We start from the raw sequence: 254,841 nt of genomic DNA, 5'->3' as shown, positions 1-254,841 counted from the left end.
GAAGGACTTCTCCAAAAAGGACCAAACACAAATTCCAAAGCTAGCTAGACACCTAACTCCCAGGGTTTCTTGAAGCTCCTGAAGAGCTTTCAGGCTTGAGAGCACAATTTTATAGGCCTTTTGCTCCAAAATCTCATTAAAAATCCAATAGCAAGCATGAATTATGATTTTGTTCATTTACTGGTAGAAAAAGGGTGTCTATATTGAACCCTGTGCTTAACTGAAACTTAGTAGGCTTTGCACCAGTAGAAAAAAGGTCAGAATCCAGTTGGTATCATTTTATTTATCAATATTTGTGGGTGAGCTGAGATTGCAGATTAAGCAATTAGCAAAATAACTCTTGGAATTGCTAAAACAGACACATTTAGGCTTAAGTCAGAGGGAGACAATTAGCATGGAGCTACATCAATCCATTCCTACAAAATCACTTTTCAAATCACTGCACTTTCAATCTTTTTTCTAATTCACTGATTATATTTCTCCATCTCACTTGTGTTTGTCCAAAGAACATGTCGGCATATAATTGATACAGCCTAGTGTGCCAGCTTAGGGTACTTTTATTGTCAGACCAACCTGAGAAGAGAATCAGAGGCTATCGTCAGGGGAATAAGTCATCTCTAGACATTTCTTCACCTTCTCAACAGGTGCACATATCTGTTTCTGCAGCTGAAGGGAGCTGGGTTTTATACATGAAACCGTAGATCTGCATGCAAGCTCCTGGTGGCACTTCTAATTCAATTAACTTACTCAGTGGAACTACCGAAGAAACTAAATATGACTAGGACAGGAGGAGAGGCTGGGCCGAATTAATAGAACGAGATCCTTTTACAGGCTCTCTAGCAATCCTGACCAGCAACCCTGAAAAGCAAATTGGAACAAGCAAATTGCTGTTGAAAAATTCTTTCAGCACTATGCTGTTGCTACTCAGCTAGTCATTGCTGGGAGTCAGAGGTTGAAAAATCCCAGTTTGGTACTAACAATGGAGGCATTATTATGACAAACATTTACATTTTATTGAAGTGTTGGAGATAGATTAGTCTCTGCTCTGGTCAGACTGCACCATTCTGAGGAAAGACTAGTGGAAACAAGCATTTTATTGTGAAAAAAAAAATCATATTTCCCACTCCCAGCTTGATGAAAGGAAACTCAAGTTTTGAAGATTGCACTCAAGAGAAAGCTTTCTTCCCCCAGGACTCATTCTCTTTAGGAAATGCACAGTGCGAGGTATTTTTCCTGATCTCAAATCAAGTTCTCTTGAAAATAATGTCATTTTATGCATATGGCTGACTTGACATGTTTTTTATGCAACAGTCCTGCTGATTTTCTACATGGAGACCAGAGTACACAGCAAACAATCAGTTCAAAGTGTCCAATCAAAGCTTTATACAGATGCAAACTAGTGTGTGGGTATTGTTTAAGTGGATGTGTAATTGAATATAGTGATCAAATATGCATGGGATATTCGTTAGCTTGTAAAAAGAATAATTGCATGTTCATAGCTACAATTTCCACTGAACCTTTTGACTTTAAATCAGCAGTGGAGAAGGGGAAGGAGGAGAAGTTGAACTGGGGGAGAGGAGGCAAATCATATGCACATCATGAAACATCCTTCTTCACAGATCCTTATGTCACAGATTTTTTTTATAGATAATAAAGCACTAATGCACCTGTAGAATAAAATATTGGGGGAAAAAGGCAGGGAAATATGCCCAGTTAGAGGCCAGCTGAATGGTTTCAACTGGAAGAATAATTACAGTGATTAAGCGCAGTAGTTTCTCTCTCTCTTTCGTGGCAATAATTGCTCCAGCGCAGTGGTTCCCAAGCCGGGGCTCGTGTTTCTGGGTAGGGCTCTGACCTCAGCTGTCCAAATGGGGGGCACCATCTCCAGGAGCCTGAACTAAAAAGCTTGGGGACTGTTGCTATAGACGAAAAATATTCCATTCCTACTCTCTTCCTTGACTCTTGTGTGATGAGACACATGGCACACAGCAGAAAACAGATCTAGTGCTGATGTACTTCTCAGTGACGATCTCAAATTCTCCTCTAAGATCAAGCTCTGTCCTTGCCAATTATTTGGGAAAACTAAGCCAAAAATCCTTTTGTTCTCCTCTGCAGCTCATGCCTGCTGGCCCAAAGACACGAGCCAAGGGAGCACTTGCTCACTTGCTCACAGGAACGGAGGTTTTCCGACTTTTTATGGTTTCCCCCTCTTCTCCTTGACATTGGGGGCAGAGCAGAAGGAAAGAGCAAAGAGAGGGCAGCAGCCAGTCCCTGATCCTTGGGTCAGGCGAATGCTGGCCCTGGTTCCAGACTCAGCAAACACTCGAGGGGCAGGATTTGGCTGTAGGGTGCTCTCTGGCAGCAAGGCTGCTTGGTGACCCGCATGCCTAGGCCTTGCCTTTCTCCAGGAAGCCTCCAGTGCTCTTCCCACCCCAGGAGAAGCCACATGTGTCTGACCTGCCTTGGTGTGGGGTGACCAGGCAAGGGCTGTGCAAACACAGACATAATGAGAGGAGGGAAGAGTATTTTGGGAGGAGGGAATCTTTTGCCTATGGTCCCCAAAGGAGTGCCACAACCTCTCTCCTGCCCTACACTAGGGGTGCAGCTGTTCAGTAAGTCCCAAAGCAATCCAACAAGATGCATCTGGCAGCACAAACACATGCATTAGTATGAGACTTCATTCTGGATCTTCTCTAGCAAAGGCTAGAACAAGCCATAACAACTCCAACTTATGCTGGAGGCTTGGTGTTGCGCTCCACCAGCCCTAAGATCTGAGATGGTGGCTGAGGTCCATCTTGATCTCCAGAGCTGCACCAGACTGAATTCCAATGACACTACTCAGGCCAGCAAAGCTACTGCTGCAAGACTTGGGTGCCTACCAGGAGGCACTGCTTCCTTTTCCTCCTGATGGCCCAAAATTGGCATACGACACCCTTTCTGTGGTTCTTCTCCAGTGTTCCTACTTCCTCTCTTGTGCCTGGGTGATGGTGTAGCCCAGAAGCAAGAACCTTCTTTGCTTTGTGTCTTGCACAGTGCTACCAGAAAGTTTCAGACAAGCACAACCTAAAAACTTGCTCAAGCTGAAAATCCACAGGTGCTCCTGTGGGAGTCCAGTTAGTTCATATTCTGCAGTGAAACTTGAAGCATCATCATACACTAGGGAAGGATGGAGAGGAAACATGCCCACCATTTTTTTTTGCAAAAGTATGATCACATATGGAAGAGATTGTTCCATCCATTTTACTTGGGAATAGCAATAAATCTTTATTTGTCACTACAGAATGGATATAGGATCCCTTTAACCACCCTTGTAAGCCTGAAGCAACCCTAGCAGTGTGACTGTTTGGGCTATCGACATCTGGTTCAAGGAGCAAGATCACTGCATTAAAGTCACATCTCAAAGGCTCAGAGAAATTCCTTGTCCCTTTTTAATTTCAGTGACTTTATTTAAAGCCTTCAATATTTTCTATCATTTTTGTTTCAACTTATTTTTAGCCTTTTTTCACCCTCAAATGTATTGAAGCTGACATAATTATCGCCCTGACTTCCCCAAAGGCATGTATTTACCTACTTGTTAAAAGGCTTTTTCCATGCTGCCATGCTGTTGCTGTGACAAGATGACTTTGAAGGCACAGTAGGTAAAATAATATTGTATATTGCACAGCAACCCCAACAACGAAATGTTAATTTAACCAATAAAGTAACCACATCATAATTATAATAATCATTATTTCTTATCTCTTAACGGGGCTAAAAGTGGAATTCAGATTTGCCATTTAGTGCCCGTCAGCTCTGAAATTGCTACATAAATCACTCAGAGCAGTGAAGTTTTGAGTCTCACAGCCCCTAACTCATGTAAAGTCTCCAGAGGAGCCTGATGTGGTTTCACAGCTGTTATCTTCCTCCTCCAACTCCTTCCAGCTCCAGCTTCCCATCCTGGTATGATTTTCTTTCTCAATGAATAGGATTTTCTTGGGGAGAAGGGGGGATATTTAAGATTTTTCCATCTGAGTACATCTCCAGATGTGTCGTTAACACATCCCTCTGCTTCATATTGCTAGGGGTCGAGCAAAAGAGCCATCTCTGAAGCCACACAACTTGGAGCTATTAACTTGGACAAGCAGGTGAAGGACAATGTGCCGCAGCAGTGAGGTGGTATGGACGTCATCAACCCACTTTCCCAGGTGCTGTTCCGTGCTGGGGCATGTCCTCCAACCCATCAAGATTGGGCCAAATTTGGGGAGCACTTGGCTCCCATCCCTTTTACACACCTGCATGTTCCTTCCATCAAAACCAAGGTTCAAAAAGCACCAGTGCTCAGCCAGGTCTCACTCTGATAGCGAGATGTATGCCTGGACATATTCTCTGATCAGGTAATTTGAAATCACCCATGGGATTGGGTGGTGGGATTTAGCTATCATTCATTTGTGCTTCTAAACCTCTCTGCTGGCTTTGAAAGTCCCATCCAGAAGCTCGTTCCCAGTGTCACACAAATAAATGGATGGCAAGTTCTCTTTTAGCCTCAGAAATGAGTTACTGAAAATACAGTAAATCTGTAACAGTGATGGACATTTAGGAAGGCAGACAGCCTACAGTGGGAAAGAGAGATGGGGAGTCTTTTTTATGTTTGTAGGCATGGCCAGCAGATACGATGAAAGAAATGTGTTTGGCCTTTCACTGAGCAAAAAGTTAGAAAAACTGGTTCACAATAGCTTGAGGGAGGACGATCTGAAGCTGTATGAGGAAATCAGCATGTCTTAATCCACAGATGTTTCCCAAAATGGCAAGGCAGTAACCATCTCAGAGTGGTTATCTTAGATGCAGCAAGGGAAAGTGTCTGTCACTGCAGACCTCCCTGCTTTGACTCGCAGCAAAAGGGCAATTAGCCCCAGCCTGTGCCCAGTGTCTCACACATGGCATGGGAGGACTTGAGATGCCAGGGACTGAGCTCCGTTTGGGAAATGTTTCCAGCTCCATTGAAATGGGTTCGTTTTCCCACCCTTGTAATCCTCTTCCATGGCAAAGGTGGGACGGTCCAACAATCTGAGCACTAGCTCAGCACTTGAGAAGGACAAGCTGAAAAGTTCGCAGTGAGAAAGTGCTGCCACAAACCTTCCCAAGATCTTGGGCAAACACTTTGGTGCAAACAGACCCATGCAGGCTGGACCGGAGGCAGGAGGCCCTGTAGATGTGTCAGCACAGCACTAAGTGTGGCCTAATATGTACCGCTGCTTCGCAGACATTGCTTCCAGACAAGAGATGTTGGGGGTCCAGCGTCCAGGAGCACCTGTGGTTCAAGGGCAGCTGCTGGTCACTGCTGCGGGGACGCACCTGTAGGTGTTGTCAGTAAGGTCTCTGCCTCACCTGTGTCCTCTACATGGGAGTTTTTTGAGCATAAGTATGTTACAGACTGGGCAGCGTTGAGATAGTCTAGCACCAGGAGCCTGTGAGAGCTCCAAAAACAGATTTTTCCCTTCTCACATTTTATGGGGTGTGGAAGTAAAGCCAATTTACATCGCAGGCCAAATCCCCCAGCCGGATGCCAATCTGGCTTCTCACTGTGATTCTCAAGATAATATTAACTTGTCACAGAAGCAACAACTGAGAAACAGAGACATATTCATCTTTGCTATGAAGAGAGGGTCTGGGTCTACATTAACACAGATTCTGAATATTTGTCCAGGATTTTTTACATGGAAGTTGTTCTACGACTTCAAAATGTACTTTAGGAATCACCATTAAAAATCAACATACCTAACACTTGCAACAGGAAGGTTTTCAAGATACCATTGTCTTTCCCTTGCCTTAAAAAGCCATGGAAACAGCAGTGTTTCAGGTAGCGCAGTAGAGTAAACCTTGGTAAGTACTGGACTGGAAAATACTTACAGCTGCACTGACCAAATCACTCCACACAAAAAGATGCACCTTTTGGTGAGACCAGTGGGTATCATGAGCTATGGCTCAGATTGTCCTTTTGCACTAATAGCCTATATGAATCCAGTTAGATATTTCCTATATTTCCTTTTGTTACTTCTGAAGCTGATATTTCTTCTCTCCTCTCCGCTGGGGATATTGCAGGGGCTGGACACTAGAAAATTATCCACAGCATTTCCATCCTTTGCTCCTTCTAGTGAGGAAATGTACCAATAACTCTTTCATCTGTGTTGAAGGAGAGGGGGTTTAAGCTATCTCTGCATGCCTTCTCGTCACCCCAGCACTCCCAAGAGCATTTAACACCAAATCCGCAACACGCCTGGCATTTCATAGGTCTCACTGGTGAGAAACTTTCATTGTCATGGGCAAATGCCACATTGCACATTCTGGGAGCTAGTGGCGAGAAAATGTAAACGTGCCTCTTTTTAATTTTCTCATCAGGTTAGAGGCATGTACATCATAGGGGTTAATTGTCAGAAACTTTAATTGTTACCCTATGACTCCTACTTCCCTTGTGTGTTAGTGGCACGCAGTCGGGGCTAATAGTGAGAAAATTTGACTGTAGCTCTACCACACTCTCTTCATTAGGCTAATGGAACATTTTCCTCTCATTTTCTCCCTAGGGTAGCTGTAGGAGTGCTACCTTATAATTGTTGCTCTTACTGTAATTGGCAGTAGTAGGAGTATGTATAATCTCATTGTCTTTCCTGTGTGGTGGTAGATTTATTTATGACCTATTGACAATTCCCAGCCAGCAGCGGCAGCGCAGTGAGCGTTGCATTAGCCTTTCCTCCCAGCAAAGTGAAGACTACACAAAGGCTATTATTAATGAGAAAGAACACGAACTCAAGATGTCCCACAGGACCTAATATTAACACTAGTAACAGCAAACAAAGGTGCTGCTGACCCTGGAGATTCATGGGTATGACAGGTTTCCCAGGATGACACACTACCTAGGACTACTGCCATCCGAGGCTGCCAACACGTCTCCATGTTCTTTCTATTAGAAACATCTGTTCCTCTTGCCCCCACATCTGGAGGAAAACTCTTTGTTTAGTCAAAGACAGGTGTTTTTATAGCAGCAGCCTCAGACCCTTAAAAAGCTGGGGTTAGTCCAACCTGGGAAGCTTTCCTGGCTGGAAGAGTTCAGGTAGCACATCCTGCAACAGTCTGTGCACGAGCACTGCCAACGGGCCCAACGGAGCCAGGATCCGGGCCTAGGCCATAGAGGTCTAGCCACTGTGTTATACAGCTTCGGCAGGACTAGCAATGGTGGAGTAAACAGATTAAGTCCAGTACTGGGGTAAGTCACTTCAGGATCAGGGCTTGAAGCTAACACAGCTTCATCTTTCCTTGGGTGAAGTGATGCTCTTTTTTCCACCTCTCTTCCTCAAGACTGAGACAAACAAAACAACATCTGGAAGATCTGCGCATCTCCAAAACAAAATACACAGAGAGTACATGAAAACCAAATCTCTCTCCCTCCACTCTTCATTTTATTTATTTATTTTTCTCTCCTCAGGGTTTTAAAAAAGCAAAGAAGAGAACAAAAAAAAAAAAAGAGGAAGGAAAGAAAAGCTGACCCAGATTTACTGGCTAAGCAATAATAAAAGAGAGAGGGAGGAAATAAAAGGTGTTTGCAGCCTGCTCCCGCTGAGCAGTGTTCATGCTTACGAGAAGGATCCTGTTCACCTTTGCGCTAGTCGGACAGGTCTATCACAGCTCCCAGCTCTTCCCAGCCCAGGAAAAGCAGGTTTAGAGCTGGTCAAGGGCATTTCTTAACAGGCAGGATTTTCTCTCGCAGAAGCATTTGCCAGCTATGCCCCAGAATGTGACCCAGGTAATGAGCTTTGCTATTCGCCACATCACGTGCGGTAGCTATTTTGGGAGACAAAACAGCTTTCCTCTGATGCTGAAGTGCTTTGATCTCGGATGGGTTGTCTCAGGGCTGCTCCGAACGATGATAGCCACAAAACATACCATGACATATTTGGTGCAATTCCCCTTGTGCCTGTGCTGGTGAGTAACTGCTGAAAGACAGAAGGAAAGGAGAAAGAGGAAAGACAGAAGAGGAGAAAACAGAGAAGAGACAGCACCCAGCCAGTTTGGAAGCACCCCGAGCTAGCCGGGGGCGCTTCGTGGTGGAGGGTTTCCAGACGAAAGCTGGGGGGTTCAAACGGAGCCTGATGGAGGCTGGGCCCACTGCATCGAGGTGGGACCTGGAGGCTTAGGCACAGCTCTCCCGAGCTATTTAAGCATCTAGTTCTGTTAGACACCTTGGACTTATTCACCTGGCCTAAATTCTGCCCGAGTGCCTGTGCCAAGTGTTTCTTGTGGGTTAGCTCTTGGCCTTTCAGGGCATTTAGCTACTAGGAAACAACAGAACAGGGTACTTAGGTGGAGTTTAGTTATTTGATTACGGCTTTTAGCTCCCATCGTGAGTGCAGGGGTTAGATATCTTTGGGGCTCCTTTGAAAGAGTAAAGAGAGCATGCCTGTCAGTAGAAAGAGCTGCTGGAGGCAGTTCCAGTTGCAGCCTGACCTTAACGCGATGGAAAACAAAAGCCCGTAGTTGCCTTGCAGGAGACAGAGACAACGTTGTCAGAAGCGAAGGGGAACCATGGGGGTCCTGGGGATTTGCACTGCTGAGAATGAGGGAAGTTTTCAAAGAGAAACAGGCACTTGACTCCAGGAGGAGGTGGACGCACACAGCCTGTGACCTTTGAAAACCCCCCTTTGAGCCTTGCATGTCTCAACACAGTGACAATCTTGCCATTCTTCTTAGATCCCACCAGCCCACTGCCCACTCATCTCCTGGCCCAGGTACTGAAGCTGACTGTGGCAGTGTTGTCCTTTCCACTGCTGTCACAGGGTCTAGTCCTCCTAGTTTGAGCCTACAAAGGTCTCACCGGGTGCCGGTGGAAGTTTTGCTTGCAGGAGAAGGAAAAACAGCCTTTATCAGCACAGTATCAGTCCCCACAAAAGCCAGCACATATGTATCGATAGACAGAATGGATTTTTAGAATCAGAAGAGTGGTTTTGCTTATCTTTCGCTGCATACAGACGAGTTTATTAAAGCAAAGTAGGTCAGGCACATGATATAACTGTATGATCTATGTAAAAGGCATTGGAAGGTGTTCGCTGTGTTGAGACACTCCACCCCTGACAGATTTTTTCTTCTTTATATGACAGACTTGACCGGAGTCAAACTGTCTTCCCAGCAAAACCAGTAGCAACCACTCCCCACTAATTTCAGTGAGACTGAAATTTCAGCATCATTCACTGGTCTGTACAGGAGATATTTTAATGGGCCCACAAAAGGAATTACTCTGTCTGGAAAGCATGGACACAAGAAGAAGCAGCAATCTGGGAACTGAATCGCCATTGTATTACCATAGCCCTTAACATACCATATACCGTTAGCATTACCATTTCTTCTTCAGTCTAGACAAAGAATAAGTTACCTCTTCTCACTGCTAAAGAAATGGCTGTGTCTACCCTGCGCTGAAAAAGAGGCCTTCAGAGCAGCCCTGTCTCCCTGCTTTTGAGTTGTTTGCCTGGCCACCTGTGCCCACCCAAGGCCTAATCTCTCCAGATGCGTCCAGAATGCAGTGTCCCAAGTGTGGCCATGCCTGAGCTTGCTGGACTTGCTGGGTTGGTGGCGGGGATGCATTTCTACAAACCGATACAGATCCGCAGGGTATTTTGAGGATAACAGCAAGTAAACACATGCCCAGGCTTTTAACCATATAAATCTTATTTAATCAGGGACTGGCAATAAGGTTTCTGAAAGCATGGAGCATCCTTGGGTGGGCTGGAGCCAGCTAGCTCTGGGGTGAGCTGAGCGAGGCAGAGCGACACCGCCTGAAGGTCTGCCTCCTCCCCGTCTGAGTCCCAGGGCATGCTGTAATTTTTTAGGCCTTGATGGCATCAGAGAGGACAAAGGTCTTTTCATTTTGTGTTTAGCATGAGTAAACCTGCAAATAAAAGTGAGGGTGCAGCGCTGATTTCAGCAGCAGGATGAGTTTACTTCCAGAAGATGTAACAGGTCTTACAGCAACCTACCGATGTCGGCAGTGACTGTGATCACTGCTGATCTAACAGACCCAGCCTAGGAGACCCAAGACAAGTCATATGACCACGTGTTTCAAACTCTCACCCAGAAAGAGCTGAACACTTTTACAGGCTCCCGAATCCAATAAGGACAATTTTGCAGCACAAGAGAGTCATTTGCACGGTGGCGGCGTCCCCTGTTAGATCCTTCAAAATAAGAAAGCAAAAGACAGTTACGGCTCTCCACACTCTCAGACTTGTTAATTGACTTCATTAGTGGCAGGAGCGTTTTCGCAGTTGGATTAAGCTAATTTTAGGTCTGAGCAGCAGAAGAGAGAAGAGGTCTGCCCGCCGCCGCTGGCATCACTGTGCCTCCTCTCTCCCCACGTGGCGGCGGGGCTGCGATCGGCCAGATCTGCTCCCCAGCCCAGCTGAAAGCTAACCAAGTTTTCTCCTGGTGCTCAGCTGAATCCTCTCCTTGACCCACGTGACCACAGCACAGATGTTGATACTAGTCTGTAGGCTGGATATGGCCCAGGCCTTCATTCGACCATCCTCCTAGACAGATTTTTCTCCTTTAGTTCCTGGATAACACTGACTTCTCACTGGTGGGCAAGAAGGGGCAGCTGGAGGTGGTACCACCTTCAGCTGGTGGTAGATCCAGCAGAAGACATCTGCCTCCAGCCTGCAGAAATTAATCTTTCTCTCATGTGCTCCCTAGAGAAATGCACCATCCAACATTATCAAACCCAGCTGGTTTGCGTGACTGGCTCTTGCTCAGTCGGCAGCCTATTTAGAAAAGTCAGTTTGCTAATTGGGAAAAGTTTAATGAATTTTTGTTTTATGAAAAAAAAAATGTGATTACTTTATATTACCAATGTGTTCATTTGAAAAATTCATTACATTTATGTATTGTGTTTTCATGTAAATACCTCTGCCAAAATGTATTAGCAAAGAATACAATATTATGGTTCATGGTTCATGTAGTATCTGAAAGGAATAATTGTATAACTAATCAGTGAAAACAAAGTAAATGTTCCTCTTGAGCTTGTACAATAAAAAACTGAATTAAAACTATTCAGGCTCAAAAATGCAAATATGCCGTGTTTCCCATCAGCAAGAAAATAAAAAAATAATATTTAGAAACTTTCTATGAGATCCAGAGCCTCTTGGGCTTTTTGACAATATCACTGCAAGGCACAGGTCCAGCCTTTGTTCAAAACTTTGTTCTCCGTAACGCCTGTTACAGCCCCACCAAACAGTTCAGGGCTGGTTTGGGCTTGGATTGCTTATTGTTCGGGGTGGTTTTTAACCAAAACTTAGCCAAACGATCTCTGCAGTGTCAGGGAATAATGGGAGTATGTTGATACAGGGAAAAAACCTTGGGATCCACTGGTCTCTCAAAGCCTAAGCTGGTGCTGAAGTGCTCAATATGTTCAAAGCAGATAACTAACACTGATACTTGTAATTTAAACAGAGTCAGTCCCTAGGCTAGGAGAGTCGAGCAAGGGTTAGCCGAGGTGACTGCAGCCCGTGTGACAGCTAGGGAAGGAGACGAAGGTCCCTGGGTGGGAATGGGAGCCCAGCAAGGGCAAGACCGGGAAAATCCCCCCGCTGACCCTCTGCTCCAGGCACTGGGCTGGCAGAGGGGAGCGCATCCTTCCCACAGCCTCGCAACAGCAGCTTCTCCTAACGCCGCGTCCTGGCACGGTCCCTCAGGGGTAGTTACATTATGCAGTGGGCACTTTCCGTGTCCAGTCTCTCCATCCTGCACGGCCTCGTCTCCAGCTGCTGCTGGCCCCTGCTGTGGTTTGCCACCTCCCTCCGTTGTGCTAATGGACAATTTAAGCAATCCGCTTTCCAGTCTCACTAGTGAGGATGGAGGACGGACAGAAAGGAATAGCCGGGGCAGGCATCAAGGCAGGGAAACCTTTCCATTCCTCTTGCTACTGGAGATACCATACCATAGGATCATCCCCTCCAGTCAGCTCTGGTGACTGTAATGAACTGCATTTAATGATGGCAAGAACCCGGAGGGAGCAGAGAGAAGGGGAGAAAGGGGAAATGCCAGCTGGAGAAAGAGTAAGCCAAATCCCAGCCAAATCCCAGCCATGGCTAGTCAAAGGTGTCAGAGCAGAGAGACAGCACAAGCAATGGAAAAAGAGAAACAGATCAACCTGAATGGCCAACAAGGGTTGGCAGCAGATCCCAGCTGAGAGACAGATGCTTCCATAAAAATCATGAGGGTGTTTGGTCAGTCATGATTAGCCAAGGGAAACGCAGATGTGGGTGCTCCAGAGGAGGTGATGGGTTCGTGCCTGGGCAGTGCCACCAAGGCAGTAAAAGGCAAATGCTCTGCATGCACGTGCCTGTGCATGTGTTGGGACTGATGCCCACCAGGCCGTTGCAGACCAGGCGCAGGAGAGTGCTGGGGGCACAGGCCACCCAGAAATGGCCTGGCTGCATGCCATGCAGAGCAGTCACACACCGTTAGCCAGACCAGATCAGGCTGTTAGCAGTGATGTCCTGCAGCACACGGATCTCCTCGGAGGCCATATAAATAACCTGGCACCAGAAGGGGACAGTCTCTCCCTTTATCTGCAGAGGTCATAGGCCCTCACCTGAGATCCAGGAGGGAGCATGGAAGCAGAGGGAGCTGCTGCCTGAAAGGACTTAGGAAGGATTTAAACTCCCTGACAGCAATCATGCAGCAGAGTTAGGCCCAGAGCTAAGCAGCCAACTGCAGTGGTCAATCACTGGGGAAGATTTAGAGCAGCTCCCATCAAAACCCTCAGGGTACAGAAAGCAGGGAGAGGTCCTCAGAGACTGTGGAAGGGGTTATCTGGGATTACCTACAAAATACAGATAGGAAGCAACCAGCCTGTATCACTGAGAATGAATAGCAATGAATTAAAGCCATTTCCCAGTTGTGAAGCCATTTGTACGTATAGCTCAGACTGGAGGCATCAGGCAGCCTTCCTCATTGATCTCACAGGGGGAAGCGTTCCCTTTCCATATAAAGGCTGCTCTGAAAAGCCAGAGATCATAGCTATGCTGAGAAGGCTTTTTGCAAGCAGAGAGGCTAGATTAGCAGGGCTGTCTATAAGATCAGTATGACAGGGCCACAGCCTGTGTGCTTTCCAGATGATAGCAAGATGTGGCAGGAAGGTCAGGAGGAGGGAACAAAGCAAGAATAGTCCTTTAAGCACTCCCAAAAAATATAAGACAAGAAAGTTTTACTCAGACTGCAGAAAACTCAGTGTGGTCACTGCTGCTGTGTCTCTGATGCCCAGGATCTGCATGTGTCCTGGCAGATCTCTTAACAGAAGAAGCAAAGAAAAAAATCCACTGTCAGCACCACTTCGGGACTTTCTGACTTTCGCAGCCAAGTGCCAACACCCTTCTCATCAATCAGGTGTTAGCAAGGCTGAGGGGCTTCAGCGGGCTGACAGCAAAAGAGACAGCTTCCTTCAGCAAAACCACAAAAAGCAGGGGTGGAAGACAGTCAGCACGGCAAGGCTCACTGCCAAGGCCCCAGGGGGCAAGGTGGAGAGCACCCAAAGCTGCTCACCTGGAGACAAGGTGTAGGCAGATCTGTCTGTTCCTAAGATTAAAAAAAAAAGTCATTCAGGATGCCTCCTGCTAGGTGACGTGAATCCCATCCCTGTTAGTTGAGTTGGGACCCAAAACACCTCCCTTCTTCGGTCCAGCAGCTGGGATGTCCCTTTTCCCAGAAACAGACTTATTCCTGCAGAACGGTTAGCAGCCACAGTGTTAAATGATTAACCGCCTCTGGGCATGCACCACCTCTCTGAGTCCAAGCCAGATAAAAGCACTAACACAGGCTTTTAAAGCATTTAATGGACTACTGCGATAGCCTGGATCGTTACTGATACAAAACAGACTGAAATATCTTAGCTGGTGCCTTCTCAGTGGGACAAATTCAGTGCCCATTGCCAGCCTATGCCCTGAGCAGGGAGGACAAGAGGCAACACAGACTTTGCTCCTCCCGACTGTTCACATGCAGAAATGGCCTCGCTTGAGTGTGCACTAGCTCTCTTTAACCACAAGAGTGTGCCTGGACCACAGTTTTGGGAAAATGTTAGCATTTTGCTAAGACTCTGTTAAACCTCTTCTGCTCTTTGAATCTTGATATTGCAGTAACTCATCTTGGGAGGAAAGGGAGGTTTTGTGTTCTCCTCTCCCTCCTTTCCCCCCAGGGCAGCAGGAGTAAGTTAGTAGCTCTGTCCATTGGGGTAAGGATGGACAGGATGGACAGGAGTGATCTGGCAGCCCCCCACCACCCGCCTGGACTGAGATGCTTCTGGGAGGTCCTTGCCCCTGACAAATCTGTGCCTCCTCTTCCCATCTGCAAGGGAAAGGTCCTGGCTTTGGCCCATTTTCCTCCCTCTCTCTCCTTGCCAGAGGCATGTAGGGTACAGGGGAATCAGGAAGAACTGCTGGAAAGGGAAAGCAGACAGGTTCCTGTGGGTTGGCAGCATGGAGGAAGTCTGGTCCCTGAATCCCAGGAGGAGGATGTGGGCTGGGGGAGAAGAGCTAGGAGATGACCTGTACTCAGATCCCAATGTGTCCTGCAGCCCCTGAAAGCCCACTTCTCCCTCCTCTTTCTCCCTTGACACCTCACTGTCCTCCTTAGTGCCCCTTCCTCTCCAGACTCCTCTCGAGATTCTCCCACCTACACAGGAATCCCCAAAACACCATTGCCCTTTATGGAAGCCACCCCACTCCTCCTGGACCCCTGCCAACCCTCACTGCTCCCCTCATCTTCCTCTGCCCCCAGAAAAATTGGGTTTTGCCCGAATAGCTAAGTCAAGGTCTGGTTATATTGGGAGAGTCCTGGTCTTCCTTTCATCCAAGGAACAGCCATGATCCTACTGTAGGCTGCGAGAGCCAAGAGTTTGGGAGCAGGAACTGTCTTTCATTATGTGCCTGTAATAGGGGTTTTCCGTCCCAGGGACACTTTTATTTACAAGAAATTTAGCACTGGGCCTCAGTAAAGTTCTTTGAAGCTGTAAGCTCTGGAGCTGAGTCTCATCATCTATGGGGTGGGATTCTTCTCACCAATCTTTAAGGGGTCTCCTAATTGCTAACTTCATCTGAGCTGGTTATCCAGGTCCTTTTAAGCACTGAAAAAAAATAGACATTTCTAGGGCATCTGAACTGTTTCAGCCGATGGCTGCAGGATGACCATAGACTGCATCATTAAAATGTTTGTTTCTCCCCATGTAAAGGGACCCAAGGGTACCTAGCCCAGCTATAGACACCTATGCTTGTGGCCATTGCGTTTGGTCAGCAAATCTCACCCCCAATAGCTCAATCTGGTATGTGTTTCTCATTATACTTTGGGGTAAGCGGTAACCTGGGGGATTCTTTTAGGGGGAGCCAATGTAACAAATTGATTTGGAAATTTAGTCCTGCTGTTCGAAACCTGCTCTCCATGTAGGACTGGTCATGGAAGTATATCGCTCACATAGCTGGGAATGACTGCTGAGTTTGGCTTGATCTCAGATCATTTGAGCATCATCTCAGATCCTTTACTGCAAGCCGCCTATTTTGCCAAGGTGCTCTAAATCAGCCCATGCTGGTAATTGCCAGAAGTAGGTGGTGGAGTGGTGATTCAATGCTGTATGGCTTCGCCATCTGCACAGATGGATAGCCTTCTGCAGCCAACACCAGCTGCAAGGCCCAACAGAAAGGCAAGAGGTTTTTGCTTGCAGAGAAAAGATGGGCTCTGGTGTAAAGCTCCATGCCTTTAAAATCATGGTGATATATGTACCAGACTGCTAAAAGTGATTGCTCACCTGCATAGGGCTGAGAGTTTTCATAGCAGCCAGCTCCACCCGCTGGGCTCACACTGAGGATTTTAGGTCTGATTTGGAGCTGAGCACTCCCATGTCCATGGGTATTTGGATAGAGCAGCCTGTCTGGGAGCCATTGTAGGAATCCAGTCAAGCTGTCAAGCCTTGGGCTTGGTGCAAAGCCGAGCTCTCTCAAAGCAAAGGTGATGGGAAAGATGGATTCAGGTTGGCAGTATCTCCCTGTCATTTTGCATTTGCGAATGAAGACCAAACTCTGCTGGCAGTTGCCATCTGCATCAGCCTACTTGGATGCAGCCTTTTCTCTGCATGGGATCCAGGCAAAATGAGAGAGCCAAGATAAACATTCGGTTCAAGATGTTCTCACAACCTACCAAGAGCAAAATGACATATTGCTCATTTGAGGGCCGTGGTTCTTCCTGGTCCACTGTCTAACTTCTTCCAAAATAAAAGTGGAACTGGTGTCCTCGCCTGTCTGTTCATTTGTCTTGACATCACTTTTTCTTATTCATGCAGGTGGGAGGATTGAATGTAACATACACACTATGAAAGCATTCAAGCAGACAACCTTTTGGAAGCTACCTGGATATTTCATCCTTGCTGCTAACACTCACATGCCGCAATGATGGTTTCCTGGCTCTCCACCTATCTTTCTCCTACTGCTGTCACTGTAAGACAAAACTATTCTGTGCTGCTTTCAGTCAGGTAGAAAGGATGTGCACAGCTTTATCATTATTTTTCCATTTTATTTCTCCAGGATTTTGCCATTAGCTCAGGAATTTATCATCATTGATTTGGTGAGTTTGCAAATTTTAATCTGTGAGTTTTCTATTACATTCTCACCTTTAACTTAGTACCTGAGTTAATATTATGATTTACTTGTAAGCAGTCCATGATTTGCTTTCTCAGTACATTTTCTTTCAGAACATATTATTGAAGGCGAGACACAACTTTAAAAACAAGGAAAAGCCTGGAATGATACCACCTCAGCCCTAGCAACAGGTACTTGCAAATAAACATGAGTGATATCAGTATGAGGTCTTTAAGTCCTACAGATACTATCTGTTTATTATTAACATTTGGCACTGGTTTGTTTTGCCAATATTCAACTCTAAATAATTGCTTTGCTCTTTAGTATATATGGGCTTAAGAAAAACCCTAAATACTTTTTCATGCAGTTTCATATTCCTGTAATTATACACATAGGCATACTACATATATGTTTGCACATTGTTCTTAACATATATGTGAAGAATAAATACGAGGAAAAAAGTTAGGGTCAGCAACTCTTCTGGTCTCTGCACTGTGAGCTGCTGAGGGAGAAATTATTCTGCCTCCAACTTTGCAATCACAAAATTAAAGTTTCTACCTTGATCCCCACCAGTTCCTTGTCCATGGCTACCAGCTTGGCACTAGGTGGTTCCCAAATGGCCCTGTAACATCCTCCCAAAAAGGGAGCAGATGGGGGTGTAGGAGTCACCTTGTCTTCAAAGGTGGACAAGATCCACCCTCCATGTCACCACGGAGGAAGCGGAGGTGACCTAGATGTGGCAATCTTCCTGGAGCCCTGTCCCAGCACTGGAAATTTGAGGGAACGTTTTCCTGTAGATGGGTGGCCAGAATCCTTCCACACTCTTGGCTTCTGAAATAAGCTAATTTAAAACAATTTTTGTTGTATTAGTTCAGCAGTGTTGTTTCCCTGGGCCCTTTGTGGGGGGGATTGGGTTATTGGTCCCTTCTGTGCCCGCACATAAATGTTTTCTCCCCATACTTTGGTGCACAGAAAACTTGGGGAACGTATTCTGACCAGCCTTCCTGGCTCAGATCTGCCTCTCCCAGCAAGGGATAGATTTGGAGACTTTTTCTTTCTCTCATCCCTCTTGTATAAGACTCAAATATTGTGGCCAATAAAGTAACCTTGGTGAAAAAATCCTTCCATACAAATACGGATATATCACTTTCACATGTCTTGAATTATACCTTACAGATGAGGCAGTGGAGTTAACAGCACTGGAATATAACAACAGTTAAATTCAACAATAACAGCTGGAAGATAAATGAGATTAATGAATAACTGGGTAGGTGCTAAATGCCTATTAGTTTGATGTTCTTTTAAAAAATCTGGTGGGTTACGTTAGGACACAGATTTCCATCTTCTCTGTCTCTGGCTAGTGTATTATTTATCTTATTGAGTTCTGTTGGGCATTGAATTCTTATTTTCACAGGACTAGCTCTACTGCCTCCAAGTTTCTTTCCTAAACAGGTAATAACCAACTTAGAGTCAACCATTACATATGCGTAGTTAATTACTTTTTTCTGTGTTTATTTTTTGGTACTGATCAAGATAGAATTTCCCTGGCGTTTTATCATACAGTTTTATCATACAAGTATTGGGATCTGTTCAGACCCCTTAACACAAATCTTTAGATGTGACTATCCTAAACAATTGTGTACTATCAGCAAACAGTGGCCCCTCACTGTCCTCTCCTTTTCTGATCATTTCCATATATTTTGAACAGCTTGACTGAATATTCATGGAGATCCTGCTGATAACCTCTCCATGGTGAAAAATGATCTTTTTTTAATATATTTTGTTTCCTCTCTTTTAAACATTTAGTAATTCTGGCAAGGAGCTTCCCTCTTACCCTATGACAGTGTCATCTCTTAAAGAATTTATTGTGAGAAACCTGCAAAAAGCTTTCTGTAGTGACAGGCCTTCCCCACTCTCGGTACTTCCAAGTATCTTGGTATATAAATTAGATTATATATCTTGCTAATTTGCCGGCTATGGAAACAGGACCTGCTGGTCTGTGGTTTCCAGGGTATCCCTTACAACACTTAACATAAGAATAACCACACTGAATCAGACTGATTCAAGCAACGCTTGGTTTATGTCTCCAGCACTGGCCAAAGTGAATGCCTAGGAAGAGTGTAAGAGCAGGATGAGCATAAAGCGGTATTTCCACTGATGCTATCTCAGTCTTTTCCAATTTGCCTCTCAGGAACTTCCTGAGGCAGAGATGTTGGCAGGTTTTTAGTAGCCCTCAGTGGATGTTTCTGTCTGGCCTCTTGAACCCACATAAACTGTTGTCACTCACAGTTCCACTTTATGTATGGCCTTTTGCTAAACCTCTCCTGTAAAAAGGGTATAGAGGGACTAGAACCAAGCTACTCAAGATGGAGTGAGTCACGGATTTACACCATGACATAGCAATGTGAAAAAACTGGTGTCACATTTACCACTTTCCATTCCTCTGATAAGTGTCACTGTGTTTATACTATTTTTTGTTACACTTCTGAAGCTTATTTTCTCTTCATAATATTAAAATTCAGGAAGCTCGACATTTTCTATCCTGCATGTTTCAGAGGATGCTGGAAAACATCCAGTACTCATTTTATCACTTCGTTTTTTGGACAGATTTCAGTGTGGTCTTTTTTCTTTCATGCAGAATTATCATATAACAGGTTTGTTTTTCATATGTTTTATTGTTTTAAATAATCAGTTTAATTTAGGTCCCTTTTGTGTTCACTTTTCACAGACGTTGTAATCAATATGTTTACTGGCAACTGAAGACATCATGAATGTATGTGTGTATTAGAGGATAAATGAAGAAATTACATTTTGAATTCATTGACACAAGTATTCACCCCCACAACATGATTTTGAGAGTTTAATCAAGAAACAAAAACTTGTGAGCCCAAACAAAACATCTTGACTTTCTCATTTCAATTGCTAAATACTCACCCCGGCTGCATATGAATGAATTACAGACCAGAAATTATGTGCATAAATTATTTGGCAAACAAGCCTGAGTAACGAACAAATGTGGGTGAGTTGCTGTGCTGGGGAAGAGAGAGCAAGGCATGACTCATTCAATCACCTACTCATTATGACTGATTCCCTAGGCTCAAATTAGGCAATAATCAAGGATCCTTCAGCACAGTGACTGGGGGTGAGTTCAGATGGGTTGTGAGCCAGGAGACACAGGATTTGGGAACTCCTCCATAACTGTGGCCAGTGCCTATGGCATCCAGTGCTCCCCCAGAGTGCCGAAGCCACCAGCCAGTTCAGATGCAGACACTCAGACATGACTCAGGAAATTACAATCCCTGATCTCACTTCAAATCAAAATTGAGTGTCTCTGTCTCTGTGCCAAATAATATTTAATACTTGGCTTAACCCAGACTGCCTGCTATCTTGTAGTGTAAGTGGGGTTATGACATATGCACAGGTAAAACATATCTCGTGTTGTATCTGAGTTTTGGCACTTAGACTTAACATGCAGTGAAGTCTAACGAGGCTAGCCCCTGCAAACCCTGTGGTTGAACAACTCACAGTTGTTTGTTGTCTTCAGCATATCCTCAAGGCTAAACCCCGATAAGGTGTTGTTTGCAAGAGGTCCTGCTTTCCAGCCTTTGGAGGAAAGGGCCATTCTAAATTTCCATAATCCTCACCTTTCCAAGGTGGCTTGGCAGAGGGAGGAAGATGTCTCACTGCAGCTTCTGGGATGTGAGCCTGAGATCTGCTGAAGGCTCCTTCCACTCAGTCCTGCGTCCATGCTGTTGACCACAGAGCTCTCCACGATGCTCTCCCAATGGATCTAACAAGACCTTCACTTTGACAACGGACTTCACAGTAGGCAGGTTATATTAAGGATATATCACCCTTTGTTCTGCTGTCTGCTCTGTGATGCCTTCCTGTTACACAAGACAGAAAGAGATAATTCTGTGATAATGTACACCCACAGAGCTGAACAGCCATTAGCTGAAAATATGAAAATGATATAAATGGACCAAATTAGATCAAATATGTATTCCCAGATGTGATTACAGAAGAATTTTAAGGTAAGAGTGATTTAGGGCATCTTTACCTCTCAAATAAGGCTGTCATCTAACCATTTTTTCAAAGGCACATTCTTCTTTTTCCATGCAGAAATATTGACCACTTGGATTTTGAGGGACAGATGTTTGTATAGGACTTCTGGAAACCCTGTTCTTGATGAAGGATCCTGACAATCCTGTACAGTTTACATACTGAGTGTGATCTCTCACCAACAGCTGCTATCCATCCAGCCATACCCTCGGGCTCACCTCCTTGCTTGCTGGGCCCATGCAACACACGAAACTCAGCTTCACTGCTTTTCACCCTGCCCTTTGCCCTCATGGTGCACGTGTTTAGTAGGTCTGACATTTGGGGAGAAGCGTTGTGCTAATTGTGCTAGACAGATACTCTGAGCATGCACAAAACAGAGCCTCAAAGATCAACAAAAAATATCTCAGTCCTGAAGGAGGGAAGCTTTTTAGTTAAATATCTCTCCGATCAGATTTTTGGCTTCTTGGTCTTCTGCTGAATTACATGACACAATGAATACTGTAGTGAGAGCAGTAGGTGGATGTTTCCTGTGCAAACACAGGGCTAGACAGACTATTAGCACTGGCCAAAATGGGCTGTGTTCTGTTATGTGTCACAGTCACATTTTCGGGATCTGCCCCGAAATACCCATAGCCTTGGACTGGCCAGCAATGCTCATTCAGTGCTTAGGCAGCTTGGAATATATGTTCGAAATGCCTTGAAGAATGTAGGTGGTACTTTTCCATTTTAAAGGAGGGGAGTAGTAAGAGCAGGAAAGAGATTAAAAGGAGCGTAGTGGAGTCACGTAGTGGAGAAACAGGTTTCTGCTGTACAAGTGCATTGTCATGTTGACAGCTTTGCCATTAAACACTGTGTAGATTTACTGAACTATTGTCCACTCCAAAGGCTGTAGTACCAGTAGCTTTTTTCCATTGCATGGGTTTTAGATCAAGCCCTTAGTTGTCACGGCTTTGTCCAGGGTCATCAAAGGGCATCAGTGAAAGAACAGAAAATAAAAATGCTCAGAGTATCAAGGTTCCTGTTATTTTCCTTTGAGAGAAAATATACAGTGAAGGAAGATAGATAATTCAGCTAAATCTGAACTTTGGTTCTGCTGACCATCCAAACAAGTACAAAGGTGAGATTCCCAGGCAACCTTTACTTCAACCACTCTTTTCCAGCTACTCCTGATTTCCTGAGTATCAGTAACAGGTAGTGCAGAATATACTGTCAGGGCTCATTTGGAGGATATTTTTGAAAGCATTAAAAAAATTCCCTTGAACTATTCTGAGTACTGCAGGCAAGACTCTTCTGCCTCTGAAAGGAATCTGGAAACTTATATTTCCTCACTAAAAGCAAACTACCACTACATATCTCTGGCCCTGCATGAGTCAACTAAGCCTCAATACGGAATAGGCAGTATGAGTTGAATTCTTGCCCCAGGAAAGTCAGAGTTGAGTTATTGTTCAGTGGCATCAGGATCTGATTCAGTGTGAATGGAAGAAAAATCAAGGCAAAGTTATGAGATCCCAGTCTGCGATATACTTAAACCCACATCTAAGCTTAAGGTCATGAACAGTCCCAAGTCATATTCAAGTACTGGATGTACTGGTCTTAAGTGAATAAAAATGGGTTTACGCATGCACAGTAATAAATTTTAAGAAGGATGATGTTTTAAGTTGCCTAATGCCTGCAGCATTTTGGAGTTTCTGTTTCTAGTTATCTTAAATATCTACACCATGACTAAGACAGAGAGAGAGAGTGACAAGATCAGGACTGCCTCAGCGTGGTGTAGAGCATGCAGGAGTTCCACTTTTCAGGCCAGCTACTCTACCTCTCTGCTCCCTGGGGGAGTCCTGTTAAAGGGGAAATTTGACAATGTAGTGTCATATGAGAGAACTGAAGCATCAGTTTCATATGCCCCTTTACACTTAAACACTTGTTTAATACTCAGTGTAATGTAATCTTTAATATAATTAAATTAGCAGTCACAAAATACTTTGCTACTTCTGTTCTCAGTGCCCTGCCAGTAGAGTTAATAAAATGAGTGATATGGTGTTAGCTTCCTGTTTCACACATATGTTGTGATGTAAAATCCACTTTTGACAATGGAAGACTATTACATTGCTGCAATCTGAATAAGACTAAGATAGGAAGATACCTGAAGAATCTTCTCTACTCTATTCCTGTCACAAGGCAGGACCAGCTATGCATTTTTTGGTGTTAAGGGCTTTCAGGAGAAGAGCTCCTTTTTGTACTGTCTTTTTCCACAGAACTCCAATCCACACACTTGTTCTCCAGCCTGTCTCTGTGTAGTTGTTTGCTCCTTTCTAAGCATATCACCTTACACTTGTCCTTATTGAATAGTGTCCTCCCCTTTTCAGATTGCATTCCAGTTCATCAGGATCCTTTGGAATTCTGTCCCTGTCCTCTGATGTCTTCGCAGTCCATCCTTGTATGGCTTTGTCTCCAAAAGTAACAAGTATCTTTTCTCATCCACCAAAAATATTGAATAATACACAGGCTCTCACACAATATGTTTTACGCTTTAACAGTGAACCATGGAGAATTATTCTCTGAAATGCTCTACACTCACCCTTTTATAATATCATATATACCATGTTCCCTTGGCCTGCTCATGAGAATATCCTGTCAAAAGTCTTACTACTGTCAAGACTTATGATTTGTACTGTTTCTCCTCTGCCTCAGAGCCTGCTACCCTGTCACGGAAGGAAATGAGATCGGTTTGACATGATTTGTTCTTGACAAATCCATATTGACTGTCACTAATCTCCTTGTTTTTTCTTAAATGCTTACAAAATGTTTGATTATTTGTTCCAGTATTTTTCAGGAAATTGAATATAAGCTGATGTGTCTATAATTCCCTAGCTCCTCCTTCTGTCCTCCCTCTCTTTAATAAGATTCCATTATCTCCTTCATCCGCCACAGTTTTCAAAGGTATTTATTCCCCTTAATATATCTTACCATAGAGAGTCTATCAGCGAAAGAAAAACAGCAACCAGCAGAGGACCTCCTAAAAAGATTACCATACTTTAATGACTTTAAATATGTTAAATCATACTTTAAACAGTTTAGGTAGATTATTACTTGGTTTTTCAAAGGACTCTAGTGTCTGTCTGCCTCTGTTCCTGCTGAAGTAAATAAGAAATTTCTCATTGGCTCCAGTGGAAGCTCAGAGATTTTAAAAATTCATTTCCCTAACCTCAGAGTTATTATATTGATACGGTAAATGGTAAATACGGTGCCTAATGCACAGATTTCAGTAAGCAAGCTTAAAAGGACACGGAGTCACATGATTTTTAAATATACTATAACTAAATTTTCTTTTGTTTGACAGTTGTAAAACAAACCCGACTCAAGTGGTCTGAGTTTAAAACTGTTGACTGGTGTTATTGCAAGAAAGTATGCCTGAATTCCCTGCCAGTATGCTCCTTTCACACAATAAAGTGGGCTGGGCCAGAGTGTGTGGGTGAGTAGTTCATGCAAGAAGATCAACATATTGACTTGCTCAAGTTAAAATATCTCCTTGTGCAATGCTGAGAGCACCCAACAATGATGGAACAAGCAGCCAGCCAGATGAGAAAGCCAAATGTGCCTAAGTCTCACAGCACTTTCCCTTCTTGCCAGGGATTGTTTTCTGTGGAGTTGGGCCTACACACGCTAGCTGAGATCTTAGCTACCTGCTTTAACTTTACAGTGGCATACCGACTTTTCAAGTACATCATGTCTGCAGCGTCCCTCCCTGCTTCCTTCTCCATCCCTATTTGATAAAGGGTTTGAAAGAGAAGAGCTGTCCCTGGCTATTTGCCATGAAGCACATCATTTTAAATCAATCATTCCTCATTAGCTTCACAGGCCAGATGCTAGGCACAGTGGAATCAATGCTCTTCTATGAAATCATCTCTAAATAAACATCTCCACTCTTACATACATTTTCCCTTGGTTTCTAAATACACATAAAGCCCTGGTGCAACATAAAGGCAAGGAGATTCCTTCTGTCCCTTTTGTGGTTTCTTCCAATACCAGAGAAGGCTGCTGTGTCCCCACGAGACTGGGAGAAGCAAGAGACCTCTAACAGCACAAGAGTCTTGGCAGAGTAGGAAAGACAGAAAAAACTCTTCCTGCAAGGCTCAAGAGTTCCTTATTGGAAAGAGCATTCTTGCATGTGCCTGCTGACCACATCTCTTACTCCTCCTGCTGAGCCATGATTTTCTCCTCCCATAGAGAGCAGGCACGGGTAAGAGAGGCCAGCTTTAGTTATCAAGGCCTCATATAGTTTCACCTGTAGTAGAAATGTAAGAGCCAGAAATGGAATAAATATTGTCATGGCTGACTCATCCTTCAAAGATCTCTGCTTTCTTTTTTCTTTTTTTGCATCTCCCAAATCTCTCTCATTGTCATTTCACACTTGATTTCAATGTAGCTACAAAGGTGAAGATGGCAATTGCACTGGTGTATTGATCTTGACACTACAAGTCCCTGTCTCGCATGGAGACAAATGTTATATCCCCAGAGACTGCTGTCAGAAGAGATGCAGTGACTTTTGTGCGTTCTTCTGGTAAAATAAACTCGGTTTATGGCACAGGGTCACTGTTGTGGGAATTTCAGAGGCTAGACTGCTGTCCAACACTACCCCCTTGTGATTTCTCTTGTTACAACACTCTTTCTAAACCACAGTTTTTCCAGATGGACCGTTTTACATGAAGATTCCCTTTCTGAGCGGCACAAAGCCTACCATTTAAACAGACATTTTGCTCAGTGGGAACCAAACAAAATTTGATATGTACACATACATTTTGTTTTTACTGAATTCCTCTTTTACTGTGATTATAACCTTATATAATTTGGTATATATGATTCTCTATTTGCTGTTTCAGGAGCTCAGATACACCTGCTATTTCCACCTATGCTGGCACACGTTGCATTTCCTGTCTAAATACAGTTAGCTGCAGAAATTCTAGATATGCTTATACTTCTTTACTATCACATTGTATTAATTTGAGGTGCAGAGGACAGAAGTCAAGCTTTAATTGAATGACAGCATCTTTGCCCACATTGCTTGGCTCTGAAGAAATCATAGCTCAGCTAGTGCAGCCAGTGCAGTGCTGGGGAGATATTAGCTCAGGTCCTTTCTTTGTTAAACATTGACGTGCTCCTACTGTTTGTTTCCCTTGATTAAGTACAGCTCAATATTCTGTATACAGCTCAACATCCTCATTTTTGGTGTAGCTGTGGTGTTACCGTTATTATGATAGGGAACACGACATGTTTAGATGTCTGTTTTCCACAAAGGTTTCCTTGAGTTGAAATATAATGCAGAGTAACTGCAGAGCTGATTCAGTGACCAGATACTTCCCTTTAATGCCTAAGAGAAAAAGAAGAAAGGCCATTAACAGCTCCCTTTCTTTTCAGAGATAACAGAACTATATAGGAACAGTTCCCTAAGTGTGTACTGTTTTCTTAATAAATGAATTAACCATAGAAACCCCCAAGGTCACAGAGAACAATGAACTAGAAAGACAATAAGACTTGTGTTCAAGCTCCATCCCAGCTTCAGAGGAGGGAGTGGTTTGCAACAGCATGAGGGTGCTCACGGCTGCTGAAGTTTCAAAAAGCAGTGAAAGAAATCTAAGGAATAAAAATGCACCTAAAGCTATTAAACAACATGGTACCACTTCTGGTTCAGAAGGTCCATTTAAAAAGCTCCTGGTTTCTTTCTTGTCACCATAATACAAACAAGAAATAAGACAAATGAGAGACAGAGTAGGCTTTCACACTGAGAACATATCAGTGGTCGTAGGACACCTTTCGCCTAACTTCAGTGACAGACGGGGTATCTGTCTCACATGAACTAGTTACGCTGAAGTCCCTCATTTAATGGGATGATGGCACCTCCAAGACACAATTCATCTGACCTGCTTCGGAAATCTAGTTTAGGACGAGCTGAATCCCACCACAAAAGTGCCTTTTTCCTCTCCACGGACATTAAGGGGATCACAAGCGACTAGCTCAGACAGAGGTGCCTGCACTGTCTCTGTCTACCTTTGGTCAGATGGGTCCTAGCTATGGACAATGAACTGTTAAGATCAACATCCAAACTAGGACCTTCTGAGTTTGGATGTGGTTCAACAGGTACTGGAAGTGGAACAAAAAATGTTTCCAGTACTGTCAGAGAGCTCACAAGAGAGGCTTTTTTCCGTAATACCTGTGACTTCATTGCAGTAACACAGTATGTTTTTATGATAACAGCTATACCATTTTCACCCTTTATGACAATTTTTGCTGGTGCTGAGTTGTTTTCCTAACATGGACACCACTGTAACACGCAGGCTCAGACATTTCCTATCACGCTGCTGCAACATGGTAAATGAGAGCTGAATTTGGGCTGTTACTACACTGACATTTGTTTGCTCTTTCTGTTTAAACTACCTGAGAACAGTGAACTTAACTGCACTGCCAGTGTGCCAGAGCTGTTCAGATCAGGCCCACAAAAGTCCTTTGGTGCCTGAAAAGCATTTTAATTCATTCACTTTCAACCAGATGTTTGCCTTTTCTCCTACTTTACTTCAGAACTTGGCAATTCATAAACGGAAGTCTGAAACTCCAAGGTTTATTTTCATCCTAATTAAAGAACCTTGTTGGGACACGTAGAGAAGTTACTAGATTTTCCTTGTAAGTCCAGACCTGCCACTTCCTTGAAAAGCAACTGTAGCAGAAGAAAATGAGTTTTACATGCAACAGACCCACAGAGCTTCCTTGTGTGAAGAGGAAGCAGCACTGTTTCTCTGTATTTTGAGGGGTATGTGCTTAATAATAAAGTTTTTTAGGGTATAAATACTATAAAGGATTTGTTTATTGTAGTGAGGTCTACCGACATATTCTTAAAGCAGGAATTATTCAATTCTGAAAAGTGGTAGAGAAACCGATGACTTGAGAGAGGGAAAAGTGGTGGAGAAAGCAATCACTTGAGAGATGATTTCTTTAAATTTTTGCAGATTTTTCTACTGCAACCAGTTGAACAACTTCCTCACAGTCCCAGACCCTTCAAAAGTATTCAGAAACAGCGTGAGGAACCTCATTTCCCCGCTCTGGGGAGGTTTCTCACACAGTTTTTGAAGGAAGAGCTACAGCTAGCGCCTCTGCCCTGCTCTGACTGTCCCTAGACTCCACGCTGCCGGCGGCGCTCGCTTTTACACGCCGGGGGCTGGCGGTACTGAAAAACGAAGCGCCAGCGCCGATGCGAGCAGCGTCTCCGGGGACGCAAACGCGCGCGTCGAGGTCGAAGGCCGCGGCGGCGGCGGCAGCAGGCCGCAGCTGGGCCCCGGCAGGCGGCCCCCGGGCTCGGGGCCCCCGCCGGGGAGCGGGGCCGAGCCTGCGCAGGCGCCGCCACGGGGCGGGTGCGCCTGGGGCCCGGCGGGGGCAGGGCCGCCGGCGCCGCGGGGCTGAGGGAGCCGCGGCGGCCGCGCTCGGCCCGGCCCGGCGCCGCGGGGGTTAACGAGGCGATGGCGCCCGCCCCGCCCCGCCGTCGCCAGGCCGCGCCGCCAAGGGAGGAAGTGTCGCAAGGGCTGACAGGAAACTTGGCGGCGGGTTTACGGCAGCGGCGGCGGCGCTTGGCGGCCGCTGGATGAGCGGAGAGTGGGAGCCGCGGCGCTGAGGAGAGGCGGGGGTGAGCGGCGGCGGCGGCGGCGGCGGCGGCGGGCGGGGGCCGCGGCGGCGGCAGGCGGCCACCCGGGGCGGGCCGGGCGGCAGCCGGAGGAGGGCCCCGGCGGTGGGGGAAGCGGGGCCGCAGGAAGAGGCGGCGGCGGGGCAGCGAGGCGGGGCCCGGGCCCTGTCTCTGCCTTTGTTCGCGCCCCCCCCCCCGCCCCGACCGCGGCCCGTGAGGCCGCCGCCGCCCTCCCCGTCTCGGCTGACGGCCGCCTCCTCGGCGGGTTTTGTGTCGGTCTCTCCCGTAGGATATGGCCGAGGTACCGCCGGGGCCTAGCAGCGTCCTCTCCCCGCAGGGGGACACGCTCTCCCCCTTCCCCGGAGGAGGAGGAGGAGGGGGGGCTGCTTCTTCCTCCTCCTCTTCCACCTCCTCCGCTGCCGCCGCCGCCTGCACCGGGGCCCAGGACGAGGAGGCCGAAGAGGAGGAGGAAGAGGAGGGACCCGCGGGCGGACGGGAGCAGCAGCAGCAGCGAGGAGGAGGCGACGGCGGCAAGGGGGGGCAGCAGCAGCACCGCCTCCACCACCACCACCACCACCCCCCGCACCACAACCACCAGCTCAACGGCGTCATCAGCCCCGAGCTGCGGCACCTGCGGGCCTCCCTCAAGGGCAAGATCCTCAGCTCGGAGGCCGGGGCAGCCCCCGAGGGGCTGGAGAACAAGCGAGCCAGCAAAACAATGGGCTCCGGACAGCAGCAGCAGCAGTCATCGCCCCCGGCCGCAGCACCGTGCTCGACCCCCCTTAGCAACCACCTCCCTCCCCAGGGAAGGACTGCACCCTCTCCTCCTCCTCCTCCTCCTTCTCCCCCAGCAGCAGCAGCAACAGGGGACAGGAGCCAGCCTGCTGCCACAACTACGACTGCTGCTAAGAGTGCAGCCCGCAATGGACTGGCAGGAGGGACTGGCTTGGAGGAGGAAGAGCAGGAGGAGGGGGATGAAGGAGGGGAGGAAGAGGAGGAGGAGTCCCTGCTGCTACTCTCCAGGTCCTTAGCAGCAGCCTGCAGTTTGAAAGGCTCGGGAACGGACTCTCAGCCCGAGGAGGACCTAACGATACGATACGTCCGATATGAGTCAGAGCTGCAGATGCCCGATATCATGAGACTGATCACCAAAGATCTGTCTGAACCCTACTCCATTTATACATATAGGTATTTTATCCACAACTGGCCACAACTTTGCTTTTTGGTAAGTGCCTGGGGTGGCAGGAATTGGGAGTGGTTTGGGGCTGGGGAGGAGAGGATTAAAAGGGTGACACTTGTGGAAATACTTATAATATTCTTTTTGTGGGTAGGGGGAAAGGACAAGCTTTTCTGGAAGTACCTATCAGTAATGAATTGCCCTCACCACCTGTACCTGTATAAAGCATATGCCTAAAGTTCCTACATTCATGAATAGATGTTTTGAGTGGTGGTGAAAGGGTTTTAACACAGGGTGGATATCCAGAAACTCAAAAGTTCTAATCTTGGTTTTGACATTGACTTTTGTGACCTTTGGCAGCTCATTTTTATTGTTCTGTCTCAGTTCCTAGGTTTGTGTATTAAAAAAAAAAAAAAGTATTTAGCCCATTAGTGTCTTATGAGTGCTTAGTAACACTTGCACAATGATTTTGAAACAAACTTCAACATGGCTAGCATATAAATGTTAAGTGATATGTGGAGAGACAGTGTTAAAGGTTTTGTAGACTTCTTGATTTGCTAGCTTACTTTAAAAAAGACAGTTACAACCGTATTGCTTCGTACAGTTGTGATAGTGTATGTGGCGTACAGAAATTTTCATGCTGCTTAAACTGTCTTGCAGTACTAATGACATATTTAGTTTCTTATTCTTCACACTGTGCTATTGAAAAGATTTAGAAAGACTGCATAAAAACTATATCAATGTTTAGTACTTCTTATGGAAGAACAACTCCTGGGCAGTTTTAGAACTTACATCTCAGTTGAAAAGCATACTGTTAGGATGCTAATCCATCCACGGGTGTATGAAACTGAGTGTAAGTTGGCCTGAGGGGTGTAAGTGCATAGAGAGACCTTAGTTGTGTTTAAATTTTCATATGAGAAAATCATGTCTCAAAACAGAACATTTATGGGAGTGTATGGTACTTCTTTGTTAAGATAAATGATGTATTTTTCTTTCTTGATGTTTTAATCAAGGCTGGACACCTTTCTGAAAGACATGCTTTGGCCAGAGCCAAGATACCCTTCAATTCAGGAGTATCTCTGTAAGATTTTAATAGGATATGAGTACAGGAGGTCAGGCTAATGGAATCCATCTGGCCTTAAACTTCCTGACTGTTCTTGTTTTAGGGTCTGGTATAATTTATAGCAGGATTTATATGATTTATAGGAGGATTTTCAGAACTGTGCTTCTTTAAAACCCTGAAGAGGGAATACAGTAAAATTATAGGAAGTTGAGCAAAACATAATTATAAAATTATGTGAAAACACCGTTCAGTGTAAACTCATGATTACCATTATGTTATTAATTATAAGCATGCTGATCAGAGCAGAATGATATTTTTCAAGCATTGAGCCTGTCCTAACTGTGTGTGATTAATCTCATACTGAAAAGAAATACTTGTGAGCTACAAATGTCCCTAGTTTCAGCATCAAGTGTATTGTTGGTAATGCCAAGGAAATGTTGGCTGCTACAAGATCACAGTGCATCTTTGTAGGCTTTAGATCTTTTTTTTTTTCCAGAGAGTAACTTGAGAATTTTGTTGTTATGAAAAGGGCAATGGCAAGTTGTTTGACAGAGCACTAAAATATTTGATTTCTAATATTTGTTTTTAAAACAAGTGCATTCAAAGAGCATGTTTTCACTCAAGGAAAAAATCTCTTAAGCTTATATTTAGTGACGGATTCTTTTTTTTTTTTTTAATAGCCTTGAATCAACAAAACTTTGCTTGAACTCTGCAAGGCTACTCAGATTTGCCATTTTTATGAAGTGTAGAACAATATAAAGCACATAAAAGTATAGAGAAGGATATGTGGCTACAAATGTTTACAGGAATTATCAAATTGTTTTATATATGTAATAATCTGAAACTCTTGCGATATGTTGAGTCAAAACTGATGGGTTTTGTGACTGGTTTTAGCATTTGTGAGGTTTGTTTTTTAGAAGTTTTCTTGAAGGCTTTCTCTTCTACGAAAATTAATTTGTTCCTGCAGTTAATGGATTCCTGGACTGCCTCTCTCTAAGTATCTTAAAATATTTTACCTTCAGTCAGGGACTGTATATTCCAATTAGCAAGAACAGTGTCAGGACAGTGAGAAGAAACATAGTGCCTGATCTCACAAATCATTTGCCTTTAATGCCTCATGGCCTCACAGTCTTCTGGTTTGAGGTTTTGTTTTGGTTGTGATTGGTTTTAGGGAGGGGGTCAGACTGTAATTTGATTGTATTTGAAAAAATATCTGTAGGGGTTCCATCAATTCTGAGAAACGGTAGTGGTGAACTTCAGTGAAGTCTTTCAATGCATTCTCCACTGTCTTCATAACACTGTCGTGGGCACGTGCTCATTTCACCTTCTCATCAGTGTAAGGGGAAAGTACTAACTCCATCTAAATTTGAAGACAGGATGTAAGTTTTCCTTAAATGATCAGTAATTGTCCCATGCTGATGTATTCAGTAAACCATCTTAAACACCATAATTTTCCTGTGTAGCATTTTGGATACCTGACAGTGCCGAACTTTTTCCTGGGGGCATTATTAACACTATTCCTGTTGATGATGATCTAGCAGATTTGAAATTTAAGGAGTTTTGGTTTGGCCTTCCCAAAGTGTAGGGTCATGCTAATGGCTAGTGCAACCAAAAGAAGTCTTGTTCTTCCTTTCCTGTCAGCTGCCTCTTCTTCCCTTGTGTAAGCCTTCGTGTTTATCTGATTTGGGAAGCTAAGCTAGCTGCACCCACTACCCCCAAAAAAGTAAAGTAACGGTCAGGAACACACACACTTGTACTTATATATACACCTGTATATATATACAGACACGCACATGTGTGTGTATGTTTTAGGGTCAGCTTTCTGTTGGTTTAGCTCTCCAAGCATATTCATAGTGGGATCACACAAATGCCAGTGTTAGTGCAACCGAAGAGGTGAGAATGCACAGCTAGAGAGAAGGCATAGGACCGACTCTAGTCACTAGCCTGGTTTTGCTCTATCAGACTACTTCCTGTGTGCCTGAAAAACAAATTCATATTCCACTTTAAAAGGAACTGCAGGTATTAGGATTCTTCAAAAAACATTCATTCTAACATCAGATTCATCTGTAAAACTGTCTTCCTGACTTTCAAGGTAACAAGTTGAAAATATTTGATGATCAGTTCTGATATTGCAGCATTACTAACTGGGCTGTTGCAAGGTAATAAGCTGCTGCTTCATAAACTCCAACTGTCTGCTTAAACTTGGATTTCATCTGTCTTTGGAAGAGCAGGTTCCCACCATGTGCTAGCCATGTGCTAGGTGCTCTGTAAGCTCTTGCTTTTTATTTGTTCCCAGGAACTCTGACAGCCCAATTTCTCTTCAAATGAAGTATTATGACTGCTTGTCACTCAAAAAATGACAGAGCAAAGCTTTCTGTTTCATGTGAAACGTGTTTAAACAGCGCAACAGCTTTGTTCACATATTGATTGTAAACACATATTCAAAGTTGTAGATTCCTTTCAAAGTCTTTTTGTACCTTCTAGTCCTAGCACGGTTAAAGTTATAAAACTCCTTCCACTTAGAACTAGTATAGTAAATATTTGGAAAATTGTTTTCAAAATACATTAGTCTGGAAGAGGTGAGCTTGGAAAACCTTGCTCTGTTCTGAAGTTTGGGTAGGACAGGATGTAATAAAAGTAAAAAGAGTTCTAGTCGAGTGTTATAACCTCTCTTGTAACTTGCCACACTGCACTGCTGAGCTCCCTTTTAAGAAAAATCTGCAAAATCTGTGCTTTTATTGGGTTCTTAACTTTGCCACTAGTAATAGTAGTGATTATAATTTAAACTTTGACAAGTTTAAAAATAACCTATTAATTCCATGTAAGTGGTCTTAGATGTGTTGTAAATCCTAAATCACTGCAGTTAAGATCTTGTTTTCTACTAATACTTATTTTTTTTCTTTTTTCTTAATTGGATTTTATTCAAGACTCTCAGCGTCCTTCATGTAGAAATTAAGCCTTGTAAGACATCTCTGTTTTTCAGTTGCGAAGAACTTGGTGCATAAAAGAAGAACCAGAGCAGTGAGGAAACTGCCAGAAAGTTATAAGAGCCTCATGGCAGAGCTAGGAATAAATTCTGTAACATCCATTCCCAGTTTGCAAACTGCTGCAACTCCTCTGTGTATTCCAGTTTCCTCTTAAGAATGATCGCAGTTTCAGAGAGAGGCTTGCTCTGCTACTTCTCACTGTCAGAGGCTTTGTGAAAACTACTCATTCTAGCACCTGAGTATTTAACAACTGCTAATGTAGTTATTCTGACCCTGCCCTTGCCCAGGAAGAAATTAGTAGTGTCCAGTTTCGTGGACTGGAAATGGAAGTAGTGACTTAGTGATTTGCCTGCTGTTGTACAGATCTGACTTTACTGCCAGACTTTAGGCTAATGGTTGTAGCCTAAATGTATCCTCTGATGTCATTCAGTAACATGATCAATAAATGTAAACCAAAGGATTCCTACAGGTCTCTTTCTGTGATACTTTAGAACAGATTTTGGTGCACGTGTGAGTGGAGCTGTATTGTAGGAGTACAGGTCCTACTGCATTTGATTCACAAAATATTTCTCCTGTAGGGGCTAGCTGGGTTGTTTTAATTTTCTTTAAATGAGAACAAATATGACAGGAGTGTGAAATGCATAGCTAGCCTGTGGCCACCAATTTTAATGCCATCTTTGCTAACGAAATGAATGCTAATTGTTTTATTTTTTTTTGAAAGGTAATGTTCTTGCTGATGCATAGAAGTTTTTGTGCTGACTCTTTAGTAATGCATGGTTGCAGTATGAAGATGCCTAGTCTGTTTTAAACATTTAAACATATGCATAAGAACCAAGTAATGCAAATACTGAATTTGAATTCAAGTATGTTAATTCTGCTAAGGACTTAGACTTGAAGTAAACCTTAAATACTCCACCGTGCTTATAATACGTAATACTCAGTAACTTGGGCCAAATTCTGTCTGTAGAAATTTCTGTGTTTAGAAGTACTCTCATGTACTTGAAAAGAGAATTTGGCCCATAATCGTCTCTTCATAAATGATGTTATATGGGAACTACTTTTTCTCTCCCCTCCCCCCATTTCCTACTACAGTGCCTTTTTATTTAGGCTGTTTAACCTTCCTCAAGGAATTATCCAGTTTTACATTACATTTTAGGTTCATTTTCAGCTTTAGATGAAGTTGGAGAGAAGGGGAGAGGAAAGGGAAAAGAAGAACTCAGATTAAGGGACAGATGCTGCACTCCCTATGTAAGTGGAACATCCATAGGTTAACAGGCAGACCTACCTGCCTAAAGACGGAGAAATAGATTCCTAAGTGTTCCGGGAACTGGTAACAAAGTGATACTTTGTGCAACTATCTGGCAACAGCCACAAAATCAGTGAGTATTTACTTTGATCACTGAAACAAAAATTCTGTGCTGCTCGTTTAGTGTTTTAAATACATGATTCATGAAAATAGCTCTTTTAAAACTGTGTTAACCAAGAAAAAACACAGATCTATAATGACTGGAATGTCCCCACTCTCGAAGTGTGTAAAAATATATCTAAGAATTCTCTGCATGACTGTTATGATCAACAATTTGCACGTGTTCACTTCAGGGCAAAGCATAACTATAACATGTTAGTTTGGTGTGCTCCTTTTTTAAGCGAGGTGTAAGATTACATCTAGGTACTCTGCATAATTATAGCAGTGTTATGAACAGTCTGTCTGATGATACTCTTTATTTAACTCCCTGTTTTTCTCAGGTCTGAGCTGAGATACAAAATTTGCCTTGAGCTGACACTTTACATACACAGTTTTAGTATAACTACAGCTTTTTTTTTTTCCTTTGAAATAAACTGTGTGTTTTAGGACAAACAAACTGCTTAGAGGCTGTGTATTTCAGTCCACTTAGATCATGCTTTGTTTTTTGTTTTTTTGGAAACCACTTGTTTAGATTGTTCAGAGTTCTTGAATACTGTTAGAAAAGTTTGTCTTCCTGACAAATAAAGACTTAGCTATAATTATACTTGCATGGTGAGCTTAGACTCTATTAGAAATTATTTTGGGCTCACACTATATCTCAGTGCTTTGAAACTGCAGCTCATTCATTTTGGGCTGCTTCATTTCACCTTTGGTTGGGGCTCCTGGCTGAGAACTAACTCGGCTAATAACCACCGTTCAGAAGGAGGTGCTATTCGATCGGGGGCAATTGTCTTGGGGCAAAAAAACCTCTGGGTCTGTGCCTGCAACATAATCTGTTTAAATGAGTCTTCTGCCCACAGAGTAAGGGTGGACCTTCTTATCCTACAAGCTGCATGCAGAAATCTATAAATTGTTGCAGGTACCGTAGGCTTTGGAGAAGCAAGCACTGGGAATGGTGCACAGGTGGGCCTCGGTGAGGCTGCTAACAGTGGCTTTGGCAAGTCCTTTTTGGTTGGACATATCTTACTGCTGTGAATTTGGATTATCCAGAAGAGCTTGTGCCAGCACATGCTTGTGCCAGTCATGTGCTCCGGTTCCAGTTTAGCAGCTACACGTGAGCTGAAGGCTGGTTCCCCCTGCACATACAGGTCTCGTTCAGAGTTCTGCGGATCCATTTATATACCATGCATACAACTGTGAGCTGCTTCTTTATCTCTGTCTTTCCCTGAATGAACAGTGGTTCATACTCTCCTTGGACACTAGCCTCTTTTTGCAGCATTATTCACTTTACTGCTGCAGGTTATAATGTCATTAATCTCTCTTGCTGCCTAATCCTTGAGTTAACATATGATTTGGTTATTCCTCTGCTCTTTCTCCAGTTTATTTCATGGTAAAATTTTGGGCAAACACAGTTAGCCGTTATGCAAGTGGTTTGATAAGTGTTTGGGGAGGGTTTTTGTTTTGTTCTGTTTGTTTTAATGTTTCAGAATAATTTAGTCTCCTTGACCGTATTTCTTGTGACAATATCATTGGGATTAACTATCAAATGGATGGCTCTTAACTGAAATCTCTGAACAGTCCAAATGTGTGAAACTATGTGCTTTTTTGTTTGTGCTTTTGGGTATTATCTGGCTAAAAGTGACAGTTTCCAAAGACTAAGTGTAAAGGCATTTTACTCTGACCCATTATGGGCTTGACATTAACACCAGGCCAAATTAAGCATGTTGTCTGCTACAGCCCTTGCACATGAAAATTGAGATCATTATAAAACAGAAATGGACTTTTTGGCAGCCCACATGAAAGAATATGGTTTATGCCTTAACCTGTTTCCTCCTTCCCCCACCCCCAACCACATGTTCTTGCCTTTAAACTTCATGGAATAGTACTGTGATTCTGTAAAGGACAATTTACTGTTTTTCAACAGATTGTAACTTTATTTGAAAATAATACAGGAATAAGAACTTTAATCTTATTTGTATTTTGGAGATGCATTTAAAACTTATGTAGTCTTTTTTTTATAGCTTTGCACAGGCAGGTTTGTGTGGATGTCTCATTTAAAATGCACTGGTGTATTTTTTTTGGGGTAGCATTGTAAATCAAAAACTGAGAATGCATGCATATATGTTTGTCTTTAAGGCCATGGTAGGTGAGGAGTGTGTAGGTGCCATCGTCTGCAAGCTGGATATGCACAAAAAGATGTTCCGCAGAGGTTATATAGCCATGTTAGCAGTGGATTCCAAATACAGAAGAAAAGGAATTGGTAAGAATAGATTTTTTTTTTTTTTAACTTAGAAATCCTATAGTTTGTCGGGGTAACTGTCATAAAGATTTAAGCAAAAATGGACTGCTAAATATGATGGTTTGTCTGTTGTCACTCCCTGTCATCCCTGCCTTAATCTCTGATGCGTGTTCCCCAGCGTGGTGGGTTTCTTTGGTTTGATTTTTAATTAAAATAACCTGGGATGTCCATGCCCTGTCAGATTTACATCTGGGATATGATAAGGATGAAAAGAAAGGCAATCAGCAGCCCCTTACCTCTGCAAATTATCAATGCCGAATAAGTATAGGAATTATTTTGCATCTTTATATGTGCCCTCATCATTTTAATTCCATGAGGTGTTCAGGCCATTTATTTTCAGTGAATTTATCCTCTGGCTTCTCCCTGTCAGTTATGCATATATTGCCCGTAAGGAAGATATACATAGCTCATTGCTGTATTAAAACTTGCAAAAAACAGTTGTGTATTAATTCTTGAATGACCAAAACTGAGATCTGTTTTACTCAGAAGTTACATGGTGAAGGAAGCTGTTCTTGGCAGGTGGTTTGCTCTCCCTTGTTAATCAGTTTTGCCTGATGAAGAGTGTGGGGTTTTTTGGGGTTTTTTTTGTTGTTTTTTTTTCCCTTCCAACCGCAGTTATCTTTGGCTTGATTAAAGATCTGTTTTTACAGAACTTTATTCTTTTGAGTTGGTTATTGTGAAGTTTCCTTCATTTTCTAATGTATATATTTTAACTTAAAATGTAAATGTCAGCTTTAAAGGCCAGAAATGTGCTTCACCACTCATTCACGCTGAAGAGCTCTTACTCAGTGATTAAAGACAGAAAATGACTTGCAATGGAAAAATAAGGGGATATGTTACAGAATGCTACCAATGTGTCTGTTCTCCTCTTCAAAATAAACAAATAAATAAATAAACTAGTAGCACTAAGTATTATCATGACTCGTCAAGCATGTGGGAATATTTTTTCTTCAATACAATTCAGAAGCCATTTGAGATTTTGCTAGTGGAGCAGAGGGAAGATGATGCAGAGAAATAGCGCTCTCCTTTCCCTTTAGCTGAGTCATGAAGGAGCCTGCCATAATTTAATTGCAGGTGCTTGGATTCATAAGTAAATAAGAACAAATGCTGTTCTTGTGAAGATCTCTGCAAGGTTTCTCCCTCTCTTTAGTCAATTCATCATTTTAGAATTATATAAATAGAATTTATATTTAAAGTTTTGCTTACTTTAACATTATATAAATGTTGACTTTTTCCCCTGCTTTCACTACCTTGCTCTTTAAAGTATGGTGTTAATCTGAAGATTTGTTTTATATACAGTACGGTTTTGTCATATGTTCAAATAAAATCTTAATTGATTAAAATTTTGAGAATTCTTTAAAACAATCTCTAGATTCCTTGGGGTTTTTTTTCCTTTTCCTTAGCCTTCTTATGGAAGTGAGATTTATGCAATTTCACTGAACAGCAGTTTTTTCCACTAATAACTTTGAAATCAACTTTCAATTTCACCCCAATTCTACAGACAGGTAGGGATATTACGTTCATAGATCTGTTGTGAAATGGATGAAAAATAATGATAAAAAAATAAATTAATGCTCGACTGAGGGGAAGGGATGGGCTTCAACCATAGTATTAGATACCAGCAAAACCAAATGGGAGGGAGCCACAAGAAAAGTGGTTTCATAAGTTCTGTTACTAATAGAAGTATTTGTTTTAGTAAGAGGAAATTCCCTTGGAAGATGAATGTCCTTCAAGTACATGCCAACAGATTTTGACTTTAAATGCAACAAAAGGGAATGAATCACATCTTGGAAGGCTATATATAATGCCATGTTAAACATAGAAGCCTGTTTTTAATATCCTTGCATTAGAAGAATCTTGCATTCAGGCTTGAGTCTCTGGGTAACTTTGCTGGTGATTTTAATGTTCAAACTTGAGACTGTAACTTGACTGCAAATTCTTTTTGTTTTTTTTTCTTTCTCTCCTCCCCCAGGTGTTGTCATATAGGTAGCCCATATATTAGTTTTGTATAAATAAGCATCTTCTGCATTGCAACTATGTTGACACATATTCAAATCTAAATTTCAGGTACAAACTTGGTTAAGAAAGCTATTTATGCTATGGTTGAAGGAGATTGTGATGAGGTAAGATTTTTATAATCAAAAACTTCTTCGGGATATAATGTGAATGGTTTGTGTTCTCCTATACATAGATTCGTTTTACAGGTTTTTCTTTGAGTCCTACAGGGTTTTCTGGTGGGAATCACATTGGTAAGCAGCTCTTTCATCTATTATAAAGAAAAGATAACCTCAAAAAAAAAAAATGGCACAAACAGAAGGATTTTTTTAAATTTGTTGTAAGTGTTCAAGTTCAGTGCTTCAGGTTTTGTTTTGCTTTGCGAAGCTGCAGCAGCCTTCAGTAGTAGGCACGTTTTCCTCCAAAGACTCCACTTTAAATATGCTATTGAACCAATGTAACTTGCATGTTGTATGTAATACTTCCATACTTTCAGAATACGAGATGATACTGGAATAGTGCTGTAATACTGCAGATTATGATATTATCACAGCAGGTCATCAGATTACATCATCAGAGCAAGTCATCAGACACTGCATAAGCATGTTAGATAGCGCTAACAGAACTGTGTAATGATTTAGAATGTCAATGAAAACTTTTAAGAAAAATGACCGAATCACTGGCAAACTTTCTCTGGCTTATATATTATTAGTCTTTCCTTTTACTACATTACATTCCCTACTTTTTTTTTTTTTTTTTTTTGGGGGGGGGGCCGCAGGGGGCAAATACATATGAAGCAACCAACTGTCTTAATGTGCCACATTTAACTTGTGAGAAACTCTCCCTACATCCATTCTCCTTAATCCAGTTATCTATTCCTTTAACTCTTTCATCTGCTTGGTACAATGGAATTGTTAACTTCTTCCTGATAAATGAATAGTGTCATTTCAATGTGTTATACTTAGTTATCCTTTGATCTCTTTGTTTTCCTGTTTCAATTGCTCCCTCAATTATCATACTATGGTGTGGTGAAGTTTTTTGTGCAAAACTACAATTTTTGTCACAAGACTTCTGGCATATACTCTACTTTGTTTATTTTTCCACTGGTTGAGTTATCCCTTTTGCAGAATCCCTGCAAACTTCAGGAAGTAGTTTGAGATATTCATTCTTCTCGTTAGATCCCTTCATACCTCCATTTACTGGTGTCTTTTTTTCTATAACTTATGTTGTACTCGGGCAATGTAGTGCAATTTGATATTTCTGTACTTGTTCTCTAAGTTCTTTGTTTTGTCTTGTGCTGTCTTTATGCTTGTACCATCATAAATAATACACTTTACCCTAATCCGTTTTACTACTTGCTACCTTGAACTAATGGAGAAAAGGGTTTCTTCCTCATTGCTTTCTGTTATGTTCTTGAATTCATTTGCCATTGTTAAGCATCCAAGATTATTAAACTGAGGAATGGTATCACTGTTGTGATAGTGCAAAGTATTATTATCGTAACATTACAATGAGAGAACTGAGATGCAGAGAAGTGAATTGCCCACTGTCATCAGGGAAGTCAGTAGCAGAACTGGGTTTTTCTGCCCCAGCCACCAGAGTTGTAATACCTCGTTGTTATAAGTGTATATGTGTACTGCTTCTCATATAACTTCATTTCTAAATTGAACCATCTAACTGGTAAACACATAATGATCTCCCCTGGTTTTTTTTCCACTGCTTTAACATTAGCCCAAGAGCTGCTCTTATCGTTTTATGTCTTTGTAAAAATGAAATAAATGCGATAGGGACGGCAGGCTACTGTTCACTAAGACCTCGTTAAGTCTTAGTCATAGGTTTTCGTTTGTGGTGCTGTATAAATGCCTTATACTACATTTGTAGGGCGTTTTGCAAAGACTAGTGCTATCCCTATTTAATCAAATGCACCACAATCCAAGCTGCTTGAAGTGTGCGCTGGATGGGTGCAGGCATGTTCCAGTTTGGAAACTGCGTAACTGTGCTTGTGGGATGATGATTCTGAGCTAAGTATGCCCTGCTTCTTGGGGGCTTTTGCCTGAGCTTAGTTTGTGCTGGCACTGTTAAAATTTTGCAATGGGGCCTCATATGTCCAGAGAGCTTGGAGCCCAAGCAGAGTATATTTCTGATGTTCTACACTGGTCATCAGAGGCATGCCCACACCTATTTGATAAACAGAAAAAAGAACAACATAAATATAGATTATCTGCAGCCAAACAGCTAATGTCTTCAGGTTTTCTTTTATTCTTTGGCACAAAGTTTAGGCTTCTTCCAGTTGTATGTGGTACAACAATAGCAATGTTGGCTGCTTGAACCTCCTAGTGGACTGCAGAAAAATTTTCGGTCATGATCAGTGTTTGAAAAATCCACCTAGCCACCCATTACTTAAGGCTCTCCCTGACAGAGCTGACAAACTTCCCCTCACCAGTTTTTACAAAAGTTGTTGGGGGAGCAGTTTCTGGTGGTGTGATTGATGCCCAGCTGACCAAATACAAAGCAGTGCATCGCAGTAGCTTGTCTCTGTGAGCTTTGTAGATAGTTAAATTATCTCTGATGCTCTTAAGTTATTTTTGTTCTACATCCTCTAATAAAATCAGTAGCAGGCTGAAACAAGATGCTGGTACTTGAAATAAAATGGGCTGTGATTGAAAAATATTCTATTTTCTGAAACTTGCTCAGAATATGATTTAAAAACATGAATAGGTACCTGTGGGTGTAGTTAAAACACTTTTGAAGGCTGCTTGGAAACTCTTTCCTTCAATCTTATCATGGGAAGATGCAATAAATGTATTCAATTCTGAATAATTTGTGACACATAATCTGATAAGTGTTTATTTCAGTGTAACATTTTTCAAAGTACCATAGACTAGACTTTTGGGGAATGAAAACTGAGTTCTGAAAAGTAAAGGTTTTGTGCAACACCATAGATGAAAATCTTGAAAATCATTAGTGATGTGCTGGCATTTCAAAGTTTGATGCAACATTTAGTGATTAAAGAAGGTCTTGTCAGGGTGGGGGGGATGTGGAGGGGTGGTTTTGTTTTGTTCTTTTTCTTCCCCTAAGCTCATTTGATGGGAACACACTAAGCCAGGCCTATGGAGCAAGTGATTTACAGTGTGAATTGCTGCAGTCAGCCACCTGCTTGTGAGGTGGCTTATGTTATGTGCCATGCTTCAAAGCTGAGAGGCAAAATTCTGCCAGCCAGGGGTTGCTTCCTGGCTTGAGGAATTTGGGAGGGGGAGTGTAAGGGAAGAGGTGAATTAGCTGGAATGGAATCAGTGTGGAGGGGAGGCGACGGGCCTGGAGGTGGTCGTGGGCTATATTAGAAGAGAGAGGAGGGGGCAATCTGACATTTGGGGTGGGTGGTTGAACTGGAAATAATCTTCAAGCCTAAAGAAAGTACTCAACGGCATGCTTTAAGCTGGAGTTTCTGGATATGATGTTACAAAACTTGAGGGATCTTCGATTTTGACCTTGGTGAGTTTTCTCAGGCTTTGGATGTTAATGAAGTCTAACATTTGGGATAGTGAACCGATGGCTTTCAGGGTTATATTGGGCTATGCTTTCATTAGGTCACAGTGATTTAGAATAGTTTTCCTGACTGCACAGTAAATGTGAACTATCTACTGCAGTGTCCTGATGTAGTATTTAAACAAACAGGTGAGGGTGAATACTTTTCTCTCATTTCCAAAGTTTTGAAGAGATTTTTTTCAAGTGTGGAAGCAAAGTAAGTGCGAAATTCAGTAAGTTGGATACCTGACTCTCTTGTACTTTGCTTGGTCTTTTTAGAGAAGCAATTTTGAAAAATTGTACTTGTTAAGACATCCCTTAATCAAACTCAGAAAAGCAGGATTGTTTGTTGTTCATGTAGGATCAATGAAATCACGTAGGATTGTTCATGTAGGTTCCCATCTGTAACGTGACTGTGCAAGTAGTCTGCTATGCCATTCTTCAGCACCACCCATCACATCACTGCAATGCCATGTAACTGCTAACTGATCAGAAGAAGACTTTAAGTGCAAATGATAAGAGTGTTTAAAGCAAAATGCAGAATGTGAAAAGGAATCGCAGCTGCTTATGGGAATTTCTACTGAAACTTTAAAGTGTTCATGAGGGATTATAGCTATGACATGTTAAAAATGAAGTTGGTCTTTTTTTTTGACAAGGCTAGTAGGTGTGTCATTTTAATTCAGTACCACATTTTTTAAATTACATGCATTAATTTTATACAATCCTATTTAAAATTATCAAACAATTGACATCTTAATTTTTTCTTAATCTACAGATAATATATTAAGCACTATTTCAGGTGCTATCTTTAAAACTTCAAACTGTTAAACTAATTAAAGATACTGGACAAGCACCTGTAACTTGATTCTGTTGATCTGCCAAACGTATTTGTAAGAATAACAACCTGTTCTGTGAGTGCTGAAAGAACGTTTTCTTTATTTGTTTATTTAATTTGGCTCTATTCCATGACTTGGTTTTTAAACTTGAGTTTGTTCAAAGTTTGAAGAAGCAAGAAAGCTTGTCCTCTTATTTTTTTTTTTCCCCTTTCCAATTTATGAATAAATCCTAGGTACGTATGAGAACATAACAGGAAACATTGCATTTTGCTCTTACTATAGAAAAAGATTCCTTGCTTCTAAAAAATCAATTAAAATTAAAGATACTCGAGATAAATGTTAGGCTTATGAAATTGTGGATGTAAGAGGAAATACAGCTTTCGGAAGGTTACAACTTTTGCAGACAGTGCTGTTAAATCCAATCAGATCTTTGCTGGTCTGCAGGGGAGGATGTAATTTTGTTATTAGAGGATTTAACAGGCATATTTATACAACAAAATTTACCATAAGAGACCATAGGCCAGAAATAAATGATTGCAGGTTTGGGGCTTGACTGAAAACCTCACACAGGAAGAGGAGAATCCTTCACAGCATCAAGCTATTGAAGCCTAGATAAAACAAGACTGGGTTCCCTTATTAAATATAGAAATATGTTTCAATTACAAGTCTCTCTATTCAAGCAGGTTGAATTGCCGTCCTCACTGTTTAACTCTAGTTAACTAGCCTATTTTTCACAAATACAGTTGATTGATAATAGAAGATCAAAATTGACAGACTTACTTTTTCGTAGACTGTGTAGTTATTGACAGTCCTGAGATACCTTGATGTTAGATCACAGTTTAAGCAGAGTTCTGATTTTGTGTCCACCAGGAATTGGCCATATCCTAATCACTTAATCTTTTTCTGTGTGCTTCCATTTTCCTATTCATAAAAAAACAGCTGGAATAGTAGGGTCTGAGGTTTTTCTTCTTCTGGTGATGAGTATCATTAAAAAAAAAAAAAAAGCATAGCTAAGACTACTTTTGCTTTTCTCAGCCACCAAAAAAAACAGCTTCTGTCATTCCTAGAATTAATTCCTATAGGATCATTCAGTTCCTTCTAGTATGGCACTGTTTTTAACCCTTTATGAGATCAGATGCGCAGTATGTTTAGGTCAGGGAATTATTTATCATTGTGCTAAGTCTTTCTCTCTGAGAAATACCAGAGCGCATCTATTTCATTAGCTTTCAAGATGAGCATTTACTCAAGTACTGGGATTCCAACAAACCTGAATTTCAACATTTAACCACTCCCTTAAATTCAGTGATCTGCAGTGTTGGACACCTCTTAGCATTGCAAGGTGTGCTTGCAGTTGGATGCAGACGTGTTATATCACTCTACCAGGTTACTAAACATTTATGAGAGTGAATGCTGTTTGTAGCCAGAGTTCAAGTAAGTCTCCTGCACTGTAGTTCGTCCATGTGTCAGATTTCCTGATTGGCATAATGCTTTGTTTTAATTCAAATTAAAAAGTTGTACAGCTTGCATAATTATATAGAAGATAACAAACAGTTCAGGAAAACTATTGCACTTCCATAATTGGTTATAAATTGATATTTACTCCTTTCAGTTGATTTTAAAATGTTAAGAGTAATTGATCAAGTCACAGGACCTGATAATAGTATTCCAGTAAGGTGCCAGCATATGTTTAAGAAAAGAAATTCAATCTCTTATTCTTCCCATAAGACTAAGAATTGAATTAGGTTGTCTCAAGAGTAGGTACAGCAGACTGACCTGCTGTAATTTAAGAACTCTGGCTATTAATATTTTAATGTGTGACTTCTAGTGCCTTTTAGAAAAATAAATTACTTCAAGTTTTATTTTTCCCTAGTGTGTGTTGTCTGTTGAGTTGTTAGCCCTTTTTACATTTGTATGTTGAGAAGCTCAGGCGGAGTTCTCCACTGGAATGTGGTCAGAGTGGCTTGAAACTTGAGTAATGGTTCAAATATATACATTGAATGGATAGTTAAATCTTACTGAAGGTAACCAGTCTAACTGCTGGCTGCTTCCCTCTCTTATGCTGGCTTAGCCACTCCTCAGACTGCAGAAAATAAACCCGATGGAAAGAAAAATCGGTAGCTTTCTACCCAGGTTGCTTTTTGAAGTGGCTCAGCAACAAGCCTAGTGAGCTGGCAAAACAGGCGAGGGGGAATGGAAATACATGCCTGGAGGCTGTGGGGGCCACAGACCCCGTAAGGTAGATTGGCTAATAGAAGCTAATATTTTTATTCCTGATTTTTTTCCAGTTTTGCTGCTTTTTGTTGGAAGAGAAAGGAGTCCTGGGTTTTGAGGGTGAGGTAGATGGGTTTTTTGGGGGTTTGGGGGTGTTTTTTTGATTTAGGGATTTTGATGTAGATGGTTCTAACTATACACAGTGCATATCAAATAATAGTTTAGAAATAGCCATTGATGGCTGTAGAAATTACATAGGTTGTGGTTTTGTTATATGGTCTTTCTACGCTGTTCATCAGCTCTTGTTTAATATGTAAATGTCCATGGTCATGGAATTATATGTAGTCTTGTCAGCTTATTAGTTCATCCTGTGTTCTTGAGTAACCATGATCTGTCTTTAATAGCAAAATCCTTAAATATGAGTTGGACAGTACTAGACAAAACAGTTTCTATCCCTTGGAATGGGTAGATGGCTCACCACATATGCTGGACTTCAGTGCATTTGGAGAAAAGAGAAAAAGCTGCTCAGAGGTGTATTTCGGCAGTTTTATATTCCTTGTTAATGCCAGTGTAATTTTCTTGCCTATACTTCAGACTTCTGGGGCACTTTTGACCCCTTGCTTAACTTGGATGACACTTGGGTTTAGTCTGAGCTGTTCATGACGGGTCTTCCTGCCGTTGGGGTCTTATCAACACAGGGAGAAAATGGGAAAAAGCTGCTAGCTGCTCTTTCTTCCTAGCTTGTGCAAGACTAGCTGAGAGCGATAAATGCCAACACTTTTTAATCTTCTTAAACCAGCGCATTACTTTAATTATATGCCCTTTTCTTCCTCACCATAATAAACTATTTCTTGGGCAGGTGTGTTTTGCAGCTCCTTTGCTGTTCCTAATCTCTCACAGATGAGGCATATCCCTTGTCTGTGAAAGCCTGGTGTGTGCCACCCAAGGAGCCCAGTGCGGGACTTTGAGTCTGGGATCTACATAACATGCGCTCTGATCTGAGTTTGGGTTACTTCTGTGGAGCACAAATGCTACGAACATTTCTTGCGACAGCTAGTCACAGAATGCCGAAGTTTGTGTCTAGGTCTAAATCTGTCAAATTATGAAGGAAAAAGTTAGTCAGTGACGAAGCAAAACCAATTTTCTGCTAATTTCTTGTGGCGCAAGGAAGTTCAGTTGCGCACTCAAAATTGGTGATGTGCTTTATGACTTGGATGCTGAGTTGTTTGGTTGCTCTTTTTTTTTAATTTTAGCTATTAGGTAATTAGTTGAAAAAGCATTTACAGCAAATAGCTAAAATCTCGATACGGGTGAAACTTGCTTACAAGTACTATTGTTGAATAACTGCTAAATTGTATTTTTAAATGTGGATGTCAAGGGGGGTGTCTTGAACAAGCCAGGACATGGAAAAATTAATTCCATTCATGGCGAGTAAGTGTACCTTTAAATAAAAACTTTACAGTTTGTTCAGTAGTCATGTAATCTAAAAAATACACAACTGCTAATATGATATGTTCTGTCTTTTTTTTTTCTTTCTTAAAGGTTGTTTTGGAAACAGAAATCACAAATAAGTCTGCTTTGAAACTTTATGAAAACCTTGGTTTTGTGCGAGACAAGAGGCTGTTCAGATACTATTTAAATGGAGTTGATGCACTGCGTCTTAAACTATGGCTGCGTTAAAAGAAACCATCACATCAAGCAACTGACTTCCCAACAGCGCAGAGTTGTCCTTTGCATGCAATGCAATTTGTACAAAATTGCTTTGCAGGTGGACTTAGTAATTTCCATGCAGCTCTTATCTGTCAGTGTCTCATTGAGTGTCGCACATATTTGTTGCACTTTGGCATGGCGCATTTGTTCAGAATTAAAACAGATTGTTTCAAACTTCGAGTTCTTTTGGTACCAGCAAGATGTGCCAGTTGATAGCCAAGATATGTTCATTCATTTGCAAGTCTACTGACTGTATTACATACACAGTGAACATTTTATCAAAGAACCTGTACTTGGAACACAACTTTTGGTTCCAGAAAAAAGCCAATGTAGATTGTAAAATTCTATAAGTATACTAACATTTCATACAAAAATTGCCATAGTTTTCTGGAAAAAAGGCTTCAATTTTAGGTTTTATTTTTCAATATTGAATTTTCCATTCTTAAATATTGGTACCTCAGTGATTAGTGAATGAAAAAAAATGTATTGTAGGGTGGGGTGTGTGTTACAATGAGTAACAGTAACAATTAAATTGCGTCTGCCAGTGCCTGTATAGATAAGTATATTTGTCTTCACCTCTAAGTTTGGAGTGCATGCTTTTATTCTTTTACTTTCTTCGATTGTCTTTGCAAGAAAATTTCTGCTTTTATTTAAATTCCGGATTTGATAATAAATTATTTCAGATTTTTATAATTTGGATACTTCTCCCAGACAAGGGTTTGGAAGGCCCTTCTTTTCTTACAGCAAGAAGTGTAAGCTATTTTGAAAACCTTGAGTAGCTGCTAAAAGAGAACCTGATGTCACCAGTAAATCGCTGCTGGTTTTGGATGCACTTTTTTTCAAAAGAGTGAGGGATTTTTAAAAGAAGATGTAGAAAATTAATGTAAATTGGTATGATTTTATTTAATCAAAATTATTGCTAGAAGCTCTGAAAAACAGCTATTTTAAAATAGTTGGAACAATTCTTTTTCAGATTGCTTTGCTTCAGTGTTCTAAAATGCTTCAATCCTTGGGTTTTGGTCTTGGAAATAAATTTCAAGGTGTATTGTATCCATTTTTTAGCTGCTCTCATTTTCTCTAAACTTACATGAGCTAAATTATTGGGGGATTTTTTTCCCTCCGAAATCAAAGCAGCAGGGAAGGGACTTCTCTCTCATTCTGTCTCTCTCCCTTTCTCTGTCTCTTGCTCTCTCTCTTTTTTTTTTTTTAATTGGGTTTACATAGGTTTTTACCAATACCCATCAATTTGTTCAGTAATTACATTGTCAAGGTTTTCTTGTTCAGTGTGATTATATAGCCCAGTTCTATGAATCTGTTGTTTTTTCACTTTGAAAAAAAGGTATTAGTTGACTTGTGGAAGAACCTATGTAATCTATGGAAAAGGATGAACTCAGTGAATCCGCTCTTCTGTAGTTGAGCGTACTCTTCAGATTTGCCTTACTAGGGTTTTTTTTTTTTTTTAAGGGTTTGGTTTGAGTCATGGGTTTGTTTTATTTTGTTTTTTTTTTGCTAATTACTGTACATTTAAAAACAAAAACAACAAAACCCCTACCTCCAGTAACATTTGGAAAAAATCCCTGTGCAGGAAAACTGGATTTAAAGGATAGCCTTATTTTGCACAGACCAATCATTCACATGGTGATGGGCATTTCTTACCATGTACAAATTACGAGTTGTATTTGAAAATAAAAATTTTTAATTGCCATTGGCCCTTCTATGTTTTCTGCTTGCAGACACTGTTTGTGCTTTTGAGGGGTTTGTTCCCCTCAATAAATAAAGCACGTATTTGCAATGGTACCTGAGTCAAAGCATTATAAACTGGAGTCTGCTATTCACAGAACATACTGGAGTTTGGAATAAAACCTAAAACCTCTGTGCTGCCACTGCTGCCTTGCGACATACCTAAAACATGTTCAGAGTAGCCTGATTTCTCAGTTGTTCTGAGCAGATTTTCCCAAGGTGTCATTCAGAATTAAGACTTAAATGTTGGGAATGTGAAATCAACAGAAACTAACCCAAACCAGAACCAGTCTCCTCTCGTCTGTGTTCTAGTGGCTTAGGATGTGGTCGCTGCTCTGGCTTGCTTGAGCTAATGAGGCAGATAAGGGAAGATTCCTCCCTTGTTAACAGCTGTTGGACTTGTGTCACAAACTCCAGACCAGGCTGTCTTGTGTGTCTGCTGATGCTGGAAAACTGAAAAGCCAGACAGGCAAGTTTTCTATTGGTTAATATTTAAACTGTGGGTTTCTTCAGATTCAAAAGCCGGCTTAGAAGCTAGCCCGAATCATTTTTCACAAAGGCAACGCCAAAAAATATCACTGTGGAGCAAATTTCAAATACAATTCTGTTTGTTTGTTGTAAGAAGCAATTCTCGCCATGCAAATTTTGAAAATACTGCGCAAAATAGGTGCACATTTCTTTTCAAAGAGCATATTGCCTGAAAGGTTCTAATATTGCTGCTGTGTAACACACAGTTCACTACAGAAGATACTGAAGCTGTATGTGTTGGTTTGTATTAAAACAGATTTATTCTCTGTGTTGCTTGGGATTGGGTGTCAGGTTGGGAAGTTACAAATTTTGCTAAGAAATGAAAATAGGTTTTCAAATGAAATCTAGCAAAGAAAAGTTTAGTTGGTTATTTCTCATGCCTGTTGCTAAAACACAGCCCTCTCTCCTTCACCTCTTTTGCATTGACAAATCTAACTAAGGAGTTGATTACTTTTATGTTTAACTTTGCCCAAATATTGCTATTGGCTGACATGTCAGAATGGATGTTTGCATTATATTGTTTTTTTTTTTTTCTTTAAGAAAATGATCCAGGTTCATCACAGTCAAGAAAAGTAGGCATAATCTAATTGGCATTGCATAGTACACGACAAACTATTTCTCGGGGCACAAGATGTTGCTAAAAGCGAGTGCTATGTTAAAAAATTTTCAGGTCTTGTATAAACATAACAAACTGTGTTGGAGTTCAGGTATCAGATGGGCATCTATGAAAATATCAAGTGTATCTGAAAATACTGGACTGCTGTTTGGAGTGGGTTGTTATATTCTGCTGTCCCTTGATCCTTTTTGATGAGAACAAAAACAGTGGGGTTATGAAATGTACAAGCTGTCTAAATACAATGCAGTCAAATAAATGGTTAAGTTGTTTATCTATTTCCTTTTTGAATGGAAATGTTCTAATGATCGTTTTGCTTTGTCTACAAAATGTATGAATACACACTTATGATTCTTAAGAGAGAAATGGTGGGAAAATTTTGTATGAGAAAATTGTAAACATTATTTTTTCGTATCACTATTTGATTTAATTTCCATGCCTCTGTTAGAATCCTCTTGAATAGCATTTGTATGAATTTCAGTTTCATAACTGAACTAAAATGCATCCTTTTTTTCCCATGTGTATTAAGTTTTGACTAATGTAGTCAGTCTGGGCTTTCATGGAAGGTGAGGATTTTCTTATTTCTAATGAAACAAGCAGGAATTAAGAATGGTTTGTAGCCCTTGCAAAGATTCGAACAATCTCTCTTAAAAGCGTATGCAGGAGCCTGTGGGTTTTGAAAATCCTTTGTGCTTTATTCCATCTGCAATTACATTTAGGCCCCTAAAACCTTCTAAGAATTTGTCAGCAAGTGTTGTGCATGTTTGGCACCATGCTTGTAAGAGGTGTGTGGATGTATGACAGTTGCAGCTAACATATCTACGAGAAATTGCTGAGCACCTGACAGCAGCTTGAAGTCTTCTGTTCTTCCAACTTCTCTTCTGATTCATTACAGCTAGGCTGTTTGAATACTAGTCTATCATGAAGTAAGGCTTCACAGATGTTTCATCACTTTTTCTAAGCACTGAATACGTTTCCTTCTCTTTGTCCTAACAGCAGGAACTGTTGGATGTAAATGGGAATTTCTTTCCAGCTTTCTTTCCTTAGGAATTGGCTGCTGGATGTTACGTATAACTCCGTACCTAGTTATAAAACACAGCAGCAAACAGCCCTGCTGTGTTTTTGCTCCTCAAATTCCCCCATATCTTGAATTCTATGCAAGATGTGGGTTAAACTATTTGTCTTACACTGCAATGTATTTATAAACCTAGTATACACAGGTAAGGTACGTGGGCTAAAACAAATTTGAATAAGCACAATGTTTCTAATAATGTGAAACTATAAGAAGTCTTTTAGTCATTAGTTTAGATTATACAAGAACTTCTAATACTCATACTAGTTCACTAACATTTTTAGGAGTGAGTGTTTTATGTTGCCCACCCGTGCACACTTTAAACTCTGTGACTTCTTTAAATATACAGTGTAGAAGGATCCTGAGCTCCGACTTGTACAGGGGATAGGGGAATGTCCCTCGATCTGCACAGAGGGCTTTGGGATGGATGCTGAGTTCTCCTATTGCTATCTGTCTTCCTATGGGGAAGACTGGACTGTGGCTAGTCTTTACTCTTGGTCATTGCTCTTCCTCATTAAGGCTCAAGGGTGAGGTAAAAAGCCTGAAATTCAGAGGAGACTAGAACAGACAAGGCACTGATCTTTTAAACTGGTTGCCCTCCAGAGGAGGACAGTCCCTCTTCAAGAAGGTCTGTGTGAGCCTGAGGCATGTGTGGAAGTGCCTTTCAGAGGAAGTTGTGGGCACATACGGTTTACGTGGCTTCAAGGAGAGACTGAATGCATACTGGAAAGAGATCTATTGAGAGGTACTAAGTGAACAGACCATAGGAAGTTCAGGAAACTCTCAGAGTTGAAAATCCTCAACAGCTGGGAGACTCCTGGGTGAAGTATCACCCAGGGTGTATACTTGCCCTGTTCTTCCACTTCCTGAGGCATCTCCCTTGGGCAATTCTTCTTGCATCCCCATTTCATGACCGATATTGGAGATGATACACCAGACTGGATGGACACTTGCTTTGAGCCAGTGTCAGTGCTGCATGAGAGCCCGTTCAGTAGCAAAATAGGATAGAGTCATGGTCCCACAGAAAGAGAAACTGGCAGGCTCACTGGGGCTGTTTTCCATCTTTGCAAGGATTTAAGAGTGAAAAGGTTCTTGGTACGTTGACTTTGGATCTGGGGCTCTGTAGGACAAGCAGCTCTTGTGTTCGGTAATGTTCCTTTGCTCTAATATAGTGCCAGGAAAGCTGCCTTGGGGATAATGAGTTTTCTGTGCACTTTCCTACCTGGGTGTCTTTCCTCCTTTACAGCCAGTCGGAGAGATGAGCGTGATACCCTGTTATGAACTAAGAAGCACTTTCTGACCTAGGACTTTGTGCCTTATATGTGCCTGAAGCGATGCTCAGTTTTTGCACCTTGCTAGGATCCCATTTGGCGTGATACAGTGCTGAAGTACATTTGTTTTCTTACTTCATTCACTGAACATCTGCTACCGTTTAGAAAACACCGCCAAATAAAAGAAACATCCCCTCTGCCTGTCCACCAGCAATCAGTATTGATCTTTTTTCAGCTAGATAAAATAGGAAAAAGATCAAATCCCCTTGCAATTTACGGTCTGCACAGTCCTCTGTCAAACCTGGAGGGCAGGTAGGTCACTGCATGCTTTTATGATATATATTTGCATTGCCCATAGGCCTTAGGTTGAAGGCTCTGAATTTAGGTGATTATGAGCAGGAAATGATAGGTTTTCCTGATTTAAAGAGACCTGAGTAGAGCAAAAAACGTACTGAAAAGTTTCAGTAAGACTTTGTCAGAAATTTGAAGGTACCTAAGAAAAAAAAACACAAATTCAGATTGTGTTAAGTCTCAGTATTTGGCTTCCTTTTAAGCAGGGATAGAGAATGAACGATCCCCAGAATTTTTAGTTGTTGCCTTGCGAGATTGCTGGAAAACTTAATTCCAGGTGGGAGACGAGGAATTAAAGTCCAGCTTTGCATCAACTAGAACTTCCATCCTGGGCCTCAGAAACTCTCCAGCAATCAAAACCCTGGAACCAAAAACTAACAAAAGACATTGTTCAAAATGTCTATGTCCATCAGAAAGTTCAGAAAACCTTTTTCCCATTATTGCAAGAAGCCTCATGTTCAAAAAAAAAAAGGGGGGGGAGGGTGTAAAAATGGGACAAATTGTTTCGGTTAAAGAGAATACTTCTTTCCATGTGCTGGTGGGTGGGAGAAATGGATAAAGAGGAGGTAGCAGCTAAATACGTAATATGGCAGCTGAATAGTAACTGTTTTCTACTTTCTTGTTTCAGTCTGTGGTAAGTTACAACCAAAAAAGAAGCAATGGGTGAGATCCATAGCAACTCCCATGTGGTAAAATACCACTAAGGAAGAAGTTTGAAAAAGTAAGTGCCTGAGCAGCTTTGCGAAGGTAAGATAATTTTATGCAAAGCTAAAATTATTACTGGCATTACATAGGAGGGGGCCAAAACTCTTTTAGCCCGGTGATAAAATGCCTTTGTTTTCTTTAATGCCACCGGGCAAACTCTTTCCAAGAATATGGGCTCTGTCCACATGAATGTGCTCCTTCCTGTGAGTAACGTACAGCAGAGGACTGATTGAATGCTCTTGGGTTGCCGCAGTGCTCTCCCGAGGGATGGCAGCACTGGAAAAGGCTCTTAGCGTAAATCAAAATTAGCCTTTAATGTCGGAAAGAACAAACAAATGCGCCCTCCGAGTTTGATGCATTCGATGAAAATTGTTGATGTGTCGCTTCTGAGTTCAGCTGAGTGTGCTCCAAGCTCATTGACTTGAAGCCTAAGAGCTTGCTGTAAGTGCTAATTATATTAAGACGCAAAGCAGCTGCTCTTCAGGCCAATTAAGGCTCCTCTCCCCTCCCTTCTCCACTCAGCTGCACGCAGATCTGAGCATCCTGCCGCTTTCCAGGGACTGAATGGCAAGGCAGGTAGAAACCTGCCTTTGCCCAATTACGGGCTTGCACCATCTGTGCCTGATGCTGCTGTTTATTGATAGAATTTGCCAGAAAATGTGATTTTCAATTTTCAATACTTTTTTTTCACCCCCCACAAGAGAGTTGATCAGAAGCCTTTAGGTTGTCTCAGGATTAGCAGTGGCAAATATATCAAATGTACTGCTTGAAGAGTCCGAAGTCTTTCTCATGGCTGGCACAGAATGGGTTTTCACAGCTCTAAAACTAGCTCGTTGGGAACTAGTGAGCTGGGCCAGTCTGCAAATGTAAACAGCTGTAAAAAATAAATAAATTGGAAAGTGATTCGAGCCACAAATGGCAGTCAGAGTCCTTTTCTGCAAACTGCAGAGATTTTATCTCGCTATCTGAAAGTGACATTCAAAACATTGCTCTCTTGGGGTTGGAAAAGAAGTTCTTTTTTTTCCTGCAAAACAGAACTAGATATTAAAAAGAGAAAGTGTTCTCCTTGGGGGTTTCTGTTTTATTGAAGTGAAAATTGAAAATCTGGCAATCTCTGGACTGTCAATGAGCCAACAATCACTAGAACAGTTTCATATGCAAGTCAACAAATGGAATATGTAGAGCACATCTACATAAATACATTAAGAGACTGCATTTAATTGGCACTATATATTCTCTATACAATCAAATATACTCTATATATTCTCTATACAATCAAATATATCACAATATATCAAAAATACATTTATTGCAATGTAAAACTTCAGTGTTTTGGCTCTGTTCATGTCGAAATAACTTTTCTCTCGCTCAGTAAGAATTCTGTAGTTCTTTGTGAGACCGTTGTGCAGTAAACTCTGCATTCTTGGAAAGTCCTTTGGAAGAAATGTACTCTGAAAGTTTTTTCCGACTTTGGAATTCTAATAACATTTTGAAACTTACAGAAAGAACTCTTTTATTTTTGTAAATCTTGGAAGTGACTTCTCCCGCTGCCCCCCAACTAAAGAACTTGGTAAACACTTCCAAATGTGAAAATAAAAATTAAATCAATGGTTTGGAAAAACATTTTTTTTAAACATCTTTTGCCAGCTTCAGTGCTCTTCCACTGCCATTTGAACTTGCAAACTTTAAGTTTTCAACGCGTTTCAATATTTAAGGAACAGGTGATTGTAAGTAAGCTTTCTTGGGTAAATAGTTTCCAGAAAGATTTAAATTTCATTAAGCCACAAGTTGCTGATCCTTGATATCCAAAGGTAATTTTTTGAGGTTTCTTTGAGGTATCTGGCTCCAAAACCGCCTGCTTTTACTGAGTGTTGGAAATCTAGCATACTGCCGCAGCTATTTTATACTGAGAATGGTGTTGCTTCTGAAGCATCCCCTGTTTTCTCATGGTCCTTCTGGAAGCCCGCTGATGCTGTGCAAGGACAGCGTTACTTGAGAGATGGCAGAGAGAGCCTGCACCACCTCACCCGTCTGAAAAGAGCATGGTACGGTTGTGCATTCACTTGGATGAAATCAACATCAGAAGACTGCTTTAAGGCAAGTTAGGAAATAGCTGCAGTTAATCCTTCCACAGGCAAGAGAGAAACTGCGGAGGCAGGAGAGTCTGTGCGTGTTGGTGGTTGGTAACCTTTGAGATGCACAAATTCTGGAAGCCAGAATTACTGCCTCTTCAGTGGCCTGCCGTCATACATTGGAGTAGTTGGGTGGTTTGATTCTCATCCAGGCGTGAGGCTTGTGATACAACGTGAGTTCGTATCCTTAGAAAACCTGCCGTTTTCATCCTCCGCATTCTTCTCTCTATACCAGAAAGAATGATTTCAGCTAGCATTAGCCTACTTAAAACAACGTAATCATACGTTGTTGGGGGAAATGCATTAAAAAACAAAGCAAAAATTTCTCTAATAAGCAACCCATTATCTGCACTTAGTTATTGCAAAAGGCTGATCTCATGGACTTGTACCAAAGCAGTTTTTGCTGTGGACTTTATGCAGCCATAAGGGTTAATCCTTAATGCTGGTCTTGACACATAAGATAGGGCCTTTGACTTCTGTGACTCTGAGCTGGCCCAAAGGTTACACTGCCTCACTTCACAAAGCAGAAACCATTTTTTTCTTTAAAATTAGAACTTTGGGTGAAAGTGGTGACCTGCAGTAAGTTATGAGTAACAAAACTTTAATAAAGCACACCATGGTCACCTGAAATAGCAGCTGTGTCAGAAGGCTACCTCAGTTGGGGTAGCTCTTGGAAACCTTTTTAGAACAGGTGATTTGGTTACTGTGTCTGAACCTTTGGTCAGCATGTCTGAACTGGCGCAGATATAGCACAGCTGTTCTGGCTGGAACACTGCTCCTGAGAAATTTCTCCCCACAAGTCACCATTGCCAGCAGAAGGTCCCCCCAGTCAGGGAACTACAGCCTTGGAGATACTCTAAGCAATATGGCCATTTTCCCCATTTATTCCTGTTTTCCAGTTCCTCTCTCCTGCTTTCTTTTATTTATACAGTTTAAGTTCAATTAAGTTAAGGTTAAGGCAGTTCAATTGAAGCGGTGATGTGGGTGGGAGAAGGGGAGGGAGAGGCAAAGGAGAGTGCATTGCTGGACAGAAATGTCCGGTGGATGAAACCTCTAGTTCCTCACCACAAATGGACTTTGGAAATGGTTTCCCACAAGACCTTTGCATCTCCTCCTTTTCTAGTACTCACTGGATGGCCGCAAAAGCAAACAGAGATTTATACTACTGCTGATGTCAGAAATTAGCTTTTAAATGTTGAAGCAGCCCAAGTGCCCATTGGGGTGCCTGCAGACCCAGGTGTTGAGAAGGCATTAAAGCAGGTGTGGAGGACAGAGTCGTTTGCAAAAGGCAACATGAAAAAGAGTGTGGTAGTGAGTAAAAAAGAGGTGGGTTCCCCCCCCACCACCACCACTCATGCTTGTATCAGGTGTACATAAATTTGCAGATCCTCTTACTGGGAAATGAAATCTCGTTTGGAAACCTGCTAGTTTCCTAGTACTTTTGGCAAGCTGAATTTCCTCCCCAAAATTTACATATTACAATGCCACTCTAACCTATGCCGGTTTATCCCTACACACACATAGATTTAAGTAGTGAATGAAAGCTAAAATCACCTTTCTTAAACCTTAGGCTATGCATGATTTAAATGGTGCTTGCAGCTCACTTTTCCATAGACCAGCTCAACTTGCTTAGAAATAAATAGTGTTTTTTGTTTTTTTTTTCTTAATTTAGAGGCTAAGGGAAGATTTTCCCACTGACATCCAACCAGTTGGCTGCAGGCTCATGTGTGAATTTTCAGACTGTTCTTTAGCACTGGGCTTGCATATTTAATTTAGCTGATTTAGGTTTGTTTGCCTGCTCCAGCCACAAATGCACCAGCATCAGTTTGGCTGTAGCACCAGGTATGTGCACAGTGCTGGTGGGTTTCAAACTTCTCTAAGTGCTTGCTCTGAATTCATAGAGCTCACTCAAAAATGTCAGGGTATGAACCTCATGCAAAAGGTGTTGGCCCTTTTAAGAGAAATGTTTCGTTAAGAGTAGCTAGTTTTTACTCCGTGTTAAAGTCTGAGCACCTTTTAAAAACATAAGTTACTGCAGTTTAAGATGTTCCCCTTGTGAAAAGCTCTGTAATGCCTGCTAGCTGAGCTCGAGCTGGTTTGCAGTCTGCTGGCTCCCACAGCTGCAGCCCACACCACTCTTATCTAGTTGCACAAGTATTACCAGGCTGCTTTTCAAAGACCTGGAGTATCTATGGTGCGTCTGGATTCTGCTGGAAGTATGCTCAGCTGCTACCTGCACAATCCAGCTCATGTATGTTAAGTGGATAATCTGTAGCAACAGCCTTTTGGGCTTGCTGGCTTGACTGATAAGAGCTTTACAGAGAAATGAAGCGAGAGAAGGTTGGGATATACAGGTCTAATCTCTCTGCCTGGCTTTTAATATGCAGGAGGAGAAAAAGCAGGTAAACAAGGCTAGGCCAATGGATAAAACAGTAACTACAGGGCAGAGGATGGAGAGCAAGAACAAACAAGTACTGTATTTTCACATGCATTACACACAAGGGTTAACCCAAAATCTGGTTAAATAGACTCTTCCTTGATAATTAGTACCTAGTTACCCACCCATCATGTTACCTGGCAGAGGTGGGTAAAAGGGATAGGGGGGCAGAGAGCTATTAGGGGAAAAGAAGCCAGCAATGGAAAAATCAGAGGTGTGGAGTTTTCGATGAACTCTCTCCTGTGTTTCCTGCACATGTATGCATTGTGCCTGAGTCTCAGGAAGGATTTTACAGATAACCCTTGAGTTAAACACATGAAAATGTGATGCCAGTTGTGGAGGGTTCAAGCAGGTCTGCACTGAAAGGGCAGCACTTACTTCATTTAAGGGCTGTGTGTGACTAAAAGGAGATATGTGAAAGGCTGTGAGATGACATCAGGAAGACTAAACAGAAGAGCTTGAACTCTTGGTGCAGAATGGGACACCAGGTCCCATGGGAAGAACAGAAATAGGGTGAAAAGGCAGTCCTAACTGCAGACCAGCTGTTGTGTGCCATCCTCTGAGAAGACAAAAATCAAAGTATACTTGTGAAATTTGTAAATATCTTCTAAAAGCTATTAAGGCTCTAGCTATGGCCTTTGTAATAGCCTAGAATTATCCCACTTGATTTAAAGGCATTGATGGCCCACACAAGTGGGCCCATACAGGGATTATTGTCCTCTGAGACACAGAGGACCTGCAGTGAGTGTGGCCTGATGAGATTTAGGATTCTGACACCCTGCACAGGAGCTTCCATGAAGCATTCATGGATTGCAGGCTTTGGCTTCCAGCTGACATTTTTTGGCTTCATGTATTTTCAGTTGTTACTTCTTGTTGCTTAAAATGGGAGTATTTCTGGAGGAAGTGCAGAGCAATGTCAGCTCCAGCAGTGTTCTGTGCTGGTAGCCTGCCATGGGGGAGAGTGGAAAAGCAGCTAAAGAAAAGGGGCCCCAAAGAGAAGGACCAATTCAGAGGAAGGGGAGGAAGAGAAGAGTTTTTAGAAAGAGATGCGGGGAGAGAGAGAAAACATCTCAACTCAACCAAGAAACTTAAGAATAATATGAAAGTGAGAGGCAAGGTCAGATTACTGTTTGGCTTTTAAGCTCGTGCTGCACAGGCTATTAGAAGATAATAAGAGGTTCCACATCACAAATTACTTGACTGTTTGTATTTTTCTAGCCATCTTGCTGGGAGGCAGAAGGATTGTTGTTTCCATGCCCTGTGAGAAGAGGAATGGGAAGTTCCAGTTCTCAGAATGTTTCTTCAGTTTTTCTCTTACAAGGATATATTTTCTGTGAAGGGAGTTATCCAACCATGTGGTCCTCTGATAGAAGGGACTGGACGGGACAACTCCAGAAACACCTTCCTGTTTTATGTTTCCAAAGCATCTTCTCTTCAGAGAGAGAAATGGAAAAGGAGAGAGACAAGGTAAGAGCGTGGGCTCATGCAACTACCTTCAGGGCATTGCTTCGGGTGAAGTTGCACATGATGGGTTTAAAACAAACGGAGAGCCTGCCAGGTAGAGTTTCTTCCACCACCTCTCTTGTGCCTGCTCCACTGCTCACTGAAGTCCCCAGGAACTGACTCAACTCACTAACCTAGCAAAATCGTATTGGTAATTTTCTACTGGGTTAGCAAGCTGAATCAGCTCCCGGAAGGGTTCATACAGTGGAGGAAAGGCTGGGAGCAGGGGAAGGAAAAGGTGGACCTCTATATATCAGCTTTGGGAACCGAGAAAGTGGCTCAGCCATCATGAGTAACCTAACCCAAAGATAGTCCAGCTTTGAGATGAACACTGGCAGTGCTAAATGTCTACTTTGCCCTCTCTCTGGGTATGTTTCCATCTGCTCGCCTCCAACTGTAATACAAAATAATGCAGAATTTAAACCCAGATTAAACCCAACTTTTGTGTGCAGCTCTTTTAGGAAGAAAAATATTTGTCCTTGAGTCTCTGGGCTCCCAGCCCCCCCTTATTAACCTTTGTTCCTCTAATATGATGCAGCAATGAAGACTCTTGCAGAGCAGCAAGCAGGTAGAGGGACTTTTCAAGCAGTTGCCACCAACCTCTGCATGCAGACATGTGTGCAGACCCAGTCCTGAGGTGAAGAGCAGGCAGGATTCTTGATGCATCCCCTTTGGCAGGGGTGGAGAGGTGGTGGTGGCACACCACCTTCCTTGAGGGCCCTGTGACTGGGAGAAAGAGGCTGAAGGAAAGCAAAGCTAAGGTGGGGAGACAAGTGCTGTGCCCCACCGTGCAGGACCTGGTCAGCGGAGCAGGAGGAAGCATTCACATGGTGCTAACAGGTGCTGAAATGCAGACGCCTCGTCCCCTGCCACAACATGCGTGTGGCCAGGGAAGGGGACATTACACCTTGTCTCACAGGCCACATCCTCACATAGGAGAGCAGAAGCCATGGCTTGTTTTAAGCGCCTGCCGGTCCCTCCGTGGGATACGGCTGACCTCCAGCTACCCCTGTCTCCTGCTGAGCTCCCTGATTCTCTGACCCCATTAACCAGCCTTGAAGGGGTAGGAGAGGATGAAGAGAACAACTCCCTTGCTGTGTATCCAGGTGTGCTCTGTTTCCAAGTGACCTATCGCAGAGAACTGAGCCTCCTCTGAGGTGATTTGAGCAGACATCTAAAAGTCTTCATGTTTAATTGTAGGGAAATAATCACACCTGCCAATCCTCAGTAAATATGATTAAGTTTTACTGAGGAAACCTGAAATTATATGCCCTACTTTTTCATTTGAAAATTCATTTGTTTCCTTTTTGGAAAAAAAAACATTTTTTTTGAATGCTTTTGGGGTTATTGTCTGGTTCTGGCCAGTCACTCATAACTACCTGAAATGGAGAAAACCCTTGAAAGTTAGTGCAAGAGCCCTTTCTCATTAAAGTAGGGAGAGCCACCTTAGAAGCCACAGGCTGCATTTCTCAGAAGTGACTGGCCGTTTCACGTGTCTGCTCTAAAGTGCTTGTAGAGAGCCAGGTGCTCAGGGCTTCATGTTTAGGTCCTTCACAAAGACCAGGACTTTTACTTTAGCTGGTTCAATCCTACAACACTGTGGCACTCACATCCCTCCTGAGACCCCTGAAGGGAACTTGAGCAGAAGTCCACATACATCACTTTTCGGGACTCTGGAAAACCACTGTGGGACAATACTTTGGCTATTAAAGACCAAGGAGCTATGATTGGTAAATCTTTAGGAAAGTTGTTGCTCTAACAAAAGATGTTACAGGTAGGCAACTTGGACAGAAGCTGAATAGCCTCAGATAATGTCAACTGGGGGGCTGGGGGAAGATGAGAAGAAGCATCCACCCAAGCTTGCGCTTCTTTGAAAGCATTCAAACTGGACTCTGCTCTCCTGATCTTCCAGCACATTTAGCCCAAGATCTCTATCTGCAAGAAAAGGCTGGGTTTCATGTTAACAGACTTTGATTGTCCGGGTAATGTGTTTGCTTCACTAGGTGTTGGGTTACTGGCTTCCTTCAGAAAGCAAGGATGGTTCTCCTCAACGGTAGGAGCTTCATACGTATTTATTTGTTTGTTACTGAAGTAAAGCCTTTTCTCTTTTTAAGTCAGCAAGACTGGTGCTTTCTGTGCTGTAGAAAAGACTCGGCAGAAAGCCCAAGACGACATTGTTCATGGGCTTGGGGGTGGATGTTTGTTTTACATTTCTCTCTGGGATCTTTCTGTTTGTCTTTTAAATAAATGTCATCTTTCTTGCTCAGACCTTAGCTCTTTGAAATGCACCAAATGGATGATTAAGTGCAGGAAGCATCCAGTCTTTGAGCGTGATTTGTATGCTAATCAATGAAACCAGCTCTGCTGAATCATGTTACACTTTGACATCAAAGCAGGCCATTAGGAAGTGGCTAGAAAAAGATCCAATTATAGTCACGGGCTCAGGGAGCTGAAGGCAGTCACTGGAGGCATCAGCCGGGAGTGGAAGTCCTGGCAGCACACAGGGCCAAGACAGCTTTAGCGGTGATTCACCGGCGTTGTCTAACAGGAGAATCTGAATGTGGTTAGCAAAATCTGCCTCTGAAGGCAAGTAACTTCAGGGGAAATACCGCCCTAAAAGCATTTCGTTATTTTTCCTAGGACAGAAGCTGTCTGAACAAAAGCGCTTTGTTATGTCGAGATGAATTTTATAACGCCCTCCTTCCTGATTTTGTTAAACTTTCTCTGCAAAAGCGCTGCAGGTCCAAGGTGCGTCCCTACAAAATAGCCTTTAATCACCATCCTTCCCATGAAGCCCAAAGGCAGATGACTTCATTTAAAGACAAAAGAAACAAACAGCACAAGTAGGTAGGGTTGCGGTGGGGGTGCTATTTTCCCAACAAGGGGCCTGAACCTGAACACAGCTGGGTTAATAATAATGATTTTCTTCGGAGGGTTTTGTTGACAGGGATTCACTGCCTGCTCCAGATCTCCGTGCCCCTCTCCAGGTCATTGTGTGAGCGCAACAGCAGGTCTTACTGCATTTAACTAGAACATCAGTTACAAAATCTGGGCCCTTGAAAGCAGGGAAAATGAATGTGGTCTTATCTCTTCATTTAACTATTTCCACATCATAACCACATGCATTACTTTTATTGACTATAAACAAAAGCCTTTTCTGTCACTGCAGTTACCTAATTCCAACTCAGAAACTTAGGAATCTTGTCTGTTTTTCATAACAGATTTTTTTCCCAAGTTTTGGTGGTTTTAATTATTTTTCTCCTTCTTATACAGACAAAGACCTGATTTCTATAATTTAAATACCTGGACTGGAAAAATCTTCAATGAATTGAATCAACAGAATGAAAACGATTGGCTAACCTTATATTATGTGCAACTCAACATCTGTTTTCCATTGGTAAGTTAAGATGCATTGCTTTCAAGGTCCTTCGAGCTCCATGTCCAGAAATGAAGTTGCCTTTCTGTAAAGGCCACAGTCCTACAGAGAGGGAACCAAACATCTGATCCTACAGCTGCAAAATCATAGGCTCTTCCACTTTACCTAAAGGGAAGAGCTTTGTCACCTTCACAGGTGACAGATCCCATCAGGACTGCTATCAACCAGTACAAGCCATGTGCTGCCACAAGGCTGCAAGCTCGTTTCTGCTCTTGCAAGTCATTAACAGCCTCCCATCGACACAAGCTGATGCATGCGTTCACCCGAGACTTTGCCTTACGGAGCGCTTTAAGAGGGGTGGAATTTGTCAAAGTCATGAAGAAACGCTCACTGATGAAAACAGTATTTCCGCATCCATATCTCAGAGCAAAACCCAAAGAGTTTGGAGCATGGTGCTCTGCAAAACTGCTCTCAGTTGCCTATAGAGCAACTGGTGATTTGCACACTCGGCTGGTTTCCCAGCCGTTAGCTGAGATGGAGGGAAACCTGAAGTTTGCTACACTGGACATAGGCAGGCTCAGACAGAGACTCTTGGAGAGGAAGGAAAGGGGACAGAGCTGGGGTAAGAAGTCGGAGCAGAGCAGCAAGCACCCGGCTGGCTGTGCTGCCGCCTCCGACCCCGGGTACCCTAGTCGCCCCACGGAAGCTGCCAGGCTGGCTGAGCCCCTGGCACCAGCAAAGCAGGCAGCGGGGCCGGGGCTGTTTCCCCATCTCCTCACTCTCCTTCTCCAGGCCGTGGCTTCTTTAGTCTGTGCCTGGAGCCAGCTCCGTGTACGAGAACTTCACAGGGAAATCTGGTCGGCGGAGCCCAGAAAGGGTGCTCCGAGGGTTACAGCAGTGCAAGAGCCAGAGTCGGGGGCCTCGTGTGAGATGCTGCAAGCACCCAGGCAGGACTGGTCCCTGCCCCGGGGAGGCAACCACAGGAAAGGGAGGAGCCCCTCACCATTAGAAACCCTACGAGGCTGTCTTCCTTCAAAGCAATTTCCAAGCATTAACTGAGCTGTGCAAGATCCCCGCAGGTACTTAATTAACTATCATCTTCTTTTGAACCGGGGAAAAAAAAATAAATGAGGGCAGAGCAATGTAACATGCCCGAAGCGACAGGAGGAAGTGGTTATCGAGATCCAGAGCAGCGCTAGGCTGTTCCCAGCCCCTCGTCTCCAGCTCAGAAATGAGACCAGACAATTCATTTTTAGCACATAATTCTTCAGCCCAGGAGATTCGGGGTCTGCAGGAAGTTTTTGGTCTTTCTGCTTCCTGCTCGCTGCTTTTGCTTGCAGCAGCGAAGCAGATCTGGAGAGCCTCGTGAGTAAGAAAAGTTCAAAATAATGGTTGGAAGCAAGGGGTACTACAAAAATTGTTTTCAGAGACCGAAGAGACCGCTTGTTTTTTGCTTTTTTTTTTCAGCTTACCACAATATTTTCATCCACGTCTTTGTAATTATTTTTAGTAGTATCTAACTACATCATTATTACAGATTAGCCTTACCAAAACAGTGCCAATAATGTGTTGCCGTTGCTAAAACTTAGGGTTTCAATAAATCAAAAACAGAGGAAAAAAAACAAACTAAAACCCTGCTGTTAAGCTCATTTTGATTTTCAAGACTGGAAAATTCTCAGGAAAATTTTTTTTTGCAATGACTTGCAGACGAAAGATTTTCCTCAAAAAATAGCCACCTCTCTAAGTATCAAACCAGGAAAAACGTATAGAACTGTGTTAGCGCCATGTTCTAATTCTGTCTGACATGGATAAAAGCTTTAAGCATTTTTTTCTTCTTCTTTTTTTTTTTTTAACCAATTCCATTCATAGCGAAGTAGTAGTGTGCTCATGGTCTTTGTGTAAAGCGATGTAAGCAAGGGGGAGCTTAGCGCACAAACAAACCTTTATTGGCTCTCGTGAAGCTGGGCACTGGCTGCTTGCTCATATTGTCTGTGTGCACTGAGAGGAGATGGAAGACTGTGTTCAGCGAGTATCTTTCTTAAAGACAGAGAAGCACTGTAAGAAAAATCTGCCCTACCAAGTCTCACAAGGGAGCCTTTGTGTAGCAAAAAGCTGTATTTTTAGGTCAGCTTGTCTAAACTGAAGGGGGTGATTGGTGTGTTAAATAGAAAGGCGGTCTGGTTTTTATTCCAGGTCTTTTTCTGCAGTATAGACATAAGCCACGAGGCAGTTTGATTGTATTTTAAGTGCTGTTTGCAACTGGGACCAAGTGGCAACCAGCAAGAGGCAGGTATTTGGCCCTGAAAGTTTAATGATAGGAGTACTCTGCAAGGGTTAACTGTAAGACTGATTCTTTCTTTCTTGTCTTTTGTCCCAAAAAGAATGGGAATGAAACACGGTTGTCAACTGGCATCTAAATAGAGTACTGAATAGATAAAATATTTTTGGATGTTCCCAGAAAATTAGATTCTGCATAAAACCTGCTTTGATTAAATATGTCATTTCCAGTCTGCCTGGACTACCAGCTAACACCAGCCCGACTATCTCCTGTGTCTCAGAGCAACTTAATAATAACAGGGAAATTCAAAAGTGGATCAGCAGCCTAACTATGCGTACAGGTTTTTGCTCTATCCTGTCGTCCAGGGTGCACGTTAGCAAACCACATTGCTGGCTGGAGTGAAGGAGAGAGAAAGCTGCATGGACCAAAATGAGAGCAGCTTTGAGCAGATGCAGGATTCCCCAGATTTAAGGTCGATCAAGACCAACACAGGTATCTGTTAGTGCTGAGGACACTTTGTAAAGGCTCGTATTTTGGTTAAGAGACATTGGGAGGCCAAGGGCAAGTGCATTTGTTAAGCTCAGCTGAGCTAACTTCTCTCTGTGCTTAACTGAAACCCCGTAACAGGACGAGAACCCCATCAAAAGTGCTGCTACAGAGATGACACCTAATTCCAAAATCTGGCAGGAGACACAAGTTTGCACTTTTGGCTCCCTTGTGGAAGCAGAGATTCACTCTGAGCAGTGATTTAGCGCTCTTAGCTTCATGCATTGCTTCAGCCTTCGAAACAGGATTTAAATGATGCTTAAGCAGTGCTCAAGCAAGGTGCACAGCTCTTCTGCTGCAGGATATCTATCGCGCATGTTAAAGGCACGATTCTACCATCCCTATGCCATGTTACGGATGTATCCTGTATTATGGGGTTGCTGCTATCGTTATGCACACGGCAGCTTATTCTCTCTGCTTTGCGAGTGTACAGCCAGGTCCTTGGTTATTTTTCAAGGAGCTCCCCAGTTTTGCCTCGATGGATGGAGTGGCTGGTCTGTGCTCTCCCTGGAGCAGGGAGGGAGGCACCAGCTTCCCCAGCCGGTTGCTTTCGTTGCCACCCTCGCTCTGGGACAGAGGAGTCCTGCCAAGGAGGCGCCTGGGAAAACCTCTCGGAGGGTGCTGGATGCACTATCACACAGAGCCAGTGCACAGTTCAGCCTTCCTGCAGGAATTTGCAGGATGAGACATTCCCACAACATGTCAGTAGGTGGCAAAAACCTACAACCCTTGCGCTAACCAAGGAATAAACATTTTTCCTGCTCCTGCAGGAACAGGAGCTATCGTGGGTGGCGTACCCCCTAGGCCAGAGCTCCTTGCACTAACACTGCTAGGAAGGAGGGGACATCCCAGAAAGGGCAGCATCCCGCATGGCCTGCAGGGGAAGAGGCCTGGAAGAGAAAGAGGATCTGGGGGGAGAAACATGGGAATGGGAGCAGGACTTGCCCATAGACCCCCAAATGGTTTTACCTGCCCAAAAATCCCTGCTGGGGAAAGGGGAGAAAAACTGAAGAGCTTCCCTGGCCCACTGGGCAGTGTGCCCTGCCTTCCTCCTCTATTTGTCGTGTGACCCTCCACACCATCATCTGGAGTTATTTTAAGAAAGCTGGAAACCCAGATGGTTTAATCACTGCTTCTAATGTCGGGATCCGACAGGTTTAGGGCTGTGCTGTCGCTGCGTAATCCGAGGTTACCGAGTTAGACAACCAAAAACTTGCCAAGGTTGCTATTTTTCAAGCTGCTGATAATACTTTAATCTTCATGTACAAGATGAAATGGAGCTGCTCAAGTCGATGTTCTTGGGCTCTTTTCTCTTGCCGCTTTGTGTAAGCAGATTGAAACAATCCCAGGTGCCTGCCACACACCTTCGAGTGAGTCAGTGGAGATAAAAGGCTTAATAAGGTTAATGAGTATATCCCGGTGCCTTTGATGATGGTATGTCTGCTTGTGCTTGTGTGTTTTGGGGGAGAGGGGGATGTTGCACGATGCTGGAAACTTGTGTTCCTGAGGAGTTCAAATATTCTGAGCACCAGGTGGGACAGAGCCCAGGAAGATGAGATAAACATGTTAATCCAGACTATTTGATGAGATCCAATTAGTGTGGCTTTCAGCTTTGTTCAACTGTATTCACTTAACACCTCTCTTGAATAAGTGTAAGTAAACCATTTTTCAGCTCAGGAACAATAGTAGAGCTGTTGTAGCAGCGCGGGCCGTAAGATCTTTGAAGCAACGTTCTGCTGTTTCGAATACAGAGGCAAGGTTCATTGACATTTCCAGTCATGAGCTGCAGGTTTAATTGCAAATAACTTTGCCAGGCATTAGCCATCAGTGCTGATGTTGCCCAGCTCAGTTGTCTGCTTCAGGCTGAGCATTCTTGTTTTGTTTTAACATTTCAGCAAAACCAGTTCAGCTAATCCTGAGCTCAAGGACAAGGACCTCGCATTGCTCTGACCGTATCACCAACAGCAGCAAAAACATCCTACAGCCATTTCACTGGGAAGATCAAATGCCCTCGTGCTTCAGGGCAGCAGTCTATCCAACCTACATCTACCTTTACTTCAGGGCTGTGCCATTTGCTGATAACTGTGGCCACATCATTAACGGAATAAAATCTCCATTCTTTGGAATTTGGTGAAAAATGACAACGTTAATTCTCTGAAGATGCTGCATCTAGGCTGAGCATCCTGCATCTCATCCCCAGTTCCTCTGTGTAGTCACAAAGCACCTTTTTAGCCGGTGGGGAGAGCGTGTCCTCTCCAGAGGGCAGTTCAGCCCATCTCAAGACAGGGGGGAAATGTCATCCCCTGGAAATGCCTCCCTCTTTCTGTCGCTGTCACATGCTGAGCTATAAACTGAACAGATGAGTGCTTTGTATTAGCTTCATAACCTTTATAGCTAGAATTACATCAGACAAATCCCATTCTACTTCCACACATTGTTCCGCATGGCCAAAAAATTCAACATCTCATGGTCTTAGTCGTTATCCTTTAAAATTCATCAGGCCTGCCAGATAGGACGTGGCACTATTCCAGCCCATGTACGTGAAAGAGGAAACACCTGAAATATCTTGGTCACAGGCACTGATGGTATATGTTGGATTCAACATGATGGTCATTTGCACTAGGAAATCAAGTTTCATCCAGTCCGTACAGATAATGACAAAGTGGATTTTAAAATGCCGTTCTGTACTGCAATAGGCCATCGCTTCTCTCTCAGCCAGTAGTGCTGTGACCAGAGAGGGTATTTGCTAAATGAATGCGTATTCATTGCTCATGTTACAACTGCACTTCAGCACAGAGGTTCTTAGGAAATGCAGAGACTGCCCCATTTAATAATCTCTCCTTCTAAAAAATTGTTGCATGGGGAGGGATGTATAAACCTGCAAACATGGCCTCTATGTAGATGCACGTTCTTGATGCTGGGGTCGAGGCAGAGGGGCTCGGCTAAAACAGAGACACTGGATTCTGTTGCATGTGAATTGCATTAAATCTGTGTGTGCTCAGTGCTACAGACTGCGGTTGTAGATGGCTACGTTGAGTGGCAAATTTCATCCTCTGGATAGCTCACTATCACGACACACCCTTAAAATGATGAGATGATAATAAGAGTTTGAAATTGAGTTGCTGTTCAAAGGCAAACATTTCTGTAAAATCTTCACTGCTGAGTTGCAGCACATGCACTGTTTTTTGTTTTTTTTTCCATCATTTGTGATTTGTAATTTGTAGAAAAGTTGAAGCTTCACCTTTAGTAATAAAGAAAACATTTTCATTTCCAGCCTCTGGAAGGATGTTAGAAAACATTAGAAGAGAATGAGTTGCTGTCTGCCTCTCTGGGGGTTATGATGAATTAATACAATTGAAAGCAGCATAATCAAACAGTTTTGAGCACCAGAAGTAGAAAGAAGGGTTGCTGTTTTTATTGGCTTCATAAGAGCAAATTTTGTTCACTGTAATTTGATAAATTAATGCTCAGAGTCTCTTCTCTGTGCAGTACGTGATATGGATTGACTGGTCCATGTCTTCTTCTCTGTGTGCAGCGTTCTTCCCAAACACTGGCAACATCACTATTGGAAAACTAATCAACTCTATTTGAGATAAATTGCATTTCCACCAATTATAGCTTAATTGTTGACAGATGGGAGCACAGACGGGAGATATGTCAAATCATTAAGAGGACAGGTGTATAGACAAGTGCCAGATTAATTGTTCCAGCCCATTAAATCATTGACCTTTTCAGCATACCCTCAGCATTGAATTCAAAGCTCTCACTATATTTCCAGATCACGCATGATGACCATGTTTATGAGCAAAGTTCTCAGGGGCATTTTTTAAAAACGCAGAATCCAGACACAGACTCATTAGCCACTAGCAGTTCTCCTTTCTCGTTAAAATCAATTCAGTTATTTCTCCTTCTCCGTGTTGGGGTTTGTTTTCTTGGCCTTTCAGCAAAATTACATGCGGCATGCGGGCTTTCTCCAAAGAGCAGTTTCCTCCGTGAAGCATGCCGACGTGCTGTAATGGGCTATACGTGCAGAGATGTCAGAGAGAGAGAGATGAAATCAGGACAGAGAAGTTGAATGCTGGGCAGCTGTGCTAGAGGCTCCAGGTTTGATTCTGGGCTGTGGCTGTGATTTCCAACTCCTGCTTTGCCTGGGTTTTTCAATAAACCCTGGCAGAGACAAAAACCTAATTTCCGCTGAAACTGAGTCAGCCATGGGTTTCTAATTCCCCTGATCATGTGTAAAAATGTCTCTCCTGCTCTTCTTGTGGCTACACAAACCAGGAATCTGAGGGTGCAGTGCAGACACATCCAATACAGCTTTGTGGGAGCTAGCTCAGGTTCGAAACAGTGATGCAGGCTATGCGTTCACCTGACCTGAGCTATCCAAACCCTGCGTTGTCCTGGAAAATTGAGAAGTGACTCCAGATCCAGTCTTTCTGGATGGCCTGCCTTGAAAAATAAGAGGATAAGATTTCCAGCTGCAGGAAATGAAAGCTGCTGTGACAGTAACGATGTCTTATTGTTATTTATAGAGTTCCATCTTGCGCTGAGCCCATGGTGAGCAGGGAAGAAGAACGGACCTGATTCCCTTCTCATAATATTTGGAAAACAAAAGTAGCTCAGCTGAGGTGAAGCCAGCCCAGTCACACCACAGAAACCCAGTTAAACGGCAGTCCGGACCCTGAGTTAATTAGGCGATGCAAAAACAAGAGAATGGCAGAGACTGGCAATGGAAAGGCTGCAGCATTTGTTTCACTCTGTGTGTGTGTGTGTGTGTGTGTATATGCAATTTCTAACTGGTCTCAGCTGATGGGCAGTCTAGAGGCCAACAAGCTAATTTGAAGATATTTTACCCTGTGGCAGGTTTTAGAGAGACCAAGTGGAAAGCAAACCAGCGAGGCAAGCAGGAAAGGGAGGTAGGAGGAAGAGTTAATGCCCTTCAGCATCGTGACATGCTCTGCAACTTCAAGCAGAGGCAAAATTCATGCTAAGAATCAGGCAGGTCTTTTTGCCAGACTGGCAGTCTGCTCCCTCCCTTCCTTGTGTAGCGCCAGTCCCCTGCCTATCCCAGTGGGCCACATTAAAATAGCTACATGATGTGTAACTGAAATCCCAGAGAATCATTTTGTGTATATGCTTGAATGACTTATTCTGTTCTTCCACAAAGCCGATGCACATTTACGGTGGTGGCCTTTACAGACCTACAAGGGTAACTAGATAGGAGACAAGAGAACTGCACAAAACTGTCTCTCAGATAATGAACAATTTTTTATGGAAAAATAGGGAATTTTATGAAAAAATACATTTTAGGAGGGATGGAAACTCTAAGGTTCTCTGTGACATGTCTAATACCCTTTATATAACTGTCACCTTGAATATACTTGGGACTGTCAGGTTGCTACAGGCAGGTAGTTCACATTTCCAGCAGATGCAATAGTCTAGACCAGCACCCTGCTCCTGGGATATGGGCATGTGTGAGATGTTAGAAATCCCTCCGTTTCCACCATTCATTGCACAGTGTTGAACCTGAGCAGAGAAAGCAAGTGAATAAAGGCCAGCTTTTTCAGAAGAATATCTATAAAATTGGGAGTTTAGTACTGAAGACAGTATATGTATTACTGTGCCTGGTTGTGGGGGAGGAGGTGGGAATTAGAAAAACAAAGTCAAAATGGAATTTTAGAAATGCCAGAATATTTATTTAAAAGATCTCCTAAGCCAGTCATTTTACCTTCCCTTTTTGAACTGGATTTTTGTGGTTTAGAAAAGGACATAAGGTTAAAAAAAAAAAAAAGCTAAACAGGAAGTTAAAGTTAAAAGTTGCAAAGGGATGCGAAACATTTCGTTTCAAATTGAACTTCATAATTGGGGTTAACCCAGAACATTTTCAGGCTTTTGTTTGTTTGTTTTGCCAGCCTTCTCCTTCTCCCTCCACCCCTCACTTTGCTGCTGCTCAGCCCAAGCCATTTTTTTCCCCCCAGATATTTTGATTCAGCCACATTCCCAAAACAGTCGTTATTCACTCCACCTCAGTGATCGCCTTTTCTTTTCAGTAGCCCTTTCTACTGACTCCTGCTTACAGAAGTTCTGCTTACTACAAACATCATGTCTATACCCTCAATATATCCAGCCAGGGGATTTTCAGCTCCATCAGAGCGCTCTGGGTTGTGTCTTCAGCACATCACTCTCATCCCACAACACGTGACTACAAATCTTTATCAAAGATAAACTCATTGAAGAGAGGAATTCTCTCCGTCTTGGTTCTTACAAGTGTAGGTTTGTGATAAAACTTCTTCCCTTCCCTTTCCCAGTCCTCCGAGTCAGTGCTGGAGCTATCCCAGAACAGGTCTCTTGTAGGCTGCTCCCAACAGAACCACAAGTCAACTTTACTGCTCTTGCTTGGAGAAGATTCAGCCCTGTCGTGTTGCCCTGAGAATTGTCTATCCCATGTATTTCCTTGAAGAAAAAAGAAAAAAAAAAAAGAAATTCGTCTTAGTTTTGCTGAGCTGCATGCTCAGTTCTGTAGGGCTTAGCTGGAAATTGCTATGGGCAGCTGGATTCATGTAAAGAAGTCCCTGAAAGATCCCTGCCAGACCAACCCAGATGCTCTGGGGTGGGCAGGACCAAGCACAATATATTCAGGATTATAGTCAGTAAAATTATGGAGTCTGGCACGAGGAAGCGTGGTTTAACAGCTGCCCCACAAGCGTGGGAGGCAGGATTCCCATGTTGCATGCCCAGGGAGCAAGTTCGTATCTGAGATGCTTGAATGACTCCTAATGTATCAGTATCTGAGGAGCTTGTAATCTCTAATGCCTTGACCATTGAAGCATGTCTGTGACGGAGCAGTCCGAGGCTAATATCCTACCCACCAGAGTAGCCTTCCTGCAAGGACAATCAGCACAGGCTTTTCAGGGATGGTAACTGTGCCCTGCAATTGCTCCTGCTGTAATGAAACTCCCAGTTTAGTTTTTATCCCCAAGCAGAAGAGCGATGATGCTAAGAAACGTGAAGGAACAGAAGGAGCAACCAAGTCTGTCCCTTTCTCTCCTGATAAAAGTTCACTGGCAGACTCGCTCGTCACAGGCAAGATCTGTCCTGGCTTAAGCCTTTTTGCCCTCAGTGATGCCTTTCCAGTCCTATGCCAAAGGTTATCACCTGCACACTGTGGCAAGCAAAGCAGAGCAGGGCGGCAGAGATTCTCTTTGGTTTCTGCTGCAGCGGGGACAGTAATGTCTTTTCATATGCAACGGTCTCCCCAACCATCCCAGCCGCTCACCAAGCAGGCCTCAGGCAATGAGAGTCATGCCCAAATTCAAGACACCGCAAGACAGCCCTGCAGCTTTACACTACAGAGGGTGAGACCTGATCCTCACCTCGGAGCGGTGTGAAAGGCGTTTGCGTGAGGACAAGGGACGTGCTCAGGAGAGCGAACCTGAAAGGACCGGAGGGAACGAGAGAGCCGTAAAAGCAGGTCAGAATCTGGTTTTTGTATCATTAGAGTCCAAGAAGCCCATTCCTGCTGCTTACCCTTCCTCAAGGTGCGCTGAGGAATGGCAAGTCGCTTCTCAGCGCTTCCTGGCATTCCTGCTAATACAGAGCATGTCGTACTCCCTCCTGTGCTTTGAAGGGATCTGTAGGGATATGAAGGGAAATACGCCCGAGAGAGGCTGAGATCTGTCACCGGTAAAAGAGGACGTGGCTCTGAATGGAGTCCATATGATGTATTTTCACGTCAGGCATTGAGAGTAACACGGAGCGATGGCTGGAAACCATCTAACTGGGAACATTTCGCTTTAATTACGCACCACCCAAAGGGATGCAAAGCTCTGAAGGAAATTGCCTGGCTCTGGGCAGTGGGAAGGAGTTTCCATATAAAACTAGACTTAAAAAGTTAGTAACCTAAGTGACTGTAACATTTACCCCACACTCATATAAGGGTGGGCAGCAGTCCAGAGGCTGTAATATGTATATGAATACAATATCGTGGTGGACAAAGAGTGATTAAGCCAGGAGCAAATCTATGACAGCTGTTGCTCAAACAGCTCTTTCTTCTTTTATTGCCTGGGCCTCCCTAGCAGAGCAAATTGCTGGTACCATTAAAGCTGTCGAACAGCATGACTCCTGTGAGCCTGGTTCCAGCTTTCCAAACATGATGAAGGGTGCTCTCCCTTCCAGCCGGCAATCCGTCTCCTCCACGTGCAGCTCCAATGAGCTGCCTCTCCTGTTCTCTGATAACAGAACTGCCTTGTACCTCACTGCAGCAAAACCATCCAACCTAACATCAGCCTCTATAGAAGGCTTTCACCTGCCTGACGGTAAACAGCATGCTTGATTGTCCTGCTGGATTTATCTCGAGCGGCTGACCACATCCCTCCATCTAGTCATGCCTTCGTTTCATTCTGAAATGTGGCCCAATGGGAAATTCTCCCCACCATCGGAGGACCAGAAGACATCTGCTTGTCCTACAGGCACTCTGGTCACTCATAAAGGATCTAGACAGCATCAGGGGCCTGGTATTGCAGGTCTAAGGAAGGCTGGATTTTGCTAGCAGAGAATATTTACTGGAACACACAACACCCCAAAAAATCTATGTTGATGTCCTGGCATTGATAGTGACTACAACATGGGCAAGTTCTTTTTAGTGTGGAGCATTACAGCACTGAAGGACAAACAGATGTGCTGGAATCGTTTGCTTTTCAATATCTTTTCACTGGTTACAACCATTCCGCCAAGCTCTTTTGCTCCCTAGTCCCCTGCTTGTCCTTACAGCACAGGTTTCTGTCTGCATCCACACTCTGAGCTGCCCCAAGGACCTTTGATGGGAAAGCCAGCAGCAGGACAGAGACGGAGGCATGCCAGGCTCTGCACCCTATATGCAGATAAACTGCCTGTCCTGGGGACAAGGTGACAGCTACTGACTTTGCCACTGAAACCCGGTGGATCTCTGCTTGCTCCTTCCTCTTCCTCCCCCCACAGAGAATCAGACACGCTTCGTGACAGCCCCATCTCAGGTTGAGCGGCTCCCTTGCCCCAGGCTGCAGCCCACATGAGCAGCAGGGCTGTATGCGCACAGGCAGCTCAGCTTGCTCTGGGCTCCTGGGTGGAGCTGTGGGAAGGACGCAGCACCCAGAGCGTGGCAAATTGGGCAAAATGAGGTACAGTCAGCAGTGTGGCAAGACCCACCAGGCAATGGGCTCCCAACAGCCCATCAGTGATAATGGAGCAGGTACGGGCACAGCAGAGGCTTGAAGGAGGCCAGATGTAGAGCTGTGCAAGTTTGGGGAGAAAAACTCTTCCTTCCCTGAGTCAATGGGAAGGAAGTTGTTCCCTGAAAGCACCTAAACAGCCGGCCACTAGCTGTGTCATCACCATGCTAGCCCAGGGACAGTGGGTACTCTCCTCTGGGCCTTCATGTGTGTCAAGGAGGAGTGACAAAGCTGCCTATTCTTCCAAGTGTCAGACTTGCAGGGTCACCAAAAATAACTGGCAATCTCAAATCATCCAGTTTTTCCTTTTGCCGCAAAGGAATGTTGCAGTTCCTCTTTATCCAGAGAAGAAAAATTTGGGCCATCGCTAAACTGGTGTAGTACAATAGCTCTTTTGAAGTCCAGCCTGCTTGACAGTAGCTGACAATCTGATCTGGTTGTTTGCACCATGGGCCCTGATCTATTTTACTTGAGAATCTCATAATTTTGTACACATCAATTACTGCAGCTGCACAGCTGTTTGGCATGGTTAAGTCCCTGTGCTCCCTCTGGGAAGGAAACTGGCTCAGGGCCAATGCAGGGAAATCACTGTCTTCGGCGGTGGGCTGCTGCTCTGCTTTGTTTCCCTGGCTAGAGTTGGCTGTGTGCTATAGCGAAGAGACTGTCACGGTAACTCATTTCTCCAGCTTGAAGGAAAATTGGCAGGGCATGTTTTAATCAGTGACTGCTAACCCTCCCGGAGTAAACACTGTGATATTGTCACGCTGTCTGCGTGGACAGACAGTCCTACACTGACCTGAGCACATCCCAGGCTCAGGCAAGCTGCATTCAGTGCTGGGGGCAGAGGGAAGGGGGCAAAACTTGGTGGAAGGGTTGATCTTTAAGCAGTCATTTCCCTTTTTTTCCTCTGTCATGCCTTGGGACATTAAGCTGGAGAAGCTTCAGAGATTTCCCCCCAGCCCACCTATGGTCATGCATACAACCATCTATACATTTCCAGATGCATGCATGTAAACACAGTGCAGTTCTGATTAATCCAGGTGTTGGATTTAGTGCCCAGGAAAGCTCAGGGACGTGTGGGGACACATGGGGCAATCTAAGGACTCTTCTGTCCATGGAAGCCTGCTCTTGCAGGGGTTTGGCCCTAGTGACTTCGGTTTTATGCCTCTATAAATATTTCACAGTGGGGGGGTCCTAATTCAGATTTATTCGGGTCTATTAAGAGAAGCAGCCCAGAGACCTGTGCCTTGCTATGACACACCTCAACGGTTTGCCTTGTGCCTTAACTGCTTTTGCACCAAGACTTTCGACCTTGTGCTATGTCACTGCAGCAGTTGGAGCAGTGGAAGCAGCTTCCATAGGGAAACTTATTTGATGACACTTAAAATGCCAGCAAGTTCCACATCTCCTTGGAAAATTATTCTACTTACCACAGTCTCCATTAAAAGTCTGATTGTGCTCAGCAGGGGTGAGGTCTTGGCTTTCGGAGCTGTTGCTTCTCTGGAGATTGCCAAGGACTTTCTTCGGGTTGAATTCCTTGATTTTTTGTTTATTGATTTTTGCCTCCCTGTGGAGATTTCTCTTCAGCTCAGCCTGGGTTTGCAAATGAGTCATCAACACAAGCAACAGAGGAGCAAACACGTTTTAACAGCTCAACACAGCATATCATTAGGGGGCTGGTGCTGAAAATAATTATGCAGTTGAGTAGTTTAACCAGGGCAAATCATATCTGCCAAATTAGGTACATGACAGAACATGACCTGGACTGAGTTTTTAGGTTTCTCCATGGGCAACCATCAAATGAGGGTAAAGCTTTGAAAAATCAAAAATAATTACTGAACTTTTCCTAGGGCAGAAAAAAATTACTGAGTTCAACTGCTCCATGGCCCAGTGACAGTTGAATTGAAAAAGAAATACAAAGAAGCCTGCAGGTGGGTATTTGCTTGTCTCCCATCACGTCATGCAGTGCCTGCATAGCACCTGTCACCTGCAGGTCTCCCAGCGCTTCAGGAAGGAAAGCTGCATCGGGGTCCGCATTTCCAGCTGGGGCCTGAGGCACGGGGAGCTGCATGGACTTGGTCCAGGTCATTAACAGAGCGAGGACCAGAACCCATGATTGCAGTTCCCAGCATTTCCTTTCTTGCCTCTGGGTAACTTCATTTCTTATAGGACCTGGGTCTTCCACAACTAAGGGGGAAAGTGTGAATGTATCAGCCACTCTCGTGGCTGGCCACCAGGAGGGACCTGGGGTCCTGAGGGTGCTCTTTACCTCATGTCTACCTGAGCAACCAGGAAAGCTTCAGGTGCTCTTTCCAAAAACAGGAGCGGGGTGTTTTGCTGGCAGTGCCAGCAAAATGACTTTTAGGAGGAAGCAAAATCAGTTCATGGTCACCCGTGTGGACATCGTTGCACAGAGAAGTGAGGCAGAAGCAAATGGTTTCCACCTCCCTGTCTGTGTTTGAGGGCGAGGGGCAAATACCCGTTAGAAAAGGAAAGACTCAGGCAAGCGTCCTCTCCCCCAGGTCTCAGCCTTACCTCTCGGCGCCTGCGGTTCAAGTCCAGCATCTGCAGCTTGTGTAAGTGCTGCCGTCTGCCAGGGACGTGCTTCAGGGTTTGCCCCCTCTTCTCCAGAGCCTATAAGGTATATACACACATAAATAAATACACCTGCATTTTCCAAAGCAAAAAGAATCAGCCAGCAGCTCTCAAACCCACTGCTTGTCCCTCAGGCACTCTCTGGATAAAGGCACTGAGCATTTTCCCGAGCAGCCAACTTGCAGCAATTTATGACAAGTGGTCACAGTACTTGCAGTTTATCTTGCAGCTCTGGGGATATTATGGAGACTCTCAGCCTTCGTTAAGGCAATGTTAAAGGGTTCAAAATGCAGCCTCAGTTTTCAGCAGACTGTTGGACGTCTGAATAGACATAGCGAAAGCTTTGTGTGCAAAGGGTTCTGCATCCATACAAGGACCAGCAGCATCACTAACCAAGTAAGTCACTAAACGTATAAAAAAATAGTTCAGTCGGAGAGCAACTCTAACTCCAGCGTCATCTCCTCCCAGCACAGAGGAGGTGTTAATGGCACACAGCAAATGCAGGCTTCTCCCCGCTGGAAGCTGACTGCAAGTGACGGGTGTTCAAATTGCTCAGCTGTTTTAAAAAAGAGGTCCTAAGACCTTTATTCTCAAAGATTTTAAAGGTCCTGACTCACCAAGTCCTCATCATCAAGGGAAATTTCATGCCCAAGTGTCTCACGCTGGAGGTTCACAAACAGACTCCCAGGATTAGGGAGCACTGTGGGAGAGCTGGCCCTCTCGACCCTGGTGGAGATGGCCCAGCTGATCTTTTTGCTCGGGATTAGAGGTGATCCCTGTGTCATCACCTTCAGTTTGTGTAGGCTGATGGACTAAAATGAGTCCTGTTCATCCCCAAGAAAGTTTAGCTTCCAGAGTTTGCTCCTAAAAAAAGCCCTCAAGCCCCTAGAATTCATCATAAGTGAAAAACTTACCACTTGGCTTTATATCCTTTCACCCACATCCCATTTTTTTTTTAGCTGGTTCTTGGGCCCAGCCCAGGATGAGAGCACAGCTGGTGCAAACCACCAAGCTCTGCTCTCATTTCGTGTGGTGTGACGGCACCAACTTCACAGCAAGGCTGCAGGACCACGAGGGATGGGTGTCCGTGAGCTGCAGACCAGCCACTGCCCACGGCCCGCCCCAGCAACCTGCACGGATGAGCTGGCTGCAGAGCAAAAACCCACCGCGAGCGGTGGGAGAATCTCACCACATTCGCTGCTGCCAGCTCTCAGATCAGCCCTCGAAGTGATTAAAGCAGTCGTGACACGGGAAGCTACATGCGGTTGGTGGGAACGTGCCAGTTTCCCCAGCATTTTCCCTTCAGCTGAACGCTCACCTTCGCTTTTGGAGTTGCTGCCGTGTCTTGCTGACTCAGGAGCTTTTCAGCAGCGAGAAGGCCCGCAGGTTCAAGCTTCTACAAGTCCAATATTTATAATGTTCAGCATTCCTCATTCCCCACAATCATAAAACACGAGAACCCGATATTAAACTACCTTAACAATTTTCCAGTTCCAATCTGGCCCAGCTGCTGGGGATGTGGAAGGGAGATTGGCATCTTTAATGAGCACTCAGAGAGATAGACTTCTCCTGATATGTGCTTCACAGAGGGATAAAACTGAGAGAATCTCCTGCTTTAGAGTCAAAGTGGCAAAAGCCTAGCTGAAATTTGTGCTCTTCCTTTGGGCTTCATCCCTATAGGTATTCTTCTTTTTGCCATAACAGTGCCTAAGGCTCCAGCCAAGACCACAGTGAAGACAAACCCCAGCTTGGAGAGCTTCACGTTGGAGCTGACAAGACAAATACGACATGTAATTGGAAACTGAAGCACGGAGACATATCATAACGTAATGAATTACATTATATACAATCTCCTGCCAGGTCATCTGAGGCTACCTGAGACCCAGAGCACTGCCCATCTGTCCAACCCATCTCCCATACGTTAGCCTGAGCAATACCCTACCCTGCAGAGACTGCTCATGGTGTGAAGTGCTCTTCCAGGTGGCTAATGGAGGCAGGCAGAGGATTGCTTTACAGACTGCTCTGAGCAGTCTGGATTGCAATTATAAGGAACTAAAATATCTCCTTAAATTATGCCAGACTACCAGATGATACTGGATTACTCCTTGGCTTGGTATTGCTGGTTTTCCCTTCTAGGATGGGAGCTCAGTGTGGCTTCCATAAAATTAAGTGGAGCATCATCAAGAGCTTCATTGAGAAGAAGACCTGACTTTTACACTTTATGTGGGACATTAACCCCTTGAGACATTCACAAGAATGTCCTCTCCTTTAGCCGTACGGACCCAATTGCTGCCAAAGCCTGAGCTGTAATGTTTGAGCATCCTATAAATAAATGCAACAATGCAGTTAAAAAAAAGCCAGCAGCATCACATAAAGCAAGCAGAGAAGGAATGCCAGAGGGGAAGCCAAACTCAGCACCGTTTTGTGGGTACACCAACCCCGGGAAAGCAGAAGAGGCCCAGTCCAAAGCCCCCTGGCACCAGCAGGAAATTCCCCTAGGTTTCCTATGGACTTTAGTTCTGGGATGACTTTTCAGGCATATCATTATGCCACTTCAGAGCTGGTGTCTTAAGCCGATGAGGAAGGGTCATTTTCTTTGCTGCATGTGTGGCATGGCTGGGCGATAGGGAGCTCTGCCCTCAGCGTCTCATCACGTCCCATGAGCGGGGACAGTCCCACGTCTCTGCCAGCAGAGCCACTCGTGCGAACGCTCCCTGGTTTGGCTGAGTCCAAAGCAGCACATTCCCACTTCAGCTGCCAGTTTAGACCATTTAAACGGACCTGCCTACCACTGCAAACAGCTCTGCCAGCAAAGAGGTGGGCCTGGAAACCTTCAGCAGAGGAGCGGCAGCAAAGGCAAAGGAGCATTTTCCAGTAGCTTAGCGGTTTGCAGAGCAAATGTTTGCCTACGCCCTCCTCTCCAGGCTGAACTCTTACGCTGCAGAGTCAGTGCAGCTCATGCACTATTTCTATTTCAGCTTCTTCCCCCTTGTTAAAGTCTTTTGGTTGGGTTTTGCACCTAATATGAGCTAAGGTCTTTTATTTTTATTAATTATATGTCCTTCCCGGGATCAAGTCCTGGGATTGATCCAGGAGGTGTTAGTCAAGTCAGCGTGACACCCACTCACAAATGCCAAATACTGCAAGCTTCCTCCCGCGAGCATCTGCAGTGTGTAACTGCCAGCAGCGACAAACTAGTCCCGTGGCTCCACCATGAGATCTCCATCCCCACTGGTGCCAGTGCCTGGTGCACTCCTGTGCTGCTGCACACCAAACCGACATCATTGAATTTCCTGCTACACCTCACAGAAACTGCAACGAAGACGAGGATGCACAGCCCTTTGCCTGAAATAGCTGTAAGAAGCAGCGAAGCTCCTCTGGGGAAGTTGGCAGCTGAAGCCACAAGAGCTTCCAGCCGAGGAAAAACACATCTGCTGCCCAGGAGAAAAGCTCCTGGGGGAATGCGTGGAGAGCCCAACAGAGGGACTTTAATGTGCTTTGGAGAAGGGAAGAGCATGGAGGGTCATTTCTATGAGAACCTGGAAGGAAGGGGTGCAGAACAAGATTTAGAGATACAGCTCGGGGCAAAGCAAGCTAAGTCCTGACCACAAATGCATCCAGAGCTATGGGTGAAGATACAGGCTTCACTTGGGTTCTTCCTCAGTTCCGAGGAACAGGGGCTGGTACATTCAATGTAAGTGTTGTGCTAAAAAGGTGCCGAATTTGCCAGTTTCTCCTCACAATTCATAAGATCTCAACTTTTAATTCTTCTTAATTCTCTGCTGGGTGGGAAGTGGCACTAATGCTGCGCTGGCCCCGAAGGCACCAGGCATGCTCAAGGCTGCCATGTGCCAGGGACTCTTCAAATGCACCACGAGAAATGGTCACTGCCCTGAGGACTTCGCCGTCCAACCCGAGTCCAGCCCAAATTATTAACAGCTCCATATTATGGGCAGAGACACCTGCCACAGGACCCATGCTCTGGGTGGAAAGTACAGAGCACGGGCTGTCCTGTGCTGCACTGCCCTGAGGGCCACACTCACCATCTTCCCTAGGTTGCAGCCAATAGAGACTCAGTGAACCAAGAGCCAGGAAAAAAAAAAAATGACGGTTTCCCAAATTTCATCCCAGTGCTTTCCTCTCAGGACTACCCAGCCAGCATCCCCACTGTCCTCTTCTTTCCAGTCTCGGCTAGTAGGAAGTTTACACAGAGCCAGCTATGTTCTTTAGTCTTTTAGCACCAAAAAAACCCTCCTGAATTAGAAATTCTGCTCATTTAAGAAATGACACTAGATGGCAGCATGTGCCCCTACAAATTGCAGTCCCGGTTGCACATCACTCCCAGATGCCAGGGAGGCAGGAACCGTGGCCGGCTAAGGCCAAGCGCATCCCCTGCCTCGCCTATCGGCCGATCTCGCTGCAGCTGCCGGGAGAGAGAAGTTCAGGCTTCCGGCTAAAGTTCACTTGCGTCGCAGGCTGGAAAATCAGCTTTTTTTTTTCCCCCTTCTTCCTTGTGAGTCTCACAGGGCTTTTCTCTGGAAATACTCCGTGACTGAAACCCTCTGACAGTCCTTGAAGAGGACACGGTCTTCCAGCTCCGCACTATCTTTGAAGATATTCCCCCAGGGCAAATGGCTTTTGTCGATGTGGTTTGCGCTATCTAATGACAATGGAAGAAGCTCAGGGTAGGATTAATAGTGTCCTTGTCCCGGAACGAATAGTATCAGTATATTAATAATACACAAATAGAGTTGTAATAGAAAAAAAGATCAATGACTAAAAATTACATGTTGATAACAGATTTTTAAATGAGGCTCTGATTACATGTGACTATTTACAGGGTGTAGCTAGACTCATTACAGGTGCTGCTGTCTCATCCTCTCGCCTAATAGAGAGGCACTTTACTCAATATTTGATGTCCTTACTTGCTCTCTGAAGCTGCTAGTGTTGGCCAGAACTACAGGCAGCAGTGGAGGGATCTTAACTGGCCCCGTCTGGTGGTTCTGATCTTCTTCATTATGTTAAAAAGACCAGATCCCATGCGCCAGATGATTGGCATTTTAATCACAGAAAGGAGTGTTTGAGCAAAGTATTCCCGGTTCAGCTGGTTTGCTGTTGTGTTACACATGCAAAGAGTTTGTCCCCGAATATTCGGATTGCAGGGAAACCATATATAACACAGCTGGCTGAGAATGGAGATAACCAGTGTTAGCACGATAGGGGTTTCAGAGACTCACACCACTGCTGAGGGATACCCATGAGAAATCAGCTATAGGGGGATGTTGTTTTGGAAGGAAGTATAATTTCTCCAGGGTTTGACTTTTCTGGGAACAGTGAAGGAGGAACAGCTACTGTTCAGTCAGTTAAGGAATTAATTGGAAGAACAATATGCTCCGAGCAAAACCCTTCATTACCCAGCCCCAAAGCCGGGGACCGACACGAAGCACGTGTTCATCACATGGAGTGAAAAGCAGTGCTTTCCTCAAGGCTGCTCTAATCTGCACTCAGTTGCCTACCAGCGGGCTGCAGAAGAAGGTCATGGGCAGCTGCAGCACATACACATATTTCATGAGTTAAAGAGCCAGAGAAGAGCATTTTCCTCTGCTTCTCCCTGACCAATGCCAGCTGGGGACTCCCTGGGGCCCCTAATAAGTGGCTGGTGGGGCCCTGGGGCTCACATGGCCCTACACTCCTCAATGCAGAATGAGCAGGGTCAGCTTGGGCAGCAGGTGTGATATTGGCCCTTAATTGCTAATTGAAAGTCCTGCCCAAACGAGAGTGTGGGTTGTTATTTTTAGCAGCTGAGTGCTTCCTTGAGCTGGAAGGTGTGGGGCTACAGAAAGGGTCTGGGAAGGGGTATGTGAAATTGGGTGTCAGTACTGGGGAAGGGCAACTGCAGGCAGCTGCAAAGCTCCTGCTGATGATGGGGGTGAGAAAAGGGTCTGCAAGGCAAAGGGTTGCTCTGACTGCAGGAGAAGGGAAGGAGCCTCTTGAGCTGGGCACAGGCTTGCATGGGTGGGAAAGGTGAAGGAAGTCAACCTCAGCCAAGCATCTTTGTGCCTTAAATGGTGAGCAGGTAAGAGCAGAAGAGATGGAGAGTTTGAAAGGTGGTGATGGTTGGCTCAGGAGGGTGTGGAGAGGCAGAGAAAATGCAGGTAGAGTGTAAGAAAAAAAGCTTTCTCTTCCCTTTGTTTTTTAGAGGACCTGCTTTGTTACAAGAACTATACAGCTCCAGCTTAGTACTGCAAGCATTTGATGGGGGTGTTCTGAGGCCTGAGCCTTGCTCAGGGCTTTTATTGCAGAAAAACATCAGTACAGGAGTCTTATATACATGGAGGCAGGCAAAGGCAGTGTGTTGTTGTGTTGGCTGCTCTTTGGCTGATCTTAAAGACGGCCTCCTTTCCCTTAAGCTAATAAACCAAAAGTAACACCTCTGCAGTCAACCTATCTGCTCTGCCTTGGGAAAACAGTCAACTTGAGCTTGGGCTGTTGATAACCCTCCTTTAGGGGTGATGGCCTACAAGATTAAGGCATCCCACTTGCGCTGCTGCAGGATAGCTGCTTCCCTGTCGTGGTGCTTTAGCAGCGTGCTGTGACAGTGTGTGTCTATGGGTCGAGGGGCCGGGTCGCTCGGTGCAACGCCGCGGGAGGCTTTTCAAACTCATCTTACTTGAGGTCTCCGAGGTGGGTGCTGCTTAATGATGCTGGTGTCTCCCTTTTCCAGCATGGTGTTGAAAGAAAGGGGTCTGGGCCCTTGGGGATTAGAAAAGGAGAAGAAATGGGTGAGGTTACTTTGGCGTGATCATCGGCTCCTAGGTGGTATTCTGCAATATTTTCCGGCCTAGCTCTTGTTTGGCCTGTCCTGGTGAAGTCTCTCTTGCTGTGCTCCAGGAACTCATGATATAAATTGTTCTATTAGCAGCAGAAATAGAGTGTGGCTGGATCCGTGCCTGCACTTTCTAATGAACTTAGGTCCACCATGTACCTCTTGCTTCCTTCTTCAGCCCCTCCTGCACCCTGTATGGCAGAATAACCACCCTCCACACCTCCTGCAGCTTCCCAGCTACGTCAGTCCCTCCTCTGGCATCCTGTTGTCCTCCCTGCTCTCCCCCAGGGCCTTTGACCATCCGTTGGCCAAGAAAACTGCATGTTTGGCTGGTTCCTGGCCGCATTTGTTGGCTGAGCTCACGCTTGGCCTTATAAAGTGGGGAATGGACAGCAGTTTGGGTCTCTTTTTGCTGCTCAGTCTCTGAGACCTTATTTATTTTTAAGGCACCCTATAGAAATGTCTTTAACTCTTCTACTGACCCTGGCAGACCTGGGCTACAGCCAGCCGGTAGGCTCAGGAGTTGGTGAGGGAAGTGCCGACATGCAAACAGCACAGTCACGAGCCCTCTTCTTTGGAAACCAGCCCAAAATACATGCACAGGGAGGACGTGCTACCAAACAGCGATCACCATACCTGTCATTAAAGCAGTGTTTTAACTAAGGTCTGAATGCGAGCATTAGCTCAGATCTGTTCTTAGCTATTGCTCTCCAGGTGGACGCTGCTGCTGTTCTTGCACAGATGAACACTCGCGTGTGCATGAAGTATTTGTTTTTATAGACATTTTTCTGTTCCTCCTCCCTCCCCAAAAGCTGTCCTGTTGCATTTGAATCCTGTTTTACATGCGTGGTTATGTGTAGCTGCTCATATGTGACTGAAGCCTAACCTGCCCTGAGCCGGCTGCTCCAGTGTGGAGCATGAGAAAGGACTGGGGAGGAAAAAACAGGAATTGGGGACGAAGGCTGGGGAATGGCATAGGAAGACCCAGGAAAGGATCTTACGTTATAGTTGAGGTCCAACTTCCTAGTTATAAAAATGGGAGGTCATCTTATAGGGGCGAACCCAGTATAGGGGCGACTCCAGCAGCTCCCAGCCATGAGGACACCGCGATCCCCTCGCAAGTGCGGCTGAGTTCACCTGAGAAATGATTTGCTTCGCTCTGCTGAGCACCTGTGCAATGATTAACTACTGAGCGGGGGACGCCTGAAAGGAGAAATTCCAGCGCGGGTGACGTCTCGGGAGGAAAAAATTCAGCTCTCGCCACGCTGCCTCCTCGCCAAGCGCTGTGCAAGGAGACAGCGCTTGGTGAGGAGGCAGCGTGGCAAGAGAGTGAGGTCCGAGCTGGAGGCGTTTTGGCGATTTCTTTTTTTAACCTTGCACTCTAATAGCTGATTTTCTCCACTGGTGAGCGGGGAGTTTAACGCCAGCCCAAAGGAAGCCTCGTAAACTAAATAAGACCCCTTCTCTGGGAGGCTTTGCTTATTTAGGCAGCAGCTCGAGCTAATGCGTTGCTCAAGTGCTCTTGAGCATGCTCGTTTCTGCAAATGAAGTGTGTAATAGGAAATGACACTTACTGAGGGTTTTAAAATAATTTTCAAATAAAAAAATACGTTTTCATAAGCATTTGATAAATGCCCAGTGGTTACCGATGTCCAGAATGGGAATATCTGATTGCTCTCGCTGTCATGCAGCGCCAGGTCGCGTACCCAGCGCTGATCAGCATTTGCCCCAGGCCTCCGCTCAGGGACATGACTGCTGTCCTGCTAGAGGCGCGTTTGCTTTCCCGGGCTCCCGATGTCTCTCCGTAGACCGTACGGAAGAGGAAATGTCCGGCAATGCTAAACAGTGCTTGGTTTCTATCTGAAACTCACTTTTAGAAATGGAAAAGAGGGAAGGAGGAGCGCTAAGCCTGCAAATCCCGATCCATCTGCATTATCCTTCAAGCGAGCAGCCTCATCGACATGCACGGAGGTTTCACTCTAGATTTATTGAACGTGGCTGGGGGGAGCCATTGCTCATCATCTCGCTCGTCACAGAGTTGCACACCAGCTTTCGCTAGCTGTCGCATACCTTCTTTCTCATTTCTGGGCATATAGTGAATTTAAAAACCGCTATGAAAGGCTGCGGCCAGTCATGGGAAAGGCTCTCGGTGCCGGCACTCGTGGGAGAACATACGCAGTTGTTGCATTTGCGTTCCTCTGCCTCTTGGCTTACAAAATTAGCCCTGTGCAAGACACGGGTATTATTTATGATGGAGCTGAATTTTGCCTGCTGAATGTCTTCCCCAGGATCTAATTATAATTAAGGTAATTATATAGATATGCCCAATGGTAGCACGTACGCAGGACAGATGTATAATGAGTTAAGGAGCTGCTGTGTGCATGCTCATTTGGACGCAGCCTGTGGTCGCTGTATATGGATTTAATGCTATCGAAGTGGGGTTATTTACGGAAGGGCGACTCGTGTCGGCAGTGTGTGACCTGGGCTCTGCTGACTGAGAGAGTTTCCCAAAACAAGTTGCAAGGGGAGGGGAAAAAAATGGATTTTTTTCCAAAGCTGAAACTAGCTGGAAATGGCAAAAAGATATGAACGCGGAAAGGCATGTGCACACACCTAGGTGCAACCCCCGCTGCACCGAGTGACCCTGCAGCTCCTTCCCGGTGGCTTTCTCCAGGCGTCCTCTCTGAGCAAGGACCAATGTACCACCAAGGGCAAACCACCAGCTGCTCCCCTTGCAATTGCTATTTACTTATTATTAATTGCAATTATTATTTGCAATAACTAGGTTACGACCCTCTTACCTGCAGTGGCTCTCCCGTACCCAGTTTCCCGGAGTGGCGGGAGCTGCCTTGGGAATGTGGCTTTCTCCTGCTCCGATGCTTCTTGCGGCATGTGGGAAAACCAGTGCGGGACCGAGACGTAGGGCGAGAGGGGCAGGTCGCCCCCGGCTCGCGCCGGGGCCACCTTGGTGACCCTGTGCCGCGTCCTGGAGGAGCTCAGGCCCATTTTCCAGAGCTGTGGCCTCCGGTGGAAAAGGAAAAGCCCCTCTTTGGGTTCGGCTGCTGCCCGTCTGCAGCGTCCCAGCAGCGCAGGGACAAGGCCGGCGGCCGCTCGCTGCCACCGCTCCGCTGCGTCCTTCCCAGCTCGGCCCCGGCCACCGAGGCCGGTTAAACATTGACGTGGCTCCAGCCCTCCCCAGGAGGCGCCGGGAGCTGGCAGCAGCCTGGGAAGTCAGCACCAGCAAAGTCTCCGGGATCTTTCCTCGCATCTATCCACACCTGTAAGCGGGGCAGGACCTGTGCGTCGTGCAAAGGCTTCTGGTTCTCTATTTATTTTTCCTTTTTGCTCACAAAGTTATAAGCGGGTTCAGAGGGTGCAATTTGTTTCAGGACTTGGTGGTTCATTCCACTTCAAGGCAGAGTGGCTGGAATATATATGTGTGTGCATATGTATATTTATATATATATATGCAGGATTATTTATGGAATGAGATTAATATTACAGGGGGTTGTTTGTTTGTTTTGGTTTGTTTTTTTTTGGCGTGGATAAGGTTGCAGGAGGCAGTGAGAGCACCTATTAGCCCGGCTGCAAAACGTGCCCAAACCAGCAGATGCAGAACCTGAGAGCGAGCACCCGCTCGCGGCTGAACGGCTCGTGCCTCTGGCCACAGAGCCCCTGCGTCGCTCGGGACTTTCCTCTGCAGCATCTTGCGCGAGGGAGCCCAGTAGCTGAGTTATTTTTCCAAATGAACGTAGGCAGGAGGCTCTCTGCAAACCCCCATCCGGTTTTGGCTTGGAGCTGGGTACCGAAAGGGTCTAGCGCTCCTGGAAGGGGCCCTCGAACAGCATCGCCCGGAGCAGCGGCTTGTGCTGGGCCCAGCAGGTGCCACGAGGCTCAAGACAAGGTGAGCTGGGTGTGCGGTAAGATGTTGTCGGAGATCATAGCGATGCTTTAGTTTGTCTAGAGTGAGCTGCGACAACCCTTACTAAAGCTTGTATTAACCCTGCATTTAGTGCTAAGAACCTCAGTAAAGCACGTCCCTGAAACTATCTATTAGTGCAAACGAACTTATTGACTCCAAAAGCAGCTTGGGGTGGTGCCCAAGCTGCCATGTGCTGTTTGCTTTGAGCCGTATCATCCCATCGCTACCTTCTGTTTAGAATAAATCACCTTTTTAGACGATTTTCAATGTCTAGCTGCTTTTGAAAGCAGCAGACAGCTCGAAGAGAGTTTTAAAAGCGCGTGTGCGCATGCCCACACCTCATACGTGTGGGTTCAGGGCAGGGAGGTGGGTTGTTTCGGGTTGTCTTCTCCAGTGCTAGTTCTGCAGCCGCGTGGCGAAGGGGCCGGTGTTGCTGCTGTTTTTAATAGAAAAGAGAGTTTTGTCGGTTCTCCTGGTTGCAGGGAGCAGTTTGAAAAGAGGAAGGAGCAGAATAATGTTTTAAAAAAACGAAACAAAACAAATTGGGGCGAGTACTGCAACAAGAGGAAGGCATCTTGCAAAGACCAGGCGAGAGGAAACGCGCCGCAGCACTTCCCCAGCTGTGGGGCTCGCGGGGACATTAATGCCCTAGGAAGGGGACGTTACGACTAGCAGCCAGGACCCGCTCGGCGAGACCAGCATAAATCACAGCTTTTTGCTGGCTTTGCTTTTGCTGCTTTAGTAACACAGTCGGTTGTTATAGAGCTAGTAGTGTTAATAACGAATGCTTCCTTTCTCTAATAACTTCTTTCCCCCTGGCAAAAGTACTGTGAGCAAAACCTTACTAACTGGTGATCAACATTTCGAAGAGCGGTCTGGACAGTACGGCAATCATCTGCATTACTTTCATGTTGTTTCTACTCCTCTTTAAAAAACAAAACCAACCGAAAAAAAGACACATACACGTGCCTCTGCATACCAAGTACTCTCAAATAAGAGTCGTCTTGCTGAGTGATCAATCCTAGGACCGCCGTACCAGGAAACGGCCCTCCTAAATTACACAGTGACAGTCTTAGGGAAGGAACTGGGTTGGTTTGTTTTTGGCTTTTGAAAGGTTTGTTTATTTTTTCTTTTCACAGTGGAGGTTAAGAAAAATATTTGGTCCAAAGGAAAGCACTAGAAAACGGGAACTGCCATTTCCCAAGGATGCTAGTGATGCAAGGTACTCAGTCTCTCATGGAAGCTCGCTGTTCAGCTGGGAGAGCAGCTTTTCTGGGAGAAAAAGATAAATAAGGTTATTTTCTTTTTTACGGAAGACACCCAAAATCCAAAGCCACTGCTGGGAAGTTGGTGCAAAGACGTACGGACAAGTGTGGGTCCGGGAGAGCTTTCAGAGGGGGCGAAGCCATGGGTGGGCTCAGCAGTGCTGCAGCTCTGAGCTAGCACAGCTTGCAGCTGGGTAGTCGCAGGCTTGAGCAGACCATGAGCGTCATGAGCTGCGTCTGTTCTTTAGCAAAGGCTGCGACAAGGCTTGAAGCTGGCTAATGGTGTAGCACAAGTATTAGAGTTGAGGGTATGTTCAAAATCAGCTCGATTGCCTGGTCTGGGTTCCTAGAGCAAGCCGAAATCCCACACTTTGCAAAGTCAGGGCTTGGAGCAGTGTTTCATGATTACTTATTTATTTATTTTTAATTTAGCATTACAAGACAGCTCAGCCCCATTCTTCGGGGTTTTGAGCGGTTGCTTTGTCGGTAATGATGGATGCAAAACTTTCTGTGTGACTTGTTTCTAATCGGCAAAGGCTCGTGTAATCGCACTGTTCAGTAATGGAATTTCTCTCTTCCAGCCACCCTCGGCAGCAAGGTGTCGCAGTAATGCCTTGCCACACCATTGCCCCACGTCTGTCTTTGTGTGTCACATGTCACTAAATAACTATTTACTTTGATAATAACTCCTTTATTTCAAAGGCAAGTTAACGTTTGCTTTTGAGATTTTGCTGGAAATGTCCAAGAATGGTCTCTTTGACTCTTTCGCCACCCAAAGGAGATTAGTGATGTAGACTTGATCCTTATTAGCCTCATTTTAAACCCGCCAGTTCAGTAAGACACGAGTTTAAATGTTTTTTACTACAAAACATTTTATTGTGGTCATTTACACCTGTTCCTTCATAAGTGTATAAATGTAAACATTTATTATAGATGTATTTCTGTTATCTTACAATTCATCCCCAGTTCAGAGTAAATGTTATTTTTTTTTAAGCATACAAGTAGTGAGGAAATTTCAGCTATATTCACAGAATATACATCTGCGTGCAGTTAAAGTCCACCAGCTCTAAGCTAGTGGTATAGACACTGTCCCATTAGCTCTACTTCTGCTTCTCGTGTGCACGCTGGAGTCCGTGATGTCATCGGCATGATCCTCACTTTTCTTCTCCTTTAAGCTGTTGATGAACCGCAGGGTTATTTCATCCCATTCTTCAGGGAGCAGCATCAGCAGAAACCCGATGCAAATGATGATGGTGGCCCCCAGCCTCACCACACTGAAGATCATCTTGTGCTTCAAGAGATCCACAGCTGTGAAGAAGAAACAGCAGTGTCATCAACCAAAGAACTGCAGCAGGATGAACTATGTCATCAGATTAGCCCAGTACATCTCCATACCCTGTGTGTGGGACTCTGGCTTTGACACAGGCCACATCACTTCCAGTCCTCTAGACCGACCAACCCCTTGAGTTTGGAGCATGGCTTTGACATCACAGAGTGGTACCAGAAATGGCATGTCTCCTCCATGCCTCCATGCAGACTTTGAGGAAGCCTCAGAGCCAGTTTAGCCTCTGGTTTCCCTTTCTACTCTAAGGGATGGTGCTTTATGGTAACTCTTTATGTATAGCAGGCTCCATCAGCACATTCCATCAGCGATGGAGAGAGACCGGCATGCAGGTCAGGATGGAGCTGATGTCCTGTCCCTGCCTCCCAACTCTGCAGGCAGCCATAACGGCACACCTGGGCCTCAGGAAGAGTAACCTTCCACTCATACATCCCACCTTGCTGCTGCACACCAGGCCACCAGCACGGTGCTGAGCCGCAGCAGCAGCATGCTGACCGCTGGTGTCTCAGCAGCAACCAGCTCTGGTGCCACAGGCGGGGGGGGTCAATCTGCCCTCTCCTCTGTGTGGTACAGACATACCCCTCACTTCCAGCAAAAGGAGGAAGGACAAAAAAAGTGGCATTCGCTAACTGAAACACCCAGAATCACTAGGGGCATCTGTGGATGAGACCGAACCTCTCTGAGATACGTGGTGGCAGACTTTGACCGTTTAGACAACGAACTGCTGCTGCTGTCTGCACATCCGTGTGCTTTATCTTTCGACCAACGCGTGCGTTAGCTGTACCTGCATTTCCAGGAACGCTGAGCACTGTGCCGATAGAGATCAGAATGGGGTACGTAAGCACGACGCCAACGTTAACCAGAATGTTAAAAGCTGGGGAGAAACAAAGAAAATGATCCATGGTTATGGGGAAAAGCATTAGAGTTAGATTTTTCTCCTCCACCCTGAGCTCACAGGTATGATATATGCTTAATACATACTCCACAATGTAAGGACCATGAAGTTACTTATTTTTGCATATATGTGGATATAAAATAGGTGAAGTTCTGGATGGGGGAAAAATGAGGGCTGTAGGTCTATTGATAAATTGCAATACTGAGGTATCACACTTCCATTTTGGTGCTTTGTTCAAGCTTTAAGCAGATTCCAACAATCTAGTTTTGCTTCCATAAACCTTTCTTCTCCTACCAGAAAGGCGGCAATCCCAGCTTCCTCTCTCTGCTCAGGGTGTGTTACCTTTGTTTCAGTGGGACACCTCTTTGGTGAAAGGCCCCATGCACCCTTGGCTGGACCAAACATGAAAGGATGATGGCACAAGGCAATGCATACTCTTAAGGACACTAAACACAACTAGCCTATGAAGTTAATTGTAGACTGTAACAAGGCTGTGTCTTGCCCACTTGCCTTATCCCTACTTTTTGTTCTGTAGGTGCTGACAGAGCTGCTGTGATTGGGGTTAGAACTGCTCCAAGGAATGGCAGACTCACTCGTGCCACCTCAGCTGTCAGTCCTGCCATAGCTCCGGCCAGCTGGGTAGAGGGGCTGTGTACCGACAACGGGAGCCTCTTTGTTTCCATTTAATACACTTGTAGTGGAGACAAAAACCTCTTTGATTACGAAGTAATAGTGATTTCAGTAAAGGAAACGATGTTCCTGTAGCTGGAAATTAAAACGCCCCTGGGCTGAATTCAATAGATGTGCTGCCTGGCCGGAGCACAGCAACTGTGGCGCTGGCAGGGGAAGCTCCATGGAAGAGAGGAGGAGAGGAGAAGGCTCTGGGAAGTGAAGCAGTTTGTGCCAGCCTTCGCCAGCCGTGGCAAAACCATGCGGGCTCTGGGCAGAGCCCGCAGCACCCACCGAGGTGCCCCAGCATGTGTGGGGTGTCCCTGCGTCAGTGTGTGCACACCAGTCGAGTATGTGCAGCCCCTTCGGATTGGCTGAATAGCGATCGGACGGCACTGGAGCAAATGAAATGCCCGTCACCCTGCTGTGGGAAAGCAGAGATGAAAACTGAGCAGTTAGGGCGACCGGTTCATGTTTATTCTCTGTTCTAAATATTCATATTAAGGCTTCTCGTGAAAAGTGTTAGTGTTTTTTCTCAAGGAGTTCCAGTGTGCACTGGGATCGGGTTTCATCTGCAAGGCAGCTCTGCTGCTGAAGGGAGGAAAAGGTTTGTGTCTGAGGCTACCTTTGTATTGGGGAGGGGAAGAATTAGGAAAAACGAGTAAAACTTTTAACACATACCTAACCAGAGGCCGGCTACTCCGCACAGGTAACCCCACGGCACAGCGGAGAAGGGGGACCAGTACTCCACTTTTGTAAAATAGAGGATGATGGGGGTAACGGAGATGAAAATTAAATTGAAGAAGCCCAGAGTAGAAACAAAATGAGCAGCTTCCCCAAAGTTCGCACTGCCGAGAAACATTTTGAACAAAACCTGTGAAGGAGAGGAAAGAGGGAGGTTTTTTTAGACTCATGCCTGTCCTGGGAAGCAAAGTCCTCCAGCAGAGCCCCCTGTCCCCTTGGGGAGAGAGGGGCTGGGGACAACCCTGACTAGGACAGGGTGCCACAGTCCAGCCCACTCCTATGAAGGGTTTTGCAAGGGCAACTTTGCTAAGGTTTCAGTCTTTTCCTGCATGTTCTGGTACAAAGGGGGATATCATGTTATTAAAATGGGGAAGGCTGAGGCTGTACAATTAAGTTTAACACAAAACGCCATGAGGAAGAAGCATAACTAAGAACCCAAAAGCACCACTGTCTGTGCAACAAAAGTTGCAGGATTTGGGCTGTGCTGGGTATTGCGGTGATTTGTGAGGGGACTCCAGCGACTTCTGCAGCATCAACCTGCTGTGAGAGGAAGCTCCAGCCTGGAGAGACTTGCTCCAGCCCGGAGAGACTCGCTCCAGGCTTGCTGGCAGCATGAGCCGCTGGAGGATTCGTCCTACGCAACCTTAAATTCATACACTTTGAGCAACTTCTGAATGCTCCCAATGAAGTTATCAGAGAGGCAGCAAAGTCTAAAACCGGGAGGCAACTTTTCATCCTGCTACAACTCAGTCCAAACTTCTGCTCTTCTTCACACATGCTTCCCCCGTGCCGAGCTGGCAATAAATACAGCCACCTTTAGGCTAGCCCATTTCTAAATCAAACGTGTCCTTGCTGCCCTCATCCCCTACCTTCATCGCTCGGCTACACTACTTCCAAGCAGGGGCCAAAGCAGCACCTGCCTCTCGTGCATGGGCTGCACCAGGCAAACAGGGCTCCCAGCCTGGCACGCGCGCGGAATACACAAGAAAGCTGCACTGCAGCCCAGGGAGGAGATGTCTGTCCTCACCGAAGGAAATTCGACACTATCCGCGTTCAGTCTTCCCCCCCTCTGCTGCATATGGCAAGCCCATTACGAACAGCATCGATAAACCGCGGTGGCAGGAAATGATTAAAACATGATACCAAACTCCTTGCGGCATAATAATGGAGATTTCATTAAAGGCTCATAAAGCAAAGTCATTCCGAATATTTGGCAGCTACAAACTAATTATACTCATAGTAAATTTTCTGACATTGTGACATCGCCTGCTCAGAACATGAATGATGCAAGAGGGGGCGAATAAAACATTTATTTTATAGTGATTTGCCTTGTACTCGTGCATTTTTAACACCCAATATTAAAGAATATAAGAACATTAATAAACCGTTACGACCTACCTTATACAACGCAGATGTAGAGGCTGATCCGACAGCATATGCTACCCCGATAATTGAATCGCCCTGGAAACCATCTGCATATGCCATCATTACAATTCCTGTGATTGCCATTATGGCTGCAACTATCTGCACAAACAAAGCAAAGCAATGTCAAGCTCAGCGCAATTTCATTACATGGCAAAAGATTATCGCGGTGTGGGTTTTTAACGAGTGTCGCTAGCTACTTTCTCTCACTTTAAGCCTTCTTTCCTTCCCTTAAATAGGTGGTTATGTACTGTTGGGAGCGATGTAAAACATAATGAAAGTGTGCGCCCTGACAGCAATGTGGATGTATAGCTCTGCAAATTCTCCTGGGACCTACTGACAGAACAGTCGTCACTGAATATTTTATAAGCTAAACACCCCCTTTGGAGATGCAACTCCAAGATCAAGAACTTTTAAGATATTATTCTCTACTATACAACAAAACAACTATTTAGAAATGCCACCAATTTGGCTTGAAATAGAAATATTTTGGTGAGCAACCTTCCCTGGAGTCATCATTCCAGGAGACTGAGTCCTTTATTGTGGAATACCTGCAGGCAACTGGGAGCTCTTCCAAGGCTGCTCCTGCCCTGGATGTTTTTTCACTGTGGCCAAGCCAACTTTCTTGGGTGGACATGGCCAAATTTCTTTATGAAGCCTTTACCTTGTTGCCTAGTTTTTCACCTCGTTTGAAAAGCCCAGCTGGAGCTTCTAAGGAACTTCAAAGAAAAAGAACAGAAATAATTAACTATGCCTATCACAACTCTTTGGTCCTGACTCCCAGGAACTTCGAGCAGCAATGGAGATCCTTCCATACTTTATTCTTTTGAAAAAATTCCCCTTTTCTATCTAATTGCCCTGTGCAGGCAAATAGAGGGTCTGAATACCAAAGACACTGAAAATCCAGCTTCCACAAACTTCAGAGGAAAATGTGTTTCCTCAGACCGGTGGAAAATTACAGCACCATTTCTGTTAGGCTCTTTATACATATTTTAAAACATTATGATGACATTGTTTTATCACTATAGAAAAAGCCGTTCATTGCAGGCCCCTGAGTGCCACGGGCACTTACTCACTCAGGTCCAATTCTGGCCTTCTACTAGAGCTTGGCCTAGCGCAGCAGATGCACAAATGCAGATTACCAAAGCAAGCTGCTGCAAAGCCACCAGCAACACTTAGAGTTCAGTTCAGACCGTGTTTTCTATTATCAGATCTCCATTAATTCCCATAACACCCCAGTGAGAGAGACAAGGAGGGTCCTCACCATTTGTGCTAAGGAAGATACAAATGTGGTTAGCCTTGATAGCACTAACCTCCAAAAACACTGCTAAACAGACGTGCTGCCTAAAGTGACTGCTGAGCCAGGCAGGACTCTTCCCCCTTCCTGCTCCTGCAGCCCTGGCACAACTCCCCAGCCAACACCAATGCAAGATCAACTGGATTCGAGTTCTTCCTGGCAAACCTCATTAAATTGCATTTAAGAAATGAACCTGAGCCTCACATGCGTTTCACACACACTCACACACTTTAAAGACATCTTGATCAAACCATGCACCCTTTTGTAGAGGAACCTGACTTTTAGCTCTTACATAGTTTTACCAAGCGTCCCAGAAAATCCACTGATATTTGCACTGAGTAGCTCTGAGCCAGACTGAGGTAATAAACACAAAAGAAAAATCCCACAGAACTATGTCAACAGAGCCAGTTAGCAGAGCAAAATCTTGTTTCAAGGGACACATGCCTGACTCAGGTAAAGGTGTCCACACATGGGACAGAACTAGGAACCAACAGTTCACTCCCAGGGTAAAGCCAATCTGTGAGACTATAGCTAAAAATGTTACTGCTCCTATACGGCATAAGCGTCCAAGCCAACATCTTCAGTGGGAGACTAAGCTCCTGGATGGAGCTTTAAGTATCTCTCACTGTCAGCCCTATTTTACCAGTAACTGAGGCACACAGGTATTTCCACCTCATTGCAATCTCAACACCAAAGGGACAGATTCACAGACCATGGTGGGTGTCTATATCCCACCTAATGTCCACTTGAAACATCCAAGCTCCAAGATGCTGTCCTCCAAAGAGCTTTCCTTGCTGTCACCTAAACCTGAAGCCACTGAAATGCCTTTGGTACCTCCAATCACACCATGAAATGTCACCTGGCACCCCCAGCCCTAAGCATGCTTTGAAATACCTCAGTCTTCTAACATTGATGCTGTTATCCTCCCCTTCCCCCAACCTAATGACAGGGCTGGAGTCACATATGCGCTCATGCTTTCTCAGGCACAATGCGATGGTTCAATGAGATCTGGCACACCTTTGGCAAGAGGGGACAAGACAGCTTCCCTCCCACTCTTTCCCAGAATAACACAGTCTGGTAGTCAGGCCACCTGGGAGGAGTGCTTGAGGCCCTTCGTGTGGAGGAGAGACCTGGAGCCAAGCCTGACATCCCTGGTGGGATGAGGGCAGGGGAGCAATGCTCCCCTCCAGCCTGTACCTTGAAAGAAAGGACTGCTTCTGTGTTTTAAGGAAGGGCAGAGAGGCTTTTCACCATCAGGAAATTCAGCTCAAGCCCCACTGGGATTCAAAACATATCCCTTCCTATGGTTGTTCCTGGTAGGTCTTCCTAGGCTGGGTCCAGATTGTCGGTGGCTAACTTTCCTGGCTGGACATATGGTTCAGGGCTACTCACCTTACTGGAGGAGGCATCTACCTCCCTCTGCAGCACTAGCCCTCACCCACAAGTTAGGTCTTTATCCAGCTGCATTTTCCAGTGCCTAAATGGAAATCTGGCTGTCACCCTTGAAGTGACTTTGAGTGTTGGAAGACACCACCCTCTGCTGTTCACCCTGCCACAAAGTCCAGGTGCATCAGTCAGAGGACACACATGTGAACACCCACCATGCATCAATGCTTATTTTGAACCCTAAGTTTACATCTATTCGAGAACCTGTGAGTAAAATAAAGAAAGTTGAATTCTCTTAGAAGAGTGGTTTCAGTGGCATTCACAGAGGTGTATGATAAATATATACTGAAATGTTCCTGTCACCACCAGATATATATCAACAGCGTGTAGTAACTGCAAGCACAACACAGACCTGAAGCATTGCTGAAAAGCTGAGCAAAACTCCTGTTCAGCAGGAATGGTCCCTACAGAACTTCTCCCTCTTACCTACTGTTTAATGAGTAGCTTGTTAGTGATGGAAGTGTGTAATACTGCTGTTCCTCTTTACAGTTCATCCCAGGATATGAATACCACAAAAGTCCAGCCTTAAAGCAACACAGAGCAATACTCAGGACCTCTTAGAAATCAGAATGATCCCCCTGTTAGCCTCCTCGAAAACTCTCCCCTGCCCTGCTACACTGCATGTCTGCTTTGATCTTAGGCTGCATTATACATCTTGCATTGCACATAAATTCAGATTTCATACTTCAACTGGCATATTTCAGCTACAATGCTTCAAGCAATGTCCCCCACAAGACAAAACAGAAAACTCCAGTGTGGTTATCCCCATCTTCAAACTGAAAGGATTGAGATTTAACCCTTAATGAACTCAACAGTCAGACCCAGCAAGTGAATCCTTTTCTTGCATGACTACTTCCATAAGTAGATCCACCATCTCCAGTAGGAGATTCACGTGCCACATGAATATCTGCTTGCTATTAGGAGAAACACCTTCCCAGTCTGACTACAGAGAATTTGGAGAGCCAGTTTCCTAATTTTAACCAGAATTTGGAAAGCCAAGCACCTCTTCTCTGAAACACTAGAACGATGGACAGAAAAGGAGTGACATTTCATGAGACATTAGATAAATATGACCTGACATTGGAAAGCAGCAAGAGCATTATTTAAATTTCATGTTCAAAGCTCTTCCTGCAAATTAGACACCACCACATTAGCACAGCTGACCTCTGCCTAGCAATTGTGTCGTGTTTGCTTTAGAAACCTGAGTGCACATCCTGCAGCCTTCTGCACGCTGACAAGAAGCAGCAAGGTCACAGTGAAGCAAAGTTGGTTGTTGTAGTTGACAGCTTGTTAAACAAGGCTTTTAATTAAAGGAAGAGGTCAGGAACTTCCTTGTGGAGCCTTCTCAGTAAGGACTAAAATTAGCTTGCTTTTTTTTTTCCCTGGAAGAGAGCTAGGCCAACCAACATTTCATGGAGTAACATTTTTTTCCATGTGGAGCACAGCAGAAAGTGAAGTGTTGTACCAAAGAAACCTGCCACCAGGATGGCTACAACCAACCTTTCCTGGGGAGGAAAGAAGTCCTCAAACCACTCTATATCTACTTAACAAGCATTAACTCAAGTTCACAGATGAAGCAAACCAAGGGCTTGCACACGAAAACATCTAAGCTCATGGCTAAATCTAAGCATCGTAAACCAACAGGACTACAGTGTGAAGTCTTTTAAAAGTTTGTGCTTGCTCTGAACCATAGCCATCTTTACTCCCAGAAGGCGTAGCATAACCTGGACACAAGGTGAATCTTCTGAATTCATAAGTTCAGAAGTTTCCAGGCAAACAAGACTGTGGTGTAGGGATTATGCTGCATCTCCCTGAGCAGTGCAGTAGGTACTCAAGACACATAACGCCTTAAGTGTTGAATCACACTTCTATAAGTAAATAGCTATATATTCATTGCTGAATATTTCCTTCTCATATTACTATCCTTCCTTCAGCACACTCCAGAGAACTTAAACGCAGCCAGGGCAGCCTGATCTTTGCGTGGAGCCCCCCCATGGTCTTTCTGCAGCTACTCTACACTTCCATGGGCAAGCCTATATGCTGTACCATAAGGTGGCCATCAAGACAGGTTTGCTGTCCAAATAGACAGCACATATGAAAACCCAGCCCCCCAGCCTGGCTGGCAGCTGCTTTTGGAGGCATGTGGGACTGCTGTGCCTGCATGCAGCCAGGAGATCCATAAGCCATCAGTCAGCAGGCCGCGCAATAGGATGTGGCCCGCAGGCTGTCTGCAGGCGGTTCAGAGGCTGCTTGCAACAACTCCACGTGGCCTGGGAGCCGCAACGCTGAAAATACGTGGCAGAGCCCCTGGGTCTTCTTCTCAAGCCCGGCCAGATGAAAGCTGTCTCAGGTACGCACGTATGGGCTGCATTCCCACCTCCCATGTGCTGCAGACAAGCCCTCAGGCTCCTGAGCTTGGAAAAAGCTGCCAGGAGCTGAGTCTCTTTGAAAACCTGGCTGTGCTGCTGGGTGCTGAGTGCTTTTGCAAAAACACTAGCTCAGAGTATATGATTAGGTCCTTATTTCTTGTCATTCCTTTATTGTCCAAATAACCTAATTATACCTGCTCTGTGAGAGTCTGGAAGTGAAAGCAGTAGATGCAGTCAAAATATAAAAGGTTGGGTCCATACTGCTTTGTTGTATTTTAGTTCTCAAACACTCTCCTGCGTGGTTATTAACATCATTAAGTGCTATTCTGGCAGGAGGGCTGCTGGAAAATGCTGCTAATTACCTTTCCAGCGTTGTGCAATCCAGAATCTGCCAGTTAACAGCAAAAACAGTTTCTTTTTTACACAGAATTTGCAGTTGACTACATCTGCCAGGTTTTCCTTGTGCAAACCTGATGGCACTTACAGCATTAATGCTAATGCATATTTATAGCAACTTTTTTTTACTGTACTGTCAGTGAAAAATAACTAATAACTGAAAATAACTTCAGTGTATTTTCACCTATGGTTTCTGTAAGAGAGTGGGCTGAGAAAATACAGTAGTGTTTGCCCTCGTAGAAACAGGTTGCTTTTAGACATAAATTATTTTAAAGGTACAAACCTCCCTATTTTCTCATCAGGGCTAGATAGCGTCTTTACACAGGTGAGTAATATCAGCAGGAAGATGAGATGATCAAGGGACAGAGGGGGGAACTACAGCCTCAGATGTTACTGGCTTTGTTCAAATCTGTATAGAAGAATTGAGAATGCCAAACCCTGCTCATTCTCTGAGTTAGTCACCAGCAGCGGGATGAGGGTGGATCATATAACCTCATGTTTCTCTATTTTAAATCATATATTAGATATAAGGATGTCTGGCTTTAGCATCGCAAGATGAAATGTCTGCGTCCTTACCTTCAATGAAACTACTGTTGAGGTCTTTGCAACACTGGAGTATAGCACATTGCACATAGCCAGCGCTATCAGATACAGACTGCTGGTAATGGTAACTGGACAAAAAAAAGTGACAGCGCAGACACCAGAAACACAAGTTTCTCCAAAGTGCCCAGCAGAGTATCTCAGCCCTGTTCTCCAAGCACATGCGGAGGACTGAGGCTGCTGTACCAGGTCCCTGTCAGCATCCTGGACCTCAGGATGTGGCCACAAGTGTCCAGGAGCCTGGACCAGGCTGCGACTCATGGCGCGGACACAGAACTGCGCAGGAGCAGACACTTTGGTTCACCTCCTCGACGCTGCCTGGTCTGGTCCTGAATTGACCCTGCCAGGACACAGGCCTTCTCCTGAACCAGGCCAGCACAGGCAGACCCCCACCCAAGGGAGACCCTGCTCGTGCGACAACACACACATGTTCAGACGCTCCGTGCCGCTACTAGCTGACCAGCCAGTCCAGTCCCGCCGGGAAATTAAAGCACCAGCTTTACTTCACACAATTTCCTCCTCCATTCCCGAACCCCAAGCATACTGCTCTAACTCAGCACGCTGGTGTTCGCTCCAAAAGCCAGATCAGACGCCCATAAATCAGGATGCCTTCTCCTTCCACTTCAGAACCATTTTATCACATTAGTACTCCAAAAAAAAAAGCTGTTACCCTTACCATTTTTTAAAAGAACATCCTGCTCGGAGGAGTGCCCTGATCCATCATGCTTTCCTTGGATCTTAAATCTAATTGCTGGTGGCCCCGTCTGGTTCTAGACGTCAAACCTGGCCCCAGCTATCACTACTGAAGTTCAAGGGTCTCTACAGTTCAATCAGGATTGCACCCAACAAGACCATTAGGCCTTGAGCCATTTCAGTGGGGGAAGCTGCACCAGCAGAAATGGCACAAGGCCCAGCTATTCCTTAGCCAAGGTATAAAGGCAAGAGTTTAAATTGCCACATATTATTCTTGTGTATAAATTTCAGGAAATACATTTGTTTTCTCCCAAATCCTTGTATACATTGTTCTGAGTAATTTTTCTTGCAGGAAGTAAAACATTTCCACACTATTGCCAGTGTGCCCCCTAAGACTTATTTAGTGCAAAATACACCTTCATGAAAAGAGTTGCTGTCTCTCTTAAATCATATTTGGCACATGCACACACATGTTTGTGTGTGTGTAAAAAAGTAATGGCGTGGCACAAAATATGGTGCATATTGAAAACAGAGTAATGTAGGCAAACAAGGAATAAAATTGCTTTGGTTAGACTCTAAGGATTTATCACAAAGTTTAAAATAAAATTAATTGGCTGGACTTCAGCACTTCAACCCAAGAGCGAATAGATTTCTAAGAAACCATAAGTCCTCCTATTCCAATCGGTCAAATTACCATCTAGTTGTGATAGCTTCTTGAACTTCCCACACCATATTACCTCTGGAGCCTGAGATCTCTAACTGATTTCAGGCTTAGATTTGCATCATGAAGTTAATGAGAAATGGTTTCATGGTATATACATACCATAACGTGGCAGTACTATGGCAGCATAATGGCTACTTTTAAACCATGGATTTAAAGCTAAGTATGAATACAAGAGGGTTGAAAATCAGGTATGTCATTACCCTTGCTCCCATGAACCTGTCTTTCAGCACAATCCAAGAAAGCAAGAAGACAAAAGCTTTGTTACAACAGAATAGGGCAGAGACGTCTGTGGCTGTCAGCTTCTTTAAAGCCAGTAAATACAGGTAGTTAGTCAAAGTCCACAGAATAGAAAAGGGAGCAGTCCTTTTAAGAAACAGTTTCAGCGTCAGACCATCTTCACCAAAAATCCGACTGCATTCCCTAAGAAAAGAAAAGAGTTTAAAACTCAGCCAGGATTTGCTTAGCATTCACTCCAGCACAGAAAACATTCATTAGACTTTTATCACATTCTGCAATTAGTTACGTGCTTTCCCTAGCTACTCTGTGCACCCATAAGAAAGTATTGGTTAATGCGCATAGCGAAAATAACCCACGTTTTTCCTAAAACAGAGCAATTTCACAAATAGAAAAGAAGTAACTTACCTGGAGTGATCACACACTATGCAACAATAATCCCGGGGACCGTATTCCCATACGAATAACTGAAAGTTACCTATATTGCACCGACAGCTCTCAGTCTCTGCCTTCAAGACCATGAACAGCAGGCTTGTAACTGCAATTTTCTCTGTAGCTTGACAATTTCTTCTTGCTTTGCTCTGACATCTGTTTTCATTTTTACTGAAATATATTCTAAAGTATGACCAAGTAAGCTTGAAGAATCACCTAAAGATACTCAAAAATATGGCCAGACATATCACCATAGTGGGAAAAATTCCCACCAGCCAGGGAGATTGAGCCAATGAAACAAGAGACTGGGAAAAGAAAGGGAAGGGGAAAGGGAAAGGTATGTGACAGGTGTATTTAATTATACAAGGAGAAGTTGCATTCTCCTGGAGGCATTTCTTTGTGGACAAAATTGCAAACAAAACCTCCAGCTTCCCAAACACATAGTGTGTCACACGCAGCTTAAGTGAGCCATTTGCTTCTCAACATTTCAACAAGCAGAAGGCTCAGTGCAAAAAGCTCTGCTTTCAGGGGCAACACCACTGTGTGACGTGGGACCCGGCGTGGACTAAGAGGGACTGCGCACTTGAACATCCGGCGGGCTTAAAGGCACATTCCTGCACCCCTCCTGAAACACCGACCTTTTCCAAACTCTGGAGGCCTCTTTTTAGCAACTGCCTCTGTTCTTGGTTAAAGGGATTCCTCGAGATACTCAAGATACGCTGAAGTCCTTGACGTAGCAGGCTCTCCACCACGTCTACTTAAAACATTAGGTTGGAGTGCACCAAGTTGCACCAAACAGCAAAACGTCGCTATGTGGCAACGTTAAGGGACTAATCTAAATTCTGTGAGGCCTCAGGCCCCACAGCATTCACAGCTAAATATGGCTATGTTTGAAAGATTCCTAAGATGCTAATTATATGGGACTAATTAGTAACTTCAAAGATCCTGATTTGGTTTTTCCTTCAAAGACAGAAGTGGTTCTCCTAAACCACTTCTAGTTATTCTGCAGAATCCTGGTGTTAAAAATATTTTAGTTTTTTACTATTAAGAATGGAAACTATCATTTTCATTTCTAGGTAAGTAGAGCAATAACACCTATGTAATACATACATAAGATCATTTATGTCTTACTTAATAACCATTCATTCCATGATGCCACTGAAAACAAACTGGGCTACAAAGCAGTCATCCTGGTAACAATAAATTGCTTTCTCAAACTCTTTGCCGGGGTACCCAACAAATTAATCCTAAGGCAGGGGAATCTGCTAATTACCTCCTTCACTCTGGTTGACCTAGCAGCCCTCACAACTCAGCCTGTTTTCCAAAGATCAGAACAGAAATGTTACACGTGGCAAGGGAATAGATAGCGGTGCATATCATTTATCTGAGATGTAAAGCAAACAATCAGCGAAGCAAATAAATGAATGCTTAAGTTTGAATGCAGGCTTTGGTACCATTGATTTCAACAGGAGTTAAATGTGATTAAATTCTTTCCTTGACTGAGAAGGGACTGACTGGCAGTACAGACTTTAATGATGGTTGACTTGCAGATAAAGCAGTTAACATTTAAAAGGTGTTTTCCTCCCCGTGACACTTAGGCAAATAGAGATAGTGTTTCTAAGTTGAGATTATGCCTCATTTCAGGACAGACAGCCTCTGGCCTGGAAGCCACATCAGTGCAGTAGCGTTGCATGGCTGCAGAGCCAGATGCCCCGGCTCTCAGCGAGGACGGATCCGCGGTGCGAAACCCAGACCCAAACCAGTGGGAATTCTGCCATCGATTTCGATGCACGACCGGATCGTTACATGGTTGTAAATCCAACCTGTCTCAGACACTGGCAGCACAGTGTCAGGATCTGTCTCGGAGGGAACAGGCTCGTGCTATATTAGAGCAAGGAGAAAGGCTGGGCTGCTCGCGGTAATGCAGGGCACAATTACCGTCCCAGCGCTACGCTGGCAGCATACAAAGGCAACAGCAAAAGCAGCCAAGCACGTCGCTCTGGTGGAGTCTGCAAGGCAGCCCAAAAAGCTCTCCTACAAACATGCCATGGCAAATTATATCCATCACCGCAGCGCCCTGCGAGGTAAGGCACTGAAAGTCAGCAAATCAAAGGGGCCAGCACAAGGAGCCAGAGAGCAGCGGGACCAGATAAGGGACAGTCACGCATGGTGGCCCCCGACAGCCAGAGAGACACTGGCAATAGGCCCAGCACTACTTCTCCTTCACCCCTGGGGAGGGTGGGAGGCTCCCAAAGCCCTGGCAGTTATCCATGCCACAAAGGCACAGCATCTGGTGGCCTGTAGATCTCCAGGAGGTCCCCACACAGACGGACTTGGACCAGAGTCAGCAGGATGGAGTCCAAAGGGTCCTCACTATGAATCCTTGGAGGGTGGGAGCTTCAGCGATTATTGTATCATTCTGGGTTGGATTCTAAGGGATGGGGAACTATTCGGGAGAGACAGTTGTGGCAACGCTGCAAATGTCACATATCGCTGAGCTCCTACAAGCAGTGGGAGGGAGGAGCACAGATTCACAGCTAGGTAAACAAATCTGGAAGTGCTTCACATATCCCAGGTAATGGACTGCTTAAGCACCTGGAAGAACCTTCATCACGCACAGGAGCGTACAACGACCCGACAAAACAGCGGCTAGTGGTTACTCATCTCTCAGTATAAAACCCAGCAAGAATTTGTGACAGGCTGCTGCTGAGCAAGACAGAGACCTGATGAATTTGTGACTGTGCCCAGGAGAACTCCGTGTGCCTGATGAATAATGCTTAGCAAGTGAGGAGATGGAAGACTATTTTCCCAGTCATGTCTAAAGTAAATTGCCTCAGGCTTTGTGAGGGCTGGTTGCTCAGTGGTTAACTCAGCCTCTTTGGCGTGCAACTAAAATTAAACTTGCAAAAGTCATCGCAGCATGACAGCGATTAAAACCCTGGGCTAAGGGGAAAAGGCTCCATGGATCCCTCCTCCTATACACACAGTATTTGTAGGCTGTTGACTTAAAGACAGAGACATGTCTAAGGGGCAGTTGACCCTGAAACTACTACAACACAAACTCTTTCCAAAAGCATAATTGGTCTATTTAAAAGCTGCCCTCTAATATAAATAGCTCTTTTTGTTTGCAGGTAGCCTTCAGCCATCAGCTCTAGGCAGTGTGCCATGCTCTCAGGAATTACAGCACCTCAGGCAGTCGTGTAGCTTTGCTTCTGGCACCCACTAAATAGCTTGCGTCGTGTCTTAGTTATTCTGATGCCAGCTCCTGCAGAAGAATAGGTTTATTCACCCCTGACACCCAGCAGCCTCTGGAGTGTACTGCAGCTGGTTTTAAAACAGCTTATGAAAAAAAACAGAGCTAACAGACCCTACCTGAGGTAATATGAATAGGTGGAATGTAATTATATCATCCAGCTTTCAGTTTGGCCAGGTCGCCGGTGACATTATGCTAGCAAGAAGCACTGGGGACCTTTTGTGAGCACAAGCTGTTATTATGTCATTCAGATCCTTCTCACTAAATGACAGCAACTGCTGCAATAAAATGACTTCTAGCTCCATTCTAGGACACGGCCCCCAAACAGGGTAACGGTGCAACTGGTGGATTGTTTTCCAGCTCTGACAGAGATCTCCTTTCGCTTCTCGTCTCAACCTTAAGAAAGAGCCCAGCCACCTGTATTTGTCTGCTTAAGAGCTAAAGCAGAAGAAAAGGGAATTTTGTGTGACCCTCTCATATAACTAGTGTCTGGCTCACAGAGGCAGGACCACAGAAGTGCTCTCCCCCCAAGAGGGACGGCCCAAGGGATGCCCTGGTTTGCTGCTGGTCTTCTTCCCCCTACCACTGAGCCACTCAAGGTAGCTCAGGAAAGGGAAATCCTCATCTCTCCTCTGAAAAGACCTCCACAGCAAGGATCTAGATTTGCAAGGTAATTTCCGAAGCTCCTGGGGAAGCTGGGCTGAGCTACAGCTGCAAGCAGAGACGGAGAGATTTGTGGATGATATAAATTTGTAAATAACAGTCACATATCAGCTACTTTGTTTTTGCTTGAGAGATGCTCATATCTTGTTATCATTCTTGCTAGAACAACAACTCTTCCCAAAACGTTCATATTTCACGACACTTGCAGCTAAAACCACTGTTCCTAGCCAGTGTTTCACAGCTGCATAGCACCTGTTGGATTAACTTTGGCTGCTATATCCAGGGCATATTCTGGCAGAAAGCCTTTGAACATCACAGTGCTTGCCTTTGAGAAGCCAAGACTTGGAGGAGGCAAAATTTCTTGACATTCAAAATATCATCCACCTATCCGAAGTCCTAATTCTAACAGGAACTTATTCCCATTCTATGAGTGTCTTCTGCTCTGGTAAATATTGGTGGGGGTTGATTTCCTATTCCTGACCTCCAGAACATTTTATTCATCACTATTGCAAGGATCTCACTCACATTTCAAGCTTTTTATGTGGGACAACTGTTATCTACTAGTACTGGGAAGAAACTAAGAGTTGTGTCTTCTGTCTCAAGAAGGCTAAAATACGGTACTGAAATGGAGTGGGGAGGTAACAACAGGGAGTTAGTTTTTGAGACCATAATGTTTAACTGCTACGGTAAAGTGTGAAAGGTAAGAAATACACAATTACAGCCTCAAAGATTATAACCCTTTCAGAAAAGCCAGCCTGAAGTTGAAGATTGAGACTTTTATCCTTCCTTCTTAAGACATAAAAAGTGACAAAGGCTCTACATAGCTTTGCCAGCCCAGGGCTGCATTCTGCAAGTCACTAGTCACTTGGCACTGGTCCCTGCCAAGATATCATAGACACTGATTGTTCTGATCCACCAGAAATATCTGCTGGACAAAATGTCATAGCTCTTGAAAGCTCCCAGTGATGAACTACATGCTCTAGACACACAAAGACAAAGCACCTCTGGACTCAAAGGCAGGCCTGGAAAAGTTACAGGACAGGTCTTACTGACACAAGTCAGCTACTCCACAAAAATAACAGGAACAATATCAAGAACGCAAAACTAATGATTATAAAAAGAATTGACCTAAGCTTTGAAATTATCCATGCTCTGGATAGGAGGCTGGATTAAAGGACCTCCAAAGATCTCTTCCAAACCAAATCTTTCTATGACTCTCTGAATTTTAAAACTACAAATGATGCTTTTCAGCTCTTTAAGTCATCAAGCATTCATCCTGAAGAGATATCCGTTCCCAGTTACACAGAAAGAGCTTGGCTTGTCAAGTCATATGCCAGTGCAGACCAAGCAGACTGGTCACCATCATAAAGACACCACCACTTGCCAGGAGTTACCTCCAAACTGGGATCTGACCTCCTGATATATCTAGAATAAGAAACATTCTGGGAACTGGGCAGTATCAAACAGCAAACTGTGATTTCTAACATCCTTTACATTGGCCCATCAGCTCTAACGCTGCTCTCCTCTTTGCACAAATTCACAAACCTACTTCACATTTTTGTGTGTGTGCAGAAATTTGTGTGTGCAAGTAAGCACGTGTCCTCAGATCTCTAACAGCTTGGGAAATGTATCTATTATTTAAGCACATCTTTATAAGCATTGTCACAAATATGATGCCCCAAGTTTAGCTCTGAGGAATACATAATCAACCAACTAACTGTAGAGGATCTGTTTGGATGGATATTTATTCTCACCTTCTTCCTCACTTGCTCTGCATTTATTATTACTTTACCTCATACCCAGAAGTCAAGCTGACATTGTTAATATTCTTACAAATACCCTAGAAAGAATCTGAACGAAGGCATCATTAACACACAAAGCACCGGGGTTTACCGAGAAGCAGTTAATTAAGTGCAACTGTTCAATTTCAGTCACGCTGATTTGACAGAAATGGTAATTTAGGGCCAAATTACAGCTGAGATCCTGGCAAAAGCAGCCAAGGGAAGCATTTGGCCCTGCTACACTCCAGTCCTGACAGTCACAAATTGAATTCCCTGGGTGCTCAGTGACAGCCGCACTGAACCTTCTGTCAGCTCGAACTAGGTGAGGGCCACACGCTGGCTCATACCTTACAGCAGTTCTGCTGAAATGAGGAAGATTGTTTCTCAAGCAAGTCTGCACTGGAGCAACAGAACTGGTACCCAGCTCAAAATTATCCTCTGAATACCTTCCCTCCATGGGCAAGGTGTGTTACCCCTTGGCAAGCTGAATTTAGCTCCATCCTTCAGAGCAGCTTCTACTTCACTTTAGATTAGTGGAATAATGGAAGTGGAGGAGGAAATGAGAAATGAATTGTCCCAGAAGGTGGGGGTATTTCCAGCACTGGAGACTCCTGAGAACAAGTCAGACCCATCTTTCTTAAGAATTGGCTAGGGTGGAGCTAAGACAGCTTGGTCCTGCTGCATGTGGTTGGACTAGATGATCTCTTTGGGTTGCTTCCTCCCCTAATCTTTATATTTCCATGATTTCAGCTGGCTACTGAAAAGGAACAGGGATTTATGCATCTCCACCCTTGCAAATATTGTAATTACTATCATGGACTCCTGCAATCTTTGCACTTGAGGCTGAGGGTCCAGTTCCAACCTGCAGCCACATGGCATAAGGAAAGGGCTGGGTCAGACAGCTGTTTTTCCCTGGCTCTCACAATGCAGAGGAAAAATCACTTCCCCGTGGAGCCTGATTGCCTGGCCTACCTGCATAGGAAAAACAGATGGAAGACGGGACAAAGCCTTCACATCATTTCCTCAGCAGGACAGCCCCTCCAGTATGCCAAGTTACTCCCCAGAGCTACAGGGGGAGGAGAGCCAAGAGTCTGCATCCTGCTCTAATTCCCACCCCATGCAAAAGAGAGCAGAGAAGGCTACAGAGCCACTCTTCCCCCAGGCTGTGATCCAGCACAAGGAGGCAAGGTCACAGTTTTCATCCTGCTATACCCATTGAGCACAGAGAGCAAGCCATGGTCTTCTCCATGGAAACCACCTCCTCAGCTTTGAGCATCTTCCTTCTCAGCTATGAGTTGTTCTGGTTGTGCTTTACACTACAATTCTGTCATAAATATTCCAGAAGAGATTAATTAATGCTCAGTGGAAGCCTATTCCAGACAGGAACACACAATACAGAGATATTAGATAATATAATAGCAGGATTATAACCAATTTACTGACCTTTTCGACTCGATAGAAAACCCTCTAATAATTAATTATCCATTTATTCAAGCATATATCACTCATCTGTTAACCTTTTGTAAGCTATTTATGAATGAGATTTTCTGCAGCATGACCTTTATTCTGCCTTCTGACACCATGGGTCAAACTGAGAAAAGAGCTGTGATTTCAGTCCACAGAAACCACACTGTTTAAAGAGATACTGCCATAATGAAGCCTACCTGAATTTTTTGATTGGAGACTGCTTTTCCTGCGCAGTTGCAAGGTGCCCAGAATAATAAATGGGAAAAACCATAATGTTCCAGTTTGTTGAGAACCAAGTCATGAAAAAGGGACAGTCAAAGGTCTCATACGTGATTTTGACAAACTGCGTGGTCCCAACCCAGGAGGAAGAGACAGACAAAATGATCAGAAATCTCCAGATAAGCTTAAGAAATGTGGATGTGCAAGACTGACATCGTGTCTGTCCCTCAGCTTCTTGGCTGCTGCTCTCTGTGTGTGTTTGTGTTCCTTCCTCTCCTGGAAATAAAAGAAAAAAAGAGAGAAAAAGAGAAGAGTTGCACACATAACAAATGCACATCAAACAATTCTTAGCAAAATCTCCCCTTTTGATCCAGACACAAACCATTCCCCTGCCTTCTCTCTGCAATTCCCCTGTGCCCCGCAAACACTGAAATCCTGCACAGAAATACTTCAGTAATACCACCTCTGTCATTTCAAGGGGATAGGAACAAAATACCAACAAATACAGAGGCCTGAGGTAACAGCATTACGGTTAAGCTGTTGCCACTGTTTGCTTTATCAGCCCCTCTTTCCTTCTGTCAGCCAAACCTCTAGAATAGAGCTACATCCCTTGGAACCGACTATATTATGAAGTCAATTACTGTACGTGTTTGCAACGTAAAAGCTATCTGAGCCTGTACATCTGAAGCCAGAAACAAGTTATTATTACTCAAGATTTTAACACAAGAACCACATTTTTATTTGCAAGTCGAGAGGGGAAAAAGAAACAGCCTGGTGGTTTCATATATCAAAGTCGAGACAGGTTTTCTCCAGTCAAGTTTGTGCATTTACACTTTTGAAGTTAAAAAAGGAAACTGGACAAAACTGGAGCTTGGCATGCCTCATGCCTAGAAATAAACCTCTACAGAAAACCAAGGAGAAAATCGGAAAGCTGCCATTTCCCATTCTAGCACAGAAACTTTCAGACCTAATCTGCAGACCACTGCAGATTTCCTAATAGAGTGGTGGACCCCACAGAGGATTTAACCTCACTGACTTGCTCTCCACACAAGTCTTCCAGAGATGCAAGCCATGAACCCTACTTTGAGTTCATAGATCCCCAGTTGAAAACAACTGATCCAATTGTGTCAGCTATTGAATAGCAATAACACTGTTGATTTATTTAGGACCCACATGCACATGTGGCAGTAGTGAGCTCCAACCATTTACCACCTTGGAGCATATCACCTTGGCTTGATATAAGAAACGAGTTCCTTTCAAAATCATGACCTGCAGCTATGTCAAATGAACTACTACTATCAATTATCAATGGCATCAACACATGACATGATATACTATTAAAAATAATACAACTGTTGAGGTTAAGAGGAGCTATAGATCCACTGCAGTTAGAGCATATTGTCCTATGTTCAAGATGAAAGCGCTTCAGCATAAGTGTGAAAAAGATTTCAGACTCGAGTTTGACTTTCCTTTTATGCTACTGTTTCTGCTGTAAAGAAAGGCAAGACTGAGATTCCAAGTTATTAAATTAGACAAACATTACATCTAAAAAATGTTTCACCATAGCAAGGAATGCATTTGTAATCAAGAACTTTCTAACCAGGACATGGAACATTTTGTAAGTGTACAGTGGCTTTTTCCTGAAAATAATGAGTATTTAGCTGCTCCCCGGTTTAGCGGTGAATCAAGGATTTAAATAAAATTAGAGGTTTATTAAAAACATGCGAAGGATAACCAGACACAGATCTGAAAAGACAAGCATTATTCTAACATTCTCTTTGGTTGCTAAGAGAAAATAGGTATTTTTATGCTACTAATACTGACTGGCATCTTCTCTTAAAAGGTAAAATATACTTTATTTGCAAGTTAGAAAGACTTTAAAAGAACATATTGCGTAACATTCACTTGCAGGTTTTCCTGCTAAGCAGACCTACCATGCAATTAGTCCTTCTTCAGCTAACAGTTAAAGTAATCACACGACAGAAGACTAAAGCACCTTTATGCGTGCCTTCTATTTTTCACTTACCAAATAACTATGTAATTACTGTTACTATGCATGACACTACCATTAGCATTTGATTTCAATTTTACAGTCCCAGGTTTGAATGTTAGTGAAAGCCACAGAAATACACACTTATTGCAAGTCCTTGGTTTAAAAGACCTACATAAGTTTTAGCCTGATTAAATGTAGAGTGGGGAGCTTTTGTAAGCGATACGGGATAAGATTCATCATGTCATGCAACGTAGCTAGCAAACAGTTGTATGTCCAGACTAAACATGTTGTCTAGGGTCCCTCGATACTCAGTGGAAATGGATAGGCATAGAGAAGGTGGCCGATCCCACCCTAACACATCTGAGGCAGGTAGGATGTGCCATCCACTGGAGGTGCTTGTCTCCCCCTTTTGCTTACTGAAGGAACCCAGTCAGTCTAGACGAGGTATCTAGATTTAGACAGCTCAAGTGAAATTGAGATGGATCCCTGCCCAAGGTGACCTAGCAGCACGACAGTCGCTTTGAAAATCCATGGGATGTGCACACCTAAGTCTTGGCCAAAGATCCACAAGGACAAGATAAGAAATATCTTAAATAAATAAATAAATAAATAAACTTGTCAAGAGCATGGAAGCAATGTAAGAGCTCAACAAGGATGAAATGACAGGGAAAGAATGCAGATGACACTGCAGGTGGCACACACAGATGACACCGGTCAATGCACACTGTGTTGAAAGGCAGCTAGCAGAAAACCCCCTGCAGAGTCCTTCTGTCTATGAGTAACATAATTTCTGCTTGTGATGTCTCTGTGGCAAGATGGTAACAGAAAGGGCTTTTGCTTTTGTGTTTTGAAAGAATGAGATGAGGAAAAACAAAACCTCTGTCTTTTCTTCCAAACTCTTCACTATTTGACAACTACATCCTAGAAAAGAAGTTTCTTTGTATTTGTTTACTTTCCTGTCCGGACAATCCTACCTCACTGGTGAGGAAGGGAAGATCAGGATAGAAAGAGAACTAAAAAAATTGCAAAATACATGTTTGGAAGACTATGATGTCAAGGCACTACTCTTTTCTTAAGTGGACTAAGGTCCCGTCTTAGAGGACTTAAGACGGATTCCAGTTTTGGATGTACCCTAGTGCCAGCATGTTCACAATTATCTTGGACTGATATTTAGAGATCACGTCTCCAGTATCTTAGGTATGATCCTTACTGCAAGATGCTGTATCATCCACTCCTTGCTTCAATAATCATCTCCAACATTTTTCTAAGGGTCTCTATCAACAGACCTTTTTGTCGTTATACATCTTTCTCCTACAGGAGGACTACTTCTCTCCATATTTCCTACGCTTTGAAAGACTGAAAATGGCTGACTCTTGCTGCCATTGTCAGTAAAGTGACAGGAGAAAGGCTCATCTCCCACAGTGGCAGCGTTCAAGGGAGATCCAACCTGTTCTTCCTCCCCTTTTTGCTCCCAGAATATACATACAAACTTTTTCAAAGAGCTTGGATGGTTACACTATTTCAGTCATTTAACTGCTCTTTCCTCCTCCTCCTCAATCCTCAACAGTACAATTCAGCAGACTCAAAGGCCTGTGGTTGCATACTGCAGTTGCTCCCATCCCACCCTTACTGATGATGGATGCACATTGTGGTGAAGAAGTCAGTGTTCACCATACCTACAGGTTCATTTGAGCTAAACTTCTGCAGTAAAGAGGGTGACACATTCCTGAAGGAAGCCCTGATGTGCAGCTGATCGATGATCTGAACTGTGATGGTGTTTCCTAGATATCCTTCCACCTGTTGCTCCTTCTCTTCCTCTTCATCAGACCGTCCGTGGTATGAGCTGAGATTGTCATTGTCTTTGAGAAGGAATATGGCTGGCTTTTAAGGGTCCTGGTCTCTGGCCAGGCTGAAGCTGAGGAAACATAACCACCTTGTAAGACTAACTCATGTGCTACTGTTAATCATCCTTTCAAGATCTTCTGTGCCTACTGGCCTTATGCATCTGATTTCTCAGATAACACACTGAATGTTCCTACTGGGACCCAGGCCTTTTTCTCCCATCCTTGCTTCCTTCCCACCTAACCCAAATTTGCACACAGGTACAGGAAGGACTTTCACATGGCTTTGCGGTTCACACCACCAGAAACTAATGTCAACACGTTCCAACTCTGCACCATCTTTCAAAAGACAGACGAAAGAGGCCTTTCACAGGCATACTGGGACGCCGGGACTGTGGCTGTTATGCCTACCTGATCTGCTCTGCCTCTCGACTCTGCTGTGCCGATAGATGCCCGAGGGACTTCGATTCTGCAGCTCAAGAATGGGAGCAGCAGAATCTTCAGCAACAGATAAAGGGGAGAGCTGCCTAGTCATGCCTCTGTGTGTGCTGGGGCAGTTGCCTCCTGGCTTGCATTGGATGACAGATGATCGTGAGACACCTGAGAAGAAAGAGTTTGCATCAGTTTGGCTGTAAACTCCCAGGAGGAAAGCGGGGCTTTCAAACACTCTGTCAGTGAAATAGTGAAATGCATATAAACGATTCAGTGGGAGAAGGGAAGCACACTGCAAAAATCAAAGCTTCAGCTCTGGTCAGAATAAAGTAAATGGATAAATATATAAATAAATAAATTCTTAATTCTCTCCCCCCTTATAGATAAAAGGTGCTGTATGAAAACCAGTCTTTCCCCTGAAGAAATGACAGCCCTATACTGCAGTATATTCTTAGCCACAAGGCTTCATCCACAGGGTCTGAACAGTCAAAGGAATTTGTACTCACGTGGGCCCCTTCCTGAGCACTGGCCCTGAACCAGGCAAAAGGAGAGGTCACCATTCTCCCATAGTGTGGGAAGGAGGGCCGTGGAATGATTGTCTCCTGGGGTCAATGCTGAGAGCCTCTCAAGTGGCGATTTCCCTTTCCGTCCTCGAGAATGACCAACGACTTGTCCTTGAAACTCTTGTATGGAATGAAGCCAAGGTCACTGACAGATCTTTAGGATGAAGACTTCTGTTAAATCATCTAAGAGATTAGTTTTCAGCCTTTATGCACACCAAATCAGAATCTCCATGTCTTCAGAGAAGTTGCCTTTTCTTCTTCTGTTAAGTGCAGATAACATCACAGTGCTGCATTTCACAGAGGATGTACAGATGTGGAAGGCAGCAGACAAGACCCAGGACCCAGAAATACCAGTGGCATCAGATGAAAAGTTTGCCGATAAGGAGGACACCACATTCAATGAGCAAGAGCTTGAAGGACTGGATTAAGAACCAGCAAATAACAGAAAAGAGTGCACAGCTGGAATCTGGCAAAGTGAGCCTGGTCATCTTCTGTGTGACAAACATCTTGCACAAACTCCCTAAGTTACTGAAGGTTAGGCATCTGTTTAACAAGTCAGCACATGAGCAGCACATCAGAGTCTTCTTCTGAGTCACAAAGTCAAGATGATAGGCCATTTTGGTAAGTACAAAGATGTGTTCATTATCAGTTGTGGGTACCCACCACTTTCTTTGCAGCTGCTACTTCATCTGGTGACCGCCTTACCCAATCTTGTGGAAGTTGTACATATGCAGAGCATCCACTGACTTTGCCATGATTTGGAAGGATTGAAAGAGTACAAAAATACACATAAAACCCTCATGGTGTATAGTGCCAAACATGGAATAAATAGGCCGAACATCTCAAAAGGCAACATGCTCCTTTACAATGTGAGCCTTTCCAGTACGCTTTGTGCGAATAACTCCATGCCAAATAACAACATCGAATATATTCTAAAGTAGGGACAGTATTCAAGAAATTGCATGAAGCAAATCAAACACCCTTTTGCCAGAGGCAGCTAGGGTTTATATGACCTTCAATGAACTTAAAGCTATGTTTGATTCACCAGCTCTAACTACAAAGACCACAAAGGAAGAGATGTACAGAACATGGTATTATAGAGAAAAATCCTCTATCAACCTATCTGAAATCTCCAATGCCAATTTTGACCCACCAAGTAGACTGAATTAGCAGTTAACCCCATAAAGATAATCTTTCTCAAAGACACTCTTCTCTTTTTCCTCTGTCCAGTATAGGAAAACTCCAATATGACCCAACACCCAAGCCTCCACCTTACCACATTGCCCGAAGAATTCAATCAGTGAAGAATCCAAAATACAATCTACAACAGCAGACCCACCAAAGTCAACTTTGAAAGACTAAGACCTATATGGTGTCTAAGCACTATATTGTCTTTCCTCTTTCACCCTTTGGTGAGCATCACTCTTTGAGAGAGCTTTTCAGAGCCCACAGGATATTTTCAAACCTTTAAGCAGCTATTCATGTTCATATATTTACTTTTTAATGGAGAAAATCATGGTCTAATAGCTGCACAACTCCCTCTGTGGCTTTGTCCTAGTCATTTCACAACACCAAGGCTTACTCTTCCCACTTATAAAGTAAGGATGACGTTACCTATTTCATAAGGCTTTGCAAAAATCTTGCAAATCATTTCAAGGTTGAAAAGTACAACAGAAATGGCAGCCCTGGGCTATTCACCCCACAAGAAACAGTACAATGCCTTTATTCGACGGCTGAAAGTCAGTTCCAGCATCCCCGAGGTTGAGACGATCAGTGCTTTCTGGCCTAAGTATTCAAAAAGGCACTTATGATTTTTCATATCCCCAACTTAAAGAAACTTTATTTTCACAAAGCTTTTGCTGACTGTCTGTTCTCTGAGAATCAGCCACCAAGGTGCCTTGACCCAAATCAGTACTCACTTTGATAAGTATCATTTAAAGAGATTTCATCAAGTTAAAAGACACATGCCACATCTTAATTCAGACCTAATTTAGAACGACATCAAGATTCAGATTACACTCAGCAGAAGTCTTGCAGATGATCTGCAACCAAAATTTCAGGAAAGTCTATTTTTCCTCACATGCAAACAGAGCTCTGAGTTATTTATATCTGGTATAACAAAGCAGCATCAATCTTTTCCTGTACATTGAAAAACTCAGCAGTTGAGACTAAAACTGCAATTTAAGAAACTGTATTTAATCAACAGTCACTGCTTGGTTTAGTGAAATCTTCTCTCATATTTGAAAGCAGTCAGATAGCACAATAATTTATTAGTATTTCACTGTTACAGCCAGAAAGCCTTGGACTAGACCATTTCATGCTACTGAATCTGAACATATTTCATGGATATACTTTAACAGGGAAGGTGAATACATATATGCTGGGCTAATTTATCCAAACTTGTGATTTTATTAGCAACAAGGACAAGAGACATCAAGAGCAGCATTTGCCACTGAACTTCTGTCTACCCTCATGAATCCCACATGTCTTTGGAGACCTCATGGTCTTCAGCAATGAGACCATGCCTCCTCCAGACGGGACAACAGCAAGGTGCTGCCAGCCTGCTGCTAGCCTTGACAAACATGGGGATGGGGAGCAGGGGAAGCTGGGGCTTTCACTTCCCAGGCAAGAGCTACTACCAGCACATGTCCAGTGCAAACGGAGAAGCAGCTATGCACTAGATAGGTGCCATAATATCCCTCCTCCAGAGTGAAGGAGGAGTGACACTCTCTGGGTGGGATTCATTAGACTTGTTTTAGTTATCAACCTTAGGAGGAGAGAAATAGCGCCTTAGAACTGACTGCGTCTCTCCTTGACTATAAAGGGGAAAACAACCATCTCGACCGGAGACATTTACACTGGGTTGAACTTTTTATCCTACTACTTTACCTGACCTTTCTTTTAACCAGACTACTTGATGCAAGAGCTTATAACAGATAAATGATCTGTAACTCAGTGTGTACAGAAGCCACATCCAGTTTCTGTAGAACAACACAGTCAATTCTGGGCACGAACATGGTTCATGGCTTTACCACAGACAACTCACGGGTTGAAAATAATCTACATTTTGGGCATCATTTGGCATGGTAAGGGAATGTTAATGCAAGAGATTGGGAAAACCTAACAAACAGGAAAAATTCTGCCAGATTGCTAGAGGTGTTCCTTGATTTCTTGGAGGTTACACGTGAATGTCAAAGCAACATACAGTCCATGGGCTTAGCAAAGCAGAAGAGAGAGAACAGGAAAGACCCACACATGACTGTATCAAGCACATCTCAATGAGTCAAATCCATCTAGATCACTTAATTATTGGTGCAGAGGCTTTATAGAAGAGGAAGCAAAGCTATTTTTCTGCACACAGAGACCGAAAGGAACCCAGACAGGGGAACCCGTGGCTTTCCGCAGGCTTCTAATAAAGTCTGCCCTCATTCTGCATTCATTATTATATATTCCAGTGTACTTCAATTTAGCAAGGAAATTATGCTTGTGACTAACCTAAACCACATGACTAATATCGTCAAAGTGCCTATTTTTCACACGGTTGAACACTCTTCTGAATCCCAGCTGCAGGAGGAGGTGAGCCACCACGAGCTGCTGCTCACAGCGTGTTGATTCAACCTGGGAACCAGCAGCCTTGTCCTGAGAGCCATTTTCATCTCCCATCTGTAAACTGCTCTCAGCTCCCTTGCCCTCAGCCCTCTGAAAGACGTGATATACATCTGCGGCTTTTCGTTCACACGCAGATCTTGATATGCAGCTCACAGAGTGAGAAAATTTGCCCTCTCCTCGGATTCAAGCTAGACAAATCACGCTGGTATTTGGCAGGGACTTAGAGAGAAGGAATTCTTCTCTGAGATTCAAAGAACAATGGTTTTCAGATTATTTTGGTGTGCATGACATATTTTGCACGTGGCAGCAGAGCTTAGAATACTAAAAAACATGCCATTTTGTTGGGGATATCTTTTCTGGCCTCCAAGCTGTCATTAAAAAAATGGACGGAATGAGCTACCAATTAAAATAATCAATGCAATATAAAAATGCAGCCCCAAAAGTAATTTGTATGGCCTGGTCATCACACATTTGATTTTTTTTTTTTTTAATTTTTTTTACCAACTTCCCTGATGGAAATTTAGAACCTCTCAGACAGGTAATTGAATTCTCATCTGAAAGCCATCCATGCATCCACGACACTGGATTACTGACACAAACTGTTTGCTTATTTAGAGACGGCAGCATCTGGCTGCCTGGTATGTGCCAAAACACATACTCTTTTTTGATTACACAACTAAACTGATGGTTAAATAGGTGATGTTAATGAGCTGGGCAGTTTCTTTGCATTTTCCGCTCATAATCTGGCTTTGCACATTTAAGAAGTGCAGAGAAGTCCACATTCAGGACTAGGTTCCCCAAACCAAGAGTGGTCTCCCATGACTCCCACTGCAGTCAGCAGAGAGACAGATTTTTCTAAAATGCCAGTCAAGGCATCTACAATCTCCCTTTTACTTATTAAAATCTATATATTTTACTGTGTCCTTGAAATCTCACCTCCTACTACGCCACTGTCACAGCATGGACAAAACGATGCCTTCGACACCACTACCGCAAAACAACTGCTGAGTTTTGACAGATGGATGGAGACAGAAGCTAGGCTGGCGTCATGCGGAAAGTACGTCAGTTGAGTGTTCCTGCTAACTTGGACACCGGTGAAAGAGCTGACAACGCTTCCTTCACCCTGCCGCGCTACCTGTTAGAGCGAGCACTCACCGTGCTCTCCCCAACTTTGAACGTGTGCAGAACCAGCAGTTTGACTCAGGACCACCAAGCAAAAAGTTACAGGCATCTTTGCAGACAGTGTGCTACACAAGTCTGAGGAATAAAGACCTCTTATTTTGCTCCATGAAGGAAAATAATTTCCCCACATCTCAGACATTAACAACACTGTTCATTTACATACATCCTTCTGAGACACTGCAACTGGTCTCTGTGTATTTGAGTTAATGCATACACGTCCCTCCAGAGTAATGTGCTGTTCGTTTACTATTTGCTTGTTTTGGAAGTCTTTATATTTGAAGGGAATGCGAAGGTTACAACATTTTTTTTTGTCCTAGGGGAAAACAAGATTTTCAGATTTTAATGAAAAACAAATGACTCAGCGATGGTGTACGGCATTTCTCTTGTGCTGTGATTAACCATTGTCAAGAGCAGAACGCAAAAAAGCAGATATTTCTGTTGTACTTTAACAGTGACACCCACCTGCAATTTCTGCCAATTATCCCTTCAGTGTCTGCACACAGTCTTTCACTGCAAACCAGCAGACAGCAACTTTACTCACAATCAGAAAAAAAAATCTCGACAATTTACACATGCCCTCCTATCCTTGGTATAAAAAGAGCGGAGAGGCAGCAGAGGGAGGAAATAACCGACATATCATCACCATATAAACTAACTTACTGCTGGATCAGGGATGTGTCAGTTGACACCCTTGCACCTAACTTCTCGTTCCAGGGTGAGCAGGACAAGCCTAACCACCAGGGAAGGAAATCCAGGTTAGATAGTCAGAAAATTGCCCCCCACCCAATACATCCCAGTCACATTTCGTGCTTAGGTACCAAATCTCATCCATCTGTGAGTGATCACTAAGTGCCTAAAAATGGTCTCACAGCAGAGACAAATTACAGAGGTACCTGTCAGGGATAATCAAGGTGTACCAGATTTTGCCTTAGAGGAGAGATGACACAGATAACTTCTGGAAGTCACCTTCCAGCCTGGCATCTCCGTGGCTTCATGATGGGAATGGCCTTAGGACCTAGTCCCAGTCCCAAGGCACTAAATTCGCCTGATTTCAGATCCAGACTGTTGAGCAATAAGGCAGTGGACAAGCACCTTGATTCCACTTATGAGCAAGATCTGGAAAAAACGTGCAATAATCTAAAACCATGTAAACAGTGGGAAAACCTGACAATATGTGGATAGACTGAGGATGCACCATCAAATCAAAGACGAAAAATGTGTTCAACTCCTCAAATGCAACGCTGTAAGCTAGCTTTGAGCAAAAGAAATAAAAAGAGCACTTGAAGCTAATGAGGAGTTGAGTGCATTTGCGACTAACACTACAAGATCTGGCAACTTGAAGAACTCAAAATCAAATGAAAACAACCAGAATCAAACAAGATCATCGGTGCACAGCACAAGTCAGTTGTGAATACAACCAGGGATTTCACCTACTCCTGGCAACCCTAACGTGCATATCTGCTTCCAACTTCTTTGTTTGCCATGTAGAAGAGAGTTTTGGATACAGCAGCCAATACGGAAGCTACATCATGCCACTTTCCCAGTGCCCAATATAGTCTGATTGATGATCTGACTGCAGGTTTCATCTATGCCATCCGTTCATATAAACTTCAAAGCCTGCGGAAGGCCCCAGAAAGACAAGGTGCAGCACGTGTACACACTGGCTGTGTTTGGAAGGGAAAGATAGTGAGATTTGCAGACAAAGTATGCGGAAATGCACATTATTATTATTAGTAGTAGTAGCATTAATAATACTGAGATTTAATGCACATACATCAAAGAGTCAAGAAGCTTCCATTTATGTTCACTGCACAAGGCAATGTGGGTTGATATACATCACTATTCACCTTTTTCAGATAAAAGAAAGTGGGAAATAGCTGCTAAGTTGCACAAAGGTACCTAATCATGCTAGTGGTTGAGTCTCACCTCTCCACCTCCCTAAATCACAGCAGCAGGCTGCTGCTCATTTAGACTGGGCATTCCCACACTAATTGCTATATGCTTAATGCTTTGGTTTCTGCATGCAAACCAATTAATTGCACTTGCAAGTCTGTACATCCATCTTTCTGTACATCAGCTACCTGTCTTTCTTGTGAAAACCCTGCTCTGAAATGCATGCTTTCTGCACAAACCCGGGGATACGACGTGCAAGGTCTGCATACAATGCTGTGTCCTAGAATAGCCGACTGGGGACTGCAGTACAAAATGAATCCAGGCTGCAACATCATTATGTTCAACAGCTGCAACCACTAAAAAAAAAAACAAACATTCCTTTGAAGGCCACATACAAAGGCTTTGCTGGCTGTAAGAAACCTGTGGACAACCTTTTTGGGAGCAGGTGCAGAAACTACCATGAGTGTAATGGAAGGCCATCTCCAGAGGTCTTCACAGCTTGTTTCTTACTGAAGTGTACGTCTCTTCTTTGTATCACTTCAAGAACTTGGGATCAAGACCCTTTCTCAAAATAAAGAGAGAAAATTACTAAAAAACCCAAATCTCTATTCAAGGCTCTGCTTCATCCTACCACATCTTACTGAAAGTATATTAAAAGCATAGAAATATTCCCCCACCCCCAGCTTTTTTTCTCCTCACCCATTTTAGCCAAGAAGACTTTTTTCCCATTCTCATTTCAATGTAATTCAGACAAGTATCACTGCCTCTGTTTAAGTGCTGACAAGGAATCCCATTAATTTGACTTCAAAAACAATACACCAGCACTAGTGTAGGTGTTGGAACAAATCTCAGAAAAAAGTTTATTTGATAACATCTGTGGTGGAACTGGCAGATAGAGAAAGCAATGATGTATTTTAAAACCTACTAGCTACATGTATTTTAAAGGTATTTGGAATGACATACGATATTTAGAGTTTGAAGGATTCTTCCATGGCCCTGACTCAAATCAATGCAGGGCACAGATTTGAATGGGAATTGGAAAGGGCAATATGGTAAATGCCAGAATGAAGCTTGCTTTGGATATACAAATGTAGAGAGCAAATCACATGATCTTTAATTTTGCATCTGCACCAGAAAGGGCTAGCATTAAGGGTAAACCCTTACATTTTGTTCAAAGCAAGACAAAAAATTTGGAATGTAGAAAAACAGCTGCAAATAAGGATGATTTTTATATGTTAAAAAGAAAACTTCCACAGCTTCTGTACAAAATGATACAAAATTATTTGTCTCAAGACATCCATTTGCTCTGAAATATTTTGGGTTGAATTCTCCCATCAGAAAGCATTGCTGACATCCCCATTTGCCTTGAAAAATAAACCAATGCTTTGTCAAAATCTCATACATATCTTTGACAACTTATCAGTTAGAAAACATTCACCTCTAGTAAGGGATTTAACATTTCTTCTGTCAGCACAGAATATTTCCCATGCAAACAGCCTCTGCTTATTGCTCCTTCCTTACCCATCTGGACATCTGGGACGAAGCCTGGGGAGAGCAGGACCAGGCACACAAATACGCTACCCTCTAACCTACCCAACTCACAAAAGTCATGTGAAAAAATGTGAACTTCTCAAAGAGCAATTTTTTGGCTAATGGCTGCCAGGGAAAGCCAGGCTGGGCTGCTACGGTGCTGCAGAGGAAGAAGAGGCCAGCGCAGTGGCACAGTGTAGGGGGAACCAAGATGTGTGTCCACACCCTGGTGCCTGGCCAAGCTAAGCCCATACCTGGAGAACAGCTCCAGATCATGAGGAGTGGTCCAAACCCCACTGCAGTGACGGGGAAGACTACCTGATTTTAGTGAGCTTTGGCTTTCCACACCAGGCTTCACCGGAGGTGGACTTTGCCTGAAGTCAACACGTATCCTTCTGAGGAAACAACCCAACGGGGACCTTGCAGAGCTCCTCCATTGCCTTTGTCCCTTTCTCAGTTGTTGATGTAAAACTTGAACATTACTTCAACTCAAGAGCAGGGACTTTATGTTAAGCTTTTACTTATATACATACTCCCTATGCATTTACCTCAGAAACAACTTCTGAATTAGTACCTTGAACACTTTCGAAGGGATATCCTTTGCTGTAACACATCTAAGTGATTTTCCCTGTCCCAATATGTTTGACACAACACTAACTGAAACCAATCAGAAGATTCAATGGCCTTGGATTAGAGCCACTTTTCATCGCTTCAGCATTGACTACACAACAGATGAACACAAATCATTTGGTTCAAAGCTGCACATCATCCCATGAAAGAAAATCTCTGTTGTAAACTTCGTAAACGAATTACACCAGATGTGACTCCAATAGTTCTGCAGATTTATACACTTTACTGCAAAACAAAAGATTACAAATCTCCATAAAGAAAAAGAATCCTTTGAAAAGCCCATGAATCAGGTCACAGCCAAAATTCAGTGAAATTTCCAAAAATTCTCATTTTACTTTCACTGCAGTAAATCAAGAGTAGCTTCAATGAAGCCCATGTTGCTGCTTTGACATAAAGTTGCTGTGAAAGGAGTATAGACATAGGACACTCAGAAAAGTCACTCATACGCATCTTCTTATTAAATAATAATGATACATCATATAGCTTCTACTTTCAAGAAACACTGCAATAAATCCAGGCTGGTTCATGGGTCTCCTAAGATATGAATGCAAAAGCAGTCAACACACTGCCATGCAACTCAATATTAAATTGTTTATACTTATTTCCTAAGCAAACTATTGCCTTTCCTGTTTGATGAGTGCTTCCAGAGAGTGATTCACGCTACCTTCCTTAGATATCAGTCTTAAAGAGGAGATGACTCACTGCTCAGAGGTGTCCATCTCTCCCATTGACTCCAGGACGCTCAGACGACTTTCTTAGTACTAGAGATTTACATTTAGATGCACCTGGATGAGTCCAAATCTGACTGTCTCATGTTCAAGTCATGGTAGCACTTCAGTATATGTCTATAAGCTATGCATGAAGCACATGCTTCAATTTACTTGCCTGACTTAGGTCCTAATGAAGCACTTCTGAACATGGGTGGGATAAAATAACATTTTACAGGACAGCAGCCAGGGCAAGTATGAATATTTATCACTGTCCCGTTGCTTTTTGTAACCCCTGGAGGCACATGAGACACCTCCCCAGTGTTTTCTGCACTGCCCTTTGGGTAACAGGTCCCAAAGGCCTCAGCCCTGCCTTTCCCTGATGGCACGTCTGGGTAGGTCTCCTCCACGTGGTGTCCAGACAACCCACCTGGCTCAGGTACTTGCTCACTGCAGTCCTGACACTGCCTTACCCCATTAGGATTCTTTGCAAATCTCTGCTAAAATCTCCCCCGAGCTGTAAAACTGGCTGCACATGTCCACATTTAACGTATGGGCTGGCAGGGGCTCCGGGATTAGCCCTGCTTGGCTGGCTTCACGCCTAGCAAGAAACCTCCTGTCCTCAGCCTGTCTGCTCTGACACATCCTGTCATCCAGGTGCTTCCAGGCTGATGCCCCTTCTTGCTGCCCCGACTGGAGCGTCCCTCCCCACGGCAACAGGCCGTGCAATTTTCCGACACTGCTGTAGCCCAGGTGGGGGAGAAGGTTGAGCTGGGGTCCCGATGCGCCTGGCAGCACCGGGTTACGCTGTAGGCAAGCCCTGCCTGTCCGTCGCCTTAGCCTCTACGGGACAGAGATGGGCTTTAATCCTGCGCGCCCAGCACCCGGTGTGACCAGCCCGCTCCGCCATGGGAGCGCTCAGCAAAAAGACGACTGCAGATCACGGCGTTAAGCGGCACCACGGTACGCTAGCTCGGCAAGCCAACCCACCCGACTGCAACGCTGCTCTTTGAAAGCCAGGTGAGCACACGAGCGGCGATTTCACACTTTCTAAAATCCGGCGCGGTGCAACAGCAGAGGACCAACATAAGCAGTCAGCTCTATCATCTCTTTCAACTCTCTCCAAGGCATCCCAAGACTGCGATATACTCCGTACCATGCCTACAGCCCAAAGGAAAAGGACACCAGAGATTGCCTCTGTACTGGAGAGTCAGCCCCATTCCTAATTTATGTCAGTCATAGCCAGGTCGATTGAAGACTCGGAGTCATGGTGCTATCACACTCTGCTGACCAGCACTGTACCGTGTCCAAACAGGCAGACCTGGGCTTGCGTTGTTTTTATCCGGGATGTAGTGCTGAATTTAACACACACAAAAGAATCACATTTTCACTGCTGCTCAGAATAACAAAAAACAAAACGGAGAGCGCACGCACCTTGCAATTTTACAGCTACAGCATCCTCAAGAACATATCACACCTAGTGAGAAGAGAGTTCATTTCCAGCAGAATAAGCAACTTTGCAAAGTACTACTCAACTCTTCAAAATATCCGACACTGAAAATAGTAAGTTTGCAAAAATGCAGTTAAACCCTGAGATTTCTACAGACATTAAATAAACCCTGAACCAGAGCATCAGGAATACTTCCTAGAAAGCTTTCTTTTCAACTATTGATATATACCGCAGGAATGCCTGCTGTACATTCTCAGCCTGCCAAGCTTCACATCTGCATCGCAGCTAACACCGCACAAGGATCTCTAACGCCGGGCAATATCACATTTTTCAATTGACACCTAAGTACGACGCGAAGTTGGTTTGCACTCAGCAAGGAACGAGCATTCCCTCTGCGCTTTGCGTTAGGATGTCATGTCAAACCAAGAGCATGAAATAGAAATTGTTGGGAAACCTATTGTGGCTTTTTTATTATGGAATTGCTTTAGGGCTGACACTATTCTGAAAATAAGGGGGGGGGAAAAGCAGTTTAGGGGAATGATTGCTATCTCAAGTTAAGGGACAGCAAGAACAAAAAGTTGGTGCCTCTGTCTTTAAAACATAAAAGATAAATCTAGAGCACAGTATTAAAATGCTACAGACAATTGAACAACATAGTATGGAGCTAATTGCATACTTTTTTTAAAGCAAAAATTGAAGTACAACAAAACTTTTTCAGTTCTTTTCATTTCAGCATTAGTTTCTTTATCAGAGATCAATCACATCACTTGAACACTGAAAAAAATAGAAATTTTTGACTGCACTTATCCTAGAAAATAATAAAGTGCTATTAAATGCTATTAAAGCATCAGTTACTTTAAAAACACATATGTACATATACACACACACATACATACATTCTGCTTTGCATGGAACAGAGCAGGAGTAGCATGCAAAGTAAATTTTTGCCTAGTGTTAGATACATAGGAAAAAAAGCATTTACCGTCCGGTACGGGCGAATTTAATTCAGAAACACTGTAAGACGGTAATGGTGCCACTCTTGCCGAATGTTTCTTCATCCTCTGAAATTGTTCTCCTACTCACACGTTCACTTCGTCTTTAGTCTGCATCGCTTTTGGTCCCGAGTACTATAGCAAACACTCAGCTATGGCTGGTGGCTAGATGTTGTTCTGGAGATGCTGCAGGAGGCTATGAGTACTGATTTGCTGTTTCCCTGGGAAACCATTTGCAACACGTTCAAACAATGCTTGACCTCTGCTAACACTTTTCTTTCATTCAATTGTTAAGCACAGCACATAAAATATAAATATATTAGCTATTGCTCCTCTTAAACTCAAAAGTGCGGCAGCCCCTTTGCATGAAAGCAGTGATTTCACATCAAATATCTGGTCTGTGTTAGCAAAGCAGACGGGAGATTTCTCAGCGACAACTGCAAGGGAATTATGCAACGCAATTTTCTGGTTCCTTACACAGTGACAATATACACACGATTAAAGCAATTATTTTAAATAAACTTTGAATAATGCAACTCCTACAGAACCCCTAAATCAGGAATGCCTTGGGCAAAAGAGCCAGTAATATCCAACTCTCTATCAGCTAGCAAAGCACTGGAATTGCAGGAGTCTCTCTTCTCTTTTAGCGTCCTACAAAAATTGTCACAATCACAAGATATATATAGGCCACAGTTGGTCTAGATTCTTCCTCACTTTTCTTGAGGCAGCTAGGACATTTTTTTCCTCTTTTTCCTGCATCTTCTCTCTCTTCCACTCTCTCTTTATTATCATTATTTCTATTTCTGGAAGTTGTTTGCTTGGAGCAATGATAAAGTTTCATTGTACAAAGCGGTGATTTCCATTAAAATTGCTGCAAGTCTTTTAGACAACTCCATTCATTTCTGTAAGCCAGCGTTGTGCTGGGAGCTTTCTTTGCCAGGAGGTGTTCATCAGTTCCTCTTAGGTGTCCTGGCTTCGCAGTTCTCTACCAAGAGAAGCAGCATCAGGTCTTCACCAAGCATTTGTAGGTAGGAAGCTTTACCATTTAGTATTCAAGGTATTTGCTAGAGTAACTATGGGAAATACAAAGAAACAAGACAGAAAGGGAGCTAATTGTACCGATATATGTTGGCAAAGTTGCTGATGTTTTAAATGCCATAACTATATACCTCTCAGCTATAGGTCTTGTGCCTTTGCTAGCAACTGAGAGCAGGGATTCCTTGCTTGGGGCTTGGTCCTTCATCCCCTACTGTATAGTCAAACAGGGAGAAACCATCAGCCCTAAGGAAGGCAATAAAGTGATTTGAAAAGGATCAAGAGTCACTAACCTAGAAAGTCACATGCTGGGCTCCCTAAAGGCAGCCTGCAGGAATCTCAAATGCTCCATACAGTAACAAGATCCTCTTTCGGGGCACAAAATGACTACTGCTAAGGGCATCAACTACAGAAATCCCCCCTTGAGTGCTGTAGAGGAATAGCTGCAATATAGGACAAGACCTCAGAGCTGCTCACAGCTCTGCCCCAAGCTCTTGTAGGGCTGGACTTCCCTGGGTGAGGGAACACATGAGGTTCCTTATCTTGCCTGCTCTTGAGCTCCCCTCAAAATGGCAGCTCCCACGCTTGGAACGCATTAGCAATGACTGTCCCCTTCATTCATCCTTCCGGAGCTAGGACACAGGGAGAAGGATGGGGGGGGAAGCAGGGTCATGGCTGGACCATCCTCCAGAAGCGGCCAAAGAAGAGCCTGGCAAATCAGGAGAACTGAGCTAAGGCATCCTAACGCATGAGGCAGCCCATGACTCCCCCATACCCAGGCGGGGTACGAAGCAAACCTATGGATATTATCTTAAATGCACAGTCTTGCCCTGCACACCCCCTTAATGGTGGTCTCCTACTCCTGCTCAGGAGAGAGCAGGGTCTGCACTCTTTAGTATCAGGGAGCACTGCAGAAGTGCTTGAGTGGTTAACCCTATGGAGGGGAATGAGAAAGGGCAAAGCACTCTCCCAAGGCCATCCCTCCCACAGCAGCCCTGGGACACACTATGGAAGAGGTAAAGGGAAGAAAAACAGTCACAGCTGCCTGTTTTTCCACCCAGCGTGTCCTCTCCTGGAATGCTTGGAGCTCCCCTCAGGATCTTCTTCATTATATCCCTTGTGATTAATAAAGCTCTCTACCGTGACAGTCTCTTCCAAAGCATCACACTGCATCGCATAAAGCTAACCAGCTTTTACTGCTTATCTGCATTCAGAAGACTTCCAGCACTCTGTAACAACCACTAAACCACAGAAAATTATCTTCCCAATTTACAGAAGGAATTTTATTCTCCCCTCCTAAGTGCTGAGAGTCAGCAGACTTTGTGATCACAAGTCAAGTAATTGCTGGCTCTATAGTCACAAGGCTATCTATTAATACATGTCTAGTCCTTGAGCGCTTAGTATAATATAAACAACATAATAATAAAACACAGAGATTGTTTCTAGAAAACCATCTCTGCAAATGGGAGTTTATAATGGAATCATTAACGAACCTTAACAATGGTGAGGGTGAAACACATGAGACAATGTCAAACAATTCGAGACATTTCTTTCAGACAATTTCAGCTTTAAGGGCAGAATGTGATTGTATCTAAAAGTTGCTGCAATTTTTCAAAGGCAAAATCAGCCATTGTTTTAACATAGCAACTCAAAAGCCATATGCCAAAACACAAAGAACCCTTTCAAGTATTCACCTTGGCGAACTTTGCTTTGGACAACAGTTAAATGAAAGAAGCAGATATAAAACTGATTCAAAAACATGTGTGATTGGTACCTATAATTCATGTCGAAGGCTGCAGCTTGAAAAGGATCAACTTCTCTAGCTGCACAAATACGAGCTTTGGCCATCTGTTTCTGTTCCTGCTATGAATAGCTGATTGCCTTTATGTGTGCAATGCTATTTGCATAGGTGCTCCAAGCCTTCCTATGCACTCTGTATCTCCTCTTTAAGAGTGTGCAAGAAAGTAATAAAACAATATGGAGTGGAAGTGAGCGAAACAAGCTCTGGCCCTCTCTCCTGAAGCACATCAGGCACAGATCCATCCACAAGCTGAATTTGACGTCCACGTTTTACCAAGACAGCATGATAGTTATTCCATAGGTTGCAAGTCAACATGAAATCTGTGGTCCTGTGCCCAACTTACCTCATATTTATGCAAAGCACCACAGGGAGAAAATATGGCTTGTTTTCCCCCAAATCAAGAATAAACTAACTAGTTTCCAGGTACCTTTAAAACTGAGATCTTCATAAGTAACTAGTGTTGTCACTTGCTGCAAATTCTGCATTCTTGGTCTGCAACACCTTAAAGATTTCTTACCTGTAGAGAGAGGAGCTTCTGTGATATCTGAAAATCTGGCTCAAGACATCTCCGACCGGGAGCTCCCGATCACTAATTAGTCACTTTTGAGCTCCTATAATTAACAAAATCCAGTACAATCCAATGCTCCATACAGTCCACATATCCACTTATTTTCACTCAGGGTGTCCCTTTCTGCCAGGGAAACATACAGTATGAGAGCGCCAATAATACAATGTTTAATTATACAGTGTAAATTATAACGCAGACAGAAATAAAATGCACGCTACCAGACTAGACATCTGTTCATACTTAAGGCAAACATTGTTAAGACACTAACCAAAACTCTCAAGCCAGATGAGGCATCCATTCCTTTGCATCGGTGTGATTGCAATATATAACCGTTGAATAAGGTATGGCAAAAAATCCTCAATCAAGATTCCTCTCCCATGAGTATTACACACTGGCCAAGAGTCCCAGCGGTCCAAGGCCTCTGAGCAGCATCCAAATCACTTCCTACCATCCTCCTTGGACAGGCACAGTGTACACTGTCTCCAGTGAATACTAGCCCAGAGGAAAACATGAAGACGCTGCGAGTTTGCTGATCCAGTAACCAAACAGCTAACCAGCACTGGAAGCAGAGTGAGAATTAGAGCGTGCTGAATCCTATTCACTAACAAATGCTCCACACTCACAATAAAAAGGGGCTGTTGCTGCCAAAATGTATACCGTCCCGACGGCTTACAAAATCTCTGTTCACAGTAGTCAGTAATATATAATAAGGGATCTAGTGTAAAAGTAAAGACTATTTACTCTCCTTCGTTAAAGCTGTAATCTACATCAAAAGCAGCTGTTGAACCCTGTGAAACCACAGGTTTGTGATGAGTGTCGAACTGACAGACGGGTGTTTGCTTATAACAACCAGTGCTCCAGCAACAGATGTTGTGCACGTTCTGTGCTTCTGCTGACAAAACAGGCAAGAGAGAGTACCTTATCTGGAGACTGACCTTGTGGGTAAGGTATAGAAGATAAGAAGGTATTCAGCTGGTCCCCATGAAGGCTGCTGCACCATCTCAGGTCACGAGTTGGTTATGGCATCTACAGTCCTCATCAACAAATTAATTGAGCTATGTCAGGCTCATGTTGGAGGGCTTTTTTCCCTACTGGAAACAATTAATAACCAAAATTACAATGTTAATATAATCCCCATGGGGAGTGACTGAATAGACAGTAAGTGTGCTATAGTCCCAGCTAGACGGAATCATCTCAACTAAAGGAAAATAGCTGCAAAATTAAATGAAACACTGGATTTCCACATTGATGATGGGACTTATCTCACTTGACTTCAGACAATGGCATCCTTTTAAAGTAAAGGGTGAAAAATAGTATCGCTAGAAGGCAACTCATCTAACCTCTCTTAAGTGTCTATTGTAAAAAGAGATTAGTAACTCTCTGGAGGAGCCTAGTTTTTCCACTGACTATAATGGCAGTGAGGTGACTTGCTCACACTGGGACATCTAGTGTTAAGACACCCAGGTTAGGGTAGGTGATTCCAGTGAGAAGTACTTAAAGTTTGATGAAGACATAAAAGGACTTCTGCTGACTCTTTGGATCAGGATCCAGATCCAAAACTGCAGTCTTTCTGTGTTTTGAACACCATTAATTACAAGATCTGTATGAAAACCACTTTGCACAAGTCCCTGCAGCTGACAGGTCAATTCATTCCCAATCACTAGACTATAAGACTTTTATAAACACGACCATTTTATTGGCTCTTTCAGACTGAGCATGTGTTTTGAGATGACAAGCTAAAGAGCCATTATGAAATTCATTTTATTTTGCTGAAATATAAATTATATGCAAAACACGGAAGAGATAAACAATCCAAAGTGCGATCAAAACAGACGTATCCTATAAAAGGGCTTTTATGTGAAATAGAAGTCAAGGCTTTAGTTTGGAATTTCAACCCTCTTCTAGAAGAGCCAGAAGTATGTGGCAAGTGTTACTTGATTCAAACAGTGAACTCAATCCAGAACAACCTCCAGGACTTGCCAAAAAAAGAAAGAAAGAAAGAAAAAAGGATCATACATCTCTCTGCTGTCCCAACTTATGGCGAACAGATTTTAAAGAATCAGATCCCAAATTCCTTACTCGGTCATTACTCAGACAAAACTCTCACTGGCTTAAATACTGTTGGATACCTCTGCTAAATAACCCAGAATATCAACTCTGTTCTGATAACCTTTCCATTAACATCTAGCAGGCAGGTCATGGTCCTTCAGCAACACTAGCGAGTACTCACATATCACCTGTTGTGGACAGGATGGTGCAGAGCTTTTCCCTCTGCCCCTTTTGCGGGAACGATGAGTGTCTCTGCATGTACCCCACGGCTATTCACCTGAACACGTGCGACTTCTCCAGCAGATGCTACATATAGCAATTAACCATTCCCCAAGCGTAAAGCGATCAGCATGCACGAGCTTGCGCACCCTCAGGAGAGGCCGGGTGGCCCCGACTCAGAAATGTTTAAGTGCTCAGAGGGCCCAACTCACTTGTTTAAAGCAGTTGCTTTCTCAAGTACCTTACTGATGAAGGCTGGAGATGCAAGTTATCGCGTCAGCCATAATGAGCTCTTGCCTGTCTTCTCCAGTTCTTCTGTCCCAAGAGCCAGACTAGTGACACTGCCCTGGCACTTCCACCTGGGAGCTGCTGCTCCCAGCTCTCATTTGGTTGGTGTTAAGACTGTCTTTGCCTCAGCTTAACTAATAATCAGGTATATTATACTTGAGGGTATTCATACCAAAGCCACATTAAAGTCTCATATATCTTCTTCACTGAGGCAGAAACTGAACTTTATCCAGACTTTTTAGTAGTCTACAAATACCTAGAAGCAGAGTACGCATCTCCTGCTAAAATCTCACCTCATAACTGCACTAAGCACTACTAAAGTTGAACAGGTTTTAATTCCCTTGAGGGCTGGGCGTTTATATACTGATATCCAGAAGCTCATGTTAACATGGGTTGCAATTTAGAATAAATCAGCTTAGAAATTCGCTCTTTAATACCCAGTCTTTTTTTTCCTAACAGAAAAACGCAATGTGATCTATTTTTAGGCTTCCCAAGCAGGCAGTTTATAGAAATCAGATTAATGGCACTAGCTAAACATCCACTCAAAGATGATGATGTGAAGGATCTGCAGTGGTACCTACAGCTATTGTTCAGGACTCAACAGCTTCTCACTGCTGCCACGAGCAAAGGTCTTTTCAGTTCGTTGTGCCCCACCAGATCTCAAAGAGCTGTTTCTAAATGGATGACAGTCATGATTCCCGGCTGCTGGCTCTCAGATCACTGTGAAACCAGGAGTTTAAAAATGCTCAAATCACTGATAGCCAGTTGTGCCTTAGCTACCAGAGGCCAGTCCCTCTACACAACTGAAAAGCTCCCAACAGTTCTGACACCACCAAACGGTAAGATGTTGCATATTATGCAGTACTACGATGCTTATTAACAAACCCAAAGTATTCAAAAGTTCCATAATATCAGCGTCCCCCACCAAAATTATATAACTGACTTAAAAATATTAACAACTATTGCAGTGCATTTGGAATTCCTTTTATTTGCTATCTGATTTTACAGATCTTACAACTAGTGTTTCCAAGACTTCCCTGGGATGCATGGGGACTAAAAATTCAAATAAAATAAACCTGAGATTTTCTTTAATCATGTGACTTTTAGAACATTAAAAAAACCCAAACCCTGCAACTATCATGAGATCTACACTAAAGTCTCCAGAGCTGGCAACTCGGCTTCTTAAGTTTTTCATTCTATTTGTAACATGAAAAGACTGTGAGGTAAGAAATACTAATCTGCTAATGTAATCGAAGAAATATGGAAAAATATGAATTGTGACATGGAGAGCCTTTGTTTAATTTTAACTGGAGGCACATTGTTTCATGGGAACAGCAGATGTTATCAAACTTAGGTGTATCTTCAACATTGCGACATCAAAAGAAATAAGACTTGAATTTCAGTTTGACAAAAGCAATAAAAGTTACCTCTGATATTAGAAAATAATTCAAATTGATATTTACAAAGAAGAATCAGAAGAATAAAAAGAGCTGCCTAACCAAAAAACAAAAAGGACTCAAGAGAAACCTTTTTTCAGCTGCATCGTGCATACCGCGTTACTGGCCTCGGAGCCTGTGCCAGGCTGAATGGATTCTGCTCTCCTAATCCTGAATCAACAAGACAAGATTTGTTCAGCGCTGCATCACAAATTTCAGCTTACAGGCTTTACTCACAGCCAGGCCCAGAGAAGAGCAAGAATCTCATGGGCAACACACGCAGAAATCTCCTCCGAAGCATGCATGGACCTCATCCGAAAATCCAGAACGCGTCAGACTCCCTGCAATGCAGCCTGTCCGCTCGAGGTGGAAGGAGCTGCTCATCTGAGAAGCAGCACTGGCAAAATTATGAGCTTCTGAGACCACGTCACGAGCTCCTGACAAACCCTTGGAGCCTTCAGCTACGCAGAGTCTGGACAGCCCCCCTCAAAAGTCATCTGAATTTCAAACTCTTTTCAAGCTTAAGGAGATTAAGAAAAAGTTTTCTGCTTCAGCCTGGCCAATGTGTAACTCACTGGCAGTAAAACACAGCACAAGTATACATCTGCCTGACAGTCCGCAGCAACAGCAAAGAATAAATCTTGTATCAGTTTCAAATATCCAGTATAGACTTCCCAGACGGAATAATAAAATCAGAAGCCCAACTCTCATATTGCTTTTTTCGGGGAAAACAGCTTAGCTGTAATCGCATGTCAGATAATTATTTGTCTTCCCAATATTTTATTAACAAAACTGCCATGAGTGAAATAAGCTGTCTATGTTTTCTAATTCTGCAATTAAGAAGCGCCTCTTCTTCATCAGAGGAGAGCATCTGAGTTGAGACAATCTACATTCTGTGTGTCATCCTGACAGCAGTGCACGTCAGCTGGACAGTAAATCACTTCTTATATTTGTGCATCTTCTGGATAGTCAGCAGTTAATCAGATGGCTGAGGGCTTTCCTCAATACCGTAAACAGAACGGAGTATCAGGCTAGAAACCCAGGGCTGGCTACTTCCAAAATGTCTGTCTCTGTGCAAGCCCTGGGACAGGAGCAGAAGCTTGCACCATCCAGCATTACAGCTCTCATTACCACTAGATGGCCTCACAAAGTTCATTTGTCCTCGGACAAAGCAAACATAACCAATTTTTAGGATAAATTACAGCATGAGATAGTGTTTATGGTCATGTTAGTGGTGCTGCATTACCTTTTACAGCCCCTCTGATTGTCAGGACCGGGTGTAGCATTCACAGGGCTTTTGGAGCAAGACCTGAAGCTTCAGAAAAGATCTAAAAAAGGACTGGAGCAATCAGAGGTCTAAAAACCACTGTGTGTGAAGATCGAAAGAACTGGGGTTGAGCAACTTAAAGAAGACGACAGAGGGGAGGTAGCAAAGCAGCCTTCATGCACATTGGAGGTGCTTGCATAAAAGAAAGGATTAATTATGCACATCAGTGTCGACAGGGCCAGGAGTAACAGGCTTTAACTGCATTAATGGGAAGTTTAGTCAGACAACATATGAGCTGTTTAACAGGGAGAACAGTGAACCACTAAAGCAGATCACCCAGGGTATGAAATTCCCATCACGGGATGGTTTTCAGAACAGGTTGGAAGGTCCGAGATGGATGAAGCGGAGTGAACCCCACTTCAAGAGGACAGAGCAGGTCTCTTTCCTATCATAAAATGATTGTGACAAAAATGTTTACCTTCTGAAGAAGAACAGATTTCCAGAGGTAGTAAACATGAGTATATAGAAATATGAGTCATCCAATGTGATTACAGCTGGGAACTTAAGCACTCCTGAAAGTACTGGCCTTGGGTTTCTTTTAGCTTGTTCCATTCATTCGCTCAGCCTGTATTCATCAAGCAACACAAGCAACTAGGTGAAGGAAACATGTCATGAACTCCGAAAGGGTGCCAGAAGTAGGATGCACAGCAGAATCACCAAACGAGCATCCACTTGTTGCATTCGGATCATTAAAAGTGGTGGTTTTCAGCCTGTTCAGCACAGGCATCTCAGGACCACTGTTAACGACAGGTACGAAAGGTTACCGAGAAAAGCAAGCCTGCTGCCAGGAAGCATTGCTTATTACTCAGGGTCTTTGGAAGGAACTTAGATCTCTAAAAATAAAAATAGCTTGACATCCACCAGCATCAGGCACTGGCTTTTAGAAGGTTCCTTAGGCAGATGTGAAGCCTCGTGAAAAATTCCTACTACAGAGGATCAGAGCTTCACATAGAAGGAACCTGAACAAGCTACTCTGTGTCTAAACTTTGCTTCAGAAATTGCTGGTGAACAGTGTTGTATCTTTTGGAGGGGAAAAAAAAAAAAAAAAAAAAAAGCAACTTAGCCCTGATTCAATGGGTGACATATTCAAATGCAAGAGTTTGGTTTAGGACTTACAGTAAGATTTATTTCAAGTAGCTCTGATGGTTAGTCATGATCATGATAAAGTCTACTACCCCCTACTTTCTGATACTTTATTTAAAAGCATTTTTATTTTTCATTTTAATTGCTGATCTGATGCCAGGGTGGCTTTGCCTCTGGAAAATTCACGCTACGTATATTTACCGATGATGAAATAACAGATCAAAATCTCAGCTGTAGGACATCAGCCTTGCTCCACTGCAGCCAATCCATGGAGTTAGCAGCTGAGTAATTGCAGTTGTAAAGGCTCAGCACAAAAATCCCTGCAGCATCTGCAGAGCCCTTCTGAAATCAGTGGTCACTGCTGAGTGTCAGAATCTGTCCATATTCATCAGCAGGGGTACCACAGAGGATGCTCATATACACCTAGACCAGTAGACATCCCTGGTACTGATATGGGCAGGAGAGGGATCCCATGCAAGTTTAAATGTCCTTCTTTTTCCCCCAGAATTTGAGTCAATTAAAAAAAAAAAAAAAGATGACTAATTCAATTAATTATCAATCTGAAAAATAACCAGTTCTGAAGTTCAAGAGAATTCATTTGAGCAGTAGCAAATTTTTGAATTTTGTAGTAGAAATTCTTTACAAATTCTTTGAAACTCCAAAGTAAAATCCTTGCACTATAGAAATTAAAAATTTTGGTAGTAAGAAACATCCAACCTTTTCTGAGTAATTCTTGTCTAATCTTCATATAATCCTCCCTAATACATTTCAGTGTAAATCTCTGCTATGTGCAACATCTTATTAGCAAGACAATGAAGATAACACAAGAAAAGTCCACAGAGCGGCATTAGGGGATTAAGGAGGGATTAAACAGAAGTGACACAATGAAAATGTTGAAGCTGTATATTCACCATAATTGGTCTGATTTCTAATACTCTCACAGGGTCGGTTGCTCAAGTCCCCAGACTGGCCCGTGGGAACGCAGACTGAATTTCTGCTCAGCGTGAGTAGCGGTGGCAGGACTCAGCCATCATCTCAGGATTGGTCCTCTCTCCTCTTACAGCATTCATGGAAACCAGGCGGTCCAAGGTGAAACTGCTCAAAGGAGGAGAGGGCAGCTGGACAAGGCTACCACGGGAATCTCGGCCACCGTGCAACGGCCAGGCCAGGGGCTTGCCCCTGCTTTCCCTGGCTCCCCGAGCAAGGCCCTGCTTCACGGCTGCCGAGACACGGGGCAGGCACATGACAGCAGGCCGTCTACAGATTTGATCGGCTCTTACTTTAAAGACTGGTGCACTCTCCGCTTTAAAAATGAGCCCTTCATCTCAAATAAATTTTTACTCGATACTTAAAATTAAGTCTATTTACTGCAGCAGAGCATGGTATTGATCTGGCAGTGGTTTAACTTGTCAGCGATAAATCAGAGCCAGCGGCAGATTTCTATTAAGCTACTGGAGGGCCCATCTCCTCATTAGGGAACATGCTGTGCTATCAGCGCTCAGTCCGCAAAACAATTAATTTGGCTCACAAGTGTTCACTTCCATCGTCTGCTGACCAGTGGCATTTTCAAGCTCAGGAGTGCCTCTCTGCTTACAGCCAAACGTGTGGAAGCATGGTTCACAACTTCATTAAGTGGTAGGAACTGCCTCATCTGCTCCAGCAGGCAGTTCTTGACCAAATTAGCAGCCAGGAGTGCAGATTTCCACAGCCGGTGGGACAGAGCAACCCACCCAGACGCTTCTTTTAAACTCTTCAATATTTAGGTGAATTGGTCTAAATACCTGCAGAACGGTTGCCCCTCTCTTCCAAAATCTTTCAGTGCCTGAATGGAAGGAAGGGGGTTGTTTTTTTCAGTTATTGCTTTTTTCTGATGACCCTTCTGCAAATGTTTTGCCCAGCTGAGCAACAAATCAGAACCCACCAGCTAATTTCCAAGTCTGCATCACAGCGTTTCTGAACAGGCAATGCACCTTGCCTGCTGCCCCAGCTTACAAAAGGTCTCCTCCTGGTAAGTGCTGTCCAGGGAGAGGAGGAACCACAACTATTCCTGGCTCTTAAAAGCACGGCATAAGGATCCTAGCGCCACGTGGACTGCATATAGCAAGCACAGGCCACCAGCCAGCCTTTAACACACAGCTGGTGCGTACAGCCTCGCAGAGAGCCAGAGTCTTTGCTGGCACTCGTGTGCACTGCAGGCTCTCCTCCCCGGAGCATCTTGCCAGCTCTCCCCAGCTTTGCCTCCAGCAAAGACAGCGGCTTGGACCTCTGCGAGCTGGCACCATAAAACAAGGCTGGCCCACCATGGGCTGTGACTAAGCTGATAACTTTGGGGGATTAAAAATGCAAGAGTACAAAACCAGGCAGCAACACATCGGTGATGAAATGTGACCTTGAAAAGAAACCACCCTCCTCGGCAGAAGACTAAAAGGGCCACAAAATTGGGGTATGCCGTAGAGTGCTTTGTGGCGAGCTTCCTTCTGGATCCAAGCCTCAGGACGGGGGTGAATATATTTGCATAGGGGCAAGGAAAGAACAAAAAAAAGCACTACTAGGTTTAGATGCAGTTGGGTATTTGGGGACGGAGTCACCCATGAGAAACAGCAGTAACAAAGCTGCTGGCTTTTCCATGTAGGGATCTAGCAGAACAGGTCCTATGGGAGCAGTGCTCCAGGGATAACAGGATAATGCAGCAAAATGGTGCAGAGGCCCTGGCAAGGTGCACAAGCTCTTCTGCCTCTTACAGATGCATCTTGGCAGCAAAAATCTTTGCGCTAGCTTAGCTGTATTTTTCATGCACATAAAGTGCCTGCAGAGCTCACTCTGCAGGAGCTTACTACAAATGCAGTTTCCTGGGGAAGCTCACTCAGGCCAAGAACCTTTTTTCCTCTCTCCATCAAAACTCCTAGAGTCTGGAAAAAAAAAAAAATCCATACGTCATATCCCTCCCCCCACCCCCAAGGCTTTTCAGTTTACAGGTTTGCACTGGTGCAGCTTACCCAACACCCACATCTACATTTACTGCACACACAAACTGCTATAATGACGCAAAGTATCCAGCGTACGCACCTCAGGATAACATATGTCCTTCCGTATCACTCTAGCTATGGTACGAGATGCCCACAGTTGAGCTAACCTGACCTCTGTCACGCTACGTTCTTGTTTAAATAGACTTTTCCCTCGGGGATTGTCCCTTAACCAGCATTTTGAACTCTTGGAAAAGACAGCCTGTCTTACTGCAATCCTTCGTCCGGGATGTCTTGCCCTGTTCTGAGGAAGCCTATTACAGAAGAACTTCTCCAGTTATTATCTCCTGGGGCTTGTAACTGAAGAAAATCTCAGCATTAACCTAACTAATTACTTCAAAAGGACACTACAGAGGGTTCATCCTACTTGTTCTTTTATCTCTCCTTTCTCTTTTATATATATTCCCCTGCACCCTCCTCTTTCCATTGCAGGATTCTGGGTGTTTAATACAATTCTCTCCTGAATGCCAAAAGCAATAATAAAAATGTAAAAGAACAGAGGCACAGGACAGCCCACCTGAGTCAGGGATTTTATGCACATTAGCAAGTTGGTCTTTCAAGTGATGTGGAGAAGCGTTCGAGCTAATGAAGCTTCTTCCTCATCTTCTTTGGCCAGTGAGTGAGCTTGTGTGTGTCAGTCGAGAGAGAGACAGACACACAGACGCACACACACACACACACACGCGCGCGCACTTGTCCTTGTGCTCCGTCATCCCAGCACTGAGCATGGTATGTTGTAGTCTGCACCCAACCCTTTGGCATAAGCCAGCACAGCTAAGGTCTCGCCTTCTCCTGCCCAGCTCAAGTAACCCCAGAGCTGTGGAGTGGTGCTGATCCAGACTCCAACATGGACAAAAGAAAGGTTAGTTTTAACCCAGTCCCCCAGGGACCTCGTGATGGTTTTGTCGGGGCAAGGGAGGAGCTGGCACAAGGGCAAGAACAAACGACTAAGCATACACAGGGATGATGGGGGAAAGGCAAACCCTTTGGCATCATGGCCTAAGCTCTTGAACGGATCTCAAAACCACATTAGTAGTCCTGAGTCCTTTAAATGGAGCACAAGCTAATGAGCTCCATGGAGCTGATAAGCTCCAGGTCCCCACTAGACCAGGTACCACCAGGAAGGAAGTGGGTGGAGGTGGCTGATGCCCGGGGAAGCAGTCTGCCGAGGAGGCAGCCCTGGGGCAAGGGATGGGAGGCAGCTCTGCGAGGCGCTGGGCACAGGGAAAGACTGAGAAGACGGCTACGGAGATCAAGGGGAAGAGCAGGACAGAGGGCAGCAGCCCAGGAGAAGAGGCAAGGAGGCAAAGAAGAGGTAGGAGGAGAGCTGACTGTGGGTGAGTTTGAGGCCACTGGTGCCAAGCCAAGCATTTTTTGGATCAGTCTTACAACACTACAGCCTTGCTCTTACTAGCCAACTCCACCGCTAGAAGCCATGGTCATTAGGTGCTTAGCGCTGGCACGGAGTGGGGAACAGCGGGGAACACGGCACAGATAGGAGACCTGCTCTCTGAGCTAAAACTTTAGGAAGTCAGATTGAGCTTTAACCTCCTCTTCCTGTTATCCCTGCTCATTTAAGATAGCTATTTAAACACTCTTACCACAGAGGGAAAAAGCTGTTTTGGGAGAGCACAGAGGGAATGCAGACTGAAGCAGCTGTTCTTCCCTCAGCAAGGCTCAGAGCAGCAGTGCAGGATGCCAAACACTCATCTTGGCGTACGAGCAACATGAGGCTCTGCAGGGAGAAGCTGGAGGTAACAAGGGAAACTTCTTTTGGATGCTCTGCATCCAAAGACCTTTCTCTTTGATAATCTATCCACACTTTGGTTTTGTAGAGCAGAGCCCAGGGTTACATAGCTGCAGATATGAGAAATCCAGCAACCAACATCCTCTGCAGCTTTTATCACCTTCTACCTGTGCTTTCCTAACCAGAGGCTCAATGTAATCACAAAAGCTGTGCTAAGCACAGCTGCCAAAACACACAGTCAAAAGCGCAGACATATTTTCCTGGTGGCAGGTGAAGCAACTGTATCTCTTTGCAGTGTCAACGGGCATCTATCAAACTAGCCCCTCTTCTGCCATTCCTTCCTTTGGTTGCTCCAGCTGCAGCTCCCTCTTACTCTGCTCTTTCAGGCAATCAGCACCGCTGTGTTTTTCTTAAAGTATAAAGCAAATGGAAAGACAAAAGTGATGTCCGCACCACAGAGAGATCTGGCCATCTCTCCACTTGTGGAGCCCTGTTTTTCAGACCTGCTCTCCCAACGTGTCCCTGAGCAAGGACACCTTGCAACAGGACTCTTTACAGCCAGGAGACCAGACACCCATGCGCAGGACCCAGCAGCAGGTGCAAGAGTAGCCTCTGGCAGCCTGCACCAGAATTAATGCATCTCACTTGACAATATTCCCTTTTGCTTCTGCAGGAGCTTCTGTAGCATGTGCAAATTAACCACAGGGCTCATTTCCTTTACGCTCTTCCCCACAGAGTTCATAGAGCTTTAATAAACTAGAAGAAATGAATTGTTTCTCTGCCCATTTTTCAACATGCGCCCGGGTGAGCAGGCCTTGCAAACGGGAGGGCGAGGGCAGGCTGCGGGGCTGCTAAGCGATACATCCTGCGGTTCTCACCGGACTGCAGAGGATGGCTCAAAAGAGAGGCTGAAAGCCAACTGCTCCCTGATCTCGGCCCTTTCTGCGCTGGGCAGGGTCCCCAGCATTAACCCCATCTGTCTTGGCTCTATCGTGTGCCAGCTGTGCTGACTGCACGGGCTGCCCCTGGAGCCAGAGCGCCCGGCACAGGCACGTGCTGGCTCCCTGCACCCCCAACCAGGGCAACCGCAGCTGTTTAGCTGGCGTTAGCAAATGCCTCTGCCCTTAAACAACGGCTGCAGAGAGATGGCTGCTATTTTCCCCAGCAGCAGCAGCTGTATTTTGGTTGTTTTATGGCAGGGTACCAGCAACTTTGTACAGGAAGCAATTCACATAATAATCTATACCGCAAAAGTCTTTTCCTTTGCATTAGTGGAATACTGGCCGGAAACTGTGATCGCAAATAGCTAAATCGCAGTGGTAATACCAGTATGTTACAGACTCTTTAAAAAACATAAATTGCATTATTCAGTGAGCAACACCCAAACAGAATGTATTTTCACTGGCACAACCAAGCTGCCACTGTTCTGATTTTCATCAGTTCTTTGCGTGTCAAAAATCAAAGATCAAGAAATCTCTCTGTGGGTATCTCTAGTCATGCTCATTAGCATTGTATCTAAGTGCTATAGACTCAGCTGGGCAATCTAAATTAATTTGAACACTAACCTGAGAGCTGCTATGACATAATTACAGCTGTATTTTTCAAATGACATTTGCCTAAATTCCAGTTTTTATTTTGTTGCAAGAAATTATCATCCATTCTCTTGACAAATCCCTGTTGCATCGCCGTGATGACTTTTACGGCCTAGAGTTGGCGCCACGCTATAATAATTACAGAAAGACAAAGTTTTGTGGTTAAGCTCCAGCCGTAACTCATCACCAGCACTGCTGCAGCCTATCGGCACGGAAACTCCTTTCATCTGCATTTAGATCAGGGTAACAACTGAAGCCTTTGACAAATACCTAGAGCCACATTTCACGCAAGCCAAAGTAAATGAAAGACGTGAATTCAAGGACTTATTTTACTGCAATGTAAGGGAGTCCCTGGTCACTCACAGAGAATCCCACATCACTTATATACAGAAGGGACCTCCCCAAAATCCCCGCTTCACTATGCTGCTGGGCAAGTGACTGACCCGGAGCAGAGTCCCAGCTTTCTGTGAGTCAATCTTTCTACCTATAACAGTGGTGGAGATCAGGCTCTTCCATCCATGCTCAGGTCCTCAATATAAAAGTGACCTGATTTCCAGGAGCCCTGAGCAACAAAAATTCCCATTGAAATCAAGGATAACAACAAGATTCAACACCTCTGAAAACGAGGACGTGTACACTGAGGTGGCTAGGCTCAGATTTAGAAGCAAGTTTGCAAATCTGGCCTGCTACTTTTACTTTCCACTGAATCGTATCTTATTTATAGCTCAGACTGTATCAAGTATAGCATGTAGTATCCGCCCAGGAACTGGGGTGAAAGGCAAGAATGAGGACAAAAAGGCAAGAGGTGTTTCAAAAATGCAGTGCTGGATATTTGAGAAGAGGGACACACAGGGCAGGAGAATGGACCAATGGTGAGGGAAAGGCATAAAACATCTGATGTTGCTCAGAGCTACAGACCACTTGATAACTTGAGCAATGCGTTATCCTGAAGGTGAGGTTGAGCCAGGGAGCATGGAAATAAGAGACCTGTAATCCTCCCTCCCCATCCATAACCAGCACTAAAAAGCCTACAAAGCCCAGCAGAACTGAGTAACCAGACCTTAAAAAGGAAGGAGGAGGATTCAATATAGACAAGTAGACAGTTTCACAATGCCCAAAGTCTTGCTCCTTGAGCAGTCATCTTGGACGAAGACACCGAGCTCAATCTCTCATATCTGAGGAGGTACTCTAACCACTATGCTACCATGTACGTATGTATTTATATTGCTTCTCCGCCCTCGGCATGATTTTGAGGCAAAGCGTTGTGCTATGCACAGAGCACCCTACTGTGAGATGGACACACATGCCCCTGCCCGCTGCAAAGAAGCTGGCTGGTCCTACACAAGAGACTGCAGAGTACCAACCAGTGGTGAGAGCTCTGGGCTCTTGCAGCAGCCTCCGGGGAAGCCTCCGGGGAGCTCTGCTGGTTAAATTGGGACTTACAGAACTAGGCAAGGGTTTGGAGGAACTCCTGCTCAGATCTCACGTCATAAAATCTCCGTAAGTCTCATTTCCAGGTTCAGGCCTGAGCAACATAACTTACACAGCCCACACTGTAGTTTACACAGAGGGAGACAAACTTTGGACTGCTGTGTCCAAGACTAGCATATTGCCCTCAGAGCCATGCCTTCCCTCGTAAGACAAAGGCAGAAGAAATACTTCATGCACAACAAATGAAAAAAAAGTACTGACCATTTATGACACAGAATTACAACTAGGTATAATTTAAAGTAAGCAGGTATCAATAAGCAACAGAGCTTGACATTTGGATAGCAGCTGTAATTCCCTGCCTCTTATCCACATGTCCATAATGGTATCAGATTCAGAAACAATCATCTCTTATTTTTTAACTTATATTCCTCATGGAAGAAATCTTTCCTTCCAACTTCCTCTCCAGACCATTTAGGATTAACAGGTAATTAGGTAACTCCAGAAGTATAAGCACAACAGATGCCTTAACTGTCTTTCAACCAGCCACTGTGCTCTGAGATCGATTCTCCCGCCCATTCATATGAGCACTTATGCCTGAGTGAACCCTGCTATATCTCAGGAGAGTCCATAGCTCCCTCTTGTGTCACTAAAGCACTGCTGTCACTTGCACCTAAGAACTCACAGGCTGCCCTTTGCATCTGGACATCTCACCTCTAAGCACAAACTCACCCCACTTGCACTGTCAGTTCATCACAAACCTGCAATGCCTCTGGCTGAAGCTGCAGTCTCATATTTTTTGTGCCTCCTGCTTGCACACGGTGCTTTCCAGGCCGCGAGGTCATAGATCAGTATCTCAAGGCAGCATCAAATGGAGCTAGGTGAACAGATGAAGTCTGCTTTCCACAGAACGCTTTGGGGTAGACACTGAAGCTGGATATATTTGCAGGAAGACAAGAAAAGTCTGCAGTGACATACTGCTGCAATTCTGCACCTGATGAAGTGGCCGAGTTTGAGGTTTCAAAGTACATTTGAAGCCAAGTTGGGAGAATAGCAATTCTTACATTTTATGAGCCTAAAGTATTCACTGTTCCAAATGAAGGAACAATTTTATTTTATTTTTTTTTAAGAGTTAGGAACAAAGTCAAAGAGAGAGATCAAATATAGCAAGACACCCCAAAACACCCTTGGCTTGGATGGAGCAGCAACACAAACATGCTAAGCATCCTGCTTTTTGCAGCAAGGAGCTGTCAGATTGCCTGACCACAGCTACATTAAGACAGTATATTTTCACTGACATTCTCCCAATGATGCTTTTCACAAACTATTCCTTTCTAATACTCCTCTTCAAATTCAGAGGAAGCGGAGGACCAGCTGAATCAGAGCCAAGATGCATTTGTATCCATTTTTGCCCATTTCCTCTCAGTTTATGTCACCAATTAAGTATTACCATTATGTATTAAATGAAATTAGCTTGCTGCTGAAAGGCAGCAACAGAGGGAAAAGAGATTTATACAGTGCGCTGTTCCCTGCTAAGCAGCTTGACTCTGATGGACGTTACCAGATATTAGTCACCATCAAATGAACCTTATTGGATCAGATGGCCATGCACATAATGAACCCTGGAGTGGGAACTACTTTTCAAGGTGACACCATCACAGCCACAAATAGGGATCACTGTGCCAAATACATCTGAAAGGAGCAGTAGTTGGCAAGCCAACAGTGGGTTTCTGTCTTTGACCCTGGCTGAATCAGAAGTCTGTCACTGCTAGGACCCTGGACCATCAAAGCCAGTGGAGAAAGACACAGCAGTGCAGGGTGGGAACAGCCTCATTGATGTTTCCATCAGCCTTCTGCAAATGGTTGTCCGCAAAGCCTTCGCCGTAGGAGCTGCTCTGCAGCACATTATGGAGGCAACAACAAGTGGTAGTACCAGTAGCCTGGTTCCACAGCACCAGCTCCCCTTGGGACGCCAGGTCTGCAGCAGGGACCACATGTCCGCGTGGACCCATGCCCTGGGGGACAGACCTTCCGAGGGGTCCCCTACAAGCGCTAACAGAGGGCAGGTGTGGGGTGACAGGGCAGGGCCTGCTGCAGAAGTATGGATGTAGGCAGCTTCATCTGCTGATCCCCCCCCTGAGTTTACCTCCTCACCACCCACAGCCTGGCTGGGGTTTCCTTCTCCTCATCTGCTTTACTGTTCGTCTCCTGCTACCTATTCCCCACCCTCCCTCCAAACCCATGAGACATCTCCCAGGCCCTCAGGGCTACCCGTGAAGCTCCCAGGCGTCAGCTGGCCTGGGCTAGTGGCCTAGGCACGCACAAGTACTGAATGGCAATTCAGGGTAACCTGGTTCACCATAAACATGTTTCACTTCAATCCCAAATCATTATTTAATAGCTGCGAAGTGCGAACAGCAGCTCCACGCAGGGCTAACATTAAACCAAGCTGCAGCAGTCAAAAACAAACATCTATCAGTCAACGTGACCTGCCAGTTGGCCTCAGACACCTCAAGCCCACTGGAGAGAGAAGCTAGCAAACCAAAACCTGCTCAGACCTTACACAAGGCAGCCCCTGCCCCGGGCTCAGCACCTTAAGGGCTTTAGGGGAGTCAGTGGAGATACACATAGGGCCCAGGCACCCATGCTGTTGACGCAGCTGGTGCTAGGACAGGGGAACTCTTGAAAGGACATACAGATCCGTGGCAGACATAACCCTTGAAAGCATCTCATACCTTCATACAGACAAGTCCCTCCTTTACCCTCCCCCTTCTGCAGAGATGAGCCCATCTCTAGCTGAAGAAATGTCTCCACTAATGAGGCTAGACTTCCAAATGATATTAAGTTACTTTATTATGCTCCATTCTCTAGGAGCTCTTTGCAAACAGGGATTATTCTTGCCAGCCCTTTATTACTATAAGCTGTTTGCTATAATTTTGGAGCAATTGGAAATTTCATCTTATTTCCAGGGGTTTATCACCTTCCAAAAATGTTCCTTTTCAAGCTAGTATTTCTCACACTGGCATTCAGCCTGGAGGTGAATTTCTTTGGAGAGTTTAAATATAATCTGTTCAGTATTTTCTTTATGATAATCGGCACTCATAGCAGTACAATCTCTGGATGACATATTTTATGCAAACCTGTGCTCTTTGTTTTGCTTTAAAAGGAAATCCATCGTAGACAAGACTGAGTGCCCGGATGGGATTTTCCATGGAAGCAAAAATCAAGACCTTCGAACTGTTCAACATCAAGAAACAGATGTAAAGTTGCTGGCTCTCTCCCCTCAAGTATATTTATTTCACTTCTATGCAATAGTATAACAGAAGCAAAGCAACACACACTCAGGAAAATACTATAGAATGGAAAAGAACTGTTATTCCTCCAGAAAAGCTGGGTATGAGTTCAAGTTTGATTAATTTTATGTTTAAACTGTGCTTCCCTTGGAACTTACTGTTTACACATACAGTATTTTGGATCACTGCCTTTAAAATGTATAATCATGAAAGGAGGTAAGTGTCACCAGAGGGACACAGCTACAACTTGCTCTAGGAATCTTAATCGAATTCCCCAACTTTGCTGCAATTAAAAACTTAAATTAACTCAGAGGGAAGCTGGTTTTTTTCTTCAGTCATTTTAATGGAAGCTGCTGACTTTAGCAGAATCTCTGGGGGTTAGGTAATTATTTACCTCTCCTTTTCCCTTTAGGAAATTTGAAATGGTGATTTTTATTTTACTTTCTTTGCATGGTGCTTAGGGTCTTAGCAAGAGAGCTACTATAAACTCATACACAACGTTAATTATTTATACACAATGTTAAAATGTGTATTAAGTATTGAGTATTTAGCAAGACACTGCAAATTAAATTATAAATTTAGTTGCTTTCAGACACAGGACTTTCTAATGACCATTTATTCACCAAAAATAATGCTGTGGAAACTGCCTGGCACTGAGGCTGCATGCAGACACAGACGGGGTGATCCAGAGCATGCGAGTGACTCCAGTTTTGCTCCTAAACGGGGAGGGCACAAACTGTCCCACCCACCTAGGCCTGCCTCAGTCATGCCCAGACCCCTCTGAAGGCCCAGAGCCAGCCTGCAGGAGATATTTAGCATGACAGCTTGAGCAAAATCCACGTGGCAGTTGAATTTGGACCACTGAGCTTGGAAGTTTGGGCCAAAACTCCGAAGTGAATGAGTACAATTTCCCCAATATAAATTTTTCTGCTAGTGCCATTAGCTTGGCAGGCATCACTCTTAATGCTTCAGAGTCAAACTCAGCTCTTCAAAATCAGCATGACACTGATGCGAAACATTTTATCCTGCCTTTGCTTTCTGTTGGCTCCTTCTAACTTTCCACGATGTATCTCACAGTGGCCACCACTGGAGAGAGGATAGGGAGCTCAGTGGCTGAACCACCCTCGCAACTCCTGTCCTCCGTTCCCTACTGCCATCCAAGCCACAGCCAGGCCAAGCCTACAAGTGGTCTTATGGGCAAAATTTGCAACTCGTATTCCAAGCAGCCTATACCACTGTACGCATTTAGAAAGTGGCTGCTTGCTCAGTATATGGGAAATTTCCCATAATACTGGGAGGGAATTACTCTTAAAAGCTGCAGATCCAGGATTTCATGGGACACCTCCAGGGGTAACTCGATCCATTTCCCTGGCACAGTGAAGGTCCCACTCAGCCTTCCAGGAGGATGCATGTTCAACCTGCTATTTAAAACCTTCAGTAATTGAAGGCTCCACAGTCCACTTTAGAGCTTCACCACCTCTAACTGATAGCAGGACTCTTCCTGACTGCAGTTCATGCCTTTTACTTCTTGTCCTGTTCCAACTGGCCACCAAAATTAATGTAAGATGCCCACCTCGGTTTGGGAGAGTTTGCAAGCTTTTCAAGCTTTGCTCTCCAGTCTAACATCTTTCCCTGTTCTGTGCTACTGGGTTCACATTAGATTAGAGCTACTGTAATTCTCTCACATGAGGCCAAGAGCATGTTATAGCTGTTCCCCCAAGAGCAGCAAGAGAGAAGTTATCAGCTGAACCGCCAGGAGGCTTGGAATAGCATGCACGGTGGTCACACCATAGGTTTTGAGGGCAAATTCCAGGAGGGAAGCTGCCACCCTTGCATAGGTAAATATGTTTAAAGTTTGACAAACGCAGCTCAGCTCATCCTAAAAGGGATTTCCCTATAAAATAATTGATGAGAGAGGAACACGTACCAAGCAGGACTTACACAATGCAAAGGTGGATTTTCCTGCACAGAAATCAGCTCTACAGGTGGTACATAATCTGCTTCAGGAATAAAGAGAGGCAATCATCAGCATTTGAAGGAAAAAGGATTGCTAGGTCTCCCATTTAATTCTCTTTGCCATCTGGTTACAGCCTGTTTGCACAAGGTAGGCGGGGAGCTACCATGCCCATCCAAATGTCTCCAGACAGCCCCACCGAGGCAGGCTATGGAAAGTAAAACGTCCATGGTGAGATTCATTTCAGCTGACGCTGGCCACGTCGCTCTGGACAAGGCATCCTCCATCAGCGCTGCTCCTTTCCCAGGGCAGTTCACACCATCTCTTTTTAGGGGACCCTCTCTTCACTGACCACAGAGGGAGACGGGTTCCTCTGGATTACCCCTTTTAGATCATGTTAGGGAGGCAATCTCATCCTTGCTCATTTTAGTGTGTCTGATTAAAAGAAGAAAGACTTTTCTTTTCATGAACAGACTCTACAGCCAGCTCCCAGAGAAAACATATTTCCTTGCCAACCTCATTCTCACAAAGTAGCTGGAGTATCCTAACACCCTCCGACATCCACCCCTCCCCAGCTGCATGATAATATGTGAGTTTAGCGCATAAATCTCATGAGGCCATGCAACCTCCCGTTTGACTTCTGCAGGGCAAACATCAAAGCACTCTGCTCATCACTGGAGGGCGGTTCTGCGTCCTGCCCTTCATCATCGGTGTTTGAACGTGCTTGGCGATGCTGTTGCACTGACACAGACATCTGATTACAGGCAGGCTCCATCCAACGGCAGTCAACATCACAGATCTAGCTCTACAGCAAGGACTGTACTGAGCTCTGATGCTCAGGGCTGAGACAACTCCTCTTTCCTATGTAGGAAGCCAGATCCCTGGATAGCAAGTGGTTCAAACTTTTCATTATTGTCTTGGGCATGGATACTCTGATAGTCACAACACCCAAATTAGATATCTGTTGCAAGCAGCCTACACGAGACCTCGAGTCAGTGTGTGCGAACTGGGACAGCTGAGCTGACAGATGGGCATATGCTATTTATCTGTCTCATACGGCTATAGGAAAAAATAGATAACTAATCTCCAAGAACCGCTTTGAGAAAGTCAGAAAACAGTAAAGCATTATCACAGCAATATGAGTACAAGCAGCTAGGTCCCACAGGAAGGAACCAAACCTCAGGTACGTCTGTGTGGACTGAGGTTCCAATAAACAATTATTGTACCTGATCTTTGAAAATACTGCTAACTAATGATTTTAACTGCATTAACTAATCAACTAATGTGTGCATTGGCCTGCTATTTACTCTAAACAATCTGAACAAAAGTCAGCACAAACAGTTTCTTTCTGACTTTGCTGGCATCTGGGGAACCAAAGTCTGCATTGTTTTCCAGCACAGAAAGCACTGGTGCTTACCAGCCCTCTGAAAGCCATCTTATTTGGCAGTCCTGACTTTTTCCACTCCAGGGGCCTGATTCAAAAGCCTTTCAGCTTCTGGATTCATTTGCTTCACTCATCCCTAGGAAGAGTGCATCAGGAGTGTGTGAAAAGGTGCCAGGTTAAGTGCGTGCAACGATTTACACGCTTTTTGAGCAGATGTTACAAATAACAGCTAACAGAATGCAGAATGAGACTCCAGTCTTGGATATTTTAGTCATTTAGGTTTTGTCCCTATGCAAAAAAAGACCGATAAAACTCTGCCCCCCTGAAATCAATGGAAGTTCTAGCATTCACCTTGCTGGGGTTAAGACTTGAGCATCTTGCCCAATACCTTTTTTCTTGCTAGCCAGTGAACCCCAGCAGCCAACATGCTCCCAGCTAGCAAAATATAGCACATCTTTGGACTCTGTTTTTCATAAAACTTTGGGAGTGGGAAGAAAAGACAAAAATGCCTCTCTACAATTTACATATTGGTCAGAACGACAGCTGAGCTATCCTAGGGCGCTCAAACCCACCACAGGAGGAAGGACACCACGAGGACTTTGTGCCCGAGGTGCCTGTTTGGAAGGAGTTGCAGAAAGCAGTGCAGGCAGCACAGCCCTGCACGGCGCGACACCCACGCGGACTGACGCTTGGCCGCACACTCGTTACAAGCAGCGCAATGAAGACTTGAACTCACTGCCTCTTTTCCACTTTTCCTAGAAATTGTAACGGAGAAAATGCTTCAGGGAAAAATATGTCAAAGCCAAACCTGTATCTATAGAAAACAGCTATGGAGCTCCACTTAGTTATCATTATTACTTGTATTACTGTATCCAACCATGAGCAGGACCCTATTTGCAGTCGGTCCTGCATGTATACACAGAAGACCTGGTTCCTGGCCCAAAGAGCCTGCATTTCAAGAGATACAAGAGAAACATGCAAAATGGGAGAGAAAGAAGGTATAATTATCTTCATTTCATCAAGGAGGGGACTGACATAGTCAGAAATTAAGCTCCATATACCCCCCCAAAGGTATTCACGCACTCACTTCTCATCAGCTGAGAAACGAAGTCTGTTTTCAGGCTGAAGCCCACACATCCTTTTCAAGGTCTCAGAGGAGACAGGACAAAATCAGAACTTAACTGAGACCTCACCTGCAGTCTAGCAACTTCATCACAAGGCTGTCCTCCTCCTCCTCCTCCTCCTCTTGCTCTCATGTCTCAAAGTAGAAAAAAAACAAAACAAAACATACTAGTCACTTGGTTCCAACAAGATTTTTATAGCCTACAGGTTAGCATGAGATTTAACACTGCCAGAACAAGACTACAGGGACAGCCAAGTGAACCCAGGAAAGGCTTGAAGAAAAACCAGCCTGACCCTCAGCTCTGTTATCTGGTGTGCTTCAGGGCAGAGAGGAGAGAGGAACTGCCTGGTATTCAAACACCAGCCAGTAAAGCAAGAGGGAGCACATACTCCCTAGAAAGCCCCAGAAACTCTAATTACAATATCTAATTCCAAAGAAAATACAAATACCTTGCATTAGGAAAAATAAAATGTTAGTAAGAATAAAGTAAAGTAATAATAAAGTAATAAAATATTAATTAGGATCACATCAGCAGGTGGCTTTACATGCCAGAATCCTTTGCAAATGTTGCAAGGTGTATTTCCCAAGCCAGGCTTTTGAAAAACCACAGCTAATGTTGAGTCTGTGCACTGTGAAAGCTGAAATGGGCTTTATTTTCCCTTTTAAAAAAAGAAAAAGCCTTTAAAGCATAATGCCCCAAAATCACCAGGCAGTTTGAACTATTGCCCACGTCTATGTCCTCTGCTACCTGCAAAGCCATAATGAGCCCATGCCCTCACTGCCCACCCTGTGGGGCCTCCAGTGACCAGAGATGGGGCAGGAGGACGTGGCCCACACCTCTGAGACCTCTTCCCTTCTCTCCATCTCAGATGCCAGCCTGCAAGACACCTGCAGCTGGAATTGGATGCATTTTTAAATAAACTTATCCAGTGCCTGATTCAAGACCTCACGGATCAGTGCTTTGGTGAGAAAAATCCCTGCAGTTGATGGCTGTATATTCAGTCCTTCTTGCAGTGCTTAACTCAGTAACAACTAGTACCTTCCGAGTTGATCCAACAGCCTGAGTAGCCGTCATAAATACACTGTTTTTCTTCTTTGTGCCAGCAAGCGAGGACTGCGGACAACTAACCAGAGGGGATGGCTTTATTTTCTGCTATTTGCAGATATTGCAAGTTGATGAGAACAGCAGCTGACAGGAAAGTGCATGAGGAATTTAGGTTTCAACTGCTTTGGGGGGTGAGAGAGGAGGATCGACTGTTCAAAAACATTTGGAAAAGGGCCAGAGCCTGACGGCTCTGCTGGTCAGGCAGAGGTGACTGGCAGGAGCGGGGTGCCGGAGGAGTCCTATGATAGCCAAGGCCAGGCCACGCTTCGCTTTGCAGGGTTGGTGCTCATGTCTCGGGCTCTTTCTCTTCTCCTTCTCCCTCCCCTTCTTCTTTCTTTGTCAAAGTTTCCTCCTCGTCAGAACGCGATGCCAAGGTTTTCAAACCTGCATCGCCTGAAGCCAGACACCTCAGGCCATGTTCTGGCAGCTCATCTGAGGCCACCTACCAGAATCCTTCACTACAGAAAAATACTAACAAATGCACACCGCTTTGGTTTCAGAGTCTGCATACAAATTCAGGAGTCTCAAATAAGTCATCCGGGCTCAACAAACATGGAACATTTCAGGTGATGGTTTGTTTTTTTTCTCCTGCTTTTATACCTGCAAAAGCATGATCACACACATCCTGAGCATGCTATGTCACACCTCCAGGTGCTGCTCCCCTTCCCACTGCTGTGTGACCCACCGTAACATTTACTCTAGCAAATAAAATAAGGAAGAAGATTTGGGGGTGATTATCCTGGAAACAAGAGCCAGGGTACCCAGAGTATTGTACACAGCGGGGATCCAGCTGCAGGGACACATGAGTTTGGGTTCAGCAAGGCTTAGACCTGCGCCGGCTCCACTGGAGTCATTTGGGTACCTCTGCATCACGCATTTATGGGTGCTGTGCATCCAGTGGATGGAGACTACAGCTCCAGTCTAAGAACAGAGATGTCATCTCAAGAACCAGGCTCCCTGGTCTGCTAAAAAATCTGTTGGCACTTTTTTCCTTCATCACAAATCCCATTTGGGTTGGTACATACCTTTAGCATCCAAATTACAACTGACCACAACTACCAGGTCTCTGCTTCACACATTTCACATACAATACTGTTCAACAGCATCCCATGATGGGCCTTTTGTCCTGCTCTGGGTGAACTCCAAACTCCAAAGCCAGGGAGGTTTAGACAGACTTTATGGCCACATATTACATTTATCTGTCTAACAAGGCATTGCCCCATTGTGGTAGCCATGGTCTGTAAAACATAACTGCAAGCACTTTTTCTGTCTGATTCAAAGCATTTTGAATCAAAGAGGCTATCTCAAAGGAGCAAGAGTATTTCATAGCAAGGTTTCCCCAGGGTAGCTGATGAAAAGCAGGAGTTTCAGGTCACTTGCTAACAGAAACTGAGAATACTCAGAAAAAGTGACTAAAAAAAGAAAAACAAACAAACAAACAAAAAAAAACTCCCCCACAACTCCTTTCCATGGAAGTTCCCCAGCTTGGAGCTTCTGTTCCCACAGACAGTAAGAACGGAGACACAAAACAGAGCATCTGGACCTGAGAAGCAGTCCAATGAGTCTGCCTTTTGGTACTAGGTTATGGGTAACAGGACGTGCTGCGGAGGTTTGGAGGCACCCCAGAAGATGAGATTTTTAAGCAAAGACCTGAGAGATGAGCAAAAAGGTTGCAGCAGCTCAGAGGATGCCTCCCTTGCGCAAAGGGCAGCACAGTGAGCGTGCGAGGCTGCTCTGAGAGAAGCTGCTTTAACTGGGCAATGAAGAGCAGCTCTGCAGAGCACAGACAGACAGGAGACAGGAGGCAGGGCACGGGCAGGTCAGCAGAGCCTTACGAAGGAGGCGCTTCATTTACACCTGAGGTAGCAGAAAAGAAAGGATGTAGAAAGCACAAGGACAGAGTAGCTGCAACCGCACCAGGGCAGCGAGCATCACAGCAGCAGTCAGAAGGGTGCAAGGCAGGGAGGCACGGGAAGGGATTCGTCAAGGCTGTCCCCGTGAGCCCAAGACAGGAATGGCACCACAACTAGCTACTGCAACTGGATTTTCTTATTCATACTATTTCTTCAGACCTCTCCCCTCGCAGAGGTTTAACAGTGATGGACTTCACTCTAGACACTTCATTTGTGACCAAGGTTGACCATGCTCTGTACTGTTATTTTTTCTTGCCCTACGCTGCTTGCATGGGCAGAACAGGACATTTCTGTACCATAGTACTAGACTCCTCAATGTGTATTTCCTAGTTTCCAGCACCTTATCTGTCCATGATGGACAAAATACTGACATATCTGACATCTGGTGACTAGTTTCCTCACGTTTTTCTCTTACAAATCTGAAGTTGAACCCAGCTGAAGACAGATCACAGGTCTGATCTGGCTTGGCTTCTTGTCCATACAGCAGGTAGGGCTTGTTCCTGTCTCTGCATGCAACTCTGAAGAGATAAATAGCAACAACTCCTAAACTGCAGTGCAGAGCCCCTACACAGACTCTGACCCTGGCTCTGGCTGCTCTGAGCATCTCTGCTGTCACAAAACAGCCACGGCGTGGCAGACGAGGTATCCTGAGTGCACATCCAAATAACCTCAGGCAGCGGCAGCCTCGCAGCGATGTGTCTGTAGCACAAATATTCTGAACCCAGCATAAGGAGCCTGAGACAGGAGTCAGCAGCGTTTGAGCCTTCCCAGGCTCCCCAGGGTCATGAGTAGCCCTGGGACAGCTCTAGATTTTGCAAAAAGCAACTGCTTGATTTGCCAGCCAGCCCAGAGAGAGGAAAGGCATGTTGATCCCTCCCTATAGATGAAGGTGTTTGATCATCCCATACATAATTTATAAAGCCAACACTAGATCCAGAACAACTTCATCGTAAGTTAACAGCAATGAATTACTGCAGGGAGGTCAACTCTGCAGGCTGCATACCCCCATTTAGCCGAGATCCATCCACCCCATTCTTCAGAGAGCAGAAGGCAAGGCGATCTCCAAACGGGCCTCCCAGAAGCCTCATTGCGGCCCCACCAGACTACGGCATGGTGTTGGGCTGGCCTTGCTGTCATGGCCTTGGTCAGTGTTATCTTATCTCCTGCTTTCCCCTTACTCCTGTAGTGCCTGCTCCAGCCACGTTGACCACTAATCCACCGTCAGCCACACAAAGCTGTCCCAGGAAGGCCACCCCACTTGTTTTGCTTAAGCCAAACGTGGCTCAAAAGCTGCAGGCTGGCCATGCTGCAATTGCAGGATGCAGCCTTGCATAAAACCCAGAGCAGAACTGGGCCTCGTTACACTGAAGGTGAATTACACGCACGAGCCCATAACCCAAATATCCTGGCTTTTCACCTGGAGTCAGCAGAAAGAGCTGGCTTCAAATAAAAGACATTATCTTCTGGGAAATATCTGTGCCATATTATGCACGAGCCAGAAATAGACACTTCAGTAGAAGAGAAACTGCCTCTGGTAACAGCCAGCTATCTTCAGTCCCCTGCTCCGTCTCTACTGTAGTTCTCTATTTACCCGCTAGTACCTCCCTACTCAGCTGTCCCATGATAATAAGAACATGCTGGAATGAGTTTCTCACCCAATAAACTTGATGACTTTATATTCTTTAAATCGTTGAACTATAAATATTAGGAGAGATGCATGAGATGTTACCTAGATCACATTTTAGTCCTTCTTTCTCAATGGGAATGTAATAGATGCCTGAATTTCTCATTTAAAATCACATAAACAGAATGAGAGAACCCAGGCCGCTCATTTTGACACAACAACCAGAAAAACACTAGCAAAGAGTCAGACTGCAAATGTCAAAACAAGTGATTGGCTCTGAAATATGAAAAGTTCATTCTAATGATCCTAGCTCCTTACATACTTATGCAATGTAAAAAAAAAAAAAAGGAAAAAAAACCATTCTCCAGTTTTCCTTTATTTGGTGGGTTGATGGAAAACATGGTGTGTGTATGAAATGCAACCCTCTCTTGCTCCAACCTGGTCAGAAGGCAGCCTGCTTACAAAAAGTACCATGGTCTGCAGGGAAAGCAAGGGAAGGGAGCTTGTGAGGATTTTCTTTAATACCTATCCCAGCTACCGATGCCCTCACGACTTTGTCCCAGTACATTCATCTCTCCGCAATTTCCTTGTCCACTTCAATTAGATGCTCTCAGGAAAGAATCTGTCTCTGAAATTCAAGCATACGAACAGTGCTTCAGCACAACACACTTCGCTTTTCACTGCAGCCTCCCAGGTGCTACCACAATAGAAATAAAAACAAATATTTACTGTAACCCTCAGTACCACGGTATTTAAGCTTGTCAAGTACTAATGCAAAGGCAGGTCAAAAATTGAACTGGAAACTTCACAGGGTTCTCAGATGATAGGCTCCCAAGTTTGATCTCCTCTCCCTGTGGAAAGCCTTTGAGCTGGCACTTCCAAAAGACATTCAAACCTGGAGATGGCCCTAGCAACTAAAGCTTTGCTGGCAGCAGCACTGGGCCAACAGAGGAACCCAGAGGCCGGAGATGGATTTGGTTTGGGAGTTTGGCATGAGGTCAGGGAGCTAAACTGGGAGCTGACCACTGCTTCCAAAGGGAAGAGCTAACAGCAAAGGTACCCAGCTCCCACTGATGGGTCACACCATGCTGCAGCCACGGAGGTGGTCTGGAAAAACCACACCTGAAAACCAGCCCATCCATGATGAATCACACACTGCGGAAAACAGGAGGGAGATACCACATGGAGCAGCTGAGTATTTAAGCAACAAGAGGAGGCTAACCTGAGTGTCACAGAGCCAGCAGAGGCACTGCAGGATAACCCAAAGCCAGGGATTTGGGAGGAAGCGACTCAGTGACTGCTGAAGATGAAGTCGCTTGTTTGTCTGGGACCAAAGAACCTCCGGATGGCCATGGCCACCCCTAGCAGAGCTCGATTTCTGAGGTCTGGGTTTTATCAAGATAGGTTGTAAACTTGAGGGCCTTAAAACCAAGGCCAGGAAGGTCAAGAAATTTGTAAGCCCAAGCACAGCATGGGATAGAACCAAATAATTTACACCTTGCCTACACTGGGCAGTGAAGATGGCCCCAGCTGCGTACCATGACAGATTCACAAGATAGGAGGAAGGGACCAAATCAAGAATGAGATTTACTTGGCTGGGTAAAATTCCAGCAAATTCTTCTTTCCTTCTAGTGAGCTTAACAGCTTCTCAAATTAGAAACTGGTCTGGGTTCATATGTCTCTGCAGATATAATAATCCTTCTCCAAAATTATTTAAACTGATGGGAAAAGTTATTCTTCTTTTTACATGTTTTTGCTTAATTTATTCACTTTTCACCCAACCGGTACATGTTTTTCTAAATACAGGACTTCAAAACATATTTATTTCATTGATGAATAATGGAGCAAATAAGTCTTTGCTTACTTCCTCCTTAACGACTGAGTAAAGGCCTCAGAATTTGGCTCAGTGACAGCGCTGCAAGACACTTCAAGCAGTGACTTATGGCGTAACAATTAACACCCTTGCAGTTGTCAGGCACAAAGCCCAGTGATGTACGAAGCCTCTGCATACACAGGATACAAATGATTCCTGCAGCTCACAGTCTGATGTGCTTTATTGCTGTGATACCATACCTGGCATTCCACATATCATCTGTAAAATATCCCAGAACCACTCTTTCTTTCAGCCAAAGAAACCGTAAATATATTTAAGCTATAAAACATCAACAGTAGATTTAATACAAGCTTTTAGTAAATAAGCCCCCGCCTAAACATTTTTGTCTTAAGAACTCATTAAAAATAATCAAGCCAAATTTTGCTTCCAGAAAAATCTTCTTAGCATAAATCAGAGAGCTGGTATCAGCTCTACAATTCTCTAATCATAGTTGATCTCAGCCTGACCTAAGCCAGAGTAATTTACAGCAGCCAAATGGCTGCTCTAATTTATGTGAGTTGGCTGTGGCTTTTCAGAGCGTATCTACCAGCTCAATTTATATGTCCACTCCTTGCACGTCCCACACAAGCAGCACACTGTGCCTTGTTTCAGCTCCTCTTCTAAGCTTATCCAAACAGCTTAAAAGAGTGTGGAAAACTCACTTTGCAAAAAGAAAGAGTAATTCAGTCTGGAAAGAGGGAAACAATACAGCACACTTGAATGAAGCCACCTGGAAACTGCAAGAAATATGTTTGGAAGCTGTGGGTACTTGGTGATGCCCAAGGCTATAATTTACCTGCCAGAGCAAAGGACTTTCTCGCCCAGCTTCTCCATTACCTAAGACCAGGTTTGTAGGAAAGGGCAATGGGACCAGCAGAAGGTCCTCGGCTGGCAGAGCAAAGATTCACCTGGGTGTTTAAATTTTTTTGCCAAACAACTCAAGGGCCAAAGATGGCTTAAGTTCTGCTTAAATGGATAAAGACCATGAGATGTATTCAGCCAATAAGAAACAGTAACACAGGGACATCAGTACAGCCTAAGTCATCTGGATACAGCCAAAAATATAAGAGCAGGAACTTTTGCAAAACTCTGCACTTTGAATCTGCCACCTTTCACTCAGAGGCCAACAAGACGATCAAGTCTCCTTGCAAAGCTGCCCCTGAACACTAGAAAAAGGTGACCCCATTCAAAAAAGAACAGCTTATAAAAATAATCTCAGCTTATTTGGCTGTAAAATGACTATTTATGTGCAGTTGACAGGGCTGGTTCACCAAAAATTGTACACCTCTAAACCCCTCTTTGTAGGGGCTGTGCAAGATGTCCAAGGTCTTCTGGCCACCTTTCATCTATCTTCTCTGGGGAGAAGAACCTATGAAAAAGGGGGAAAAATCTAGAGCAAATCCTATACCAAGAAGACACTGAAATCCATCTGTTTTACAAAAAGCAGCAAAAATGACGAAGGCAATAACACCATTTCTAGAAACTACTTCTGTTACAGTGTTAAGATACCAGTCAAAGCTTCAAGACAGGGCTACAAGAAGGGAAGGCTCAAGCTGTGTCAGAGAGAAGTCACTTTAAAATATATTTTTCTGACCAGGTAGGTTTAGCAGTTTCAATCATCTGGTTAAGCGAATTGTTCCACTGACTTTGGTGTAATTGCCCACCTTGACTAGACAGAGCTGTACCCATTTCCATCAGCGACAGTGCAGCTAGCGATTGCCTGCACCCGCTTCCACCTTTAACTGAAGAAAGGTTTAAATTCAAGAGTGCATTTTTAAAGAAAACAATTAAAATTGAAGCTTTGCTCAAGCTGCCTGGGAAGTTGTCAGCCCTCATGACACCCAAGTGCAAGTGATCCCTCTGACTGCCAGGCTGTCTAGCCAAAGTGGAAACAACTGCTGATTTCTTGCTTCACTTACAAATAGGACTATATTCGCGTCAGCAGGAATCACAAACTTTCAAGGACAGGGTGTAAACTTGCTGCGCAGGCTCTGTCATGTGCCTGATGCCACTCCATTTTAGCCAGTACTAAATTTATGCATGCCAGATAGAAAGCGACTCTTTAAGAAAAAGATCAAGTTTGGCAATATTCAGCATTTTGAACACTCAAGTCTGAGCTTAAATAAGCCTTCTGATTTCTTAAAAGAAACCTTAGGAACAAAAAGGATGTTTCAGCAAAGAAAATGATCCCATTTCGGTAGCACTTGCTTCGTTGAGCACACTTAAGCAGAACATTTAATCAATCCATTTAACATAAACTGACGGTTTGCCTGCACATGCAGAACTGAAAGTACTTTATTTTTAGGCTTGAGTGGTAGAACTTCAACTGACAATGAAAAACATCACAGTGATTTAATGACCACACGATTTTGGCCAACCCAGCAGTTTGCTGACACTCTGTCTGTAAAAGCAAAGCAGATGCTCCTAGGCTTTGTTGTAACGATTTTTAAAACCAGAGGTTTTAAATATACCATATGGCAGACTTCAGACCAAGGAATGACTTTAAAAAAAAAAGCCAGCTTTACAAAACCCACCTAAATTACTGTAAATGTAGTCAGGAAGTGATTGCAGAAGTTAGCGCAAAGGACTCATTACTTGGTCGGGAAGGAAGGAAGATTAGTGGAGGATACAGGGAGGGAAAAGCAGAGATGCCACAAAAATTCACTAAAAGGCAAGTGAGAAGTAGGGAAATTGGCATGAAAGAAGAATACACAGATAAAAGACAGGGAAACTGGAAAGGAGGAGAAACTCTGAATGAGAAGAATTAGCTTGAAGAGAAGGAGCTGCAACCAAGATGCTGCATTTGGGCAGAAGAACCTGGAGGGATTTTGTGAAGATCTGAGGCAGAAGATCTGCAAGCCAGAGGAGCAAAAGAGCTTTTTGGGGCCAGCTGCAATACCTGTAGGGTCTCCCAGGCTGCCCAGCATAGCACAGCAAACAGCAATCCTGTCAAGCCTCAAGAGACTGATCCGCCACTGTCCCATACATGATGCAATACATCCCTTCCAGGGTGACACTGCAGGCAGTTGCCATACACACCAAAGATGACATTATCAGAGAGGTCCTTCAGGAAGAGGATTTGCCCCTGCCCTATGCTGCACAATATAGCCTTCACAATGTCCCAGGAGCCCCCATTCCTCCAAAGGTGTAAAGGAAGACAAATTATGGCACCCTCTTTCTGAAACGAGTCTGGCCCCATCCTCTACACTCTCCCTTCAGATATCTATACATATTGATAAGATTCCCCCCTCAGTCTTCTCTTCTCCAGGCTGAACAGTCACAGCCTGAGAGATGCTCTAGTTCCTTAATCATCTCAGTGGTCCTTAGCTGGACTTCTCCGGTAGCTCCATCTCTCTCTTACACTGGGGAGCCCAGAACTGGACACCATACTCCATATGTGGCCTCACCAAGGCTGAAGAGAGGGGAAGGATCACCTCCTTCAACCTGTCGGCAATGCTCTGCCTAATGCAGCTCTGGATACCATTGGCCTTCTTTGCCACAAGGGTACATTGCTGGCTCATGGTCAACTTGTTGTCCACCAGGACTCCCAGGTCCTCCTCTGCAGAAGTCCTCTAGAAAAGTAGACAGAGGAGTCCTCCTACACCAAGAGCCCAAAAGAACATACAGGGAGCAATGAGCCACAAAACCATGACCCAAGCTCCATCCAATTAACCGTGTCACTTATCTATGCTCTGGTCCATGACAGAAATCCCTTTTTGAGGTGACTCATCACAGAGGCACCCAGATATGGAAACATGCTCTAATGCACTAATCTACATGCTCCATTTAGTGCAGGATGAACCACTAGGCAATCTGCTTGCAGGTGAGCCTCCATCAGTTGCAAATACTCAAACTCAATAACGTCAGAGCTGAGTCTTTCAACCTTGAGGATGCAACTTCTGATTAAGGGGCTCTCACCGCAGAGGCAGGGCCAAGGTTAAGCTTTTGTCAGACCCTTGGGGTGACATCTAGTTGCCAGTTGATCTGTGGAGAAGTTCATCAAAGATAGACTGCCCATCGCATGTGCACCTCAGTGATACACTCAGGCATCAAGCTTGCGGAATAGCAGTATCTTACATCAGCAATGAAGCTACAGTGGTCCTTCAGCATTTGCCTTATCAAGGAATTAAATTTTAAAGTTATGAGCCACAAATGTCCCTTAATGGAAACAATTCAGATTCCCAGGGGAGTCACACAGGCTTTTTCTTCTTATGTTTCTGTTCTGTTTGCAGTCACCTCACATTAGGCAAAGGCCAAAGTTTCCTGCAGGAGAAGGAATAAGATACCACTTCCAGGCCTTCTGCTTTTAGGACAGCTAAAACACTTATGAGGGAACACTTCATGAGGGAAATCTCTGAAGAAGCATAGATAAATGATTTTGTTCTGACAGCAACTTGAGGCTACCCTGAATCAGGTGTCCCCAGCAGCCCAAAGAGCAAGCTCAGCAGATTTGTCAGAAAGGCGGGGACAATCCCCAAGGCAAGATGGGAAGATGAATGACAGCCAGCAGTGGGTATCCTTACAGGCCACACTGATCCTCTTGTTGTCAGGATGCAGGGCCAAGCCCTCACAAGTCTGCCGAGGAAGATCTTTGCCTCTTCTAATGGGGTCTCAGAGGAGATTAGCTGTGACTGTCTTTTGGGAAATACATGAGGAGCTTTTTTTTTGCAGAAGGCAGTCTAGCTGAAATGCCACAGTTTGAGGACTTTTGAGATCCCTCAGATCTCAAGTGGCTTTGGATTGAAAGGATTGGTGTCCTTGAAGAGTCATTATGGCAGGAGGCTTTGCAGGAAGGGACAAACTGCAGAACCAAACACATGTCCCAAAGAACTGAGTGGTGATGAGAGACCTTGCATCTCTATCAGATATGCTGCAAAAAAATCCTTGGGGGATACTAAAACTGTAAAGTTCCCATAAACTTTCTAGCAGCAACTCTGGCTAAGGTATATGTTGGGTCCAAAGTGGAAATATCACCAAGCCATAGATACAGATAAATAAATTCCTTGGAGCCAAAGCTTCAAAATGCTTTCACATTGCAGTACAACCAATAACAAGACTCTCCTTTCAAGAAGCAAATGCAACTTTTTCCAACAGCAGACTTGTCATGTGCAGTTAAGAGTAAAAATTAGTATAAGATGGGATGCTAACATTATCATTCAAATCCTTCTTTGGAGATTCACTATAGTGTAATAGAATTCATCAAACCTGAGAGAGTAAAATTAGGCAGTCTCCTTTGCATGAAGATTAGCTGGAAGGTAAGTTTAATCTTTCTTTTGGAGCACTTAAATACATGCTCCTCTTCAAGCATCCAGAAGGCAACATTAAATCCAGATAGGGTCACTGTGAGCATAAGTAGAACACAAAACAAACAAAAAAAAATACAAACCATCGAAAGTATCTCAATTATAATTCATCAAAAAATGTTCAGCCAATTAAGATGGTGCAGACCACAGTTAGGGCAGAGAAAGAGCAGTGCCACCTTTTCTGGATGCCAACACAGTTGTTTGAATTTTATTTTGAAAAGTTACAGAAAGGGACAAGCAAGAGTCTCTTGACCGTGACCAGAGTCACAAAGATTAGCAGCCCCCCTGTGGTTTTGCAGCTTGACCAATGCAAGTAGATAGTGGCAAACTCATATAGCAGCTCCAATCATCGAACAATAAGGACTCCATCATCAAACCAAGATGGAGAAAGATCCAAGCCCATTACAGACACTGTGAGCAAAAGCAGACAGACCTAATGCACTGCAGAAGTGACTATAAACATTGGTAAAGATCAAGGACAGCCACAGAAGATGTTGGACTTGGTCATAAAATAGACCACCAACCCAGAATCGCTCATCTAAGTGAGTGCGGCAAACAAATAGAAGGCAAACTGCCTAAATTTTACAGAAGACTAAGAATATTCACAACGTCACAAGAGAAGTTTGTGGAACAGCAGGGAACTGAAACTAAACCTCACAGATCCTTTTCCAGTCTTAACTCCCAAATCGTCCTTTGCCTCCTCAGTCTGAGCAGATCCAAAATCACTTGCAAGCTCTAAATAGACTATAGAGAATGGAAAATAACTTTGAACGCTGACAATATTGTCCTTATTTAGCTAACAAGTATTGATTTTCTCCTCAGCCACTTGAACGCAGATGAAAGCGGCACAGATTTGGTTCTCTTGTTTAATTCCCTGAACCCAATCAGGAATACTGATGCTATCACCGGACTCTGAGGACTGATTACCCATATGCTATTTAAAATCAGAGAGGTGCTTACGTCTCATTTTATTTGGGACCAAAGGAAATTGTAGGTTATGCAGGAAGTTCTAATTTTTTTTTTTTTTTTTTTTTTTTTTTTTTTTTTGGTCAAAGCCTTCCCATGTGCAGGGACAGATCTTTGGAAAAAAACAAGCTGTTCTCTGAGCAACAGAACAGATGATGCCTTGTTTTCCTACAGATTTATCCCTTTTCTACACAAGTGTAGAAACCCTGCTTCTACTTTTGCCACGGCTCCATCTTTCCATGATGTTTTGGAAAAATTATTGTCTTCCATGAGTCACCTTTAAAGCCCTTTCCCTAACATTTCAAGATGAACAAACCCAAGTGGTCATAGACAAGCTACAGCTGAAATTTTCTCCCTGTGATAGAGAAAACGAGAAAGCAATGGGGGAACAACTAGTTTATATAATTTATCCCTTCTCTTTGGGCAGATCCTTCCTCAATTCAGATGCAGTGAGCACTCAGGCATTTGCCTAAGGTCTCACTAGTTCTCCACAGCTGTTATGAAGATGAGTTGTCTTGTCCAAGATGACAAATAAAGATGGCAATTTATCAACTGCCAATATTTTTGCCAGCTTTGCATTAAGCAAAAAGCCCCAGAGCCTGCAGGCAGAAAGGACACAAAGCACCACTCCAAGCCACCCAGCTGCCTGACCAAAGGCAGGAGCAAACTTTGGATGTTTTTACAACCTTTACGATTCTTTACCTTTAAAGTCAGCCCAGTGGGAACATCCACTCTGCCTGCTCACACACGGCAGACAAGAGAACCTCACTCAGGGCTTCTTGCCTTAATCCAGCTTGTTTTTCAGTCAAGCTATGGTGTGTTGCAAAATCAAAGCCCTGATGCCAAGACTGCAAATTACAGAGGATTACCAACAGAGCAGGTACATTTGCCTGCAACACAGACATCCACCTGGCATCCCCAAATCCCACATAGGTTCATGTACCAGCTGCATTCACTGTCTCTCTGCAAAAACACTTCCCCAAAATCAGGTATAGCATTACACGTACTTCTTAAAAAGACCACTAGTCTCTTGCTCCCTGCCAGTCAAGGCTACTAATCACAGACAAGGCCATCACTTAACAAAATACATTAAGTCTAAAGACACAGCTATCGCACACCCAGCGGCACCCCTGCGTTTCTTAAACTTCCTTAAGAAATATGAAGAAATTACGCCACTTGGGCAACAGCAGCAGCAAACAAAATCCATCTAAATGCTACGCCTATAGCCTCACTTCTTTCCCACAGCTGTAAATCTATTATCCAAACGTACCCTCAGACACAATCTGGGACAAATGCCTGACACACATGGCATCAGACTATAAATAGTCAGATATAGACTATCACACTAGAGATAATCAATATTATTTAAGCTCAGACTCTGCCCCGCTGAACAGCCTGTGATCAGTAGAGACACCTTGCAGAAGCTGGCTCAGATCAGCACAACCATCTCCCAGGAGCAGAGAGACCCTGGAAGACTGAAATTATACCCTGTGCCCTTGTAGTCTTACATTTTTTTTAGCCCAAACTACCAAGGCATTTCCAGTAAATGGAAAATTTCCTGCAGGCAATAACTGAAGAGTGTATATCCTACTGGCAAGTCCAATAAAGCCTATATGAATTTTCAGCTGGTTTTTTTACTCTTTTCATTAGGAGAATCAAGAGTAAGCAGGAGCTCATTTGATCCACTGCTTCATTCAAAAACTACTTGGCTGGCAAGCACCGATGGGGACCATTTGAGTATTTGCAACTGGACTTCTTAGGACAGCAGGCAGCAATAAAATACACGGTATTCTCGCTTTATCTAATATCTCCGTACAACCCACAGACGCTGCAAAATGTTTAACAACAGGGGAGCCGCACTGCTCTTTCAGAGCTGCCAGGTCTCATACGCTGGGCACGAAATTCATGCCCACCAAGGTCTCCCTCTCTCAGCAGTCAGAGCTACAGGTCCTGCATTGCCAGAGTGATACGCAGAGCACCTCTCCCACACGGGAAGCCTCACGCCTTCCCAGACGTGGTCCGCGGGGCTCTCGAGCAGCCCGCCAGGACTCAGCCCCCAGGCGCCGTGCGCTCAGTCCTCTCAGACGGCTCCGGCATCGTGCGAGAGGCTGCAATGCTGTCCCGCAGACGACAAACCCGAGAGGCCTGCACCCTCCCGAAGACCCAAAGCCTCGGGAAACGAGTTTGGATTCAGGGCAGAGAAAGAACATTCGAAACCCACGTTTGAAGCCTGCGACGCGACGCCCAGCGCAGAGCTGTTCCCCGCTGCGGCTGACAGGGCAGCGAGCGCCTGTCTGCAAAGTTATATATAAACCTAAATAAAGCTAAATTACATACAAACCAAACTACCTGCTGTGAATAGCGACGGGTTCTAGCACAGTCCTTTCCGAGTTGCTTAGCTCGGCCGAGCTCCCGGCGTGCCGCAGCTGCGACCGCACGGGGACACGCCGAGGCGGCGGGCACACTCAGAGGACGAGCGGCGGCAGCTCGTGGATCTGCTGTCCGCGTCCAGCCCAGCCGGGCCGCAGCGGTCCGACTCACATCCTAGGTGCTGGTTTTGCCAGAAGAGCCAGTTTTAAATCTTCCCATCCATTCCCTTCCCGAACGTTTATTAATGCTGTGCTCTCCCTTCAGACTGCCTCCGCCCTTGGGCTGCACCAGGCTCACAGGCCCGCTTCATTAAGGGGATCACCGCTCCGATCAGGATTAAAACAGTGCCAAGCCCAAGCAGAGCCCTGTTTCTGAGAGACCAGAGAGGTCGGATTGTCCCTCCAAAGGGATGGAGCAGCAGAGGCAGCAGCACAAAAAGCCCAGGGAGTTTTGAGACTGTTGTTTCCTCTGCTTGAGTTACCCGAGTCACTAAAAAAACACCTCTGAGGCAGCAAGCGATCTCTACGCTGCACAGAAAAATAGAAAATCCTGTTCACACGAGGGATTAACATTCCCTTTGGGGCAAAGGAAAGTTAACACAAGAACAATCCTACCACATCAGATGAAAGGTCCATCTAGACAGGAAACCAATCTCTGCCAACGGCCAACAGCGATACCCGGGGGAAAGTCCGAGAGGAGAGTAAGCGCGCTGGAATACTCTCCCAACATCATGGCTTCATGGCCCGGGCGTTCCAGGTGGATTTAGAGGAATAGCTTTAAAGATTAGATCCCAGCCTATGATTTAGTCCTTCTTTATTGCTACCACAGAGCACAGGAAATGTAAAACAGAACTAAACAGGCAGTTGGGAGTTGTTATATCCTGACAAAAACCTGAATGGGCATAAAGAAGGCAGAGCTGACTCCATGCCAGCTTCTCCTAGTCTCTGCCAAGGAAAAGGAGAGAGAGGAGACCCTTAAGCAGCACAACATACTGGGATAACCTAAAGCAGCCCAAAGACTGCTCCAAATTCTGCTGGACACAAAGCAGAGGTACTGCACGAGAGCGGAAAAAACCCACCCACCCCTGTTGTGCTGAGCACAGCTTTGGGATGCAGCTCTGTATCAGAAATCAGAGTTTAAATTATAGTTTGACTTGTACTGTTCCAAAGAAGCACAACATCACTCTGATAATATTCCCTTATCTTCTCAGAGCTTTGCTAAATACCAAATTACTCCTTAGCAAAACTCCAGAGAAGAATGCAACTACAAGGCACAAAACAGTATCCCCATTAAACACACTTACCAGTGAAATCCCGACCTGGGTGGTGAATTTAAAATGCAGCAATTGTCCCTTCATCAAAGCAGATAATTCTCAGGGCTTTCAGGATGCCAGAGAAAGCCTTGGAAACAAGGTGCCATCATTTGGAAGGAAGGATGCCATATCCAAAGTTGATGCTGCTAGCTTAACTACAACCAAGTATTAGAGGAAATGACCAAAGAGAAGATGCCCACAAATTCCCCTCTGGCTGCAATTTCACTCAACATCTCAGTTACCTGCTCCTACATTACCTCCACTCAAGAGAAGCGGTCAAAAGAAATGAGAGGTCCATGACAACCTGATGAGTCACTGTCTTTAAGGATAGTGCCACAGTCATCACCCCCACATACCAACCATCTCATGATAAAACCACCTCTTTCCTTAAGCTGATCTGGCTCCACTGGCCACACACAAATATGTGCATATGCAGGCAGGGTCCAAGTCAGAAACAACCTCAAACCGAATCCAGGTGAACTCTGCGGAGAAAAGCCTCTTGTCTATGAAATGTTTTTAAAGCGCCAACTCACACCTCCCCGGACCGCGACAGCAGGGCTCAGAAGGAGCCCTGATAGGAACAGGGGGAGCTCCAGCCTAGCCAGCCGCTCTCCAGCCCCAGGAAATCCACCCCTTCCTCAGGGTTACACAGATACTCCTGCTCACCCAAGATCATCAATCTTTTGGCTATAAACTCAGGATCAAAATGCTGGATCAAACAGGAGGAACAAACAGGATCCTTGCTCTTCTTCCAGTGCTGGGACACCTGGGAAGAAATGTGACCCACCTGCATTTCTGCAACTGTTTTTCACCTCACATGGAGCAGTAAAACAGTAGCTGGCAACATTTTGGGGACGTGAGCCATTGCCATCCATCAGAATTTCACATGGATCATCACACATCTTTATCTTCAAACTGGAATGGAAAATATTCCAAAAGCAATACAGACTTTATCTTTTAACTGCGGTTCCTCTGACCTTTTGCAGACAACGTGCCACAGCTTCATGTCTCACTAGCCACATGTAAACCTACTTTGCAACCACTACAATAAACACGCATAACAACCCCCAAGAAAACTTCAACACAGACAACTGCAGGGAAACAACTGTGACAGAATAAAACAAACTATCTGTGAAAATCAGAAGTAGTTTTCCTAACAGGAAACCTAGCTTCCTACAGTTTTGTCTCCTGCAATTACTTGGCTTTGGCATCCCAGACGATGCAAACTCTGACTGAGGTATTTCTTGTCATTACAAAGTGGATACAGATCATCTGCTTGTTGTTCCTCCCATGTCTAATAAGGGTTGAGCTCACACTATAGATTTTTCCAGAGCTGGGCACTGAGGACTTCTCTTTTTACCCTGTCTGCTCTATGCACAGAACTAGCAAAAAGACATCCTCTTTGAATCTGAATCCGAACACAACTGGAATTGTCCAAGAGATTCAAAACTCTGGAGAGGATAAGAGGAGCGGGGCGGGGGGGGAAATGCACACCACCACGCACATGCTAGCTATGACTGCAAAATTACTCCTTCGTATCCTGCAAAAATCAGGTTAAAAGAACTATTGCAATCAGCATTTGAAATACGTGAATGAACAACCAACACTGTATAGAACAAAATATGAAACAAATGCTGTAGAAAAGGGTTTAAGTAAAGGCGAAAACAACACCTACTGATAACAAAACAGGCATGTATGAACTAACATCAGGTAGCACCTACCACTAATAATCCTGAGAGGTATGTATCAAAATTTGCCTCTATCTTGCCTGATCTGGCCAGAAGTAAAACAAGAGGGAAAAGGATAGACATTAGGGATGCAACATTACTGGTCCGAAAGTAAAAATATTCATGCAGCCTCAGGAGACAAGCTGAAGCTGGCAAGTAAAACAGGATTTTCAATCCCCTGGAGAATCCCAAAGCAGCGAGGAATATCAAGCTCATCTGGCAAGTCGCTTCATTTGAGATAAGTCCATTTTTTAATAAGTTGCAAATCTTCTGCAAGCAAGCCTTTTTAGGAAAAGGTGCTGTCTTTCATTAGCCAAATTGATATACAGTCATTAATCTGACATCTGAGCACTTCTAGCTTCTAAGGGCCAGGGATATATTTTAAAAAGTAGCATTAACCAGAGGGAAAAGTTTGTCCAGCAAATCATGAATGTCTTTCGGTAAAGTTGCTCACTGCAAAGAACAAATCTGGCTCAAGAAGTTTATGTGCTTCAGCATATTAATTCTCCTCAGCAGTTAATTAATTTATTGGATGCTTAGTGAAACTGTATTTTTAAATTGCATGCGAAGAATTTCCTGGCTTTATCATGTTCACAGTATGTTTGTGCAGCTCAGCAAAGCATACGTCCTGTTCCCTGAAAACTAGTAGGTTGTTGAGCTTTCTAAGGATAATAAATCAAATTAAACTGTCTGGGGAACTGTATTCTCTTGAGAATTTGCATTGGGGATTTAATTTGAGATACCAAACCTTTACAATGTTACTGTCAGTGCTGTTGTCAGAAGCTGAAGAAGAGATAAGCTACATTCTGGAGGAGATGTAAATTCACCTGCAGACAGTCACAGCCAACCAGGTTAATCTGAGCATAATTCTGAAAAACAACTTTCTTTAAAATGGAGGAAAAAAAGAAAAAAAAGTCTGGTTCAAACACTTGGTAGGGAAACCCCCTTAGATAACATTTCCTGGACTTGGTTATGTTGGTTAGCTTAGATGATCTCTACCCCAATTTAAAATCCCCAGGACTGATCGTTACCAATTTCTATAGGTATGGAAGTTATCAGCCAGCAACTATCTGCCAGAAGAACCTGTGAAAGTCCCTCCACACAAGCGTTGTACTGTGACAGGTAGTTAGAGTCTTAACATAGCATCAGTCCGCCCTTAATTTGTACAGCGCCTAGCAGACATTGAGCCCATCCCACCTGAGTGCTACCTTGCTCCACCAAACAATTAATAATCCAAATGCTGCCCATTTGCCAAGGGGTAACAGAAGCCCAGAGGTTTTTCATTTATGCTTCCCACTGGAGAAGAAATGAAGACCCCGACTGTATTCCAACAGCAACTTCCTTAGCTGCCTGAAAGGAGATGACTGAAGAGTATGAAGGACCATTTCTTCTACCAAAGACTGGGCCCAAGGCCAACGCTTGCCTTCAAGAATCAAGTCAGAGAAAAAAATTCTTCCCCAGACTGCAAGGCAGACCGAGCTCTGTGCTCAGCACAGCCTCAAACCCAGCACCCCACAACATATCTTCCAGAGGCTGAACATTTTCTCATCTGCAGAAAAAGGAATTGCAGCAATACCACCAGGGCATAAGCAGTAATAGCGACAGAAATTAAGACATGGCTTCATTTCATCTTGTGGCTTTGCCATCAGCCCACCCATTACCCTGGGTACTGCTGCTCGGGGTAGGGTAGGTTGGTCCAAATGATAAGGTAGCTCCGGTCTCAGCTGTGACTCTTTGGGCAGTCAAGCATCTTCCCCAGAGACACTCCGAGGCAGGAGGGGAGGCAGCAACGTGGCACTGCGCTGAAGAGCTGACTGTGGCCAGGCACCACAAGGTTCCCCCATGCTCATAACCGCTACGAGTTCTGCCACTCTCTGCTACTAAGACCTCCAGTACCACGAACATTCACCCAAGCAATTTTGGTACAGCACTTTCCATATAAAGCATTTTTATCTCACGTTTCCTGTGCAGGGTAATTTGTCACCAAGATTAATCAGAGCTATCAGGGTCACATGTCTTCGCTGAGTTGAATTTCCTTCCAGCTCCTCGCCCTAGCAAGTTAAAGAGAGAAAAAGCCCAAGACAGCAGATTAACCCTTTAAGAACACCAAGCTCACCAAAGTATCCTGCCCCCTAACTGAGTGCTCATATAAAGAAAACAAAAATCCAGATACCATTTAACCAGCTTGATAAAGGCGAGATTTTTTGGAAGCGCTTGATACCTCTCAGCTGCCTTCCTAACCATTATGGGTAGTGTCACCATCACCAGGCAACAGGGGAGTCTAGCAGAGTTCAAGTAGGCAAGGAGGCCTTTTTAAAGAACTGATTCTACCTGTGGCTGCTAAGAAATATCAGATATCTGGTTCGTTGTCTATATACAAGGGAGGAGAATAACCATAACCTCCATGGTTAGATGGTTGTGGTCCTTAAACAGCTATACAACCATCACAAACGCTTCCTTTGCAACAGATTCATCTGTGCTCTACTAATACAGAACTGGCCTGTTTCGCAGCTGGCAGTAAAAAGAAAGTGCCAAGTCATGTATTTCCACATTTGGGGATGATGAAAAGCACTTGAAAACGCTCAGCACTTTTGCAATAATTATAACAAGCACAAGTACTTATCTTTGGGAAACTGTAATGTATTCTGGTGAGCAGAATCATGTCAAAGAGGAAGCTTTTAGATGCTTGAAGGAGCAGAATATGAAGACATAGAGACAGATGACATAAAATTATCGCCATGGTCACAAGTCCTTCTTGGCCAAGTTTCTCAGGAAGGAAAGGTGGATGAGTGAAGTGCAATGGATGTACAGGTGAGGCTACATGTTGGCACACTAAGTTCTTCTTACCTGGATACTGTGCAAGCTGGGCTGTTGCTGCAACACTGCGATTCATTTGCATGATTTTTCTACCTGAGAATGAGCTACAGCTGTTCAAATAACCCAAACTTTCCCTCAGGACAGTGCTCTACACCTGTCTGCTTCCTGCAAAGGGCTCAGCAATGTTGATCAGTAACTCCAACACAATTAATCACAGCTTTTGTGAAGGTCTCCCTATGAATCCCTGTTTCCTCCTCCTAACCTCCATTTTGCTGCATACCAGCTGTTTAGGGGAGAGACAGACAGAGCACACAGCTTGCCTCTGTCAATAGGTCCAAATCAGCCATTGCTAATTTTTCACTAGAAAAATCAAAAGGGATGCAGCTGACGTAGCTAAGCCAGTTTTGGGAAGTTTGGCTAGATCTTCATTGCTTAATTAGAAACTTAACTAGGAACTTAGTTTAATCAATTCAGGCTCATTATCAACTAGTGATCAGAAACCTCATGTGAAGTAACAGGCAGCATTTTCTAGTTGCATATGCAACACAGAATTACATGAAAATGACTTTGCTTTGTTTTCGCAGAATCCAGGAAATAAGAGGATTTGGCCTTAGTTAGAGGCAGGGGACAGAAAAAGTCTGGTGTACCTCGGGAAGAAAAGACAAATGACAAAACTGAGTTGCACTTGAAAACCTTTCTCTACCTTTTTTGTCTTTTGACTTCCAGTCAGTTTTTGGACATGCTGAAGCTTCCTTGTCTCAGTCTAGTGTCAAAATAACAAATCCAGAACAGCAGAGCTGGCAAAACCTGGCTCTTAAGGATTTGCTGCTCCACGCTGGCCTCTTGCATGAATTCTCTGATATTCAACATGGAGCAGGTCTTTCCTGCACAGACATCAGTAGGGTTTCTTCTTCTCTACCTACTAATTTTTCATAAAATTTGTAAGACCCTTAATATGAATAAGAATGAAGAGAACCAGACCTACACACAAACACAGTCATCTTCCTGGGAAAATCATGCTAAAACAGAGCAAGGAAAGAAATTCCCACAACATTTTTCATCCATCTGAAGTCAGAAATTATTGAAAATACTGTACAGTTTCTCAGATGCATTTTCTCTGCAATGTTTTGTACGGTAAACTTATTTCAGTGAAGAAGATTAAGAACCAAGGTCATTCACCGAATAATGAGACTGGCAGCTTTATCTTGTTAGTTAACTTCAGAAGTCCTTTGCCTGGCAGGGTGCAAGCACATGAGTATTAAAAATATTCATCTGAGACAGGGCAATGTTATCTTACCCGAATAGAAGGAAGGGGAAGGTGAGTGCAAAATAGCTACTTGCACTTTTGCACAGACAAAAAGCTTAACCCTCCCCAACCCTTTTCCTCAGATAGTCCAAGGGGTTTCTTTATTCAAGGATTCTTTTTTTAATCATAAAATTTCAGCCACAGAGAGAGGGAGGATGACAGGGTGGCACTGCCCTGAGCTGAGCAAAGGGACACGCTCCTCTCTCCTTGACCAGCAGCTCTGCTGACTCCAAAGGATTTACAGCAAGGCGGCGTGTGACCAGCTCTGTGATGAATCATGTCTCCCACCCTCACCTAAAAGACCTCCGAAGGGCAGGAAGGCAAATCCCACTCCCAGACTCTGCCAGAACACTGATACTGAAAATTTTGCAGCCTTCTTTCTTTTTCTGGAAGCCCCAAGCTCCTGGTGTAACGTGCTTGTGAGACCCCCTGCTTCCCTTGGGTAGTCAGGGGTGTATTTTTTTAAGCTATCAGAAATATGCACTATGACTGCTAAAAGGAAAGGTCTCTCTCTGCCCGCCACCCGTCCCTGCTGTTCCTTCCTTACTGTCCCTGCCTCCAGCCACACTATCTCAGCTCTCCCTTGCACTAGCTTTGGTAGACATCTGTCCGCACAGTCAGTTTAACTTGCTAGTCCAGAAAGAAGATTAAAAAAAAAAATAAAGCGACCCTTTTGTTCCTCTGAGTTAGCTTCCTGCCATTTAGTGAGTTAATCAGCTCACTGCTGAATCAGATGAGCCCCAGAGCCTGCGCAAGGTAAGGTAGGAGCATACAGCTAGGTTTCTGCAATCTGACTTGCAGTGTTTCAAAGCTACAGGCTGATAATACACAAGAGTAGATTCAGGCTCACGATTTTTCATTTCTTCCACAAGAAATTCCTGGGGACTAGAATTGTCCCTTTATGCCTACATCTTGTGTTTTAAAGACTCTAAGCACCACTTGGTGAAGGAGAAGTATGGCTGCAAGCTGCACCGATCCAAACCCCTTAAGGTCTGCCTTGGGACAGCACTGCCAGCTCCAACCCCTGTCAGTCAAGAGCTCCTTGCCCTCATTAGCAAGCACAGGCACTGCAAAGCCAGGCCTGGCTGGCAACATATGCAGCATGGCAGTCCCCGTCCTTCTCTACGTTCTGCCAGAGCAGCAGAAACAGCTATTTGCATTAGACATGAACACTAATGCGCACTGTGAGCCTACTCAGCCCAGCTCGGATGTCGCAGTACCCCAGAGCAGGAGCAGCAGTGAGAAAGAGTAGAGGAGGAGGGAGTTCATCAAACCTGCATGAAGAAAATAAAAGAAACCTTTATATTTTCAGCAGTGACGATTCCTGCTTCATCTTATTCTATCCCATGGAAAGATCAATATAATCTTTTGGATCACCTGGAGCTAGCTATCCTTTTCCACAAGCCTCTTCTGCTCCAAAATCCACCAGCCTCAACAAAGCCAGAAATCACAAAAGACAGTGCCGGAAGGGACCTTAGGAATCATTTATCCATCACTCTGCCTCAAGGCAGGATCAATTCTACCTAATCCATTGCTGACAGACTTCCATCCACCCTGATCACAAAAATCATCAGCGATGGGGACTTCACGGCCTCCTACTAAGTCAATCTCACTGATTCACAGACTTTCCCCTAAAAAGTCTCTCCTGATGTCAAGCCAAACGCCCTTGAGTCACCTCAAACCCAATTACTTCTTGCTGTATCCACAGCAGACAAGGAGAAGGGTTTATTCCTTTCTTCCCCCCAATATCTGAGAGCTCATGTATTCCTTGGTGCTGTCCCACCAGCTTGGCTCGCAACAGGAGTGAGCTGTGGGGATCAAAAAGTATCACTGACCCCTCCCATAGGTATTCTATCTTTCAGAGTCAACAGATGCGGACAGACCAGCCCTGAACCAATCCCTCAGCACTGTACATTGACTGAAAAGAAAGCTCTTTACTGCATAAATATGTTAGTTTGAGGAGGTGTCTGTAAGGAAGACAAATGGAAAAGGAAGAAGAAAAGCTTACAATAAGCCACTTCTCAGCAGACAGATAGGGGCAGGTTGTTAAAAGACAGAGTTCAAGCTATTACCTTGGAAAAGACTACCTTCTGCTACTGAACTACTTTGCTGAATCCAGCTGAGCCTTTGATGCCCACCAGAAGCCACAAGGATTGAAGAATGGATCTTTTCCAGATCTGCTAGAGAGGATAGAGGGCAGGGAGCAGCTGCTTGGAGCATTACAGGGAGCATTCAGCCTTGCACCTGGAAGTGTTTTAGGATGTCAGACAAAGTAAGGCACCACGTCCATGGGGTAGTGAGACAGCCATGCAGACTGTTGATTTGAAAGCATGTTCTCTTCCTTTACGCCTGCTAGTACACAAGCAGGTTGTATGGTCACTGTGTTACCACCAGTCCCTAAGGAGGAACAGCAGGAATGTGACCTGCTGGGGCAAGGATGTGGAGACAGTGTGGGGTCACCAGGGTGAGATCGCATGTCAGAAGGACTGAAATTTTGAATGGGGGCACACAGAGACCAGGACTAGGACAAACTTGCGGCTGTCCCTGTGATCACCCACGCACCAGGCCTGTCTGTATCTGCCCAGATAGGCTGTGGAGTCTCCATCCTTGGACGTATTCAAAAGCTGTCTGGACACAGTCCTGGGCAATGCGCTCTAGGTGACCCTGCTTGAGCAGGGGAGTCGGACTAGAAGATCTCCAGAGGTCCCTTCCAACCTCAACCATTCTGTGTGATTGTGTGTGTGAACATAATCACAGGAGGGGAAAGCTGATAGCGGCAGCCTTCAGCTCTGATGAAACTCCTTCATCAAGTAACCCAAACACGCAACTTCATATTGTTGCATACGTACTGTTACACCACCTCAAACACAGAGGGAAGATACAGGAAAGAGTCATTTTTCCTGCATGAATTCTTACATTTCAGCCATAAGAGGTTCTGCTGGTAGAAGGAAGAATGATCCAAAAGGCATATTATTTGGAGAGATGAAGGAGACAGGTTTGAATCCTTGCCCTGCCACAGATTGCCTGGGTAACCTTGGGCAAATTACTTGATCCATCTGAGCAGCAAACCTTCATCTGTAAGGTTGGAATAACAGTGCTTGCTCTATAGCATATCCTCAGAATACCTCATAAGGACAGCGAGTCACTGAAGTAACAGAGGCCACTTTTGACAGATGGTATTTGCACAGCATCAAAACATCATCCACAGATGGTATCATCATGGTCCTAAGACAAAGCAAGAGCTAATCAGAGGGGAGGAGAAATGACCACTTCAATAGCAAGACAATTCTTCTAGGAGAAAAAGCAAATCAAGATTCTTCACTTCTCCCCGCTCCATCCATCAATAAATAAATCTAACTGGGAAGTAGCAGAAGCAACTGCCTTTGACCTGATGCCATTAATTGGCTTTCAAATCAACCAAGCAACAAGATTCCCTCCCAAACCAGAAAACTTCTCAGCATTTCTCTAGCTCATATTTTTAACAGCTAAGTCATCAAAACAGACAGGCGTAGGGTAAAATGATGTATAGAACAAGCTGGATGACTGATAGAAGCAGCTGTTATTGGCAGTGCCATTTTGGGGCCTGTCAGCAGCAGAGACACCATCCCTCTGTGGAACCACTGGCACCAGCACTCCTCTGGATGCCAGCGAGACCCAAGGAACTTATTTCTCGTAAGACACACATCTGGGACTACTCCAGACCAGCTGGAGCATCTGCTCCATATTTGTATAATTTGACAGGATCTTTCCATTGGCTTCTTCACTGCAGAGGCGTGAGCAATTAAAAAAAAACAAAAACAAAAACAACACACACAGCTCAAGTTCATGTCTGTGGTTCTACCTGTATCCATGGTCTTATTGGGGCCTGTGATTATCATTTTATCATTCAAATAAGCAAAAACTGGAACTGAGACCTAAAAATCTGTTCTCAGTGGACTCATCTGCAGGTTCAGAACAAGGTACAGACTTAAGAGCTTTGCTGTACTGAGCCCTAAATAATGGAGGTGGGAAGGGAACAGAGCATACAGAAAATGCAGCTACTGTAGCAGCCTGAAAACCTAAGTGAGACTTTGCATGAACAGCTCAGACAAGACAGAGAATCCCAACATAACTGCCTTGACACATTCTTAATCAGATCATAAAACACACTGTAGAGCACGACGACACTGTAGCACTACACGCAAGAGCACAGGGACAAGAGTGTTCTAGCACAGTGTACCAGTCCCACAACCTGAGCTGCTTCCACCTAAGCCATCAGTGCCATAAAAGCCGGAAAGAGACCCCCTGTCCGCTCACTGAGAGAGCAGAATAAGACCAGATATTTTCCAGTCTTGGGTCGTAAGCCTGCTGATATGTTTATCTACTAGGGGGAAAAACGAGAACAAGTTGTTCATTTTAGCCTCTCTTTTTGACCATATCATAGCTCCTGAAGTCACAAGTACAAATGAGGACAGCTACGTTTTAGCTCTCAAAGACCAGCAAGAACTGAAGCACCTCTTTTCCTACCTAAATCCTCCAAGAGCTTCCAGATATTTTCACCACACACAAGTCCTATATCCACTCCACCACTGACCAGATCCTGGTTATCTCCTGAGTGCAGCCTCTACCATTACCATAAAGAAAATGTCAGCTCCTCTGACTAGAATCACAATCTAGAGACTCCAGAGGAACTCCAGATTTGGGGACTGTTCACCTACACCTGACAGTCACTTTTGAGGTAAAACTAATCAGCCACTTGGGGTCAACCACAGTACTGGTGATCTTAAGATGCAAAGCAGAGGATAATTCATGCAGATGAAACTACGAGAGGGCCTTTGAGCAGGCAGGCTGTAACTGTCAAGCCAGGAATATTATGTATTATAAGGATTTCATTGGTGGCTTCTGAATCCATGAAGCTGAAAATTAAATCAAACAGGGCTGCAATGCGAGGAGAGAACAAGCATTGCTGAGGTGTCAGTGCCCATGAGGGACATCTCCTTGCCAGAGCCTTTGGTGGAATGAGTTTGCTGGGACCAGAAGTCAGGAGGCCCCTAAGGCTACAGCTTTTCCAAACATGAACACTTGTGGGAGGATTTTCAAAGTAGCACTGGGCCAGAATTTCAATAGAGGTTCAAAGCCAGCCTAGTAGGGATTTGCCAGACCTGAACAGCAGAGGAACAGAGCGGAAGACAAGCTGGCTCCTGTCTCTGAACACATCTTAGCGACTTATTCCCTGACACCACCTGGGCCAAAGCTGTTGTGTACAGACCTCCTCAGCTAGCACAGAGAGGGCATTTCTGTGAACAAGTGTGCAGCTCAGTTTGACCTGACAGCAAAATGAAAGATGGGAATGAGGAAAAATAGAAATAAATTCTAAAGGGGAAAAAGAAACCCCAAACCCAGAAACCTTTTCCCAACTAGCAAAGCAATATGACCAATATACTGTAACAACAGTTCCTCAATGAGGCATTTCCAACAATAAATTCAAAATCCACAGTCTCCTGAAGAGTCCATAAGAATACGGTTCATTAGTGGCATACAAACACACTCTAGATGCTATTCAATCTAGGCTGCATCATGCTTAAGTAAAAAGAGGTCATCTTTATTTCCAACTGTAAGTGTTTTTTATTATTATTTTTGCTTTTTATTAGCAGTGTGGGACAAAAGTGAAACAAGCTCCCATTTCTGCATGATCCTTGCACATCCCAAGGGATGCTAGCACCAAGGCAAGAGGCCAAGTGACTGCCACTGGACCAAGAGGTAACGGAGCTGACTTCAGCCTTTCCTTGTATCCGCAAGGGAGGCAGCAATTAGCTGAGGATGGAGTGTGGTCCAGAGCACAGAGCAGTGGCCTGGACCTCTGATACCCTCAAGTTCTGCTGCCGGCTAGCCAGCGCAGTATCGGCAAAGCAACTCATGTCCTTGGGCTTCCCTTCCCTCTCCCGTCCAGTACAGAGGTGAGGAGCTTCCCTCTTTTCTACAGGAAGAGGGTGGGAGAGGACAAGCTGTGTCCCGAGTCTCTATAACAGCAGAAAATTAGCTAAATAAATAACATAGGATCACATCCTGGAAGTAGGGAAAGCCCAGCCAGGAACACCTTCTTCCAACCCCCTCACTGAAAAACACAGTACAATACAGAGTGATTTTGAAGCACTTAAAAGAACAAACATCCTAGCGGGCTGAGATCAAGAACAAGAAACCTCTTCTCCACAGGTAATTTTTTACTTAGTTATGAGCAGCCAGAACATGAGTTTAGAATGAAAGAGCTAATTCAGCTTTCACTGGAGCTCCAGGACTGCAGCGCCAGCATAAATTTTAATACAATAGCAATATAAATGCAGTCTTTTACCCCTTGAAATGTTGCTGTGTATAGAATGAGATTCCCAGGCCTTTAAATAACAGCCTATTCAAGCATTACAATGAACTGTTTTGCCCTAGTAAGGAGGTACTCTATTCTAGCAACCTGACAGTGACTCCGAGAGCTGCCTCTTGGTACTCTGAGCCACAGAGCCACTCTGAAGACTGACAAACTGATCTGTCAGGTCTACTACTACTATTTTTTTGTCCTGTTAGTTTATGTCCTCATCACCAAGCAACTCAAAGAGCACAAACAAACAAACAAATCTCACACTTTCGAAAAAGAAGCAGCTTCTTTTTTTTCCCCTGTCACAGCACTGATTTAAACTGAGATCAATGTGCAGAAATCAAAAACAATCTAAATACACGGTGTTCCTTGCGCACGGTGAAGCCCCATAGTGCAAACCAGTCTCTAACCAGCAGGGGAGGCTGAGAGAAAGATTATTCCTTTGGGGTAGGAATTATTGTGCGGTTCCTTGCATGCTGCTTTGATGAATTTAATCGTGGCCACTTGCAGACACAGAAGGCTGGGACAGAAGGGTTGACTAACTGCAGCGATTGTTATGTTCCTTCAAAAATGAGGTGTGTGCTCACTGAATTTGGCAGGTACAGACCAGAGTCAGAGAGGCTCTACAGAGATCCTTCGTTGCCTGTTACAGCTGTAAGCAAAGTCTAGACTGCACAGATGCATCTTTATAAACTTATTCAATTTTATTACCTTTAGATAATGGAACAACCACAATGATTTCATAGTAAAGCTAGGAACTAATATTAACATATGTAAGAGAGATTTACTTCTAACTTGTCCCAAAAGGCTGTTTCCTGCATGAATTTTCTCTGCGTCCTTCTAACCAAAGTAGAACTTGGCTTGCAAAGTCTACCATAAATCGGGCACAGGAAAACACAGATGAGATTCCCTTTTGCACAAATACACTACCCTCCGAGTGATGCACCTCCAAAAGGTCAGCCTAGAAAACCCAGGGCTGTCTTTCTTACAACTCCTATGTGAGTGCCAGTAGCTGAGAATTTAAAGTCGGGGGGGGGGGGGGGAGAACTAAATAACAGTTTTCAAACAAAAACATTGGCCATTTTTGCTTCATGATAATGTATTTCATTTGTGGGTTTTACATGGTAGGTTTCTTCAGTAAAATGCTGCAGAGTAACACATGACAAGTCAGCATCGCCTCCATTGGGAATGTGCCAAATATACAGACTAGGGGAAGAGGGAAGAGAGTACCACACCGAGCAGAACATGGATAATCTCTCTCCCTCAGATCGGACACACTACTAAGCTCCACTCAGAATGGAAAATTGAGATACATTACATAAAGGTGTTTCTTTATATCCTTTCTCATTTTCTCAGCATCCTTTGGGCTCCTTAAAACACCAGCACTGACTGCTACAGAAACAGGAAAAAAGCTTCTCTCGACTTTACCCCAAAAGGAGCAAAAAAAAGGGAGGCAATGCAGAGGTAAGCACCACTGCAGGGAAAAATATTAGAAAGGAAACTCCTCAGATGAGGAATTTAAATTATTCAAGCAGCACTGCAACTAGAGCCCATCAGCGGGAAAAGGAACAGGACCTTCTCGTTGGAGAGGTCACTTGCATAAACCCCTGCCTGGGGCAGACACTGAACGTACTCATTCTGAACGCCCCTACGGCGGAAAGCAAGCCCAGCGCCTTTACTATCTGTGAAGCAGCTGATTCATTTCAGGACAGATCTGGCTTCTGTGCCAGCAGCACGAATCTTCATTTAAATAATTAAATAAAGAAAAGGCCCCAGTTAGTCAGCTGAGAGACCTGAAGCAGAACAGCTTGTTCTTGCAAACCGTCCCGTCCACGTTTCTCACAACCGCACAGCCTCACAAGTTGTCAAGCTGTCCTGCGGTGACGGGTGGCTTTGTGCCTGACACCAGCCTTCTGAAAGCCATGCTGCTTTCACGTGTGCAGCTGCAAACATAGGGAAGGGGAGATACAGAAGGCGAAGTTGTGGCCCGCACTGCCAACCCCTGTGCTCTGAGCAAGACAAGGCCATAAATAGCTTCAATTTGCACCATATTCAATGCTGTTCAGCAACCACTGAGAACAGGAAGGACAGACTCATGACTAAACTTGCCTCCTTTTTATACAAGCATCAATGGACCAAGGGAAACAGAGAACAGCCACAGCAAACGAAGGCTCACTGGACTAGAAAAGCTGCCTCTCTCATTCCCAGTAGAGACAAAGAGCCAACCACCCCAAAGCTGGGAGCACTCAGCAGGACCCTGCAGATAACATTTAAATTAGAATGACAGAGTAACGGAAGTTGGAGGGGACCCTGCATGTGCTTGGTCAACCTTCTGCTCAGACCAGGACTGCAATTCAGTTAGGTCAGGTGCCCAGGGCCTCATCAAGTCAAGTTTTGAATGTCTCCAAAGATGGAGATTCCCCAACCTTTGACCCCAATTTCAGTGCTTACCTGCTCTCACAATGATTTTTTTTCTCCTGGTACCCAACAGAACTTCCCTTGTTGCAACTTGTGTCCATTGCCTCTCATCCTTTTGCTGCACACAACTCGAGTACGGCTCTATCTTCTCTATAATACCTCTTCAAGTAACTGAAGAGAGCAACCGTGTCCTGTGACCAAGCCACCTGACCATCTTTGTGTCCTTCATTGGATTTTCTCTGCTTTGGAGACCTCTTTTGAGCTAAGCAGGAGGTGCAAAACACAGCATTGCAGATGTGGCCTCACCAGCACTGAGTAGAAGGAAATAATCACTTTCCTTGACTTGCTCATTACCCTCTTGCTAATGCAGCCCGGTATGCTATTAGCTTTCAACACCACAAGAGCACACATTGACTCATGTTCAACTCACTGCTCACTGGCGCCTTCAGGTCCTATTCTGAAGAGCTGCTTCCTACCCAGCCAGCACCAACGCAACAGGTTGTCCATCCCAGAGGCAGGATTTTGCACTCATCCTTGTTGAGCATTCCTCCTGCAAATGATGAGCAATGGGGTTTTGAACCCCATGCTCCAGCAGCAATGCCTTAGGCACTGGACTACTAGTTATTCCCTTTGATCAGAATTCCTGCTGGGACCTGAAAGACATTCCTCATTTGTCAGTTCAGACGAAGTGTTCCCACAAAAAAGTCATTACTCCAGCAAATTGCCATCTTCTGACATCTGTCAGCTGGCAAATTCCCATATGGGTATTATGTGATAAAGCCACTGCTCACATCCAAGACCTGTCCTGCCTCAGCTGGCTGCTCTTCACACTGCGTAGCCTGTTGCCCAGAACATAGAAGAAATAGATGGATATAAATGCATGTCTGACAAAGCTATGCTTCTCCGTGCTCGGAAACGAGACAAAGTAGCATCAGACAACAATATGGACACTTTCCAGTGACAAATCAATACCTCCAAATAGTGATGGATGATAACCAAGTAGAGCCAGCCTCTGATTGCTGTTGCACTGACTAATGAAATAATGCTGGTGACAACAACAACAAAAGTAACAATTTGAACTAGGCTGAGGCTGTGAGATCTATTTTATGCAAAAACGGAGACAAAAACTACATCAAGATAAAGGTTCAGAGGGCATATCAATAAAATTAAGGCTAAAGTAGAGGACACTGAAGTTTGAAAATATTTTTCTCCTGAAAGTAGGAAAAGAACACTACGAACAGTGAATCTAAAACATGTTGCTCCTCCAGTTTCAGAGCAAAGCTCGTCTTACACTCATGCTTATTATAGATTTTGGCACAAAGTAAGCACACGAATTTAAGATTGAGTTAAGAATGAAAATCCAGACCTATGATGGAAAATGCAGTTTCATGCTCTAAAATAACCTTAACTCTGCCCTGACGATCACATCAAAAAAGAGCCATAAGATGAGAATGAAGATATTTCAGCAACGTAGTGGCAGTAGAACAAAATAAATTTCAGCAATGTAGTAGCAGTAGAATAAAATAAATTGGGAAGCAGGGTTTAAACTTTGTTAGTTCCTTGACTCCTGTCCCCACTTTCTGCCGATCCTAGTGTGATACAATGGGAATACACTTACACATTACTGGGTAGTTCATTCTGCACTGTAAAACTGGGATGTGTAACTCTGGATGAAGGGCTAAATTTTCTAGGCATAGCAAAATATCCAAATCCTGGAATTGAAGTATTTCATTCATAAGATCAGCTGGATAATCCTGAAGTGCCTAGGTGATTTAGAAAAAAGAACCTCCTTAAGAGCACAGCTCCTTCTGAATTACCTTGGACCAACTCTGTTACAGTATTTAGGTGACCAAGAAGTGCAGACACATGCCAAACCCCTTCCACAGGCAGAACTCTGGTATTCAGGCAAAACCTCCATACAGCACTCTGGAGGGCCACAGTCAGAGGATCCCACAGCTTGGCTGGCAGGGAGCTTTGGAGAGATGCAATAAGCTCTGCTTCACTCCATGGGCACTGTTCAAGTAGACAGACACTGCACTGCCCTATTGAAGCAGGGCAAATGCGAACCAGAAAGCACAAATTTGCAGTGCAAGTTTGATAACTTACCCTCTGCATGATGAGGTCTTAATCAGACTGCACTAGTCTTTTCAGTAGCCTTTAGCACCCACACTATTTCGCTGGACTGACTTAAGAGTATGAAAGCCTCCACTAAAAGACTGAACAATCCAGACAAGACAGGCAAGATGATTTGCATAGCGGATTTAGTTCACTGAGCCCAACTCCTCTGCAGAGTTGGCATGCTGCCTGCCCACCACAGACAAATGAAGGAGTGATGGAAAGCTGTCCTGAGCAACAGTGAGTACCAAACAGCATCAACAAACAGCCACAGGGCACTAAAAACTGCATGGAGACCAGGATGTTTACATGCTTCCAAGCATGGACATGGCCAGAACAGCTTCCTCCATCTGAAATTCCTCTCAGTTGAATTACGCAAGTTGCTATCTGGCACCTTGTGCTTCTTTCTCCCCACTGCAGAGGCAGGCAAGGGCTAAAAAGAGGCTTGGTCCCTACATACCTTAACCTCAGTTGGTGTTAACTAGGAGTAGCCCCAAGTGGAGATATTCTGACTTACCCCAACAGATGATCCAGCCCATTCAATCCACTTCAGAGGCACAGCCCTAGGAAATTCCCAAAGGGAAATCAGGCAAAGGCAGCCACCGCAGGAAAGTCTATCAGAACCTGGGCTGGCAGAGAAGAGTGTCAGGTCTGCGGGTTATGAAGTACAAATCATTCAGCTTGTACCCATGAGGAGGGTCCTAAAGTCCCTTGAGACATATCTGAGTGCACCAGAATCCTTCAGTACTGTTCCATTAAAATCAGCACATCCCACATGGAGCACGGTACCCTTTGTCATGCAATCAACTGGAGATTGTGGACAAGCAACATGGAACGCGCATTTGTTTTACTACTGATCAAGAGTGGGAAACCACAAGCCACACTTACAGTGACAGGATCAGAGCAAAGAATGCAGAACAGCACTGTTACCTAGTGCAAAATTATTCATGCTTCAGCAAAACATTTAGTGGAATTACCTAAGGATCAAAATTACTAAATGTTCCATAAAGGCCTTGCATTATTTGCTGTTGTGTGGTGTCAATAAAGCGGAGATGTCAAGCATCAGAAAAAAATACACTTCTTATAAGTAAAATGAGGATGGTGCTCTCACCTGCCTCATTACTATACTTCCAAATAATCAAACATGGATATAATTTTGCTGTTCATTAAAATGAAATAGTTCAGTCAAAAATAGTGGCTTCTGCTCTAAATCAGTGTGACTAATCCAGTGATGCACACACCAGGCCATCTACTTCATTACTGTTTTAATAAAAAATGATTTCACGGATTCTTTTTTTTCCTCCCTGGAGATGCCAACATATTGGTGATTACTTTGGATTATAGCAGTGCTCGTTCCATTAAGCAATCCATTTCACAAGGCATCTATGATTTAAACATGCAGTTCTGCAAATGGTCGATGCTGTTGCATATTCCTTTGAAAAAGACAGGCCCAAAGAATGGGAAGCACAGACTGGGAAGTTCCCATTTACTTGAATGCCTAGCAGTCCAAGGACTTAGACCTTGGGAATATAAACAGGCAAGCTCTACTGAAGGCTGTGGAAGTGCATATGGAGAATTTGCTTTTTACTTGCACAGCTGCCATCCACAGGAAGTGCATTCTTATCAGTCCAGCTGTCATGTCCAGCTGTTGTGCCCTATATCATGGCAATAAGCAGCTCAAATTTGTATTATCAATACAAACATGACCACTGAAGCAAGAAGATGATGCTTTCCACTTTGTTTTCACTTCAGAGTACGATCAACCAAAACATTCCCACTATCCTGAAATCGGTGTAGATCCTTGTCAAGAGCATCATCTGCTGAGTGGACATCCGGTCACATCAGAGGAAACAGTTTGATCATTGCTAGAGAGCCAGAGCACAATACAACAGTCCGGAGAAAAACAGAGTCTGAAAGAAACCCCAGGGCACACAGGAATACTTATAATCCCCGTTCACTGCTGCTAGTCTCTTCTTTTCTTTTAAGGGCTAAGCTACAGATGGATTCCATTCAACACGTCCTCAACACTGAATCAAACTCATTGAGAGATATGCTCCTGTTGGATCAATGCAAATCACTGCAGATCTGAGTCAGCTTCTTCTGAAGATAACCAAAAAGTTCCCTGTGACACCAGTGGAAGCAGAGTCAAGCCCAGCAATGCTTGTATACTGGACTTGCTTTCATACAATTGCAAGGCAAGAACAGTAACTCCAATTCACAGATTTTCTGGCAAACATGGTTGGTTCTTTACAGGCTTAGCTGGGCAAATCAAAGGTTTGACTTGGCCTTTAATACCTGTTTTACAATCTTTGGGAGGTGATCTGCATCCAGTAGTTGAAGAATCTTCCTAAAGAAGCAAAGAATTCATCCTTAACTGACAAACCTAAGCATTTTGTTCACATTCCAGAAAAAGCTTAAGAAAGTCACTGAGGAAGGCTCAAAGCAGCACTGATCCTTGCCTTTCATATTTTGCTCTATTATAAAATATCTTTGAAAGCTAGAAATTTAGCAGCTGTGGTCACACAGCTCAAAAGAACTTACTACAACTAGCTGGGAATCTGCTCCCAAATTTGAGTTTTCTTTCTTGCACCCTTACAAAAGCATAATGCTAGAACATTAAAGAAAAAACTACTTAATGCACTCCGAATCATGTCATACCAGTAAAAAGTAAAATTCAGTAAGTTAGCTGGGATGAGACCAGAAACAGAACCTTTGTCTGCATCAACCAAAACCAAAAGAAATACTGCTAAGGAGAAAAACATCACAGAAAACCAAAACAAGAGTCTTAATTTACTGCTGAATCTTTCAATTCTGTTTCCTTCCTTTGCTTTCTTTGGAAAGTGCATGTTTTATTTATGATTAGAGGAAATTATCCCTGAAGGGCATGTCTCACCACGCTGATCTTTTAGGGGACAGAGTAAATTCAATACAAACTTTGTCTGCTGCAGATTGCCAGAATGTTCAATGAGCCCATATATTTATATATGTTCTCTTATCCGGTTGCTGTCGCTCTGTTATAGAGGAAAGTGGAGGCTCTGTTGCTAAAACTAGGGATGGCTTACTTTCACTTGTTATCTCCTTTCACCACCAAAGACTCTTTACAGACAAAATAATAATAGAATCCAGAAAGACAGGAAAAGCTTCTTTAGCTGATAAACTCAAAGCTCTGGGGTAAAGTTTGTCATGAAAAATCCATATACCGGCCTTTGTCCGTTTGCATCCTACACAAAATTTCAAGAGGCGCGAGTCTCTGGTGACGCACCCAGCAAGGCACACTCCTGCTCCACCACCACAGACCACGCAGCAGCCTTTTCTCCAGCCCAGCCTGCACGCTACCAATGTGGATGGCTGGGTACCATCTCCAGTGCAAGCTCAGACGTGTATTCAACTCACAGCACAGACTGAACCAGTGGTTCAATGGAGAGTGAACAGATGTCTGATTTAATAAGCACATTTTGCTCCTACTGCAGTGGCACTTTTCATTATCAGGAACTATACCCAAATAAATGCTGCAGGGTTTTCACTTCTTTTGCTCCATACCAAAGAGACGAATAAGGAAGGAAGGATTACAATATTTTGCTCACTACATCAGTTCATTTCTTTCCTGCCTCCAGCAGATGAAAGCAATCCCGGCGTCGGCCGATGACTAAGTACTTCCAACAAGGATTAGCCCTATGAAGCTAGCCTTTCTGGAGCCAATCAAACCCCGTTTGCTCTAATTTGATCCTAATTTGACTTTGCAAGCAAGTTTTTCCTTAGGCCATCTAAAACAATTCCTTTTCATTGCCACACTGTTTGTAGGGAGATAATGTATTCACAGACAAAGAGCAAACTATCTTCAGATTTTTCAGCAATGCTGAGATGCTGTCTGCATAGAAAATCCTCTAAAAGAAAAGAGAGTAGAACTGAGAACACCTGCTCATGTCCAAAGTACAAATTTTTATCTAGTTCTTCATCTGAGTGTTTGTTCATCCCTTCAGAGAACTCTTACACCTTACAAATCATATTAAGTCCCTGGCAGGACAATCATGCTGAGTCAAATGCTTCACTATTCCAGTTAATTCTCTGATTAACGCTCCATCTCCTCATATCAGACTATACCTCCAACTTCCTCATCTTCGCAACATCAGTCTTCAGTTGTCCTAGCCCTATAAGGACTATGTTAACACATAGGTGTCACGTCATGGCCCAGAAACAGAAAATTGAAATGTCCATCAGGACACAGAAGCTGCAAAAAGTTTCTTACTGTTGCTTCTGAAGAGCAAAGAGAGCCCAGGCACTGCATACTGCTTCAGACACTGCAGAGGGCACACACACCAACAGCAAGCAGGCAACTCTTCCCCTACAAGGCCTATGGAAGGATGCCACATACAGAAATTACAGGACTCCACCAGTGTGAAGCTCCGAGTTAAGATACTGGGGCATTTAGTACCGTTAAAGGAGCTCCCACGCAAGCAACATGGAAGCAGCTCTTGCACCATGCCGGCATTCCTACGTTACACAATTTAGAGGTTAGATCTAAGGAGCTGAGAGAAGACAACCATGTCTGGGCTTCTCAACTCAGAAAGGGGTGGAAATACATGTGGAATGAAGAATAAAACAAGTGAAGAAAATACTCCAAGTGAGAAGGATGAAGGCAAGCTCATCTCTGCAAATCTGGAAGACAAACAGGTTCACTCTGAATCATCCCATGCTGGGTGTAAGCATGCACTCACAAAGTCAGGTGCAGAAGCCAAGCCTAGGTAACATGTTATTGATACAGCAGTATGTCTTCTGCCTTGATGCCCAGCTTCCTGTGCGGGAGGAAGCAGGCAAGAATTAGAACAAACACCACAAACAGAACTGACTTATAACCCTCTGACAACAGCACCGATCACTCTGGCAAACCCATCGTGCAGGGGACTAACTGAACATTGCTGGTTCATCAGTTATTTATAAAAAGCAGCTGTTCTATAATATAGACATAGAAACATTGGTGGGAAGGGGTCTTTGGAGGTCTCCAATAAAATCTCTGCTCAAAGTGGTGCCATGGCCAACATTAGATCAGACCTGCCACGGCTTTGTCCAGCTGAATCTTGAAAACTAAGGATGGAGATTTATTTTACCACCTCCCTGGACAGCCTGTTCCAATAATGCACTACCTTCTAGTGAAAATTTGCTCTCCAGAATGAATCTCCCAAGCTGCAGCTTGTGACCATTGCCCCTCATCATATTGTCTGCTATTATACTGAAGAGTAGGGCTCCACCGCCTTCATAACATCCCTTCAAGCAGGCTGCTACTGTTCACTGTTCTGGTTACATCTGGCTGGGGCACCAAGACAAAACCAACAGTTTAGAGGGTCTCAAAAGATCAGGCTGTAGCTTGTCAAATACTGCAAAGGCTAATAACAGTGCAATGCTGGTCAGACAGAGTACAGCTTACAGAGCGTGGAGGCTTTCCTCAGGTTCCTTGGCTTTGAGTGACTGCTGAGCAGCAGAAAACTGATTTTAAGGTTCTCAGTAGCACGTTCTATCGTAAGTAGGCACAGGAAGGCAAGCACAGAGTCACTACGATCCAGGATCTATTCTGGGGCAAGGGAATCCAGCACTCAAAATTCAAGCATCCAGCCACTATTCACTCACACATGCACAGTGAACAGTGGAGCCTAACGACCTCAACCAGGTCAACGCAAAAGTTTGGATGGTCAAACAAAGACACTACAACACGCTCTCTAAAAATGAAAAGTCACAGTCCAGGGCAGACTTGATGCCATTCCTGCAACTACCTTTCAGCCATCATATCAGGACAGGGAGGGAGACAGCATGTAGTTAACTAAGATTCTTAGTTAACTAAGATTCAAAACTCGGTACTGGATTAACAAACAAGATGGTAGAGCCAGAAGAGACACTGGTTCTATTCCTAGTTCTGCTAATGATGGGTTTGTGACTGCATGCCTCGTTCTCCCTCTTAGTTTCACCCTCTCTTGCATAAATACACTGTATGCTCTTTTCTATGCAGATGTTGTTTCTCACCATGTGCATGTGCATAGCAGGATGAGGCCCTGATCCCAACCGGGGACTTCAGGCACTTCTACAAAACAAATAATTCATTATTGCAACAATAAAACATCCTGAAGACTCTGTGAAAAGCACCAGGTATTTTTCCTTCAGTATATTACTGGTACACACAAAGTGCAAACCTCTCTCTTTCTCTCTCTCTCTCTCTCTCTCTTTTTTTTAAACACTTCTTGGGCTTGGGAGCATGAAATAAGTAAGCCCCACAGAAAATGGTATTTTTAGCTCTTAGGATCACATGATGTGCCAATAGCTTCTGTCAGGATCATCAGTCTTGCAAATTTAAATTGATTGAAGTAATAAAAGTGCTTGGCAAACATACCAAGTTGAGCCACATGAAAGTCCAGGACTTCTAATCAGACAGCTGAAGTAAGTCCAGCTTTTTTCATAAAAACTCCCAAACAATTCATATTAGCAGTGCTGAATAAGAGAGTTTACTGTGCTGCAAAACTATAAAGCATTTTAAAATCTTTTTTATTTTATCAACACAGCAGTTAACCTTTTTGTTAGCAGTCTGTCCTTCCTTTCCAAGTGCTTATATAAACCAGTCTTGTTTGCATTAAAAACTAATTAATTCAGTATCACACAATAATTTCTACCACAAACAAACAGCAGGACATTTGGAGTTATCCTTGCATTATTCTGATCCTGAATGGACATGTGGTGCAGTATGCAAAATAAGCAAAAAGGATGATTAAATACTCTTAAAAGCCTGGATTTATACTGATCGGAGGCAGAACAACCAGAGAAAAAGTTGAGAAATCCTTCTCAGTTGAATAAAACTCTGATGGACAGAGCATATCCATGGGCAGCTGTCCAGCTGGTGTAAATCAGCATCACTATTTAGACTCTAGTGGGACAGGTTTACACCCACTGAGCATCTGGTCAAGACATATTCTTAGTAGGAGGGGTGTGTTTGTATAGAGGGAGTTAAGAGTGGGAAAAGCTAAACTAACCGAGGATGACAGAAGAATGTGTATTGGTCAAGGTCAATGAAACTGCAAATGAAAACCAGTCCACTTGTGTGATTAACTAACATTTTACATGTCTTTCAATTTTAATGATTCCACACTCTGGGCATGAAATAAATAGGACACGTTTGAAACAAAAACACATGGGCCAGATTTTCCTCGACTGTATCAGGGTAGGTCTCTAGTAATTCCAGTAAAATGTGTGGGTTTCCCTTGGGGTAAAACAGGTGGAAATAACCTACCTGATTTCCATTATCCTAGAATTACACTGGTAATGATTACAGAAGAATTGGGTCTATGATTTGATTTCTCAATGAGGCTGGTACCTTTTTATTTTTAGAATATGAAAATAATAACTTTTCATTCAGAGATACAGCCTGTCAACTAGAGCACATAATTAAGGTCAAATCTAATAGCCAAGGGCTGGTGATTTACAGGCAAACTCCACTGGCATGAGCTTCAGCTAGGACATACACCAAGGATATGGTATAGAATGAGTCTGCACCCTACAAGAAGGTTTGCATTTGCTCAGATGACTAAAAATAATGGTACTACCTTTTTTACTTCTTCATTTCTATAGACATCCACTTTGAGCCTGAAATGACCTTCCCCTAAGCAGGCGCTGATCAGCTAACATCTAAACATGAGCTCCACATTCATATATGGTAGACAGGCTGGGAGCTAAGCATCATGTCTGAGTTCACAGCTACAAGTTTGAGGCATAAACCTTCATATTGACTTCCCAAGAGCCAGGGACTCCGAGTCCAACCATAGCCAGATCTACCGTGACTCTCCAAGGATTTGTCATAGCTTAAAGAAAAATTACTGGCTACTATATGATGGCTTTATATCACACCTATAATAATCATATTACTTATGCCTTGTTTTATATATTAAGTACATGATATATAATATATATTATAATGCAATATAATATAAAAATAAAGGAGGTCAGATGAGGTAATCGTAACTGTTTATTCTGGCCTTAAAAACATCTATGAATCACAAGGCTTTAAGAACACATACACAGATTCAGCTGATCTATCTGCCTATCAAAATCAGTCAAGGGAAACCAGCTAAACAGCTCACTGCTTCAAGCATCTCTGAACTCTAAGGATGTCACTGGTGGTAGTAGGTAACCAGTGCTATGATTCACAGCTTGTAGATTAACTCCAAAGGAAGTATTACACACACGAGGTTGCCTGTGATACCACTGGATAAAACTCTGACCTTGGATGTCCTTTTCAGTATGTGTTCCTAGCCGCACAGTTTCCTACTAGAAATTTTCCAGTTTTGGTAGGATTGTTTTCCTCTGATGGTACCATGGATACCCACAGCAGGTGAGCAAAGGCGGTCCGGGTTGAGCAGAATTTATCCCAAGAGCATTTTAAACCTCTGCTTTCATGTTTCATCTCAGTGGACCACAAAGCACACACATGAGGGAGACCACAGGAGCCCCAATACTAAAGAACGACACGGAAATACTTGAAGAATGCCTCCAGACTAGAGCTGTCCTTGTGAAAATTCAAAAAGATCTCAGAGGATCAATGAGATCTAGGAGTCTCCATCACTTGCTCATTAAAGGGGTTATCAAAATCTTCACCCCCATCCTCCCTTTCCAACCAGACACAGTTGGAAATCCAGATGCATTAGATCCGGTGAACTAAATCTGGATGGACTAGTAGGGAAACCCTACAGAGGAGAAAATAGAGAGCTTCCCCCTCCACCACCACATTTTCTTTAATGCATACCAAACAGATTAATGAGAGGAGTAAAATCATTAATAGACATGAACATCTACCCACAGTGCTGGAAGACTGCACAGAGCTTTTCACCTTCCCTTACGAGTCACTTCAGCAGACTCAGTCATAAGTTCACAAGATCTGCAAGAGCTATTCTAACTCCTATGTTATGTTTCAGTATATTATTCAAAAGCCTCCCTAGCAAACCATTGCAACAATTTGATTTTATTACACATAAAAAATTAAAAAAAAGTCTCCCAGAATGCAGCTTCTGTTTGCAAGGTCTCCAGCCAGGCCAGAATCAGACCGCGGGGACAACAGGCTATACCTTTGCTCAAAGTCAAATTTCAATTCCCAGTTAGCAGAAGGCACTAAAACTGATCACTGTTTCTGTAGGATTTCTGTATCAAAGGGCTGGGCAGCACCCTGATCCTCGTTACACCATTGTAAACCTGAAATAAGTTCTTATGTTGTAAAGAAATTATTCGTAAGCAGTTACTTCAGCGTGAACCCAAGCTGTGACAGTTTAGCAAGGACGTATTAAAAAGCATTTTCAACTTGAGCAAACTCTCTATAGTCTGCATTTAAAAACTACCCCCACTGTCCACAGGAGCATATGGGTCAGATGCTCAAATTCTCAAATGGAGTCTATAAATAGACTCCAGCAGTCTTCTGAAAAGCAGCAAGACACAAGAATTGTCAAACAAAGCACATAAACATTAAGTGATTTGACTTTGATCTCACTCACTCAATCTCTACTCTGGTGTAAAGCCATATTTTTTGCGATGGAAGGACTTAGGATTTACCTAGATACAAGATTACTATCCTGCATTTATTTCTATTTTTAATTCTAGTGATTAATTATTAATGTTACACTGCATCTTTAAGATAAGAACATATTGCTGCTCTAGAAAAACTAATAGAGCAGGCTTTTCTTGCTTTTTCAGATAGAAGAAAATAACAATGTCCTCTAATTTCATACAACAGTCCTGTTTTCATGTGATTGCTAAATTAACAGTGCTGCTATCATTTACAAATTGTATATAAAACTTATGCTTATTAGTCAGCTGCTTGTTTTTCTTGCAAAAAAACTCCAACAAGCAAATGCAAACTCCACAACAGGACAAACAAAACCCAAATACATCACAAGTGATCTACTTTCTCTGATTCTTTCAGGTTTGTAATTTAGGATTCGTAGAAATAATCACCAAACAGGGCAAAAAAACCCACAATTACAGAGAGTGCTGATAGACAAGTACCTGCAAATAAGTACAGGCCAAGACCAAAATTAACTAACTTTATGCACCAGTAAGTACAGTCTATTTGCAAGCAGACTCAAATGAGAAAATGCAGCAACCAGAAGAAAAGGTCATGGGCTCAGTTCTGTAGACCCGACTCCAGGCAAAATTCCCATTAATTTCAATAGGAGTTTTGCCTGAGTCAGGACTCCAGCTCTGGAACCTTAATTACTGCTGAACAAACAACCCACAGAAAACCTGGTCAGCAAATCAGTACTCTTCTCTATTCATATAAGCAGAGCACAAGATTCTTCTTTTCATTAACTTCTTCCCCATTCACCACGGCACAGCGAACACCTTTTGCTCACCAGCTCCAGTCAATTGGCAGGTCACAAAGGGTTTGTCACCAACATCAAACACAAGTTTGGGGGCTCAAGCTGACGTGAAAACGAGATGGTTTCCAATGAGATAGTCAGTGGGCTGTTGAATAAAGGCAGGTTCTCCACAAAGTGCAAAATGAGACTGTGGCACTCGCTGCCAGAGGCTGTTGTGGAGGTCAAAAGTGTAAGCAAAGTGTGGGATTAGATGAATTTATAGAAAACAGGTCCATGAGCAGCTACAAAATACAGTGATCCAGAGATAACTTTTGGTTCTGAAAGTGACTGATGGCCTGAAGTCAGGAGGGAATAGCAGGAAAGGTCACTTCACTCATGTCCCATTTATTTTCCTACAGCATCTCCTACAGTCTCCACCAAATGAGGATCCGGGCTAGACAGATCTCAGGTCAAAGTGTGCCAGTTTTTGTGACTTGCCGCACTGGATTAGAACTCATGTTATTCAGAAGTGTTTCTCAGGATTCAGGAGTCCCGTGATTACACTAGACTCTTAGCTCTCTAAAGTTGGATTTCTAGCTTTTAAAAGCTCGCTCTCTCTACATACATACATGCACACACAGACACACACACACACACATATATATATAAAGCTAAAAGTTTGATCCAAAAATACCACCTACAACACACTCCGTTACAGTCGTCAAAGAGACAGGAACAGTAGTTTTAAGAAAGACAAGTCCCCCTGCTTTGTGTTGTATGAGAACGTGAATGTTTAAACCAAACTTAGACCACCTGGATTACAACCCTTTATGGGATGGGGACAAAGCACTGTAAGAAAAATCTTTAAAATATTAAACAGAGACAGATGCTTATGAGTCCAAAAATGATTTTCAAGAAGTTTCAGAAATTAGTCTGGCCATGACACATCCAATTGGGGCTCAGTGTGTAGCAAGTGATGAAGAGTTCAGCTGTTTAGCCCTTTTCTCTAGACAACTGCAGGGGAGACATTTCCTTCCGGAGACAAGAAAGACGTGAGGTGAATGAGAGAAGAGACCGCTAATACCATTCCTCTTTTTCAGTGAGAGATATTTCGCTAGTGGGACCATATACTATTTTAATGGATATTCGTGATTTCTCAAGGTCACAGGGCAAAAGGCAGCAGGCTGGATGGCCTGGATTTGACTTGGATTGGACAATCTTCAGCAATTCTCTAAACACTGTGACAAAATATTAGATTAATGAGAACATTAAACAGATTTCTTCTGATATTCAACTAGTCTCTGCTTCACTATTCATTCGGTCTTCTACGATTTGTTACACAGGTGAATTTTTCAACCTGCACAAACACCAGGGCCATGTCTACATAGCACTTAAATCTGACTCCACATGGTACCTGAACCTTTGCTTGTCATGTACCACATCTAAGAATGTCACCATCTGTGAGCAATATGCTGAGATGACTTCACTTGCAAAATGCTAGCAAAATGCTGGAAAGAAAGATCATAAAGTAAGTTACAAAGTTCATTTCAAAGTCACTGACAAGTTCACCAATAATTTTTCCTCATTATCTGCTCAGTTCTGACCTTGATCATCTCATAAACATGAAGAAAAATTAGAAATTCATCTTAATATATCCATTTTAAGTTTTTAATAGAGTAATGAAATACTGTATCTTATATGTTTTTTAGCAGTCACTTAAATTGTCCTGTGAAACCGTATATTCTGAAGAATAATGAGATGGCACTGAACCAAGACCTACCCAGAACTTCTGTATCTACAGGGTCAAATTTTACATCAACAACTATTTGGTCTGGTAAATCCAAGAAAACAAACACTGGCCTCAGTTCTGGGACTTTAGTTTGTTAAGCACTATGACAGGGATCTTTGACAACTCTAGGAACGCAAAGGAAATTCTAAAAGAACAGAAAAACAGAAAAAGAAATACAAGTAGCTGGAGATAACAGGCAGCCTATTCCTAATTCCCATAAAAATACTAGACCAAATAATAAAGCAAGCTACTTGTAAGAAAACAAGAAGAAAGACAGGCAACAGAGGTTCATCAAGACTCAATCACATCAGACTATGTCATTTCTTTCTACGACAGAATAATGGGTTTGTGAATAGAGAAGAAAGAAATCTTGACACCAGTAAGGCTTCTGATACTGCCCAGCATGACAAAAAGGAAACTATTTCACCGAGTCTGAAAGTGCTCAAGAATCACAACTAGTCGCTCTCAGTGGTTTGCTGTTAAATAGAAGGATGCTAAGTTAGGTTCCTTCTACCATTTGACATTTTCACAATACAGAGCTTAATCATTATATCTGAAAGTGATATTAAACAGAGACACTACAGGTTTGTTGGAAGAAGAACTGAAGTGATTTTGGTAAACTGGAGAAATGGTCGGGGGGGAAGGAGGAAAATCAAAAAGGAAAGTGAAAAGTTGTCAGTTTAGGTGGGAAATCATCAGTTGTACAGACACAGATCAGGGAATAGCTGTAATTTTCTAGAAGAGGACTAAGTTTAGAGGGAACCCCAAGCTAAAGCTGAGTCACCTATGCTATACTGTTGCCAAAAAACACAGAACTGAGATGGATAACCCATTGTATACTAATGAAATGAAGTAATTATTCTTCTCTGCAAGGCCACGCTGGTAAGACCTGAAGAACTATGTCCGGTTTGAGGAACTGAATTTTAAGAAAGATGCAAGCTCACTGGATGGAGTCCAAAAGAAAAAGAAGATTGGTAAATTTCTAGAAAGTATGACTTTATGGAGAATGAGTAAAAGAATTGAGCTTGTTTTGTCAGGATGAAGGAAAACAAGATAAAGGTCCTCAGACTGTAGGAGACTGCTGCAGAGGGACAGACCAGGTTAGTCATTAGGAAATAAGCATTGGAACAGACTGACTGGGAAGGATGGGCAGCTTACATCAGTGATGTTTTAAAAGTGGATATGAAAATATCCATTAGGAATGACATAGGTGAGCCTGCTTAGACAGATACACTAGTGATATGCCCATGCCTTTTCCAGTTCTGTGATCCTCTGATTAGGCAATCACTACTCAACCCACGGAGTTTGCCAATGAATTTTAAAAAAGAGGCCAAATCCCAAACATTTTAGTCAAAATTTCCCTTGAGTTTGGAATCTGGATCAATGGCAAAAATGTTACCAAGGATCATGCAAGGTTCTGCCACTCTTAGTCATGCAACTTCACTTGAGGAACAAATCATTATGTAATCTGGGTAACATCCCACTTGAGAAGGAACATCATAGCAGACTGACTCACAATTTGGATGTCTGTCCATGCTTTTTGTAAAGTTTTAGGGTTATTTTTGTGGTTTTACACTTGCATCTTATCTCCACAATTACTTTAAAATGAACTACTATAATAGAATAATCAGAGGCAATTACAGAAGGTCAAAGAAAGAGCAGACACAATATATTCCGTTATCTCCTTCTGATAGTTCACGATGTTGAGTTTTATTAATGTGTCTGATTAAAGTCCCCCAGTGCACTTTAGAAATACCAAGTCTCCTGGGGGATTGCATTGAAGGGATTCACACCTTTCACATCTCTCTTCAAAAAGATAAAGATGAAGACTTTCAAAGAAGGTCAAAGGGAATTAGAAACCTTTCCCCCACAACCAAATGGGCTATGCACAGCTCTAGGAATAGGTGCAGTGGCAGCAGGATTAAGGCATCCTTCCACCAATTCAGCAAGGTAAAGTTAAGTCTTGGTCCAGATTTGCACCAAAGGCTGCATCCCCAATTAATCCAGCTCTGAGCAGTTCCTTGCTGTCTTAGACCAAGCAGTCAAAAGCAGCTGGATATAGTATTAGCCACTTCACAACCTTATGGGGTGAAGATTACTGCAGTGCTTCAGCTGCGCTCATCCAGCAGAGCATGAAGGCTAGAGTGAACTGTCACCATGGCCAAAATGCCCAAAATGCCCAAAATTGGAAGATAATTCAAAACTTTCTTCTCTGCTCATCTCACATGTCAGTTCCAGGCAAGTGCTGGTTCAAATGGATGGGCTGGTTCCACTTCTCATCTGATCCACTCCACACACAACATTTTATTTCACCTACTACTTGGGCTCTTAGGCTCTGATGAAGCAGACAGAGATGCCTTTACATCTCCACCACTGTGATGGAAGACCTTTCAGAGAGCTGATTATCTGATAGAGTCACACTTCACATTAAGGGCACATTTATAAAGAATATACAGAGTGTGAATAAATTACTAAATATATCTTTAACACTCGGGATCAAAAGACCACCAAATAATTTATAAAATCATCTGTAATGTCACCTATGGATGTGTTTCCAATCCCTGTTTATGTTTATGTCCTTATAATAAGACTAACCACCATCATGACTATCCTTACACTAAATTCTTACTCTCTTTAGAAACAAGGAAAGAAACATTTTTCTTTTGGGTATGCCCTGCAAATGACTTCCCTTGTTTTCAACACCCCTCACAGCCACACTACAACTAACAAGTCACATACGTTCATTGTTAACTTACAATTACATAAATAACTTTTTCCTTCTGGCTAGTAATGAGGACATGTTTGCAAAATTCAGTGAAGAAACCATTAATGCTGACACAGCAGCTGCTTAACATATTCTTTCTGTATCCTACTCTTTCAGAGCATTATTGAAATTCTGAGTATGTCCCCACAGTCTTCTGCAGGTAGACATTAGCAAGTTGTGGCCCCGTTCAGAGCCCACCACACACAATCCAACCCCAACTCAAAACTGTGAAGCCGCAGGGTTTATTAGGCCGAGCACAGCTCGGCGCTGCCATGGCACTACGGCTTCTAACTTGGAGTTGCCTTACATCCACAGGGCTTAGAGCATGAGCAGACCAAATTCACCTCTCCCCAAAGGCCCAGGACAAGAAGCTAAAGCCAATCTTCCTAGAGTCTTTGGCCACGCCAGCAAAGCAAACTCATTAACTGCCAGTGCTGTACCTCTTCCAGCAGTCACAGGACCCCCACGACTTCCATCACAAACTCCTCTACATCTCTGATCCTGGCACAGGAACCTCTCAGAAGCAAGAGCAGTTTAAAATCACCTTGGGACTGCCCTTTTTCTCGGGCTCTCTAAGGCTCTCTGCAACCTCTGTCAAAGCAGATCAGCCCTAATTTGCTGTCCAGTACTCATCAGTGCTTTATTTCCAATAGCCAGAGAGCTCCAATCCAGCCCTCTCCTCCCCACCGCAAGGGCTGGGACCAGGGCAATGAAAAGGCATTGCTGGAATTCAACCTGGCTCCACACATGTAGCCTCCAATAGCCATTCTGACCTTTGTTAGGCTGGGAAAGTTTAAACAGCACACAGGAGACAGGATAACTAAATCATCTTCACCGGTAACTTTCAGCATCTCTTTTCTCGGTGTTCTCTTACGAGGGTTCACAGCTTGGCATTTCCTACTGGTGCTCCTGGAGGTCAAGAGCCAGCACGGAGTACCTAGCTGCAGACACTCAGATGTTAAATCTGCCAAAATGGTCTCTGCTCTCAAAGAACCTCCCCAAAACCATATGGGAAAAACAGGAGAGATCTTCATAAACCCACATTCCATAGGTTTGCAAAGATTATCTCATTATAAGTCACTTCTTTGCACTAATGCTTATAAAAGCCAGACTAAACTGTGCATTTTACCTCCAAAGCACAGTGCAGTCATCCCATCCAGCAACATTACATAAATGAGTTTCACACCAGTAGGGAGAGCCTAATAGATTTTGTAGGTCAGTGCTTCTAGCAGATATTTCTCTAAAGACTGCATGTTTTGAGTTCAAGGAAAAAACTATCATTCGACTAGCTTTTGGAAGGCACAGTCCAGTAAAAGTTAATAACAGTGGGGAAAAAACAGGAGGAAAGAGCTCAATTGATTTGTTGTAAGCTGATCTGAAAGTGTTTCTGAAAATTCAGGGCAGGCGAGGACAAAATAAAAAGGAAAAAAAATCTAGCAGAGAACAACTCAAAAATAAAAATAGCAGCAGTGGCTAAGAACAGTTCTTCAAAGGGATGTCAGACTTTACAATACTTTCTGAAGCAGCAGTGACTAAAAAGGCTTCATGTTGTCGCTACACAGTGATATTAATAAACAGTGCTCATTTCTTTGGCAAAAACAGAAAACATACAGCTGAATAATAAAAGGCAACCAAAGGAAAATTTGCTTTGAATCCTGTTTATAAAACCCCTGGGGCATTTTTCCTTGTTCAGTTAGGCCACCACAATGTCAAATTCTCATTGTCAGCATAGGTCAGAAGTGTCATAACTGGCAACTGGATGGATGGTGTGGGTGACAGAAATAATTTCTAGGAACTTACACCTTTAAACAAACAGACCCGGTGTCATTCTTTATTGCCTTTTTCAAAGCTAAGAGTTACACTGAATATTAAATTCATGTTAAGACAGACAAACTTAATGCTTTATAAAATATGGTTGAGGCTCCTTTTGGGCAGCAATGTTTTCTTTCCCTGGGCTCTTAGGCGCCAGGAAGATATCTGAAATGACTGCAGAGCCCTCTGTTTCAGTAACTTGCAGAAGAAAGAGGGGGAAGCTTACTTTTCATCCTCCAGACGCTATGACATATTTGTGAGCCTAATAACATCTTTGCAAAGTAGATAAAATATTAAGTATTATTTCTACATTCCACCAGCAAAGAAATAGAGGGCTAATAGCCACCAGTTTTCTGCAAGTGCAAAATTAACTTTGGATTTATTATTTCAAATAAGAAGAGATTATCATCATTAATATTTTATAACATTTTCTGTAGTCTTAATAGAACAACTACATTCTCTCCATTTTTTAAAACTGCAAAGGGTTCACAACCATCGTCTAGTATGCTCTAGAGCCCTTAACTAATGGCTGTGGTTCTGGAAATTAATCTCTTATTGATTGAATTTCAGACCAAAACTTGAAGCTGTCCTGTAGAAACATTTTATTGTTTCTACTGCATCGCAAATACAGGTAGGTCCTATGAGACTTCCAGCATCCCAGTACAGCCTGGAGAAGTAGCCAAATCAAGTGTGAAGCCAGTGTGTCTCCTCCCAGGCCAGTATCTCCGTGTGTCGGAAAGAATTACATAGTAAAAGATGTGTTAGCTTCACAGTATGCTTATTCACACCCAACAGGCTGGCGCTTTGTTCCCTTTCTCTTCCTCTGTCTCTGTATATATTTGGCAAGAGGGGGAACGGTCTGACTGTGAAAGTTAATGGGAGTTACCCTCATTCATCAGCTGAAGAATCATATCCAGAGAACCAGCAGCAGAGACAAGCAATTCCGCAACAGCAAAATGGACAAACAGATTTTTCCTACAGATTTGTCTCTTTTGGCCAGATTCTCCAGTGTCTAAAAATCAATTAGACAAATTCATGTAAGAAATACCCATCATAGGCTACTAAAACATGTATACAACAAGAATTTTCCAAGGCACAGATCAATGAAAGATGGAAGCATACCAGGAAGCTGCCTTATACTCTTTTCTGCACATCTCCTGTTGACCACTGTCCAAAGCTAGATGTTAACTAGATGCATCTTGGATAAGATCCCCCATCCCCACAAAAAAATTACACAGTACATCTGTTCTCCAGGAGTGAGCTAGTTCTACAGCCTTGCTGCTGTAGGAGAACCAAGAAGACCTCCTTCTTCTAGCTGGCCACCTATTTTCACAAGGTCTGTCAAGGTTTAGTGACTTTTGTGTTCTCTGCCTCCTGTTAAATTTGCTCATTACATTCAAAAGTTACTGGAGGAGGGAGGAGGGACAGAAACATCATGTTCACATAAGCCCTGCTTCCTTAAGAAACCAGGTTAAAAAATTTCACAGAAGAGTTACAAGACGTTCTGTAATATGCTTTCAAAGCACCCAGGAACGACGTGCAAAGTCCTAACAGGGCATACCAGGATGTGTTTGACAAGGAGGAAGTGCCTACATTAGGCAAAACAACATCAGCTTTAAAAAATGCTTCCATAATAAAGAGAGACCCAGCAGTAACTCCAAAGAGCAGGAACCAACTCACAGAACTACCAAAATGCACAGGGCTATTCTGTCCTTTTAAAATCATCCCTTTTACTCTCTTCTAGACCTTAACAGACTGCTACAAAAATATCATAAATTATAAACGATGAATGATGTCAAAGCCTGCTCTCAGAGGAAGGCTGGGAACAGTAATCGTGTATTCTTCAGTTGGGGAATACACAGACAAAATTTTTGTTTGTAGCCTATAAAAAAGGCTCAGCACATCAAAGGCACCAAATATATCTCCCCCTCAACCAGCCCAATCTGATGCCACAGACACAGGGAGAGAAGGGAGGCTGATAGGATGAAAAGGGAAAGTTAGGACCAAGGAGAATGGTTTAAGGTGCTGAAATATAGAGAGCAAACATAAATACAACAGAGGACCTGGTATTTTATGTATTCAGTTCACAATCTGCATTATATTTGTCCAGCTGGCTTCTAGAGAGGCCTGCCTCTGATACCCAAATGCAGCAGGAGACAATGACCATAATCCTCAAAGGAAGATCTATATTTCTTCTCTCCACATGCACAGAGCAGATCTGGCTATCTGAGCAACCCACAGTCTGCTCTAATGACAGTGCCTGGTCACAGTCCCAAGTAGGGAAACAGGAGAATTTGGGGAACACCAGTAAAATGGGATTTCTTGTTTTACCTAGCCATGCACTATTCACCGCTCACAGGGAGGATGTGAAGGACAACAATCATTAAGCCATCAGAGGATTTTCCTGCACTAAGGTGATCTTGCCAGGTGATACAGGTGATAAGCATTAGGACCACTTCACCCTAGAGAAAAGCAGACAAAGTGATCAGAACCTTGATGCTTTTCTCCAGAGTTGTATCTGCCAGAAAATATCTTAAAAGTGCTTAATCTTTGCCTACAGCTAGACCAAAAACATCCTCAGTTCTGAACATCCCACCTCTGGGAGCAGCTTTGGAATTAAAGTAAATCTGAGCCCAGACAACTGAGGTCTGTCCCTTACTACTATTTGTAAGGCAAATCTGAGACACCAGCTCAAATAAGAGACCAAATACAGCTGCTACTAGCAATGTGCAGAGGGATGGTGATGGATTTCTTCTGCCTTCCATTCCCTGACATAAAATAAATCTGAGAGCTGTACCTCTCATTTTGCTTGCTTCCTTAAGACAGTAAACTCTAAGGAATGGTTTATGTCTGCAAAGTGCTATGGAACGTCACTAAGTCTTTTACGAGACACATTTTCCAAAGAGCGTCTCTAAAAGTTCAGTGTTGGAAAGGAACAGGAGGTATAGTAAAACCCCACTGCGCTGCTATCGCCTGCCGCAATCCATCTACAGGTGAAGTACAACCTCAGGCTTTTAAGTCAACATTCCTAATCTCAGAGGTGTTGCCAAACAGTAGGTGATGCACAGAAACGGTTCCATGAGCTGAGTGACAGGCAGGCTAAAGAGGCTGAGTTCTCCCCTAGACCTCTTGCTTTGGTCACCCAGTGAAACCAACCTCATTAGTGAAAGCTAGGACAACTAGCACCTTTATTCTTATAAAGAAAAAAGCATCACTTGCATGCAGTGCCATACCGATCTAGCTCAAGGTAGTGGCCTACCTTCCTACATGCCTGGGTGGAAGAGATTTTTCCGAGAGCAGATGGCCTTTGGAAGGCATATTCCTGGACCCTTACCTCCATAAGGACGCTACATCAGATGTCAGTTGTGCAGTTAACTGCACACTGAAGTCAGTCCAAAGCTCCCTGCAAATGTGAAGCTTTGTGGTGCACAAGCACAGATAAAGCCATGTCCATTGCCACAGGGTCCCCAACAGGAGTGATAGAAGGCAGGCCTTGAACTGGATGAATCACCTCGACAGGACGCATATGGCTCGGCACACCACCAACAACTCAACTAAGTTTTTCAGATGGAAAAAGATGTCTTTTGCCCCTTCCTCTAATGTTTTTTTTCAATGCCTGTGAAAAGTGTCACTCCTTCTGTGACGTGGCAGACAGTTCAACAATCTAAATTATTTTCTATGCTGAGAAAACAAGATATTTAAAGTTGTCTCATCTAATTCCTCACAATTTCTTTCCTCCTTTTCTGGCCCAGCCTGCCCTAGAAAAAAGCAAGAAGTTTCCTCTTTTTTAATCAATTCATCAGAAACATTCTTCTTTCCAATCTTCCCAGTAAATGCTAGGTTCAATTATTTTCCACCCACTCTTCATCTTAGCAGCCCATTGAGTACTGAGAATTGAATAAATGCTTTCTCACACACAGAATTGAACCTTTTCAGGCAGAGGTGCAACCACAGAACAAGAAGCTCCATGAAGAGTTCACCTTCCTGTTGTCCATGCTGTCAGCATTGAAGAATTTCCTCCGGTGGAGCACTGCGAAGCATCCCACTTGCACACGAGCTGCTACAAATTCGAGCCTCTGTAATCTATCACACAACAGGTTATTTCTGGCACTGCAGAGAAAAAACCCAATCTGCACCTACACAGTCCCAGGGCTGCAAACTCCACATAGCAAACTCTGTCTAAGAAAAGACTTTAAAAGTCCCATGTTTTATGCATAAAAAAGAAAAGGGTCATAATGAAAGTGCACTAGAAGATGCCAGCGTAGTTCAAGATGCTGAATGTAAATCACACCGTGCTAATGCAATCACTCTGCTGTCTCAGAGCACTCTGACAGAGAACATGTGTTCCCAGCCCTGTTTCTTAGTTATCTTACATAGGCATAGTAGCGTGTGATTCCAGTATTGCCCTTAAACTTCCGGGTATACAACGCCCACTGGCTGTAATGGACGTGCATGGCTGTGTTCCTATGCATCACACCAAAAATCAGTCCCCCAAAGGAAACTATTTTTTAATGAGGTGCACAGCATCTGCGACTACCCCATTAATAATAAAGGTGTGGGCTAGCCCTCATCAAAATGTTCCCCAGAAGACAGCCTCTGCAGGAAGAGAGACAGCTATGCTATATCTTGCTTCAGCAGGCAATTGCTCAAGCAATACTACTTCAGTGCCATAAGCAGCCACTTCTCAGTCATGAATTTAGTCACAACACAAGCACGAAGTGCACGAAACGGGAAGGAATAAAACTGCAGAAGGAATCAGGTTAGCCTCATGCTGCAGTTTCCTTCTGGATGGAGAGGACTTGTCACTGCCAGGCCTGCAACTGGTCTAGCAGTGGGTTTGGTGGAACAGTTTTGGCGGAGCCATACTTGCTCATGAACTGCACGTTCGGTGCTTGCCCCCTCCCCTGCCACCTCACCACCAAAAAGTATAATTGGAAACTTAAAGGAGACAGAACAGGCATAGGACCTCTTCTTGCACCAGATAAAACAGAGAGAGGACAGCTTTGCGACAGCCAGAAACAACGGGGAAACAACCTTCCAACCTAGACCTGGCTCCTGCTCCCTTGCCTTAGCTCCTAATGAAACCAAGGTAGGAAGAAATTGGCTTCTGCTTGACGCTACAAAAGGACAGCAGAGACACCTTCCCCACCATGGCACTGTGCTACGCCTGACGCAGGCCAGCCCAAGCGAGCGCAGGAAAGGGCAAGTCCATTTTAGCAACACTATTTGCAAGTGAAGTCTAGGAAGAATCAACACGTTTAAAGTAATAACAGAAAAGTCTTCTTTGGCTGGCAGATATATTGAGAGCCCGTGACTTGAACACATACTGCATGCCTTTGAATAAATTCACTGTTGCCACTCAAAGTCTCTGGGACGCTTGCTTACAGCCCTGTCATCACTGGCCAAGCCATACCCTGCGTATTAGCTAGGCATAACATTGCAGATTTCTCCTTCATGCAGTGAAATTCGCAATTCTGCAGAGGACCAGCCTAAAACATATGCCACTAGGGAGGCCCATTTCACTCTACTGCAAGGAAAAAAAAAATTTTTTACTCTTTCTTTTCACTCTTTCTAAGCAGAGCTGGTCCACTGACTTTTGGTGAATAACTTATCCAGCCAGTTAAGCTCTTCCGTTTTTCTTCCTCCTAACTTATTTGCACATTTGCCACAAAGGCGGTGATTTTTTTGCAGGTATTTTCATTATTCATTATTGCAATGATCCAGCGGCAGGTCTGCGTGAAAAAATTTCTGCCACCGGTTGTTCAACAAACAGCGAACTGCGAATTCACTTTCATGGGTGAACGGGCCTGCAGGTAGCTGAGCTAAAGCCCATCAATTTCCAAGCGCGCAGGAGAAGAAACGATCACTGGCGCAAACTTTCAAAAACAGCTAATAAAACCAAGAGTGTAAGCATGGGAGAGACAAAAGCTTGCTCTGAATTATTCTGGCACTTTGGAGTATTATTTTACAGCGTTTAACCACGACCAAAGCTGGGGAAGGCAACGTGAGGGATAGCGCTAGAAAGACAGCCAAACTAAGGGATGCATTTTCCGTGCATTCAAAAGAGCTCCCGGAGGTCATCACGTACCCAGGTCATTTCTTATAATGCAGCAGCAACTCTCTTGGGAAAAACAGGGAAAGAACAAGGCACGCAGCTCCATACTGCCACAACGACGTGAAGTTTGGTGAGCTTAAAGCCACCTCAGGCGAACGGATGCGAGCGAGGTGAAGCGTCAGGTTGCCGGATAGCTTGGGCCACCCACAAGCGCGGGGCACGGCCCAGCCACCCCCCGCCCAAAGGCCGGGCAGCAAGGAAGCCTTTCTGCGGGAATGGCCCGCACGGACGAGCACGGAAGGGCAGAGGAACTGAAGAGCAGGTAGAGAACATGCAACGAAAGCCATCAAGTAATTGAAAGCACCTCTAGCCAACCTTAGCACGCGGCCAGGTTCGGTGGAAGAGCTGCTGGGAAGTCACTGGTGGAGGAAGAGCGCTCTCCATCAAACATTACATCTCTGGCAAATTAACATCCCCCACCCTCCTTAGTGTCTCTGTTTCCTCTGCCAAATAGGAGCAATTCTTTCTCAAAATCTTGGCAAATTTATTTATGAGGCAAGTTTAAAGCTTGGGAAATAATTCTTATTTAGATACATAAGATTGGGAGAGACTTTTTTTGGCCATTAATTCCAGCCTTCTGCTAATTTCCAGCCTTAATTTATTCATGGCCTGTTCATACCCATTTGTCCGTGTGCCAACACGCTGCTTCAATTTAAATAACTATTCTTTCCTAGCATTGCCCTGTTCATCCTCCCAAGATGTATCTGCAGCAGCAGTCAAGTCTCCATCTTGGCTAGCCTAAACAAGCCAAGCTCTGTCAGTCCCCTCTTGCAAGGTTAAGCTCCCCATTGCCACGGTCACCATAGTGTCCTTCCTGCATCTATTCCCAATTTAAATTCATCTTCCTTGCACACAGTTGCTCAAAATTGCACCTATATACCAAGGTAAGCAGCAGACTGAGAGTGGCTGTAGCGACAGGGGCAGTCTTGGGTCACAAAGTTTAGGTTCAATAGACCACAGAGCTTTGACAACTCCCCAGACAGGGAACCAAACAGATACATGAAGCCCAGTTCTTGAAGATATTCAGGAACCTCATTTTCATGTCTCAGCTCCCCAGGGATTTGGGCCAAAGCAACTGGCTCAGTCACAGAGACAAAATCAAAATGCAGTTCATGAGCAGCTCCTGCAACTGGTATAGCTGAAGTAGCCCTGAGACCTCTAACTTACACAGAAGCCAAATGAGGCACCACCACCTCCCTCCCAGACCCTTCACCAAACACGAATCAGTGAGATCTGCCTCATCCACCAAGAATTTCAAGGTACCGTTCCTCGAGTGCCGCTTTCGCTGCCTCTCCTATTGCGTGCACTCTGCATGGAGAGATCACGGGCTATGCAAACTGCTGGAAAAGCAGCAGGCTGTCTCCGGCAAACAGACAGACTTTGCTCCTCTCGCTGGAAGTGACAAGCCACCGGGAGGGCACAGCATTCGGTAAATACTGAGATGATCTTGGTTTGCCATGTGATTCGTACTGCAGCAGAGCTGCTGGCACAGCTGCTACAATAACCAGAAGAAAATTCCCTCCAACGTTTTGGAATTGGTTTTCCCCTGCACAACCTTTACGCTTTCAGGAGAGCAGGAGATTGGAACTGTCAAGCTTCTGATGCTGGTTCAGCATGTGTAATCCCACTCTTATTAAGCAAAGTAATTAAGCAGGAACTTAACTTTAAACACATCGTCAAAGCCCAGTGGCTTAGTGCAAGTTCAGACTTAAGCAGATGCTTAAGTTCATTGCTGACTTGAGGCTTAACTTGTCAAATAAAACCACAAAACCTTGCTCAAGCTATTCTAGTGAGGTAAGAAAACACAAGACTTGTTCTACGGCATTTGTGCTAATGTAAGGACAGGTTCAGCATTTCTTCCCAGCTGCCAAGCACTGCTATAACGGCTCTCCAGCACCCTGGGAGACGCATCTCATCATACAGCTGCACCAGAGAGGGGTGGCTACCCAGCATTACGCTAGGAGCCCAGGAACACAGTCGACAGTCCCGTCATTGCATACGCGCACAAGCCACCATCCTCTGCTTCTAGGAGCTTACACAACTCCAGGGTTTCAAGGCAGGTCTGAAGGGAGAGGAGCAGGAGAGCTTGAAGCAGCATGGGAAAATACACAGAGGGGTCGGTTTCAGAGTCTAACAAACCCCCCAGACCTAAATGAGAGAAACCAGGAGGGTGGAAATAAGCTTTGCATAGGAAGACAACCCGTCCAAAAATGAAGAAACAGAAGGTGATGACCTGTATGATGAGTTAGGAGAACAACCGCAGCCACAGCATTTCAGTAGGGCTATTCTGTGCTTGTCTGGACCAGAGAAAAGGGTGTTGCAGAAAAGCAAGTCTGTGATGGCAAGAGCCAGGACAAGACATAACTTTGTTGATGGTGAAAAGAGCTACGAAGACTTTCCAGACAGAAACTGCTTGACTTGGGTGTAGACTTGGCAAAGCTGATGGAGATTAGAGATAAGAAACTTTGGCTAGAGCAGTTTTAATTCAGTGGAAGGCACAGAAAGGGTGTTAAGACATACTTGAAGGAGAGAAACTTAGTGCTATGAAAGTAAAAAAGCTTTCAATATTGAGATGAAAGACAGATGGGGTGGTAGTTGGACTGAGTCAAAGAAGAAAAAAAAAAAACACACACATACTCTTAAGATTGGAAACACTAAAATATGATTGTACTACCAGCGAAAAGCAAAAGAAGAATGAGAAGTAATGGCAAAGGTTAGGAGAGGGAATATGGTTTCCCAGAGTTTGTGTGGACAGGAAAGTTGGATCGGATCAAATGAAAATGCACACATTGAAACATGAAGCCAAGGAGTCACAAACATGGAAGCACCATCAGCAACCCCAGATCCAAGACTAGAGCCTCTGCTCTACACCAGCAGAAGACTGACACTTACACTCAGACAAATTATGAAGCAACTTGGAGGAAATTCGCTTGAAGAGAGACACAGGCCCTCCTCCTTCGCATGCAAGCCAGAGAGCTCATACATACTCTGTACATTTTAAATGCAGGAATTAAGGGATCAAGCTATACATGCAAAGTCACAAGATGACTGGAATCAGGAAGGGCCCTCTCCATCTCAGGAGCAGGTGGGGAAAAAAAAAAAACAAAACTAAAACATCTTGTCTTGCTCCAGTTCCTGTGTCTTATTATGCAGGATATGTTTCCTGCAAGATATATGGATGCAAATACAAAATCAAAATGCATGTCTCTGTCTAATCAAATGGCTCATACAGAAATAAAGAAGCTATTTTCCATGTCTATGACTCAAAATTAACAAAAGAATCAACATATGCACACTCCCAAGTCTAAAGTAGGTTAGTACGCACCACTAGAGAAGATGGAGTAACAGTCTCTAGAAAATACTGCAGTCATGTGTAATAACAGCTCTGTACACTACGGACCTTGACATTAGATTTCATGACCATTTAATCCTTAGCCTTCACACACTTACACAACTCCTGTTGAACCAGAAAATACATGCTGATCTACTAAGGCAGGGATGTAAATCACCAGCACAACGCACAGACCCTCAGGCTCTTTTTGTCATTTCCCAGGTCCCCAGAGGGCAAGCTGAGGGTCGGAGCAGCAGCAGCCACCGACTCCCAGCCTCCACCTTTCCTCAGAAAGGGAAATATTCTCCCTGTCCCCAGCTGGGGACAAGGTGGAGCCTCAAAGAAGGCGGTGACCAGCAGCAGACTGTCGTGCAGTGCCCGGCCAGCTCCCTGATCAGGTCTGAGGGACACCCAGGAAGCAGAAGAGAAGTAGAGAGCACAAGCCATCCTGGGGACAACAGCTCACCGGCAACTGCCCTTTTCCCCAGGCACCCTTCAGTCCCAGGCAGGGAGCAAGGCGACAGTGCAAGCAGACTGACTGCACAAGGAGATTGATTGCACACGCTATAGGATTGGGCACGTAGCAGGGCAACGGCTCTTCCACCACTGGGAGAGGGTAGGCACTGAGATACCAAGTACATTAATAAGTCGAATAAACTTCCCACCTTGAGCATTTACACTGCTGTACAGAACAACTAGCCGAGAGAATAATTGTCAAAAGCACTTGGAAGTAACTCCACTCGAAAGCTGTACTTCAGCCTAGGCAAAGGAACACAGTAAGGTCTCCAAGCCAAGATCTGCAGCAGTGACCGGCTACTCTCACTGCTTCAGTGCCAAGAAGCTCTATGTTCGAGACACCTGAAGGACGCCTGGTTTTTCCCCAGGTAGAGTAGATCAGCTTCTCTTTGAAAGTCATACCATACCACATTAAGACACTTTAAACGCCCCCAAAACACAGCAATGAGAATAAGTTAGTCACTTCCGATACTGCCAGCTGCAAGCTCTCCAAAATATACGATGACAGTTCCAAAAATCATCAGACTGCTTTAACAAGTGTTCATAGTTTAAAAGCGGTGCATGCTTTTCATTTACCTAACAACATTGGAGAATGAGGATACCTCTGGGTTATGCAATTCTAGTTTTTCCCTCTTTGAGCATAATGACCACAACATTTACTTTTTTTTTTTTAAATCAACAAAACCCGAGATACTAATCTCTTTTTTTTTTTTTTCCTCAGCACCCAGTCTTTAGCAAAGGTACAAAAGGCTAACAGATTAGCAATAAAACTGCAAGAGTCAGCACTTCTGAACACCTTGGCCTCTCCGGGCATGCTTTATCTAATTTCCAGCAGATGCAGTTTGTAGCATCTGTAGAACCTGGTCCTGGGCTACAAGCAGTAAGAGCAGCTTTTCTGCGTCTGGGCAGTCCTCTCCGATGCACCTGTGCAGAGCCGGTTGCAGCACCAACACTACTGAATTCAGGACTGCATTTTCATAGAGTGGGAGTCTTGCTGCAGGCTGGAGAATTGCATTCTGCCACCAAAGCAAACTTGCGACAAACTATTATGCCTATATCCTCATCTCAGGTGAATCTCCCCGGGGCTGTTAAAGAATTAGACACAGCATTAGGTCCCACCTAGCTCAAGAGGCTTCAATAATCCCTGGATTTTCATACATCCATTCCTCCAGATTGCTCTCAGCTTCCTCCTAACTCCTCTTCTGCCTAGACACAAATCGACTGACCTCACCAAACGCTCGTAACACCTGCCGTGCTGTTAGCACCACAAATAACAGCTGAGTAAAGCCACCCTCCTTGGCTGTCTGCTTTTCAGCTGACCGCCACACCGAGGATTTTTTCTCTTTTTTAAATGGTTTCAATGCATGGCTTTCCTCCCTTTCATAGGAAGCCTGCAAACAGATTTACCAGATATTGGCGGTTTGTTAGTTGTGTCTCAGTTAACTCTTGCATTAAAGCTGGAGAGTGGCACGGTCTGTGAAGCAGTTCACCCCCCTCAATTCCTCGGAGAGTTTAAACATGCAGAGGAAAATCTGCTCCTTAGTGCTTCGCTCCCCTAAGTTTTTTTGCCTTTCCAGTACAGTTGCCTCCACCTCCCCTTTGCTTTTTAAACTGTGGCGCTTTGCAGCTTTTGCAAACTGCAAAATTGCCATAAGAGCATAATGCATCCACGTCCTCGGCGTTGGAAATGAATCATTTCTTTCATTAGACTAACTTGCGTTGTTAAATAGCCGCCCCGAGTACCGGGACATCTACGATTTCACAGGCGCCTGCTAAGGTTTTTCCCAGCTGCCAGAAACCTGCTGTTTCTAATTAAAAACTTCAAAAGCAAAAAAAAAAAAAAAGAAAAAAAAACAAAAACCGTGAGTTTCTGCAAGGACCAAGTGCTTTAATTTCAGCTGCTTCTTTAAATAAATAAATAAATAAAACAAGTCTCCTACTAAATGGCACAGAGAAAAAAAAATTCTCAGTAATTCGCTACGTTTCTAGAAAAAAAAAAAAGAATCTAATTAGTTTCGCGAGGAAGATGGATAATCCGAGAGTTTTACGCTAAAGCAGCGCGGAAACTTTCCGCGGGCGGCGCAAACCCCGCTCCCCCCCCCTCCCCCGAGCCCCGCGCGCGAAAGTTGCGCGGCGAAGCGGCCGGGCCCCCGCGCGGGCGACGCCCCCCGCCCGGCTCCGCGGCGCCCTTCCCGCCGGGGCGACGCCGCCAACGGCTGCGCCTCGCGCCGGGCGGCCCCACAGGCGCCGAGCGGCCCCCGGCGGGGCGCTAACGGCCGCCGCGGCGCCCCCGCCGGCTCGAGCCGCGCAGCCCCCCGGCGCGGCCGGCGGAGGTGGGGGGCGGAGGTGGGGGGGCGCCTTACTTTTCTGGCTGGAGTAGCCCGGGTAATATCCATAGTAGCCCGTGATGCGCAAGATCCTGTCCTCGATGGTGGCCACGCCGTTGGGTGCTGCCTTCCCATCCATAGAGGGCGGGAGCCGCGCGCGGGGCGGCCGTGCGGGACGCCGAGCCGAGCTGAGCCGAGCTGAGCCGAGCCGGCAGGAGGAGGAGGAGGAGGGGGGGGGGAGTGGGAGGAGGAAGGCGGAGCGGGCACGGCCGCCGCCGCCGCCGCAGCTTGTGGTGCCGCCGGGGCGCTCGCTCTGACTCGCCGCCTGGTGCAGGACGGGCTCCGCAGCGCGGCGGCGGCCTCGCCGGCCCCTTCCCCCCCCCCTTCCCGCCGGGCCGGGGAGGGCGGCGGTGGCGCAGCCGTTGTGGAGAGGCCGGGCAGAGGTCGCGACGGGGGGCCGGGGGCAGAGCGGGGCAGTTGGTGGCCTTCTGGGCCTCACCCGAGAGGGGAAGGGGGTCCCTGGGGCGCCCCCCGCCCTGAGGCGCTGCCTCCCGGGGTCTCCCCGCGGGGCGAGGGGCGGCTTTGGTCTGCGGGGAAGAAGCCCTGGTGCCGCCCTTTTCCCGTCTCCCCAAGGCGCTCCCAGGAGCTGGCTGGAGACACTCGCGTCCCTCGGTGTGGGACCAGGAGTCCAGGGCAGGCCCGACATTTCTGCAACATCACCCCCATCTCTGCCTGCGGTTGTCCTCTGCGGGCTTCGCCCTGGAGCTGGGAAGGACCTTGAAAAGAAAAGGCCTGCAGGTCTTGGGGAGCACGGGCCACCTCGGGGGGCTGTTGTGTGGGCAGTCGCGGGGGGTCACCCTGGTTTTCAAGACAGTCGGCCCTTCCCAAGTGTTAGTATCTCTGGGCTTAACACTGGTGCGACGGACAACCTGAAGTGGTACCTGCAAACCAGGAAAGCACCGTGTCCACAGAGTTTTCTCAGTCTTTCCTTACGCTCACTGATTTTTCTTGCTCAAGGTTAAGCGTGAGTCGGTTTCGATCAAGTGCTGGGGTGTTGTGGTAAAAGTGGTATGAGTTATGCATGGCGAAAGCAGAGCTAAGGGACACGCACGTGCTCCTAGCACGAGCCCAGATCATCGGATCTGTTCCCTGAAGGCTTCTACACAGATGTCAAAAAGAGAACGGAGACCAAATTTGACCTCCAAGGACGCTGAGTGGAAGGACAGTTTCTACACCATTTGTTGTACATGTCTTTCCAGAGAGGCCTGCAACTATTTCCGTGTGTTATTCGGAGGTACGCCACACCGGAGCAGGAGAGCGGGTATCGCCCTCTGTCCACTAACAGCAGGAAGTCACATAGGCAGGTCGTATACCTGATGTGCTGTAGCTAAGGTTTGTCCACAGGAGATCTTCACAATCTTTGCTTGCATTTGAAAAAAAGAAATGAAAAATTCACCGTTTGGCTTTGCGACTCATTCCAAAGGTTAATTCTCTCACTTGTAAAAATTAGGCTTTGAATTATTTGACTTTTTTAGCTACTGCTCCTTGTTGTGCCACTCTCCGCAAGACTGAAAAGACCATTAGTAACCAGCCTTTTTTTCCTCCAACACATATCTAGTAATCAACTCACTTTCTCCAGCCTTTCCATTATTTTGTGTCTGTTTTGTGTACCATCTCTTCACCATATTCCTTTTCTGTCCAGCCATTTCCATTAACTGGTGTATGGGGAACCTGGTCAAGCCATTTCATATCTATTGCTTCCCCCTTTGTTCACATTAATTCTTTTCCCTTCCTTGCCTGGCCAAATAAGCTGATAGCACAGAACAGCCTTTTATGAGCACAAACAAATAAAAGATGTATTAAAAATAGCCATTGCATAGGGAGTCATTATTTGGTTAATGTTCATACAGTGCTTTGAAGACCAACGTTTTCATGTGTAGGAATGCAGACATAATAAATGCACTTAAGATACTAAATACTCTTTTGAACTTGATTACTTGTCCCCTGCTGCACTGCTAGGTTATATTAAGGGTAATTACAAATCAATGATAAATCAACCACTTATCACTCAGGAATTTAAGACATAGCCAATTTCCCAGTTCCTTTGCTCCTTTTTAGGTTGATGTTTGTCCAACAAAAGCATAGACTCCCGCATGACAAATTTAAGCCTACTGACAACAGGCTTATTCCTTTCATTTCTCATTTGTAGATTGTCATATGTAGCCCACACCCATCCAGGATTTCACAGACCATGGGACAGAAACAGCTGAGAGCTAGACAATGTATTAATTAGCCTTGAAAGGTGCTGAATCAATACAAGCTGGTGAAGCTCTAACCCCTTCTGCAAGATTAAAATTCTCTGTCCTAGTTAGGAAAGCACAATTCGAGCAAAAATCACTTGCCTAGTGTGTTGTGTAGAACCTCTGAATAAACCACAAGTTCCCCCCTTCCCTATTTCATCTCCAGTGGGAGTTGGTGTTATGAGAACATTACCAGCATTGATCTCAGCTTCAAAGTCAAATTTCAGGACTTAAAAGTACTACTTTGCTGAGAAGGAAAAAAATGATTGGTTCATTTGAAGGTTAAACTAATATGCCCAGAAACAACTGAGCTTCAGATGATTTCCAAACACCTTAGTTTTGGCTTAATATTTCATCTCCTCTCTTCTTTTTATCCGTAGTCTTTCAAGGACATGCTGTGCATGTTTAAACATCACTAGATAATATAAGCAAAGCCATTCTTGAAATTGCTCCTGACTATGGTTCCTTTCCAACATCACTGTATGCAATAGATACACAGTGGTACCCTCTGTCTCTTTGAAAGCTTATAATGAATTACAGCTTCATATTGTTTCTGAATTCTTACTATGCTGACAATTTTTTTAAGAAAATCAAGCAGATTGCTTTTGCTGCAATTAGGCTTTTTGAAAGTTATGGTGAGAGGAATGCTGTGAAAGCCTAGCTGAATAAGATGTATGAATGAACTACCATTTATTATTAAGAAACAGGCACTTACATGATCAGGGGCACATGGGGACTTTCTTGTTTCATCTTTTCAAGTTAACAGGCCCATCAAAGTTGCTAGCTGCATAAATATACTGAAGTGATTTTGTGGAGATTTGTATTTTCACCACTCCATGACTAAAAACCAAGAGTTGATCCAGAAAAGAACTTAAAAACAGAAGTTTAACTTCAAGCTTATTTTCCACACAGGTTGAATTATCCGCAGCCTGTGAAATGGAAATCTTTCTCTAGAGAAAGAGTCTTTATCGTTAATGGCCACAGAATTTGAATAGTCTTTCAAAAAACATATTAAACTCCAGGCCATATGTTTGCAAAAATAACCTCTCAAGTGAGAGCACAATGTAATGTCTCCTGATCATGTTGCTGATTCTGCAGACAGACAGTCCCAGTGTCTTTTTTGCTGCTCACAGCTTTCCCAGACAGCCTCAGATAGAAAGGAACAAGAGTCTCGCTGTATTACACAGCTGCTTTTCAAATCCCACCGGATGGTACTAGAACTGTAAAGAAGCACAAAACAATGAGCATCCTCACATGTGTAGCGTTTGAAGAAGCAGGCCTCCTTTCCTTATCTGCCTGTTTCCTGACCACACAGGCTCTGCTTCTTTCTCCAGTCCATGAGACAAGAAGCATCATTTCCTCCATTTCGGATCTTTGTTTACGTTGCAAGAACCCTAAGGACCTGACCGTGATCAAAGCTCAACAAGGTCCCATTGGGCAAATGGCCCAAAGAGTTTACAGAAAGGCAAGGGACAAGAGGGGCAGCAAATATATGAAAGGTTGAAGTGACTGCCTGAGATCATAAAGCAGATAAACAGCAAGCTTTGAGGATTAAAACCCAGTTCTCCTGTTTTCCAAGCCATTTTCCATTCTTTTCCTTCACTACTTTTCACCTCTCCATGAACCTACGCCATCCACCTGAGGTAACCGAAAGGGGTGATTTCTATCCATGCACACAGATGTTACTCCTGATCCTGCTGTCTCATGTGTTTCGGGAGGTTCTGACCTAACTCTTTATCATTACCAGACTACAAAAAAACAGGGAGCTTTTGTTTGTCAGTGACTGTTACTTTCTGAACGCAGCTTAACTACAAACCTGTGAATATCTGAAAAAAAAAGAAAAAATCACGACAGAGCGAGGAGTGTTTAAAGCAAAATGACTTTTTAAAATGAAAACTTAGTTACAAGTCAATAGTTCTAAATTAAGCTTTCTCATTCCAACCTTCTCTTGTTTTTGTGTCACTTTAAATTAGACTGCAACTTAACAAGAACCTTTTAAAAATTGTGGCAAATAGGAGTATTATCCATATCGTTTGGATAAAATTATTTTGCATGGTGTAGACCCAATTCTCCTCGCTCTAGAGTCCATGAAGTTGTGAAGGTGTGAAACCAGCATAAATGTGAAGAAATTGGACCCATAGATAGGAGAAGAAAATCTGTAGCATTTAAAGGTTTTTTAATTGTCCTGTTAAGTAGTAGCCATGAAAGTTGCCAGAGCAATTCGATTCTTTCTCACTGTCACACACACAAGAGATGAAGAATGAACTAATCTCTCCATTGATATCAAAGACAAAAAGGACTCATTGACAATATCATGAAGATGCTTGAAACTGTCAGCTTGGTTTTAAGAGCTTTTCCCCTCTGTTTGAAAACTGGGGAGATTCCAGCTTGGAACAAAATTTGAAGTCAAGTTCCAAGATCTTTCAGAGCATCACCAAATATTAAAAGGTTTCGGTTTGCCATAAACTAAGCAAGTTTTTTAATGCCAGTTGATTTCATTGAAAGGAGGGAGAACAAGAAAAATAAACTCTTTGTGGAATTAAGACACAAAGATGATATTAAGGATGAAAGAGAAGGCTGCCAGAAAAAAGAAAAGAAAAAACAGAAAAGTTGAAGAAGAAGAAAGAGAAATGGGGATGAGGAGGCAAGAAAAGAATAGAAAGAAACAGAAATTTTGAAAAAGGAAGAGGTCAGAAAGAGAGATGTCTCCATGCAGACACTGGAACAGGACATGCTGGGGAACAATTATCACCGAAGGTGACCAAAAGCCTGCAAAGCATTGTCCTGTTTAGCCTGCTTTGTTCTGTAACTGCGTGAGTTATTTTACACGCAGACCACTGACCCTTTTTCAATTCTTGACAGCCAAGGCACAACTCAGATTGCAGAGAAAGGATGGTTTGAAGTTCTTTCAGGTGTAGGGTCACTGTAAGCAGCACAGAGCAGCCCTAATTTATGCCAGCTGCAAACACTCAGATTGTCTTGCAAGAACTCGTGTAGCTGTGACTTAAATAATGGACGGCCCGGATACCATAGTATAGTGCGCTGCTCGTAAGGGCTTCAGGAAAGAGGATTACCTTTCCCTAAAGGGGCAGCTCTTTCCTATTTGTGAGCCCATGCGTGAGCTGGAAATAAGCACTGAGCATAAGCATGCTAGATCAGAGCTTGTGGGTCATCATGGCCAGCCTTCTGCAATTTCAGACAATGGTGTAATAGATACACCAGAAGACTCCTCAGCATATCTATGCCATATGCATGCCACAGGCCACAGAAAACTTCCTATTGCTGTAAAACCCTCCAGTTAAAGGTCACAAGTCACCACTACCAAGGGCAAAAAGGGAGAGCAAGAGAAATCAAGGGTACTGCTAAAGCCCCAAGTTTCTGCAGTCCATCCTGCAGAAAGCAGAAGAAATAATATACCAAACTCTATGCTAGAAAAGACAGCAACAAAAATTGATCCTGGTCTCTGACAATCTGAGCTAGAAAGAAATGCCTTCCCAATCCCAAACTTGGCTGTGGCTTTCACTCCTGGGAAGGGTGCAGCTTCCATCCAGCCCTTAGAGATCACCAGCACTCCCTGAGCCTGCAGCAGGACACAGGGCAAGAGGAGATGGTACGAGGGCTGAATACTGGGCCCATTCTGTGGCCAGCGTCTGAAGTAGCTAATGCACATTTTTTTTCTCAGTGTGCATCTGCAGTACAGACAGCAGTGCAGCTTTAAACTGTCCCCATGCTGCAAAGCACTTTGCGTGAATCTACGCATGCTCTGATCCACTTAGGGCACAATGAGACAGAACAGTAGAATTATTAGCATTTGCCCCCAAGATGTATGAAAATGCAGGCTCCCAGCTCTGTACATTTTTTTCTATCTAAAGCTAGCAAGAAAGGAGCTTTCAGGGCATTCATTTTTATTTCCAAATAGCTAAGGGAGGTAGTTACTCCACGGAGCCCATGCTCTCAATTATTTCCTGGAAGCATTTGTTTAGCAGTAGCGCTGCCAGTTTATCAATGTGTGTTTCAAAAAGAGGGGAAACAGGCAAGAGCGTCTGTCCAAATTGCAACTTATTGTTGCAGGTATTTTTTCCCCAAAGGTCTTTCAAGTCACCTCTGCTCATTCTCAGTGATGAAGAAGAATAGTGGTTACCAAACTCCATGCAAATGCAAATAGCATATAGATATTGTGTTCTACAAGACAGGTGATAGGCTGAGTTGCCAAGAAAGGAGCCGATTTTGCAAAGTACTGGTCATGTTTTTTGTCTTCCTTCCTTGATGGCTATAGAGTTAGGCTGATTTACATCAGCTGATGGACTGGTTTATACTCATTGCTATACTTTTTCAATTCCCACTGGCTTTAGCAGGAACTGAGAATAGTCAGTGCCTCTCATGAATGTCCAGAACTAGGTTTTTTGTTTTCAATAGAACTGTGAATATTTAGACCAGGAGAGGATCTTTACTGGAAGCAGTGAGAACTGGGATGGAGAGACCAGCTTGACTTTCAGATTTGAGACCGACTGCAGTGGCGTGGATTGGTAAAGGAAATGGTTATCTGTAAAGACAATGAGGTACTTTTTGGAAAAAATCTATGATGCTGTTTCCAAAGAGCCACTTTTCTGCTACTACCTGCCCTTCCCATTAAAACCAGGACTTGATCCGTGAACAATTTTAAGCATATGGGAGGCTTGAAGGAATTTGGGTGATTCAGAAATCACAGAGTTTTTGTACTTGGAAAAGAGCTGTGAAGAGGCTCACACTGATTTGTAGAGGACCTGGTAAGATTTGCTGCACTTCTCCTTTTCCCTGGAATTGGTGGTTAGTGTCACTGGAAAGTGAACACATTCACATGGAAGTGAATGGAACATGCCAGTGACACATGGAACTGGCTGGCGAGTGAGATGATATTGAGCTTATGATTCAATGTCAGAAATCTGCAATATTCAACAGTTTTACAAATCAGCTTTCTTCCAGATGATAAAGTCCTGGCTCTTTCTATACATCTACACCTATGAAGTTTCCCAGATGGTGTTTTGAAGAGATAAGAGAGTTCGTGAAAAGCAACCTAAAAATCTCTACTACCTCCTGGTGGCAGAGTTTTGCTCTCTGTACACACAGGAAAAATTCTGATCAAATGAGACCTGATCATTTTACATCACTGTAAAGATTTGGTGGCTTCAGAACAGCACTGTAACTCCTAAAAACTCCCAGAGTTACACAGTGTTTTACATAAGCAGCAACTGCCCAGTCTATCCCCAGCTCTTCCTCCCTTCCCACACTTCTCCCTGCTTATGTGAAATTAATTCCTTTAAACTGCTCCTAAGTCTGGCCCATTAAGCCAAAAAGAAAGATCTCCTCTACCTCTTTCCTTTTGACGTACCCTGTGTTGTTGGGGAAAGTGATCTCCTCTCCAGACTCGCTCCCAAAGGCATGGAGATAAGCAAGCAAAGTGACCTAGCCCTCGTAATAAAGTAAGTACTTCACAAGGGCTGCAGAAAAAAAGAGCTTGGGAGCCTGCACTCTGTGCTCAAATGGATATGGTGATGTCCTGTTTCTATGGGTAGGAGGACCTGGGAGACCAATTAGACAACTTGAGGGTGGAAAAAAAAAAGGTACTTTTCTGGTAATTAAGTAGCAGTCATCTGGGAGAAAACAGGTACCATCAGAACTGAGGGCTTTTATCTCCCTCCCAGACAATTTTCAGTCCTGTCCCCTGGGCTTCACAGGTCCTTTAGCTCAACAACCTGTAGAAGGACACATCCTTAGCCCCTTTTGATGGCTTAGACTGTACCTGGCGCCCAAAGAAAGGAGTTGCTTTCCTGAACATCCCCTCTTAGGAATGAGCAGTTGGGATGACATAGCTGCACGTGCCCTAGGACTCTGCAGCCACAGCTCTCAGAGAAGAGCTTGTAGCTGTTCCTGAAGAACCCATGCATGCCCACTCTCCCATCATGCAGATGGTCACTATCACTCCAGAAGGCATAGTCTCTTTCTTAACAAAGTAAGCTCAATGCAGTGACCTAAGCATCATCATCTGGTGTCATTTGAGATGCCCTGGGATGTCTGAGAAACCTGTGGAGAGCTGGTAGGTATGACAGAGGATCTGAGGAGACTGCACCTTTCTGGACTGGCAGCTAGAGACCATGCAGGGTATCATAGCACATCCCAAATGCCTCTAGAGGCCTGTGTGAATCAAGCCCTCAGTGTCACCATCACATAACTGGTCTCTGTCCAACTCAATTTGGAAAAAAGTCATCCTGCTGCTTCTAAAGGCAGGGATATTTCATCCTGAGTCATGTATACGTCCAGAAGGCCCCAGAGCAAGGTGTTGCAATCTCCCAAGCCTGACAGATTTGCTGATTGCATCCATTATCTGAATTGGACCTCAGAGGGTGTGAGGCAACGCAACTCCACAGAGGCCAACAGCAAGCACTCAGATTAGCTGAGTAAGTGTGTGTGTGCATGTGTGCATGTGTCTGTGTATGTCCCCCTTGAAAACATGCTGACCAGTCAGAAAGATAAATTATATGGAGAAAGCAGGGAGTCCCTGACTTTCACCACACCATCAGCTGAGCCCCGCTAGCCTCAGGGGGCTGCATACATCACCCTGTGGAGGGGTACAACTGCAAGCTGATCATTTTTGCTTTGAGGAATGAGGTTTTTATGGTGTGAACTGTCTATGAGGGTAAGGCTGATTTTTTTCCTTTGCTTTCCATCTGTTTACCATGCTGGGCTAAGTCAAGCAGATTACAATTAGTCTTCACTGCCCAGCCTCAGCACACTGATTTTGTCATATTGCCAAGCAAAGTTGACATCCCGACCCCTTTCCAGAAGGACCTCATAAATTCAGATTCCCTGGCATTCCTCCAGTCGGGTTGGTCATGTTTTGCACCTTTATTGCAAGCCAGATCTGGCTGAGCTCCAGGCACCCGCCTCTCCAGGCTCAGCCCTGCCAGGTTTGCAGTCCAGCTCTGTGACTTCTCTTCTGCCCCATGAGCTGATGTGGAGGACTTGCGATCTGCTGATAATGCTACACGTGTAGCCCCAGCAGCAGCGCTGCATTACACCCAAAAAGGCTGCCAAAGAAGCCCAACCACCTTCCCCCAGTATATGACCAGCTCAGCTAAGCCTCCTTGCCCAAGTCGCACGTCGTGGTGTAGCTGCATTATCCGAGTATTCAGTCATGCTTCTGCCACGTGCCCCAAACTTGGGATCTCTCATGACAGGAGATAAAAAAACTGGAAGGGTCTGTCCAATATCCTACAAATGTTGTGCATTTTTTCCGTAATATTTGCCACAGTGCACATTTTGACAGACATTAATTCTCTACTTTTGCAGCTAATTCATAGCTCTGGGAGAAAACTTACATCAGCTAACACTTTCTCTAAAGGATCACTGGGAGAAGTCTGTTTTTTAACATCTAGCTTCTCTCTGGAAACTCTTTGAATTATATACATATATAAGAAAAAGAAAATTGGTGTCCCGCTCCCTCTGCTGGTGCAATCTTCAGTCATTACTTTGTACCAAAAACAAAACTGTCCAAGTGCTGTTTTCCAACACCTAACCTGGCTCTGCCATTTGGAAATGTATCACTGTGTGCAAAGAGAAAGCTGAGGGGAGACAGAAGATCTCTTCTGCAAACAGTTTTCTAATTAAATTCAGGGCATCCCAGATGGCATTGCATGTTTTACAGCTGGCTTTGAACTTTCTGCTCCTCCTCTTCTATTTTGAGATTTATCTCTGTGTCTGTGGAGAGAGCTCCTGCTACCCAAACTTTTCTGCTGGTATTTTTTCCTGGCTCTATAAGCATTTCAAAATTGACAGGTATCATCATATCTCTTCCTTCAAGATCATCTAACTTGCTGCTTGTTCCTTTTAGTGCTCCAGCCACTAAAGGTAGGATCCCAATTTAAGTGTGTCTCATCCTGCCTTTCTCAGTGATGTTGTGTTTTAGAGCTTTCCAGACTGCTACCAGGCACTGGGCAATGCCTTCAGTCTGATATTCCTATCTATAGCAAGGCCTCTTAGCCAACGTTGGTAGAACGCTACACATCTGCTGAAAATGAAGTAGAAAATGGGGTAGAAAAGGAGGTAGATTGCCTGTTACCAATAAGCACAGGCAGGAATGTGTCTTCCAGTGCCTTGGATAAGTTCTGCCATTACCAATAAATTCAGCAGTGATCTGACTGAGGCGTACATCTGCAGGTATTTCTGTGCCAAAGGAAGTCCCCAGTCCTCAAGAACCCCAGGGATCAGAAAACCATTGAAAGCTGGTCCTGAAAAGGTACCTCAAGAGGTCATGGTGGCCAAGCTCTCCTCCCAGGACAAGATAATCAGCTCTGCCATAATCACTCTATTCCTTAAAGGACTCCCATGATGGAGAGTCCATGCATCCCCGGAGTACCAGAGAATCAGTCCTAGATGCTATATTGTTAAAAAATCCTTTTCTTCCTCCACCTTTATCACAATATTCAATTGTAATGCTAGTTAGCTCAGTTTTATTATGCAAGATACAATCAAATGTGACACACAGGGCCAGACAGAAAAAGGCAACATGGTTCTACTTTTAACAATCCTACATACTGCATCAGCATCATCTAATTATGGTCTTTGATGTCTACATAATCAGGATCTGGGCTGTATAAACAGCAGCACTTGTCAAATATCAACACAGACCAGCATATTCTGCAGCCAGAACAAGCTATTATATTGAAATACCGACCTGGATAACCTTAAAAATATTTGCTATTGATCAAATAAATTATTACAACTTTCATCAGGAACAAAGCCAGTGGTTAACATCTTTAGCTAAATAAATTCTTTTCAATTATAGCACTTTTTCCTGTTTTTCAAAGTACTAAAACTTGCCAATGAACAGTGTTCTTAGTGTCTGGTGGTGATTAATTTTCTGCTGCTCCCTCTCACACTGTTTGAGTCTTTATCTTTACGACAACCCAGTATTCTTCTTTACCCCAGAAGAAGAAATGCTTGAATCATATCAAGTGCTGCTCACAACATCAGTGTTCGATGGCAAAAATGGTATTTGATATGGCACTAAGATCTACTTGAAAGAGTGCTACAGAGCACCTGCTCTATAGAGGAAATGCTCTTCTTTTGTGGTAGCCCAGTGATATTTGACAGAAGTCACTCTGCAGGGCAGGAAACCTTCAACTGTAAAGCCAGCACGGTGCTGGGTTTCTGTTTGAAGCGTAACGTGAAGCTGACACATTTGTTAGCATAATCTCTAAAAGAAATAAGCTTGCTAATCCCAGGGCTGTGAGTATTACTCTATTGAAATTTAGAGCAGTAATAACTATTTCCTGGCATTCTGTGTGAAGGATAAGGCCTTCTAGTCATTTTCCTTTGTTTGTAATAAATTACCTCCTTGCTAGCTCTCTGATTACTGTATAAGTCAAAGGTTTCCATTTCAAGGAGATGTCGTGTATCTGAAATTTGTGTTGCTACCTCTCAATTTATTACATTGAGAACAGAGTCCATTAATGTTAAGGTAGTGAATTCAAGCACTGAAAAGTTAGGAAATGCCAGACTGAAGGTTGTAGCAGCAGGGCTGTGCTGAATGTGTTCATGACCTGTTAAAATCATGTTCCATATCCAAACTGGCTGTGAAAAAAACGCTTCTGGCAAGCCCTGGTTCCCTATACTGCTGCCTCACTTCTGAAAGCTGTATTATCTATGTCCAGTTCAGAGGGTGATTCTTCCTTCCTCATCTTCTCTATACCTTGGGCTTGGACTCGGGCTCAGAGCTATCCCCTTTTTTGGTCCTACCACACGCTACCCCTCTCATGCCTCTAAGACATAGGCAGTAAATAACACAACCTCCAAGCTAGGCTTTACTTCGCCCCCTAAATTCAAGTCCATATTTAAAGACATGATTGTACATTATTCTTCCTTCAAGTCTCTTACCAACTGGAGTTGCTGACACAGGGGTGACAGGACACCAACTCACTATTTTTCCATACTCATTATTTTGTGTGAGAGCTGAGCCCCTGTTTTCTGCACAGCACCAAACTTCTGCACTGAACAGAAAATGAATAATTCCCTGTGGGACTTTTCTAGGACACTCATCGCAGGAGAAGCTGGGAGTTTTGCAAACAAAGTGCAAAAGTCACTTTTTTGACTTCATCTTCACAACATGCTGCTAACTTCAAAAGGCCTTGCTGTCCTTATTTTACACACAGGGAAGCAGGTGCGGAGCCAAAGGCCCAAACTGTTAAGAGGATCCACCTGGATTCTGATTTTTCCAGATATTGAACTGTGTTGTAGCATCTAATATGTTCAAAGTACAACTTCCAGTGGCTTCAGTTGTAGACTAGAGCGCTCAAGACATCCACAAAACAGGCCCAGCAGGTCTCTGAGTGGACTTCACAAAATAAATCATTGATAATCTTTAACCACATGGGAATAACATGGGGTAAGGAACTTGCCTATGATTCTTCCTCCTAGCTTTGGCTGCCTTGCCGTGGCACACTAGCAATGAAGTGCTGAAAAAGGTTTTGCCTCCTCAGAGCAAATCTCAGTCTCCTTGAAAATAACATAATTGCAGCACACTGGTTAGTGCTTTCCCATCCTGTTCACCTGAGAGAGCATTCGCTCTGTGACAGCATTGCTCAGTGAGATGCGGGAGGGAAACTAGAAGCAAAATGAAATGTTGTAGACAAAGACACATCGGTGTGTTAAAAAAGCATAAATACAAGCTACCACTTTGGAAAGTAGCCTCAAAATGTAACTTATGAGATTACAAAAACATAAAAAAAACCCAGCTCACTCAGTAATACACAGTTGTTATCACAGCCGAGGGAGCACTCATGGCTTTCAGGTCTTCTCGTTCTTTTTCAGTGTGGGCAATGATCGATACTGGTTGCGTACAGAGGTCTTGCCAGTTGTGTACCAAAGGTCGAGCCTGTCTCTTCTCCTGCCCCTTCTCCGCTCTGAGCCACCCCATCTCGTCCTGCTCCCTTCTGGCTGGCCTGCTCCGCTTCTCATCTTTCCAGGACACCGACTGCTGTCCCTGTGCTTTTCCAGCATTAAGCCAGAGCAGTCAGCTTCTTGCTGACTTGCTTGATCACAAGTTGGGCTCATCGCCTCATACCTGAGAGAATTTCTCTTCCTACAGGCCTTATGTAAGTCAGTTCTAACAAGAATTTGTCAAAAAGCGTGAGAATTCTCACACCTTTCTTATAGTTGTCCAAAATGCATACATCTAGCCTAAACTTTAGGTTCCTTCTGTAATGAAAGAAAAAGATAGTCAAGTTCAGAGGGTGCTTCATTCCATCCTAATCCAAGTGCCTAAGACAGTGACATGACATTTTTCTATATGACTACTATGCTTCATCTTAAAAAGCTTTTCTTCCCTGTTTTTTTGAATGACTGTAGGCTTTTGCTATAAACAATATCCTACAGCAATGAGTTCCATTGATTTAAATGCATGCTGTTTGAAAAAAATTCCCTTTGTTTCCTTAAAATCTCTTGCTTGCTCACTTAATTTGGCGCCCCTTAGTCTCTTCATTATCAGAAACAATGTATAATTGTTCCTTAATCACTTCTCCATGTTATTCTGCTTTCATAGACCTCCATCATATCCCCTCTCCAGTCACCTCTGTTCCAAGTTGAAGAGTCTTGTTTTATTTCATTTTTCCTAATACAGAAGCTCTTCCATATCTTTGGTCATCTCTAATGTCCTTCACTGTGTCTTTTCTAGTTCTGCCTGTCCTTTTTGAGATGGAGGATCAGAATTACTCACAGAATGTAAAATGCAGACACACTGTGGATTTGCAGAAAAGCCAAATGATATTTTCTGCTTTGTTATTTATTCCTGCCTAAAAATCCCTCCCATGCTGTTTTCTTTCTTGAGCACTGCTGAGTCTGGAAGTGATGTTTTCAAAGATGTTGCCACAGTTCGAAGGTCTCTTTTCTGAACGGTAGCAGCTAACTTAGAGCTCATCCTTCCAGAGTAAAACACACTGTTACAAAACATTTACATTTACTCTCTTTGAATGTCATCTAACACTTTACCACCTCATTAATATCTGAAGATCCTTTACTTACTCTTTGCAATAGCTCTGCTTTTTTGCCGTTCTAAAGAGAGGGAGCCTTGATGACTGTCTTAAATAGACTCCTACCTTTTAGGATCATAAATAGACTCTTGAAGGAAGATTAAGCAAAAAATCTTTCTAAACAAAAATCTCTGAAAGCAACACAACCATTTCTATGACTTGTGACTCAGAGGAAAGGTCTGGCTGCCAGAGTGACTTTGGGTCAGATTTCAACTCCTCTGGCCTCAGGCTTCCCAAGCTGTAAAACAAAGGTGCATTTATAATGCATGGCAAAGGCCAGAAAACTTCACCTCACCATTTCCACCTTCAGCCTTTCAGACTGCCAGAGCTTGTGCATGTTTTTGGAAGATTCCCCGTCTCCCTGAGATGTCAGCTCATGGAGAAAACTGAGGTGACCTGCCCAAATAGGTAGTTACTCCCATTGTGAAGAAAACAACAACAACAACAAACAAAACAACTTTATATAAAGCCTCAATCTCCCTTACAAGTTTTTTCTCCTTTGGAAGGAGCTCATAGGTCTGCATATCCTTTTAATAGGTTCAGTTGGAGCTCAAAGATCTTCTGCAGCTATCAGTAGCTTCTAGTGAAGTCAGAGAGCAATTTGTACTAGCTAAACTCTGACTTTGGTCTGTTTCTACTGAGTTAAGAGGGTCTATCTAGAAATTGTCTGTTGATAGACATAAGGATAACAACTACTTCTTTTAAGAGAAGGGAAGAATAGTTCTATGCAGATGATGGCCAACACCAGTTTACTTCTGCTCTCTCTTCTCCAGCAGTGATTCTGCTACATGAAATCCACCACAGATTGTGCAGAGTTAAAGCATTTAGCAGAGCATGGAAAGAAGATATCCCAGCACTGTTTTGGGAATGACAGAAAACATAAGCGGTAAGAAAGGAAAGAGGTACATTGCAGCAAAGCATACAGAGGGAGGCCTTGGCTACCTCTCCAACCAGCATCAAAATTTCTTTGAGCACAAGAAAATGTACTTGCATGAAAACATTAGTCATGGTTGAGCATGATACATTTAAGGCAACAGACTGCACACCTTAAACAGGAACCTGAAATGCTCATCTTACGCACTAATTGTGCACACTTCATTAGGTAACGAGTGTTGTAAGTCCACCTTCATCATACCAGACTAGCCAGCCACAGCATGCACGCTGCTGTTTCTACATCAGGAGCAGCCGATATAAACACTGTATTAAAGTTGTGAATAACATGGTCAAACATTCCAAAATGTTTCTGAAAAACTGAAAGCTGAAAATCTGAAAAAAGCATTACTCAAACTCTAATAGAAGCCTAAAAAAAAAGAAAAAAGTCACATTTATTCCCAGTTATACTGTGCAGTCTATCCAAGCAGATCTTTCCAAGTCTTTGTTTCAGGATTCACTTGCACTGAAGGAGATTTGGGAGTAATTACAGTGGCTTTCACAAATCGCTAGTTTTTATGTTTACAGTTCAGATACTGATAGTAAATATGACAAATGGACACTAAACTTTTAAGTAACTCAAAATATTGCTGTGCTCAGAGTAAGGCAAACTGAACAAGAAGCCTGAAGAATACGTACGCAGACCATGTTATCAGAAACATTTAAGGAGACTGCATTTATACAGAAAATTCTTGCAGCCAGTTATTAGCCAATAAGTGTACCAGTTCATTGGCAAAGACACAGTAATACACAGCAGGCTGCTGGAGCTCTTAGGGAAAATACAATTAACTTGGTAACAAAATTAAACATAGTAGATCTGTAATGAGTGTGAGCAGATTACAGTAAACACAGAAGGGGTATTAGGAATTCAATCCATCAATCATCGCAGCACATAAGCACTTCTGGACAACCTGTCTAAAAATCTGATTATAATTTTAGGTCTGTTCCAGTTACTATACATATGAATAAAGCTGATCATTGACTATTTTTAACTGCTACAGCTCCTGTAACTTCAGTAGAAGTACGCTAATTCACTCTAGTCTATTATTTTGATATACTTGATCTTTACATGCATGTTAACCATTGTAGTCCTGTAGCTTGATCAGTGGAATATTTCCACCTCTGCCAAATGACCTTTAACAGTTTTTTTCCCCCCACCAAAATGTGTCTCACCTTCTCCATCTACAACATGTGGCTAATGACATTATGTTTTATTGTGAATCGACTGGAAACCTAGGGCTGCTTAATAGATGTTGTTAGTACCGCATCCAAGTGTCCCTTTACCTAACCTAAAGTAATCAGGAGTAATGCCATGAACTTGGTGAAGATGTTGTGGTGAAATCCTAGCATAAGAGCAGACTGTATCGCCAGTCAATTCTAAAGAGGAAAACATGAAGATTATTATTGCAGCTTACAGAAAACAATCCAGCATAAAAAATTGGCCTGCTCTGCCTTACTGCAATAATCAAGTTTAGGCTCTGCAGCAATGATTTGAAATTACAATGCGTTCACTAAACAAATTGTCATTCTACACAGCCTCCCTTCTCCATCCTAGGAGACAGAAAAATGTGCCCTGTCTCAGCCCCGCGAGAAGAACCCTTCTTCCCCCACACCTGCAATTGTGATAGCAACTTCAAGGCACTTTCAAAATGCAATTCAACCAATTTAACTGCCTTCACAGCCGCAGACAAGTTTGCCTCTCTCATCCTCGATGAAACACAGCAGTGACGAGAGCGCTGGTACATGAAGTGTGGGTCAGTGTAACCTTAAATGGTTTAAATAGGGTTTAGCTCACAGGCAGGCCTTATGCTGGCCATTAATAGTTCCTGTGACCAGGAGGTCATATACAGCATGTCATTTCTTAGTCAGAAGCCTTACAAAAGAGGACTAACAGGTAGAGCTGCTATTGAGAGTCTGTGTGTGATACTGCAGCCTTTCAGAGCTGGAGAGATGGACCACTGCAGTCTAACGTGGTTGTGGCTTTCCAATGCTGATGGCAATTTTCAGGAACGGTGCCTGGATTCCTGACCATGTCCACTTGGTCCCTCTGCTACACAGCGGCATCTCCCACTCGCTGCTGCTTTAACCTGCCCCTGGACACAAGCGCCGGATGTTCAGGCAACCCCACTCTCCTGCCAGCGCAGCCATTCACACCCCTAGCTATGCTGAATATTTCCCAAGCTTCCCTGGAAAGTATAATCCTTTCTGCTCCTTTCTGTTCAAGACTCTTATCCCAGGTAGTCAAAAATGTCTTTAAGTGGAAATTTCAATCTATATTTCCACAAGGTATTGAGACACTGGCAACCATTTTTAAGACCATCTTGTGCTTCCAAACTCTCCTGGGATGTGTAGCCCTGGCATGTGCTGGCTTCCTGGTGCCCCAGAGAAGGTGCAGCTCTCAGGAACTCCCCTAAGGGTGCAGGGGCTTGCTACAACCCAGGACCTTCAAAACTGCAGGGAGGGACAGAAAGTAAGAACATGCACCTGCAAATGGAAGAACATTGGCTCTTCATGCCATAAGATATTGGTGGTGAGTCGCTGAAATGCTTGGTGCAAGCCCTGTCTGAAAAACTGCCACTGCCCGCCTCCCTAATTAAAACAAATGCTAACTCCAGCTGGTATAAAGTCAGTGCTAGCGGAGGCAGCGAAGGCAGGCAAGGACCATCCGTCATGTGTAGCTCTCCGAGACAGCTCATTGCTCCTTGTGAAAGGTAGACAAGCAACAGCTCTTGCTATGGGCAAATATGCCGAGGCCAACGCTTCTCTCATCTTCCTGGAGGCTTCCCAGTGCCCTCACTGCAAGCAGCATCTCCAGCCCAGGGAGCAAAGACCTCCAACACAGACCAAGAGGAAAGGCTGAGGACAAGGATGAGGCAGCCTCTCCCCAGTGCCTGCAGCAGGACAGGAGTGATGTTCCTTGTGCTGCACAGCCAGTTCTGCAAGGGAGCTGTGGTTTGAGAGAGCAGATTTGGACTTCTTTAGAGTTGGGAAAGAGGCTCTTTGCACCCATCTCCATTCATAAATCAGGTGAAGTACTACAGCTACAGTTCCCGCAGCAGCAGCATTTTAGACTCAGACAGCCTCCACCCGAGGCAATTACAGAGAGGAGCTGTTAATCACTGTGCAGACAGGGTAACCTTTGAGAACTGTGTGAAGAGAATTTGAGGAGCTGGAATGAAAGTATTTCCTTGACTCCAGGACTGCTTTTTCTTTGGAAATGCTGATCAAATGTAGAGACCCCACAATTTCTCTTCTTGGCCTATTCAGCAACCATCCAGACAAAAATCCTTCTGAAATCACCACAGCTAACTAACCGTTGGCATTATAAAGCCTTGTTCAGGAAAAAAAAAAAAAAAAAAAAAAAATCGGTATCAGTACATCTTCCAGAGAGACCAGCCAAATGTTTCTGGTCTCCATACCCTGTGCCTTCTGAAAACGTATGTGCTGACTTAGCTCTCAATGCAAAACAGAGACCTACAGTTTCACCTACAGAGCCCCAGGGCTGCTTGTGCCCCCCAGCCAGGGCACACACTGAGCAGAGCTGCTTTGGGTGACCCTCCAACAAGTACTCCCAGCACCAGGAGGCCAGCCCACCCTGACGGTGAGAGCAGCAGGGGAAGAGGCGGACCCGAATACAAAGTGTGCTCACAATCCACAGGACACTGCTCCAGCTCAGGTAATGCAGAGCTTCCTTTGGGACTGCCCAGAGTAGTCTTTATTCACCTGAGTTGTCCTGTTGATTCGCTCTAAGGGCTTTAGCAGACCCTTCAGCTTTTATCCCTCCATTAATGCTGCTCAGGGTGGCGTGGGCACCCTTCTCTTGACTGACAGTCAGTGATGAAACCCCACGTCCCTTCCCCCCTTTCCTCCTACTATCACCATCAATGCCACATCCAAAAATTAGCAATAAATCCAAGGCAAGGGAAAAAACGTACAAGCTTAGTTCTCTCAAGTTGGCTGGTGGCTTATTTCTTACCCAGATAAATTTCCATTCCAAATGCACAGCAGCAGTGGGTCCGCTGCCTCCTTTGTGGTTTGGGGCATGCAGCGCAGGTTCATGAGCTGGCATCACTGGAGCTGCTCCGTTCCCAGGAACGCACAGTGGTGTGCTAGGATAGGCCCTGGAGGCTGTGTGGATGATACAAAGCCTGAACCAAGGTGGGCTGAAACACTCCCTAGCACAAGAGCCCCTCCTTGATCCCAAACTGGCCGTTGCGGTGATGGGCATGGAGGAGTTCGCTCAGGATTTGATCACCACCGAGAGAAGTCAACATAAAAGCCACTATTAACTTCAGAAAACAGGGAATCAGCCTCCTTCTCTGGACACCCTAAGCAGCACTTATCAAAGAGGCAGACAGGATGGATCATCACATTTGCCATGAACAGGAATGGGAAGAGGATGGCTAATAATGCAGAACTGACTTACACCTAGCGAAACAGAAGTTTGTAAGCTGACACCATTCTTTAGAGTGCAGCTCAAGTGAAATCTTTAAGCAGAGCAGCCTTTAACGTTTAATAGAAATAGTAACTTAATCACCCAGGAGCTCCTGGGCCTCGCATATGAGACAGTCTGATTTAAACTGCATAAACTGAACCCCATTGCCCAGCTACAGAGATTTATAGATGAGCTTCCTCTTACTGCCTGCCAGAAAAGCTTGAGCCAACGGTCACTTTGAAGTGCTAGCAGAGATGGTCTGTGCGTGTGCAAGAGAGGGGGTTACACTGATTCAAATAGGCTTTGGACAAGCCTAAATACACTTAGTTAAATACACTTAGTTTAGCCAGCGATTTTATTAATCACTGTATCAGCACATACATGCTTGGATTTTGACAGCTTAGGAAAAGGATATTAATTTTTGATGTGGAGCCACAGATCCATTGATGGAGAGCCACCTTTAATATTTAGCAGTGCTGCCATACCAGAGCTACCGCCAGTAACATGTCGCCAGCCAGCACCAATAACCACTCGGAACAGGAACTGGACCACGTGTCCTGTGAATTATTCATTTCGCTACGGAGCAGGGCCAGCAGGCCTGGAAAGCAACAGCGATGTGCTTTGAGTAAATATGGGCTCCTCAGTACAGAGGTGAGACCAACAGCTACATCTCCTCTCGCATACTGCTGCTTTCTTTGTTGTCCATTGTTGTCAAGTTTGCACATACCTAGTGCAAAGTTCTCTGTTCTACACTAAAAAATAAAAAATAAAAGAAAGGGAAAAATCTTTTCATTAAAAATTTTGCTTAATACTTACTGTACATAAACTGGGAAGTCCCATCACAGCCCAACAATTACTGCCTTGAATATTTCTCCTAGGTTTTCCAGAGGTTCTTCTGAAATGTCCTGAAGATGATGGAAAGCTGCATGAACCCTACTAGGCACAAAGCTGTTTTGTGAATATATCTTAATAAAGTCACAAAACCTTGCTGCTTACTGGCTTCAGAGAAACCCTGTGCTGCAGCTCAGGGTATTGTGGTGACTCTCCTGATACTTGGCAGGTTTCTGAAATCTCCAGCTCCTGGAGTCTTGTAATCAGCTGAGGACTTCAGCTGATTTCAATGTCTTCTTAAAGATGTCTCTTGCTCTTGTGTTTGCAGGAAGAGCTTGAAAACATAAGAGGGGTGAGCAAAAGCTCAAAAAACCAGAAGAAAAATTAAATGATTCTCCTCTCCTGAATTTGTTTTTTCTTGCTTGTGATTCAATGGCTGGATAAGGGCTTCTGCTCATGATTTTTAAATATTTGGGGTGGGCCAAACAGTCAGCATTAAGGGAAGGCTTCCTGCGGGAGGTTAAGAGGACATCAGCACTTCTGACATGATGGAAGAGCAACTCGTGCTGTCCCTGGCTCTCCAGGGCAAAGTCCAGGTGCAATACACCCAAAGGCACAAACGTCTTTCACTCATGTATAGTTATTGCCTGAACAGGGAAATGCAGCCTCCTTCTCCCCAGTGCAGGGTTTGTCCAGCTGGGGCTGGTGCATGTGGCAGAGTGCCAGCCTGGAGGAGCAGGTAGAGGACCATATTCTCCCTGTCATGCATAAAGCTGTCAGCCCCTTCCAGCTCGAAAGCTGCTGCTAAACACCCTGGGTTGCTCAGGAAGGGTCTCTGCCCCAGCCTGCGACACATGCCCCGATCTGACTGCTGGTTGGGTGCCACGCACCGCCCCATGTGGGGCATGCTAGAATATGGCACAGTCCAACCCCAGATTTCACTGGATCGCATAGTACTGTTACATGCAACATTGAGATGTTTAAAGCTGACTGTTCCTGAGGTCTGTTGGAGGCTAAGACACACAGCCGTGGTGGCAAAGAAACCGAAGAGGACAGCCCACATCTTCCCTTCCTTTGGAGAAGTCATCCAAATTATTGCCCTCTTCTCCAGACGAGCACCCACATATGGTTCATGTGCACATGCCACACACCACAGGGCATCTCCAGGCTCTCTGCCTGCACTTGGACTTTTGTAAGGCGGCATTTATGTTTTAATTACAAGACAAGCTCCCATTAGAAATCTATCTTCTGCTGAGGGCGCAGAGGCGTTACCTCTAGCCTGCTCATCTCTCGGGGCACAGCTGCTGTTACTCCTTTTTTTCATTTTGTTGCTTCAATTCCAGCCCTGCTCTGCAATCAAGGTGGAGCAGAGCTGTATTTATTCTTTGTCAGGCTTGAGATAAAGAGATTGCTTTGTGAAGAGCTTGCTACAGGCTTTGAAAAGGGACTTATTAAAACCCGCCTCTGTTTTGTCTGGAAATGAAGAGGTCAGCTATAACTCTTCTTTGTGGAGGAACAAGCTCTAGCTATATTAGCAAGGAAGTTATGCACTTCTTTAAGCACCCTCATGTTTAACCAAGCACTGTTTGCGGCTCTTTTCAATAGGAAACTTTCCCCATATGCGATACTGTCTATGGCAGCATGGCCAGAGACCTGTAGTGGTATATGGGCCGAACTGTGCTCCTCTAACCTGCCCTAAGCACCACCTTCCCACACAAATGAACTAAAGGGACAGCTCACGGGGTAATGGACTTGCTGATGTGAAGGCAGAAGAATCTGTCCAAAAGCTAATTATGGAAATAATACCCAGTGTGAATAATACCTAGTGTGAATTGGGTCGCCTCCATTGCAGCTGATGATCAATAATGTGTAAAGGTCGTTGAGTAAAAGGTAATCAAGATGTCTCAGTCATGGTGAACCTTGTTTTTTTTTTTTATTTATTTTTTTTTGAGGAAAGACTCCTCTGGGGTTAGATTCAAGATGCAGCTGGATGTATGTGCAGCAGGGTGCCAAAGCAGCCATTGTCAGCTGGTGTCCGTGCTACTGCTCATGGCCAGATGCAGAAGCCATCTGCGGGGAGGGGCAAAACCATGGTGCCCTCTCCTGGGAGGTGGGAGTGGGCAGGACAGGAGGTGCCCTGCAATAAGTCCATGCCTGCTCCTGCCTGGACTGCCATTAGCACCTCCCGTTAGCTCTCCATCTGGAACTGTGACACTTGGAGGGATCACAGGGAATTCCCAGGACGAGCCCAGCAGCTGGAAATTGTGGAGGAGATCCCAAGGCTGCTGAGCAAAGCGTTCACATGGCAAAGCCTTTGGCACCGGTGGTGCCCTCATTTTACCATTTACAGAGGTATAATGAGCAGTAGTTTTAATGCAGGAAACTAGAAAGCAGGTGTCCTCCGTTATCCCCAAACCTATTGGAGGAGATGCTGAGGACCAGGGACCATTAGACTCACGGGCCAGTGAGGCAAGCACTGGCGTGCAAATTTTCCTTCCTCCCGCGCTGACCACAGTGACTTGTGGCACTGCCTCACGTGCAGGCCAGGTTGCCTCTGCCCAGGCGGGGGACACTGGCTGCCGCAGCGGTGCCCAGGACCACTGGCAGCCAGTTCTGCCCAGGACCATGGCGCTTCTTCACTGCCAGCACCTTGTGGGTTTTCTCCTTTCTGGAAGGAGTTACAGACAGACCACATCTTAATTCCATCAAACTCAATGGCAAAAATCCGGTTGCCTTCAGAAGAGGCACAACTGTATTTATTTTAAAGTAATTAATATACGTGCTCTCAGGAAAGTGTTCAGCTGTCGGAGTAGGTCACAGCAGCATTTGATCTATGGACTCTAAAGCTACCGGCAGACATTGTGTTCTTTACAGGCAGTTATATGCCTGTTTTAGCCGGTATCAAGCAGATTATGGCATTTGCAGCCATTAATTTTCTTCTTTCAAGCTTCTGTGCTTTTAAATAAACCATTAAAATAATGATTCAAGCTCCAGTATCACCAAGAGCAGACAGATGTGCTGCAAGGACGGTGCGAACTGCCAGGAGCCACAGCTACAGTTTTCTGCATCATCCCCATCCTGAATGAGACCCTCCCCAGGACAGCAGCGGAGCATGGTTAGATTAGACCCCAGCTCTTCAGCTGCATTTTCTGATCTACATTCAGAACTGGGGTGTTTTCTGTGCCCTAAAATGTGAAAAACAGAAATCCAGCACTGGTGGCCTTTATAACACTGCTGTAAAGGTCTCCAGGTGCACAGCTGAGGCTCTCGGGTGCTGTCAGAGGATCACACCACAGAGAAAGCAAGCCATTTTTTTGGATTTTTGGAGCACTGAGAAAAACTAACTCAGGGCACGTCTGTTTATCTACCCTCCAGGAGTAGGAGGGAGCTAAGGCAAAAGCAGAAAATGGTCTGGCACATGTACCAGCCGTTGCAGGAGACAGGAGAGGTGGGGTACAGCCGGACACATCGTGCTGGATCTGTTCTTTCAAAAGCTGGTCGTGGAGATGTGGCCAGTGTTGAGAGGCACGATATGCAGGAGGGCAGAAGTAAAGCTTTTCTACAAGTCCTCGGCTGACTCACATCACTCTGACTCTGGCAAAAAGATGAAGGGGAGGATTTTGCAGGGCACTGTATTTCTTTAATATTTCTGCCCAGTGCTGTTCGAAGGGTGCATGAAGAAGCATTGAGAGAAAGCTGGCATCTCCTGGATTCTGTTTATTTTAAGGGTAAGACTTGATCTGCGTAAGTAAAAAGTTCAGAGAACGATATTTGGATCCCAGTCACTCTGAATGAAGTTCTTCCATTCAGCCCTCCTTCAAGGGGTGAAAGAAATTATTTGGGGGAAGAAATTGCTTAGAGAAACTCAATTTTTTTCTCCCACCAAAGGAGAGGACATTCCCTTATAACTGATATACCAAGGTATCATGCGGTCCTCAACATTTGCTTCTCCCAGTCTGTGATGGAGTGCTCCTTCCCGCTCCTGATGTGCTCTCCCCCCACCCACCCCCCTCAACCTGACCTCTCCGTAAACAGCACATAGGCAGGGGCTAATTGAGTATGCGCCAACTAAAATCCGTCTAGTATGCAAATACGACGATGAGTCAATCATCTCCCCCCCCCCCCCCATAAATAGGGGGCAGCCCAGAGCCCCTGGAGCTCTCCTGCACGGCAGCGGGCTGCACTGCAGAACCTCCTCTCGAGCAGGGACGCCTCTCAAGGTTACTCCTCGAGGTTGAGAGGTTCCTTACCCGTGACAGATCCTTGGTAAGTGACTAATAGCACACTGAAACTTTGCAAAACTTCGCAGAACTTTGCTAAGTTGCATCTCTGATTGATTGTGCACATAATCTTTTAGACATAAACCATTGACCAAGTCTGGGACTAAAATTGGATCCAGCCGCACCCCGACTCCTCTGAGAAGGAGTCTGGAAAGCAAGGGGGTCGATTCTGAACCTCGTGACTCAACGGGAGGGTCTCCTCGACACTTTCATTTGACCCTGTCCTCCACACAGTAAATAACTGAGTGAACCTTGCCGTCGACCCTTGTTAAATCACTGTCTTATTTACGATTGAACTCTGTTAAATCACTGTCTTACCTCAATAAAATATATTGCTGCTTCTCTCTTATGAGTCAAGTGCATCGCTCCTCACTCATCCGCGACACAGTCCCTGCGTGGTGTGGAGGGACATGAGGCGTCCTAGCCCTGTACCCTACCGCTGTATCTGACCCAGCACCCAGAGATCATCTCTAGGTTCAGTTCCAGGTCTGTATTTCCACCCAAAGCTGTTGCATGGAGGGGAATCACAGGGCACCTGTGGCCACTACCTCCCTGCTGCCCCGAGACCGCACGCAGCGGTGGATCGCAGAGCAGCAGCACCCGCAGCAGAGCAGGGAGCCACAGTCGGCAGCTGCACGTGAGCCAGGTGGAGAAGCAAAAGGCTGGAGGCAAATCTCTGCTGCCCGCTCTGAAGTGAGACTCGGCAGGTCTGTGAGCAAGAGAGACTTGCACTTCCAACACGCTGCTCAGCAAAGAGAGGGGTCTCGCTTGCCTTGAAGCGGTGGGAGTTTAGGTTTTATACAGCCTCTCTTTTCCCCCTGGAAAGCATCCATTAATAGAGAGGAGTCGGAGGGGAGGATCAGACAAAGGGACATCACAAGCAGGAGCCTCGCCATCACTGGAGCTGCCACTTGGAAGGAGGGTTTCTCATGCAGCCTACGCCTGTGATGTGCTATTATATTTTATGAAAGGAATGGAAAATGGCAGGTTTGAAACAGCTCGGCTATTTCCAGAGGATTAATGCTATTACAGCTCTGAAATGTCATGCAGTGGAGACGATGCTGCGCGCTCCCAAAGGGCAATTCAGGTGAGCAGCTGGCTGCTTGTGGTGCACCATCCCAGGAGCACTGCACACCCGAAAGCTGCCCAAACTGCTGAGGTTTCTGCAGCCTGAGCGGGGGTCAGGCCCTGAGCAGGCAGCCGGTGTGGAAGGACCCCGAGGTCAGCAGAGCTGGGCTCATTTCAGTGGAGGAGCTGGGCGTGCAGCTGAGCAAGCCCACTTGTGTCTGAGCCAAAACAAAACAGAATAAGGCAGAAGCTTCCCCAACTAGCTCGTTTAGTCCATGAGGGTCTCCCAGACCTTTACTGCTGTTGTTGCATTGCTGCTCAAAACACCACCAGGACTACTCATTTAAGGTGCTCTCCTCCATGCCTCCCTACCACCCAGGTGCCTCACACACTTCCCCTCCCAGCAGCCTGGCAAGGAGAGAAGAGCCAGTTGGGGCTCTTTGAGAAGCTGCAAGCTTGGCCATTCGGCCTGTTTAACTGTAGCCATGCTGGAGTCAGCATCGCCAAAATCATCCACATTCCCACTTGAGGGAGCAACAGGCACCTCCAACAGGCGACTGAGCCACCTAATACAGTGGAACGAGTCTGCATGAAAGCTGAGAGACCTGCGCTTGGAGAAGATCAGTGCAGATCACGCAACTTTGCAATAGCACAGTGATTTGAACACCCATGTCCTGCAGCCTGGGTCAGTCCTCAGCTACTGGATCATCATCCCGCTAAAGCATCTTAAAAAGATCCATTAAACCATTCGCTTTGTGGTCCTGATTGGACAGGCCGAGGTTCCAGCTCAGCATCCTCTTCCTCAGGACATCAGTAGTCAAACAACTACCTTCTCATCAGAGTTGCTGTTTCAAAAGGCAGAGTAATTGAAAGTCTTCAAAAGGCAGAGTAATTGAAAGTCAAGCACAAGTTTTCCTTGCAGGATTTGAAGAAAGAGTTGCTTTAAGTTGAGATATGGCACATCCTGATTGGGTGGAGGGAAAAAGAAAAAAAATGGATCAGAGATATTTTGCTCCACATGGCTATAAGGCAAATCATCATCCAGGACAACAGGCAGTAATTGTAACTTCCCCTTGAGCGTTACAATACATCAGCAGGACTTGAAGGCTGAGGCTGCCAGATAGCTACCGCACCTTCAAGGCTCCAATTACCCTCCTAGCCGCTTTCTGTATCAAAGGCAAAAAAGAAAAAATTGCTTTCTTCATGCTAAATGATCCACTGAGTGGAGCCAGATGTGCAAAAGGTCTTGGAGAAGTTATCGCCGGCTCTGCTATGCCCAGGTATCATCTATTTCTTTAGCTCCCTTAAACGGAGGAAACATTGTATGGGAAGTGTAGGGCTGAGGGTGCTGCTTTCTGCACCTCACGCTCTCAGTGATGAGCCAGTTATTAGCTTTAGGGAGGAAAAAAATTAACCTCTGCTCAATTTATTCATTAGACACTTCTATATATCGGAGAGGAAGATCTGAACTGCAGAGAAAAACCTTTCTGCCTTCTGACGTTGCATTTTCACTTAAGAAAAACACCTGCTGCCCTTTCAGCAGCGGCTTTCGCCATCAGATCTCCCCGCACGTTTCAACAGAGAGCTGTAGGGGTCATTCGCCCGTTTAGAAAGGGGAAACTGAGGCACAAGGCAAGTTAAGTTAATTTGCTAATGGCTCATCCAGCAACCTCGCAGCATGTGAACTGCAGTCCCAGCCTGCACTCTCAGTGGCAGGCATATATACTTATTTACAGTTAGCTAGATCCAAAACCACAGATACTGCTTTGAGTCTGTCTTACAAGCAGTGATTTTAGGCGTGTTACCACAAGGACATTCAGGCAAGCAAGAGTCCTTCTTCTGACTTCACCATTCTTCAGAGAAAACTTTGGATTCATATAAGAGCCCCAACATTTTATTTACATAGTGTAAACTGAGGTCCCTGCTCTGCAGAAAATTCCAGAATTGTGATTTTCCTGTTTTGAATTAACATGAAAAACTGAAATCCTGAAACTGTTTTGGAGTTCAGTTTGTGTTCAGGAATATCAGTGCAAATGTTTTTTCAGGAGGGTTGAATTGTTTTGTTTTGATAAGATTAAAACATTTACCTCATATAATACCAAACATTCTAATATAATTGCTGGGCATGGCAACATTTATTTAATGTAACATAACATAGCATAGCATAACATAACATAACCATAATTTATTATGAAGTCTGTTCACCTGTATATTTTGGCATGAGTACTGAAACAAAAGCAAAGCAAAGCAAACAGCTAGCTGCAGTGGAAATGTTCATGTTCCCTTAAAGCATCCGGATTTCAAAGGAAGTTCAGCTTTAAAGGTAAGACTGTCCTGCATAAGGAATGCTTCAAAACGTAACCCACCACCACAACCCCAGGCATCTTTGGAAACAGTTGTGTGGATATTGAGTAATTACCCCAAGCTTGTCTGCAGGCAGGAGCAGTCACGTTGCCGCATTGATGAACCCTCGCTCTGACACATTGCGTTGTGTAAATAAATAGCAACTCATTTGCTAAAAAATGCACCCAAACCAACATGCGGTTGTGCCAGCACCAGACGAAGGGCTCGGGGTTTGCGGCGGCTGTGGATCTTGCAGACAGTCGACTCCAACACGTCAGATTTTAGCTCCAAATTTCTCTCTGGTTGGGGTATCTGAAAGGGAGTCTCTGCAGACGTTCAGGCTCAACTAACGCTTGACCTATATGACTTACAACACACGCTAAAAGCTCACTCTGGGCCTGAAATGTTTGCAGATTTGGCCCTGCACTCTTACGGAGGAAGAGCATCGTGTGCATGGGCACCGCCAGCCCCAGCCCGGCACAGAGCACCGTGTTTTGTTGCAGTGCGAATGGGGACTACTGAGCTGCTTTTCTGGGTTGCCTGTCCCCCCAAAGCTCGCCTGCTGCCATCCAAAAAGATATGTTGCTTCTGGCTCAGTGTTTCCGTTTCTTCATCGCCTTCCTAGACCCAAGTGTGATGGTTTAAATGTGCCAGGGCAAGAGCCTATACTTTTAAGCCCAGCAAGCTGAGGGTAAATCAAATATCCCATTAAACACTCATTTTTAATAGATGCTGTACAGCTCATGTGCAGCCAAATCCCTTTATTAGCATTCTATTTTTAATGTTATTAAACCACATTGTTCTGTTTTAATTTTAGGGGAATGCCTTCTCCAGCATGTCTTCATCTATCTACTTTATCTTCATCTACTTTATCTTCTTCATCTACTTTATCTACTGCTATCAGGCCTTTAACAATACATTGCCCTTCTTCGCTTTGCTGGGAATAAGGATGGATTGGGTTACATCTTATTGGCTTTTTTTTTTTTTTTTTCAGAAGACAAAGTGAATTACAAGTAATAGAAGTCACCTTTGACTTAGACCTACACATGCAAAGCTCCTCCAGCACAGCCCGGAGTTATTATTTTGCCAAATCACCCAGAGAAGTCAAAAGCACAGCAAACTGCGCCGCTAGGAGGACATGCTCTCCACATGTAAGCAGACCTCCATCAGCGTGGTGTTGGGGCCACCGACAGGTGACATGACCTTATCATGGCCAGGACGGTCACTAAAGGATGGTGACTCTCGTGCGGTGACTCCTCCCAGGGCATTGGCCATGGACCGATCCAGCTTTCTGCTCTCACTAAAGTGAAGCAAGAGGTTGGTTTGTAATCAGCTTCCTCTTCCTTTTCAGATGGATATTTGTCATTTTTGACCTGGTCCTTCCACCCTCTGATCAGAGCTACTGAGATGCTGGATGCCCTCAATGTTCTTGGTCTGCTCCTCCATCTCTCCTCTTGCCTCCTACGTTACTCCTGTTCTCAGTTCTGGCTCTTTTCAGGCACTAGCTAAGTTCAACCACAGTTTCCCCTTTCTCCAGTAAGGGCTTTCAGCACCAAAACCCTCCCAGCCTTTCCCTAACTTTGTACATGAGGTATGCAGACAAACAGCCCTCTTTTTTTTTCCTCACGCCCAAATGTCCTTGACTGATTTCATTCCAGACATAGCTTAGAAATGGCTCATGAGGAACACATCTCACACCTTGCTATGTGGGTACCCATCTTGTTTCTTGACAGGAAAATAGCTATATTAATTTTTCTGCACCTCTTCAGAATTTCCATTTAAGTACCTCCCTGCAACCAGTATGCCTTTGGCATCAAGATAATGTGTGCCACCGGCGTTGTTGATGTGAATGTTACCTTGTTTGATCAAACACAGAAGAAGATGCATTATTTAAGTATTCACATGCTTCAAACAATGTTTAGGACAAGTTGTAAGTTACTTCTAGCTTATCCCTTAAATTTTAAAATATAACTAAACATAATGGTAAATATAAATTGGAGGGAGAGGAGAGCTGCTTGATAAAAACAGATGTTGAAGGATTACATTTGAAGTTGGGCCCTCTACCACCAGAAACTGAAGAACTATCTTCTCACAGTCGCTGTATGTATGTCTTTGTTGGGCTGAAGACCCCTTGGTACAACACTTATCTTCATCAAGGTCATCCCTTTTGTTGGTGAAAACTTTTTCCTTCCTTGTTCTTGGCCGCGGTGCACCCTTCTCCTCTGTTTTCTGTTTCCTCCTTGACTCTGGAGGCCTTCCTGATCTCCTCTAATTAACCAACAAATTTTGCTCTTTCATTCCCCAAGATGTTGCGGTGAGCTTAGCCCCAGCCATGGTGCTCATCCGAGGGTGTCCCCAGTGGGACCCTGGGACCGTGTGCCGGCTGCTCCATGTCCATCCCTGAGGCCAGGCGCCCCCCTCTCCTTTAGCTACCGCTAATGCACAGATGCAGCTTAGTAATTCCTCATTTAAGGAACCCGTTGCTTTGTCTCACTCCCAGAAAGAGTGTCTCCAACCCGGACGCTTCACACAGTAAAGAGCGGCATTGCCAGCTAGTTTCAGTCTCCTGACTTCCGTGAGCTGATACCTCTGACTCTGTATTTATAGCTTTTAAGACCATAAAGGACTATTACACCCATCTGATCTGACATCCTGATGTCGAAGGCCAGAAAATGTATCCGCTTTTTTTGCCTCAGTCCCTTATCACCTGATGGAGTTTGAGCCTATCCGCAGCGAAGGCACCTGGGATATGCGTCCTCGCTGCCCAGAATTTGTCCTGTCCTAGTCTTTCTCTGTGTCTGCAGGTCTGGCACCTCTGCTTTCTGCACCGATACCTACACCGGCACCTTCTTCACTCTCCGTTTCCCACCCTGCAGGACCAGCACCAGCCACTTTTTTATCTCTGCAGGCCTTGCATTGCTGCTAGCGAGGACTTTCTCCCCATGGCTCCCGCACCTGGGAGAGCCCTCCCTTGCCTCCTCTCCCCAGGTGCTCCCATCTCTTCCCAAATCTCAACATCCCTCTTCTGTCTGCACTACATCTCTCCCTCCCGCTCCCCACCCTTGGCTGCAGACCAAACCATGCCCCACAGATGTGTAAAGGCAATGCCTGAAAAGCAGGCTGCACATGAAAGCCTCCAGCCTGGACTGAAGCCAGCTGTAAACTCGGGGTCCTGTTACATGACTGAGGTGTGCACGGCTCTGGCTGCAGAAACAAGAATGTTTTGCTGAGTGGCCCTGTAACACGGTGGCTCCCTCTGCCCCCGGGCAGATCCAGAGATCCCGTAAGAGCTCATATGTGAGCTCCATTTCCATCACATGTGACATCCACCATCACCACTCACCTAGAGACATGGCCTTAAAGCCATGAGCTGGTACCTTGAGCTGAAGAGCCAGGGCTCCTACTTTGGCGACGTGATAGACCTTGCTCTCTGTAGGTCAAGTTTGGTCAGGATCAGTAATGCTCCCATACCAGGAGCCCATGGGCTGCTGAAGCATGCTCCTCAAGGAGCAACTGCCCCAAGGAATCACACTAATGGACCCTGGGCAGAAGTAGGTAGGTAGTGCATCGCCCCCAGCGTTATGTGAGGAGCACAGCTCGTTCGTTACTGAAACGACTGACATGAAAGCATAAAGCTGTGTCATCCCCATAATTTTTTCTCTTTTATGGTACCCTGAGGCTGTAAAGCAGCCACATACAGAGAACTCATTTAGCACCTAACTATATAACCCCTCGTGCAGGAGATTAAATGTCATCCTTTGGTCTAAGTTTGACATTAAAAACAACTACGTTTGACACCGCAGGTTAAAAAATGCTTTTGTCACGTACCAACACACAGCTGATATAACTCTCTGGCGAGCGACGGGCACAGCAACCAGCGATTGCTTACGGAGGCCCTCGCCTCTCCGTCCCCAGGGGTTTGGCGTGCTGCTGTGCCGGCGCTCCGGCTCCCGCACGCGCCTCCTTAGTGTGTGCTGAGCCCAGTGTCAAACACCGCAGCCTTATTTCCCAGCAACGCTGCTTGATCTAATCTGTCATGCTTCATGGGACCGGCATTTCCCAGCCCGGCTAGAATGCTCAGGACTGCCGGATGTTAGAGAAGAAATTCATCAGCAAAGCTTTGCTTGTCTCTTATAAATAGGATTGTCTTCTTACACTGCCAAATAGATGGTTATTCTAATAGCTAATATGGTGAAAGCTATATAAGAGATTGGGGTGAGCCGTTCCAGCTGCATCAAAATCCCAGCTCAAACGTGTGCAATAAATCAGGGCCCTTCACAGCTAACACTGGCCCCTGGCCTGCTGAACGGACCCCGAGGGGAAGGGGCTGGTGGGCCCAGGCTCCATCTCTTTGCGCCTGCCTGCAGTGGGGGCCAGCACAGGCCCTTCACCTCCTCCTAGACTGCTTAATCCCCAGCTTTCCCCGGCGACCCCCACGAGGCTGAGAGGAGACCTGCCCTTGGTCTGTCCTGTGTGCAGCACAAACCAGATCCCCGCAGCCTAGCCCCAGAGCCCAGCCCCGGGCAAGGAGGGGGACATGGGCATAGCCGGGAACCCGGATCTGGATCCAAACCCCCATGAGAGTCAAGGTGGAGTCCTGCCCACCACATTAATATTTAACCTTATTCTTAAGGAAAACACGTGAGTGTTTTTTGAAATCCCTTGGGACCAGGAAGGAAACCCTGCTGGCCATTGCTCTCACCTGGTGGTGAGACCACACGTACATGGCAAAAGCTGGAAAGCAAGTTGGATATGCCCTACGTTGGGAAACCTCAAGGATTTCCACTTCCATCACAAATAAATTCCCTTATTGCAGAAAGAGGCAAGTATCACACCAGGCAACCCAACAGCTGGTTGGCTAAACATCTCAGCACTATCTTTGAAGCCTTAGTGGTTTTGTCAGCGTCCCTTCCTCCCCCCGTCTCTTTGAAGCCAGTGGAGTTGGGTCGATGCTCAGCGCTCTGCAGGACTCAAACCTTCTCCAGAACTTGTGTTTCCCGTAAGTTCATTTCTGGACACGCTGAGCCAGGCTGGGCCTAAGGGTCTGGCCACGAGCAGACCCTCATCCCAGGGCATTGCTCAGTGCTATGGTCATGCTTCGTGGCCAAGGGGGACGAGGCTGGGCTCCTGGTACGACGAGGCCCCTTCCTGCCCAAGCAGCCCGACACGGGCTCAAGGCTCCGTTCCCACCACCCAGGAAAATACCCTGCCCTGGGCACACACACACACCCCTGTAGGCTTTCCTTTTGCTCATGACATGGGTGTTCTTCCAAACGACACCAGGATGGGGCCACCACTGGTAGGACACTAACTAAACGCACAGGGGTTCATGGACCAGGCAACTTCAAATTCACCAAAGCAGTAGCGTCTTCCTCTTCTGGGCTCTACCCTCAATCTGCTATTTAGCTACAAACACCCCACACATTTTTATGTTAAGATTCGCTGGCCCATCTTTACCCATTGCACTATTTCTGTGAGCGTTACTGATTTTGGCCCTCCACCACCATTTTCGCTGCAATCCAGCTAAACGCACGGTCCAGCAGAGCCAGAGAGCTAACACCTCCGTCTCTATAAATAACCTTTATGGACCTGGCACTAATGCACAGCACAGCTTTCTCTCATTTGAGCCCTGATTCAGTGATGCATTTTACTGCCTCCCATCTTTTCATTTTAAATTCATTTTTATTTTTTATATAGTTCTCCTTGGCCATGGTTGTGCCTCCAACATAATATCGATCTTCTCTCTACTTATCCCTTCATGGCCGGCCGCGGTGACGCGTTATTTATCCTCACTACTAAAGCGCTGGCAGCTCCGGTCTCTCCGTCGTCCCCCAAGACCAGCCAAGTGGCACCAGGCACTCGGCTTCCTCCGGCAGCATCTTCCCTTCCTGCTCCCGCGTCCACTCTTGCTAACAAAAAATTTAATTTCTGGGCCTTTTGGCTGGATTTCAGTCTGCATTCAAGTGAGATTTAACCAAAGTGGAATGAGAAGAAAAAACAATCAGCCTGGAGATTAGGACAATGTGATCTGCTGTTTTTTCATATTAAAAATGCAAAAATTAAATAATCTGAAAAAATACATTGGAAGCCCTGAAATTGCTTAAATAAGTGCAGAATATGTTCTGGCAAGGAAAAAAGCACAGCTCCGTGGGCAGGCAATCTTCAGAGGCAGATCAATAAGTTTTAGAGGGCGTATTTGCCAGTGGGAATGAACCTTACAAAAATAACTCAAAATAAAAAAATAATTGTTCAGTCAATTATTTAAAATAAGGATTTTCAGCTTCCTGACTTAAAATGCGATTAAAGCCAGTGATTTCAATATTTTGACTGCAACACCCCAGATCTAAATTACCTCCTGACACTGGCAAATAATTTCATTACGGAGGCTTTGCTTGTGTAATTGCAGCTGCTTTGATTCTCCCGCAGAAATCCTTATTTCTGAATACCCATTTATATGAAGGAGGTTGCATTTTTGCAGGGTGTTGGGGTTTTTTTTTTCCCCTCTCCCTTTTTTAGCGTGTTACCAATTTGCTCTCCATTCCCGAAAAAAAAAGATGAAAACTGCAGAGGTTCGGTGCGCGCCCGGCTTTACTCTGTTTTTCGGTATCTCCCCAAGCATCCGCACCGCAGGGGAAAGGGGCTGGGGCTCGCCGGGGTGGCCGTGACCCTCGGTCCAAAGCGGCAGCGGGGCTTGCTCGGGTATCTACCGAGCTTTGAGTCTCGGAGCTGCTTGATCTGGGCACGGAGCTGGCCCAAATGCTCTTCCCAAATTTCCCGTGGCCCTGCCCAGGGAATAGCCCTGCCCGGGAATGCCCCCGCCTGGACACCCCGGCTGAGCCGAGCGCTCATATGAGTCTTGTATTAGCTACGGCCCTTCAGTACGTGTGTGCTGGATTACTGGGTGCACGCTGACGGCGCCGCGTGGTCAGACACAGCCGTTCGGAGTCAGTCTGTCTGTCCTTCCAAAACGCACTGGCTAAAGCACAGCCGAGCCGCGGTGTCCGGGCGGCTTTGCAATGGCTCGGCGCCGCGCGGCCCCCGGCGCGACCGCGATTGCATTCGACCGAGCCCCGGGACGGGGTGACCTGGCGCTTCGCCGCCCGCCGGCGCGTCCGGGCAGGGATCGCGGTGCGGGACACCCAGTTCGGTGCCTCCGCCAGGGCTTTTATAACCTTGCAGTTTTCCCGTGGCCTAATAACGGCTCGGCACGTGCTTTTCTTGCGGGGGTTTTAATGTGACCTCGCTCTCCTCTGTGCCGTTGCCGGCTTTCACTAACCTGTGGCCGCGCGAGCAGGGCCAGGAGACACGAGGAGGAGACCGGCCGATGGACAGACGGACAGACGCTCGCAGAGGCAGTGCAATCGCGCCAAAGCGACTTCTCACGTTAAGCCAGGCCGGCAGCTGCCGCGTGCCCGGCGTCTCGTGTGCCCGGCCCCACGAATCGCCCCGGTGCGCCCCACCGCTCCCACCGCCCCTGCGAACCGTAAAGCAGGGAGACGAGGCGCTTCGAGTCGGGTATGATGGACAGCTTTTTTATTTCCCGCTGTTCTAATTTAACAAAGTGCTACATTCCATAGGTACAGTATGAGCCGCTCTCGTCGGAAATAGAAAACCACAAGAAAGCACACGGACCGCCAGCACTACGCCGCGGAAGCGGTCGCAGCCCAAAGAGATCTCGCCAAGGGTGAACATCTGGCATTAGAGACGCCTTTAAAAATCAGCAGCTGCACGGCGCAGGTGCGTGTCGGCACGACAAGACCTGCCCATCAGGCCGGCTGCTTCCTCCCATTGGGAACGGGGCCGGAAAGGCCGCAACGATTCTGTGATGCCTGCAAGGAATTGTGGCTTGTGCTATCCGGAAATCCCACCCTGGGCATCCAGAGGAGGAGAGAGGCGAGCTGCTCCCCTTGTGCCCAGTCGCGAGACTGTTATTGCTGCAGCGAAGCGGTCGGGGCAGCTGCGCCTTCGCCTCTGCGTTCAGCGGCTCGCGGGTCACCCGTGGTGGCACGGCGATGCCACCAACGCGGGGCCCGGGGGCAGGTCGCTGCTGCTTTTCTTCACCCTCTAGTTTTTAAAGGAATCTGCTTGCTCGTGTGTTTGTTTTAGAAACGCAGAGCTATCAATTAAATCGAGAGATCTTCAAGAGACCGGCAGCCTCCACTCCCACTGGGAACCTCCCTGTCCCCCGCCCGCAATCGGATAATTTCAGCAAACGCATCTAACGCCAGGATTTGTGCCAGAGAATATTTTTACGGGCCCAAGCCAAAGGCTACCGGCCTGGGATCAGGCACTGAGCAGAGACAGCGCCAAGTGATGCTTGTGCTTTCAGGACCTGCAGCAACGTCCACCGACGTCAGGGGCACTGCAGAAACCCCTGCCTGTGCCCCAAGGGCTCCTGGCAGTTTCACTGGACTCTAAGGCTGATTTTGACCATCCCTCTTGCCTCCACTCTACGGAGAGCTAAACTGCAAGATCTGGGGAGCCTCCAGGTTCTGGGGCAGGTGCCTGACTAGAAACAGCTACTAAATAAAAGCCACTAAAGCTCCTGGTGCTTGAAGGCATGGAAACCACTGTCCCATGAGTGCAGCATCTCTCCACAAATGGTGATTTTGCTCACACATGGGGTACAGACAGTGGGATCTTCAGGACCAGCGATGGCCCAACGAACTGGAGTACCAAGAGAGCAACACAGCTGAGATCTTTCTGTAGGTGTCCCCACATGTAAGCTCGGTGTTTTCCCATTGAATGTGCTGGTACTGAGGTCCTCCTCCTGCACGCCCTCCTAGACAAGGGAGAGATGCTGGCATCTGAGCCCTGCTCCGAAGTCCCCAGGGCCAGCAAGCATCCCCTGTCAACGGGCATTGCCTGGGATCTCTCTGCACTGCTGAGCAGCTTTTCGTGGCTCAGAAAGTCAGCCAACAGTAGTCTTCTGCTGGCCAGTACTTCCCAACCAAGACACCACAGCCCAAACAGGATAACAAACCTGGGAGCAATCCCACTGCAGAGTGGTGCCCAGAGCCAGAGACAGGCATGGGAGTGAAGCTGGACCGCCTGCAAAGTCTTCGGGCAGCCCTTCTACAGCACTTGTGCGCCGAACTGGCTCCAGCACAGACTCCAGAGCCAAGACCGAGCTGGCCATTTAGCTGGGCATCCCATTTAGCTCCAGCTTCCCTGCCTGCCCAGTTTTTCTCACCCTAATTCTTGTATAACCGCTGAGATATTATTCCAATTAGTTGTCAGCTCCACTTCTTGCACGGCCATTTTCCCAGCATCGCAGCAAACACGTCTGCATTGCAGGAGCAGAGCACACCCGCTCCATGTCCTCGCCGAGCGAAGGACACCCGCACTGCCCAGGGCACTCAGCACCCAGCGGTTTCACCAAAACGCTGGCTTCAGCACTCCAACGGGCAGCCAAACCTTTAATTTCTTACTAAGTTCATTATGTTGGGGAGGGAGAAAAAGAGAGACTGTGAAACTGGCTGCAACTGTAAAAGTTAGTGTTTCCCACACTCGAGTTTTATCAGCACAGTGAAAGGCTGCGGCACCTCCCTCCCAGCCTTTCCACTCCATCAAGCTGCCAGCCCATCTCCAGAGCTCCTCCTGCATTGCCGGAGCTGCAGCATTTGCATTCAGATCCCAGCCTGGCTCAGCCATCCCTCCTCCTCGTACCTGCCCGGCAGCCACGTGTTTTATCCGTTACTTAATGCAGCTCGTGCAGTTATCGCAAACTCCGCGAGCACATCACCATTAACAGGAAAACAAGGGAAGACTGTCCTTCACTTACTGCACAAAAGCCTGCTGATCCGCAGCTGTCTGGCTCTTGCTGGTACATCTGCTCTATTCTGCTCCACCTCTGGCAGCTCCTGTCTTCCAGCATCAGCTCAGGTCTCTCTTTCAGGGTACACCTGCACGCAGAGGAATCAGCCAGCCCAGTTGCCAAAGTTGCTGCTCAAAGACAAACTCCCTCCTGCGGAGAGGCCCCCTTTGCCATTGCTAACTCTCCATGCATCCCTATCTGAACTAGAGTGACACTTCACAAGAACATCTTGCAGCTGCCTCTGTAATCTTGTTTCCAGCCTGCATGGTGCTGTACCTAGAAGCCAATCCCTTCTGGAGGTGATCTGAAGCAACCTGGACTGGAGGAAAAGTCATTCCACCTTGCAACCTCCATCATCCCTTGCCATGAACAACTCCTAAAAGAGCCCAAAGGAAAAGATTTTCTGGTTCCCCAAACCACAGCTGCCAGGACTAGATAGCCACCAAAGCTAAACCGGACTGTTAACACCTCCCAACCACCTCCAAGCGCCAAAAGACTTAGGAATGAGAAGGAAATAGGGAGCGACCAGTCCAGAAGGAAAAGTTGCTCTTAGCTCAGACCAATGACTTGTTGCGAAAGAAAAAGGCTTTAATTTTGGGTAGGGGCACCTGGACTTAACAGTGGGCAGAGGATCACAAGTGGAAATAGATGCTGCCAGTCAGCAGCTGTTAAGAGATCTGGGGAAGCTTCCAGCAAGGCAAAATTCTCATGATCAAAGTTTCAGGAACGGAAAGGGAGACAAGCAAGCATTGCGGAGCGCAGGCTGGGAAAGCCTGTCCTAAAGGGATTAAGGAATAAAGACTCCCCAGCATGCTGATGGGCTGGGCTCCATTTTGCCTTCCACAACCAGCTTCCCACACACTCGGGAGGATGAACATGTGAGGGACCAGGCACAGCTCTTAGACTGGAAGACGTGCATCAGTAGCAGCATTTTGAATACAGGTGGTCCTGCCTGTCCATCTCCTGGTGGCTCACTAGATGTGGGGAAAGCCTACAGGAAAGTAGCTGGGCTCCAAAGAGCACTGCTTGTTTAGAATTGAACATCCCATCTGATGACTTAATGTCCCGAGGGGACCCTGGACCCTCTCAAGGAGGAGCGAGTTTCAGACAGGTCTTCTAAATGTGCTCTGCACCTTGCAAACACATTCGTATGCCCAGAAGACATCTGTTCACCACCACGTACATCTACACTTGGCAATCGGCCAGGCTTTTTCACCTTTACAAAGAATGTGCCCCTCCTCATACACTTCTCCCTTCCACCTCTTCAAAGACTTAGAGGGATTTAATCTCAGCAAATGTGTGCTCCAACCGTATTTGTCTAATCATGTCTCCTCTGGCAACAGTCACTCTTCCTGTATGAAGGACAATTTCCCTCAAAACAGTGATTTCCACCATGGAAACACATATGTTTTGCATAAATGTAAGATTAAAGAGTCATTTCACAACCTGAAGCAGAGACAAGGTAACACAGCCCTTTTTCTAGCTAGTTTTTACAGCATTCCTGTGCACAGCGACACTAGTTACCCCTGCTTGATTACAGTCACATCTCAGCCCCTGGCTGTCTCCCTCTGCAACATGCTGCCCTCATCCCATGCAGCCTTTAGTCATACCTTCGAGGCTTCATCTCCACAGCCCTGTGCAGCTGTCTGTCCTACAGCTTCAGTTACCCTTCCCCTTTGGCCAGATGTTCCCCAGCTTGACCATTTTACAGACATCACTCCAGCTGTGGCCGCCCGCTGAATTATGACTATCCCCCTATTAGCCATGAAGCCCTCAACACCAGCAGCCACCAGCTCTGCAGGCTTCAACACCTTTCTGCATTTGGTTGTATGGAGACAAGATCTGACACCCATCAGACC

The 254,841-nt window shown here is 44.5% G+C and overlaps 3 protein-coding genes across 10 annotated transcripts; 1 reads left to right on the top strand and 2 right to left on the bottom strand.

Annotated features, from left to right (window-relative positions):
* Positions 1-28,306: 28,306 nt before the first annotated feature.
* Positions 28,307-50,727, top strand: NAA30 (N-alpha-acetyltransferase 30, NatC catalytic subunit). 5 transcript variants are annotated; one of them, XR_010883979.1, is made up of 6 exons: positions 28,307-28,362; positions 28,649-29,584; positions 37,128-37,251; positions 38,694-38,795; positions 39,358-39,413; positions 47,400-47,420. XR_010883979.1 is itself a non-coding variant. In XM_067295120.1 (5 exons), the coding sequence occupies exons 2-5, from the start codon at positions 28,652-28,654 to the stop codon at positions 47,535-47,537; spliced, it is 1,251 nt and encodes a 416-aa protein (XP_067151221.1). In that variant the 5' UTR covers positions 28,307-28,362; positions 28,649-28,651; the 3' UTR covers positions 47,538-50,727. The 5 variants fall into 5 exon arrangements, 4 of the variants coding, with proteins under 4 accessions (XP_067151221.1, XP_067151222.1, XP_067151223.1 ...); XM_067295120.1 differs by lacking the exon at positions 38,694-38,795 and having other exon boundaries at positions 47,400-50,727; XM_067295121.1 differs by lacking the exons at positions 38,694-38,795; positions 39,358-39,413; positions 47,400-47,420 and adding an exon at positions 38,023-38,588.
* A 21,032-nt stretch (positions 50,728-71,759) lies between these two features.
* On the bottom strand, positions 71,760-87,894 carry CCDC198 (coiled-coil domain containing 198). Of its 2 annotated transcripts, XM_067295654.1 has the most exons (6): positions 87,548-87,894; positions 84,591-84,673; positions 79,239-79,316; positions 77,861-77,959; positions 76,756-76,918; positions 71,760-72,572 (listed from the first exon to the last, which is right to left on the bottom strand). In XM_067295654.1, exons 1-6 carry the CDS (start codon positions 87,750-87,752, stop codon positions 72,322-72,324), a joined length of 879 nt encoding a protein of 292 aa, XP_067151755.1. In that variant the 5' UTR covers positions 87,753-87,894; the 3' UTR covers positions 71,760-72,321. The 2 variants fall into 2 exon arrangements, with proteins under 2 accessions (XP_067151755.1, XP_067151756.1); XM_067295655.1 differs by lacking the exon at positions 79,239-79,316.
* A 2,920-nt stretch (positions 87,895-90,814) lies between these two features.
* SLC35F4 (solute carrier family 35 member F4) lies at positions 90,815-215,118 on the bottom strand. Of its 3 annotated transcripts, none has more exons than XM_067295651.1 (8): positions 214,953-215,118; positions 114,825-115,013; positions 110,558-110,855; positions 102,731-102,950; positions 94,982-95,107; positions 93,521-93,713; positions 92,060-92,149; positions 90,815-91,241 (listed from the first exon to the last, which is right to left on the bottom strand). In XM_067295651.1, exons 1-8 carry the CDS (start codon positions 215,053-215,055, stop codon positions 91,000-91,002), a joined length of 1,461 nt encoding a protein of 486 aa, XP_067151752.1. In that variant the 5' UTR covers positions 215,056-215,118; the 3' UTR covers positions 90,815-90,999. The 3 variants fall into 3 exon arrangements, with proteins under 3 accessions (XP_067151752.1, XP_067151753.1, XP_067151754.1); XM_067295652.1 differs by lacking the exon at positions 214,953-215,118 and adding an exon at positions 127,392-127,513; XM_067295653.1 differs by lacking the exon at positions 114,825-115,013.
* Positions 215,119-254,841: the final 39,723 nt, after the last annotated feature.

Source organism: Apteryx mantelli, chromosome 4 (genome assembly GCF_036417845.1).
Source record: "Apteryx mantelli isolate bAptMan1 chromosome 4, bAptMan1.hap1, whole genome shotgun sequence".
NCBI lineage: Eukaryota > Metazoa > Chordata > Aves > Apterygiformes > Apterygidae > Apteryx > Apteryx mantelli.
The sequence above is the reverse complement of the archived record's forward strand: the minus strand, read 5'-3'. Positions and strand labels throughout refer to the sequence as shown.

Coding starts and splice junctions, on each gene's coding strand:
- NAA30 (XM_067295120.1), top strand. CDS start 28,652: ATGGCCGAGGTACCGCCGGGGCCTAGCAGCGTCCTCTCCCCGCAGGGG. Junction 37,252..39,357: donor ATACAGAAGAAAAGGAATTG/GTAAGAATAGAT, acceptor TCTAAATTTCAG/GTACAAACTTGGTTAAGAAA. Junction 39,414..47,399: donor TTGAAGGAGATTGTGATGAG/GTAAGATTTTTA, acceptor TCTTTCTTAAAG/GTTGTTTTGGAAACAGAAAT.
- SLC35F4 (XM_067295651.1), bottom strand. CDS start 215,055: ATGGATGGGAAGGCAGCACCCAACGGCGTGGCCACCATCGAGGACAGG. Junction 115,014..214,952: donor GGGCTACTCCAGCCAGAAAA/GTAAGGCGCCCC, acceptor CTTTCTTCTCAG/GTGTCTCACGATCATCTGTC. Junction 91,242..92,059: donor CAGCGTTCCTGGAAATGCAG/GTACAGCTAACG, acceptor TCTTCTTCACAG/CTGTGGATCTCTTGAAGCAC.
- CCDC198 (XM_067295654.1), bottom strand. CDS start 87,752: ATGGGCCTGAGCTCCTCCAGGACGCGGCACAGGGTCACCAAGGTGGCC. Junction 79,317..84,590: donor ACCCACCTCGGAGACCTCAA/GTAAGATGAGTT, acceptor TTGGACTTGTAG/AAGCTTGAACCTGCGGGCCT. Junction 72,573..76,755: donor GACTTTTAATGGAGACTGTG/GTAAGTAGAATA, acceptor TTTTTCTTCAAG/GAAATACATGGGATAGACAA.